We start from the raw sequence: 288358 nt of genomic DNA, 5'->3' as shown, positions 1-288358 counted from the left end.
GTTCATGTACTTGGTTTCAAGTTAAACCAGTTAAAAAAATGCACCTTTTCCCGATATGTCACAGTTTGACACCGCGAAAATAACATTATACCCCTATTGCCTGGTTATGAGGGTAATAACAAGTTTGCTGTCCCTGAGGTAAAACTGTTGTTTGAAACGAAGCAATATGCACAAAAACACGACTTTTGAAGTCATTAAGTGTTTTATTGTACTAGTATTCAGAAATGGTTAACGATCAAATTGGGTTACTTAGATTGAAATTCAAAACAGTGTGGCTGTGGCCATTGATTGACACATTAAATTCATCCATTGACTGGGACAATTTAGGTGAACGTTTGTATGTAACGATCATTGCTCACTGTGTACTTTTTAAAGACACTTAAACTATGGGGTCACCAAAGGTCCTCAACACCTTAATAAAGTATTTCGAAAAATTAATCAGGAATAACACGATGTTTTGATTTATATCAATTGTATAAATCAAAACATAAAGGTTATTCCCGATTAATTTTTCGAATTATTTTATAATTAAAGGCGTTAAGAAACCTTTGGTGACCCCACAGTTTAAATGTCTATCGTAGGTACGTCGTGAACAGTGGTCGTTACAGACACACGTTCACGTAAATTATCCCAGTCAATGGATGAATTTAATGTGTCAATCAATGGCCACAGCCACACTGTTTTGAATTTCATTCTATTATTGCAAATTTGATCCGTGTAATTCAATTCAATACTTTTCTTTTTATGATACTCAAGTTTTGAACACAAGTGAGCATAATTGTATTCTACAGTGTATTTCATTTAAAACAAAGATTTGTACTTAGTTCTATTTTTTAGTACTACGGTCATGCACATTGTCCAGTTTTTTTTCATATTTGGTCCAGGTTATTTTTTCAACAAACAAACAAAATATGATCATGAAATGAGGCATTCGGGATTTTTTAAACTGATTTCTTTTTCTTCGTTTTAAAAACGTTTTCATAGTAATTTTGTTAAGGACAATAATACTTGATCATTAAAAGACCACCAATCATGTATCTTAAATGTTCATCAATATCAACCCTTGTTTAATGTAATACCAACTTTCTGGTAGTACATATAACCATAACCTTCAAGCTTGCAATATCATGGAACAATAACGGTCAAAAGAACTAACAACACGGGAGGCTCAAACATTGTTCATGCTTACTTGTTTTAGCTTGTAACCAATTGTAATTGTCATCTGTTACAACAAAACAAAACAAAACAAAATAAAACGAGGACAACTGAAATCATGTTATATAAAACAGACCGTCGGAGACACATTTCAATATTAGCAGGTTACATACTTTGGGCTTGCTTTCAGTTCCTGGAAAGATTCTCTGATGTAGTCTTGTTTATCATTGTTATGTATGTACTACTGTTTTTATAGAGTTAAGTTTTTTTTTCTATACGATATCTTTTACGGTATTCTTTTTTGTAAGGGTTTTTGTCATTTTAGTTTATTGTTGATGGTTTGATAGTCTCTGAAATCTTTCCTAGACTGGGACAAATAAGAGCTTATATATTGTATCGACGCTTGTTTTAAAACTGTAAAATAGTAAAAAGTTTAAATGCAATTGCTAGATTTCTTTTCGGTTTTTTTTTATCGTTTGTTTGCAGTCTAATATTATATCCCACATCTCCCTTTAAATAATAATTATAATAAAAATAGATGTAGGGACTTGGCACCAGCAAATATGGAATGACTTTTTCTTTGAAACAGCAGGGTTTACAAATACATACCTATGAAACAATTACATCAACAAAAATAATTTCCTTTGGGATGCTCTCGTTGTGATACTAGAGGTTTAAACAAAGAAAACGGTTACTCACACAGTGTAAGATACTTACTGAATAAAAGACACTGTAACATCTGATTCAGAATAAATTACGGATTCACAAAAGTACAAAGGTGAAAATATGACCTGACATAACTCATAAAATGTTTTTGGTTCCTCATTAAAATTCATTAACATCTTTGTCCTTGCACCTCTACCATTTGATAGCAAAGGTATACTGGGTACACTTCATTTAAAACCACCCGTGCAAAATCTTGCATAAATTGAATACAACTGCACCCATTTATATTTTTAACGGTTATATTTTCGTATTTAATTGAATTAATTATTTTTTAGTTCAAGTTCATATTCAAACTCATAGGTAATGTTAGTGTTGTTGAATCTTTTCTCTTTAATGAAAATCACAGCTTAACTTAAATCATATTTTGTGTGAATAAGGTCTCTTAACTTCCTCATAAATAGATTTTCTTAAGCTATTATTATTTTTTTTTGTAATGCCACCCACAAAGTAAGTTTTTTGAAACATTTTCTTGATATTCAAAATTTTGCATATTTTCACATTTTTTTTAAACAGTTGCTGCATCTCAGTTATTAATAGGATTTAACTTTCCAAGTCAACATCTAACTTCATTATATAGGTTTTACCGACTTCTAAATTGTATTTTCAACATGTAAAGTGAATTCATGTACATATGTAATAGGACGTTATCCTCATTGTGTATATCTAATTTACATCATTATATTTTGGTGTATGCAAAATCATAAGTTTCAATAGTTTAGAAAAGGGCAGGAGTTTGATTTTATTTTATGATAAAGCATGAAAATTGCGGAATACCAAATTAAATATAATGACATCAAGGTATAAATAGGTTCATATCAGTTGATCAGAAATTACATATTCCTTTCCTACAATTGGATTATCTCTGTAATATTTAACCACTTAAACTTTATATATTTTATCTATCCAAGAGCATTAACTAAAAAACCTTGTTGTTTAAGACTTTTTACAATTATCTTAGATAAATGAAGGCTTGAGAGCTAATATAGTGAAATTTCCAACATAAATAGAAAGTGTTTCCTAGGGGAATAACTCTTTAAGAAATATTTAAAAGTCATTGGTTTTCGAAGTTGTTCAAGATATTTCTATTATAAATCTTCAATGAAGATTTGATAAAAAGCTGAACAAGAATCGTACACATGAGAGTGCTAACAATATAATATAATTCAATTAATCATTTAATATTTCCATTGGGCACCACTCTTTTAAAAATAATTGATCTGCACTGATTTTCAAACTTGTATGAGACATAGTTGATATAAACCTTATTAGTTTTATAAAAATCTGGCAAGAACTGTTCACATGAGAGCCTTAACAATGAAATTTCACAAACATAACTCTTTAAAAAAATTGATTGGCACTGGTTTTAGAACTTTTCAAGAACATTGCTGAAAGAAACCTATGATATAAGTTTTATACAAATCTTACAAGAATTGTTCAAGAGAGCGCTAAGAATACTGGACAGATGGACAGATGCCTCATATTTCTATGGTCCCCTGCATGCATTGCGCATAGGACAAACAGATTATTATTCTTTATGAAATATTTTTCATAAGTGCGTAAACTGAATATATATATCTATACATTTAGCTAAAATGTGTTATACAAAGACTTGTAAAGTAATTCATGCCTGTGTGGTAGAACAAATTACTATGGAGGATTTAAATTATTATATCATTCAGTGATATCAGAGACATATAATAATTGTATTATATGTCTCTGGTGATATTAATCCATCATCAATGTCAACCAATCTTTACAAATTTAAATAGTACTTTTCAACAATTTTAACAAAAATATATGCTGCACGCTGTTCAAGGCTGGTGTATGAATATCATATCATGAGTCTTCAATGCAATGTAATTATTGATAACTAAGTGATTCCAGGTCCTATGAATTACATATTCAGCACATGAAATCCTACTTAATCTAAAGAAAAATCTAGAGAAAATAACTAAAAATGTGATTGACAAAACCTGCAAAAAAAGATGAACTGAAATAATGGAAGTTATTTAAAATCTACACTTGAACTGTATGTTTAATGTTATCTATTCAATCTTATTTTCAATATACCACATGGATTTTTACATTGTCCTTTACAAACTAGAAATATTAATTTACAAGTCAAGCTACTTGCACTGAAATTGAGTTTTCTTGATGAATGGTGCAACTTGGCCCTTTAAAATCTATATTCAGAATCATATTAATGTTATGTGCAAATTATTTAGTACCAGATTTGTATACCAAATTAACTAGTTTCCAATGGATGAAATACAACCCTATCCTTACATGTAATTATGAGTTGATCAGGTTCTGCTGCTTCTTCTTATTGCCATGGACTAAGAGGAGAAACAGTAAAACTTATTTCAAAGTATTAAGACGGTGTACGGTAATACATGGATCAAAACAATAACCTCCATATATCAAAGTATTAAGACGGTGTAAGACAGGGATCAAAACAATAACCTCCATATATCAAAGTATTAAGACGGTGTAATACAGGGATCAAAACAATAACCTCCATATATCAAAGTATTAAGACGGTGTAATACAGGGATCAAAACAATAACCTCCATATATCAAAGTATTAAGACGGTGTAATACAGGGATCAAAACAATAACCTCCATATATCAAAGTATTAAGACGGTGTAATACAGGGATCAAAACAATAACCTCCATATATCAAAGTATTAAGACGGTGTAATACAGGGATCAAAACAATAACCTCCATATATCAAGGTATTAAGACGATGTAATACAGGGATCAAAACAATAACCTCCATATATCAAAGTATTAAGACGGTGTAATACAGGGATCAAAACAATAACCTCCATATATCAAAGTATTAAGACGGTGTAATACAGGGATCAAAACAATAACCTCCAAATATCAAAGTATTAAGACGTTGTAATACAGGGATCAAAACAATAACCTCCATATATCAAAGTATTAAGACGGTGTAATACACGGATCAAAACAATAACCTCCATATATCAAGGTATTAAGACGGTGTAATACAGGGATCAAAACAATAACCTCCATATATCAAAGTATTAAGACGGTGTAATACAGGGATCAAAACAATAACCTCCATATATCAAGGTATTAAGACGGTGTAATACAGGGATCAAAACAATAACCTCCAAATATCAAGGTATTAAGACGGTGTAATACAGGGATCAAAACAATAACCTCCATATATCAAAGTATTAAGACGGTGTAATACAGGGATCAAAACAATAACCTCCATATATCAAAGTATTAAGACGGTGTAATACAGGGATCAAAACAATAACCTCCAAATATCAAAGTATTAAGACGGTTTAATACAGGGATCAAAACAATAACCTCCAAATATCAAGGTATTAAGACGGTGTAATACAGGGATCAAAACAATAACCTCCATATATCAAGGTATTAAGACGGTGTAATACAGGGATCAAAACAATAACCTCCATATATCAAGGTATTAAGACGGTGTAATACAGGGATCAAAACAATAACCTCCATATATCAAAGTATTAAGACGGTGTAATACAGGGATCAAAACAATAACCTCCATATATCAAAGTATTAAGACGGTGTAATACAGGGATCAAAACAATAACCTCCAAATATCAAAGTATTAAGACGGTTTAATACAGGGATCAAAACAATAACCTCCAAATATCAAAGTATTAAGACGGTTTAATACAGGGATCAAAACAATAACCTCCAAATATCAAAGTATTAAGACGTTGTAATACAGGGATCAAAACAATAACCTCCATATATCAAAGTATTAAGACGGTGTAATACAGGGATCAAAACAATAACCTCCATATATCAAAGTATTAAGACGGTGTAATACAGGGATCAAAACAATAACCTCCATATATCAAAGTATTAAGACGGTGTAATACAGGGATCAAAACAATAACCTCCATATATCAAAGTATTAAGACGATGTAATACAGGGATCAAAACAATAACCTCCATATATCAAGGTATTAAGACGGTGTAATACAGGGATCAAAACAATAACCTCAATATATCAAAGTATTAAGACGGTGTAATACAGGGATCAAAACAATAACCTCCATATATCAAAGTATTAAGACGGTGTAATACAGGGATCAAAACAATAACCTCCAAATATCAAAGTATTAAGACGTTGTAATACAGGGATGAAAACAATAACCTCCATATATCAAAGTATTAAGACGGTGTAATACAGGGATCAAAACAATAACCTCCAAATATCAAAGTATTAAGACGGTTTAATACAGGGATCAAAACAATAACCTCCAAATATCAAAGTATTAAGACGGTGTAATACAGGGATCAAAACAATAACCTCCATATATCAAGGTATTAAGACGGTGTAATACAGGGATCAAAACAATAACCTCCATATATCAAAGTATTAAGACGGTGTAATACAGGGATCAAAACAATAACCTCCATATATCAAAGTATTAAGACGGTGTAATACAGGGATCAAAACAATAACCTCCAAATATCAAAGTATTAAGACGGTTTAATACAGGGATCAAAACAATAACCTCCAAATATCAAAGTATTAAGACGTTGTAATACAGGGATCAAAACAATAACCTCCATATATCAAAGTATCAAGACGGTGTAATACACGGATCAAAACAATAACCTCCATATATCAAGGTATTAAGACGGTGTAATATAGGGATCAAAACAATAACCTCCATATATCAAAGTATTAAGACGGTGTAATACAGGGATCAAAACAATAACCTCCAAATATCAAAGTATTAAGACGTTGTAATACAGGGATCAAAACAATAACCTCCATATATCAAAGTATTAAGACGGTGTAATACACGGATCAAAACAATAACCTCCATATATCAAGGTATTAAGACGGTGTAATACAGGGATCAAAACAATAACCTCCATATATCAAAGTATTAAGACGGTGTAATACAGGGATCAAAACAATAACCTCCATATATCAAGGTATTAAGACGGTGTAATACAGGGATCAAAACAATAACCTCCAAATATCAAAGTATTAAGACGGTGTAATACAGGGATCAAAACAATAACCTCCATATATCAAGGTATTAAGACGGTGTAATACAGGGATCAAAACAATAACCTCCATATATCAAAGTATTAAGACGGTGTAATACAGGGATCAAAACAATAACCTCCATATATCAAAGTATTAAGACGGTGTAATACAGGGATCAAAACAATAACCTCCAAATATCAAAGTATTAAGACGGTGTAATACAGGGATCAAAACAATAACCTCCATATATCAAGGTATTAAGACGGTGTAATACAGGGATCAAAACAATAACCTCCAAATATCAAAGTATTAAGACGTTGTAATACAGGGATCAAAACAATAACCTCCATATATCAAAGTATTAAGACGGTGTAATACAGGGATCAAATCAATAACCTCCATATATCAAAGTATTAAGACGGTGTAATACAGGGATCAAAACAATAACCTCCAAATATCAAAGTATTAAGACGGTGTAATACAGGGATCAAAACAATAACCTCCATATATCAAAGTATTAAGACGGTGTAATACACGGATCAAAACAATAACCTCCATATATCAAAGTATTAAGACTGTGTAATACACGGATCAAAACAATAACCTCCATATATCAAGGTATTAAGACGGTGTAATACAGGGATCAAAACAATAACCTCCATATATCAAGGTATTAAGACGGTGTAATACAGGGATCAAAACAATAACCTCCATATATCAAAGTATTAAGACGGTGTAATATAGGGATCAAAACAATAACCTCCATATATCAAAGTATTAAGACGGTGTAATATAGGGATCAAAACAATAACCTCCATATATCAAAGTATTAAGACGTTGTAATACAGGGATCAAAACAATAACCTCCATATATCAAAGTATTAAGACGGTGTAATACACGGATCAAAACAATAACCTCCATATATCAAAGTATTAAGACGGTGTAATACACGGATCAAAACAATAACCTCCATATATCAAGGCAAGAATTTTATAACAGAACAAACGAAAATAAATGAATCCACTGGAATATTATAATTCATATACAACAGAAACAGAATTTATTTTATATTCTATACAACATTGACTTTCCCATAATACACATTATGCAATACCTATTTTTTCAACATTAAACATTTTAATGTGTACTCTAGAAATATATGTTTAACACTGACATTAATTTCATAGAATAAGTAAGCTGATTGTAATAAAATGCAATTATATTATTTTTCAAAACTGCTCAAAACAGCATAGAAGAGAAATTCATGCATACAACACAAAACTTCTTTTACAAACAATATGCATCGTAAAACTTTTTCACAAATAATAACTTAACATGACAAATTACCAAATCTTTTTCTTTAATTAGGTTTATTAATTATATTGTCTGTATAATGTCCAGTAACACAAAGCACATACAAATCATGGTGATGAATTACAATACTTAATGCTTTTAATATAAATTGTAGAAACCTTTGGGAAATTCAGTATTATAGCTTTTTTATATTTAAAAAATATCTATTATATTCAGAAAAAAAACTGCATTTGTGAAAAGAATTAATTTTGTTGTTTCAAATTCACATTTTGTCACAATATGTGCTTTAAAATTTTCTTTTAAAAAAAACTAAAAATCCTATATTTGATTTCAAATGTAATATTTAAAAGCATGTACTTGATAAAAACTGATAATAGCAATCATATTATTTTGACCCACTACATAATGAAATGCAACATTCACTTTGAACACCTCAGAATATACCTGGATTGATTGATTAAATATTAGTGATAAACACTTCTTTCAGCACACTTGACTAGATCTTGGTTGCAGGCTTTTGATAGGTAAAGACGGAGTACCTGAAGAGAACAACCATTCTATAGCTGAAAAAAAAAACGGAAATATCAGAAAGGTGCATGTGATTTGGTCATGGATTTCACTTTTATTTTTCATTCTATGAATTTGGTGTTGATGGCAGCTCTTTGATAAACTGCTAATCAGAGCAATTTAAAGCCTGAGTGAAATGAAGTCCAAGTGGTTTGTAATCACACATCTTATTAAAGCCACAACTAAGCTTGATGGTCCAATTAAAAAAAGCAAACAAGCTTTACCCACTGCATGAACCTATATTTTCATCTGTATAAAACCAAATAAACTCCAAGCATGAGTCAAATATGCTTTAAAAGCCCTGTCTTGTCCTTTCCTTTTTCAGTCCTTTTCCTTTACATAAGCCTTTATCACTTTAGCCATACTAGCTATATCAGGAGAAAAGATCTGACAACATCCTCCTATCCATGTAGCTCCTAAACCTATCCACTCTTCGATTTGTTCTGGTCTAAGGGGAGACGACTCTGCTCTACCATACCACCTTTAATAAATAAAAAAGTATAAATGTTGATCAAAGGGAAAATAATATAAAAATATGGATATACAATTTTGATAAATTTTGACACAAGGAATTAATTCAGGATATTTATGTTTTTTTGCTATGAATTTGTAATGTATTTTGGTAATCATTTTAAAAATTCATTTCATTCTTTTCAACAAAGAGATTCATTTGGAACAGCAAAATAATGTTACGTAACAAATTTCATTAAAATCCCTAGTAGAAATAGATGTTATTTTCAAAATTTGTGATAGTTTCACAAAAACAATATTCTCGCTCTTATTTCAAGAATAGCGATTTTTGGCACAAGGAATTCAATTTGTTACCTAAACAACAAATTTTTAAAAAATCCTAGAACAAAAATCACATTTTTTTTTACAGCAATTAGTTTTCAACATTTTCACAAACTGGATGGATACCTTCCTTTTATAGATATGAACACTGTGCATAAACTATTGAAATTGGTTGAGGCAATCTTGATTAATCATACAACATAAGAGGTTTGAATAAATTGACAGACAGTGTGATTAAAAAACTATAACCTTGTGCAAACTAGTTTGCAGGGGCTTTAATAAAGAGATATAAAGATATGTAGAAATAACTTAGGTAAGATAAAACTGAATATTGTTTGAAATAAAGTAGAATCAAGGCCATATTAAATGGTGTGTCAAGGTCAATTGAACCCTGTTTAACAGACATGTATACCTTGCAATGATTCTATATACTAAATAAGTTTTACTAAAAATAACTAAAATCATCACGTTATAAAAGAGCAACAAGTACACAAAGTAAAGCTGTCATTGAACCGTAAAAAATAGTTCAAGGAAAGGTACTCATTTAAGGACTTACAAAAATATCAGACCATGAGGCATCGGTATACTAGATATAGATTATTCAGCTCTACTACCTTCTAAAATACAAAGCTCTATAGAGAAAGCCAGAATTTCATCATGAATGTCTCACATTCTTCAACATTCATCTATGGTAAGACAAAAGAAAAATTGAACAGAGAAGGAATTAAATGATTTTAAATATACCCTGGGAAAAAACAAAAGACATGCTTAAGATAAGTGTGTAACAAGAATGTGTCCATAGTACAGGGATGCCCCACTTGCAATATCATTTTCTATGTTCAGTAGATGGCGACATTGGGGTAAAAACTTTTTATTTGGCATTGCCATTTGAAAGATCATATCATAGCAAACATGTCACGCAGTGTTCTCCCCACAACCTTTAGCATCATGGTAATGTGATGATATATTTCTTGAATGTGATGCTATCTGACTTATAAGTTTTGTTATGAATGTGATGCAATAATTTTCAGAAACAAGAGTGTACTTAGTTTCAATTGGATTGGATTTCAACTTCATCAAAAACTACTTTGACCAAAAGTGTTAACCTGAAGAGGGCCAGACGGACGCACAGACTTAAAAACCTAATGCCCCTAGGTGAGGCATAAAAATGGTTATAAAACTAAAACATAAGTATTTTCCAGTGTATAATACCAAAAAAATTGGCTCTGAAACATTTCAAAGAAATAAATATGATTAAATATGTTTCATCAATAAGAATCAGTTGTTAAAAAAATTATACCCTTTTTCTGTAGACCAATCTTCTCCACTGTTAGGTTTAATCATCACAGGTTTAGTTAAGTTTAAATGCTGTAGACTTTTCAATAAGGGGGAGATAAGTCTTGGATGAGTACAGTTAATACCAACAGCCACAACATTGTTGCAGGATACTACTTCCTTTACTGCATCTGAGAAAACTTCACCACAACCTGTATGATTTTCATCCTATTTATCATGAAAAAAAGAAAAAGAAAATACATAAAACAATATGTAAGAAAAGTAAGATAGTAATCAAATGCATACAGGCTAGGTACATCTGTAAATATTCTTCATGATGGAGGCAATATTTTTAACAATTCAGCTTTACATTTATGTTTCCATTAATTTTTATTGCTTTTACTGTGATCTCTGCTTGCAATAAAAATGTTACCTTATAAATACCTCCTTAAAACATCAAATAAGTACTAATAATCATTTCCCTTAATACCATTAGATTTTTGCTTTTTTCTCATTAATATCCTTTTTTTCCTCCATGTCATTATATTTTCTTTAACATATCAAGTATAATAGGACTAATACATGTGACCAATACTGATAAAATAAAATATTTATCTTCACTTACTTTACATGTATATGATACCCAACACTTTATTCCTGGAAATTCTTCTGCTAATAAATCTACGACTGCTTTTCCCTCAATGGACGAAGGAATTGTTTCTATTGCAATATAATCTGGGTTGGCCTCAACTAATGCTTTTATTCTCTGCCTGTGGCAGTCTTTAATTTCCTGATAAAAAATAGTAATAAATAAAAATATATTAAATTAAAATGCTTTGCGTTCTTGACCTATACAGTTTTATTATGTAGTTATGCAATTTTCAGATATACTTAATTTTTATGATAAATTTCAGCCTAAAATTGTACATTCTCTTTCATTACCCTTCATAAAATGATTTTGTTTAAAATTTTCATACAAATTTCATAAACAATCAAAAACATTTTTTTCGTTAGATTATTGTTATGTCAATTTATTTGCCTTGAAAAAAGTTAAATAAGAAATTTCATTTCATACAATGGGAGACAACTCTTTTTGGATTGAGTAACTAATGTTTTTGTAGACCTTAGTATATGGAAAGACTATTTGGCCACGCTTTAAATAATAAGTATATTGTAACCAATTGATTGTAACATCAAAATGACTAGCCTGTATAACTATAAAGTAATAAATAAATACAAGAACCCTTTTTGAACAAGCTCGCCTACCTAAAGCAATCCACATGATTTATACAATATTTTTTTACAAGTCTAACTTCTGCAAAAATTAATCATTATGTCCCCAATTCATTAATTTTATTAACAGCAATATATCAAAATTTAAAAAGAACTGATTGAACAGATCATCAGTTATGGATTGGTAAGCACATGAAGTAACATTTTCCAAAAGACTATAATTCTTGAACAGCATAAGAAAAAAGGCTTCATCATGAAAAATATGAAACAATTTAAACAAGAAAACTTACAGCCTAATTTATATCAAAACAATTAACCATAAACAAATATGACAGACATGAACCAGAGACATATAATACAAGAGATTGGCAACTCGGCGAAATCCCGTAATATCACACGGCCACATTTAAATCTCGCGAGATCTCTTTGGGTAATAGAGTTATTATCAAAGTATTAAAAGTACTCGAGGTAATGGTGAATGTTTAAGCATAAATTAACTGTTTCGGTGTTAAATTTAACATAATTAATTAAATAATTTGAGTTCATACATTCATAATTATTTATTTCAATGTCCTTTTAATTTTTATTTGTATTATTTGCATTATTGAAAAAGAGACGTAATTTGATATTGAATTAAAAAAAACCAATATTAAATAATTAACACTTAATAAATTGTATCAGAGTTCATTTTATTTGATACTTTCACAGTGGGTTTCTTTTAAATATACACCTGTCTCGGACACTTAATTTCACAGTGTAACATGTATATTAGGCTTGAATTATTCGATGGTCAGGTAAATCACAACCTGTTAAAACTGAAGAGTTTTATTTGACAGCTGGTACACAAGAAGTTGTTACACCACAGGTGTCCACACTATTTCCGAAAATACTATTTACAAAATATATAAAATTAATTAATGTCAGTGTAGAAAAAAATAATTAATTTGGTTGTTTGTCGTTAATCATGATCGACTTCGTCTTATATTCATAATTTGTATAGATCATTAAAAATTGAATACTTATTGTGTTCATTATTATTTGGGCTTGTATTAAGTTTTTTTCTATGATTGTCGGTAAATTGTTTTCTAAGTGTGTTTTTTTTTCAAAATCTACATTATGAGCTTGCATTGAGTTTTTTTTTTTTTTTTATGGTTGTCGGTTTATTTATGGTTTCTCCTTTTCACGGATTGTGTATTTAGGACTTACATTTAATGATCAATTAATAGAAAATGGCAATATAAGTCTCACTTTTGACCTCGAATAGAAAGAGATTAAACCATATTTTAAGTGTAAGGAACTGATACATATACGATAAAGATTCAGAGCAGCAGGTATTGCTGCCTTTTCATGTAACAATTTTTGTAAGAAGAAACATTTTACTATGTTATACTTCTGTCAGCTTGGTAGGTTGACTTCAAAGCATACCCCTTTTTCAATGCCACATTGATATCTAAATGTTTCGAAATGTACACGTTTCCCTTCTTTCTTTCTTTTTAACTTTTGGACTAGTTAAAATCTCCTTTTAGTTTTGAAACGGACATGCACATGTGTAAATAGTTTTACAACTATTTGACTTGATTTGTAAGTTAAAACCTTTTTGTTTTACTTTATACAAACTGCACGAAAATGCGCCTACCTTTGTTGTTGATCAGGCTGATTTAATTGATGGTTGCCTAACGTCCAGTGGAAAATATTTCATGGCATATTTTTAATATATTGATGTGCGAGTGTATGACATTTCTTTTCTGTACAGTATATGCAATATAATATTGAATCTCCACAAGAAACCAAATGATAGACATTAACAACTGTAGGTAACCATAAGGCTCTTAGCAATGAGTAAAATTCATGCTGCACTGCAAACTATACAAGGTCTATTTACATGTATGAAAAAGGTTTAACAATTCAAACAAGAAAACTAACCGCCCGATTTATGTACAAAATAATCCAAATATGATATACAGCAACAAACCACAAGTGAATTACAGGCTTCTTACTTTGGAAAGACACAAAGAAGTACAATTTTATGTTTTTGTTTGTTTTTTGTTTGTTATGTTTCCCCCCCCCCCCCCCCCCCCCCCCCCCCACAGTAAGCATCTATAAATCATATAAACCAATTAATTTGGTGTGGCTTTTGGATAAACCAAATTACATCATTCTGTATAAAACCACTGTCATACTTCCCATTATTCTGAAATGAAAAGGACCTGTCAGACTGAGAATCAGAACAAGTATTTATGTATACAATATATCTAGACTATCACTACACATCATTCCATCCTTTTTCAATAATTAAACCAAGATATAAGAGAACAAAACTCATTCCAGGTATAAATAATATTTTTATTATCAAACATTCACTTTTAATGTTACGTACTGTAAATGATAACTGAGAGCTTCGTGCTAATTTCCCTGCAACTGATCTGGTACAGTTCAACTGTATGCAAATTTCGGTATCTGTACAGCTAAGGATATATGTACATGTATCATTGATGCTAACTTGTAATAAATTGCATAAAGTCTGAAAGGGAGAATGGGAGAAAGGCAAGGTTCTTCATGTTCATTGTGTGTCTCATTCACTGCAAATATCTCAATAACAAATGTATTGTGTAATCAGTTGCTCTGTGCCTTCCAGTGGTGCAAGAAAAAAATCAGCATGGCAATCAAATTCAAGCGTACATATTTTTCATTCTCAAATGGCTGTTCTTTTGCTGCATAAGTGTGGTCTGAATTTTCATCTAACAAGAGTTCTCCTTTGACTTCTTCTGATGTAATAGAAATTTCCTCAGAACCAGAGATGTGTCATAATTGGATGATCCTTTTCATCTTCAGTGTGGATTGAAACTGCAACAGATATCTCCTCCATAATGGTATCAACAGCTGTCCATGGTCGAGGATTGTAACCTTTCTTTTTAACTCCTTTTGTTAACTTACTACATCTTTTCCTCTATTGGCATTCTAAATTAAAAAAAAAACATAACTTTAGAGTTGAAAAGAAATTTGAATTTGTAGAGCCTATTATACAACGTCTATTTGTCTTACTTTTAAACTTTACTTCCTACATGTATGTCATACAACATTCTGCAGGTTTTTATTATGCTAAATCTATTTTAAATTTCATTTTGTCATGTATGTACCTTTCAAGCTTGCTATTAGGAACAAATATTTGATATATTTGTCAATTGTTAAACATCGTACAGTGAACATACGTAACAATGTAAGTTGCTGACATCAACTTTACTTAGTGTCTGCTACTATCTCATGAGGGTCTGGAAGCAGGGGCGGATCAACCCAGGATAAAGGGGGTTCCAACCACATGTCCCCATTCAAATTCATTGATCATCCAAAAAAAGGGGCTGGATCTGCCAATGGGAAGGTGTTTACAAAAGGTAAACGGACAGAAAGTCACAAAATTGGTAGGACAAAAAGTCACAAATAATCCGTTGACAATTGTTTGTATATATAAGAGAAATATCTTTAAATATTTAATTTTTAATACATATATTCATATTAAAGTTTAATAAATGTGTCATTATATTTGAAAAATGAAGATTTATTTAATTTTAATCATGCAAAAGAAAGATTTCTTGGCACCATGAAGCCATTTAAGTGCCAAACCAGTTTGACATTTTGTTTTTTCAACAATTATTTGATCATTTTTTAATTGTTTTTGATAATTTTTGTTTACAAAGTTGGTTTATATACAATTGTTCAAGAATAGAAATAAGCATTTTTTTGTTCAAAGAAATAATCAGAAAAAATGAATTGTGACTTTCTGACACTGTCCTACATTCATACAATAGGAGTATTGGAATAACTGCATAAATTGAAATCAGAAAAGTAAAGACAAGAGGAAACATTTTATCAAAATATAAAGATTGGAGAATGATGGGGTGCTAAAATAAATAAAGAATGGAGAATAATGGGCAAAATTTATAAAGAAAAGAAGAATATATTGGGAATGTGTACATGTCCATATGGTATACACATATATGCCCCGCTGATCTTATTTTAACAAGATAACATTTGGAATTTATACAGGCTCATAAAATTGCATATTTATTCGATAATTTCTAAGTTTTATGAAAAAAAGGTAATCCTCGCATAGCTGGATTTGGGTATCAATGTGAAAAAAAATAAATCACCTTTGATGGTATTTTATGAAAACACTATTTGATAAAAATATACGAAAATAGTATTATTTTAACGGGATAACAATCGGGAGTAGAATAACACTTTAAAATTGTATATAAAATCGTAAATTTTAAAGTTTTATGGAAAAAAAATGGTGGGCCACACCGGTTCTACAGCAATAAAGAGGGGAAGCTGAATGGACCGAATTTAAATTGGTCTGCATTTGATTATTATCATCATCTCAGCACATTATAGTATAAACATATTGGTAGAACTAGTTAAATGTATCTTTTGAATATACTTACATGCTTTAGCTGTGAAAGCAATCGACATAAACGAGAAAACAAATCTGTAAGCGTATCGTCTCTTTTAACAACAATGGCGGAATTTTCTCATCTCGATCCTCCTTCATCCCAGGTCACATCATAATCACAAGCACTTCCGGTGGCCAAGTGATTTCATTGGCCGTTATATAGACTCTACTAGAGTTGCCAATCTCTTGTATTATATGTCTCTGCATGAACCAATGAAAACTACTGAACTGCAGGCAGTTGAGTTGGGACAGGCATATAAAGAATGCATAAATGCAAGTTTATTTTGCCAACTTCCAATTATATTGAAATAGGTGACTTGCAGATAAGTTGGTGCACAATATCTTAAATCAATCTACAATGTACCTGAACTGACATTTTGTCAATATAAGTCCCTGTATATTCTGATCCATTATGTAGTATAGCACCATAAGCTCCAACTGATCCAGCTACCTTTGCTGTGTAACCTTAAATTAATAATACTGTATTTAGCTATTAAGTGATACGGCAACATTAGCCAATGCATTTTTAGTCAATTTGTGATCATTGTGAATTGTTGTGTACATAATAAATATTATATGTACCAATTTCATTTCATTTAGATATGCATTTTTGCTTGGAAGCTATTGTTGCTTTTGAATCAAACTCAATTTTTCTTGTATGCTTTTGTAGGTTGTATTTATAACATCGTGCTGGTTTAGTTCTATTTCACTTTATTTTTGTATACTAAGGTGCACTTTTGTTTAAAACTTTTATAACATAAGGAAATGTACATGTGGAACAGATACAGATAAGTAACAATATTTTTTAATACAAATATGATGACAATCTGACCATAGGTTTATCAGATTGTATTTGTTTGGTTTTTGCATGATAGAAATAAGTGTTACTATGTTTCACCAGCAAACCAGAAGATAACTTAAAAACATTACGTTTATGGTAGTTTTCTAGTGGCGCCACCCCACACCCACAAATATTTTTGCTGAAATATTTTAAATATACCATACTCTTTACTATTCAATAAAAAATTTCAATGGGCGATGGGTGTTGCCATATATGATTCAAATTGATCGGCATTGGAAACCCTGCATATGAAGTCATGTTATAAGGTAAAAAAAGATAATGAATTTCTGTAAAAAATAGAACTTAAATGAAATCTATACATATTTCAGACTTATATACTTATAATATATGATCCACCAACTCCACACTTTAGAACCTGATGGTCTTAACGGAAAAGACGAGAAAAGATACAGGAAAGATAAAGAATAATTTAATACAAAGCATCGTCCTTTTTATCCCGTAATATTGGCCAATGGACGTTGCTAACTTCAACTACCAATTATGTATTTTCAAGGCAGCTAAACCAAAGTGCAACATATAAATTGAGCTGCAAAATTTTCTTATTTTCTACATCTGATTTCTCTTGGAAAGATGCACGCTTGATAAAGCTAGTTGGTCTAGCGAAATATTGCGTTTATTTTCATCATTTTGTAAATATTTTAAACATTCTTATATTTACATACTAAATAGTGTGTTAAAATTACATTGTTAGGCAATCTATAATTTTATTTGTGTAATTGAATTAATCTCTGTACTGATTAATCCACACTCCCATAGATTTGTATGTCATGTGCTGCTATTTATAGGCACTTATAATATATGAAGCAGATATACATTTTTTTTTTTTTATTATACCTCCAAAAATAATACATTTAGCAAATCATACACAGCAAATTTACTTGAAAATTGTAAATGTTGCTATGCATTTCAGATTATTTTGATACTGGTATGTAATTTACAAATATTTTCAAATTTCCAAACCTCACCAGAAACTTTGCTAACTTCTTCAACTGCTTGTTGTGCAAGTTGAACACTCTTCTTAATCAAACTGTATGCCTGTTCTTCTGTTACCCCTGCATGTTTTACAAACCCTTCTATTGATGCTTGATAAGACCCAGTCAGTATTATCTCTGAACCAGCTTCTATAAAGCTGAAATAATACGAAAAGTATGAAGCCCTAGAATCAGCTGCTACAACAAAATTGATATACTTAACAATTTCTTTTTTCTTCATATAAATTGTATCACACAAAACCTCAGTAAAACTGTAATGTTTTTTTTACAATTCTTTTTGTTGCCTTCATGTCAAATATAATCTGATTTTTGGTAAGCTGTGTTTGAAATGCTGAGTTTATCATTTAAATGTTTTGCTACAGTAATCCTATGGTTTTAAGCTATCTAATACCTTGCAAAGAGTATCTAAAGAAAAGGTGATTGTATTAATAAGGTCTTGATCTTGTTAACATGCTGAAAGACTTTGAGCAACTTTATAGGATGAACTTCAATTAAAATTTCTTCCTTTGATATATTGTCAATTTCTTAGAACTAAATGATTTTTCCAACAGGTACTCCAGAATTCAATATCAAAAACTTTTTCAAATAGATTTCTTGAGTTGATAGAAAAAAAAAGGACAAACAGTTTGACAAATGAACTTTGTAAGAGTAGGTCAAGAGACAACAGCTGCCTATTTAAAATAGATTTATTTATTCTTACTTTTTATGGCACTGTACAAATGATGCTGGGTTAGTTTGAAGAAGTCTGGCTGACCAAAGTGGATCTTTCTGTAAAGTGAAGTACCCTTTAATGAAGTTTTAAATAGACATTATAAACACTGTAGAATGAAGCAAACATGAAACCATATGAATCAAACCCTGTCACATTTTTTGTTCTTATTGTGATATATAATATATATCCTTATTGAAAGATGATTTAAATACACAGCTCTTTTCAGGAATATTCCTCCTCATTTAAACTTTTTCCCCAAACTTGGGAAGCCAAGCATGTACAAGAATTCGTTCGGTCTTTAATGCGCATGCGCTTGTAATTGTCCATATACAGCGATTACTTTTACTATAGATTTGTATGGGCAAATAGTTTTTATACCCGTATTACTTTATGTTAACATTTGAATTTCTTCTTCGCGTGGTTAAATATAGTTTCTTTAAGGTTTGAACTGTTTAATGATGTAAATTTTATGAAAATAAGATATTTTAAACATCAGTCACTTTTGATTTTAAATTTGCTACCATAAATAGCAAAGTAGCCCTTTTAATGTATACAGAGAAGGCATTGTTTTGCGAACCCCTGACATCTGTTTGCTTCAATAAAAAATAGTATTCGTTATTTTCTTATTTTCGCGTGGATATTTTAATAATCTCAAAAGACAGGGAAATAAAATGGCATTTTTGTCTAAAAATTAACTTTTGTAATTCTCCCGTCTTTTTATGGTTGAAAATTGAAAATTGTCATGGAAAAGAGAATTTTACACGCTTGGATACGAAGTCATCGGAAAAAAAACTTATACTTTTATGAATTAGTCTGATTATATCTTTTAAGATTCCGATATACAATATAATTTTGAAAATATACATGTTTACTCTACATGTGACATTAAAGTAGAAATACTTGCAATACACAAGATATACATTTTTTGTATATTTTCCCCTTTTCAATCATGATCATAGAGTATAAAGTATACAAAGGAATCATTATGTTGAAAAGTGAACTTTCAACAATTAACAATCTCAATATATTTTTCATTACAATGACAAAAACAATTTGCTGGAAGCTTCCGAGAAAAACTTTGACAAAAGACTGGTGTAACGGATGTATGTGGAAATTAAAATCCTCCTTCGAATAAAAGAATAAGCTTCAATCGTGACCATGCATAAACATCAATTGGATAAGGTTCTTTGGTTGCACCAGTTATATTTTTTTAACAGAAAAAATGGCTATGATTTCTTGAATTATCAAAATTTCAATAACTATATTTCATGATTTTTCTATAACTGTAAGCTAACTAACAACAGTGACATATACTAATTGTTGTAGTATATGTCTCTGCTAACAATAATAATTTATCTTTCCTGAAAAAAAAAACACATATTAAACATCCCACTACTCAGAAGTATGATAAAGTTTGAAATATGTTTTAACAGAAATATTTACTAATTAACTGTTTAACAACTACATGTACTGCATAAACCTACACACCCTGGGATACCAATATTGATTTGTGTGATTCAAGTATCTTTGATTGTTCTCTACAGGGAGTGATGCGTGTATAAATATTGTTAATTTTTCACACTTTTCTTATCATTTCAAGTTGAACACTTTCAGAGTTTTATCTTTGACGAGTTTTTGATTTGGCTAAGTTAGCTACATGTATTTTGGAAGATACCCCGTGTTTACTAAATACTTTGTCATAGTTGAGATCCGTTACATATATTTCTTTGGAAATAATCATTATTATGAAATAATCATTAAAACGAATATGAAAATAAATTAAAAAAATACTCAAAACTGTTATATCTTTTGAAAAAGTTTAATTCGTAAAAATCACACAATGGATTGTTACTTGAATACACAACGACTAAAATCATAAAATCTCGCAGCATGGAGGTTTACATCTATTGTGTCAAATAAAAAATACATGTATGCAACCTTTTAAAAGGTTTTAACACGAAAATCAAGTTATATTAACATTTGAAACCAGGAAGAGTTTAACCAAACAAATTGAAGTCAACAGGGCCGAAGTAGTAGTAGATGGTGTAAGAGACAAAAATAACAATCAATATAATGAAATTATGTCCAGAATTGCAATATTTAAACAGTGACACTATAGTTTGGTTTTGATTATAAAAATTGGATCTCTCTTTTAGAATCTACTATACTTTATGCAATATCATAATTTAATTAAAAAGATGAAATAAAAAAAGGCCCAAGTGAGATAAAATAAACATACATTTTGTAGCTTCTGTAAGGAGTACAAATTGACTTTTCTTCCCTTTACACGCGTATTCCTCATTATAAACTTAAAGACATTGTAGACTTTTAAGTCAATCTTTTGTTAAGTGTCCATAGTTAAAACAACTGTCTTGCTTGAAGAACGGACAAATCACATTTTAAAAAACCTATTTATTCGATAAAAAAAAATTGGAACTGTGAAACTGACATGATGTTTGATTTTTTTTTCATTGACCAAATGTATGTTATGTTAGGTTGACTTTTTTTCAACTGATATCAATTGCATGCAATCCCATTAGAAATAATTATGAATCTCTTTTCATCGACATGCATGTTGCTTTGTTTTAACCAAGCTAGTTTTTTTCAATAAATAAGGCCGTTATGTTTTTCGTTTGACTATTGTTTTACATTGTCATTTCGGGGCCTTTTATAGCTGACTGTAATTTCCGCAATTGTTTAGTCACGACACAGTCTTTCGAATCAATTTGTACGTGTCTGCTAAATGTAAAATGAAATTATAAAAAAAAAACGAATGAAAACTTTTAGGATTAATGTATTTATATAACATTGAAAATATCACTTAATGATTGTGATGCGTTCAAAGCGCTTTTCTGTATTTACCGTTATCAATATCCAAAGTTATAACACACCCTACAATTAATTGGTTAAAGGTGTCTTCTTAAAACTAAGAAATATATAAAGTATCAGTATGATGACCATAAAATCAGTAGGACGTCATCGTTCACGAAACAGTAACATAAAGGTGTTAATTCTGTTTATTTATGTTTACCTTACTATCTTTACATATAAAACATGAAAAAGATCATAAACTGGAAATAGATATCCAACAAAATTTTATTTTATAAAACTTTTTATTTATTTTTACCTCAAGTATCAAAGAAGTCAAATCGATTTTGTTTTAAATCATTCTCTATTTTAAACTTGCAAAATTTAATAGACTTTATAGATGCATTTTGCTGTTTAAAGATGAAAAAAAGAAACAAACTTTTGAGTTAATATGAGTTTAGAATTTTTCTCTTTACCGATGTAATGCAGTGTCTTTTCTCTGTACCGATGTGATGCAGTGTCTGTATGAGATTCAAAATATATTTACTAAGTCCTTCAACCAGACATGGCAAAATACAATGTTTTAGGTGGGCAGATTTATTTCTTTTTTTGTTTTAAAATCAAATACTTTTCATTTTCTTAACAGAATTTGCATGTTTAGAAAAGTGTTCAAAAAATAAGAAATAAGCATGTTACACAATAATTACGCATCTCGTATAATAAAAACTAATTGAAATTATTATAATTATATAAACCGTAATAATCCTAATTTGATTCTAAACTCGGTTTTCTATTAAGATGACAAATTATTATACTATTGGAATTAAGCGTGGACATCGATCGTCAAACATTCAAAACCGTTGTGATCCGATATTTAATTATTTATGTACACAAGTTGGCGTGCAAAAATTTCGTTTCCCTTTATATGAAAATTGAGTTACCTCCCCTTTTTTAGTACGAGTTGTCTTTCTTGACCGAACTAATAGTTCAGTATGTACATTTTTGTACATATATAATTTTGACATTACTTAAAAACACTGCCTGATGAAGTGATAACTTTGCCCTAAATACTGCTATATAATCAATATTATAAAACAGAACAGCCAAAGGTCAACGTTGTCTGATGAAGTTATAACCCACGGGGGGGTAACTTCGATATTTTTTTGGTAGGGGTGTGCCATTTTTGCCTCAAAAAACGTACCCATTTTAATATAACATTCACTGAAATTCAGTACCTATAGTTATATAAATATTTAAGAAAGAATGACCTATACTTATATACAATATTTAAAATATGACCCATGCTTATATATAACACAAATCAGGAGACAAATTTCCGGGGTTCATTTGGGAACTTATTTGAAAGGTGAACTTTCAAATGAATTGATTTAATTTAATATAATAAATTAATTGAACATTTATATAAATAATGTAAGATTCTAAATAGCATATTTATATATGATATGTAGATCATACCCGAAATCAATATACAGTTATCAAACGTAAATGCATTTTAATATAGGATGTCATTAAAAAGGAGGGTCATTTTTATATAAAATCTCGCAAAATTATGACCCATATTTTTGGCACATCCCCGTATACCCAATAATAGGAAGTAACCCCCCCGTGTTATAACCTTACCCTAAATACAGTTATACATGAATAATCAAAAATCTATCATTATTGCTAAGATTCCTATAAGCATTGCGGAATTACTAAATGTAAATAGCAACAACCTATCGTAAAAATATATGGAAATTTAACCTCAATTAATTTGTTTCCCAATCTTGCAAGTTCCATTGACGTTCCACCATCAAGTATCTTTATTTTGGACATGCTTGCCTCTGTCTGTCTGTATCGATTGAGTTATGTTTTACTTTCAGTTTCACTTTACAAAAGATTTCCGAATGAACTTTCGGTATCTCTCGTGAAATATGTCGAGGATTGTCGACAGGGTTATTTATAGCCTTCCATTTAAATAGTCCTAATGGACTGAAAAAATGTGATGTAGGGATTAAGGGGACATTTGGGGGTTGGAAAGAGGGCTAGTCACTTTTTAATACTTCAGATGTGTGTTGTGTGTGTGTGTTTTCTTCTCTTTTCTTCTACTAACGCCCATATACTACCCAACTTTATACACATAACTACATATAAACACTAATGAGGGGGAATAGGACCTTTATCGGGACTCCGGGATCGGGTGTTTTTAAGCTCGGGATTTCGGGATTGACCCTTTCGGGATTCGGGAATCCTTTTTTTCGGATTTCGGGATGTCGGGATTTGCTTTATTTAAATTCGGGACCTCGGGATTTCGTTTTTTCAAGTCTGGGATTTCGGGATCAAGACCCCTCCTATCCCCCTCACTAATGAAAACCAAACTAAAGTTCAAATTGAATATCATACCCACCAAGGATTTGTCCTTGTACCCACACGACAGTGCCATGTGCTGAATAATTAATAATTAATAAGCAATTAATAAGCACAATTAAAGCATATAAAATAAACATAAAATGCAGATAAACTAACATTCATGCAATAGCTATTATAAAAGCACTAAAAGTAATTCAAGCATCTAGATCACAAAATTAAAAAATATGCCTAAAAAATTAAAAGCCACTGAGTATACAATATAAATAAATAAACTGATCTACAGCACACTGAGATCTGCAGGAGGAACACTGACACGAAAGTAGTGCCCTTCCAATTACCAACCAAACTTTTAAACTGACCCAAATTATGACATTTCTTCCCTCATTTTATTTGGCAGTTCGTTACAGAGTTTGGCTCCTGCATATTTGAATAAGTGTAACCCATGGGTAGTTGACCTTGATTTACCGTCCTGGGAACATCTGCTATGTTGTTCAGTATTTGTTAAAGAGTAATTACTTTTTTTAATTTCAATAAGTTCATGTAGATATAATGGACATTGTTTATTAATAATTTTATATACCTCTATCATTCTAATTCTTCTGATTTCTAAACTTGGTAATTTTGATTTAATTAACAGTTGTTGATAAGTACTACAATTATAGTCTTCATATATAAATCTTAGGGCACGCTCCTGTATTTCCTCTATTTTTCTGGTATTACAATCACCACAGAAGTGCCATATTACAGGACAATAATTAACATTTGACATGATGTACATGAATAGTATATAGTAAGTCTACCTAAATTTGTTAAATGTTTAACAATACGGTTAAGTACATGTGCCTTTTTACAAATGTTAAAAATATGGGCATCAAACTTAAGTTGATAGTCAATTGTTACACCAAGTAATTTCACTTCTTTTTCACAATATATAATATTACCATCTAAATTAAATGAAATTTTTTTATTTTAATTTTTCTTGCCTATGGCTATTGCCTGAAACTTGTCAGGGTTGCCCTTCATATGATTTAGACTGAACCAATTTATTAGCTTAAGCTTTCTTTTTCTAAAATATTTACCACAGTGTCTATATCAGAGTGTGAATATGACAAAGTATTGTCATCTGCATAATTATATGTAACAATGAACTGCTTGATACAAAATGAAAAAATGTCATTCAAGAAAATCATGATTAAAAAGTACAGGTCCTAATATAGAGTCATGCAGCACACCTTTATATATATCTTTCCAGGTACTTATAACTATACCAACTTTTACGTTTTACACATTGTTTCCTTTTACTAAAATAGCTGTCTATCAAGCTTATAGCTGTTTCAGATAGTCCATATGCCTTAAAATTTAAAATTAATAAATTATGAGGAAGGCAATCAAAGGCTTAATGAGATGACTACTAGTACTTATGTCAAATTCTAGGTTTAAGTCTAAAAATGGAGCAGAGGATCATGTAAAGGTTCCGATCTTATTAGATTGAAAGACGGGGAAGTGCTAAATCTCAAATTATAATGACTAGTCTGTAGAGAAAATGTATTTATTGTGGATTAATTCTGATGTTCAATAAGGAAATAAATACAAGGGAGTACATTATTAATATTAGTGAGTCTATGTCACCTATCCCATCATCGTGCTTGATGCAGAGAAGCTGGATCTATATGTTGCCTTCATCAATCAGATATTAAAATATGAACATTCTAGACATTTTAAGTAGACATATTAGACAAATTAGTTTTTGGTTATGAATCAATTAAGTAATTAGAGGTAGGACAAAGTGAGTTAATCATTGAGTAAATGCAGTTTCTCCTAAGAAGATGTGCAAGATAAAAAAAATAACAAAAATAACAAACATTTTTCATCATAAATTTTATTTGAAGTGCACCTGAGACTTTCTATGTTTTATCGAGAACTACCATGATATCTACCTTGTTCAAACTTTTATATAGAAGGAAGTACGTAATCGAGTATAATTTCTCCTCCGCTCAGGGGATCGCAACAAAATAAGATATTCTTAAGTCTTGAAAGAGCAATGGCTACAGAGCTTTCCATCAGAACAGTTGTGCATTTGGAATCTCACTGATCCTCATAGTATACTGATACAGAATTGTTTTGTATAAAAAATTAAAGCTGTAATTGCTTAATATACTAAGTAATTAATTCCACTATTTTCGAAGGCCTTAATTGAACAATTTATTATCAGGTTTTTAATTGTACCAAGTGTGCTGGTAAGAAGAATAGACAATTTAGTAGTGGAACAATGGCTTGAAGACGAAATAAATTTATATTTGTAAGGTGTTTTGTGTAGCTTCGGAAGCCAGTACATAGTTGGGACTTTCATTGTATTTGGCTCTGCTTGTAAAGCGGTAGCTAAAAGTTCATGTTTGTTACAGATGTCGTTTTCTGAAAATGGAGTCAGTTGGAATGTTGGTGAATTGGTGATTTCTTTTTTCAGAACCTCAATGTAAAATTTACGTCAAACACTTTATCGGCCGGGACAAAAACAAATTTCTTGGCTAGTTCTTTTAGTTTATGTTTGATACGAGAAATAGGTTTTTTGTGGTTATTGTTAATAGCAAAATGTTCTTTAAAATGTTGAATACGTATATCAACTATCTTCATTACTGAATTAAAAAAAGAGTCCAAAGATTTTTTGTCAGCTTTTTCCCGTTTTATCCATTTCATACAGTAAGTATGGAGTGAGTCGTGGATGATATTACGACACTCATTCCAATTAATAATTGACGGGGACGATATTTAGGTCCTTTACTGAGGAATGATTTTAACTCTCGGTCTTGAACGATGTTAAGATCTCCTGTTATAACATGGGAAATGGGTCCATAAATATATTCGGAGGTACTACAATTACATGAAGTAGGTGTATTTTCACTGATATTAACATCTTTACACAGTTGACTATAATTAAACACAAATTTCCGGGTAGATTTCTTGTAAATATAACAAATAAGAGGTAGCTCAGTATTGTCAAAATATCCAGGAATTTGTTCTTTAACAGAATGGTCGTTAAATATACCGGCAATATTTACAAAATCAAAACCTTTATTGACATACTTTATTTTAATAAAATGTCTTTTATGATCTTCAGGGCGATCAATTTTGGGAAATAGTTTAGAATAACAATATGCCATAATAATTTGAACAATTTCATACTTAGGACTGCTATATGAAATTGTGTTGCAATCCTCCAAAATTTTATTTAACTTATTAACCGGTAATGAACAGAGTTTCGTTAACAGATAATGTCTTCCGTTGTTTTTTGAAATAGAAATTAGGTCCGAAATATTAGTATGATTAATCCGAAATTTTCTTTGATTGCGATTTGTTCTACGGCCGTGAGAACGGTTTTTACGAACAGTTTTAGAAACTATATCCAAAATGTTAACGGAATCGGTTCTAGATATATTACCAATTCCAATGATATTATCATTAAGACTGTTTGTAATTTTTTAATCCAATTTAATTCAATTGTTTTCCGTGATCGTATAAACTTTGAATGAGATTCACAGGGCTGCTTATTTACTACTTCCAAAGGTTGAATGGCTAAATAGACAAGACAAGACAAGACAAATACTTTATTAAAGTCTCACCACTTGTTACATATAAAATATACAGCTTTTTAAAACACAAATTAACAACAAGAGCCACTCTATAAAGAGTTATGAGAGACTATAAAACATTTTTTTAAATTATAATACAAATACAACTTAAGTCAACTATCACGAATATAAAATACATTTTCGCTTTATTAAAATTTCATAGCAGATTTTGGCAGTATAAAATACCATATTTTCATTTGTAAAAAGAAATATAAATTTCTCATTATCAGACATATGTAAAAAATTCTCATCAACAATACTAGCATGGTTAAAAATAACATTACGAATCTCTGAATATACAGGACAGTTTAACAAAACATGTTTTTCATCTTCAACGTCATCAGTACAGTTAAAACATAATCTATTTTCAATATCAATATTCTCATAACGACCAGTTTCAATTCTGATGGGTGCTACACCGCATCTAAATTTTGCTAAAGCACTCCTGTATCTACCTGGTATATTAAAAATTAAATAATTTTCTACGCCATATTCATTTTTAAACATTCTATATGTACGTAATTTATTTTTATCATCTGACATAATCTTGTCATACCATTCTCCCTTAAATTTTTCAAAACATACATTTTCAATATTCTTAACTAAATCCTTGTTCAAAATAGCACCATTGCACAAATATTCCATATTAAGTTCTTTAAACTTATTTTTTACTCTAAAATGCCAATTTTTGACTTTTTTACATGTGTTACCCCATATTAACACTTTTTTATTTACTCTATCATCATTCATTTTATTAAAACGTGTCCAGTTTCTAAAAACACTAGTCCACTGTTTGATTTTACATGGCATCCAGCCCATGTCACCATACAAAGACATATTAGGCGTGTATTTTCCTACACCCATGAAAAAACGCATGGCTCTATTTTTAATACTATTTATACATGAAAAATCACGTGTTCCCCATATAGAGGCACCATAATCTATTACAGACCATACAAGTGTATCAAATAATTTTGTAAATATACAATATTGAAATCCACCATTAGCTTTACATTTGGATATTAACAGACCCAACGATCTACTGGCGGCTTTAGCAACTGCTTTTGCCATATTATCATAGCTTAAATGCTCAGTAAACAATAAACCTAAATATGTGTATTGGGAAACAATATCTACATTGTTACCATTAAACAAAAATGAAAAATTTGATTTAGATACAGACTGTGTTCTAAAATGTACTATTTTAGATTTTTCTAAGTTAACAGTTAGGTCATTAGTACAACACCATATATTCAAAACATCTAATCATACCCAACTATATCAATCCAATTCAGGACCGATAACTCTGTCGATAGATATTATCGGGTATACAATATTGTTGAAACCAGCCCAATCGTATTATACGTCTCTGTTGAAATGTATACAATAACTTTTCTTTTTTTACACAAGTTAAACTTCATATCGATTCATTGAATGCCTGGATTTAGCTTTAAATATTGAATTAAAAAAAATAATAATAAAATCATATACAATATGAAATCCATTTAAATTAAAATTTGAATCAGAATATTTCTTTGAAATAATTATAGAAACATAAATATTGGAATGTCTTTTAAGCAAAACATATTTTTTTATTAATGAAATTTTCGTAATATTCATATTTTCTTAAAGTTTATTATGAAACATACTTCTTCTGATTTGACACTGGAAAGAGAATACATTTATTTGTACATCTATGAAAACTTTTGTATAACACAAAATTTAAACTCTGGTAATACATGTATACACAGGATGTTTAATGTCACCTGGTTGCTTTTGGTTTGCACGTCTACCTGACAATATATTGTGATGTAACATTACATCCCAAGTCAGCGTTCACCTGGTGGGTCAAGGGATGAAATTTTAAAGGTATAGAATATTTATCTATAATTTGTTGGGCATTGATTTTTTTTCTCTTGCGATGATTTTTTTCTAAAAGGAATGTATAAATATATTTCTAAAGAAAGATAAAATATACAGAAAACAGGAAAAACACCTTTAAAAAAAGAAGAGAAAATTTTTATTATAAGTTTTATTGTAATCTATTTTCTGGTAACAGTATATCCTGGATGAATATCTGTCCAAATAAATGTTCCCGTGTCACACTGAAAATAATATTTTTTTATCAAGAAATTTTGAAACCAATCATATCGAAATATCACCAAAGAAAATAACAGAAACATAAGAGATTCTGCATGAAAAATTAAATATAATCTAGGAAAGTCTTAATACTATAGAAGTCCTTGATTTGATGCAACATTTCCATATACATCAGCCGCCATTTTGAAAAATCCCGAAAAATTACCTTTTTTAAATAGATGTTTGACCGAATTTGCCCTGAAATTAAACTGTTTTAAGTAGTACTTTTCGCCAGATATATGTTTAAATATACTTAATCGATTTGCAAAGTTTGTTTTTTATTTACGGAATTTCTTTATTTGTTGTACAAGTAGACATGGGTATCGGCAAGGATTTGTATAGTAAGAAGGATTGGAATCTCGCGGTTTATCGTAATCTCTTCCGCGGCGAGACTTCGGTACTCGCCACTATTACTACTACTACTACTCGTCACTTACGATATCGGAACGTGATTTTTTTGTACACATGCATCGAGTTGTGTTCTTATTTTTGTCACGTATAGACAATATTGTAATGGTTAAGGACTTTATTCATTCTTTTAAAATGTAATCATTATTGATTTTCACTCAAGTTTCAATTGACGAAAAAGCATAATTCAACTGTTTTATTTGATGGAAGGTGTATAACGACAGTTGACAGTGTGTTTGTATGTTAACTTCTGTAATTTTTTATTTTCAGTCAATTGTCAAAGAAATTAAAAAAAATTCTTTTTCTTGTAAATTATGTCATTATAACTATACATGCGAATTTGCATCTTCGGAAACCATCAATCTCGGGAAACAGGTGCAAAACAATTTTTGTGGCAAAAAAGAACTGACCACACATTTCAGGACGAATTACTGCATTGCGTTTTATACATATATGTCAGTGGCTAGTCATTATCATAAGTTTGGAACAAGTACTGTTAAAGAGGGAGCCCACTGGTAAACCCTATAAAACTGCCTCTGCATGTTACTGTAGCCGGTTTCAATCATCATAAACATATAGGCATAAAAGAAACGTTAGCCAGTGTGTTATAAATTTTCAATGCAAGCAATTTTTTTTAATTGTACTAATAACATTACATCTTTAAATGCACTTTTGTTTCTCATCAGAGCACTTTCATCAATTTGTGCATGAATTAATAGGGCAACTTTATAGTGTCAGCTCTCTGTCATGGTGTCTTCCTCCTATTCCCACTTTTTAAAAATACTATTCCTTCTATTCCCACTTGCAAATAACAATAGATGTTTTGATAAATAATTTGTTTTTATAACAATCAGGGTTAATTAGAATTTCACCTAAGATTTACCTGTATTATTTTTAAAGCATAACATATTTGGTACACTGTTTAGGTATAATACCTTGTTTATTTGTAATATGTTTCTTTTTTCATCAAATAAATACTTAAAAATAGAGAAAAATTATGATAAATAGATTGCAGTTAGATTTATATTTAAACTTTTGAATGTGTACTTCAAAATAAAGAAAAATTATGATAAATAGATTGGAGTCAGATTTATTTTTATATATTAAGCAGGTACGTAACAGCAGTTTACATCAAGTATTAAAACAAAACCAATACTTTTCTGTCTGTAACTTTCATGCTTTCTAGGTCTAGACTGTAGCGTCTATAGATATTTATCAATAAATGTCTTTGTAAACATAACTAAAATGTTTATTGTGTAACAGAAGATACTTTTTTGTTCAATTTTGCCTTGTATTGACTTTATAGCGCATAATTACTAATATACATGTACAACACTGACTTTTGTCTATCAAGGATAGATTGAATAATTGCTTACTGGTACTTCAACATCATTTGATCTTTGGTAAACTGAACTGTCTCATTCGATTGACAATCATACCACATCTCTTTACTCTTAGGTCTTAACTTCAAATCTGGTATAAAAACTATTTTTACAATAAATGACTTTGTTAACATGTACATGATAACTATAAAATGGTTATTGTCTAACAGAAGATACTTTTTGTACAATTTTGCCTTGTACATGTATTGACTTTATAGCTCACAGTTACGAATATACATGTAAAACGATTTTTATAGATTAAATAATTGCTTACATCAACATCATTTGTTTCTTTGGTGAACTGAGCTGTCTCATTCGATTGGCAATCATACCAGATCCCGCATCTCTTTACTGTTATGTCTTAATTTTAAATTTGATACAAAAACTATTTTTTTGTGCATCTATTATGTATGGGCTGTTGGTTTCATGTGATAATATTTAACGACCTGCTATGCTGCATGGGTTTTGTTGATGGTAGTTGACATGCATTCATTAATTCAATCATTGTACATGTAGACTACTAGTTTTTAAAATCTTCATTTGATATTGGATGGATAGTTCTCTTATTCCAATCATATCCCATGTCTCCTTGCTTATTTTACTACACATACATGTACATCGTCAATATACATAGTACACTCAACACCGAGCAGATTTGAAATATTAAATAAATTTGGCATGTAATGGAATTTAAAAAAAGATTTACAATGATTTATTTTTTTTTATGCTAAAAATATAGAAATAATACAATTTAACCCAGGTATCACATGATCATCTATCAAGTCACTATCAAAGTTCCCTACACACAAAGCGTAGCTTTCACGTGTTGGTATAAGAGATTGAATGTTAATGATCCCATGAAACATTGTTGGTATATCCTCCATAAATGATATTCAGAGGAACATTCTGGTCAAAAGTGGCATTCAGTTGTACCGATACACTTGTATTTCTATTTCTATTTGAAGGCATGCCATATATATATATATATAAGTCCACATGATTAGTGCATGAATGGTCAACTGCTGTTGGCACACAACTGCTTAGACTTTTTTGGGGACTTGATTCCTTGTGCCTAGACTTTTCTTCTTAGCATTCACCAGTTTGAGCATTTTGGAAAATACTGAAAAAAAAGGTGTAATATAGTTACATGTGGCAATAATAATATATAAAACTCTAACTGGACTTGACTGAAGTATAGTTATGAGCAGTTCGGTCTACAAAAGATAAAGCTCAGGTACATTTGTAATGCACAGGTTTAAAAAAATTATGAAGTCTTGCTATTTTAATTATTTGCTTTGACGCCGTTGCAGGAAAAAATCTTGCAAGGCTATTTTGATTTTTGCTTTGACACCGTTGCAGGAAAACATCTTTCATTGTTTGATTTGAAGTTGTTGCAGGAAAACATTATTTAGCCTAGCAAAATGCCAGATAGAGAAGGGGGTCAATAATAATAACATGCATAATAAAGACCTAGGGGGGGGGGCAGTGATTTATAATGAAGACAAAAACAGCACTACCTATACATCATTAAAGGCATTAAAGTAGATGAGCTGTGTTGGTGTATAATTTTGATGTCAGTAAAAATGTAGGCTATATCCTTATTCTATCCCGTCATTTCCATTTACGGGAAAGAATGAAATGGCATATATATTGTATGTTGTATATCGTGTAGTGTGAGATTATGAATAAAGGAAAGATTGCACTGCCCATATTTACCTGTATTCCTTACATTATTTACTATTTATTATATCGTTTATTTCGTTAACAGTGCCAGGTTTAGGTTTTATTACGAAATAAACCAGTATGTAGATTGTGCAATTTAATTTGTATGCATAATACGGGATAGAATGAGGATAATTTTATATATATTTAATATGTAGATTGTGCCGCAAGTTAATTTGTATGTATGATACGGGATAGAATGAGGATAAATTGTTTACAAATGGTTTATATCTCTACAAAACACAGAAATCATTAACCAATACCGTTTATTTCGTAATTTACAGTATTATAGATAAACTTAATAACGAAATAAAGACATATATAGATTATAATATAGTGATTGCTTTTCAGTATGCCCGCGTCACACTGTCCCGATTTTTATATACGATGGACACCCGAATGCGAAAATTGTAAGTTCGTACGAAGTTGGTCCCGGTCTCGTTAAAATACCAAAAAGTGACCGAAGCAAGTACGATGAATAACGAAGTCTATACGATGGAGCCGAAATTATATACGATAGCAAAAGATGGACATACGAAGGTTAACCGAAGACGGGAATTTAAGCTTCATATCTCACCCGAAGCCTACACGATGGATCACGAAGGCTACACGATGGATTACGAAGGCTACACTATGGATTACGATGGTGGCGCGATGGCCATACGATGTCTAAAAGACGTCGTGTACAGCTTACGATGCATTTAAATGATATGCCGTAAGTTGCGTGTAGATAAAATTGTTATGGACACTCTAGAACCAAAATGCTCAAAACTTGGTATGGTGTTACTCGTTAAGAATATCTAAAGCGCTATTGACTTTAAAGTTCAAAGGTCAAGGTCACAGTGGCAGTTGTAATACAAGACAATATCACCCTTGTGGACATTCTAAAACCAATATGCTTCAAAAGATTTTAACCACATTTGGTATATTGTTCCTCCTTGTAATGATCTGATATTTTTTATATGAAAGGCCAAAGGTCAAGGTCATGCAGATCGATGGACTTGTTTTTTCTCCTTGAAATAGCATAATACACAGGAAATTGGTTCCTCATTTTTTTACCTGCTGGTTCTAAAGACAATATTAAAGGTATTTCCAGTTACTGAATGTTTTGGTTGATTTCTAAAAAAATAGTTTATGTATCAAATATGCATATTCAATTTACCATTTTCTGCATGTGTCATATACAAATATAGTGTCCATATTTGTCCCCAATATGTTACATACGAGGGGATGCCACGCTCGGCATTGCCTTGTTTGAACTGTAAAATGTGTTCACTAGTCTGAATAATCACCCATAATTATGCCCCTGTTTACTGATCTATCTTAAAGGAAAGGTAATGGGTTTCCAGGAGAATATCATAATAATATAGACAAAAGGAAGGATGTGGGGAAAGCAACAAATGCGGCAAAACATGACATATAGAAAACAAAATGGTTATGGAGTAAACATTCGTGTGACAACAACTCAGACGATACATAAAAAATCAGAATAATGAAGAAAAAGGTGGATTCCCTATATACGTGTACCTGCAGTGTTGGTGTACGAGGCGCGTTTATGATTTTCATTATGTTACTTGATATGAAAAATTGACAAAAAATAATATTTAACTTGTAAAAGTAAATCCGGAGCCTGTAATAGCTGCTCTTCTTTTTCCATTTGAATTAATAGAAACAACGCTGTCGCCTTTCTTGTTCTCATAGAATCATATGATATGAGCTCCATGTTTTGTTAACGTCTTTCTTAACTGTCGTATTAGAATGACCAGTGCATATCGCGCATGGCACTTTAAATGTATTTTAGCGCGAAAATTAACTTACATTTAGCTGGATTTATTGCCGTCGTAGTTCCATCTTGTCGCCTTCGTACTTTTATTCGATGGCAACACGACGGGATTACGAGGTCTTCACGAAGTCGTGTTGCCATCGTAAGACCTTCGGGTAGCTTCGTGATTCATTCGTGTAGACACCGTAATGCCAAAACTGCCCGATGGAAACGATGGAAACACGAATGCAATACGATGTTCAAAGATGCATTCCGGGTGACATTACGATGGTGAGGATGGTGATACGAACTCAATACGAACCTTCAACATCGGACACACCTTCGGGGATTTTTTAACATGTTAAAAAATTTAGAACCCTTCCCGAAGTTGTCCCCGAAGGTTAGAAAAAGTGGCCGATGGTTCTACAATGGTTAAAGATGGCACTACGAATTGCCCGATCTGGATACGATCAGTCCCGATTTTGAAAATTTTCATAATCGTGTTGCCATCGGCGTAAAAATCGGGACAGTGTGACGCGGGCAGTATGCATTTCACGGGATAGAATGACGATCAGTATATTTACTTAGCAGTATTTAAAGACCCAAATTGAATAACACAGTTTGTTTATTTTGTAAATACGGGATAGAATAATATCAGTGTGATCATGAATAAATGTCTTTTACTATTGTTATTTAGTAAATCATGTTGTATATGGATAACAATATACTAACTTACCATTACATTAATAACATATTTATGGCTGTCTGCCTATCACTAAAATCTTTATACTTGATGTCAGTTAATCGAATTATCTTTATACATATTGTTTATCGCCGTTAAAAATCCATCACCACAATTTAAAGTTTACCACAAACAACACAACAAATAACAGAACATGAAACGTATATACAGTTGATTGGCTTTGTCTTCTTTATCTGAAAAATAACAAATATGTATCCATACATATTAAACGGAATAAACGATATGAATATAGGTAATACTTTAATGGTATTTTGTAAATTACGGGATAGTTTAAACTATCCCGTATTAGGTGAAAGAAATTGATTTTCTTAATATTTATGAAAGGTAAGTTAATTATACACGGTATACAATGCACAGAAAATAAACGGAACTTACTTTCTACTGGAATTATAATGGTGGACAGTTCCATTTATGTACTCGTATCTACGAGATGTGGTATTCCACCCATATAGTCTGTAATGCACATGTGGGAATAGTCTGTACAGGGCTATTATGTGGTTCCTAGCAGCCCTGTCCCTCAGAAGACCCATTAAATTACACCACTCCAGGAGGATATCCACATGCAACGAATTGATGTAACAAAATGTGGCTAATAAAATACGGTCCCAATGGTGTAAGTTATGGGTCCAAAATAAACCCCTTATTCTATAAGGCCACAGCCTTGCAGCACCTATTAAATCTTGTATTTCGTTCCATAGAAGAAATATACGTCTATTTCGGCTTAAAGGCATTTTGCATGTGAGTAACTTACCTGACGCGCTACCTATTTATTAACATAACTCACCTATTCAAAATCACTATCACTGGAGAAATCAAACACGTAAGCTGATTTGCTGTATGGATTTGACAATCTTTTTCCTTTGCCACTCTTTGCATTTGGTTTGCCTTTCTGTTTGTCTTTTTTCTTCAGTGGCTTAAATGTGGGAGGAAAAAAGAGTTTTTGTATATCATCCTCATCTGTGGAATACTCTGTCAAATCCAAAATCGGTTTGGATGTTTTTTTAATGTTTGTCACACTTCTTTTAGTAGAGCAAGCTTTACTTGTCCCTTGGACTTCCTCACTATTGTTCATGCTAGCAGGCAAAGAAGAGCCTGTGGGTATCGATGTGTCCACTGTTGATGTCTCTTCTCCGTCAGACTCAGCATCACTCCCTTGTACGATCGTAATATTATGTCTGGCCTCATCTGCTTTAGTAGGTGGCGTCCAAGTTCTAAACAGTGGTTTAGTATAAGTAAAACGAGGTGCCATGTCCAAAGTATATATAGTCTTCATAAGATCAAAGAAGGATGCATATATGTTGCCAGATCTGTGGACATGATTTCTCCAAACTATTTCACAGAGATGTTGTTCAAAGAGGTTGGAGTTGGTGCCATTAATTCTTCTGAAATGGTCTTTAGCAAGTTTCCAAGCTCCTTCAATTCTGTTGGTACAACACTGTACCTCTTCATTAGTTTCACTGTTAATATACACCTGCTTAAATGAAGTTTTGTGGATAACTGTGAAATGTTCGTAACCCAATCTATTAAGACCAGAATATGCCCCCCAGCTATCGGAAAATATTCTACTTCCAGGTTCAATGTGCTTCTGAATTAATGGTACCAATACATCAGCACCTCTACTGTCTACTGGATACATCACTATCTTGTTGGAACTTCTTTCAATCATACCAAAAATCCATATACGGTTCCCCGTAGGCTTACCCCTATTGTATTTGATTTTTCTACCAAATAGGCTCTCGTCCAGCTCTACATCACCTTGAAATCTTATCATTTCATACTCCGTGTATATATATTCACAAAACATCTCTCTGATGAAGCTAGCCCAATGAACAGATGTGGATTTATATTCCATATTAGCACATTTAGCCGACATGTGTAGACTATGCCCTTCTATGTAATACTTTATAAAGACTATCAGGTCTCTAATATTATAAGAAGACCTTTCAAAGAAGGAGTTCTTTCTCATACCTAGTTCATGCCCCTTTTTGCATCTAAATGTGAAGCCATCTGTTGTGCTTGTTCGGCGGTTCAAAGTGCAGGTTGCACTACAATGACAAATCAATTCCGATGGTAATAAACCATTTACTCGAAGCCAGTTAAAAACTGTTGTGTCATCAGACATAAACAAATAACTAAATGTCCATAAGTTACCAAAATCTTGAAACGAAATATCTTCAACATTAGATTTCCTTAAAGCAAAACTGCCTTCTCCGTGTTTTTTCCTACGTCTTCCCTCTGCAGTGGCCATTTTTGAATGGTCAAATTTGTAATACCTTCATGTTGACCACAACTCAAAAAAACGCCAACAGCAAATTCGGTTTATTGAAAACACTGATTTTTATTTACTTTATTTACTTCTTGCTAACAACATATGTACCTGTAATTACCTGTATTATATTGCATAAACAAAAACAACAAATTTACACTTACCTGCATATTTAACGGAATAAACGATATGAATAAAGGTAATATTTAAATGCATTTGGTAAAGTTTAAACTATCCCGTATTTAGTGAAAAAAAATGATTTTTATGTAATTTTTCATCCCCCAAAAATATCTTTACCCCTTTTTTTTATAAGATCTCCCCAAAGAAAACCCTTTCATAAACTTTTTTTTACATACATTAATTATTCTTTTCTATCCCGTATTCAATATAAAAAGACACTTTTTTTATTGAAATCGCCGTATATATACTGATCCTCATTCTATCCCGTATTCAATATAAAAAGACACTTTTTTTATTGAAATCGCCGTATATATACTGATCCTCATTCTATCCCGTATTCAATATAAAAAGACACTTTTTTTATTGAAATCGCCGTATATATACTGATCCTCATTCTATCCCGTATTCAATATAAAAAGACACTTTTTTTATTGAAATCGCCGTATATATACTGATCCTCATTCTATCCCGTATTCAATATAAAAAGACACTTTTTTTATTGAAATCGCCGTATATATACTGATCCTCATTCTATCCCGTATTCAATATAAAAAGACACTTTTTTTATTGAAATCGTCTCCTATATACTGATCCTCATTCTATCCCGTATTCAATATAAAAAGACACTTTTTTTTATTGAAACCGCCGTATATATACTGATCCTCATTCTATCCCGTATTCAATATGAAAAGACACTTTTTAAATTAAAATCGTCTCCTATATACTGATCCTCATTCTATCCCGTATTCAATATAAAAAGACACTTTTTTTTATTGAAATCGCCGTATATATACTGATCCTCATTCTATCCCGTATTCAATATGAAAAGACACTTTTTTTATTGAAATCGCCGTATATATACTGATCCTCATTCTATCCCGTATTCAATATAAAAAGACACTTTTTTTATTGAAATCGCCGTATATATACTGATCCTCATTCTATCCCGTATTCAATATAAAAAGACACTTTTTTATTGAAATCGTCGTATATGATATTATTGTAAGACCTTCTGTTTCAAATATATTACGGGAGAGAATGAGGATCAGAATAAGACACATCTAATTATATTTTTTGAGGAATATATAAAATGAAATCTTTCCTTTATTCATATAATAAGTTTTAGCAGTTTTACGTCAGTTGAAAATAGGCATTTTTCTCCAATCCCGTACGGGATAGAAACACGATATAGCCAAAATGTACATTCATTTGTACAGTTGTTCACAATGTACTCACAATATCATGATGCTGAACATTTGAAAAGATTACCATCCATGCATTGTCCCTTTCCACATCGGCAAAGGCAAATCTATAGAGTTTTCTATGGAACATGGCTAGTTAAAATTGATGTAAAACTATTTCAAAACACATGGTTTAACGATTTCACTTCAGTATATTAACAGGAAGGAAGTATCAGATTATTATGACAACTGGATCCCCTCCCAATTTAGACCTGGTAAATTGCGATTCATCTGAGAACCACATTGATTTTTAAAGACAAAAAAGTATCACAATTCCCTTATTTAGCGGTTTGAGATTTCTTCAATACACTTTATCACCAATGTTTTACGTTTGTAAACATGTTTGAACATTAATCTAGGCCAATTGAAAAACTTTATTCATTTTTCCGAAGCCACCCCCATTTTTGCTCCAGAACGCCATTTTTGTTGTAATCAACTAAAAAAAAAGGAAAAAAATAGGAAAACTACTGCACCAATCACTACGAAATTTCTTCAATACACGAAGAAATCATATATCTATCAGAAAATATAAATACTTTCACTCATCTCCGTTTTTTGAGGAAGGAGTATAAAAATAGAAAATGATGTTAGGACCGCCCAATAGGCGTGATAGGGTGAGGTCACTTCGGTCAATATGCAAATTCATTCTATGGAGCCGTGTATTCTTACTGCGATCGTAAAAGTTATTCATAACACCAGAACCATTTTAAATTTCTTATTTCAAGCATAATATTTGATAAATATAGATTGTAGATACTTACATATCGATGTCTATTTGTTTAGGTGATGCAAATGTCAGCCATTAATCAGAGCTGTTTAACATTTTCCAGATGCATCACGGGTAATCTCACAAAATCTCGCGCCGCAGAAGATATTATACTACAGTCTATGCAAAAGCCCACGAGATTCCAATCCTTCTTACTATACAAATCCTTGGTATCGGTAATTTAGCATTGAGTCAACGGAGAAATGACGAGAAAAGTGCATGTTTTTACGATTCAGATTTGACCGAATTTAATCAAAAATTAAACTGTAATGCCCGCGTCACACTGTCCCGATTTTTATATACGATGGACACCCGAATGCGAAAATTGTAAGTTCGCACGAAGTTGGTCCCGATCTCGTTAAAATACCAAAAAAGTGACCGAAGCAAGTACGATGAATAACGAAGTCTATACGATGGTGCCGAAATTATATACGATAGCAAAAGATGGACATACGAAGGTTAACCGAAGACGGGTATATAAGCTTCATATCTCAGCCGAAGCCTACACGACGGATCACGAAGGCTATACGATGGATTACGAAGGTTACACGATGGATTACGATGATGGCGCGATGGCCATACGATGTCTTAAAGACGTCGTGTACAGCTTACGGTGCATTTAAATTATATGCCGAAGGCATCACGCGTTTTAAATTGTTTGATCAATATTGAATATATATTATATTGTACATTTAATTTCTGGTTTAATCATAAGACGGAAGACCGTGGGCTTGAAGGGTAAAACTTGACTCTGAGTCTCTGCATATAATGCCACCAAAATCAGGGAGAGGGAGAGGAAGAGGAAGAGGGAGGGGTATGAGTCTAGCATAAAAGTACATGACCAAAAGAAAACTGAACTGTAAAATGTGTGCACTAGTCTGAATAATCACCCATAATTATGCTCATGTTTACTGATCTATCTTAAAGGTAAGGTAATGGGTTCGTTGATCCCTTTTATTCAAAAAGAGCTCTTTCCAGGAGATTATCATATTAATATAGACAAAAGGGAGGATGTGGGGAAAGCAACAAATGTGGCAAAATATTACATATAGAAAAAAAATGGTTATGGAGTAAACATACGTGTGACAACAACTCGGACGATACATAAAAAATCAGAATAATGAAGAAAAAGATGGTTTCCCTATATACGTGTACCTGCAGTGTTGGTGTACGAGGCGCGATTATGATTTTCATTATGTTACTTGATATGAAAAATTGACAAAAAATAATATTTTACTTGTAAAAGTAAATCCTGAGCCTGTAATAGCTGCTCTTCTTGTTCCATTTGAATTAATAGAAACAACGCTGTCGCCTTTCTTGTTCTCATAGAATCATATGATATGAGCTCCATGTTTTGTGAACGTCTTTCTTAACTGTCGTATTAGACTGACCAGTGCATATCGCGCATGGCACTTTAAATGTATTTTAGCGCGAAAATTAACTTGCATATAGCTGGATTTATTGCCGTCGTAGTTCCATCTTGTCGCCTTCGTTCTTTTATTCGATGGCAACACGACGGGATTACGAGGTCTTCACGAAGTCGTGTTGTCATCGTAAGACCTTCGGGTAGCTTCGTGATTCATTCGTGTAGACATCGTAATGTCAAAACTGCCCGATGGAAACGATGGAAACACGAATGCAATACGATGTTCAAAGATGCATTCCCGGTGACATTACGATGGTGAGGATGGTGATACGAACTCAATATGAACCCTCAACATCGGACGCACCTTCGGGTATTTTTTAACATGTTAAAAAATTTAGAACCCTTCCCGAAGTTGTCCCCGAAGGCTAGAAAAAGTGGCCGATGGTTCTTCGATGGTTAAAGATGGCACTACGAATAGCCCGATCTGGATACGATCAGTCCCGATTTTGAAAATTTCCATAATCGTGTTGCCATCGGCGTAAAAATCGGGACAGTGTGACGCGGGCATTAAGACAAACATTGTTTGATGGAAATATGTTTGAATATCAAGGATTGATTTGCAAAAGTAAGAAAACGGATCAGGTTTATGAGAAAATTAAACTTTATTGAAGCATCTATGCATTTTATACTGGGGAAATATAATACAAAATGGCGGCTATTATACGTCACAAAAGTCACGTGATGTCTAAATTAGTTGGATATGATTTTTTGTAAATCACTCTCATTCTCAGTGATAAAAACAAGATCATCTGCATATAACAACATGCTAACTTTATCATTTTCAATGTCTATACCTATGTTCAATTTCTTGACCTCATCAACAAGATCATTAATATAAATTTTAAATAATAAAGGCGAAAGGATACACCCTTGTTTTAGACCACAATTTACGTCAAACCAATCGGTTAAGTTACCATTTACTTTAACACAAGCCTGTACATTGTTATAAAGAGAATAAAGTGATTTTAACATTTTTGAACTAATACCAAGTGTTTTTAATTTACAAAATAATAAATTTCTATTTATCCAATCGTAAGCTTTTTTGAAGTCAATGAATGCCACATATGTTGATTGTTTACGAAGTTTTCTAGTTTCTATAATAGTAGCCAATGTACTTAAATGGTCAACAGTACTACGTCCTTTTCTAAAACCATTTTGCTCGTCACATAAGAAGTCAATATCATCAAGCTTATATGTTAGTCGAGAGTTCAATACTCCACAATACAATTTGTAGGAAACTGGTGCCAAAGTTATACCACGGTACGACAAGGGATCTCTCGGATCTGATGTTGAGCTTTTTGGAATAGGCGTTATAATCCCTTTTGACCACATTGCTGGAACTTTACCAGAGTCAAAACAAATATTGAATACTCTAGTTAGCGCATTTAACATAGTTTGGTTCTTATACAATTCAACTGGTATTTCGTCATATCCTGGTGATTTACCATTTTTGGAACTTTTTAAAACATTAAATACTTCTTCCACAGATATTTCACAATCTAACATATCATCATATATAACATCTACATCATTTTCACATATATTTACATCACTATCATCATTTCTATTAAACATATTAGAGAAATCACACTTCCATTTATTTAAAACTTCATCTTTATCACTAGAAATTTGACCATTATCTAATTTTACTTCCATAGGAATATAATTTTGGCGCTCACTACCTACACCAATTTTTCCAATTTTTCGCCAAAACTCTTTTGGGTTTCCACACGAATTACTCAATTCTTCCTGCATGGAGTACCAATATTGGCGTTTTGCCTTTTGAACCGCTTTATCAAATAATTTCCTTTTATTCACAAATACCTGTCGAAAAAACTTTTTCTGATTTTGAATTTTACACTTAATCCATATTTTTTCGGATGCACAAACGTCGTTCCATAATTCAGTTAACTCCTCACTCCACCAAGGTTTCTTACATCTCCTTCTTTTGTTATTTACGCCGTCGGATAAGACAATCACTTTAGATGATAATTTTGTAGACATTTCCGTTTTAATAACATTCACAAATGCATCATACATATTGTTAATCTTGTCTTGCGTTACATTTGAAAATTCCAAATTTTGAATAATAATATCAATATCATTCAGAGCAGATTCCGAACTGAGCCAGTCTTCTGGTATATTTTTGATGTCATATTTGGTTTTAGTTTTACGATTGTTTTTTGGTTGCGCAGCATTTTTATTACTTTGACTAAATTTCAACGTTATTTCCCAAGTCAGTAGAGAATGATCTGGAATTATTTTCTGAAGATCAAATTTACCATTAGCACATATTTGCTCTATAATTAAACTAGTTCTTGTAACTTTAAATTTGTTGAAAATATCCAGCATTTCGTACGGTACTACGCAGTAATCCACAACGCTCAGACCGCGGGTAGATACATAGGTGTAGTCATTTAATAGGGTATTTCTTCCATTTAAAATACAACAGCTAATATCTGTAAGAAATTCACAAAAGACCTTCCCATAACTGTTACACTGAAAGTCTACAACATGTCTGTCAGGAAGATTATCAATACCAGTGATTGAATCAACAAAGTCCGAACATCGGCTATTCCAGTCACCACATATATAGAAGGGGTTTCCTTGAGGAACATTAAGTTGTCAAAGAATTCATGAACGTTAACTGCACGTGTGGAATTTTCGGGAGGAAAATAAACAACACAGACATAAAGAACGTTATTTGCATTGGTTTTGTTCTCAAGTTTAATCCATAAAATTCCCTCAGTGTCATTATCTGCAATTGTAACATCAAATTCATTGCATATGCTATTTCGTATTAAAATTCCAACACCACCCGATCCGGATTTTGCTCGGACATGAATATGTTTACGATTAAGACCAAACCACCGATAACCTTCAACGCTAATAACGTTATCCCCAGTAAGATGCGTCTCCGCTAGTCCAAGTATATCCAAATCATAATGTTTTACACATGAGATTAAAAACATATATTTATCGCTATTTACATCAGACTTAAGCAGATGAAGGTTTATTTGATTGAAATCTCAACGTGAGTTGTCCCATTAAAAGCTAAAATCAAAAGAACGTTAAAATCATAATGATAGTCACAGGTTTTAGTCAGAAGTTTACTCTAAATAATACGTAACACATCAGTACTCAATAGTTATAAAATCCACTTGAATCGGTTGACAGCGATTTTTTGGTGCTCATGCCACCTCAATGTTACTGGAGAGAGATTGATTTTTCTGAATTTATTAGAGGCTAAAACCACGGGTGTCATTCGGTTTATCGAGAGAAATGATCGTGAAAGAATATCTAACGGCGGTCAAGTATTGAGAGACGATCGTGAAAGTTCTGGTAACGGATCGTGAAAGACATTTAATGTACATTCTAGTTTAGAATCTTTGAAAAAAATCGCTTAATTTTCAAAACGCGGAACAAATCCGAACAAAAAAATATGTCTGTCAAAATGGTAAACAACTTCCTCAACATAACTGTGAAAGAAGATAAAGAAAATTTGAAGTACTTTTTGAAAAAACACAAAAGGCGCAATGCGTGTCTATGAAAATTATTACAAATAACACGCTTTTTGTACCTATAATGGTGATTTTTCAGTTTATCGGGATATATTTGAAATTTAATCTTGGGTGTATCTGATAGTACAGTAAAATTAAGGTATGTTCTTCTCTTAAAAGCATTAATTTGTATATGAAAACCTTGAACTTGTTGAATATCCATCAAACTTGATCGTGAAAGCTCAGGCAACGCATTATTTTGATCGTGAATAATAATGCGTGACAAGACCTATTATTACTAGTAATCAGAAATCAGTATTTCTTTTACCATTTGATACACCTGCAACTGGTTGAAGCCTGTAACTATTTTAATAAGGATGAACATTAAAGCTATTTTTTTTAATCAACACTTTACCTCGAAAGTTAAAAAAAAAACAACTAAAAACGTCTCTAAATAAGTTTGAAAGATTTAGCTCTGAGAATCGGCCAAGTGCAATTCAGGCAGACCGACACTATTTAGCCAATAATATGGATATGCAACGTTTAAACCAAAATGATATCCATCAAACAAAAAATTACAGCAAAACAGCATCTTTCATGAGTAATTTGAGATTGAACGATAACCAACATTTTGTGCAATAGTACTTTCTTAAGTTCTGTATATACAACGCAGATGTGGATTGATTTAACTATATACTACAGACTATAGAATACCAGAACGCAAATGCTGTAATGTCTCGTCTGCTTTACTTATGATAGTTAATTTTTGGAACGTCTATAATATCAAGGGTTTTACTAGAAGTGTCAAATGCGATTAATGCACTTAATGTATTTTTGTCCATCTGATGAGTTAATCCTTTTCAATTGATTTTTATAGTTCGTTTTTATTTTGTACTGTTACACCACTGTCTCAGGTTAGGGGAGGGTTGGGATCCCGCTAACATTTCTAACCTCGCCACATTATTTATTAATGTGTCTGTCCAAAGTCAGGAGCCTGTAATTCAGTGGTTGTCGTATGTTTATGTGTTACATATTTGTTTTTCGTTTATTTTTTTTTTATACATATAAGGCCGTTAGTTTTCTCGTTTGAATTGTTTTTACATTGTCATATCGGGGCCTTTTATAGCTGACTATGCGGTATGGGCTTTGCTAATTGTTGAAGGCTATACGGTGACCTATAATTGTTAATGTCTGTGTCATTTTGGGTTTTTTTGTGGATAGTTGTCTCTTTGGCAATCATATCGCATCTTCTTTTTTTAAAATTATGATTGTCAATGGTTCATAAAAAGAGTGCAAGGTCAGATGAACCATGACATACAGATCTCTACAAATATCCCGTAGACCAAATAAATGTGTTCCGATCGTTACAGTGCCTTAGAAACTGACAAAAGTTATGCTTGGCAAATTAATTCGAAACATAAGGTCAAAAGTATATGAACCCTGACCGACAGCCAGACATAGACATCTTGCTATTATTCAATATATCAAATACAATTGACGTCATCATGGTCATATATGAAACATGTAGACAGACGTCATGTACACCATACACGAAATACCATGGCGCTATAGCATACAGGTATATATCCAAAAGGCTAGACAACATAAAACGAGCATTGCCGAATGATGCATGATAATGAGTTCGATGTTATTTGAAACCTTGCAGAAGTCGAAAATATAATCCTCACATTCATAACAACAGACAGTTATCCTAAAGCTTAACGAATCCGCGATACGGACTTGACCACAAAAATGAATCTTCATCCATGAAATAAGGCAAATTCGGGGTCAGGTGAATCCTGTCTGACGGACATGTAGTTTATAGGATCCAATATACAAAATGTGGGTATCCTATAACTCGTAATAAGTTAGTACTTTACATAACAATAAAAAGCATCCAAGTATCTTACTTATTTCATTTTCTGAAAATATTAATACTTTGAAAAGCTTAAACCTATTGAGGATGTTGACCTATATAGCTTTTCTCAATATAAATAACAAATATTAATTTTGATATAATTGAAGAATAATTTGAACGTCTTCGTAGCATCAGATCTTTTACGATCACTTTCACGATTTTCAAAAATGCGGTACGTGATCTTTCACGATCCGAAAAATCAATTTTTGTGTAAATAGTACTTTATTTACCAAGTTTCAGATTATGTTTATACAAAATAACTATGAGAACCATTTGATTAATTCAAACAGAATGCCCTTGTTCGTATTAAAGTAGGTTTTCTAGTTGAATTTTTGAAAAAATCATGTTTGTTTACATTTTTTATGTCACTGAAATGTCGAGAAGCAATCTGCCTTTTGTTGTTTTGTAATAACTATGTACTTTTAAAACTGGATATTCTCACATACTGATCATAATGTTGAACCATTTTGACAGACAGTTTTATTTTGTCGTAAATTTGTCTGTGTAATTAATTAAATTAGAATATGTATTGACCTTTCATATGTCTTCTCGATTAAATGTCTTTCACGATCCGTTACCAGAACTTTCACGATTGTCTCGCAATACTTGACCGCCGTTAGATATTCTTTCACGATCATTTCTGTCGATAAACCGAATGACACCCGTGAAAACGGTCACTGTAAGCTGATACTTTAAGGTTCATCATAACCTTTTGGCTAAAATGGCCGTATTTACACCCCAAATTTTACTCTGAGTACAGACTAACCTATACACCTGCAACAGTTTTAAGGGATGGCAGGAACTAGATATATAAATTTTAAATGCATTTTATGTTTCAGAAAATTATAAACTTTTCTAGATTTTGCTATCCATTTTTTTTCGTTCCTGCAGAAGGTGCAAAAATTAACTAAGTAGTGAAAACGATTGAGAAGCTCCCCTCATATAATCAATGTTGTGAGTAGTATTGATTTAACTGGACAATAGATGGACAATAGACACCTGTAAACAATAGGTGATTTGTGTAACTGAGTGGACCGTATCAAATGAAACTCGGGTGTTTGTTTATTTTGCTATCTTCTGCAGACTGGAAAAAAATGAACATCAAAATCCACGTAAGTTTTTAATTTTCTGAAACGTAGACTTCATATAACTTTTATATATCTAGTTCCTGCCATGCCTTAAAACTTTCCTGGATGTGACAGTTTGTCTGTACTCATAGTAATTTTGGAGGTGTAAACACGGCCATATTTTTCAATTCCTTATGATGAACCTTAAGTCAATTATAGAATGTCAGGGCCGTAACTAGCCTCTTATAATATTGAGGCAAAATATAACCGCCGAGCGTAGCTAGGCGAAAACATTTTGGCGAGGGGTCTGGGGGCCCCCAGAAGCTCCGAGAAAAATAACGCAAGATCGTGCATTCTGAGCGTTTCCCGGACTCTTTCTTACAATGAAACGCATTTAATTTTAAGCTATTTCTTTCGACAATATTCTTGTCTCAAAGCAAAAACTCATTGTAATTTAAGACTTTTAGGTTTTACGGGGACAACATTAAAAGTATACCGATATGTAAGATAAAGCAAAAACCGAAATTCTCATAATCATTATGTCTGTCTGTTCTTGTCTTGTATTGTGCTTAATTCAGACTTTGGTGATCTTTTTATGACTAGATTTAAATATAATGACAGTGCAGTATTATATTTTAAGTACTAGTACTGCTGAAGTCGACACTAAGGACCATCTTGACCTTGTTTTACGGTATTAATGATTCGTTTATTGTTGAAGACCCTCCATCAACTATCAAGCTGAAGAATAGGAAAAAACACTTTGACCATTGATCATTTGTATTTTTCTATGCATTGACTTTGTGTGAGATAAGGTCCTGTGCACGTTTACTCCATATTCTTTTATTTTCTGTTTAAGAGTCTGAACACGACTTCATGCAAGTTTAATCCTTCAATGCAAAAGGTCACATGGCAATACATTGACTTTTTTTTAAAGATGATTTGATACCGGGAAATTGGTGGTCTTACTTTAATTTAAACCATGTCATCTATCTAGTTTTATCTACAAAACCAGATGCTCCGCAGGGCGCAGCTTTATACGACCGCAGAGGTTGAACCCTGAACGGTTGGGGCAAGTATGGACACAACATTCAAGCTGGATTCAGTTCTAAATTTGGATTGTAATTAAATAGTTGACAGAGCATAGGTTTCTGACACAGAATGAATGTGGTCTAATGAACTTAAAACATTTTTTTTGTCTTTGAGCAATTCACTATGCTGTTGAAAAAATGTTTGAAGAAATTTTCTTTTTATTTATGAAATCTGAAATAAGAAAAATTTACCCCCCCCCTCATTTTTTTTTCACACCCCCCTTTCCCTTTTTCTAAAACTGATCTCAATTCAAATTTCTAATGGAGTTTGCAACAATAACTACTCATTTAAATACATCATAAAATATCAAAATGTAAAATAAAGTGCTTGTTATCACTGAATGGTAAAGATTGTTTAAATTTATCAGTTGGTAGTAAAAGTGAATATACATTGTATATTGTATAAAACAATGATTTAAGTTGATTCAACTACTATTCTGGACAAAGAAAGATAACTCCAATTGAAAATTTCTTGCTATTGCACAATATTGTGCAATTATATTGTGCAATTAGATATTTCATGCTATTGCGCAATACTGTGCAATTGAAAATATTTGCTATTGCACAATACTGTGCACTTGAAGATTTCTTGCTATTGCGCAATAGTGGCAATTGAAAATTTCTTGCTATTGCACAATACTGTGCAATTGAAGATTTCTTGCTATTGTTGAATACTGTGCAATTGAAAATTTCTTGCTATTGCACAATACTTCATATAATAATTTTGGATCCTGAATTGAACCAACTTGAAAACTGGGCCCATAATCAAAAATCTAAGTACATGTTTAGATTCAGCATATCAAAAAAGCCCAAGAATTCAAATTTTGTTAAAATCAAACTTAGTTTAATATTGGACCCTTTGGACTTTAATGCAGACCAATTTGAAAACGGGACCAAAAATTAAAAATCTACATACACAGTTAGATTTGGCATATCAAAGAACCCCAATTATTCAATTTTTGATGAAATCAAACAAAGTTTAATTTGGACCCCGATTTGGACCAACTTGAAAACTGGGCCAATAATCAAAAATCTAAGTACATTTTTAGATTCAGCATATCAAAGAACCCCAAGGATTCAATTTTTGTTAAAATCAAACTAAGTTTAATTTTGGACCCTTTGGACCTTAATGTAGACCAATTTGAAAACGGGACCAAAAATTAAGAATCTACATACACAGTTAGATTCGGCATATCAATGAACCCCAATTATTCAATTTTTGATGAAATCAAACATCGTCCAATTTTGGACCCTTTGGACCCCTTATTCCTAAACTGTTGGGACCTAAACTCCCAAAAATCAAAGCCAACTTTCTTTTTATGGTTATAAACCTTGTGTTTAAATTTCATAGATTTCTATTTACTTATACTAAAGTTATGGTGCGAAAACCAAGAATAATGCTTATTTGGGCCCCTTTTTGTCCCCCAATTCCTAAACTGTTGGGACCTCAACTCCCAAAATCAATCTCAATCTTCCTTTTGTGGTCATAAACCTTGTGTTTAAATTTCATTGATTTCTATTTACTTATACTAAAGTTATTGTGCGAAAAACCAAGAATAATGCTTATTTTGGCCCTTTTTTGGCCCCTAATTCCTAAACTGTTGGAACCAAAACTCCCAAAATCAATCCCAACCTTCCTTTTGTGGTCATAAACCTTGTGTCAAAATTTCATAGATTTTTATTTACTTAAACTAAAGTTATAGTGCGAAAACCAAGAAAATGCTTATTTGGGCCCTTTTTGGCCCCTAATTCCTAAAATGTTGGGACCAAAACTCCCAAAATCAATCCCAACCTTCCTTTTGTGGTCATAAACCTTGTGTTAAAATTTCATAGATTTCTATTTACTTTTACTAAAGTTAGAGTGCGAAAACTAAAAGTATTCGGACGACGACGACGACGCCAACATCATACCAATATTACGACCAAAAAATTTTCAATTTTTGCGGTCGTATAAAAAGAGCTAGTATTGTATTCTTTGATATTAAGTTCAATTCTCCATGCAGAAACGACAATTTTTTTTTATGTCCAGTAGCATCGTATATTCTTAAAATAGTTTCCCGTACAATGTCTGGACATCGGTGGACATGCAACATGGCAAAACCAGTTTACAAATGAAAACCAACACTCTGCAGACTATAGTTATAAAGTAGGACAATAAATGAACAAAAGACAAACCCGGGACACAGAAGTACAAACAATAGACCATCAACTCTGAAAACTAAAAGTAAAATAGAAACATGGACCACAAATAACATGCAGGGGCGACATCAGAGAGACTTGCAAGACACTTTCCGTGAAAACAATTCAGTTTGATATGAAAACGATCTTGTTTCAGTCTTTTTTTTTTTTTTTTTTTATTTTTAACATGAGGCATTTGCCTCATTTGCCTCAAAGTAGTTACGGCCCTGAATGTCCCAGCCTCTGTCACTTGTTCACCGGTATACTTTAATGATTCTTTAATAGAATATATGTTAGGTAGGTAGTTTTGTGTCTGTGGTCCAGCTGTAAGTATACCCAGGGACTTTCTCTACTAACTATAGCGGAAAGTCCCTGGTATACCTTTCTGATTAATAACAATGCTTGACGATTGTTTGATAAACGTGAGTTATATCTTTCAAAAATGTTGGGAAACCGTGATCGTGACGACAATACAGCTGACTCACTTTTACCTACATTGTAGTGAAAACACCTGTGTAGGTATGTGAATATGCCACGGGTGACTGCACAAACAGTTCGGAACTTTTTGGACTTTTTCCATCTCTCTAACATAATTGTTTACAAACAATTTAAAGTTAACATGCAACAGTCGGTGTCAATTTTCATTGAAAAAAAAGTTACATTTGTAGGAAGCGTATCACTTTCACCAGTTGAAAAGAAAATAGATTCTATATAGGTAGATATGCATTTTTTTATTGATAGAGTCCATAATGCCGAAAAATGACTGTACATGTACCACAGGGGCTTGTTACAATTGCGGGTTTACTGTCCATACGAACCCCTGTTTTTTTAGGGGTTCGTATGGATAGTAAACCCGGCAATTGTAACAAGCCCCTGTGCATGTACCAAGGATTTGTATAGTGAGAATATACAAATCCTTGATTGTACAATAAAATATAGAATTATTTGAAGTTTATGTAAGGCAAAGCTTGGCCTATATGGAATATTGTACCACAAGACAATATTTTATAACTATGTATCATGAAATATTGCCCTTGTTACATGGTATACAGACAATATTTCACAGATGAATACTATGAGTATGGAATTTTGTCTTGTTAAAGGGAGGTTATATTTTGTGTGAATTGAGACAATATTTCACAGATGAATACTATGAAATTTTGTCCTGTTAAAGGGAGGTGTTATTTTGGTTATATTTTGTGAGTATTGAGACAATATTTCATATACAGATTGTCATGGAATTTTGTGTCATGAAAGGGGAAGTTATCAACATGTATTCCCATAGGCGGATTCTGGGGGGCCCGCCCCCCCCCCTTAGGTCAGTCAGCGGGCCCCTCCTTAGGCAAAGTTCTTGATCCGCCACTGATTTCTGTAAGAGCAGGTAACAAAAAGTGTACATGTATATATAGGATTTTTTTTCCTACGGCAATGGCCTGTGTATATATTTACAAAATAAGTGACTGTCAGTTCATTACTTATATTGGTACATTAATATGAGGCAGGCATTGCCTGTGAATGGGGCCGAAGTCTGTATGAATGATTTTTATGTAACTTAAATAGGCCTATTTGTTAAAAAAAAGAAACGGAAATACCGTAACATTTCCGATTTTGGTTCTGTAGCACAATGTACGTAGCACTTGTCTTCAACAACCCTCTAGAACTACAAAACATGATTAACATTGCTTTGGATTTTAGCAAAAGGAAGGATATTTATTACAGCCTACAAAAAGCAATTATTATACCAGTAAAAACATGCCACAAATCTTATGAAATTGAAGATGGATTTGGATAATTAAATGGAAAAAACATGCCAATTGTTTTGAATGCCTCACATATAGGAATTCAAAAATCTGACAAAGATTCTGCTGACACAACAGTAAATGAAAATATACAGAAAGCACATAGAGCGATGTACAGTTTAATGGGTACAGGCTGTTGATTGGCTATTTATGGCTTCAATATAATTCTATTGTCTATTCTAATGTCTTTACTAAACTATAAACTAAACCCACCAAGTAACATGTACCTGAAAATAATATAAACAAAACAATAGAAAACACAGTAGTTAACAATCTAATCCTTTTCTCTTTTCACTAGAAATGTTAATGTCCAAATAAAAAAGAAAATGAAGGCAATTAAAATGTCATAGTATCAAGTATTTATCTGATCTTTCTTCTCCTTTTTTTTTATTGTCAGTTGCACTAATTACAAAAGGCTTGAATTCAAAAGTCCTTTTTCAAAACAACGTAAAATGTCTTGTCCAGAAGCACCATGCTTTGTAAGAATATTGGCGATTTGTTCATTTGTCTGAATCCATTTTACGTCTTTAAGCTCTCCACCTTGAAGTAATTGCTTTATTGCATTGATCTCCACCCTCAATCTCTTTTCTCCAACAGGTTTATCAGAGTATATTGCATGATAAAGGTCTTTGTTGTCAATGAAACAATCTACTGGAGTATGCATCAAATCGTTCTCATTATGCATTAATTCCTTAAACAGAGCTGCTAAAGATATAACACAGTCCACACCATCAGCTAAGGCCAAGGCTTCACTTGCTAAAGTACTACATACAACTCTTCTTAATTTCTTAGACTGCCAAGTGATTGGGTTCACTTTACCATCATCGCCCATCAAAAACACAACATAACCACCCTGACTTCCACCATCTGGAAGATTTCCAAATGATGCATCACTGAACAAAATAAATTTCACATCATGTCCAAGATTCTGGAATTGCAGTGAAACGGGATCGTTTTGCACCTTCCTAATTATTTTATTGACTTTCTTTAGATCTTCAATAGTGCTAGACTTAATTTTTGATGAAATAGCAGCAACATCAAACGCAATGTCTGGACGTGTTTGTCTTGCTAACCATAATAATTGTCCTATTTTTGACCTCAATAGTGTCTGTTCTGATGATGAAAGAGGAGATGTTTTAACTCTGTCTTTATCTATTAAAACAGTCTTTAACATTCTGACATAGTCTTGCTGGCTGAGAACAATAGTTTCATTTTCTTGGCTGAGGTCAAGACCTAAATATTTGAAAGACTCACAGGATTCTTTCCCTACCTTGAACATATCCCTAATTCTGGACACAACACTTTTCTCAAAGGTACTGGATCCTGCCCAAAGAAAGTCATCTACATGAACTGCTAGGACACCAGTCAAACCTTTTTCATTATACCAATAAAAAACTGCTGAATCAATTTTGGACACTGTTCCTCCACAATCTAGCAATGTTGCTTTAACTTTTTCATACCACTTTAAGGATGCATCAACAAGACCATATACACATTTGTTAAGGCGCCAGACTTTACCAGTTGCTTTAACTTCTTTAGGAGGTCTCAAGTAGACTTCTCTTTGCATTTTCTCTCCTTGAAGAAAAGCAGTTTTAATGTCCACAGAATTAATTGACCATCTTTTACTAGCAATAATTGATAAAATTAGTCGTAGAGACTGCTTTTCACATGTTGGTGAATTCTTTGGTATCTCATCTAGACTGTCTTCTTCAAAACCTTTTGCTACCAATCTAGCTTTTCTATGAAATTCGTTCTCTAATTCTTTCATAGTGTAAACCCATCTTGTTGAAATACAGTTTTGACCATTGTCTTCAACTTCTTCAAAAACATTGTGCTTTCTCCAGTTATCCAGTTCTGCCTCTCTAGCCTCAGTAAAATCAATATCACTTAAAAGTACATCTTCATTCAAGTCATCTGACTGGTTAACAACTTTCAAATTATTGACTGTTCTTAAATCAATTGATATCTGATCACCTCTCATATTTTCTGGCTGATCGTATTCTATATTATACCAGCTCTTTTTAACAGTTGTAGCCTTTCCTGCCCTGCCTAAAATTATTGCTTCTCTTGTGTCATTTTCACCAGGGATTTTAACATTCACTATCTGATCCTTCTTTAATTTCATACAATCATTTTCCTGGGACTCAGGATTATGTTCCATACTTTCCTCATGTATATCATTATCTGCCTGATTTTCCAAATCAAAACTGTCTCTCCCTTCAGACTCAGGACCATCTTCACCATTCAAACTACCATTCAAGCTACCAGCATGACTATCATCTTGATCAGCACTTTCGTCTGCAGATTCTTCAACATTTTCTTGATTTTCATCATTCTGAGTATCATTTTGATGAGGCTCTTCATCGTCACTCTCATAGTATACTAAGTCATGATCTGGTTCAGTGTTGTTATATGTTGCAGCTTGAGGCTTACGCACAGGAGTTGACTTTGCTGTATGCTTATGAATAATCTTTTGTTTTCTTTCAACATCAATGTCTCTTTTTATTCTACTTTCATGTACACACACGTATGTACCTCCATATCTTACAAAAACAACTACGTTATCTTGACCAATTACCCAGCCTGGTCCTTTCCACTGATTGTCTCGTAGGAAGAAAACTTTGTCACCATTTTTGAATTTTTCTCCTGAAGGCCGGATTTGCTTACGTAGTGCCCTTCTTACTTTCTCAGAGGATTCTGCGGCAATAAATGCTTTTCTAGCTTCATGTAGGCCAACTAAATGCTTTCCCATAACATTACTAATTGTTGTACCTTCTAATGCAGGAGGCTTGTTAACTATAGACGATGGCATGTTTGGGTTCCTTCCAAAAACTATTTGATATGGACTGTAGCCATAGACATTCAACAAACTGTTCTTAGCATGAACTGCCCAACTGACGGAAGTCTCCCATGAAAGGTTAGAGCTTTCTCTCATTTTATTGATTGTTTCTGTAAGCGTTGCGTTGTGTCTTTCCACTACACCATTGGACCAAGGACTATATCCTGCTGTTGTTTTAACTGACATGTTCAAGTTTTCTGCCATGTCTCTAAATATCTGTGAATTAAATTCACCTCCATTATCTACATGTAAACACCAACTTCAGGTGCACCATAAACGCCAACCCATATCTGCATGAACTTATCTACAATGACTTTAGAGTCCTTTCTTCTGATGATTGCAGCTGCACTCAATCTGCTAAATAAGTCAATAACATGTAGATAATAAAAGTTATGGTCAATTTCATGAAGGTCCATTGCCACAATTTGATTGAAATCATTTGAATGTGAAAAGGCAACCACTGGTTTAGCTTTTGGATGCTTGAACTTATGGCAAATTAAACACTTTGTGCAGATATCTTTAAGAATGGTCTTTGTTTCAGAATCAACAGAACCAGTACTTTGCAACCGGGATAAAAGTTTATCTGATGATGCATGTCCAAACTGCTTATGCAACTTTAAAAGAATCTCCTTTTTCTTCTTAAAAGATAATTTTGTGTCAATAATCAAAACCTCCTCACTCTCATTCTTATTTCTGTTTGTGAATTGCTTGTCTTTAATGTTGATACAGTAATGACCACTTGAAGTTAGGTTTACATCCACTAATTGTCCAAACATGGTAACCTTGTCATTTCTGAGATCTAGGATAGTGCTTGCTCTTTTCAGACAGGTTTTACTTAACAGTAACGGTATTTCACAATCCACCACTTCTGTTTCAATTGAGCACTTAACTGATCCAATAAGTGCTGGAATTTTCACTTTCTGATATGAATATACTGTTTGTCCATCACCAAATTTGAATGGTACATGACTTTCATTACAAGTAAGTTGATCAAGTCCTGGATCAAGTGATTCTACAAATTCGTATAACCATTTAGAACCCCACACTGTCTTGGAACATGCAGTATCAATAACTGCAGCATTGTAGGCTTCTGCGACAAACACTGTTAGAGGCTTAAATTCTTGTGCGGAGGTAAATAATGTTATATTTACAATTTCATTTAACTCATCACTCTCATGTTCTGTTAAATTCACATCTAGCTGCTTGTGAGGACAATCCTTGACCCAATGAAATTTGGAATCACATATTTTACATCTTGAGACATTTCCATTAAAGACTGGATTCATTTTAGTCTTAAGTCTACTAGAGTTGGTTGATCTATCAGCTCGATTACGAGGAAAATTTCTTCTTGAACTTCGACCTCTCTGATAATACCCATCACTGACAAAAGCTGATTCTTCTTTAACAGTTACAACAGAGTCTTGTTCTCCAGGAAAATTTTGAGATTTTGATGCAAATATCCTATTCAAAGCAGATTTCATTGTGTCGAATTTAAGGTCAGAACGTGCAGTTAATGCCAGCTGACGATTACCTTGACTTAACCCAGCATTGTCAAGAAGTTTAAAAGCTAGAATTGCATCTGCGAGTACCATTTCATATTTCTTACATTTATTGTATCTCTGCTCAAACTCAATGATATAATCAGACATGCTTACATCATCTATTCTGTGGAACTTATCAAATACAGTATATGCAGCATAAGCCTGATCTATTTTATCCTTCTCAAAAAGCTTGTCCAACTCAGTTATCAGCTTATCTACTCCTTCATCAACATTTAAATCAGTGGGATCTACTTCTAAGGCTACTTCCCTTGGTTTTCCTTGTAGCGACAAAGCTAAAGCCAAACCTCTCTTCTTCTTGTCAAGATCTGTCACGAGTTGCCACATTTTAACTTCATTTTTCCATTGTTGATAACTTTTATCTTTGGTCAAACCTGGTGGGTTCTTGTAACTAGGTGCTGTTGCCATCTTTATAAGCTCTGCTACCACTGTTGATTGGCTATTTATGGCTTCAATATAATTCTATTGTCTATTCTAATGTCTTTACTAAACTATAAACTAAACCCACCAAGTAACATGTACCTGAAAATAATATAAACAAAACAATAGAAAACACAGTAGTTAACACAGGCCTCCATGGAGAGAATGGTTTAGATAGTAAAACTTCAATTTCATTGATAAGAACATATATTCTGCCAATATTAACTTATGGGTTGGAAATTTTATTACCAAAAGGAAAAATACTAAATAAAATCTTTATTCAGTATAAAAAATGGACCAATTTCAAACAAATTTTGTCTTTAAATTCCAATGTAGCTGATTCTGCAGTTTATACCTTATCTGGTTTACTCAATATAGAAGCTGAAATCCATGTCAAAGCTATCAATCTTTTTGGAAACATATCTAGAGCTAAATGTACTGATTTAATTGAAACCGAAAGGCAGCTACGGATAAAACCCCATAATAGTCGCAGCTGGTTTATCGAAGTCAAGGAATTATGTTTAAAATATGAAATTAATGACTTGTACAAATGTATGCTTATTTAAACAACCCGTTATCAAAATTTCAATGGAAAAAGCTAGTTAAATCCAAAATTCATGACTATTGGACATCAAAAATTATTGATGAATCAAACGGTTATTCAACTCTTAAATTCATGGACCATAAATATAATATTGGATCTATAGGTATATCCTTTAGCAATTTCAGTTAGTGCAAATGTAAAGGACGTCAGAAAAATTCCTGTACGTCTTAAAATTTCAACTGGGAACTATATCCTACAAACCCACAAGGCATCATTTTCAAAGAATCATATAAGCTCAACTTGTAAACTCTGTAGTAAAGCTGATGAAACGGTGGAACACTTTATCCTATTGTGTGAAAAGTTAGAAGAGGCAAGAATACCACTTTTGTAAAAAATCCTAGATAATGGAAGTCTGATCCTATCTAAAGTTACAACTTTGTTTCCAATTGATCTTATCCAACTAATTATCAACCCGTTCTGACATCAATGCAAACAGAACTGTTGTTGAGGAAACCAGTACCATTTTGGAACCCCTGTGAAGACAGTTGCTTTATAATTTGCATAACAAGTGCTATGCTTTATTAGCTAATATAGATAAGCAAGGCAGTAGAAAATCTAACTTCTAAATGCTTAATAGTGTAGTATAGGAAGCTTGGCCTTGAAATTACATAACGGGCACACATGGTCCCAGAATGCGTTGTTTTTGCATGGAAAGAACATTTAATTTATTTCTATCAAAGATTTGATTGCTTTATTTGTGTGTGTAATATAAATTCTTGAGGTGGTGAAAATTTTTATATGACCGCAAAAATTGAAATTTTTTGGTAGTATATTGGTATCACGTTGGCCTCGTCGTTGTTGTCCGTTGTAGTCCTCCGAAGACATTTTGTTTTCGCATTCTAACTTTAGTAAAAGTAAATAGAAATCTATAAAATTTAAACCATAAAAGGAAGGTTGGGATTGATTTTGGGTGTTTTGGTCCCAAGGGTTTTGGAGTTAGGGGCCAAAATAAGCATTTTTCTTGGTTTTCGCACAATAACTTTAGAATAAGTAAACAGAAATCTATGAAATTTTAACATAAGGTCTATGACCACAACAGGAAAGTTGCGATTGATTTTAGGAGTTTAAGTCCCAACTGTTTAGGAATTAGGGGCCAAAAACAGGTCCCAAAAATAAGCATTTTTCTTGTTTTTTGCACAATAACTTTAGTATACATGTAAGTTAATAGAAATCTACGAAATTTTAACACAAGGTTTATGACCACCAAAGAAAGTTGGGATTGATTTTTAGAGTTTTGGTCCCAACAAATTAGGGGCCAAAAGGGTCCAAAATTAAGCTTTGTTTGATTTCATCAAAAATTGAACTATTGGGGTTCTTTGATATACATGTACTGAATCTAACCATGTATTTAGATTCTTAATTTTTGGCCCCGTTTTCAAATCGTTCTACATTAAGGTCCAAAGGGTCCAAAATTAAACTTAGTTTGATTTTAACAAAAATTGAATTCATGGGGTTCTTTGATATGCTGAATCTAAACATGTACTTAGTTTTTTTTATTATGGGCCCAGTTTTCAAATTGGTCCAAATCAGGGTCCAAAATAAAACTTTGTTTGATTTCAACAAAAATTCAATATATGGGGTTCTTCAATATGCTGAATCTAACCATGTATTTTATAGATTTTTACTATTTAGGACCGGTTATCAAATTGGTCCACATTGAGGTCTAAAGGGCCCAAAATTGAACTTTATTTGATTTCATCAAAAAATGATTTTTGGGGTTCTTTGATATGACGAATCTAACCATGTATTTAGATTTTGGATATTGGAATACCAAAAAAGGATGGTAAGAATTGTCTGTGGGAGTTATGGTTCAAACCATTAAGGAATAAGGTGCAAAAAAGGAGGGGGAAAGGGTTTCCAGGTTAATGGACAATTACTTAAGTACAAAACTTAATTTAAAAGCAGTGTAAGGTTGGTAATTGAAACTCATTTCATTAGCTCATCTAAACTGCTCTTTAATTATGTATATATTGGAAATTTGCCAAAAACTTTGTTATTAATAAATTCAATTGGAAATTTGCCAAAAACCTTAGTTTAATGAACTTCATTGGAAATTTGCCAATATAAAATGTTGCATTGGAGTTATCTTTCTTTGTTCAGAATAGTAGTCAAATCAACTTAAATCATGACTGTATGACATTTTATTGTCGAGCCTTCGACTTTAGTCGAAAAAGCGAGACTAAGCAATCCTACATTCCGTCGTCGTCGGCGTCGTCGGCGGCGTCAACAAATATTCACTCTGTGGTTAAAGTTTTTGAAATTTTAATAACTTTCTTAAACTATACTGGATTTCTACCAAACTTTGACAGAAGCTTGTTTATGATCATAAGATAGTATCCAGAAGTAAATTTTGTAAAAATAAAATTCCATTTTTTCCGTATTTTACTATAAATGGACTTAGTTTTTTCTGCGGGGAAACAAAACATTCACTCTGTGGTTAAAGTTTTTAGAATTTTAATAACTTTCTCAAACTATCCTGGGTTTGTACCAAACTTGGACAGAAGCTAGTTTATGATCATAAGATAATATCCAGAAGTAAATTTTGTAAAAATAAAATTCCATTTTTTCCGTATTTTACTTATAAATGGACTTAGTTTTTTCTGCGGGGAAACATTACATTCACTCTGTGGTTAAAGTTTTTAGAATTTTAATAACTTTCTTTAACTATCCTGGGTTTGTACCAAACTTGGACAGAAGCTTGTTTATGATCATAAGATAGTATCCAGAAGTAAATTTTGTAAAAATAAAATTCAATTTTTTCCGTATTTTACTTATAAATGGACTTAGTTTTTTCTGCAGGGAACCATTACATTCACTCTGTGGTTAAAGTTTTTAAAATTTAAATAACTTTCTTAAACTATCCTGGGTTTGTACCAAACTTGGAAATAACCTTATTTATGATCATAAGATTGTATCCAGAAGTAAAGTTTGTAAAAAGATTACTCTGTTTTTTTCTGTAATTTACTTTCAAATGGACTTAGATTTTCTTACAATCATAAAATAGTAACAAGAGGAATATTTTTATTGATTTTTTTCCTCATTGTTGTTGAGCCTGCGATTTACAGCAAAAATAGGCGAGACACTGGGTTCCGCGGAACCCTTACAAATTTTATTTTATGATGTATTAAATGAGTAGTTATTGTTGAAAACTCCATTAGAAATTTGAATTGAGATCATTTTTGGAATAAGGGAAATGGGGAGGTGAAAACAAATTGGTGGGGATTAATTTTTCTTATATCAGATTTCCGAAATGAAAAAGAAAATTTCTTCAAATATCAAAGGATTAATATTCAACAGCATAGTGAATTACTCAAAAGAAAAAAAAGACATTTTAAGTTCATTAGACCACATTCATTCTGTGTCAGAAACCTATACTGTGTCAACTATATATTTAATCACAAACCAAAGTCAGAGCTGTATCCAGTTTGAATGTTGTGTCCATACTAGCCCCAACCGTTTAGGGTTTGACCTCTCCGGTCGTATAAAGCTGCGCCTTGCGGAGCATCTGGTTATATTTTAATATATAAAGTGATGTGTGTTGTATTGTAAAATATTGTGTATTGACATTTTCCTCTATGTGAATGGAGGTGTGTCTTGATTGGCAGAACTATGTTAACAGATTACAGACTTGACTAGAAAATGAACTGAAATACCGACCTTAGTAGCTAATGAACCAAATAGTGCCTTAAAATAAATGAAGAGGATGATTTAATTGGAATGTCTAAACTTGACAAGGATAGCACATTGTATTGGGGTAAACATCTCGTTTAACTTGACAAGGATAGCACATTGTATTGGGGTAAACATCTCGTTTAACTTGACAAGGATAGCACATTGTATTGGGGTAAACATCTCGTTTAACTTGACAAGGATAGCACATTGTATTGGGGTAAACATCTCGTTTAACTTGACAAGGATAGCACATTGTATTGGGGTAAACATCTCGTTTAACTTGACAAGGATAGCACATTGTATTGGGGTAAACATCTCGTTTAACTTGACAAGGATAGCACATTGTATTGGGGTAAACATCTCGTTTAACTTGACAAGGATAGCACATTGTATTGGGGTAAACATCTCGTTTAAAATGTCTAAACTTGACAAGGATAGCACATTGTATTGGGGTAAACATCTCGTTTAAAATGTCTAAACTTGACAAGGATAGCACATTGTATTGGGGTAAACATCTCGTTTAAAATGTCTAAACTTGACAAGGATAGCACATTGTATTGGGGTAAACATCTCGTTTAAAATGTCTAAACTTGACAAGGATAGCACATTGTATTGGGGTAAACATCTCGTTTAAAATGTCTAAACTTGACAAGGATAGCACATTGTATTGGGGTAAACATCTCGTTTAAAATGTCTAAACTTGACAAGGATAGCACATTGTATTGGGGTAAACATCTCGTTTAAAATGTCTAAACTTGACAAGGATAGCACATTGTATTGGGGTAAACATCTCGTTTAAAATGTATGAACTTGACAAGGATAGCACATTGTATTGGGGTAAACATCTCGTTTAAAATGTCTAAACTTGACAAGGATAGCACATTGTATTGGGGTAAACATCTCGTTTAAAATGTCTAAACTTGACAAGGATAGCACATTGTATTGGGGTAAACATCTCGTTTAAAATGTCTAAACTTGACAAGGATAGCACATTGTATTGGGGTAAACATCTCGTTTAAAATGTATGAACTTGACAAGGATAGCACATTGTATTGGGGTAAACATCTCGTTTAAAATGTATGAACTTGACAAGGATAGCACATTGTATTGGGGTAAACATCTCGATTAAAATGTCTAAACTTGACAAGGATAGCACATTGTATTGGGGTAAACATCTCGTTTAAAATGTCTAAACTTGACAAGGATAGCACATTGTATTGGGGTAAACATCTCGTTTAAAATGTATGAACTTGACAAGGATAGCACATTGTATTGGGGTAAACATCTCGTTTAAAATGTATGAACTTGACAAGGATAGCACATTGTATTGGGGTAAACATCTCGTTTAAAATGTATGAACAGAAGCCAGCCTCACAGGGACATCATGACCACCACTAAACTGTAAACAAGTCTAGAAAAAGCAGGGACATCCTGACAACAGTTTAACTGTGAACAAGTTAAGGAAAAACAAGAATGTTCTGACACCTGAGTTAAACAAGTCTAAGAAAAGCAGGGATTTCCTGACCAAAGTTAAACTGTAGAAAAGTCTAGGTAAGACAAGAATTAAGGTCCTGACCACCTGAGTTGAATTGTAAACAAGTCAAGGAAAATTTGGACATCACGACAACTTGCTAAACAAAACTTTCAAGGAAAAACAAGGGTGCCCTGACCACATTTGATCACATTTAAACTGTAAACAAGTCTAAGAAAAGCAGGGACATCCTGACCACCATGGCCAGTTTAACTTAACAAAGTCAAAGAAAACAAGGATGTCCTTACCACAATTAAACTGTAAACAAATCTAGGAAAACAAGGAATGTCCTACCACCAGTTAGGCTGTCAACAAGTCTAGGTAAAACAAGGACTTCCTGACCACAGTAAACCTGTAAACAAGTCTAGGGAAAACTTAAATCCTATTTTTGTATAGAGTAAATATAATACCCCTTGAAAATATTATTCTTTGAAAATTTTATTGTTAGTGTTCTCCTGTGTACAGTATTTGCCAGATTTGTATGAATTAATAATTAAATTGTAAACACATCTTTGTAAAACATGGACATCCTGACCACCTGAGAAAAACTGTAAACAAAAATAGGGACATGAGGACCAGTTAAACTGTAAACAAGTCGAGGAAAACAATGATATCCTGACCACAGTTAAACTGTAAACAAGTCAACTTAGTCTAGGAAAACAAGGATGTTCTGACCACCAATTCAACTGTAAACATTCAAGGAAAAACCAGGATATCTTGACCACATTTAAACTGTGGTGACTTAACTGTAAACAAGTCTAGGAAAAACCACATGTTTAACTGTAAACAAAGTAATGAAAAACAAGGATGTTCTTGTTCTTACCATCGGTTAAACAGTAAAAAAGTCTAGGAAAAACTAGAAGGCCCTGACCACCTGAATTGAATTGTAAACAAGTCAAAGAAAATTGAGACATCATGACGACTTCTTAAACATTCAAGGAAAAGCAAGGATATCCTGACCACATTTAAACTGTAAACAAGTATAAGAAAAGCAGGGACATCTTGACCACAAGTTAAAACTTAAACAATAAATTAATACCCCATGGAAATATTATTTCTTTTGAAATTGCATTGTAACAGAAGTGTTCTCCTGTGTGCAATATTTGTATATGAATTTATAATTATCAGCATTGTCTCGAACAACTTAGAAACTCAAACTGAATACAATGTTCTCCCATTGACTCCCAAGCCTACATTTCTTAAAAATCATCAACTATTTTCAAAGAGTTAGCCAAGAGAGCCGTGGTGTAGTGGTTAGTGCATCACACTACTATCACAAAGGTTCCTGGTTAGATTCCTGTTTGGGATAAAAATTTCAGGGACTGAATTTTCGGCTCTCCCTTTACACCATTTATGAGTATGGTCTTGAGGAAACGATGATAGTCCTTTGGAAGGGGACGATAACCCTTATGAAGCTGAATCGTTTGCTGCAAACTTGCAACAGACTTGCTGCAAGCTTGCGGCAAACAAAAAGTTTGCAGGAACACAGAAAATAGTGCTTGCAGCAAGTTTGCAGAAACATCAATGTTTGCCGTAAGATTGCCAGAAAGTTTGAAATAATAAAGAATGTTTGCCGCAAGATTGCAGAAAACATTGACCATTTTATATGTTTGCCGCAAGATTGCAGAAAACTTTGGCCATTTTATATGTTTGCCAGAACATTGCAGGAATTACACAATATTGACTGGGCATGCCTAGTTGGTACTTCCTGGATGCTAACAATTTGAAATTGTGGCTAGGTCAATGTTGGTTGTGTTTGGAAATGCATTTCACATTTAAGAGATCAAAGAGGCATTTTGGTTCAATAATATGGGATAATCAGTATGTAATTTTGTAAGTACAAATGATTAATAGAACTTCATGCTTTAATGAAATAATTAATGTTATCATCAAACATAATTTAGTAAGCAACTATATATACATGTATGTGTGATTAAAAACTTATTATAATCTATTATAAGTTTTAATTTGTAACTGATGTACTGCACCATCATGATCATGTTTATTAAGATTAAAATAAATTCTGTAATGCAATTATTACCTAGCTTCATAGTCTCAATACACATTTGAGATTTTACCCTGTTCATTTTTTAATACAGGTATATTATGTCATTTGAGAATGACTCCTGCCCATTTTTCAAAACTCAAATGCATGTATGTATTTCCTTAAATCTCATGAGTTTGCAAGAATTCTTTCAATGACTGTTTGTATAAAGACAGGAATAGACTTCGTTAAAATGTTGCTGTGTAATTTGAAAGAGATAAATTGAATGTGTCTTCACACATGACATTAGTATATGTATAGTTCCTGCAAGTTTGCAACAAACATTTGCCACAAGCTTGCAGCAAACAATTGCTGCAATCTTGCAGCAAATCTAATTTACATAATTATGTTTGCAGCAAGCTTGCCGCAAACTTCATTTGCATGTTAAAATGGTTGCGGCAAGTTTGCTGGAAACTTGCTGCAAATGTTTGCTGCAGGGCCTTTTTTTTTTGTAAGGGAAATGGCTGACCCGTGTTAAGAGAGAGCCATATCTCTTGCATGTTAAAGATACCCTTATAGATTTCGAAAAAGAGCAGGCTAATTGCGCTACAAGGCAGCACTCGCACCAGCAAAGTGGAAAGGGATTAATTCAAGTTGCAAAACTTGTTTCCCAATCCATTATAAATAAATATGTTTAAACTAAAGAGTTAGCCACTTGGAAATATCAATTTTATGGAAAGTTTGCACTGTAAGTCCTCCCAAGTCTACCTTTATTTAAGAAACGTACAAAAAGTTTGATTGACCTTAGACATGTTGGACAGATATGATATGTGTCAAAACAGGATCCCTGTAACTCTGTTCTTTTGGACAGATATGATATGTGTCAAAACAGGATACCCTGTAACTCTGTTCTTTTGGACAGATATAATATGTGTCAAAACAGGATACCCTGTAACTCTGTTCTTTTGGACAGATATAATATGTGTCAAAACAGGATACCCTGTAACTCTGTTCTTTTGGACAGATATAATATGTGTCAAAACAGGATACCCTGTAACTCTGTTCTTTTGGACAGATATAATATGTGTCAAAACAGGATACCCTGTAACTCTGTTCTTTTGGACAGATATAATATGTGTCAAAACAGGATACCCTGTAACTCTGTTCTTTTGGACAGATATAATATGTGTCAAAACAGGATACCCTGTAACTCTGTTCTTTTGGACAGATATAATATGTGTCAAAACAGGATACCCTGTAACTCTGTTCTTTTGGACAGATATAATATGTGTCAAAACAGGATACCCTGTAACTCTCTTCTTTTGGACAGATATAATATGTGTCAAAACAGGATACCCTGTAACTCTCTTCTTTTGGACAGATATAATATGTGTCAAAACAGGATACCCTGTAACTCTGTTCTTTTGGACAGATATGATATGTGTCAAAACAGGATACCCTGTAACTCTGTTCTTTTGGACAGATATGATATGTGTCAAAACAGGATACCCTGTAACTCTGTTCTTTTGGACAGATATGATATGTGTCAAAACAGGATACCCTGTAACTCTGTTCTTTTGGACAGATATGATATGTGTCAAAACAGGATACCCTGTAACTCTGTTCTTTTGGACAGATATAATATGTGTCAAAACAGGATACCCTGTAACTCTGTTCTTTTGGACAGATATAATATGTGTCAAAACAGGATACCCTGTAACTCTGTTCTTTTGGACAGATATAATATGTGTCAAAACAGGATACCCTGTAACTCTGTTCTTTTGGACAGATATAATATGTGTCAAAACAGGATACCCTGTAACTCTGTTCTTTTGGACAGATATAATATGTGTCAAAACAGGATACCCTGTAACTCTGTTCTTTTGGACAGATATAATATGTGTCAAAACAGGATACCCTGTAACTCTGTTCTTTTGGACAGATATGATATGTGTCAAAACAGGATACCCTGTAACTCTGTTCTTTTGGACAGATATGATATGTGTCAAAACAGGATACCCTGTAACTCTGTTCTTTTGGACAGATATGATATGTGTCAAAACAGGATACCCTGTAACTCTGTTCTTTTGGACAGATATGATATGTGTCAAAACAGGATACCCTGTAACTCTGTTCTTTTGGACAGATATGATATGTGTCAAAACAGGATACCCTGTAACTCTGTTCTTTTGGACAGATATGATATGTGTCAAAACAGGATACCCTGTAACTCTGTTCTTTTGGACAGATATGATATGTGTCAAAACAGGATACCCTGTAACTCTGTTCTTTTGGACAGATATGATATGTGTCAAAACAGGATACCCTGTAACTCTGTTCTTTTGGACAGATATAATATGTGTCAAAACAGGATACCCTGTAACTCTGTTCTTTTGGACAGATATAATATGTGTCAAAACAGGATACCCTGTAACTCTGTTCTTTTGGACAGATATAATATGTGTCAAAACAGGATACCCTGTAACTCTGTTCTTTTGGACAGATATAATATGTGTCAAAACAGGATACCCTGTAACTCTGTTCTTTTGGACAGATATAATATGTGTCAAAACAGGATACCCTGTAACTCTGTTCTTTTGGACAGATATAATATGTGTCAAAACAGGATACCCTGTAACTCTGTTCTTTTGGACAGATATAATATGTGTCAAAACAGGATACCCTGTAACTCTCTTCTTTTGGACGGATATAATATGTGTCAAAACAGGATACCCTGTAACTCTCTTCTTTTGGACGGATATAATATGTGTCAAAACAGGATACCCTGTAACTCTCTTCTTTTGGACGGATATAATATGTGTCAAAACAGGATACCCTGTAACTCTGTTCTTTTGGACAGATATAATATGTGTCAAAACAGGATACCCTGTAACTCTGTTCTTTTGGACAGATATAATATGTGTCAAAACAGGATACCCTGTAACTCTCTTCTTTTGGACGGATATAATATGTGTCAAAACAGGATACCCTGTAACTCTGTTCTTTTGGACGGATATAATATGTGTCAAAACAGGATACCCTGTAACTCTGTTCTTTTGGACGGATATAATATGTGTCAAAACAGGATACCCTGTAACTCTCTTCTTTTGGACAGATATAATATGTGTCAAAACAGGATACCCTGTAACTCTCTTCTTTTGGACAGATATAATATGTGTCAAAACAGGATCCCTGTAACTCTCTTCTTTTGGACAGATATGATATGTGTCAAAACAGGATACCCTGTAACTCTCTTCTTTTGGACAGATATAATATGTGTCAAAACAGGATCCCTGTAACTCTCTTCTTTTGGACAGATATAATATGTGTCAAAACAGGATACCCTGTAACTCTCTTCTTTTGGACAGATATAATATGTGTCAAAACAGGATACCCTGTAACTCTCTTCTTTTGGACAGATATGATATGTGTCAAAACAGGATACCCTGTAACTCTCTTCTTTTGGACAGATATGATATGTGTCAAAACAGGATACCCTGTAACTCTCTTCTTTTGGACAGATATGATATGTGTCAAAACAGGATACCCTGTAACTCTCTTCTTTTGGACAGATATAATATGTGTCAAAACAGGATACCCTGTAACTCTCTTCTTTTGGACAGATATAATATGTGTCAAAACAGGATACCCTGTAACTCTGTTCTTTTGGACAGATATGATATGTGTCAAAACAGGATCCCTGTAACTCTGTTCTTTTGGACAGATATGATATGTGTCAAAACAGGATCCCTGTAACTCTGTTCTTTTGGACAGATATAATATATGTCAAAACAGGATACCCTGTAACTCTCTTCTTTTGGACAGATATAATATGTGTCAAAACAGGATCCCTGTATCTCTGTTCTTTTGGACAGATATAATATGTGTCAAAACAGGATACCCTGTAACTCTGTTCTTTTGGACAGATATGATATGTGTCAAAACAGGATCCCTGTAACTCTGTTCTTTTGGACAATTATAATATGTGTCAAAACAGGATACCCTGTAACTCTCTTCTTTTGGACAGATATAATATGTGTCAAAACAGGATCCCTGTATCTCTGTTCTTTTGGACAGATATGATATGTGTCAAAACAGGATACCCTGTAACTCTCTTCTTTTGGACAGATATAATATGTGTCAAAACAGGATACCCTGTAACTCTCTTCTTTTGGACAGATATAATATGTGTCAAAACAGGATACCCTGTAACTCTCTTCTTTTGGACAGATATAATATGTGTCAAAACAGGATACCCTGTAACTCTGTTCTTTTGGACAGATATGATATGTGTCAAAACAGGATCCCTGTAACTCTGTTCTTTTGGACAGATATAATATGTGTCAAAACAGGATACCCTGTAACTCTCTTCTTTTGGACAGATATAATATGTGTCAAAACAGGATCCCTGTAACTCTGTTCTTTTGGACAGATATAATATGTGTCAAAACAGGATACCCTGTAACTCTCTTCTTTTGGACAGATATAATATGTGTCAAAACAGGATACCCTGTAGCTCTCTTCTTTTGGACAGATATAATATGTGTCAAAACAGGATACCCTGTAACTCTGTTCTTTTGGACAGATATAATATGTGTCAAAACAGGATCCCTGTAACTCTGTTCTTTTGGACAGATATAATATGTGTCAAAACAGGATACCCTGTAACTCTCTTCTTTTGGACAGATATAATATGTGTCAAAACAGGATACCCTGTAACTCTGTTCTTTTGGACAGATATAATATGTGTCAAAACAGGATACCCTGTAATTCTGTTCTTTTGGACAGATATAATATGTGTCAAAACAGGATACCCTGTAACTCTCTTCTTTTGGACAGATATAATATGTGTCAAAACAGGATACCCTGTAACTCTCTTCTTTTGGACAGATATAATATGTGTCAAAACAGGATACCCTGTAACTCTCTTCTTTTGGACAGATATAATATGTGTCAAAACAGGATACCCTGTAACTCTCTTCTTTTGGACAGATATAATATGTGTCAAAACAGGATACCCTGTAACTCTGTTCTTTTGGACAGATATAATATGTGTCAAAACAGGATACCCTGTAACTCTGTTCTTTTGGACAGATATGATATGTGTCAAAACAGGATACCCTGTAACTCTGTTCTTTTGGACAGATATGATATGTGTCAAAACAGGATACCCTGTAACTCTCTTCTTTTGGACAGATATAATATGTGTCAAAACAGGATACCCTGTAACTCTGTTCTTTTGGACAGATATGATATGTGTCAAAACAGGATACCCTGTAACTCTGTTCTTTTGGACAGATATGATATGTGTCAAAACAGGATACCCTGTAACTCTGTTCTTTTGGACAGATATAATATGTGTCAAAACAGGATCCCTGTAACTCTGTTCTTTTGGACAGATATAATATGTGTCAAAACAGGATACCCTGTAACTCTGTTCTTTTGGACAGATATAATATGTGTCAAAACAGGATACCCTGTAACTCTGTTCTTTTGGACAGATATAATATGTGTCAAAACAGGATACCCTGTAACTCTGTTCTTTTGTTATTTTAGTATTTATGTTTGAACCAGTGTTTTTTTTTCTTTTTCAGTGAATTGTAGAATATAAAGTCATTTGAAGCTAAAGGAAATGGAGTTTGACAAATCTGTCCTGGAAAAATTATCAGCACATGAAAGACTGAAAATTAATCGACAGTTACGACAAAAACAGATTGAAAGTTACCTGAAGTTTGTTAGAGACCTCAAAGAAAGAGGCGGTGGTTCTGTCAAAAAGCCATGCAAACCTAACAGAAAAAATACTAGACCTTTTTTTCCTGAAGATATACTGCTCCAGGATGCTGTTGAAAATTTTGATGATAAAGAAGGTAATTAAGATTACATGTACAAGTCAATAAGTTTGTTGCTAATGTACATGTACATGTGATATATATATATATATATATATAAAGATACTATACATGGCAAATTAAAACAATTTAACTTTTCTGGATAAGACGAACCGATGCCTAACGGATGAAAATAAAAGTTGTCTGTTGACAAAATTGTTATCCGTTGGGAGTCTGTTGATGTACTAATCAAATAAAACGGACGCTTAACGAATGCATAACGGACATGCAAATGATATGCAACATACGAGAAACAGAAAGAACGGATGTCGAAACGTACATCCAACGGAGTAGTACCGCATAAAACGGACAGCTAAGTGTACAGGATAAAACGGATAAACAAGATGTACGGAAAAATTAAAGGCGACAATAATAATACATATAAATTGCATAAATATTCAAAATGTTTCTGTGTAACAGGTTTTGGTTTATTCTTCAAAATAACGCCAAAGGGCAGTGTCTGGCCTGAGTAAGAGCTGCTTGATTGTGAAGACATGCCCTTACTCTAACATTGATTATGAATAATAAGATTTCATGAACAGTAATAAATCTAATGGGCATTTCTGACGTGAAATTTTCAATTGGCATTTATCCGTTTCAGATCTGTTCATCTGTTTTATCTGTTATATGTCTGGTAGAAGTCTGTTTCACATTCGTTCAACATTCGTTTTATCTGTTAGACGTCCGTTACAAGTCTGTTGGTGAATTTATCCTCCAGACCTCCAATGGATGTATAACGGACACGTACTAACGGATACAAAACGGAAACAAAACGGATGAGTACCGTACAAAACGGACGCCTACCGGATGTTCAACGGACATTTCTTCTGTTGGACATCGGTTCAAAGTTATGAACATGCTCAAAATTTTCCATCGGACAGAACAGACGTCGAGTATAAAACATACGCTTAACGAACACGCAAAGTATATGGACGGACGTCTAACGGATAAGAACAGACATGAATGGATTGAAAAAAAGTTATCCATTAGGCATCCGTTTGAGCTATCCGTAAGGTGTGACCGAGGCTTTAGAATTAAAAGTTTTTATTTCAAGACATTGTAGTAAGAATTATTGCCATATTTACTTATACACTAACATATGTATTACATGTACCTGGTTTTTATCCATACCCATATAACTGCTTTAAAATACTTTATTGTTTTATTTTAAGTAACAAGGTCATTACAACATGGTTCTAACCAAAATTTTAGAACAGGAAATGGGACATCCTTGTTACATAAGGTGAGTAAGAAAGAGCTGATATTTACTATTCACAAACTTCAACCGTCTCTTCATTATGATAGACTTCAATATTCATGCAAGTTGTTCCATAACTTTCCAAATATTTCTTTCATAATATATGACCAGTACATCAACTTGGACAAACCTATTAACTTTTTAAAAATAAACTTTTTAATTTATTAACTACTGGATAAAATTAATGAATATTTCATATAATTTATGCCGCTAAATCACTCAATTCAGTAAGATAGGGATACAGAAGGCGCAAAGAAGAGGGTTGTAATAGAACTAAGAGAGTGTAAATTAATCATGTAAGAGCCGAAAGAATTATGTCGGTGGAAGTAAGTTGATAATCTGTTGCAAGTCTAGTCACTGATTCCCTGACGGATTCAGACATGGGTGCATCCAGAACTTCAACTTTTTATTATCTGGAACCCCCCTCCCTTAATATCAAATCCTGGATCTGTGCATGAAGTCGTTCAGCTCAGTATCATATATATATATAAACAGTACCTTCATATTTCTATAGTGTGCATCAGATGACAATGCAGTAACAGCAGCCATATTAATTAGCCATGGAGCAGACGTCAATATACAGGATGACGATTGGTGGACACCTTTACACACTGCTTGTTCATGTGACTCTGTGGATATGGTACAGTTATTACTCAATGTAAGTTGTAAAGTGTTTCAAACAGATACAGATAAACAGATAGATAAAAGTACATGTATATATATATATATATAAAATGACTGAATAAATAGTCAACGATCAATCTTACAGGGGCGATGGATCATGTAATTTGATTCTGTACACTACAAAATATAATATATAACAAGTCAAAAAGGGTACAACATCACCATTAAATAACTATAAAATAAACAAATATTAGATATTTCGGATAACAGATATCCTTCTTCAATAATAGCACGATGTCAAATGAATCATGTCAATATATTCAAACTAAAAATTTTTCTAAATCTTGAAATTTATACAATTTAAGCAAACACCACAGACGCTGATACAATTTTAAAATTTCCAAACACAGCGCAAAGATTACAAAGATATGCCAAATGAAAATAGTTTTTTCGATGTGAACTGGCACAACTCTAAATTTCCAAAGGTTGTGACAGTTTAGATGTTATAACTGCATTGAGGGCAGTCCTCAAACAAAAGAAATCAAAGATGTCCTAACTGATCCAAGTTTGTATAATATTTCAAACTTGACAACGGTAGGGCAATTGCAACAGAAACTACATATTTAAGCCTCCCAAACGAGTAGCAGTCTAATAATGATTAGAAAAATAAGTTTATCTAATGAGGTAAAATAATTGAACGTGGCTACGTACTTATACATCCATCCCAAATGAATGGAGCCCTGTAATTTAAACTGGTATTTTAAAAAGAATTTCGAACAACTTGTCTAAATATCAACCCAACAATGTTAGATCTGTAAATTTGCTTTCGCAAATTTTTTGTTCTTCCCTTGCCGGGATTCGAACCAATGCTACTGAGATATCTTGACATCAAATCGCCTTCACTGTAGCCGTCCCGCTAGACCACACGACCACCTGGGCTTCACAAAAATAAAGCTTTCGGTGGCCGTGTGTTACCTTTCCTCATCCGTTTTAATCTAGCGGCGTACTACAGTACATGATATATAAGGCATGGAGATGTTATATATATATATATATATATATACATGTACTTTTATTTATCATAAGATTGAGAATTAATCTATAATGTTTATCAATAAGTCTATTATGCCCTCTTTTGCCCTAAAAAAAAATAATGGGCAATATATTTACATTTTTTAGCTTGTAACAAGCTTAAGGAAAATTGTGATTTTTTTAAATTCAACAAAAATGTGTGAGTCATTATAGCAAAGGTAAGAGGAGTACAGTTAATTCCAAATAGGATATTTAATACCAATCACACAAATGTATACTTTGGAAAATTGTCTCATTGGTGGCCTTTGGCTGTTGTCTATTCTATGGTCGTCGTTGGTGGCCTTCGGCTGTTGTCTACTCTATGGTCGGGTTGTTGTCGCTTTGACACATTCCCCATTTCCTTTCTCAATTTTATCATTGGCACTCATACCACATCTTATTATATCTATTTATCTCCAAAAAACAACATGAATATTATCACAAAATAAACTATATAAATGGCTTTAATCCGTTCTTGGTCTACTAAAATTAATTATGTGTGACTTTGATTTTTGTAAGAATGGTGCTGATTTTAATCTGGTTGATGTTGATGGATTTTTTGCTGGAGACCATTGTCAGGATGGATCAGAATGTCAACAAGTTTTCAATAATTACATGGAGACCCATGGTATGTATATTTACACAGGACTAAACATTTTAATATGACCGCAAAAATTAAAAAAATTTTGGTCGTATATTGGTATCACCTCATCGTCGTCTGAAGACAGATGGTTTCCGGATAATAACTTTAGTATAAGTAAATAGAAATCAATAACATTTTAACACAATGTTTATAACTACAAAAGGAAGGTTGGGATTGATTTTGGGGATTATGGTCCCAAAGGTTAAGGAATTACGGGTCCAAAGGGGCCCAAAACAAGCATTTATCTTGTTTCAGGACAATAAGTTGTGTATATGTATTTCAATTGCTCTGAAATTGTACAAAAATGTTTAATACCATAAGAAGAAGGTATGTTTAATACCATAAGAAGAAGGTTGGGAATTATTTTAAGGGTTATGGGGCAAACAGTCTAGGAATTAAGGGCCTAAAAGGAGTCAAAAACAAGCATTTTTCTAGTTTCAGGACAATGACTTGTGTGTAACTGTATCATGATCTTTCTGACATTGTACCACATGGTTCCATATAACAAAGGGAAGGCTGGGATTGAGTTTAGGGTTAATTTCCCCGAACATGTAGGAATTTGGGGCCAATAAAGGGCCAAAAAGAAGCATTTTTCTAGTTTACAGACAATAACTTGTGTATGGATCTCTCTGAAATTATACTACAAGGTTTCTTACTACAATGGATAGGCTGGAATTAAGTTTTTGGGTTCAAGCCTCAGAATGCCAGAAATAGAGATTAAAAATTTGTGGCAGTGTTGGAAGCAGCTGCGTGATGATGTAAACTTTTTGTTTTAAGATTTATATTGGTCAATGTTATTTTTATGCCCCACCTACGATAGTAGAGGGGCATTATGTTTTCTGGTCTGTGCGTCCGTTCGTCCGTCCGTCTGTTCGTTCGTTCGTTCGTTCGTCTGTTCGTTCGTCCGTCTGTCCCGCTTCAGGTCAAGGTAGTTTTTGATGAAGTTGAAGTCCAATCAACTTGAAACTTAGTACACATGTTCCTTATGATATGATCTTTCTAATTTTAAAGCCAAATTAAACTTTTGACCCCAATTTCACGGTCCACTGAACATAGAAAATGAAAGTGCATGTTTCAGGTTAAAGTTTTTGGTCAAGGTAGTTTTTGATGAAGTTGAAGTCCAATCAACTTGAAACTTTGTACACATGTTCCTTATGATATGATCTTTCTAATTTTAAAGCCAAATTAAACTTTTGACCCCAATTTCACGGTCCACTGAACATAGAAAATGAAAGTGCATGTTTCAGGTTAAAGTTTTTGGTCAAGGTAGTTTTTGATGAAGTTGAAGTCCAATCAACTTGAAACTTAGTACAAATGTTCCCTATGATATTATCTTTCTAATTTTAATGCCTAATTATATTTTTTATCCAATTTAACGGTCCATTGAACATGGAAAATGATAGTTGGAGTGGGGCATCCGTGTACTTTGGACACATTCTTGTTTTTTTCTGATTTAGTCTATTTGTCAGATATTATAAGCAATAATAAACCTCTATTTGGTGTAAATAATGAATGTAAAGTGTATATGTCTGTCTGGCAGCGTTCATTTGACCTTTACCTCAATTTCAAGGTTCATTGGTCAATGTAAATTTTTCATGGTAATATTTGTTTTTCAGATACTGTAAGAAATATGTCAACATGAACTATATTTGTTTATGGAATGATTGCATGTATTTTGCACATGTTGTCTGTTATGGTTTATCTGACCGTGACCTCATTTTCATGGTACATTACAGTGACTTGACTGTAAGTGTTGCTATCCACCAATTGCAACTTATTCAAAATTCTGACCAAATTGCAATTTGTTTTATAAAATCAAATTGTTCAAATGTTCAGAAATTTGAACTAACTGCTGTAGAAAACCACAGTCAAGTAGTGAAAGTGCAAGGTGATAAAATAAAACATACTTACAATCCTATAAGACTTTAACTCCACTTTATTGATGTTGTGACAAAATCAGTTTATCAGTTTGTATAGGTATATTATAGTCATTTCAGGGCTGAAGGAACTGTTATTATTTTGAATTGCTAAAAAAAATGTCCAAACTAAGCTTTCATATAGTTTTTCTTTTGGTCAAAATTTTGAATGAGTTGCAATTGCTGAATAGCAACACTAACAGTCAAGTCACTGTAATCAATTTTCAGTTTTGCAATTTGTCTTGTCTCTCAATAAGAATAGGTTATCTATGTTTTGTGTATGGTATGATTGTAAGTTGTACACGTTTGTCTGGCATGGTTCATCTGACTTTGAGGTCATTTCTATTGATCCTTGATAATGTTGACTTTATTGGAAACTTATAGTGCACCATTATGGTTATCTTCATATTACACATTATCTGTTCAATCATGACAAATAAATCAGGCCAGATATGCCAGGCTGTCACTCTTGTTTTAATATTTACTGATGTACAACTTTTGATTTAATACAAAATAAGTTGTAATTGTAATGTTTTTGTCCAAAATGTTTTTTATACCCCCGCTTTAAAAAAGGGGGGGTATACTGTTTTACCTCTGTCTGTCAGTCCGTCCGTCCGTCCGTCCGTCCATCAGTCCGTCAGTCCGTCAGTCCGTCAGTCAGTCCGTCCCATGAAACTTTCGTCACATTTTTCTCAGGAACTACACATCCACCCTTTCTGTAATTTGGTATCAACATTTATATATGTCAGCCATACCGTGTGATGCGTTTTCAGATTCATCACTTGACAACTTCCTGTTTACCGAACACTTGTCTGATTTTACACATGATAGCCAAGTTGAAAATTTTCGTCACATTTTTCTCAGGAACTACAATACAAGGATTTCTGAAATTTGGTTTCAGGATTTATATAAGTCAGCTATACCGTGTGATGCGTTTTCAGATTCATCACTTGACAACTTCCTGTTTACCGAACACTTGTATGATTTTACACATGATAGCCAAGTTGAAAATTTTCGTCACATTTTTCTCAGGAACTACAATACAAGGATTTCTGAAATTTGGTTTCAGGATTTATATAAGTCAGCTATACCGTGTGATGCGTTTTCAGATTCATCACTCGACAACTTCCTGTTTACCGAACACTTGTATGATTTTACACATGATAACCAAGTAAAAAATTTTCGTCACATTTTTCTCAGGAACTACAATACAAGGATTTCTGAAATTTGGTTTCAGGATTTTTATAAGTCAGCCATACCGTGTGATGCATTTTCAGATTCATCACTCGACAACTTCCTGTTTACCGAACACTTGCATATTTTTACACTATTAATATTATCCACTTGCGGCGGGGGTATCATCAGTGAGCAGTAGCTCGCAGTTTCACTTGTTTAAAAATGTGTAGAACCTAAATCTGTGCAGAGTATATTAAGTAAGAAGAAATTTTGTCATGTTCATTGATAGTTAAGATGCATTTTGTTCAAAAACAGCACAGTATCAATAATGAATAAATAAGTATTATTGGTAAGGGCATACGATACAGTTTTGATCTCGTATTTACATTTTGATAAAAATTTCCATATAGACTATTTTTTACCTGATTAAATCAAATATGTAATAAAAAATATACCTTCATGTGCTACTTTTTGAGTAAAATGTGGTCGAAATTTTTGTATATTTGCTCAAAATTGAGATTTGTGGCCGTATTTTCCCTTTTGAAAGAAAGACATAACTTTTTTGTTTTAAAAGATAAACACAAATTTTTTTTTGTTAAATAATTTGTAATTTCTGTATTTTTAGCTCACCTGGCCCAAAGGGCCAAGTGAGCTTTTCTCATCACTTGGCATCCGTTGTCTGTCGTCGTCCTGCGTCTGTCATCGTTAACTTTTACAAAAATCTTCTCCTCTGAAACTACTGGGCCAAATTTTACCAAACTTGGCCACAATCATCATTGGGGTATCTAGTTTAAAAAATGTGTCCGGTGACCCGGCCAACCAACCAAGATGGCTGCCATGGCTAAAAATAGAACATAGGGGTAAAATGCAGTTTTTGGCTTATAACTCAAAACCAAAGCATTTAGAGCAAATCTGACATGGGGTAAAATTGTTTATCAGGTCAAGATCTATCTGCCCTGACATTTTCAGATGAATCAGACAACCCGTTGTTTGGTTGCTGCCACTGAATTGGTAATTTTAAGGAAATTTTGGTGTTTTTTGTTATTATCTTGAATATTATTATAGATAGAGATAAACTGTAAAAAGCAATAAATGTCGGCAAAGTAAGATCTACAAATAAGTCAACATGACCGAAATGGTCAGTTGATCCTTAATAGTTATCCCACAAGGACGCGGTGTGTCAGTGTAAGATCACCCCGATGGCCGGAGGCCAGAGGGTGATCTAACACTGACACACCAAGTTCGAATGGGATAACTATTTTACATCCCAGCTGTTTTAGATTAGATGAAAAACCGTCTACAATTCATAAAATCGAGTTTAGAACGCCACACAACCATTATAATATACTTCATATATTACTATATGATGTATACCCTTTATGACCCCCGAACACGATGAGTAGATATCAAACAATGTCAACTCGCCCCACTTGCCAATTGGCCCCCACTATATCGCCACTTTATAAAAAAATCGCCCCACTGTTCTTTACCGACTCTTCCCACTTTTGAAAAAAGTGTAAAATCAAATTGAACAATTAGTCTGACAACTCACTTATTAACGAAAAAGGTTTAAACCCCACTGAATAAAGGTCTGCCAACTCGGCCCACTTATAAAAAGATCTTGCTTCCTTTAAGTATGTTAAATTACTGTTAGTTCGTATCCAGTTGTCCTGGTGTAGTGGTATGTGTCGTGGCTAGATATGCTAAAGGTCTTGAGTTCGAACCCTTGCATATACACTGGATTTTTTCTACGTGAATTTTGATAGATAGTCTTTTCCGTATAATTATTTATAAGTTTTACAGTGGATTTGACATTCCCCCCAAAATGTTACAGAACAAAGGAAAGCATGCATAACAAAGAAACTCAAACTGGGGTGATCTGGTAGGGGTGATCCGGCTCAGATCACCCCTGTTAGAACAAAGGAGCTGGGATGTAACTTTAGGAGTTATTGCCCTGTATAGTCAATTTTTAACCATTTTTTGTAAATCTTAGTAATCTTTTACAAAAATCTCCTCCTCTGAAACTACTGGGCCAAGTTCATTATAGATAGAGATAATTGTAAGCAGCAAGAATGTTCAGTAAAGTAAGATGTACAAACACATCACCATCACCAAAACACAATTTTGTCATGAATCCATCTGCATCCTTTGTTTAATATTCACATAGACCAAGGTGAGCGACACAGGCTGTTTAGAGCCTCTAGTTAAAGTATTCTAAAAATTTCTACACTTTTATTCAGAAATAATTCATATCTATCAAATGTTCATGAATGTAGAAAAAAACATATTTTTTTTGCTGAATATTTATCAAATTTATAAAAATTGCTCTATTTACGTTTTCATGAAAATTGGCACACATAATCTTCTCATGTAATCAAACCAAATGGCATTTTAAAAAAGAGGGGTCCATGAACTCATTTTCAAGTTAAGGTGGTACCCAACACTTTCACTAAAATTAATTTGGCTCGTTTAATTTTCATAAAATTTTGACAAAGTATTTACTTTGACCCTTTGACAGAAATATGAAAATTTAAAAATTTTTGAACCAACCGTTTTGTCAGAAAAATTACACTGGTTATATAGCAATTTGACAAACACTTATCATTTGATCATTGAGAAGCTTAATATTTTCTTAACAACACAACGTAATTAAAATGTTTAGCTGATTTTACAGAGTTATCTCCCTGTAGTGTTAGGTGCCACCTTAAATAAGTTTGAATGATAAAAATCAGTCGAAAACTGAATCTTTTCACGATAATATACTGTAAATTCAGAAATTATTGCCATGTTTTTATTATTGTGAAAAATGTGACAGGGTTATAATCGCAATAATTTAAACTCGCATTTTGATTTTTTTATATGAATTAAACATGATTTTTCTCAATATAGCAAAAATTAAAATCGCTTTTTTGTCTTAACTGACAAAATCACAATAATAAATGCATGCAATAATATCTGAATAACAATTTACATAAGCAACGTCATTACCTCCCCTGTAACTGTATCGTATGCCCTTAATAAAAGAGAATCATGTACATGTCAACCAATCAGAAGACGCGGTACATCCAAAATTAAATTATTATACCATGTTGGTGAAATGTCAGTGAAAACTCAAATGTTCCTATATTTTATAAAGTTCAAAACTAAAACTTCCTGTTTTGAACAGAAAATAAATTGACTTTCTGTATTAGTATTGAGTGAAAACCAGATGGCGGCATGCATAATGATACTTCCTTTTAATCTCCATAACTTCATTGTATTTCTTTCCATTTATTCCTTTTAATTTATGTAATAATGTTTATATGCATACTATTTTTAAATGGGTATTTTTTCATTTACATGACTTCAATGTGATTAATTCGTTTAAATGCATCATTCATGCACATTCACAAAACTTAAACCTGATAGATATTTCAGGCTTGTAATTTCCGGATAACCTCATTAGTACATGTAGTATAAATGAAAAGAAAACCAACATTTTTTTATAATACCATAGAAATATATTGTTACTACCACTTAAAAAAAGAAGATGAATGAACTCAGAAATAAAAAAAAATTATCAATGAAAATATCTATTTAAAAGAAAATTGTCATAATAATATGAGAATTATGACATACATATAATAATGGAAAAAACTTTATTAACAAAAATAGATCCTAAATAGGTGTGACCTGATTGATAAAGAATGTTACATGAAGCCACTTTCTGTTTACTTTCCATATATCTGTTATCTTAATAATTTATATAGGACTGGATGCTAGTAAGAAAAAAGAAATTCAGTTATCAACACCTCGTCAGATGTACAAGGATGTTCATGATCAGTTAAGTAATGGTGGATCCCCTAACAAAATCAATGAGAATAAAGTGTCACTAGTAAGTCTAAGCTTAATTAACAATGGAATAAAGTGTCACTAGTAAGTCTTAGCTTAATTAACAATGGAATAAAGTGTCACTAGTAAGTCTTAGCTTAATTAATAATGGAATAAAGTGTAACTTGCAAGTCTTAGCTTTAATTAACAATGGAATAAAGTGTCATTTGTAAGTCTTAAATAATTGTTCAGAAAAGAGAATCATGTATAACTGGGAGAATAAAGTGTCACTTGTAAGTCTTAGTTTTAATTAACAATGGAATAAAGTGTCATTTGTAAGTCTTAAATAACAATGGAATAGCACTAATTTTTTGTATAGAAAGTATACTGTTAAGACTTTTTATTTCAAATGATTTGGAATAAATTATGAAATTTTAAATTATTGGTTAATTGGTTTTTTTGTCATTTGTAATTGTACTAAGAATGTGTACTACAAGGTTCAATATTACATAGGAAAGCATGGGATTGAGTTTAAGGGTTATTGCTCCAAGGGGGGTTTCAATAAATTGGGGGGGGGGGGGGTTTACCATTTTTTTTAAGGGATTTTTTTTCAACATTTTTCAAATTTCAAATTTTGAAAAGTTTCAATAAGAAATCTTCAATTGCACAGTATTGTGCAATAGATGTGTTAGATCTTGAACCACATTATTTTTGTGGCAAAAACCTATATTATGTCAAAAATTTGATCACAATCAAAATTCAGACAGTATCAAGCTTGAATATTGTGACCAAATTTGCCCCAACTGTTCAGGGTTTCGACCACTGGGGTCGTATAAAGCTGCGCCCTGCGGAGCACCTGGTTATGAGCAGATATGTTATCTATAGTAATGTCCACTCCATGGACCAAGATTATAAACAATAGACAGTGGGAAATATCTTTGGCTCACCATTATTAAAGACCTCACCTGGTCAAATCACATGAACCAGACCATAGGGAAAGCCAAGACACTCAGGTTTCTTACGGAGAAATCTGGGTAGGTGTACTCCAGCAACAAAAGCTACAGCTTACTCCATGTTAGAAAGAACAACCCTGGAATATACTTCCTCAGTATGGGATCCTCACCAATTTAACTCCTGGATGCGTTACAAAGCTTCTGGACCAACTTCAATAGGAATCACTGCAGCACACATGCTGGAAACAGTCTAGTGCTGTGTTACAAGACTCAACACCAGTTGAATGCCATTGATCCAGCCAAATGCAATGCATCAGGTGACAGTAGGACCAGGGGCACCCACAAATTTAGACAGACTAGAGTGAAGAAGGACTCATTCTTCCCAAAAACAACTAGAGAGTGGAATAAACTCACTGAATCAGCAGTGGAGTCTGGATCACTAGAGGACTTCAGGGCCAGAGTGAATACCATCTCCTGGACCCAACAACATCTGAAATAGACAGCAGGATATCCAGTGTATATAGTTGTAGTTAAGGGCATACAGTAACAGGGGAGATAATGACGTTGCTAACGTAAATTGTTATTTTCGCGACGTTAAACAGTGACTTATCGGGAAAAGATGCAGTTTTCGGCTAATTTTTAACATTTAAACTGATTTAACTTGAAAACGAGTTCATGGACCTCCTTTTTAAAACTGACATTTGGCTTGATTACGTAAGAAGATTATGTGTACCAATTTTCATGAAAACGTAAATAGTGCAATTTTTTTAAATTTGATAATATACAGCCAAAAATTACGTTTTTTTCCTACATTCATGATCATTTGATAAATTTAAGTTATTTGTAAAAATAAAATGTAAAAATTTATGCAATATTTATATAACACACAAATTACAAATAATTTAACAAAAAACAGATCGTGTTTATCTTTTAAAACAAAAAAGTTATGTATTTCTATCGAAAGGAAAAATATGTCCACAAATCCGTATTTTGAGGAAATATCTGAAATTTGAACCTCAATTTACTCAAAAAGTAGCACATGAAGGTATATTTTTTATAACATATTTGATTTGATCAGGTTTAAAATAGCCTATATGCAAATTTTCATCAACTTGTAAATACAGGATCAAAACTGTATCGTATGCCCTTAAGCTTAATATTTTATTGTAAATACCATCCAGTTTTTCCTGGACATTTACTTTTGGTCAAAGGAGTGGCCTCCTGTCTGTTTGAGATGTGCCTGAGTCAATTATACTTTAATATAGAGTTAGACTTGTAACGGGGAAGGAAGTAAAATTTTTCATTCTGGTATTGTTTTTGTTCCTGGCTTGATTGAAGATTATTTTGTTTACTGTTACTTTTTGTTTACATGTATTTTTTTTTCAGTTACACATAGCCTGTGCTAATGGGTACAAAAAAGTCATAAAGTTACTTATGAAACACGGAGCAGACTTAAATATTAAAGATAACCTGTACTGGACCCCATTGCATGTAGCTTCTAGATTTAATCAGGTCAGTTTATTTATTGTAAAACATTTCGTGAAATTGATTACTTTGTAACTTGAGTTTTGTGTTTAGCTAATTGTTGATGACTTGCTTACTCATAATTAGTGTGTATTTGAGCCAGTTTCAAATACTGAAATGACCTACAGTCTGATATCTTGGAGTAAAGATGCAGATAGGATGAAAATACCCTCAAAGACCATTGCTCTGACATTTTATATATCTAAATATAGATATAAGTAGATGTGGTATGATTGCCAATGAGACAGCTATCCGACAAAGATCGAATTAAGTGGATGTAAGAAATTATAGGCAACCATATATACAGCCTTCAACAATGAGAAAAACACACACTTTAAAGTCAGCGATAAAAGGCAAAGACATAAAAAATTCAAAACAAATCAATTTAGAAAATTTATGGCCTAATTTATAACAAAACAATTTGTAAATAAAAATGATAACAGCGAACATTTTGACTGAAGGGCTCCTGACTTGGGACAGGCACTTAAAGAATTTGGTGGGGTTAAACATGTATGTAAGCACTCAACTCTCCCCCAACCAGAACAGTTGTGTAACAGTACAACATAAGAACAAACTATAAAAATCAGTTGAATAAGGCTGAACTCATCATATCAATACAAAGAAAAACATAACATTCAAAACACAGAAGGGGGGATATATTACCATCCCTCTTATTCCCTCCTCCGTAACAACAAAAAATAGACATAAAGACATGAAGTACAGATCTGAATGAAGTACTGTGAAAGAACATTTGTGTACTATTAAGTATGGTTTTGATTTACTAATAAAAAAATTAATATTTATACCAACAATAAAATTAACCCAAACTCCTTTATAGGATAACATACAGTATTCAACAATACAGTCAAATATGAACAAAGGAGATGTTTGGGTTTACGCCAAGGTGGCAGCAACCCAAGAATAAAAAATATCTTAAATATTTCTAGAGGCCAAAATACAGTCTTCAGCAATAGACTAGTGAAGACACGATAAGTCCTACTCTTAAAGTAGTCTGTGAAAAGCTGTGAATAAAATGACCATAAAACAATCGAGGATTTGCCAATAAAACTCAATTCTCAAAATAAACAAAATCATTTAGATATGACAAAAGAGAGTTAAGACATGCATATGAATTGTAGTGGTGTTAAACTAGTTAACAAGGCAAACTTTGTAATCATGGTCTTTCAATTTATCGAAGTTAAGTGTACGTCTAGCATGCATGATTATGAATCAATGGGAACCATTGCTTGTACTGTTGTTATAAAGGTAAAGGAATAATGTCCATATGAAATTATACACAGAAAGTATAGTTGAAAATGAGTCGGTTGTTTTAACATCATGAATAAGATATAGCTTTCATTTGCAGTTGGAAACAGTTAAAACTTTGATCAAGCAAAAAGCAGATTTAAATGCTTTAGACAACGAAGGAAATAAACCATCAGCTTTAACTGGAAGTAATGAGATTAAAGCTCTCCTGTTAAAGAGGGAAAGAAAGACTAACAGAGATTCTGAATCATCAGAACTAGATGTTAAAGATGATGATGATGATGCAGAAGATGAGGATGATGGTCTACAAGGAGGGGATATAATTAGAATTAACAGTAAAACAGTGTAAGTATTTTTCATATGATTTTGTATCTTTTGAATGTTGTAGATGTGAGAATAGATTTAATTTTCCTCTTTTATATATCAAAAGTTTGCAATTAAAATATTATAGTATTCTTTATATACATTCATTTAATAATATAAATGATATATTTTCTATAAAGAACTCAATTTGGAATTATTGTTCTCCTTTGAATCTACTTGGCCAATCGCATCAATATTTAGCCAAGATCCCCCTAAGCATTTCTAGTTATTTTGTACAATTATCCTGTCTGCAAACCAATATGGCCACCATGACAAAAAATAGAACACATGTGTTATGTGAAAAACTTTGAATTATTGTAAATAAGAATAAGTAAAACAAGAAAGTCAAATATACTGTAGATTTATTATTATTTGTTAGATACCAGTTTTCATTGGTTTCGTGTGCGGAGGTGAAATATGAATTCAAATGTTAAAAGAATTACAAATATTGAATGACTAAGATTCCCATGTCTGTTTACCTGGTTTCAGTTGACATTGACCTCATTCATTGTTTAATGGTCAATATTAAGCATTTGTATTCTGGTTTATTTTTCAAATACAATTAGAAGTAGGTCAACTATATTTTGTTTATGGAATGGTGTTCATGTTCGACTTACAGGTTTCATCTGATCTTGACCTCTATTTCTATGGTTTAAAACAATGTTTAGTATTTGTGGTTTGTCTACTTCTCAGGTACTATAAGCTATAAGGTCACTATATTTATTGTTTGGAAGGATTGTCAGGTGTACGTGTCCCACTGGCATGATTCATATTAGTTACCTTGACCTTATTTTCATGGTTCATTGGTCAATATTATGATTTTGTGGTTTGATCTGTTTCTCTGATACTAAAATCAATATAATTATGGAATTATTATTGAGTGTACATGTCTGTTTGGCATCTGAACATGACTTAATTTTCATGGATCATTGATACTTGTAGTAACACAGACTTTCAACATGAATTAAATCATAAGTAAAACAGGTGATACAATTTAGCATGTGCACACTTTCTGTTTATTTACTCTTGTTTATTTTCAATATGAATGATTAGCAAACAGACAACACTAAAAAAGAAGGAAAAATATAAATAAACAATTTATTTACTTAGTAGTTGATATTTTGTCTTATTTCCTGTGGAAGATCATCACAAACTTCATTGTTTTTAAAAATAAAAAGGAAGAGTAAAACTTGTTCTTATCCACTTGAAAATGATAATTTTTAGGAAACCCCGCCATTCAAGTGTAGGAAAAATGGATAGTCTTCTTGAAGGAAGGCAGTATATGTTAATGTATGGCAGTGATTTTGGTGGGAAAAAAAATAAAACAAAACAAACTGTTGGAAGAATAAACATTGAAGAAAAATGTTTCTATGAAGAAAGGGATGTAAAGCATGATGACAGTGATGAAGAAGAAGTTTATGTTTCTAAAATCTGGAAGACTGCTGACATTACCAAGGTAAAAAAGGTTAACTCTGTCACCTTCTATCTTACTTTTCACCTTTAGAATACTTATAAATTATAAATCTTTCTGTATACAGCATCTATATACAACTTGCAAATTAGACACCTACTGACATACTTTATGAATTATAATTTATTTGGGGGGTTATTAATTGCAATCGGTTACCTTTAATAATTGGTAACTTTTTTTATTCCATCATTTCATCTCACTGAACACTTAGAGATCATAGTTTCTGTGGGATGCTAGACAAGTATGATATTATGGTAAAATCCATTTACATTCCCTTCAATTCCACCAAAAAAAATTGGACCATACTTTCAGTGACATTTCTCTATAAATATATTTCATAGATCTGATAGCTACTATGTATTTCAGTGTTCATACATATGGAAAATATACTTTCTGTTTGAAGATTATATTAATTTATATGATTTGTTGTGAATAAAACAAAATGTCAAATGTTTCTCAACAATGACACATCATAAGATTTTGATATTTGGAGGTGACCTCCTATCAAAGGCTGATGGACATCTCCAGGTAGTACTCCAGCTTCCACAACCAATAAGTGCTGACCACCATGAAATAGCACAGTAGTGTTGACACAACCAATAAGTGCTGACCACCATGAAATAGCACAGTAGTATTGACAATTGTGTTTTTAGCTCACCTGGCCCAAAGGGCCAAGTGAGCTTTTCTCATCACTTGGCGTCCGGCGTCCGTCGTCCGTCGTCGTCGTCGTCCGTCGTTAACTTTTACAAAAATCTTCTCCTCTGAAACTACTGGGCCAATTTTTACCAAACTTGGCCACAATCATTATTAGGGTATCTAGTTTAAAAATTGTGTCCGGTGACCCGGCCAACCAACCAAGATGGCCGCCATGGCTAAAAATAGAACATAGGGGTAAAATGCAGTTTTTGGCTTATAACTCAAAAACCAAAGCATTTAGAGCAAATCTGACATGGGGTAAAATTGTTAATCAGGTCAAGATCTATCTGCCCTGAAATTTTGAGATGAATCGGACAACCCGTTGATAGGTTGCTGCCCCTGAATTGGTAATTTTAAGGAAATTTTGCTGTTTTTGGTTATTATCTTGAATATTATCATAGATAGAGATAAACTGTACACAGCAAAAATGTTCAGTAAAGTAAGATCTACAAATAAGTCAACATGACCAAAATGGTCTGTTGACCCCTTTAGGAGTTATTGCCCTTTATAGTCAATTTTTAACCATTTTACGTAAATCTTAGTCATCTTTTACAAAAATCTTCTCCTCTGAAACTACTTGGCCAAATTAAACCAAACTTGACCACAATCATCATTGGGGTATCTAGTTAAAAAATTGTGTCCGGTGACCTGGTCAACCAACCAAGATGGCCGCCATGGCTAAAAATAGAACATAGGGGTAAAATGCAGTTTTTGGCTTATCACTCAAAAACCAAAGCATTCAGAGCAAATCTGACATGGGGTAAAATTGTTTATCAGGTCAAGATCTATCTGCCCTGAAATTTTGAGATGAATTGGACAACCCGTTGATAGGTTGCTGCCCCTGAATTGGTAATTTTAAGGACATTTTGCTGTTTTTGGTTATTATCTTGAATATTATTATAGATAGAGATAAACTGTAAACAGCAAAAATGTTCAGCAAAGTAAGATCTACAAACAAGTCAACAAGACCAAAATGGTCTGTTGATTTCTTTAGGAGTTATTGCCCTTTATAGTCAATTTTTAACCATTTTTCGTAAATCTTAGTTATCTTTTACAAAAATCTTCTCCTCTGAAACTACTGGGCCAAATTAAACCAAACTTAGCCTCAATCATCATTGGGGTATCTAGTTTAAAAATTGTGTCCCGTGACCTGGCTCACCAACCAAGATGGCCGCCATTGCTAAAAATAGAACATAGGGGTGAAATGTAGATTTTGGCTTAAAACTCTGAAACCGCAGCCTTTAGAGCAAATCTGACATGGGGTAAAATTGTTTATCAGGTCAACATCTATCTGCCCTGAAATTTTGAGATGAATCTGACAACCTGTTGTTGGGTTGCTGCCCCTGAATTGGTAATTTTAAGGAAATTTTGCTGTTTTTGGTTATTATCTTGAATATTATTATAGATAGAGATAAACTGTAAACATCAATAATGTTAAGCAAAGTAAGATTTACAAATAAGTCAACATGACGGAAATGGTCAATTGACCCCTAAGGAGTTATTGTCCTTTATAGTCAATTTTTAACAATATTTTCATAAAATTTGTAAATTTTAACTAACATTTTCCACTGAAACTACTGGGCCAAGTTCATTATAGATAGAGATAATTGTAAGTAGCAAGAATGTTCAGTAAAGTAAGATGTACAAACACATCACCATCACCAAAACACAATTTTGTCATGAATCCATCTGCTTCCTTTGTTTAATATTCACATAGACCAAGGTGAGCGACACAGGCTCTTTAGAGCCTCTAGTTATTGTCCCCATTGTATTTTCTCTCTTTTTAAGCATAACTACTTCTTGTCTGTCTATCTTATATTCTCTATCAAATGTAATGAATGATAACAATGTTTAATTTAATTTTGTGCTCTGATCTATTTACAGTACAATTGTAACAAGACAACTTCTTGTATGATCTTGTATGCATAAACACATATATATATATAAAAAAAATTGAAATGTATTTGCTGTCTACTTTCTCATTATGAAACTAATAGAAATGTAAATTAAATGTTTTAGGTTAAGTTACCGCAAGTAAGAGAAACAGATAATTTAAAGAATTTGAGTGATATATCTGAAGAAAGTGTACTGTCACACATTGAAAAGAGATATAAAGATGACCAGATATATGTAAGTTTAATAAGAGGTGGAAAAATGCTACTTAAGTTCCAGTAGATATATTTAGAATGGATTCTTTTGAGAACCAAAAGATAAAAGTCACATAAAGGATGAAAAAAGAGACTACAGCAGCCTTCCACAAAAAAAACAAGTCTTTACGTCAAAATTATTCAATCACTAGTGGAATGAACTATTTGTGGATTCTTATAAATTCTATAGAACTTTTGGACTATTTTAATTCTTACATACTTTTGATTTTTTAACCCTGTATGCTAACATTGCCGATGTGAAATTTTAAAATTGTTTGTATAAACATTGAACGTCAAAACTATGTGACATATAAAATTTTCTGACGTCAGACATGCGAAGTAATGAATGTGTTTGTAGATAGATGTTTTTGTGTTCTGTTAAATTGTTGCTTTTATAATTGTTACACAATGATGACTGCTGTAACCATATTTTGACAATTTTATTTATGATGTCTGTTTAGTTCATTGTAAATATAACAGAATTTGATGAGACTGTCAACAAAGTGAGAGGTTTAGCGCTATAAAACCAGGTTTAATCCACCATTTTCTACATTTGAAAATGCCTGTACCAAGTCAGGAATATGACAGTTCTTGTCCATTCGTTTTTGATGTGTTTTGTCATTTGATTTTGCCATGTGATTAGGGACTTTCCGATTTGATTTTCCTCTGAGTTCAGTGATTTTACTTTTTTCTGTACTACATGTATATTTCAAACTTAATTGATTATAAACAGCTCTAAAAGGTCCAAAACAACAGAGGTACAAAAAAAATCAAATCACAATAGCACTGCCATAAAACTTCAAACTCAGCAATGAAATTATTTACAAGTCAGTTTGGGCTTGAAATTTATATCCTAGTCTGCTGACATTAAGATCCCTTGTTATTTCCTGCTGGCAGTACTGGGAGTACAAGTCCGTAAGATTCTGATGATCTGATCTATTGTTTGTACATTTAAACAATCCTTTTTGTGTTTTGTATCACTCTATATTGAAAAGGGTAACAAATAATGCTCTTTTTTCCTTTATTAGTCTAGGTCAAAATTATATCAATTTTAATTTGTACATGTCTTATTATTAAGATCTCAAGTTCCAAGGAAAATTTTGCTTTATAGATATAAGGAATTTAGAACAAAGAAAAATTTAATAGCGAATGAAGTAATAGATTCAGGATCAACTCAGGACTACACTACCATTAACTTTCTAGAGCCGGTTGAACTATTCTGGTGTAAAATAAAAAAAAATGTCACTCTATATTGGAAAGGGTAGCAAATAATGCTCTTAAGATCTCAAGTTCCAAGGAAAATTTCGCTATAAAGATATAAGAAATTTAGATCAAAGAAAAATTAAATAGTGATTGGTAATAGAATTGATTCAGGATATACTCAGGACTTCACTACCATTAACTTTCTAGAACCGGTCGAACTACTCAGGTGTAAAATTAAATTAAATAAATTCATCTTAAATACTTATTATGCCCCACCTACGATAGTAGAGGGGCATTATGTTTTCTGGTCTGTACCTCCGTTCGTCCGTCCGTCCGTCTGTGCCTCCGTCCGTACGTCCGTCCGTCCATCCGTCCGTCCGTCCGTCTGTGCCTCCGTTCGTCCGTCCGTCCGCTTCAGGTTAAAGTTTTTGGTCAAGGTAGTTTTTGAAGAAGTTGAAGTCCAATCAACTTGAAACTTAGTACACTTGTTCCCCATGATATGATCTTTCTAATGTTAATGCCAAATTATAGTTTTGACCCCAATTTCATGGTCCACTGAACATAGAAAATGATAGTGCGAAGTTCAGGTTAAAGTTTTTGGTCAAGGTAGTTTTTGATGAAGTTTAAGTTACATCAACTTGAAACTTAGTACACATGTTCCCTATGATATGATCTTTCTAATTTTAATTCCAAATTAAAGATTTGACCCCAATTTCACGGTCCACTGAACATAGAAAATGATAGTGCGAGTGGGGCATTCGTGTACTATGGACACATTCTTGTTCTCTTATTTTTTAAAAACATTTTTTTAACTCGTAGACTTATTTCAAAATACAAGTAAAGTTAATATTCCAGTACTAAAATGTCCTGTGATGTTGTCACTTAAATGACCGTATGTACATTTTGTAACGTTTATTTTTGCTCAAATGTCTTATGTCCTTTTATTTTAGACAAAGATTGGTGATGTACTGCTTGCTGTTAATCCATTCAAAGAACTGTCAGTATATGCCAAACAGGTACCAGTAATATGAACACACAGTTTCTTTTAGAGATACATTTGAACTAAATATGTCTAATTAATAATTTTTTTTGATAATGTTTTGTATTTTGGATGAACAACTTCATTCAACATTTTATATGTTCCTCTCAGTGGGAACAACTTTGTAAATATTGATACAAATAATCAGGAAATTTTAGAACTACAGTTTTCTGGGAAAAAAGAAGTTACCAAGGGAGCAATCAAAAAGCACATGTTTAATAAAAACAGGCAATGTCAAGGTCAAAAGACATAAACAATAACAATTTCTCTGTCTGGAGCCAGTATTGCATTGATTCCTTTTAATGGGAAGACTAGCAGACCACCCTTCATTTTCTCTTCAAAAAAGAATTATTTTAGGTCAATATGCTTAATCACAGCAAGAATCAAACCAAAGACTTTAATGACAAGAACAAAGACTGGTGGAATCAGAGTGATAATGTTGTGTCTGAGTATATGTCTTCATGTGGACTGAACTCCAACATTGAACATCTGACTAAGAATGTTTGTCACTTACAAAGAAGGATAAACATTTATTTCTCATTATTATACTATTGTCCGTAATATACATGAATTATTTGTAGCTGGTTACAGTGATTTTGCTAGCGCTCGTCACTTTCGTATTTTACGAAAGGGTTTTCTCATTGACGAAAGTATTTCAAATCAATTTCGCCACTTTAATTTTTAAAGTGTAAAAAAATTTCACATTAAAAACTATAAATCTACCTGTCTTCATGTTTTCGACAAGTTCATGACCTCCAGGTAATTAACATTTTCAACAGGTGTTACAAGTTGTGATTACAACTAATCCGCTTATCGCCATCGGATGGGTCACTAATCCGTTAATTATTAATAAACCCCATAATTGAATGACCATCATAATTATTTCACCAGGAAGATCAGTCACTCGGCATTTCAACAACCAGGAGTATAGTTTCGTCATTTAATAAAAAATGTAACAACCCAGACAGTTCGCATTTGAATTTCAATATTTCTCAAACGATCACAATTTGAATGTCGTTTGTCGTAGATTCGTCATTCGAAAGCATTTTCGTCATATTTGATTTAAATTTTCATCAAAAACTTTCGGCAATTTCAATTTAGAATAAGGAACTTTAATGTGTTTATTCAAAACTTGCACGAGTTAAACAGGTGCTTCCTGTATTGTGATCTACGCATGCGTGAAAGTATTCCTTTGACTATTTATATACATTAAAAACGTAAAATACGCAATCATTTAGAATCAATTAAATGAAAGAGACAAATATATCTCTTACTAAAGGAATTTAAATCGAAAAATGATAATTTTCTGATGAATCCGGACTCATTTTGAATTTATTATCCACGTGTCACTTCCCGTTTTCGTTTCATTTTAAAACCGAAAGTAGTAAACGTGATCTATTGTTGATTTGTTTACAATCTCCTTTCAGTCATTTTAATAGTTCCACAAAGGATTTTACACATTTCCAACTTGATGGAAATGATTTCCAAATATCGATTTAGACCTTTTATAAGGATTTTGATTATGAAGTGAAATAATCAGTGCAAGTTAATTTCTGATGTGATTCCTTGTTTAAAAAAAAAGAATCCATCTTTTGTTGATCAGGAATGACCCCTGGAACAAACTGAAGAGAAATAGTGAACTAAATTTCTGGATTCCATTTCAGAATCTTTCATAATAATGACCAATACAGTCAAATCATACAATAACTGCCAATCATGCTGGTGCCTTAATCCCTTAAAATCTGACAAAGTCAAAAGATGAAGCTAGTAATATACATCATTGGTCCCTTGCTTTTACACAAAATAAGGTTGATTTTAATAGCGTGCAAAAGTGACTAAAGCCCTCAAAATCCTAGCTTAAACCCTGGCTGGTTAACCATCAATCAAACATTCATGACAATCCCTTTTCTTATTGTAGGTTTCTACTCAGTATCACAAGACAGGAGATTTAACCTCTCTACCTCCTCATCTATATTGTACAGCTGAGGAAGCCTATGGTTCAATGAGGAAGGATAAAACCTCTCAATGCTGTGTCATCAGTGGTGAAAGTGGAGCAGGAAAGTCTGAAACATGTAAACTATTGGTCCAACATCTGGCTAGGGTAACTGGCAGTGAAGAGGCAAACTTGAATAACAAAATTAATCAGGTAATTGTACAATCAATAGTTACTGGTAGTGAAGAGGTTAACTTGAATAACAAAATTAATCAGGTAATTATACAATCTATAGTTACTGGCAATGAGGTGGCTCACTATTTCTGCAAAATGAATATTTGCATTTAAATGTTGATAGAACTATTTCTATGCAATACTGTGGATTCATTTATTTTCGTGGGTACCAATTTTTGTTGATTGACGAAAACTTCCATTTTTGTGGATGTTTTAATTTTGTGGTTCTAACAAAGTTTGCATATATTCCCATAGAAAATTTGTAATTTGTTGAACATTGAATTTTGTGGTTCCCCTCCACATACAAAAAATCCACGAAAATTGGTATCCAACTTATAATAATAATGAATCTACAGTATTTCCTAAAACTGCAATAATTAATTTCACATTTGTGTCTATTGTTCAACAATTGCAATAATAAATGCACACAAATGTTTCTGAATTTAAATAATAATATTATTAATCACAGGAACAATACAGTTTGTTGATTGAAAATTGACCATGAATCGAGCCATGAATAACTGCTAGCACAATTTAAATATGATCTTGATGTTTTAGGTGAATCCTTTGTTAGAAGCTTTTGGGAATGCACAGACAATGATAAATGATAACTCTAGTCGCTTTGCTAAATTTATTGAATTGATGTTTAGTCAGCAGGGGAAATTGGTTGGAGGTAAATATTCTGTAAACATTTATGTGTAATGGCTAATTTGACAGTTATATATTATATACATTTTCCATGCTCATATACCAGTGACTTAACAAGTAGTTAAAATATGCTCAGTTTTGTTTTTCCTTTATGCTTACATGCATTTACAGTTGAGGACTAGTTTATATTGTATATATTGAGGACTATATTGATTTGTAATTTTTAAATGATTTGCAATAGTGTAAAATAAGAATAAGGCATTTCTAATTTTTAATTAGAAAAATTTAATTTACACAAAATTCAACAAAATGAATAAAAGTTATGTGTTTGGTATCTGTATAAATGAGATGAGATCAAACAGGACATTGTTACAAAAATACATACCTATGAATGACTTGTATGTTTATGATATCTCTATTCTGCAGCAAAATTGACAGAGTTTTTGTTGGAGAAGTCTCGTGTTGTCTACCAGAATGAAGGAGAAAGAAATTTTCATATATTTTATTGGATGTTTTCTGGACTAACACCAGAAGAATTTAATTTATTTCATCTGCAGTCTGTTAATGCTCATAGGTAAAATTTGCTTACCTTAGATGTGAAGGTCAGAGTAGTATCTGTATAACCTTTATTGTATGTGGTGCAAAAGCTCTCATTTTTAGATTGATGTCAATTTAATAACAAATATAAATATTTTAATTAATAAACAATTTGACTTTTCTTTTTTAGTTTAAGGAAATGTTTTATATATGCATATAGGGATGTAATAAAAACATGTTCATATAGACTTATGTCTTTAAATTAATGACTCTTTACATTGAAAAACAGACGCCCATAGTATTCCTATGGTAACAAGCAACCAAACTTGACTTTTGCAAAGTTTTATAATTATTGATTAAACATGATTATGAACAAAGTTTTATTTTGCAGATATGTAAGAAGTAGAGTTGAAATGACAAAACTACAAAATAAAGAAAACAAAGAGAAATTCTGGGACCTTAAAAAATGTCTTGGCTTTATTGGATTTTCTGCTGATGTAAGTTTGTAGTAAAAAAAAGCATTGTTTATTTTTGTAGCATTTTTAGAAATAGTTAAATTACAATTATAAGTCTGATGTTGCAAGATTTTTTATGCACCACCTACGATAGTAGAGGGTAATTATGTTTTCTGGTCTGTGCGTCCATTTGTTCGATGGTCTGTCCGTCCGCTGTCCCTTTCGTCCCTTTGTTGGTTCGTCATTCGGTCCCGCTTCAAGTTAAAGTTTTTAGTAAAGGTAGTTTTTGATGAAGTTGAAGTCCAATCAAATTGAAACTTAGTACACATGTTCCCTATGATATGATTTTTCTAATTTTAATGCCAAAGTATAGATTTTCTCCCATTTTCATGGTCCACTGGACGTAGATAATGATATTGCAGATGGGGCATCTGTGTACTGGGGACACATTCTTGTTTAATGATAGTATTTTTGGTAGAAATTGGTACAAATTACCTCCCTTACATGCATTAAGTTAGCCCTCCTCCCTGAGAAGTATCAAATACTAGTGTCATTACCATTTATATGTCCTTTCAAACTATAGATCACAGACATTTCACCTCTGTCAATTGAGTCTTTAGCAATAATAAGATCATTAATGTATAAATATTTTAAAAGTAATCACTCATGGTTCTAGTAAATCATATTTTGGATGTGTTGTAACCTCTTCAAGTTTATTGTCCCTGTTTGTTTTAATTTTGATGTGCTTTATCCATTGAAGAACTAAAAAAATGTTTGTTTACTAGTTGGAGTACCCTTGTTTGTTTACTTATTAATTCATGGATTAAAAATTATTTTATCTGTTAATGTTCTTGTACCATTTTGATTTTTGTTTGTCTATCATTTTGATCAATGTTCAACTGTTGTAGTACCCTTTAAAATTATTTCCATTTAGCTGCCATTTAGAAGTTTGCTCACCTCTTATAGTACCTTTTGAATATTAGTTTACCTGTTTTACCATTTATATGTCTGTTTATCTGACGTTAAGGTTTTAAGAGATATCAGAGACAAAAGCCTATGTGTCTTAATTACATTCAAATAATTATATGTTTTGTGCTTTTTTTGTTTTGCGACAATACATTTGAATTCTGACCACATTTTCTTATTTCTTTATATAGGATATTCAGAATTTACTGCTGACCTTGGCTGCAGTAATCCATATTGGTGATATTACCTTCTTTCCACATAGTAAAACAGATGCTGCTACTATTGCAAATGAAAACAAAATTGAAGAAGGTAATGTTAATTTAGTGAATACTTATGAATTAAAATTATAATTTACACAGTTTTAGTTTATTTTCATCTTGCAAATAAATCAGTTAAGACTGTGTTTTGTTTTATATAAATGACAAAATCTAAATTTTGAGAAGTATTTTTTTTGCATAATAATTTTCTTGGTATGAAATGAAATGGATCATAAAAGCATGTATCTACTTCAGCCATTCTAAAGCTAGTTTTGCATTCTTAATAGAGTTATTTAATTGGTCTACTGTTTGATTGTGTAGAAAGAGAGGGGGTCTCATTGGGGGGTTCCGATCCCGGATCCCGCTTACTGTTTTGTCAGATTCCTGTATCCCGCTTACACTATGTACGTAAGCAATTCTCATTTTTTTGTCATTTCCCTGGTCCCGCTAGACCTCATTTCCCTTTTTCCCGACACTATAATTTGACTTTCACGTGTCACGCTTACAAATCGGCAATCCCGCGTCACGCTTAAATCCCAATGAGACCCACAAGAGAGACCTTTGCAGACATGCTAATTTCTAGTGATGAGTGCATAATATAAGTTTGCATTTACACAACTGATTGTACACCATTTCCATATTGATTGATAAATATTGAACAAACTCCTGCATTTACTGTCCATTGAGTTTTGATAATTTTGCACATTGTTTTATTTTATAAATTTGTGACATACTCATAATACTCAAGAATTTTAAGAAAATTGCTATCCAGTATTTATATGTGATTGGAATTTCAAGGATTTATACATTTATATATATTTATAGGGAGTTATGCTTAATTTTTTTGATTTCTTATATCTACCGGTATTTACTGCATGGTTTGTTGCTCATGCTATGTGGATGCAGTAGAATGTGCCCCCGTGCTTGTGGTGTATCCCCATATATTTTTTAATTTCTTATATCTATTGTCAACATGCTTCGAACCTTTGTTTAGCTTGTTTAACTTTATACTTTTGTTTTTAGTAAACAGTTGTCTTTGATTTTTAGGGATATGTCATAATTTTTCTATAATTATAGTTTCCTCCATGCTTGATGTATCACCAGAGGAACTCAGTTCTGTCCTAGTAGCAGAGTACACAACAACAAGAGGTATGTCATTGTGAATGCTCACTCATGAGAATTAAGAAGGAGTTGATAATCAGAAAAAAATAAAATGGGTGAACAATTGTTTCTAGGAGGGGGGTTTGTTGAAATATCCAATATTAATTCTTGTTTCATGGATATAGTGCCTTCATTTTTATCAGACATCCTGCAAATTTATACAAATATTACCCTTCATCTGTCTGAGTGATCAAATAAAGCTGTTGTCATCAAAACCCATTGACAAATACGACGATCAAACAGAAACTGAAATAGGGGACAATTTGAAGGGTTTTATCCTTTAGCTGGGATAGTGTCTTCATTTTACACTCCTGTTAAGAATCTCTGAGAATAGAATACTAATAAAAAATAATCTAGCAGCAACAACAACAGTTTCATGAATCATTGATAATGTATAAGATTTGCAACTATATGTCACTGTAAGGCCTTGAACAATGAGTAAACCCATACTGCATATCAAGCTATAAAAGGCTAGAAATGATGTGTAAAACAATTTACACAACAAAACTAATGTCCTAATTTATGTCCAAAACAATAAATGTAAAAACGAATATGCTATGCATCAACAAAGCAACCAACGAATTACAGGCTCTTGACTTAGGACAGGCACATATAGAAGTGGTGGGGTTAAACATGTTTGCAGGCAAGCCAACCCTTACCTGGTACATTGAGGTAACAAATACAAAAATCTGTTGGATACAAGGCACCAAAAACAGTTGACAAATACACAAAAGATACAAAGTATACATCTGAGAGTACTGAAATCTAGTTCAAAACCAATAACAACTAAGAAAAAAAATTATATATATCTAAGACTAAATATCAATCAGTACAAATTCAACTTCTCATGGATTTAGTATAAAAACGTCATTAACAGTCACAGAAAAAACTTGACCTTAATAGTGTATGACAATTCTCCATTGCCACCTAAGAATATAAACTTACAAAAAGTGTGCTTAATCCTAAAAAATAGCTTGTTTTGTTGTTGTTGCTTGTCCTTGGTTTTAGATTTTATTTTATATGCATGTTTTTTTCAGTTGTTATCAGAATATTACTTCTATCATTTATAATTGCTGGTTTGGGATTATTTGGTTTTAACTTTTGAAGTAAATATTATAGACTTTATAAATATTTTTTATACGACCGCAAAATTTGAAAAATTTTTCGTCGTACTGTGGATTCATTAATATTCGTTGGATACCAATTTTCGTGGATTTCGTGGGTACATGATAACCACGAATTTAAATGTTCAACGAAACGTACATTTTATATATGCTTTGTATGCAGATATTGACATAACCACGAAATCAAATATCCACGAAAATTGATACCCACGAAAATAAATGAATCCACAGTATATTGCTATCACGTTGGCGTCGGCGTCGGCGTCGTCGTCGTCCGGCGTCCGAATACTTTTAGTTTTCGCACTCTAACTTTAGTAAAAGTGAATGGAAATCTATGAAATTTTAACACAAGGTTTATGACCACAAAAGGAAGGTTGGTATTGATTTTGGGAGTTTTGGTCCCAACATTTTAGGAATTAGGGGCCAAAAAGGGCCCAAATAAGCATTTTCTTGGTTTTCGCACTATAACTTTAGTTTAAGTTATAGAAATCTATGAAATTTTGACACAAGGTTTATGACCACAAAAGAACGGTTGGGATTGATTTTGGGAGTTTAGGTTTCAACAGTTTAGGAATTAGGGGCCAAAAAAGGGCCCAAATAAGCATTATTCTTGGTTTTCGCACAATAACTTTAGTTTAAGTAAATAGAAATCAATGAAATTTAAACACAATGTTAATGACTACAAAAGGAAGGTTGGTATTGATTTTGGGAGTTTAGGTCCCAACAGTTTAGGAATTAGGGGCCAAAAAGGGACCCAAATAAGCATTTTTCTTGGTTTTCGCACCATAATGTTAGTATAAGTAAATAGAAATCTATGAAATTTAAACACAAGGTTTATGACCATAAAAGGAAGGTTGGTATTGATTTTGGGAGTTTTGGTCCCAACAGAATAAGGGGCCCAAAGGGTCCAAAATTAAACTTTGTTTGATTTCATCAAAATTGAATAATTGGGGTTCATTGATATGCCGAATCTAATTGTCATGACTGTGTATGTAGATTCTTAACTTTTGGTCCCGTGTTCAAATTGGTCTACATTAAGGTCCAAAGGGTCCAAAATTAAACTTATTTTGATTTTGACAAAAAATGAATCAGTTAGGTTCTTTGATATGCTGAATCTAAAAATGTACTTAGATTCTTGATTATTGGCCCAGTTTTCAAGTTGGTCCAAATCGGGGTCCAAAATTAAACTTTGTTTGATTTCATCAAAAATTGAATAAATGGGGTTTTTTGATATACCAAATCTAACTGTGTATGAAGATTCTTCATTTTTGGTCCTGTTTTCAAATTGGTCTACACTAAAGTCCAAAGGGTCCAAAATTAAACTTAGTCTGATTTTAACAAAAATTGAAATCTTGGGGTTCTTTGATATGCTGAATCCAAAAATGTACTTAGATTTTTTATTATGGGCCCAGTTTTCAAGTTGGTCCAAATCAGGATCTAAAATTATTATATTAAGTATTGTGCAATAGCAAGTCTTTTCAATTGCACAGTATTGCGCAATGGCAAGAAATATCTAATTGCACAATATTGTGAAATAGCAAATTTTTTTTTAATTAGAGTTATCTTTCTTTGTCCAGAATAGTAAGCAAGAAATATCTAATTGCAAAATATTGTGCAATAGCAAGATTTTTTTTAATTGGAGTTATCTTTCTTTGTCCAGAATCAACTTAAATCTTTGTTATATACAATATACAATGTATATTCACTTTTTACTACCAACTGATAAATTAAAATAATCTTTACCATTCAGTGATAACAAGCAGTTTTTTTACATCTTATTTCCTTATCTTATCTAAAATGTTTTTAGATAATGTATGTTGGACATTTGCCAGACATGACTATGATGTCATTTTCTATTTTTATTTGCCAATAACTTTATGTAAATAACTTCATTGGAAATTTGCATAATATAAAATGTTGCTGATGAAGTTTTTTTTATTGTTTTATACAATAAACAATGTATATTCACTTTTACTACCAACCAATCTTTACCATTCAGTGATAACAAGCACTTTATATTACATTTTAATATTTTATGATGTATTTAAAAGAGTAGTTATTGTTGCAAACTCCATTAGAAATTTGATATCAGTTTTGGAAAAAGGGAAACAGGGATGTGAAAAAAGGGGGGGGGTTAAATTTTTCTCATTTCAGATTTCATAAATAAAAAGAAAATTTCTTCAAACATTTTTTTGAGAGGATTAATATTCAACAGCATAGTGAATTGCTAAAAGGCAAAAACAAACTTTTAAGTTCATTAGACCACATTCATTCTTATCAGAAACCTATGCTGTGTCAACTATTTCATTTTAGATTTAAAAAGTTTGAAGAAGAAATCTTTAATTGTAAAATTTGTAAAATCTTGACATTTGTTTTGTGTAAAAAAAAAACCATGTAATGTCAAAAATTTGATCACAATCCAAATTCAGAGCTGTATCACGCTAGAATGTTTTGTCCATACTTGCCCCAACTGTTCAGGGTTCGACCTCTGCGGTCGTATAAAGCTGCGCCCTGCGGAGCACCTGGTTATTTGTTTGAATTATTAAATTTCGTTTTCATCTGAAAAAAGTAGCAATTAACAGATACTTACTAATTCTGTTTATATTTATTTTGTTTGCATGTGTGCATGTGGTTTGCATGTTGTAGGTGAACAGATTAAAAAAGACCGCACTGTACAACAAGCTTCTGATTGTCGTGATGCTCTCGCCAAAGCTATTTATAGCCGATTGTTTAGTTGGATTGTTAACGGCATAAATCAACTAGTTGAACCAACATATTACAGGTACAACTATTGAATATTTTATTACTTGACCTTTATTCTTTAGCATTGGAAAATGAAAGAGGAGCTCAATTTCCAATCTGAATGAGAAAATGAGGGATTATTGTTTACAACAACAAAAAATAATAAGATAGTTTAGAGTTCATAAAAATATGTACATGAGTAAGACTAAAATGGGATTTAATGTTTGCAATATTTTTTTTTAAATGCGAGTTTTAATTATTGTGATTATAACCCTGTAGCAGTTTTTGCAATAATTAAAATATCGCAATAATTTCAGAATTTACAGTATTACAATTTTTAACATGAGAAGTCTTAAAGAATCACCGTTTTTTATACAACCGCAAAAAACAATTTTTATACGACCGCAAAAATTTTAATTATTTGGTCGTATATTGCTATCACGTTGGCGTCGTCGTTGTCTTGCGTCGTCGTCGTCATCGTCCGAATACTTTTAGTTTTCGCACTCTAACTTTAGTAAAAGTGAATAGAAATCAATGAAATTTTAACATAAGGTTTACGACCACAAAAGGAAGGTTGGGATTGATTTTGGGAGTTTTGGTCCCAACATTTTAGGAATTAGGGGCCAAAAAGGGCCCAAATAAGCATTTTCTTGGTTTTCGCACTATAACTTTAGTTTAAGTGAATAGAAATCTATGAAATTTTGACACAAGGTTTATGACCACAAAAGGAAGGTTGGGATTGATTTTGGGAGTTTTGGTTCCAACAGTTTAGGAATTAAGGGCCAAAAAAGGGCCCAAATAAGCATTATTCTTGGTTTTCGCACAATAACTTTAGTATAAGTAAATAGAAATCAATGAAATTTTAACACAAGGTTTATGACCACAAAAGGAAGGTTGGGATTGATTTTTGGAGTTGAGGTCACAACAGTTTATGAATTAGGGGCCAAAAAGGGGCCCAAATAAGCATTTTCTTGGTTTTCGCACTATAACTTTAGTTTAAGTGAATAGAAATCTATGAAATTTTGACACAAGGTTTATGACCACAAAAGGAAGGTTGGGATTGATTTTGGGAGTTTTTGTTCCAACAGTTTAGGAATTAAGGGCCAAAAAAGGGCCCAAATAAGCATTATTCTTGGTTTTCGCACAATAACTTTAGTATAAGTAAATAGAAATCAATGAAATTTTAACACAAGGTTTATGACCACGAAAGGAAGGTTGGGATTGATTTTTGGAGTTGAGGTCACAACAGTTTAGGAATAGGGGGCCCAAAGGGTCCAAAATTGAACTTTGTGTGATTTCATCAAAAATTGAATAATTGGGGTTCTTTGATATGCCGAATCTAACTATGTATGTAGATTCTTAATTTTTGGTCCCGTTTTCAAATTGGTCTACATTAAGGTCCAAAGGGTCCAAAATTAAACTTAGTTTGATTTTAACAAAAATTGAATCCTTGGGGTTCTTTGATATGCTGAATCTAAAAATGTACTTAGATTTTTTATTATTGGCCCAGTTTTCAAGTTGGTCCAAATCGGGGTCCAAAATTAAACTTTGTTTGATTTCATCAAAAATTGAATTATTGGGGTTCTTTGATATGCCAAATCTAACTGTGTATGTAGATTCTTCATTTTTGGTCCTGTTTTCAAATTGGTCTACACTAAAGTCCAAAGGGTCCAAAATTAAACTTAGTCTGATTTTAACAAAAATTGAAATCTTGGGGTTCTTTGATATGCTGAATCCAAAAATGTACTTAGATTTTTTATTATGGGCCCAGTTTTCAAGTTGGTCCAAATCAGGATCTAAAATTATTATATTAAGTATTGTGCAATAGCAAGTCTTTTCAATTGCACAGTATTGCGCAATGGCAAGAAATATCTAATTGCACAATATTGTGAAATAGCAAATTTTTTTTTAATTAGAGTTATCTTTCTTTGTCCAGAATAGTAAGCAAGAAATATCTAATTGCAAAATATTGTGCAATAGCAAGATTTTTTTTAATTGGAGTTATCTTTCTTTGTCCAGAATCAACTTAAATCTTTGTTATATACAATATACAATGTATATTCACTTTTTACTACCAACTGATAAATTAAAATAATCTTTACCATTCAGTGATAACAAGCAGTTTTTTTACATCTTATTTCCTTATCTTATCTAAAATGTTTTTAGATAATGTATGTTGGACATTTGCCAGACATGACTATGATGTCATTTTCTATTTTTATTTGCCAATAACTTTATGTAAATAACTTCATTGGAAATTTGCATAATATAAAATGTTGCTGATGAAGTTTTTTTTATTGTTTTATACAGTATGGTATATCAGTTTTGGAAAAAGGGAAACAGGGATGTGAAAAAAGGGGGGGGGTTAAATTTTTCTCATTTCAGATTTCATAAATAAAAAGAAAATTTCTTCAAACATTTTTTTGAGAGGATTAATATTCAACAGCATAGTGAATTGCTCAAAGGCAAAAAAAAACTTTTAAGTTCATTAGACCACATTCATTCTGTGTCAGAAACCTATGCTGTGTCAACTATTTAATCACAATCCAAATTAAGAGCTGAATCCAGCTTGAATGTTGTGTCCATACTTACCCCAACCGTTCAGGGTTCAACCTCTGCGGTCGTATAAAGCTGCGCCCTGCGGAGCATCTGGTTTTTAATGTGTGCATGAATGTTAGAAAATTGAGAAAATTTGGCCAAGAAATTATGCAATTTGTCAATTTGGCCCTGAAATTAAATTAAAAAAATTCAGGTAAAGAACACAGTTATTGGATGAAATATGTCAGAATTCAAGGCAGTCCAACCTTTATTAATGCATAACTGTGTTTTGAAAAGTATGCTTATTATTTTGTTTAGTATTTGATAAATATGATCTGTTGAATTTCATAAATTCATGAAAACAACTTTCCAGAGGTGGATCCAGGGGAGGGTTAAGGGGGTTGGAACACCCCCATTAAGTATGTAAGTTGCTGTAGAATTTTACTAAGGTATCTAATGGGAAGGTTTTAAAACTTGCAAGATACCCCAATGATTAAGTATTTTGTACATTAAAATACAAAATGATATTTATTTTTTTCTAGCATTGAACAGTGTAATGTTGGTATATTGGATATATTTGGCTTTGAAAATTTCAAAGTGAATAGCTTTGAGCAGGTAAATAGTTTCCTTAAGAATTAATGAGAAAGATTTACAATTTTACATTTTTCTCTACAAAAGTCTATGTGTGAAATTCACACTTGACATCAAAGGGAAAATGTTGGTTTCATATAATCACCCATGGCTAGTTGATAATAGTTGGAGAAATACATGTAGATAAAAATAAAATAAATATGACAGATTTTACTTGCGCTGTGGCTTAAATTTTTTAGCAAGGAAAGGATACAATTTTACCTGATTATTTAAATCTGCTGACTTTGCGTTGTCTTATATCATATTTCAATGGTATTGAATGATATCCCAGCTTGATGATAGACTAAATATAGGATGAAGTAATATGATATGCCAGTTCACTCAAAATTGACACACATAATTATGTTGAAGTTTTATCTTGTGTAAATGATAAAAAATAAAGAGATGCGGTATATATCACCAATGAGACAACTACATATCAAAACCCAAAAGACAAAGATGTGAACAATTGTACAAGGTACCATATGGCCCTCAGCAATGAGCAGCACTGTATTATATTGTAAGCTATAACAAGCTAAGTGATGACAAAATGTAACACAATTTAAAAGCGTTTGATTGTCTGCTATCTTTAATTATACAATATATGTACATCTTTTCAAAGTTTATTTTATTTTAAGATTTGTATCAACTTGGCTAATGAGCAGATGCAGAATTTTACCAATGAGCATCTGTTTAACAAAGAACAACAGGACTGTATGTTAGAAGGCATTCAATTGGTGGATTTGACTTACAAAAATAATCAGTCTATCCTGGATACCTTTATGGAGGTAACTTGCAAAAACTTAAGGATTATAGAAATTATTTTCAAAATTTAAGTAAAATGGTAAATTTTCAAGGATTTTCTCGAATACTAGATATTGTTGCGGTTTCAAAAATTTTAAGTCCCTTCAGTTGAAAAAATAACTTTGATGTTTAATTAAGAAATAATTGATGCAAGCTATACTTTATTGTAGTTTTATTATGTGTAGGCATTATATTCCTGATTATTTTTGCCTGAGCGATAGTGAGGGCTAAAATAACACAAATATAATGCCTACCCATGTTTAAACTACAATAAAGTATAGCAGGCATCAATTATTTTGATTCTGATTAGGACAATTAAGGTTATTTCTATGTCCAATGCGTATAAGGGTAAAGCAATTGTGTAGGCTCTTCCATGAACCTCCCTTTTTTGTTTGTAAAGAAGCAAACGGCTGGCACCGTGATTTTTCAGAGGGAGGAGTTTTTGAGCATGAATGGTTGTCGTATCTAGGTCAAATATGTCAATTTCGGAATGCAACACATTACAGTTGTAATAAATGAATTAGTAACAACATGTGCATCATTTAAGAGTTTGGAAGTGTTTTAAGTTAATGAAATATATTAAATAAAATTGAGAAAGGAAATGGGGAATGTGTCAAAGCGACATCAACCCGACCACAGAGCAGACAACAGCCAAATGCATGCCAATTTGATAAAATTCATCATTCTGCAGTAGTCAATATATGCATGTGCAAAAAAAATTATTGGATTTAGAGCATGGGTTTATTCACAAAGCGAAAGAAGCATGTCGTATTAGAATTTGAGATAAACATCTTCTGCAAATATTCAAAAGGTTCCACTCTTTAAACAAATGTGTGCCACAGTTGAGGGGGCTTTAAGTGTTACCCTTGTCCATCTGTACGTCTGTTTGTCTGTAAGTGCCATCTTAGAAGATGCAAGACCAAATTTTATTGCTTTATAGGAATGACAAGTGGAAGACTCTCCAAAGTTCATGTTATTTTTGATATTTGAATGATGTTTATTTTAGAAACACACTGGAGTGTTTGCGATACTGGATGAAGAAAGTAGATTTCCTAAAGCAACAGATCTGTCATTAGCTGCTAAATTACATCAAGGACCAGGTATCAGTTATCTTTATTTTTCATTAGGCATTTTTCACCCTTTTTTTGCTCACCTTTCCCTTTGGCCAAGTGAGCTTTTCTCATCACTTGGCATCTGTTGTCCGTTGACGTTAACTTTTACAAAAATCTTCTTCTCTGAAACTACTGGGCCAAATTTAACTAAAAATATCACATAGGGGTAAAATGTAGATTTTGGCTTACATCTCTGAAACCAAAGAATTTAGAGCAAATCTGACAAGGTGTAAAATTGTTTATCATTAATTTTGTAAATCTTTACTAAATATTTTCCGCAGTAACTACTGGGCCATGTTCATTATAGATAGAGATAATTGTAAGCAGCAAGAATGTTCAGTAAAGTAAGATTAACAAACACATTACCATCACCAAAACACTATTTTGTCATGAATCCATCTGTGTCCTTTGTTTGATATGCACATAGTCCAAAGTGAGCGACATGAGCCTCTAGTTTAAAATCTCACATTGAGTCCTAAACTCTCACCTTAGTATTGAAAGCCTACAGTGAACAATACAGAAAGTTCTAAATCTTCCAACTCATGAATTTCATTCTTGCTGATGATTTATAATGATATTTCCTTAGTATAGAATGTTATTAAACCCCAAGCTATGAAGCCAACTGAAACAATTCACAAATTCTAATATTTAATTTTCCAGGAAAGAAATTCTCACATGTATACAAGGCACCAAAAGATGGCGGTTCAACATTTACAGTTGTCCATTTTGCTGGTGCAGTGACTTATAATCTACTAGGAACGCTGGATAAAAATAGAGATACGCTGCCTAATTCCATCATGTATACTATGAAAAGTAAGTAACTATGAAATTAGATTGTAAACATTTAGATATTAAAGTTACTTTGTTAGCTGAAAGAATAAGTGGAAGGGTGATGTGTTTTATCAATTAATTATTGATACTATTACCTATACATGTACAACTTAAAATGAATGAAAAAAAATAAAATCTAACATACTATGAGAATGTTCTAGTGTTATATAAGGTATCGAAAAAGTTGTTGATTATGGTAAATCACTGTTGAATACATTCACATTTTGTTTTGACTCCATATGCGTTGATGCTTGGAATATTGTACAGACTATTGTTGAATAAAATTGAGATCGGAAATGGGGAAGATTTCAAAGAGACAACAATACTTCCAAAGAGCAGAAAATGTCTGAAGGTCATCTATGGATCTTCAACCCAGCGAGAAAATCCAGCACCCAGAGGTGGGCTTCAGCTGGCCCTTGAATAAAAAAATGTGTACTAGTTCATTGAAAAGGGAAGATTGTATGTTGTCCTTAAGATGTCTTTACTAGTTAATAACAATTTTGGGTTACTATATAATTGTAAAGTTTAATTTTTTACCATATATTTCAGCGAGTAACAGTCTGTTGATTAAGGATTTGTTTCAGTCAAAAATAACAAGGACAGGTTCATTAGCACCCAGTGCCAGACAACAGAGATCTAGGAAAAATACCTCTAAATCTCCATTTGAGTTCTTTAAGAAACTGAGAGGTGGAAAGGCAGACAAGGTAGGCAAGATATTGATAAATTATTTAGTTAATAGAAGGGATTATGTGGATATTCATAACATCCCTACAATCAGAAACTATATACTACATACTTCTATACTAGTTTGTGTTGAGAGACTTCCAAAAGATCAAGATGGCCACATAACCTATATTACCTCTAATTCTTTTTAAACTTTATTAGCGATATTGCAATTTTATCTTAGTTTATATATCAGTTGCTAGGTGACCTGCAATCATATAACTTATTGTACAGAAATGTCTAGGGAGTATTTCAGAATTTAACAAAAAGTAGTAACTATGACTTACATTGTATATTTTAATACTTTATATTAAGATAAACAACAATGAATAGATCTCTAGAATCAAGAAAGCTGCAATATACAAAATAAATTACGAGGGAGGTTTTACAAGTTAAACTATTATTAACTGTAAACTTATTAGTATATTATATAAAAAAGGAAGATGTGGCATGATTGCCAATGAGGCAACTCTCTACAACTCTCATGCCAGTTTTGTCATATTTTTTTCTTATAGACAAAACAACCTGCTAAACCAATGACTGCTTCAGAAAGGAAAGGACCAGCTACAATGGCTTACCATTTTAGGGTATGTTTCAAGTGTCATTATCATATAGCATTTGGGTATTACATTAAACTTAACATATTGAAATCATATTGATGAGAACTTACAACCATAAAATAAACCATGGCTAACATGGCTGAAATTACAAACAGGAGGACAATGTCAATTAACTTGAAAAACACTATAGATAAGAGAAAAGCTATCTTCAGCATTAATGTTCAGAATGTTGAGATCGATCTACTCTTGTCCTGAAATTATAATTTCCCCCAATGATTTGAGTTTTTGCGGCCTTTTATCATGAATATTATACTTGACAGTTTAAAATTTGAATATCAAAAATAATCAGTAAATAAGTCAGTCAACTCCTTATAAGTTATTGCCCTTAAATGATGATAATTACCATGTTTTGTGTTTTTATACGACTGCAAAAAAAATTTTGGGATCGAGTAATGGTATCATGTTGTCTGTGCCGTTGTTGTTGTCGTCCAAAGACACATTTGGTTTCTGGACAATCACTTTAGTTTAAGTGAATGGATCTCTAAGAAATTTAATAAGAAGGTTCGTTACCACAAAAAGAAGGTTGGGATTGATTTTGGGGATGATGGTCCCAACCGTTTTGGAATTAGGGCCAAAAAGGGGCCCAAAACAAGCATTTTTCTACTTTCAGGATAATAACTTGTGTATAAGTATTTCAATTGCTCTGAAATTGTACCACAATGTTTAATACCACAATTAGAAGGTTTGGATTCATTTTGGGGGTAATGGTGCCGAAGAAATCTTTAATTGCACAGTATTGCACAATAGATTTGTAAGATTTGACATTTATTTTGTGTCAGAAACCTATGCTATGTCAAAAATTTTATCACAATCCTAATTCAGTCAGTTTCAAGCTTGAATATTGTGTCCAAATTTGCCCAAACTGTTCAGGGTTCAACCTCAGGGGTCGTATCAGGCTACGCTCAGCAAAGCATTTTTATTGACTTTTGTCATGAAAACTATAATAATTGGAAACATGTCAGAGAGTGGCTATTGTTGAAAATGTACATAGATCCAAGTGAGCAACAGGCACTTAAGAGCATTTTGTTTGTTTTATTATTTATTTGGTTTTTCAGTACAGGAACTTTGCAATTTTGCTGTGAAAAGTCAGTTAGACATCAACCCAACTAGCTATGTAAATTAATGTATCCATTTCAGTGTTCCTTATCAGAATTGATGATCAAGGTCCAGTCCTCTACACCACATATAATCAGATGTTTGAAACCAAATACTACAAAGTCAGCTATGACATTTATACCAGAATATGTTCTAGCACAACTCAGATATACGGGTATCAGTGAGACAATCAAAATAAAGAAGTTTGGATATCCTTACAGGATCAAGTTTCATGACCTTGTCAGCAGGTATGTAGAAATGTCTTTTAAAGATAAGTTAACAACATGTGAGATAAAAGCATACACAAGAAACCATTTTCAAGAAAAAGCAAGGCTGAAAGATACACATCTTCATTCTGCTTTGTCTTTATTTTTAATGGCTTTTATTATAAAACTACAAGACTATAAGGAAAGAAAATTTTGGATTAATGACATTCAACACATCTGTTATCAGCTTTATTTGATAGATATAAATGAGGGGGGGGGGCAGGACCTTTTTCGGGACGTCAGGATCAGGTGTTTTTAAGCTTGGGATTTCGGGATTGACCCTTTTGCTATTGACCCTTTCGGGATCTGTGATTTCTTTTTTCGTATTTCTGGATGTCGGGATTCATTTTTTACTAAATTCGGGACCTCAGGATTTCATGTTTTTAAGTCCTGGATTTCTGGATCAGCACCCCTCTGACCCCCCCCCCCCCCCCCCCCCCCCCCCCCCTCCTCATAAATCATTAGGTTTTTGTTTTGACCATTCATTCAAGTTGTATTTTCAGATATAAAGCATTGATGTTGTCTTGTCTACCTTCCCACTCTATGATACCTGACGTTGAAAAATGTAAAGAAATATTCAAATTCTGTGTGATCAGTGAAAAAGATGGATATCAGGTAATATGAATTTGTTTATCATATGTATGACTGAGATATGAGACAACAATAGAATATATATTAATTGGATTAACTTAAGATCTTCACATAATGTTATCAATGTTGTTAAGTAAATGTTTTAGCACAGATGGAAAAATCATAGGTCATAATTTAATAAGTGGCTTCCTTAAATATCTTTAACCAAAATAAAGTATGACTTTTTGATATATGCATACTTTCTGAGACTGACGAAAAGCTTTCACGTGTGGTAATATTTTTGCCATCTTGTTTAGTTCATAATGTTGTATCCTTATAATTTTAATTCAACAATGTTTACTGAATTGATAGGACTTTGATTTTTCTTGGACTATCCTACCACAATTATTCATTGTGAATGCAACTACTCTGAGACCTGTTTAAAAAGCTCTCACAATTTTTTTTAAAGTTTTTGCCATATAATATTGTCATTTTGCTTCAAAATTTCTAAAGGAAGTTATGAGACTACGAAAATTTATCAACTATAGTATCACAATGACATGACCTATTGAACATTTGTGCAATTGCAAATTTATAACAAATCCTTAAATACTGGTACCTCCATGGATTGGGTTCCCTTTGACTTTTCTATTATGTAAATAAAACAGGTACGATAAAGACATTTTTTATTGGTTGATATTAGCTTTGAAATCATAGATCTAAATGTCCAAATTAATCTTGATCACTGTAGATATGTTATTGTTCATTTATCTCATATTTGCCTGTACCATCATGAGTTATATTCTAATAACCCACACTTCTATTTCAGATTGGTAAAACCAAAGTATTCATGACAGATGATGTTGTATGTATTGTTGATAAGGCCAATGATGAAATAATAAAGAAAATTGTCAAATCCCAGTCAGGTAAGCGTATATGAATGAAAGGTACATTGTATATCAGCAAGAAAATCAATATACAAATCTATGCAAAAAATAAAACGTGAAAGTTTTTGTGGAGCCTGCGACATTTGTTGCTATCCTACATTCTGTTGTTGTTGTTGGAAGTGACCACAAATATTCACTTTGTGGTTAAACTTTTTGAATTTTATTAAATTTCTGAAACTATCCTGGATTTCTACCAAACTTGGACAGAAACAAGTTTATGATCAATAGATAGTATCCAGAAGTAAATACGGGTGCGTAAATTTCTCGCTGCATTGAAGACCTGTTGGTGACCTTCTACTGTTTTCTGTCCTATGGTTGGGTTGTTGTCTCTTTGACACATTCCCCATTTCCATTCTCAATTTTACCTATGGATTACTATGGTAGGATTTATTATGTTGTATTCTACTTTGGCATCTTCAAAATTCTTTTCAGCTCTCATCGAATTTTATGTTAAAGTCATAAAATCATACACACTTATTTCAGCTGTCAGAAGACATAAAGCTATACAAATTTACAAAGAGAAGAAAGCAGAGTTTGACAAGAAGAAAGCAGAATTGGACAAGAAGAAAGCAGAAGATAAAGCTAGAAAGTCAGCTGATCCAAGTAATCAGTAAGTTGTGCTCCATGTTGTTATTAATAAGAATTAGAACTGAGGTTCAACTTATTGAAGAACCAAAGAGTTAAAAGTAATTTTGTCTCAAAGTTTATCAATTAGTGGAAATGCAAATTGAGCCAAAACTACAGAGACCTCAATTTTTTATTCTGCTAGAAAATATTGAACTGCACCTGAAGAAGGAAAAAACTGTATTTGTAACTTTTGTATTTGAATTTCCAGGGATATAGAAGATACAATTCTCAACAAATAAAAGTATAATTGTATAGATTGAAAATAAATATCATCAAATATTTCTGTATTTTCACTGTATTTTCACTGTGGATCTCCACAACACAACGCCCAAGCTGTCTTATGTTTAATTGACAATTGGTTGTTTTTGAGTTGTGGTTTATTGAAATTTTTAACTTTTTAAAGTTAGGGCATTGTGTTTTACGGTATGTGTGTGTTTGTCCACCCATCCTTGTTTTGGTTTAAAAAAGGTCTCCATAAAATGATGATACGACACTTGAATGATTAATGGAATTGATTTATACAACAAAGGTTTTGTAACAATAAATCAGAAAATTCATTAGGAAAATAAAAATATTTTTACTGATTTTTTCGACAGTGGCTCTTTTCCCCGAAAAATTTACTGATAAAAATACTTGCCATTCATGAACATATCAGTATAACCTGTGATCAAATTTAGTAGTTATATATTTTGTGAATAAAGTGGCAGGTTTTCAAGATTTTCAATTCTAAATGGAATTATTTATATTTATTCCGTTCTCACAACCCCACCACGAGGTAGCCAAGGCAACTCAACATATATTGCTCCCTATGTCTGCCATTTCATTATTCTGTCCTTCCTTCATTCTGAAGCAGACCTTACTCTTTGTAAAACCTGTAGATATTGATATGGTTTTTGATACATTTAAGTGTAAAATGGTTAACTGAATAGTGTGTACAGGTTTTGTTTGCTATTTACTGACTTTTAGGAGAGCCTCAGACCATGGGCTTTAAAATGTGCATGGGGCTGTCTTAAACTTGCTGTGAGATGAGAGCATTTTTGATCTCTGTTGAAGGCCTCATTGTAAATTTAAGATCCATTATTGTCAACCATTTTCTGTACAAAACATACTTTTTCCAAACCCCCACCCTCCCTCAAAAAGTGTACATCAACCATTTTCAGATTTCAAGACAGGAATAAATCATTCTTGATAAAAGAAGATCCTGTCTATTATAGTTTAGTTTAATATAAAAACTTGCATTGAAAATAAACTGAAACTGTTGGACTGTTTGAATTTGAATTTTTTTTTAAAAGCATACGGTAAAAATGTTGATTTTTTAACCCCCTCCCCCCAAGTGTACGTATTGTACACTTTGGAATATGGTTGCCAATTATGGATGACCCCTAAGTTTCTATGCTTTTTGTGTGTTTTTTTTCTATTCATGTACTATGATTTGAGTTATGAATGGATACCTGTATCCTTTGTTTTTCTATCATGAAAATTGAATATGTCTGAACTTTTTATACCCCTCCTCAATGGTAGAGAAACATTATGTTTTACTGACTGTTTGTCAATATATCTGCCCAATATCAGGTTAAAGATTTGGTTTAAGGTAGTCTGTGGTTACATCAACCTTATACTTAGCACACATGTTCCTTATAGAATGAATTCATGAGTTATGCCCCTTGGAATAATTAATTATATTGTAAAATTGCATTGTTTTTGCTCTAAAGCCTTCTTTTCTCTAAGTTATTCAAAAAAAGTTTTAAAGAACAAAAAAAGTGTTAGATGCTGTCATTGTTCCTTGGATAGATAAAATATGTGCAAGACAGGGGACATTGTAACTCTATTCTTTTACTTATACAGCATTGGAATTTGTTGAATGGTTCTGGCTTTTGCAGTAAAGGTTTAACTATTACAATATAATTTATATTATGCCAAGTTCTTCATCCTTAGTCTATTAAAGTTGTGAATAAATTAAACAGAAACAATTGTAGATCTAACATCAACACCCAAAGCTTAATCCTTAAGGTTGCATTTCTGTAAATATAGACAATGCAATTTCCCGTAGGAGCTGGCACCTTTTCTATGAAAATCTGTGAAAAAATATATCCTAGAATAGAAAGTTGATATGCACTACTATTTTATTCAAAAGTCAAAACATAGGGCTGTGCAGCAAATTTTCAACATTTATATTCCCTGAACTTGTTAGAGTTTAAATTATCCTAAAATTGTGTACTACCCCACCCTTTACTTTTTGCCTTATTCTGAATTTGTTTTTTACCAGGATAGTATGTTTATGTATTGGTAACAGTCCCAAGTTATTTCTCTATGAGATCAAACATAGAGATCATACCTGGGAACCTGTATGTCAACAAATCAAATAATCTATGAATATTATATATCTCCCCTAAAGCTACATGGTTTGAAAATACAATGTAATATGTACTAGAGTTTATCATTTTTATACAACCACAAAAATTGAAAATTTTTTGGTCGTACATTGGTATCACGTTGGCGTCTTCGTCTGCGTCGTCATTGTCATCGTCTTCGTCGTCGTCCCAATACTTTTAGTTCTCGCACTCTAACTTTAGTAAACGTGAATAGAAATCTATGAAATTTTAACACAAGGTTTATTACCACATAAGGAAGGTTGGGATTGATTTTGGGAGTTTTGGTCCCAACATTTTAGGAATTAGGGGCCAAAAAGGGCCCAAATAAGCATTTTCTTGGTTTTCGCACTATAACTTTAGTTTAAGTAAATAGAAATCTTTCAAATTTTGACACAAGGTTTATGACTACAAAAGGAAGGTTGGGCTTGATTTTGGGAGTTGAAGTCCCAACAGTTTATGAAATAGGGGTCAAAAAGGGGCCTAAATAAGCATTATTTTTGGTTTTCGCACCACAACTTTAGTATAAGTAAATAGAAATCTATGAAATTTAAACACAAGGTTTATGACCATAAAAGGAAGGTTGGGTTTGATTTTGGGAGTTTTGGTCCCAACAGTTTAGGAATAAGGGGCCCAAAGGGTCCAAAATTGGACTTTGTTTGATTTCATCAAAAATTGAATAATTGGGGTTCTTTGATATGCCGAATCTAACTGTGTATGTAGATTCTTAATTTTTGGTCCCGTTTTCAAATTGGTCTACATTAAGGTCCAAAGGTTCCAAAATTAAACTAAGTTTGATTTTAACAAAAATTGAATTCTTGAGCTTTTTTGATATGCTTAATCTAAACATGTACTTATCTTTTGATTATGGGCCCAGTTTTCAAGTTGGTTCAAATCAGGATCCAAAATTATTATATTAAGGGACGACATCAAAAGTTCAATGAAGGATCAAAAACTTAATTCACATAGTTTTTTCATTGACCCCCACACCCCCCTCTTAACTTAATTTGGGAAAAATTGATTGACCAATAGGGATATATGTAAAATCGATTTTAGATTAACAAAACTTGCAGCAATGTTGACCTCCCACCCCCAAACTATACGATTTAAATAATTTGAATTGAGATCAGTTTTGGAAATAGGGAAAGGGGGATGTGAAAAAATATGGGGGGGGGGATTAAATTTTTCTCATTTCAGATTTCATAAATAAAAAGAAAATTTCTTCAAACATTTTTTTAGAGAGGATTAATATTCAACAGCATAGTGAATTGCTCAAAGGCCAAAAAAATATTTTAAGTCTCATTAGACCACATTCATTCTGTGTCAGAAACCTATGCTGTGTCAATAGGATAAATTTTTTATCCTACATCGATCTTTTGATGTCGTCCCTAAGTATTGTGCAATAGCAAGAAATTTTCAATTGCACAGTATTCAGCAATAGCAAGAAATCTTCAATTGCACAGTATTGTGCAATAGCAAATATTTTCAATTGCACACCTGCACAGTATTGCATAATAGCAAGAAATATCTAATTGCACAATATTGTGCAATAGCAAGAAATTTTCAATTGGAGTTATCTTTCTTTGTCCAGAATAGTAGTTGAATCAACTTAAATGTATTTAAATGAGTAGTTATTGTTGCAAACTCCATTAGAAATTTGAATTGAGATCAGTTTTGGAAATAGGGAAAGGGGGATATGAAAAAAAATGGGGGGGGGATTAAATTTTTCTCATTTCAGATTTCATAAATAAAAAGAAAATTTCTTTTTTAGAGAGGATTAATATTCAACAGCATAGTGAATTGCTCAAAGGCAAAAAAAATATTTTAAGTCTCATTAGACCACATTCATTCTGTGTCAGAAACCTATGCTGTGTCAACTATTTAATCACAATCCAAATTTAGAGCTGAATCCAGCTTGAATGTTGTGTCCATACTTGCCCCAATTGTTCAGGGTTCAACCTCTGCGGTCGTATAAAGCTGCACCCTGCAGAGCATGTTTGAAATATTTTGTAAACCAAGCAGTCAAAACTCTTTTTACATAAGATGTATCAATGAAGGAGGAAAGAGCATTGTTCTATTGTTTTATAATTAGTGTTAAAATTTAGATAGCTGTTTTTAAATGCCTTTTATTACTAAACCAAATTATGAAAATTGAGGAAGTTTTTGTTAAAATCAGTTATCTTCAGTTCACAAACTTATTGAAAGTGAATTTCCTCTTGATTTCCTTTGTAATGTGAGATCTAGGTTTGAGACAAGTATTTAAATATAACTTAGATTTTTATACTGTAGTGTATTGAGCAATTTGCCAAATTTGACTTGCAGAACTTTAACCTTGGTTGTTTTGTCTCTTTAAAGTTTAAGTATTAAAGAAACATAGGATTATTCTAATTTAGAGGTTGGATTATTTCAGAGTAACAGAAGATACAATGGTTTATTTTAATTTAAAAGTTTTATTATTTCAGAGTACCAGAAGAAACCGGTTTAATTATTTTAGAGGTTTAATTATTTTTCAGGGTAATAGAAGAAATACTGCATACCTTTGATGATTTAGAAGACATGATAGACAATCCTTATACTGATGCCATAAGTTATAGGCCTTATCAAGGTCAGTTATAGTTAGTTATAGTCCTTATCAAGGTCAGTTATAGTTAGTTAAAGGCCTTATCAAGGTCATTATACGACCGCAAAAATTTTAATTTTTTGGTCGTATATTGCTATCACTTTGGCGTCGTCGTCGTCGTCCGAATACTTTTAGTTTTCGCACTCTAACTTTAGTAAAAGTGAATAGAAATCAATGAAATTTTAACACAAGGTTTATGACCACAAAAGGAAGGTTGGGATTGATTTTGGGAGTTTTGGTCCCAACATTTTAGGAATTAGGGGCCAAAAAGGGCCCAAATAAGCATTTTCTTGGTTTTCGCACTATTACTTTAGTTTAAGTGAATAGAAATCTATGAAATTTTGACACAAGGTTAATGACCACAAAAGGAAGGTTGGGATTGATTTTGGGAGTTTTGGTTCCAACAGTTTAGGAATTAAGGGCCAAAAAAGGGCCCAAATAAGCATTATTCTTGGTTTTCGCACAATAACTTTAGTATAAGTAAATAGAAATCAATGAAATTTTAATACAAGGTTTATGACCACAAAAGGAAGGTTGGGATTGATTTTTGGAGTTGAGGTCACAACAGTTTATGAATTAGGGGCCAAAAAGGGGCCCAAATAAGCATTATTTTTGGTTTTTGCACCATAACTTTAGTATAAGTAAATAGAAATCTATGAAATTTAAACACAAGGTTTATGACCACAAAAGGAAGGTTGGGTTTGATTTTGGGAGTTTTGGTCTTATAAGTTTAGGAATAAGGGGCCCAAAGGGTCCAAAATTGAACTTTGTGTGATTTCATCAAAAATTGAATAATTGGGGTTCTTTGATATGCCGAATCTAACTATGTATGTAGATTCTTAATTTTTGGTCCCGTTTTCAAATTGGTCTACATTAAGGTCCAAAGAGTCCAAAATTAAACTTAGTTTGATTTTAACAATCCTTGGGGTTCTTTGATATGCTGAATTTAAAAATGTACTTAGATTTTTGTCGAGCCTGCAACTTTTGTTGCAGAAAGCTCGACATAGGGATAGTGATCCGGCGGCGGCGGCGGCTACGGCGGCGGCTACGGCGGCGGCGTTAGCTCACTTCTTAAAAGCTTTATATTTTAGAAGGTGGAAGACCTGGGTGCTTCATACTTTGTATATAGATGCTTCATGTTACGAAGTTTCCGTCAGTCACATGTCCAATGTCCTTGACCTCATTTTCATGGTTCAGTGACCACTTGAAAAAAAAGTTCAAATTTTTTGTAATGTTGAATTTCCTCTTATTATAAGTAATAGGATAACTATAATTGATATGTGCGTACCTTGCAAGGTCCTTGTGTCTGTCAGACAGTTTTCACTTGACCTCGACCTCATTTCATGGATCAGTGAACAAGGTTAAGTTTTGGTGGTCAAGTCCATATCTCAGATACTATAAGCAATAGGGCTAGTATATTCGGTGTATGGAAGGGCTGTAAGGTGTACATGTCCAACTGGCAGGTGTCATCTGACCTTGACCTCATTTTCATGGTTCAGTGGTTATAGTTAAATTTTTGTGTTTTGGTCTGTTTTTCTCATACCATATGCAATAGGTCTACTATATTTGTTGTATGGAATGATTGTTAAGTGTACATGTCTAGCGGGCAGATGTCATGTGACCTTGACCTCATTTTCATGGTTCAGTGGTCAAAGTTAAGTTTTTGAGTTTTGGTCTTTTTATCTAATGCTATATGCCATAGGTCAACTATATTTGGTGTATGGAAATATTTTATGATCTTTATGTCAGTCGAGCAGGTTTTATTTAACCGTGACCTCATTTTCACGGTTCATTGCACAATGTTAAGTTTTTGTGTTTTGGTCTATTTTTCTTAAACTATAAGTAATGTGTCAACTATATATGTTGTATAGAAGCATTGTTAGCTGTACCTGTCTGCCTGGCATGGTTCATCTGACCTGGACCTCTTTTTCAAGGTTCATTGGTCTTTGTTTAGTTATCTTGGTTAATGTTAAGTTTATGTGACAGTTGTAATAAAGCTTAGCTTTATACTTAGGACTATCAACATAATATCAATGATTAGTATAGAAGGCGAGACATTTCAGCGTGTGCACTCTTGTTAATTATTGGCCTAGTTTTCAAGTTGGTCCAAATGGGGGTCCAAAATTAAACTTTGTTTGATTTCATCAAAAAATTGAATAAATGGGTTCTTTGATATGCCAAATCTAACTGTGTATGTAGATTCTTAATTTTTGGTCCAGTTTTCAAATTGGTCTACATTAAGGTCCAAAGGGTCCAAAATTAAACTAAGTTTGATTTTAACAAAAATTAATTTTTGGGCTTATTTGATATGCTTTATCTAAATATGTACTTTGATTTTTGATTATGGGCCCAGTTTTCAAGTTGGTCCAAATCAGGATTCCATATCAAGTATTGTGCAATAGCAAGAAATTTTAAATTGCACAGTATTGCACAATAGCAAGAAATATCTAATTGCACAATATTGTGCAATAGCAATTAATTTTCAATTGGAGTTATCTTTCTTTGTATAGAATAGTAGTTGATAATATATGTTGGAAATTTGCCAGACATGACTATGATGTCATTTTCTATTTTTATTTGCCAATAACTTTAAATAACTTCATTGGAAATTTGCCAATATAAAATGTTGCTGATGAAGCTTTTTTTCCTTATCTTATCTAAAATGTTTTTAGATAATGTATGTTGGACATTTGCCAGACATGACTATGATGTCATTTTCTATTTTTATTTGCCAATAACTTTATGTAAATAACTTCATTGGAAATTTGCCAATAAAAAATGTTGCTGATGAAGTTTTTTTTATTGTTTTATACAATAAACAATGTATATTCACTTTTACTACCAACCAATCATTACCATTCAGTGATAACAAGCACTTTATTTTACATTTTAATATTTTATGATGTATTTAAAAGAGTAGTTATTGTTGCAAACTCTATTAGAAATTTGAATTGATATCAGTTTTGGAAAACGTGAAACGAGATGTGAAAAAAAAGTGGGGGGGTTTAAATTTTTCTCATTTCAGATTTCATAAATAAAAAGAAAATTTCTTCAAACATTTTTTTGAGAGGATTAATATTCAACAGCATAGTGAATTGCTCAAAGGCAAAAAAAAACTTTTAAGTTCATTAGACCACATTCATTCTGTGTCAGAAACCTATGCTGTGTCAACTATTTAATTTTAGATTTAAAAAGTTTGAAAAAGAAATCTTTAATTGATTTGTAAAATCTTGACATTTGTTTTGTGTAAAAAAAAACCATGTAATGTCAAAAATTTGATCACAATCCAAATTCAGAGCTGTATCACGCTTGAATGTTTTGTCCATACTTGCCCCAACTGTTCAGGGTTTGACCTCTGCGGTTGTATAAAGCTGCGCCCTGCGGAGCACCTGGTTTTTATTTAGTTATAGGCCTTATGAGGGGCAATTATAGTTAGTTATAGTCCTTATCAAGGTCAGTTATAGTTAGTTATAGGCCTTATCAAGGTCAGTTGTAGTTAGTTATAGGCCTTATCAAGGTCAGTTATAGTAAGTTATAGTCCTTATCAAGGTCAGTTATAGTTAGTTATATGCCTTATCAAGGTCAGTTATAGTTAGTTATAGGCCTTATGAGACCCAGTTATAGTTAGTTATAGTCCTTATCAAGGTCAATCATAGTTAGTTATAGGCCTTATGAGGGGCAGTTATAGTTAGTTATAGTCCTTATCAAGGTCAGCTATAGTAGGTCAGTTATAGTTAGTTATAGTCCTTATCAAGGTCAGTTATAGTTAGTTAAAGTCCTTATCAAGGTCAGTTATAGTTAGTTATAGGCCTTATGAGGGGCAGTTATAGTTAGTTATAGTCCTTATCAAGGTCAGTTATAGTTAGTTATAGGCCTTATCAAGTCAGTTATAGTTAGTTATAGGCCTTATCAATGTCAGTTATAGTTAGTTATAGGCCTTATGAGGGGCAGTTATAGTTAGTTATAGTCCTTATCAAGGTCAGTTATAGTTAGTTATAGGCCTTATCAAGTCAGTTATAGTTAGTTATAGGCCTTATCAAGGTCAGTTATAGTTAGTTATAGGCCTTATCAAGGTCAGTTATAGTTAGTTATAATCCTGATCAAGGTCAGTCATAGTTAGTTATAGGTTTATCAAGGTCAGCTATAGTTAGTTATAGGCCTTATCAAGGTCAGTTATAGTTAGTTATAGTCCTTATCAAGGTCAGTTATAGTTAGTTATAGGCCTTATGAGGGGCAGTTATAGTTAGTTATAGTCCTTATCAAGGTCAGTTATAGTTAGTTATAGTCCTTATCAAGGTCAGTTATAGTTAGTTATAGTCCTTATGAGACCCAGTTATAGTTAGTTACAGTCCTTATCAAGGTCAGTAATAGTTAGTTATAGTCCTTATCAAGGTCAGTTATAGTTAGTTATAGGCCTTATCAAGGTCAGTTATAGTTAGTTATAGGCCTTATGAAGGGCAGTTATAGTTAGTTATAGTCCTTATCAAGGTCAGTTATAGTTAGTTATAGGCCTTATCAAGTCAGTTATAGTTAGTTATAGGCCTTATCAAGGTCAGTTATAGTTAGTTATAGGTCTTATCAAGGTCAGTTATAATTAGTTATAGTCCTGATCAAGGTCAGTCATAGTTAGTTATAGGTTTATCAAGGTCAGCTATAGTCAGTTATAGTTAGTTATAGTCCTTATCAAGGTCAGTTATAGTTAGTTATAGGCCTTATGAGGGACAGTTATAGTTAGTTATAGCCCTATCAAGGTCAGTTATAGTAAGTTATAGTCCTTATCAAGGTCAGTTATAGTTAGTTATAGTCCTTATCAAGGTCAGTTATAGTTAGTTATAGTCCTTATCAAGGTCAGGTATAGTTAGGTTTAGGCCTTATAAAGGTCAGTTATAGTTAGTTATAGGCCTTATCAAGGTCAATTATAGTTAGTTATAGTCCTTATCAAGGTCAGGTATAGTTAGTTATAGGCCTTATCAAGGTCTGTTATAGTTAGTTATAGGCCTTATCAAGGTCTGTTATAGTTAGTTATAGGCCTTATCAAGGTCAGTTATAGTTTATTGATGATACTAAGTATATATATCTAAACTCTGGTGCTTTCGTTTAAAAATAAGAAAACTTTATGAGCTTGGGTTTATGAAATACTTCAGTTACAAGTGGCTGTGTCAAACTTTCTTAGAATTTTATGAAACTTGACAATTGCAGTTTGAGTTCATCTTTACAAACTCGTAAAGCATGTTAGCTTATTGCTGAAGTGAAAGGTTGTTTGTATAAAGTGAGTGCTGTATGATAAAATGTATATTCTTATATATATAAACAAGTCTAAATTGAAAACTATGTTCAAACCTATGATTGCATTGGATAAAAACTGCAATTTTTGTACGTGTGCATGTAAAACAAATTTCGTTGTAGATGTAACAAAATGGATCTTTATATTAATTTAATACTAAACAGAAAACAGTCAACTTGTGGCACAGATGTTATACCACAAACATGAAGTGCAAAAATTTGTACACCAGATCTGGATTTTGACAATAAATGTCTCTTCAGTGATGTTAGGGATGGAAACGGTATTTTGAAGGCCATATAATTTACCTTTACATAGGATAGACTCTTGAAATTTAAAGAGTCAAAATAGGTTGAACGGATCATACAAACCGGAGGGAAAATATGATACAGGCCCAAACGAAAAAGTATAAACAAGTCTAAATTGAAAACTACGTTCAAACCTATGATTGCGTTGGATAAAAACCGCAATTTTTATACGTGTGCATGTAAAACAAATTTCGTTGTTCTTATATATGTATATAAATATTTGTGTGCTGATACTTTAAACATATTTTGATGATATTCAGAAACTAAAAAATCAGGTGAGACGCAAGTTTTACATTAAGTTCTTCTCTTCTTGTGCTGATCCAAATGATAATCCTGGGTAACACTGTATTTTGAATGCTTTTTAGCTGCTTTTCAGCCCTTTTATACTGTCATTTGCTTTTTGTCAGGCTAGACAATATATTAGACAATGAAAACTCCTAGAGGATAACGATCCTAAATTCTGTCAACAGTATAATCAGCATTAAGTTCAGTCAGTGGTCAAATTTTTTTTAAACATCAAACCTATCGAGATCAGACATCTTCTTCCTGTTTGCCATACTTTATAATTTTTCCATATTTTTAATAAACTTTTTAAAATTTCGTCCAATTTACTTCAAGTTTGTTTGAACAGAATGACTTCATATTGCATCAGCATCTTGGCAATGATGAGTTGTAGCATGTGACTTCTTTTTAAAACTGCCAGACACCTACTTCCTAGTTTCCGATACTTTAATGATTAGTAATCATACAATTTGTACATGGTTGGATACTTAAATACTTATAAAAGAATTACAAAATGTGTATATGCATTTGACATTTGGAAAAGTAAATTAAATCAAGCTTTAGTAGTTCAACATGTCCTTAAAGTAGCTTAAACTGATATGGTGATGTGAACCTCACATCTCCATCCATTATGCTACTTAATTATATTGTCTGGTCTGTAACATTTTATATAAGAGTTTTTTTATTTCTTAATTATTACATTTTATATCATAGATATTTTTACTAAGTCTTGCCATTCAAGGACTATACATTAGAATTATCTCCCTTACAACGTTCTCAATAACTTGTACCACCTGGAAGGTCTCACTGTCTAGAGACTTTGTTCACAGTCTCGTTATTAAAAATTGTCTTTTATGTATTTTTGATATTATCCTGTGGTTATACTGTATGATAACTGAATAAAAATAATTAAAAAAATTACAACTTGAAAAAAATTCTCAATTTTAATAAACGATTTGTCAAATAATGTACGTTAAACGTAATTCACAGAGGTAAACATAGGTAAGTATTAATCACATTACTTTTAGAAATATTAAAGAAGAATTTCTTTTCTTTTAAAATTCAAATAATTTTTGGCTCAATTTAAAAATGCATATTTTAAAAAGAAATTGAAAGGTTAATAGGTCAGTCAGCAAGTGCTATAGGTGCCTATGTCCACATTGTTCATACTGCAAGCTCATATTTATTCCCACCATTAATTGGAATAATTTGAGTTAATTTAGGAGAATTATTTGGAATAACAATCAATAGTCAGCTTTATCAGTGTTGTGCCAGGTTTATACAAGGAACAAAGGAATGTTATTATGGAGGAATCAATACTATCCTCACTTTTACAGATGTCAGCTCTCAAGTAACCTTATGGACATCTTGAGGATACAGTTTAAAAATTGCTTTTTCACCTTTAACCAAGTAGAGTTAATTTATGTTATTATTTTTGTATAGAAAGTTACATAATTTATTATCAGTGAATTGTCGACCAATAAGTATTAAAGTCCAAAAGTATTGCGCCAAATCAAAACTAATTTATTTTTGTTTACAGCATCAAGATATTTTTAAAAAGGTTGTAAGACATTATAAGTATATTTTTACAATGAAAAATATTTCCTTCTTTTAATTCTTTATTTTATGAAATTAAAATATGAAAATATTTGTAAATTTCATGATGATATTATATAGAGTTATCTCCCATTGGCTGAAGTGAAAAGTCATTAACAAACCATCTGTCATGTTGGACTAAACACAATCTACTGTCAGGTTTTGTCTGTTAATTAAAGCTAAGATAACTGATTTTATTTCTTATGCAGCAAAAATACTGCAATCTGATTGGTTGACTATCACGGTGTAAATAACACCCCACCCTTGTTCACCCGGGGATAAATAAATTTTGCCAAAATTTAAAAAAAAAATGAAATTTTGCCCAAAAAAATAAAATAAAAATTTGCCAAAATAAAGAAAAAAGTAAAATTTAGAAAAAAAAAAAAAAATGATAATAAGAACATGCTAAAAAAAAAAAAAAAAAATTTTTTTTTTTTTTTTTTTTTAAATTTTTAAAAAATTTTGTTTTTTTGTTAACTCAAAAGAACACAAAAATTTTCTGAATTTTTCAAAAAATTAAGTAAAAAAAGTATTTGACAATGTGCAACAACATGGACATTGAAAAAATATTACGCTGGAAATTTTTCATTACCATTTTTACAATTTTACATCCTGGTTTCAAAATGAGTAAAGGAATTGTTCATAAGAAATAAATTCGTTATCTTGGTGTAATCAGGGGTGTACGGAATTTTACACCGTTGTTGAAAATTCATACACCCATTCGGCTGCGCCTCAGGGTGTATGAATTTTCAACAACGGTGTAAAATTCTGTACACCCCTGATTACACCAAGATAACTAATACTCTTACCTACAGATAGAAAATATTTTTGATTTGATGAAAGATAGATGTTAATTTGCAGGAAATATTTTGAGGATGCAGATGGATCCATTTTTAAATATGATAATTATGGACAGTTTCATTGCCAATTATGTTGGACTAATTTTCTCCTGCATATTATGATAAAACATATAGATATATCATTTTAAAGATCTACAGCATGGATAAATTTAATTGAACAACCTATATTTGACATTCAGCTGGGTTTTTTTTAACTCTTAATCAACCACAAGTTTTAATACTAACAATGCTGCGATAGAAAATTATGTGAAAACTTGTGTTATTCAATAATTTACAAATTATGGAAAAATGAAAAATACTTATTGTTTATAGTTTTTCATAAATTTAATTGTTCAGCAATTCTTACTCATTTATCCTGAAGTTTTTCTTTATAAATCAGATCCACTCCCTAATACTAATGCTACGTTTTTTTTTTTTTTTATTTTGTAAAAAATTTATCTATTTCCATTAATGCTGAAGTCCTTTCCACACACCCTCAGTTCGTACAGTTGTGAAGTTGAAAAATTGAGTCTATTCTTAAAATAAAAAGCTTCAACAAGACAGCTTTATATTAGCTTACAGTCACATTTTGTCTTTAGAAATATAGGTATTCAAAAAGTAATTGTTTAGTATGTTGTATATTTCCCAAATCTTTATGCAGATCCACTTTTCTAACCGAATTTAAAATCTAATTTCAGTTGAATAGCTTTGTATTCCATTCATCTGGCCAGTTTCAAATACAATGTTGTGAATAAAAGTAGTTACCGATTATTAACATTTCCTCTTATATTGATAAAAAGTAGTTATTACTGTCCAAATTAGAAAAATATGAAGCCTTTTTTGACGTAGAACAGCATAAATGTTCATGCAGAATTTAATTTTGTCCTGTTAAAGCAGCATTTTATTTAGAAACATTTCCTGTATTTTGTTCAGTTTTTTACAAAAAAAAAATTATAACGTAATTTGCCAATCAATTGATCACATAGAATTGTGGAAAGAGGACATTATTAATCTGTCTTTATTTGACAGTGTACGTGTACAATGTTTTTCTGTTACAAATCAGGATGTATGGTGTTATGTGTACATGTTATGCTGCCCATCAAGGGCCCTTGATTGGAATAATAAAATATTCTATTCTGTCACCAAACAATTTCAATATCATTTAAATACAGATGTTACAGGTAAAACATTACGAAAGGATTATAAACACAGATTTGCAATATGGTTTTTAAAGATAAAATGTATTTTTTGTTATTTTGATTATTAATATGGTTGAATGCCCATGAAGCCCCTAAAGGGAAATCAATACCATTACCAATCCAATCCATTGTGCAATGTTTACAAATATAAATTTGTGAAAACAGCAAATTCATATAAAAGGTTTGGAAAATATTTGTTTATTATTGTAGGTATAATTGATTAATGAAAAATAACTTATTGAAAATGGTTTAATATTTTATTTGCATTGTTGCAATAATAATTGAAGAAAATATGTGATAAAGCTATAAAAAGCTTCTTTTTAAGATTTAAAAGGTGTAACCAGTTTCTCATAAAAATCGACTGGTATAACATTGCTATTGAATCCTTAAGACATTTTTATGGCAGCTTCACTACAAATTACAACTATTATAATGATTGCACATCACTAGTGCATTTCCTGCATGTTCCCCACATAAAATTGAACAACCCATCTGCTGCTGAAGCAGAAGTGTGAGTGAATCCTGTCAACCCCAGATGACAAGTGGACTACTCCACACTGTATTATTTTAACACATGGGATCAAATTATATGCTTTTAAAGATATTTAAAAATTAATATTTGCATAAATATGGATGATTTGGAATGTTGATATTTGATGGTAGCATCTTGTCATCACTGTCATTAATGTCAAGGTAAGGGGTCACCAGCTTCTTTGTTATTTTTTCTGATACATTGTATTGATTATTTGTTAAGGTGACCAAGTCTGATATCAGAAGTTTATTTTAAGTGGCTTTTGTCATTAATTTGTCATATTGTAAACATTCATTATTATTTAGTCAATTTTGATGTCAAATGTGATATAAAGTTTGGTTCAGGCACCCAACATTTTATATATAATGGACATCATTTAATTAATTATTGAGGATATACATGATATATAAGGATGCATGTTCTTGGTAAATGTTTTCTTTTTTATCCAATAATTTTCTTATTGATTTGTAGAAATAAATACATGGTTCACTTCAGAGTTTAACTTGTAATTTTTGCAGACACAAGATTTGATATTTCCTTATTATTAATTAGATCAATGTATAAAAGACATAGTCATATTGATATGAAAGATCTTGATATCGATGCTTCATAAAAAACATAGAGGATTATAATCTGAGGGAAATAGATATGATAAAATCAGAAAATAATTCAAATAATTAGCACTGTACTTAGTTGATCTGTAACAACTTCATTACATTATGTGACAAGACATAAGATGCTAAAAAATCTCCCTGAGATTCTGTTTTACATGACATGACTTTAGATCCTGAGGAATCTCCCATGGAGACTGACTTAAATGCATCCTGATATTTGAAGAATCCAGGAAGGTTCTTGTTTGTCGTAAGAGATAAATCTGATATGATTATGGGCACCTTGTCATAAAATTAAGATTTTTAATTCATGACGAGAGGCAGGAAAGTAACACTTCTGGTACATGAATCATCACACTTATACACTACATTATATAACATGTAAAACATATACACAGATTTTATGTCTGTTATATATATTTCAGATATCCTAAAACAACATGATCCAAATATTACACACTAGTTTCCAGATTCCAAACACTTCTTTCTCTCCTATATAATTATATTGGAAGATTGCCTGAATGATTGAATAAATATGCCTAATATTACAAGTAATCATTGTAAAGATTACAAGGACACTGAACCGTGTAAAGCAAAGAGTTTTTTAAAAAACTGATTTTATCATACATTCTTCTAAGTACCTTTGAGATATAAAGAAGGTACGAAATTGAGTATGCATTTACTAGATAAACCTGTAATTCAGTGGTTGTCGTTTGTTTAAGTGTTACATATTTGTTTTTTGTTCATTTTTAGCTCACCTGGCCCAAAGGGCCAAGTGAGCTTTTCCCATCACTTGGCGTCAGGCGTCGTCATCCGGCGTCGTCGTCGTCCGTCGTCGTCGTCGTCGTCGTCGTCGTCGTCAACTTTTACAAAAATCTTCTCCTCTGAAACAACTGTGCCAAATTTAACCAAACTTGGCCACAATCATCATTGGGGTATCTAGTTTAAAAAATGTGTGGCATGACCCGGCCAACCAACCACGATGGCTGCCATGGCTCAAAATAGAACATAGGGGTAAAATGCAGTTTTTGGCTTATAACTCAAAAACCAAAGCATTTAGAGCAAATCTGACACGGAATTAACTTAATTATCAGGTCAAGATCTATCTACCCTGAAATTTTCAGACAAATCAGACAACCTGTTGTTGGGTTGCTGCCCCCGAATTAGTAATTTTAAGGAAATTTTGCAGATTTTGGTTATTATCTTGAATATTATTATAGATAGAGATAAACTGTAAACAGCAATAATTCAGCAAAATAAGATCTACAAGTAAGTCAACATGACCAAAATTGTCAATTGACCCCTTAAGGAGTTATTGCTCTTTATAGTCAATTGTTAACAATTTTCATAAATTTTTGTACTTTTTTGTAAATTTTTAGGAAATATTTTCCACTGTAATTACTGGGCCAAGTTCATTATAGATAGAGATAATTGTAGCAACAAGAATGTTCAGTAAAGAAAGATCTACAAACACATCACCATCACCAAAACACAATTTTGTCATGAATTTATCTGTGTCCATTGTTAATATGCACATAGACCAAGGTGAGCGACACAGGCTCTTGAGAGCCTCTAGTTTTACATAAATAAAGCCCTTAGTTTTCTCGTTTGAATTGTTTTACATTGTCTTATCGGGGCCTTTTAAAGCTGACTATGTGGTATGGGCTTTGCTCATTGTTGAAGACCATACAGTGACCTATAGTTGTTAATGTCTGTGTCATTTTGGTCTTTTGTGGATAGTTGTCTCATTGGCAATCATACCACATCTTCTTTTTTATAGTAGCCACATCAAAATTCACCAGTTCAAATCTGTGATTGTCTTTCCAAAAGTTAGTTTTTTAGCTCACCTGGCCCGAAGGGCCAAGTGAGCTTTTCTCATCACTTGGCGTCCGGCGTCCGTCGTCGTCCGTCGTCGTCATCCGTCGTCGTCCGTCGTCGTCCTGCGTTAACTTTTACAAAAATCTTCTCCTCTGAAACTACTAGGCCAAATTTAACCAAACTTGGCCACAATCATCATTGGGGTATCTAGTTTAAAAATTGTGTCCGGTGACCCCGCCAACTAACCAAGATGGCCGCCATGGCTATAAATAGAACATAGGGGTAAAATGCAGTTTTTGGCTTATAACTCAAAAACCAAAGCATTTAGGGCAAATCTGACAGAGGGTAATATTGTTAATCAGGTTAAGATCTATCTGCTCTGAAATTTTCAGATGAATCTGACATTCCGTTGTTAGGTTGCTGCCCCTGAATTGGTAATTTTAAGGAAATTTTGTTGTTTTTGGTTATTATCTTGAATATTATTTTAGATAGAGATAAACTGTAAAAAGCAATAATGTTCAGCAAAGAAAGATCTACAAATAAGTCAACATGACCAAAATGATCAGTTGACCACTTTAGGAGTTATTGCCCTTTATAGTCAATTTTTAACCATTTTTCGTAAATCTTAGTAATCTTTTAGAAAAATCTTCTCCTCTGAAACTGCTGGACCAAATTATTTGAAACTTGGCCACAATCATCATTGGGGTATCTAGTTTAAAAATTGTGTCCGGTGACCCCGCCAACTAACCAAGATGACCGCCATGGCTATAAATAGAACATAGGGGTAAAATGCAGTTTTTGGCTTATAACTCAAAAACCAAAGCATTTAGAGCTAATCTGACATTGGATAAAATTGTTAATCAGGCAAAGATCTATCTGCCCTGAAATTTTCAGATGAATTGGACAACCTGTTTTTGGGTTGCGGCCCCTGAATTGTTAATTTTAAGGAAATTTTGCTGTTTTTGGTTATTATATTGAATATTATTATAGATATAGGTAAACTGTAAACAGCAATAATGTTCAGCAAGGTCAGAGTTACAAATAAGTCAACATGACCAAAATGGTCAGTTGACCTCTTTAGGAGTTATTGCCCTTTAAAGTCAATTTTTAACCATTTTTCGTAAATTTTATATATCTTTTACTAAAATCTTCTTCTCTGAAACTGCTGTGCCAAATTGATCCAAACTTGGCCACAATCATCTTTGGGGTTTCTTGTTTAAAAAATGTGTCCGGTGACCTGGCCATCAAACCAAGATGGCCACCACTGCTAAAAATAGAACATAGGGGTAAAATGCAGTTTTTGGCTTATAACTCAAAAACCAAATAATTTAGAGAAAATCTGACATGGGTAAAATTGTTAATCAGGTCAAGATCTATCTGCCCTGAAATTTTCAGATGAATTGGACAACCTGTTTTTGGGTTGCGGCCCCTGAATTGGTAATTTTAAGGACATTTTGCTGTTTTTGGTTATTATATTGAATATTATTATAGATATAGGTAAACTATAAACAGCAATAATTTTCAGCAAAGTAAGATCTACAAATAAGTCAACATGAACGAAATGGTCAATTGACCCCTGTAGGAGTTATTGAACTTTGTAGTCAATTTTCAATCTGCTTCCTTTGTTTAATATTCACATAGACCAAGGTGAGCGACACAGGCTCTTTAGAGCCTCTAGTTTGTCATTGAAAGATTTTTTGTAGCACCAAATGTTATGAAACTGATATACAATGCTTATAACCAAAAATGTAGATCAAGTTCAATTTGGAATGCATCATGTTCATCTTCTTAAATATTGTCCCTTTCTAAATAGACAAAATATTGTTTTTGTCATATGTATACAATTCTTTTTATGTTGTTGTCTCATTGGCATATATGCTTCTTAAAATGTTGTTCCTGTAATATCTTGAAAACACTTTGACCAAATCTTTTGACATTTTGATATGTGTTTCCTGTGACTAGACATGCTAGAAGAAGATCAAGTCCTAACTTCAAGATTTTGGCTTTTGTAGTTTATGAGTTATAGACTCTTTAAGTAGTGTAAAGTGATACTTTAAGTGTTGTCCATTTGATAAAAGGCTTAGATGTTAATTTTTTTTAATTGATCCTGTTTGAGGGTTCAGATTTGCAAATATAATTTTCGTCCAGGAAAATCTGGTTGCTGTCAATCTTGCAGCCTCTTGTGTATTTATGATGTAATTTTTTCAAAAAAAAAAACATTTTTATTGGCATAATAAGGAACAACAGATATGAAATGTAACTGAGGTTTTAATCATTTATATGTCTTATATATATGAAAGGTTGTTATTTAAATAATTTCATTATCTTTTATATTAAGAATATGGGGAAATTAATGAATTAAGTGAATGTTTTTACTTATATTATTGATTATTTTTGTTTCTTTAGGTCCTCTTCCTGATTTTCCACACGATGATGCTGAAATGAATGGTCAAGTACAATATCGAGGGCTACCTGCCCCACCCCATGAGGCTGTTATATTCGAAGGTGATGGGATGCCACCTCCTTGCCCCAGAGAAATGTATTCCCAGGCAGGGGTTTATGATGTTATACCTGGTGACCCTGTAAGTATTTCCTCATTGTTCTATGAAATTCTTATTATTTGTCATATGTCAAGGTGATTTAAACTTGTGTTTGGCTTCCATGCTTCCATGCATCAAATAATACTGCAAATTCTTGAAATTTAAAACATTAAAAATAAAGTCATTCAAGAGTTTTAGAATCAATAACAGGTTTATCATTGTAACAGATTTGTCTAAGTACAATTATGTATTGGAGCTTGTAGAATCAATCTCAAAGATTGAGATTAGGGAATAGAAGTTCTTTATTTTCGCAATAGGTCAACTTTAGTTGGTGTATAAAAAAATGTAAGGTTTATGTGTCTGTCCATCCAGATTTATCTGACGTTAACGTCATGGTCAGTTAGGATGTTAGGCATGCAAGACATTTCAGTATGCACAGTCTTGTTGTTTTCAGATAAGCTCTCCAGAGATATTGTATTTTGATAATACCAGGATAATACAATGTATACAAATTTGATTGAGAAAATTCATTCTCCTACAGTATGCTTTAGACTGGAAGGAAATTCTATACAATTGTTAAGCATTATGTGGAAATATGTTTTCTTTTTAATTTCATGAAATTCAGCATAGTTCCCCAAGAGTAATTTGTTAAATAATGGCATTAAAGATTTTTTCACTTATTCTGTATGTCCATCAGTCTGTCAGCTTGTCCACATTTTAATTGTTTAGCCTCTCAGAGTCATATTACAATTTAAGGTAACTATATATGTCACCACAAAAGATAACAACACTCAACTTTTTTTTCTTTATGCAGTAAGAATTCTTTTGTTTTACAGCACAACCAAAGGAGACAGAAGAAGCCAGCCACCCCTCAAAGAAGTCCCAGTACAAGACTGAGTAGTCAGGTAACAACTTCAGGAGAAATCAAATTGTTCAACTATGGGAATACCCCCCCCCCCCTCCCTCCTCAGTAAACTTCTGTTGACCAAACTAAATATGCAGATGCATTATGGAAAGGCATTGTGTCACATACCAAAACCAGGTTTCTATTACCTTGACTTGACCTTTACCTTTGACTGTCATGATAGTAAAACCTTGTTTGATTGATGTGGAGGCAAAACTATTCACTGTAAAACTTAGCTTGACCAAACTTGGTATGTGCACGCATCATGGGAAGGCAGTGTGTCACATCTTAATTATGTTATGGCACATTTGATCAGTGTATAACATTTTGAAATCAGTGACCTTTACTCCTTTGTTTGAATAGTTGAAATAAAGATACATTAATGAGAACAATCTCAAAGACATAAGTAAAATGATGAAAATAAGTCAAATACAGAAATAAAACAGTCAGGAATAAACAACACTGCAGCTTCATATTTTATTTATTTCTATTAAAATCTCATAGATGACACCTTGTATGGTGAAAAAAAAGGTTGTAAAAAGAATAGACTCATCATAGAAACTGGGATTAAAATTTTGTTAGCATCTACAGAATACTCATCAGTGAAGCTCAAAATAAAATATTTAATTTTTAAAGGCCAAATAAAGTATGAAGTTGAAGATCATTGAGGACCCAATATTCCAAAAATAAAAGTTTCAGTCATCTGCAATTCTTAACCAATAAACTTGATAAACAGATTGTACAAATGTATTTGATAGTTACATCTCCTAGGATTGTTATAGTAATAGGATATTTCACATGCTATTATTTGATAGGTCTTAATTGATTAAAAATCAATTTTTATTGATTTTCTCCTAAAGCCTATCATGAGAACTGTTTCTAAGATATCATTTGCAAATGAAAATAACACCATAGAATTTTATGTGTCTAAAGCACTTTTCTTGATTTACCATCAACTGGAAGACTTAACCCTAAAAATTGAAAACAAAGGATGCATAATGTATAAGTGCCTTAACTTGTTTAAAAGAGCTAGTAAATGACCAAAAATTATCATGCATGAAGCACAACAAAACTACATTTATAACTTAATATTTATTAGAAAAACATTTTATGTGAATAGAAGATGACAGACATATATCAATGTGACAGCAACCAAACTACACCAATAAAAAAGACATCTGAAGATCAATATAATGTCTTCAACAATAGTGTTTTATATACTATTTGTCATGATTCAATTTACCTTGAGTTTAGAAAGATTTACTGACAAGCACCTTAGCACTAAAATTTACACTTTTAAATTTGTGATTTCTTTATGCATTTCCATTTGATAATGCAAATCTCAAAGCAGGTAGTTTTGAATGCAATACAAAAAACCCATTAGGAAAGACATTTCTAAGTGTGTTGCTCAAATGTATACATAGATTTTACAATCAAATAATGGAATAAGACCTACAAATACACAACCCTTGCCAAATGTGTTGAAAGTTGTATTATACACCAAACATCAATCTGTATCCTATTACTTATGAGGTGCCGTTTTACTATTTATTCACTGTTTTCTGATATCAAAAATTATAATTCTTGATATCAAAATATCGAATTCCTGATATCAAAAATTCTATTTTTTTATATCAAAAAATGAAGACTATTTTCTGATATCAAAAAAAGGATAATTACTGACACAGAAAATATCATAAGTGGAATTTTGTCTTTATATTATAATATAGTACATTTCATATACACAGTGACTTGAAAAAGGATAATGGTTTTCTATTCATGTCGATTTTCAACAGTCATAGTTCTCAGATTAATTGAGTTCAATTTTTATTTCAGTCTGTTCAAGATGATGTGTTTACAGATCATCCACATTCTCCAAGACAACACACATCACCACAGCAATTTACCCATCATCAACAACAAAGTAATATTGCCCATCAACAACAAATTCTTCGCCAACAACCAGCATCACCAAAAATGAAACAAAAGCATATGTCACATCCTGATCCTAGCCAATCAAAACCATTCTCTTATTTTGGAACTGGTGGTCCAGCACCACTAGTTCATAGGCATTCAGAAGGTCAAATACCATACAGAACAGATCGTTCTCCAAGTGATTCAAATTATGAACAAGTGAACAATTACCATAATGGACAAACAAGAACTGGTTATGAAAATATGAGTCCTCCTAATTATAGAGAACCACAAATGGGAGGTATTGGACATCCTTCTGGTAGTCCAGTTTTACAACGACAATCATCATTGACAAGGAAAGCATCTTTATCTCCTGTGATGACCAGAAGACATGAATCTCCAAGAACCAGTAATCAGAGAAGTTCTGGTCAACGTGGTCCTCCGTCATTCCCTGCCCCCACAACACCAGGCTATGTCAGACCTGTCTCCCCACCTCTTCCTCCACACCCAGTAGGGTATGATCAACCACCACCCCCACCTCCTATTGAAAAAATTCCAGGGCATCAATCTGTGACGTCATTTGAACTTGGTAGAAAGAAAAGACAATCTGGTGAAACAGACATAAATCGTAACCAAGTTCTGGATCCTCACTTACAGTATCCACGTCAGCAATCAACCGAGGGATACAGTCCTTTACATCCTCAACAAGGTTATTATCCAGGACATCAAAAAGATCCATATAGCCTCCCCCATCAACATCACAATACTGGCTTAGTATATCAGCAACAACAACAACAGCCATATGGTGCTGAATCACCAGATCAACAACAATACTATAACCTACAACAACAACAATATTCTCAACAGCAATATAATCAACAACAACAACAGCAATATACTCAACAGCAACACCAACAGTATATCCAACAGCAACAACAGCAGTATACTCAACAGCAACAATATACACAACAACAAATGTCTTCCCATGTACCATACGCTCCCCCTGTTCATCCAGTTTCTGGTGGTGGGCTTGCTGATCAATTAACAAAAGTAAAACTCAAATCTAAATCTGTTAGTGTTGAAGGAAGTGAGGAAAAGAAGGCAGGAGAACTGGCTGCTGAGCTGGGAAAAGTTAAACTGAAACCAGCAAAACCTAAAGGTGAGTTAGGTAACTGCAGTAGAAACATCAGCAGTGTTCCAGTCAATCAAATATTGTACAGTACTAAAATTACCACTACATTGTTAACAACAGTTAAGTGAATGGCAACTTTGCAGTTGATGTGTTGCTGTCAATGTAGTGGTATTGAATTTTATATTTTTTTGGAAAATGCTTTGTACCATTGGTATCCACTTAAGGGATCTCTATCTATAGGAAACTTCATAGGCGTTAATTCTGCATTTCTTTATTACTAAAATTAGCATGTTAGGTTGCATTAATTTTATATGTACTTCAGTATGCTTAATTGATATAAAAATGGACAGGAAAGGAAACAAAGAGCATGTCATTTATTGATTATAATCTTTATTCTAATACTCTGAGAATTTTTTTTGACTTAGAACTTAATTTTGGTTATTGAGTTTAAGAATCTGTAGTTTTACTGTTCAATCATTAACTTAGATTAGTAAACATAGCTTACCTTATTAGAAATTAACATTGAATACATACTATGATCATCAAAGAACATAAACACTATAGCAATAGTTTGGAATAAGGTATCATTGATATATGTATAGCTAAAAATGGGATTCTAAACGCCCACAAATGTCTCTTTGTCATGCAAACAACCACATTTCAGTGAGAATAGATTACAACATTCTCAAGATATTCAAATTGTTTTATCAAAAAGATAGATGAATGCAAATTGTAATGGGACAAATAGAAACTTCATGAAAGACAAAAAATCAGGTGCAAAATTCATTAATCCTAATACCAATGCCATTTCTCCTAATGTTACAAAACTAAAAAAAAAATTATATGCCAACTTAAAAGTTCAAAGTTATAAATTATTATTGTTTAGAAATAAATTTGTTAGTAAGACTGCATTTTTTGACAGATTTGTTTAAAATATAATACAAGGAGAGAGAAAATCTGAGATTTGAAATGGGAGATAACTTTTGCTCAAACTTGTTTTTTAAAAGTGGAGATAAATCAATTTATCTTATTATTTCTTGAAAACAATTTATCCAAAGTCCTATAAGAATGTTCTATTTCTTAGGTTATGCCTATGTTTTATTAATTAAATAATGATATTCTCAATATGATTGATATATAATGGGAAATATTTACTTCTAGTTTCTTGTTTGATTTTGTTACTAAAAACTATTTTTGTATTGTTATTTTTTTTGCTAAACAACTTTTTAAATGTTTAGCTGTTTTAAACATTAGCTATTAGATTTTTTCAAGGTAGGCAAAAATTTTGATGATTTATAAATTTGAAGTAACATTTTGTCTCTTTGCAAGTGTTCTTTTCCAACCCTTTTATATACCTGTTTCAGATGGAACAGTATTATTTCCTGGGCCTAAGGAACAATATATTAAAAGTTATATGGTCAGTAGTGAACCGTATAACAAATTTATCTCACACCAGACTTTTCCTGCTGCATTTTGTAGAAAAATGAACAATGAAATACAACAACATCAATATCCGATGTCACCATTAACAATAGATGTGACGTTGTGAACCCCCTACACATCCGTAGGGGGTCACCATGTGACGGTGCTAAACCAATCACAATGGATATTTTACCAGCGGTGCGATAGATACTAGAATATACCTTGTATCTCTAAGTTGTTGTCACTTTCTGATGCATGCATTAAACAAAATATGCCCCCTTATGTAATAAATTTACTATTTGGTGCTTTTCAGAACCAGAAAAGTAAAAATACTTCATGCCTTTTTCATAGCACATAAATAAACTATTTACTAGTTATCAATGGTAATCATGAAAAAATATGTGTAAAGAAACCCTAATTCTAACTATATTTCATCTTAATATGGTGGCTAATTGAATAAGAAAGGACACTTTAACCACTTATTGGTCCAAGAAAAGCTCTGTGATTTAACCTCAGAACTACAAATCATACTTGAGGAAATCTAGTAGTACTATACTATAAAAAGGATAAAATCATACATTTTATTCATTTTGTTGATAATTATTAGGTTGTGCTGGCAACTTAAATATGGTGTGTCTCTAATTCAATTGGTGGCACTTGTTTCAGACACTGAAAAGAATTAAACCACACATTTCTAATAGAGGTAATGAAAGCATTTTTTAAAATTATCCAACTTTCTAACACCGACTCAGAACCTACATACACAGTATTAAAACAGGATTCATTTCATTATAATATTGATAAACTTATATGACTTTTTATCGCACAGCGGGTAAAATATCACGTTGTGATTGGTTTAACGCCGTCACGTGGTGACCCCCTATGAGACCGTATGGGGTTAGTAGATTTCATAGGGGGTTCATGACGCATTAATGAACGTCATCTATCGATGTTGTTGTGTTTCATTGTTTATTTTTCAACATAACACAGCAGAAAAAGTCCAGCGTGCGATAAATTCGTTATACGGTTAACTACTGACCCCCTACGGACCTAAGAGGGTGAATAAAATCCATAGGGGATTCGGCCTCAGGCCTCACCCTCTATGAATTTTACTAACCCTCTATGGATGCGTATGGGGTCAGTAGCAAACCATATAACTTATAGTATGATAACCGTTTACTTTTTCTGCTATCTTTATACACCAAAATTGCTTTGCAGTCTTTTATCATGCAGTGCATACAAAATTAAAAGAATTTGTAAAGAACAGCCTAGTTACCTTAGAGAGAATACTACTAATCCACCTTGATGACCTATCTGTACTATATACAAAGTCAGAACATATGGATGTAGAAATATGGAAGTAATTAATAATAGAATAAAAGTAGGTACTTAACTGGCACAACATGTACATAGCTCTTACTTCCTGAAGGTTAGAAGAATAATTTATAAATAAACATTTTACTTGCAGAAAACATGTCTCCACCTCCAGAGAAAACTGAGGAGTCGCCTGCTGGCTTTCTAACAAAGTTAAAACCTACTGGTGCTAAACCCTGGGAGAAAGGTCAGATTATTTATTAGTACTAATAATTTTATTGGTGATTTTAATGTAATATAAGTTTTACATCCATAGAACTATGATAAATCTTCATATTTTCTTTTTGATAAAAGTAAACACAGAAAAGCAGAGTCAAGAAATAAGGAAAAGAGCATTACTGCCCTGATGGTCACACAATGAATGCTAAGGTTTAGTGCATTGAATACTTTATTTATTTGGCAGACTCTAAGAGCAGTACTATTCCTTTTACTGATAGACTGCAGTTCTCACAATACCAATTATCAAGTTTTATATGGACTTTATGATCATTATTGGTTTTGCTAGTTGTTTTCTCATTAACAATTTGATTCATATACAAAAATGTACTAAAATAAAAGATGTAGGTGATCACTCACGTCTTCCAAAAGTGTCAGTAACAAACTAACAATGACAAAGCAAGCTTTTAAGCTAATAGTAAGCTATCACTTTCATATCTGGCATTTATTATTGATCAAAATGTATTATAGTAAAATTAAGAATGGAAATTGGGAATGTGTAAAAGAGACAACAACACAACCAAAGAGCAGAAAAAAGCCAAAGACCACCTATGGGTCTTCAACACAGCAAGAAAATTGCACACCTAAAAGGGGGTGGGGTGGGGAGGGGGTCAGCTGGACCCTAAGCAAAAATGCGTACTAGGTCAGTGAAAATGGACATCATACTAAGTTCAAAACATATAAATGAAGTAAAATTAAAAAAATATACAAGATTAACAAAAGCAAGAGGCTCCTGGCTTGGGACAGCCCAAACATGTTTTTTTGGATCTCACCTTATAGACTATTTGTTTTATTTGTCTTCAATAGGGGTAAAATCATGTCCCCTCCTCAAGTCTGGATAGGAGGGGACTGGATATTAATGCTAGGCTAGCTCCATGAAAGGAGGGGACTGGATATTAATGCTAGGCTAGCTCCATGAAAGGAGGGGACTGGATATTAATGCTAGGCTAGCTCCATGAAAGGAGGGGACTGGATTGTAATGCTGGGGTTGCTTCAGGAGAGGAGGGGACTTGATTGTAACCTGTGTTTCACAAAGATAGTTTTCTTGCATCGATTAAGAATTCAATCCACTAAAGTAGATTTCACCTTTGAAATGGTTACTTTATCATTAGTTGGGAGTGAAACTATCCTAAGCATTGGTTACATGAACTTAATGCTTAATGTGCATTACTGCTAAAAGGGATAAAAGGGTTAGTCCTATGTTTTATACAATTATACTACAGATAGTTGAATGTTTTTAAGGATTGGATGAATTTATTTTGTTTCAGATACCTCTCCTGAACAAATTCCACAACAAGAGGTAGAGGTTGAGGATCAATTTGATGAAGATTATTTTCCTCCCCCACCACCTGACTTGGAAGAGTTGCCTCCTCCTGAGCCTGTCAATGGATTTCGAACAACACCAACAAGTTCGAAGCCACAACAAAAGAAAGGTATTTTATATTATTCAATCCAGTTAAGTAGAATAGTTACAATATACAGTCGAACCTCGTTGTGTCGAAGTCGAAGGGACCGGACCAAAGTATTCGACTCATCCGAGGTTCGACTCAACCGAGGTCGAGTGTGTCGTCATAAACTTTGAATCCATTAAATACGGTATGAGATTTGTGTAAACTAGATACAATGAACAGTGTGCCTTTTCCATTCAATCTCCATTTTTGGTCCTTCGTAATAATTAAAAACACAAGTACAGATACAAATGATGCACAAATAAAATCAATAGTCTACACAAATATTTACAAAGGTCAGTCGCTATAAATTATGAAATCACACGCGGCACGAAATAAGTTCTGAACGGTCTCTGATGAGGTCGTCTGCTTTACATTAAATGATCATGAATTTATTATAATTGTCTTAATCCTTTTATCTATTGTAATTAATGAAGTTTAAATATAACGATTCATTTAATCTCGGCTTGGTCATTTAAATTCATTTCGTTTTTATCTCAGGTGAAAAACGTTCAACACACTAACATTCCGCTTGAACAATCAACAAAGGTGTTAATTAGCGGCCACCATAAACATGTCATTTTAACTGTTATACAAACAAGTATGTTTACTCACCTTTAATCTCTTTTGAAAATTATTAGTTGACATAAGAAATACATCCGACTTAAATTTTTATCATCATGATCATTAGGTCTGCATCTTTTGAAAATTCTTACTTTCGAAGTTCGAGACATCGGGGTCAATTTACATTAATTTTACTTCGACGGGACTATACAATTTACTCGACTTAACCGAGTATTCGAATCAACCGAGTTCGACTCATCAGAGGTAATTATGCATTGATCAAACGGGAATTTTGCCGGGACCGCGAAATTACTTCGACTCATCCGAGTTTTCGACACAACCGAGTTCGACACAACGAGGTTCGACTGTATGTAAATGTGGACCTTTTTGGAACTTTCATATGTACCACACCAAGTGTCAATACTCCTTTATAGCCTCAAATTTTATGTGAGCTGTTGTCATTTCTATGCATCTATCAACATGGTAGTTGTAAACCTAATCTTGCCTGAAAACACCAAGGTTAGTCTTTTAAATCAAGCATGGACTGACTTGTGATATTTAACAAAATATAAATAGAGATTATGCCCACGCTTGCATATAACTTTATAAAGGGACATAACTAGAGAACTGTAAAAGAGCAGTCAAACTTGAAATAAGTATGTTTGCTGATTGGAGGTTAAGCTGGTTCCAATTTTTTTGAAGTTGTTTAAATGATTCACTCACAATAATTTTAGAAAGTAACTGTACGTGTGATAACAACACTTGTGACCAAATATGGTTCCAGAAGTTCCAATAGAATTAGAAAATTTAACAAAAAAATTAATAAAAAATATTCTGAAAAATCCTGTGAAGGAGCAATTGCTACACACAACTTTGATTAAATAATAAATAATTAATTCAATACAAATTTTTAAAACAATTTATGAATATAAATTATGCCCCCACAGATTTGTTAAATATCAAAATTGTTATCTTCTTAAAGTGTCTGGTTTAATGACACCATCTGTATCTCAATCATAGGACTGCTTCTTCAAAAAACAAATTGTTGAATTTAATATAATCAACTTAATAAATCATGTAAAAATAAAAAAATAAAAAAAGATGAGAGTTAAACAAAAAAAAAATCAATAAAAATGCTTGTGAAGAAGCAATTTCTGTTTAATTTTAAATACATATTTGAAGGTGGTCAGGGGGGATTCTGAACATGGAAACATGTGAAATAGAAAATTGCAAAAAACGTTGCATGAAAAAGAAAAATCAGGAAAAATGAAGCATGAGAAATAAAATTATAAATATTAAGGAAAATAGTACCAGAAGTTATTACTCAGTCGTTCTTGGAAATCATTTAGCCTTTATTAATGGACATGGAGACCTTGCGGTCAACTTTTAGCATCCGCTACTTGCATCTTATTTGAAACTGAAAAAAAAAAAAAATATTCATAGTAATTTGATGGACTTCATTGATACCAAACATATTGCAAAAGTAGATTGGTAACAACATACAGCAATTACTATTAGATTACACAAACAGAAGGTATTATAAAACACTGACTTTTTAAACAAATGGGGGACATGCACAAGAAATTAAGAGCAAAGACACAAAACACGGGAAATAAATAAGGGGAAACACGAAGCACGCAAATCGAGCCAAACAAAAGAAAACGAGAAATAAAACATCAAAGCTCGAAAATACGGGAAATAAAAAGGCAGAAAACGTTGCACGAAAAATAACCCTTTACCACCCTCATATTACATTTGGAATCCTCTTCAAGAATTATGGTTAATAACAAAGTTCACTTCAAACTTGACCTCTGATCTAAAATTATAGAAATTTTAAAAACAAAAAAGGAAAAAATTCAGAAAATCATATTTAAGCACATACTTATACCATTTATATTGGTTTATATTTGGATCAAATGATAAATGTATTTATAACTAAACTTAGGTTATTAATACATTTATAATCTTCTATGACCTTTACACCTATAACAATATGAAATACAAATTGAATATGTATTGTGACATTACTGCTATCCTTAAAGGAAAAAATGTCAAACATGTATTGGTGTAGAAAGTCAGAGTGTTTGGAGAATACCAGCAACCAGAAACTTTTACATAGTTTGCAAATCTTGTAAGGTAGTGATAGATATAATGAGCATCCTGTATTATGGTATATAGGATTTACTTAATAGAGAGCAAATTACATACATGTAGTTTATCAGCATGACCTTTCATTTAATTACAGAATTTTGTTCATTTTATATTATGGTAAAAGCTTTTTTTTTTTGTACTTTTTCTTGCAAATACTGAAATACTTATGATTTTATTCAAGAATTTATAGAATTTTATGAATAAAGGGAGATAACAAAAAAAAAATTGTTCACAATACATTGGACCATTTTACTAAGCTTATGATGCTTATAACTATTTTATACTAGAAATACATTAGACCATTTTATAATTTGTGTATCCCGCTTTAAAAAAAAAGGGGGTATACAGTTTTACCTCTGTCAGTCTGTCTGTCTGTCCCATGAATATTTTTGTTGCTTATTTCTCAGGAACTACTTGACAAGGATTATTTAAATTTGGTTTTGGGTTTATATAAGTCAGTTATACTGTGTGATGTATTTTCAGATTCATCACTCAACAACTTCCTGTTACCCTAATATAAAAAAGAAGATGTGGTATGATTGCCAATGAGACAACTATCCACAAAAGACCAAAATGACACAGACATTAACAACTATAGGTCACCGTACAGCCTTCAACAATGGGCAAAGCCCATACCGCATAGTCAGCTATAAAAGGCCCTGATAAGACAATGTAAAACAATTCAAACGAGAAAACTAACGGCCTTATTTATGTAAAAAAATGAACGAAAAACAAATATGTAACACATAAACAAACGACAACCACTGAATATACACTTGTATCATTTTACACATGATAGCCAACTTGAAAATTTTTGTCACATTTTTCTCAGGAACAACAATACAAGGATTTCTGAAATTTGGTTTCAGGGTTTATATAAGTCAGACATTTTGTTATTTTTTCTGTTGGTCCAAAAGGTGACCCTTTTGATTCCTTTTCTTTGCACAAGTGCTTTTAATAGAATTTACACAACACAGTAAAATATATTAAGATACATACATTCTAGCAAATAAAGCATGTTGAAGGGCAATGTTTGTTGAGCCTGTGTCTCAGAAGAGATACACAGCTACTAGTATTCTGTTGACATCAGTGGCATCAACATTTATGTTTAGTATTTGATCATGGAATTTAAGGAAACTCGCATGTGATTTTGTACTTTTAAACCCCCACTAAATTACAAAAAGGATTTCTCAATTCATTTAGGTATTTGACTATTTGCAGTTGACAATTACATAGTCTGGGATTAAACTTTTTAGACATCACTAACTTTGTTAAAAATTAATGTGATGTTTTGAAACTTGGAAATATATACAAGCTTCTTCAAGATCAAGAAATAGTATCTGAAGAAAAAAGTTTGATTTGAAAAGCCTCTGTATTTTACTGATAAATGCACTAAGGTTTTAGTCAGTCAACATTAATACTGATAAAACCCTTCACACTTTTTTCTTGTGAATTGTGGCAGAGTTTGTTTTAATTTATATTTTGTTCCTAGCTAGTTATTTTAGCTGCACTGAAAACTGAGCTTCGAATGGTTATATACTGCAGCTATAGTCTTTGATAAATTATTTGATAAATAATGAAAACTTTTTCTGCTTTTTAAATTCGTGTTACATATAGGTTGCAACTTTAAACTCAAAATTTTATCGTATTAGTTAAAGGTTCAATTTAGACCAATTGTCAGTGTTTATTAAAATAAATAAACAAATACATTTGAATGAACACATGAATAAACACGTGAATTAGAGAACAGGAATAAATACATGCAACTAAGTAAACAACCAGAAGTGTTCAATAGTCAAGAGAATTCATGAAAGATTTTTTTTTTAGATTATCTCCCTTCCTCCAAGTTGAAATTTGAAATATTCTTTGCACAATTTTGAAAAGAAAATAGGTATAATCATGGTTTTTCTGTGTTAATGTTTGGTTGCTACCTCATTGATGTATAGCCCAGATCTTTTATTCATATCAAAATCTTTATAACATAAATTAAAAAAAAATAATTTATATGAAAATTGTATGAATTCATTGGATTGTACTTTAAGCATGTTTTAAACTAAAAGTTTTGTTACAGTGTGTGCATGATAGTAAAGCATTACATTTAAATGAAAGTTTTTTTAATGTGACTCTGAACTTTCATATGAGATAAAAAAAAAAAAAACATTTGTTTACCAAAACACAGAAATGTTATTATCAGTTTACACATTTAAAGATCTGAAAAACTAATGATTTCCAAATAAAAGATAAGTTTATCTGGCTGAGAGGGCATACATAGGTTAAGCTTTTATCTAGATTTCTTGGGTGAAAAAATCATCAAATATATTTAGTCAGTTATTATCAAACTTCATACATCCTTAAGGTTTTAGTTTCAGATTTATATTTTATCCCGCCTTATTATTTACATACTGAATCTTTCAGTAGAACATGAATATTGATTTTAATAACTTTCAAGCACATTTTTCAATGTAGACTCCAAAGATTATTTTAAATAAGAAAATGCCTATACCAAGTCAGGAATATGACAGTTGTAATCCATTCTTTTGATGTGATTGAGCTTTGGATTTGGCTTTTTACTTAGGGACTTTCTGTTTAGATTTTTCCTTGGGAGTTCAGTATTTTAGTTATTTTACTTTTTTTTAATTGAAACATGATGATGTCAGTGATATTCTCAGGTCAGCATGATCATTGTGATCATGAAAGATTGTGATGTGGTTTTATTAAGCTTGGATTATCTCATATCAAGATTTGGTAACATCTTTCACATCACATGGCCATAAATGCAGATCAGGTTCAGATAGACCCAAAATAATGTCTTCAGCGTAGCCTACTTTTCATGGATCATTTAAATCTTAAGTTGTTTCAACTAATGATTACTCATTTATGTAGCTATGTTATTTTTGGGTCATGAATTTTCAAAGGCATATTTATCTGATATTTCTGTATTTTGGTATTAATCAGTGAAATTTATCCTCTCAGGTAACCAGTTCAGCCTCTTGTTTAAACATTACAAATTAATATCTTTTACTGAAATAAAACGTGTGAAAGTAAAAGAAAATAAGAGTAAAAAAAATATTGTATAATCAGGGAAATGTATAAAACTCTTTGTTTTAATGTCAGAAAGGTCATATAAAGATAAAGGATTGAAATTTGACTCTTTGTTATATAACATTTTCTACAGTGGCAGACCTAGGCTGAGGGCCCAGTAGGAACCAGTATAATATTTACTCCAAACAGATTCCACAAATTATTATGGTTGAATAGCTTAGATAAAGTTTGATAGGAAAGAGTGGAAGATATTATCCTCTGTTGTACACCACTCCTTCCATATGATGTATGTAATACATGTAATAACTTAATGAAGAAAGAGGTTCATAAGGGTACACATCAATTTTGGGGGAATCAAATTATTAATATTTTGGCAGTGAATTTGATAAATTTTACACCTGGTGCATGAAAGATCAGTCAATCACATGAAGGAAAAATTATTAAGATACAGATGTTTACAGATTTATTGATAATTTGATGGAAGCGTTTTTGCCCCAATGGCACACCTCACTCTCACTTGCAATTTGGGATTGCAGCAACAGACAAGATCAGTGTCTTGAGATTCTACAGTTTTCCACTTCCTCCTGACTTATTTGGAAACCTCCACATTTTTTCAAGTTTTTTTGATGAATTTAACTGAATTATAATCATTCTTGTTGTGAATACAAAAGAAAAACTTTTTGGAATTGTAAGATTATCACAAATCAGGTAAGTAGATCTGTTAATCAGTAACTATTCTATGTTAATTTCCAGCTGTAGATATCATGGTTGCTATGTGTATAATGTCTACAGTTTCACTGCTGTTGTTGATGAGGTTTTGTTGTTTCTTTGTGATTTTTAACACCACAAACATCATATTATAAATGCCAAGAACTAGATTTGAATTTTTTCCCCAATGTGTGACCTTGAAATATCTCCTTATTCAAAATTGGATAAATTGATAGGTAAACATCATGTGTAGGAAAACAAAATAGTTGAATTGATATGTCGCTACTTTGATGTGACCACATGATATAGTGCTTTCCTTGTCCAACTGGCTGTTATATCACAATAAAATTGAAAATAAATATTTCTAATATATAGATAGAGAAATTTTATATTCCCAATTTTTTTTTGTTTTTCAAATATATATTGGTATGTTTTTTTACTTGCTTTTTGGGCGCTAGACCTTGGATTGCACACATATGATAAACTTTGCCACATTCCATATTTAAACAAATCTCCCTATTATAATTCATTAAACAACTGATCTTTGGATTAATTAAGCTATAAAAAGCAAAAAATAAATTGGTAGATATATTGCAAAATCAATATCCTATGTAATATCCATACTTTCATTAAGTTTTTTGTATTAAATACCATGATGTTTCCATGGTTATCTTGGATTATCATTTCGGATTATTGGATCAGGTAAATCACATGTATTATTAGCATCAAATTCACAAGAAAACAACAATTAATTTGGATCTAACCTGAGGTGAGAAATATTATCTACATCTTATTTGACATTTGTGAACCATTTTTTCAAGAGATTTTTAATATTTTACAAATTGATGGATTCTTAATTGTTTGATAAAGTTCTTTGGTATACAATTGCCACACCCTTATATCAAATCTGTTTCATGGGCATTTCTGATCTGATTTGTTTTCTTCGGTTGTAACTTTATGTAGAGAACATGAGTATGGCAAATTGCCAGAGAAAATAATAGATAGAAATATTTAGAGAATTACAAAAACCTGTTTCTCTCCATCATTATCAACCTCAATTATTCATTTTTAAATATATTGAAAGAAAACAGCATGAATTCAGAATTTGATTTATTAAAAATGATAAAAAGTTAGTTTGGATATAAAAACAGATTGCATCTATCACTTCATAAAAAGTGGAAATATATATAATTTGTTGATTGGTATAGATCTCATCTGACATTCTTAGTGGTTTGGGTAAAATTCATAATCAGAAATTGGACTCACAAAATAATGAAAATGTTCAACTTCTGCCCCATAAAACTATCAGGTATATGATAAGGTTATAGATATTAGCCTGTCAACTGGCAATTTATATACCCCCTCTTTTAACTTTCTAACCATTCCTCTAATGCAATTACTTAATTGTGTGTTTTATTAACTCACCAATACCTATTATGGGTCAGAATTTGGACAGTGAATTAACAATTGTTCAACAGTGAATCATTTGAACAAATTAACCTCAAATTTTTGTAATATATATGAACTTCTTTTAGTTGAGGTACATTTTTAAGTGGCTTTATTTACAGTGATACAGATTATGCTGTACGATGTTTCTATTATGATCTCCTCTATCTTATTTGATGATATTTAGAATTATGTCTTTATATACTTTCTGGTCAATATTTACATCAGAGAGAGCCCAGTATGTAAATAAAAGTCTGTGCAGTGTAAACAAGCTGCCTACTGGGATGACTGGATGTTTTCTTTCTTTTTGTCTCTCCTTGTGATAAAGTACACACTGTTGAGGTCCAAAATGGGAAAAATCATTTGTTTATTATTTAGCCTAAGTATGAAAGGTCCTTAGTATCATTTGGAGAAAATATGCCCTCGAAATTAAGAAAGAGGATAGATTATTAAATTATTTTATTTTGATTTAAAAGAACTAAATTGTAGATGGTTTGAGATGGTTTCTTTGCCCCCACTGGCAGCCTTCTTTGAAAAGTAAGGGATTTTGTTTCTCATCATCAGAGTGAATTAGATTTCTATCTAGGTAACATGGCTCATTAGATGGTGCTAATACAGATAATGGTCATGATGGTGGTTAAACAGTGCATGGTTTTGTAATAATTAAGACCACTAACTGGTTACAGGTTTATTGACATGGCATGACTGTCTGATTATTGTAGCACCTGTCCTATGCTTGATAAATAAAATATTCACATGCAGGATATATACATCTTTACACAAGCTTGGTCATTTATATATGAAAAAACATTTTGACAAGATATCTTCAGATACCAAATTTTACCTCTGAAAACAAGTAGATACATGGATATTGTCAATTTGTGAAATTTAGTTGTGCAGTTAGCACGGTTAGCCACTAGTCCTATGCCCCAGACTAGTAAAATTTCTTTCAGACTAATAAGTTTTTGGGAAACTTTGTTTGGCCCAATAAGAAAAATGTCAGAATATTGAATTTTAGATAGAGACATTTGTTATCAATCATATGAAATTGAAAAATAAATATGAGTTACAAGTCAGTTAGACAGCAACACAACAACACATATAACCAAAACACACTTAAAGGTAAACATGACCTTTAAAGGTAGACAAGTGTCTATACAATATACCAAGCTATAAATAGTTCAGAGTCTAAATGCAAATATAATTAAATTTTAAGTATCAAACATCTTATATCATCTCAAAATTCCCAAAATAGCAAACATGATAAAAGCTTTGATGAGGTTAAATAAGTACAAATATTTTTATACGACCGCAAATTTTGAAAAAATTTTCGTCGTATATTGCTATCACGTTGGCGTCGGCGTCGTCGTCGTCGTCGGCGTCGTCGTCGTCGTCGTCGTCCGGCGTCCGAATACTTTTAGTTTTCGCACTCTAACTTTAGTAAAAGTGAATGGAAATCTATGAAATTTTAACACAAGGTTTATGACCACAAAAGGAAGGTTGGTATTGATTTTGGGAGTTTTGGTCCCAACATTTTAGGAATTAGGGGCCAAAAAGGGCCCAAATAAGCATTTTCTTGGTTTTCGCACTATAACTTTAGTTTAAGTTAATAGAAATCTATGAAATTTTGACACAAGGTTTATGACCACAAAAGAACGGTTGGGATTGATTTTGGGAGTTTTGGTCTCAACAGTTTAGGAATTAGGGGCCAAAAAAGGGCCCAAATAAGCATTATTCTTGGTTTTCGCACAATAACATTAGTTTAAGTAAATAGAAATCAATGAAATTTAAACACAATGTTAATGACTACAAAAGGAAGGTTGGTATTGATTTTGGGAGTTTAGGTCCCAACAGTTTAGGAATTAGGGGCCAAAAAGGGACCCAAATAAGCATTTTTCTTGGTTTTCGCACCATAACGTTAGTATAAGTAAATAGAAATCTATGAAATTTAAACACAAGGTTTATGACCATAAAAGAAAGGTTGGGTTTGATTTTGGGAGTTTTGGTCCCAACATAATAAGGGGCCCAAAGGGTCCAAAATTAAACTTTTGTTTGATTTCATCAAAATTGAATAATTGGGGTTCTTTGATATGCTGAATCTAACTGTCATGACTGTGTATGTAGATTCTTAACTTTTGGTCCCGTTTTCAAATTTGTCTACATTAAGGTCCAAAGGGTCCAAAATTAAACTTAGTTTGATTTTGACAAAAAATGAATCAGTTAGGTTCTTTGATATGCTGAATCTAAAAATGTACTTAGATTCTTGATTATTGGCCCAGTTTTCAAGTTGGTCCAAATCGGGGTCCAAAATTAAACTTTGTTTGATTTCATCAAAAATTGAATAAATGGGGTTCTTTGATATACCAAATCTAACTGTGTATGTAGATTCTTCATTTTTGGTCCTGTTTTCAAATTGGTCTACACTAAAGTCCAAAGGGTCCAAAATTAAACTTAGTCTGATTTTAACAAAAATTGAAATCTTGAAGTTCTTTGATATGCTGAATCCAAAAATGTACTTAGATTTTTTATTATGGGCCCAGTTTTCAAGTTGGTCCAAATCAGGATCTAAAATTATTATATTAAGTATTGTGCAATAGCAAGTCTTTTCAATTGCACAGTATTGCGCAATGGCAAGAAATATCTAATTGCACAATATTGTGAAATATCAAATTTTTTTTTAATTAGAGTTATCTTTCTTTGTCCAGAATAGTAAGCAAGAAATATCTAATTGCAAAATATTGTGCAATAGCAAGATTTTTTTTTAATTGGAGTTATCTTTCTTTGTCCAGAATCAACTTAAATCTTTGTTATATACAATATACAATGTATATTCACTTTTTACTACCAACTGATAAATTAAAATAATCTTTACCATTCAGTGATAACAAGCAGTTTTTTTACATCTTAATATTTTATGATGTATTTAAATGAGTAGTTATTGTTGCAAACTCCATTAGAAATTTTAATTGAGATTAGTTTTGGAATAAGGGAAAGGGGGATGTGATTAAAAAAATTGGGTTCAATTTTTCTCATTTGAAATTTCATAAATAAAAAAGAAAATTTCTTCAAACATTTTTTTGAGAGGATTAATATTCAACAGCATAGTGAATTGCTCTAAGAGAAACAAAAATTTTAAGTTCATTAGAACACATTCATTCTGTGTCAGAAACCTATGCTGTGTCAACTATTTAATCACAATCCAAATTTAGAGCTGAATCCAGCTTGAATGTTGTGTCCATACTTGCCCTAACCGTTCAGGGTTCAACCTCTGCGGTCGTATAAAGCTACGCCCTGCGGAGCATCTGGTTTTGAATGTTTACAGTTTATCTCTATGTAATCATGCAAAGATAATGATTGGAATGTGATGTTGATAAGATTTTTATTGTTAATAAAAACCAGATCACAAATAATTTACTGTTAATTATGGCTTTATTAATAAATATTATCTTGATTCATACTTATCTATCTTGAGAATTAATAGACAAAAAAATCAGCACGGAGCTTCTTAGTTCTTCACTTCTGATTACTTTTATATCTTCTTATAACTTGATATAGAAGAATGTGTCTATTTTTAGTATAAATGATGAATATATATTATGCTACTATAAAAATGCATATTCAAAAATCCAGGTGAGAGGTCTTGTCATTACTTGTGGTTATTGTTTGTAATTTCCTCCCTTCTTTTTCCAATTTCATCCAAGCATTTTGCACACAAATAATACATGCAGATGTGAGGTCTTCTACAAGCAATCTTCTTTCCTTTGGATCAGATGAAAAACATGGCAACTAGAGGTAATCTTTGGTCTTTTTATAAAATTTATTCTCTTCTGAAACTATGAGGGTATTTTTTATATACAAAGGGAATGGTGAACAGAAGACCTTCCTCAAAGATTCTTCTTGTTTATTGTTGATCAGGTTGCCAATTATTTGATATTTGTGGCACATCCATGTAGTTCCCTTTGAAAATTGAAATTATACTGAAAATCTTTTTTCATCAACTGGTGTGAAACTATTGGACCAATTTTTAATCAGACTTGGCAGACACTTCAGGGGATTGATAAAAACAAAGCGATCTGAAGCTTTTTTGTCTGAATTTATTCTATTCATTTACAAATTCTGGTGAATCTTCATTCAATAGTTATCATCTATAATATCAACAAACAAGATGTCTACAAAGCAAAGTTCATAATTGTGGGAGGACTTCCTGACAGAATTGATGTATGATATTGTCATCAAGAAGTTCCTGTAACTATAGGAGTGCTGGAATGCATTTAATCAAAAAGCAATTCAGAAATTACCTTTGCACTTTACAGTAGGCTTTGAGACTGATCAATTTCATGAATTTGGAGAAAAAAAATAGTTGTCTGGTGTTAGATTTTTCTTCATTGATACACTTCAAATGCACTTTGAGAAAGTAGATTTATAATTTGGAACAAGATGAAGTTACAAGATAAAGTTACTTAATTGTTTTATCTTTATCCCTTTGCTTCTATGGATAGTTGTCATATTGACATTCATACAGCATACCCTTGTACTTATGATTCAAAGTGTATTTTTAGTTCTATGGCCATTAGTTGTATCACAGTTCCATTCCACACATTATAACCTGGTGACTGAGAACAACAGCATCTTTCTCTAGCAGAAGAATTTGTACAGAGGAAGTAATGGCACTATAAATGTCAGTCTGATTCTGTCTTGTAGAGTAATTACACACTTCTAATACACTACCTGTCTTGTTGTTTTATTCTTGCCAATCTTTTTTTATGTCTGTTTCTTGTATATTGGCCCATTTTTCAGTTGTTAAACACAGTATGTGGAAAGTACTATGGCCTGAACTTGACTTTCCTGTACTATTATTTATCTCCAGCAGGGAACCACAGTGTTATGTTGTTGTTATGTAGATGCCAACAGATAACAATAATCTGAGTAGTTATGTCATACATTGTAACATTGTTCATGTATTATTTAGTCATACACAACATTGTGATAAAACAGATATAAGGATATACTTTTCTGCTTTCTCATTGTTAAGGTATTTTATGGCACCACAATATAGCTGTTGGGGCCATAGTTTTACCCTTGTCTGTCATTCTGTCATTCCGTCATTCCACAACAAACCTTTATACACAAATCTTTTTTAAATGCCTAAAGATATAGGGCCGATTTTTGGTATGTCAGTTAACCATGATGCCTATATTGCAGAAATTATGGGCTTTGGATTTTTGAAAATCCCAGTTATACAGATTTTTTTTCTATATGCTGTCGTATATTGATCTGATTATCTTATTCTGATTTTAGACTCAGACTTATATAGCAACAGTTTTTCTACCATTACTAAGAAGCTATAATTAAAATACTGAAAACTGTATAAAATGATACTATTTAGTTTGTCATGTAAATTTACTCTACTATACTAAACAAAAGAGTTTGCTGCTTCTCCATGTGGTAAATAGCTTGCAGGCTTCAGTCTGGCAATTTCTAATGGCATATTTGTTTTAAATTGGAAGAATCTTTGAAAAAAATGAGAATCTTTTTTAAAAAAATTTTTTTTATATATATTTTCAGGAGGTGGTGCACCAAGTCTTTCAAAAATGGCTAATATTGAAATAGACCTAAATAACATAGGTAAGTTATGAGAAAATACACTTGAGATATCAGATGAGGTGTTCAAAAAGCACTGTCATGTTATTAAAAGTTGTAACAAAAGGTAATTTTTCAACAAGTTATTACAAGATGTAGGAATGGTATGTACTGAGTTTTTGCAATAAATAATGAAAGAATTGCATGGTGGACTGTTGATACAAATTTTATACAGAATATTAATTTAGTGACACAGATTTTTATAAGAAGAAATAAGGGAAACAACTTTTGTGTTTATGGTTGGTAAAATTTTCAAGTGTTACAAGAAACTTTTTATTTTACTGTTTAGGAGGACTTACATTTTCAAGCACAATAAATTTCAAAATGCAAAAACTCTTTTTGGCGATTTTGTTTCTTAAAGCTGAGGTCACACCTTACCAGATAGCACAAAGGGACGCCTAACAGATGAAAATAAAAGTTGTTGATTGACAAAATTATTATCTGTTAGGAGTCGGTTGATGTACTGACCAAATAAAAGGAACGGGTAACGAATGCATAATGGACACACACTGGATATGCAACGTACGAGAAACGAAAACCTACCGGACAGAATTGATGTCGAACATACATTCAACGGACGAGTACCGCATAAAACAGACACCTACCGGAAGCGTACCGGATATAACGGATGCACAATATATATTGAAAAATTAAAGGTGACAATAATAATACATGTTTTAAAATCCCATAAATATTAAAAAAAGTTTCTGTGTATTAAACTGGTTTTAGTTTGTTCTTCCAAATGCAGCCAAAGGGTAGTGTCTGGCCTGAATAAGAGCTGCTTGATAGTGAAGACGTGTCCTTACTATAAGATTGATTATGAATAATAAGAATTTATGACACTCAAGAAATCTGACATCACAAGTAATTGGCATTTCTGACACGAAATTTTCAATTGGCATTTATCCGTTTCAAATCCATTCATCGTCTGTTTTATCCGTTAAATATCCTGTAGAAGATCGTTTCACATTTGTTCAACATCCGTTTTATCAGTTAAACGTCCAGTAGAAGTCAGTTGGTGACTTTATCTACCAAACCTCCAACTGATGTATAACAGACAAGTAACGGATACCGGACTTTCAAAAGACATTTTATCCATTGTTCAAAGTTTTGAACATGCTCAAAATTTCCCAATGGACCGAACGGACATCAACGGAAAAAAGGTATGTTAAATAACATGAAACGGATATGGACGGATGTCTAACGGATAAGAACGGACATCTAATGAACATGAACCGATTGAAAAAAAGTTATCGGTTCCGCATCCGTTTGAGCTATCCGTTAAGGTGTGACCGAGGCTTTAAGAGTAAAGTTTAGAATAACTTATACAGAAATCAAACCACAGATTTAGGAATCCCTGCATTTGATAACTCTAGCAAAAATATAATTATCACAACTAACAATCAATCTGTTTCTTTCAATTATTGCTTCTGTTCCAATTTTTCATCATCTATTGCCTACATAATAATCAAGGTTAAAGCTTAACACTTATATAAGGCCACGGTTTTTTAATTTGTTGGTTTACGGATTTTTCTCATAAAAAAGTCGGGTCGGTCGGTCGGAAAAAAAAAGAAAAAAAAATATCTTTCAAAACAGAAAAATATGCAAAATAAATATATATTTCACCTTACTTAACAAAACGTTTGTCTTATTTGTTGTTTTGTAATCATTTCTTAACATTTCGTTCGATGAAATATTATTGATCAGTGATCATGAACATCGCAGGACATCGTTTAATAACTTCCTGTAAAAAAGAGGGGTTGCACGGACAAAGACGAAATTAAATCGTCATTTCACAAACAAGAAAAACAGATTCCCGTAGCTCTCAATCAATTCCAGAAAACTTGGTAAATAATGATCTTCAGTTACAAAAACTGATAAAGAAAAAAAAATGTAAAAATGTCGTACAAAAATAAGTTTCAACGTGTCGAAAAACGTAATAGACTCGTCCACTGGAAAAACGACAATATCGGGTTAATCAGTTGTCATGCAATCCGGTTTTTATCCCAATGATTGATAATATGAAACAAGAAAATTTCAAATGATTTGTTAATATTCAGTACTTTAATTGATGTTATTCCACCTGTCAACATTTGGACAAGTCTATTTCTCTAAGATGATGCATCTTACGGACTGATGACAAATAAGGGAAACGAACTTATTTTTGTAATAGGTTTTCAACACAGGTTTCGTTCCGCAAAATTATTTGCGCAAAAGACATTTCAAGGTCAGTTATAATTGATTTGTCTATTTTTAGAAACGTAAATTGGAAGTTTTATTTTTCACAACAGAAAGTGTTATCAACTTTGTTAATGATTAATGCATTTTATTTTATATAAAAAGAAATTTTATTTATTTTTCAGGGATACTGCATTGATAAGGGTCGGCGGGAATAAAAAAGCATGAAAAGTCAATTTTATTTTTATTCTGAAAATCGGCAAAATCGGGTCGGCGGATCCGTAAACCAACAAATAAAAAAACCGTGGCCTAACAGTTGTGAAAAGAATATCAAAATTATGATGTTGTTTTGGATTGATGGGGTTATTTGATTTGAATAAATTTTTGTAGAGAGTGTCTTAATAACAGTTACAAACAATTTTCTTATTTTTGATAAATTGTAAGTTAACATGTACAGTATTCAGAATCTGTTGATGAAAAATAGCTGCCAAGAATAAGATACGTAAATAATATTGTATCATCCGTAGAGGTTAATTAACTCTGTAATGATAAACGTAGTAGAAACTACTAGAAAGTAAAAAAGCTGGAGAAATTCCAGGTTGTCTTTGTCTATATTTACTTGTAATGCTACTTAGAAGTAGTTCTGATAGGAACAACATGGAGAAACTCTCTGCCTATACAAAGATAATTGATAAAAACTATTGTTTATAAACTTGTGTATAGAAGCATATTTAACAGATAGTTTATGATTGTAAAAAAATAAATAAAGAGGGTATTAAATGTTCATATGTATAAATACAGGAAAAATTAACATAATAAAAATCAAATAAAGGTTGTTAATGAGCAATTTCACACTTACCAAAACTTTTGTTTTCAAAAGAGCAATAAAGTGCGAATATTGCAGCAAGTATTTATTTTTTACATACATGTTTAAGGTATGATATTTTTCCTAGCAACTGCAGCCATAAAATTTGCAAATAACCTCAATATTTTATTAATACTTTCACTAAGGATGACAACATTTGTCATGTGGTATATCATGTATATTATCATATGACTACCTGAATTTCAAGATGGTCAAATATAATGAGACAACTCTCCACAAGAGACCAAATGACAAAGAAATTAACAACTATAGGTCACTGTACGGTCTTCAACAATGAGCAAAGCCCATACCGCATATTCGGCTATAAAAGGCCCCTAAATGACAAATGTAAAACAATTCAAACGAGAAAACTGAGGTCCTAATTTATGTACAAAAATTAACGTAAAACAAATATGGAACACATCCACAAATGACAACCACTAAATTACAGTCAAATTGGGACAGGCACATACATACAGAATGTGGCTGCAGGTTAAACATGTTGTGTTTTTAGGAATGTTTGATAACTAGATTGGTTTGAATTTTGAAGGAGTGCAATTTGTCATCTTTAAAAAAATTCCCTGTTATATATAAAGAAATTATTTGAAAAATAAGGTTTCAAGTACGTCAGGCAAAACTGATCTAAGATGAATTTGGCTATTCATTTTAGGTCTCTTTTCGTCATATGGCTCTTCTTAGGTTGCTACATATTTTTCATCCCTGACTTTCAAAGGTGTAGGTTTTAGTGTTCAGGATTGGTTCACAAAATTTATAAAAAAAATATAATATTCATGACATATGTCCTTGATCAATGTTGATCTAATTTTTAACTTGTTGTACATAATAGGTTAATAACAAATACAGGGTTAAACATGTTTTTAGCACACCTGGCCCGAAGGGCCAAGTGAGCTTTTCTCATCACTTGACGTCCGTCGTCTGACGTCCGTCGTCGTCCGTTGTCGTCGTCGTTAACATTTTACATTTTGAACTTCTTCTAGAGAACCACTGAAAGGAATGAAACCAAACATGGCATGAATGTTCCTTATGAGGTGCTGACCAAGTGTTGTTACTTTGGCCCGAGACCACAATTAATTCCTCTATCATTTCTTTATAACGTTTTGTCGCATTAAAAAAATTTTGCCTATTCTTTTTGTCTAATTTTTTGTGTGTGTAATGTACAGTACAAGTCCAAAAATATATGCAATTTTCAGAAAAATTGCATCTTTACATCATACAAATTTGGCCAATACACATCCATACCCCCTATAGGCAAGTCAAGAGATGTTCCGAAAAGTGTAAATATAACCTTTTTGCACCTGGCCTAATCACTCTTTCCTTATTAAAATCAGTTAAAATAAAACATCCAAAAGTTTATTTCAGCTCTCTTCTTTCATTTCCACCCCAGAAAAGCTAAGAAATGAATGAGAAAGGGAAAGAAAAAAAATAAAGAAAAAATACACTATAATTAAAGGGAACTATATTCGTGAACAACGAAAAGCGGGGTCATTAATTGTGGTCTTGGGCCTATTAGGGGCCAAAAACTTGACCAATTCCAATAAAACTTGACATGATTTAAGCTTAGTGTATTATGAGTCAGTTTACAAAGTTTCAAAGCCATATGATATATATTATAGAAAATGTGGCATTTTTTATATCTCAACTTTGGTTGCTGAATTGTGACGTTGAAATAGAACAATTTCAACTTTCAAATTTTGGCTTCAAAAATCCCCAAAAGACACCAAATTGCACTTTTTAATGTCTCAATGGATAAGATATTATCTATTCAAAGTACATGATAGCATACTTAATGTATTAGACTTATAAAAAATTGACAAAAGTTAATTTTATATGTGCCTATGCCAAAAAATAGAGGTTTTCAAATGAAGTGAGGCCTTATATGAAATGTAATATTTTCCACTTACAACAATTTTCTGAAGTTGTTAAATTAAAACAAAACATTTTACATATCATAAATGTTCTTTTGATGTAAATATAAGTTTCAAATAGCATAACACATGAGTTTTACATGGTCTTAAGCAATGTCAAGCTTAAAATAACAAGTTGTCAATTTGGGCCGTTCCCTATATTTCCATATTAAATTGCATATAAATGATATTGGAGATGGAAATATGCTTCTTTTTGCTCAAATCCTTGCTGAGATATGATCAAATATGAAGCCTGGATGTTACAAGACTGTTGCTTTTAACTATATATGTAGACAGTATGGTCTGATGCAAAGTTTTTTCAATTTACTGTTTAAAACCTGCATGAAATTTCAGTCTTAAAATGCCAATATTTTAACCACCAGCCATCCAACAGAAGAAAATAAAGGTGTTCTGTGAAACAGACTAGTTTAAACAACCAGTAATAAGTGCTTTTGATATAGATTCAGTGTAATCTGTTTAAGGAAATACAATTTTTAAGTGCATAGAACTTCATATTTCACTTGCTTCATACGGACCGTTAGACCTAGACTATTAAAACAGCACATTTTGCACTCTTTTAAAGCTTTTATCCACTTTTCTTTGTGTTCAGAGTTCACAAATGAGTAAAACACATGAAATAAATACCACAAACACAAATAGATATCAGAAAAAAAATGTCGGAAAAAAATTAAGGATGCTGCTTTTGCAAAAATATTGAAAAAAGTGAAAAAGCTACTTTTTGGGCATTTCAGCTGAAAAGTGACTTTTTTTTACAAATTTCTATCAAATAAAAGTGGAAATCATTTCTTCTCATATAGTTTGACAAATCAATACCAATAGATCATTCAGAGAAGTTGTCAAAGTATAAATTCAAAATTTGCTGAAATGCACCTCTTAGGCCCGAGACCACAATTAATTCCTCTATCATTTCTTTATAACGTTTTGTCGCATTAAAAAAATTTTGCCTATTCTTTTTGTCTAATTTTTTGTGTGTGTAATGTACAGTACAAGTCCAAAAATATATGCAATTTTCAGAAAAATTGCATCTTTACATCATACAAATTTGGCCAATACACATCCATACCCCCTATAGGCAAGTCAAGAGATGTTCCGAAAAGTGTAAATATAACCTTTTTGCACCTGGCCTAATCACTCTTTCCTTAATAAAATCAGTTAAAATTAAACATCCAAAAGTTTATTTCAGCTCTCTTCTTTCATTTCCACCCCAGAAAAGCTTAGAAATGAATGAGAAAGGGAAAGAAAAAAAATAAAGAAAAAATACACTATAATTAAAGGGAACTATATTCGTGAACAACGAAAAGCGGGGTCATTAATTGTGGTCTTGGGCCCTTTGTAGACGATCCATCATCCAAGATGGCCGCCAGCGGGGGACTTAGTTTAACATAGGACCCTATGGGAAATGCATACAAATGACTTCTTCTAGAGAACCACTGAATGGAATGAAACCAAACATGACATGAATGTTCCTTATGGGGTGCTGACCAAGTGTTGTTACTTTGTAGCCGATACATCATCCAAGATGGCCGCCAACGGGGGACTTAGTTTAACATAGGACCCTATTGGAAATGCATACAAATGACTTCTTCTAGAAAACCACTGAATGGAAAGAAACCAAACATGGCATGATTGTTCCTTATGGGGTGCTGACCAAGTGTTGTTACTTTGTAGCCGATCCATCATCCAAGATGGCCGCCAGTGGGGTACTTCTTTTAACATTGGACCCTATGGGAAATGCATACAAATGACTTCTTCTAGAGAACCACTGAAAGGAATGAAACCAAACATAGCATGAATGTTCCTAATGAAATGCTGTCCAAGTGTTGTTACTTTGTCGCCAATCCAACTTCCAAGATGGTCGCCTGGCCCAGTGGGGGGACTTAGTTTAACATAGAACCCTATGGGAAATACATACAAATTTCTTCTTTTTAGAGAACCACTGAATTGAATGAAACCAAACATAGCATAAATGTTCCTTTCCTAATGAGGTTGTGGCCAAGTGTTGTTACTTTGTAGCCAAATTTTATCTTTTTTTATATGAATTCAAAAACCCAGGTAGATTCAGGTGAGCGATACAGGCTCTTGAGAGCCTCTAGTTTTGAGACCTCGACCCTACCCATATACCTCTAGCCAATATAGAAAAAACAAACGCACAACAATATGCACAGTAAAACTCAGTTTAAAAGAAGTCTGAGTCCGATGTAAGAATAGGTAACAAAAGAAATTAAACAAAATGACAACGATACAATAATTGTTGATTCTGAGTATGAGTTTCTTTACAAGTAACTTCATCTAAATTCCATGCATATTGATCTTAAAATAGAGTTAAAACAGCTTTCTCACAGGATTAGTTAGTCTATATTTAACAGTTAAATTAGAATGCCTTCTTAAAATTCTTACTGCTGTAACAAACATCTGGTATATTTAGAAAGTATCTGAAATGCTTACTCATACATCAATTAACTTCACTCATCCCAATTTAGAATCAACTTCTCAATTTATAAACATGTTTCATGCATTAGTAATTTTATAGTATAAAGGTTTAAATTAAAAGTGTTTGCCTAGTAAAAATTTGTGAAAGGAATTCCGATGTAAAAAAAAAGGGGGGGGAAGAAGATACCACTGGAGCAAGGAAGAAATGGCAGTTTTAGAAAAACAAACACTGCCATACATCCATAAAACACCTCAAATACAAAACATTTCTCAGAAAACTGAAGATTAAGCAACAACAAAAAAAAACCAAATCATTGGGATAAAGTAATAATTTTTATGCGACTGCAAAATTTTTCCCCTTACCTGGGACAGTGGTGTAAAAGTACAACATAAGAACAATGTATTTTTCAGATTACAACCAGATTCCAGGCTATACACCCATTACAGCAGCTGTACCAAACTGGAAAAGGGACATGATTGAAAAGAAGAACCAAGAAAAAGTAGAAGAATATATTGTAAGTTTGTAAAAATGAATTATATTTGCCTCCTAATTTGTAATATTGTTTCACCTTGATAGATAAACTGCTTTAACCCATCTAGAATTGTCTGCTTTAGAATGATAAGAAGATATGACAAAGAAGGATACCAAGCTACATCACTATGAATGGCCTGCTTTTCCTAGTGAGCACCAACAGTCTTGACCTGTTTTAAATTGTTCAGAAGTTCCTCTGAAAAGGTTTTTCATTTTTCAAGAATTTTTCAAGACGAATCCAAATTAAGACACTGGAAAGCAAGATGTTAAGCAACTTCAATCCAAAATGGTCCACTTTACAGTAACATCTTCCATTAATAGACTATTAGGGGTTCTTGTCAATGAGACAAGGCTTATACAATATCTGTTATTTGCTAGGCAATGAAAGATTTTCTTGTACACCACAACTACTTATGATCAGTTATAAGGGGAACTTTAGTCTGTCCTCCATATTTTTTTTATCAAAATTTAAATCTAAAACTCTTGATTAAAGACAAAATGTTGTTATGCTTGCATTTATATAATGTGTGAACTGTAAAGAAAATACATAAATGGAAGTTTATTGAATTAATTTTTAAGTTATTTTGCTAATTTTACTACAGTTTGTAATAAACAGTTTCTCTTTTGAAAACTTTTAAAAGTCATATGTTGCATAATAAGTTAATAGTTTGAAAAATTATAGCTCATCTTCATTGTGTAATTCATATATCTGCCATTATGAAAGTTGCAAATAAGTTTTAAACAGGTTAAAAAAATTATTGGAAAAGCCGTGTTGATTCACACCATAACGCTTTGTGTCTATTCAGTTCATACCAGCTATGTAACATATTTGACATCTATTTTTAATATGTGACCAAATTGCAAAAGTCTAAGGATGGCTGAAAAGTGCAGTTTAAGGTGATTTGACAATATGGTTTACAGATAATAACTTCAGTATTCCTTGCTTGTTTGAATTTAGCTTAGATAGATGTAGGCAAGGGAATGAAGTCTATTGATTTTGGGATCAAGGCCAAGGTCATTGTTACTTATAAATAGCTTAAGTCTGTTTGATTGGAATGAAACGTATGCAGATGGAAGATAAAAGGATGGAAAAGAAACCTGTTGATTTTGGGACAAAATTTTTGTGACCATCAGTTGGCAGTGCCACCTTTTCAGTTTCAATTTGGTCAGTGATGCCTTTTGATCCAAATTTTATGAAAGACATGTATATTGTATTTGGTATCTGAATTGTTCCTTATAACAAGCTCAGACAAATATGTTAATGTTATAGATATGTAAAAATTGTTGAAAAATCTTTGAGGTGAACAGTTAGGCACTGAAATAAAAAAAAAATCTAGTAGGTTGCCCAAACTTTCTGATTTTGACTTTGTGTGGGAAACTGATATAGTGGAAATTGGCCAAACCTGCTTTTACTCCTGTTGATTGTTCAGAACGTTTCACTTTAAACTAATGTTCAGGGACAATTGGATACACTGGAATTTAATTATAGTCTTAATACATTTTATGACCTAGTGTCTGACAGAAAATTTCAAATCAGACAAAATTATTCATAGTTAATCATTACACTGTGCTGGTTACATGGTTTTGCAAACATGGAAAAGTTTACCATTTCTGCAAATCTAAAAAATATCCAATTTGAATGCTGGCATCAAATCATCTATCACTCCTCAGACATCTCATCCACTATAAATATTTCCTGATTCTTACAGGAATTTCTTAAAAGAAAAGAGGTAAGTTTGGCAGATCAAGTGTTCAAAATGAGTTTATAAAATTAGTGTCGAGCTAAATAAAGGTGTCCTGTATATGTTTCTGTCTCGATCTCATGTCATTGTGTTTGTCAAAATGTATTTCTATTTAAAAAGAATTTGTCATTTTTAATTGCCAAATCAGCAAAAAGGACACTTTCTCAATTAAAAAGCACTTTTAAAATCTTGAGAAAAACATAAAATATCTATAAAATGTCTTTTTGAAAATTTTATAGTTGATCTTAATTTTAAGTTTGAATATATACTTATTGTGAACACTACATGCCAATGCATACATAATGTTAAATGAAAAAGAGGCTGAAATTATTTTTCTACTAACAGTGTGTGAATAGTTGTTTGATTTGATTACAAATATTCTTAGTTTGCTTTATTGTTTTGTATTTCAGGTTTTATTTTATCAGTGGAAAATATTACAGCTTGCTTCAATGTATCAAAATATTGTCTTTAAATAAACCACAAAATGTTGTACAACAATGCTTTGCTTTAAGAGCAACACCAGCATGCATTGTTTTTGTCTTCATAAATCATCTTTATATATGAAATCTTATAAATTCGTATAATCAAGTTATGATCCTTTATTTTGGAATTTATGTAATAAAAAGATATATCAGATTTATTTGAAATCCATTTAAACTTCTAGGTGCAACTTAGACGGCAAAAAGAAGAACAAGAAAAATGGAAGGATGTACCTGAGTGGAAGCGAAAAATTTTAATGGAGAAAGCACAGCTTAAACAAAATGAGGATTTTGAGGTGGATGAGGTAACTAAAAAGTCATTGCCAACTTTTGGTGTTATCATATTAAGACAAGTTGTTTAATTCCAAGAAAATATACAACTGTTGTCACATCATGAAGGGTTGTTTGTTTTTTGCATGGTGTGTTTGTGGTTAGATTGAATGCTATTTTTCATTAACTTTTATCATGCTGAATTGTTTCCTCGATTTTTCCTGATTTTGGCTTGAACTGAGCCTGCAACCAGAAGTAGTTGTTCATTATGTGGATTTCAATTATAGACATGATTAGTAGTTATATTTCTTCGAACACCTAGGGAAGCCATGACTCAAGCAGAAAAAAACAGTTTTATCCAATTTCAAAATTTCAAGTTTGCATTTGAGCTCAAGATGTTAAACATGAGACACATGACAGCCTCAGGTTGAGGGAACATGCATCAACTTCAATATTTATGTCATAAAGTTGACCTCTAAAAGTATGCAGAGCTATTGGAGCTGAATAAATGTAGATTGGGTAAACCCATCATATTACGGTCATAGTTAAAGAGTTGTAAATTCACCACTTTCAAACAGGGTTATTAACAACATGAAACTTTGGTTGAGCGGTATATGAAATACAAAAAAGTCTATTTGTGTCATTACTAAAAATAGTTGCATGAATTTGTGTGCACGAACTAACAAATAACTAATTTATGTTTTGTAGGCCAGGAAACAAAAGGAGAAGAAAGTAAGCCATTGATATTAAATACATTTGTATTCTCTTTAAAGCAGTATTATTTAAATGTACAGTTTAAACATGTACCATTTCTCTTTAAAGCAGTATTATTTAAATGTACAGTTTAAAAATGTACCATTTCTCTTTAAAGCAGTATTATTTAAATGTACAGTTTAAAAATGTACCATTTCTCTTTAAAAAAAAATATAATTACCATACAAGAATTCATAAGATCTCTTTTTCAATGCAGTTTTGCCCTTCTAAATTTGAATTATAGTTAGCATAAGATTTTGCGCTATCCTTGATAACTTATAGGACATTATTTTAACGGTATCCTGACTACAGAAGATTGAAGATTTGAGCTGGAATGATGTAGATTTTCCCCACCCTTAATATTTTGTTAATACTGATACTAATGATTGAATCTTTATTCCATTTGTCTTCCATTTCCTGCATTTTTGTTTTTTCATCATTGATATTATTCAGTCATTATTGAATCCATATTTGTATCAACAAGATTTTTCAAAAGCAAATGATAAAATGATTTAGAGCTATTTTCCTAATGAGTGTATTTTAAAGTTTGGTTGGCTTGCTTGCTTTGTTTGTGTTACTGTTTGCTCAAGCATTGTAATTAAGTTTAACAATTGCAATTAATAGATATAAACAAAGCAAGCAAACCAACCAAACCTTTTAACTACATGCAGCAGAAAAAAAATCTCTAATTGTTAAATCTAAGTAATGCAAAGGGAGACAAATCTGATCATTTTATGAAACTCTTATTGATACAAACTCTTTTCCAATAAATGTTTTCATGTTGATGTATTTACATTGTGTGTTGAAATCATGCATGTGTTTGCATTTTGTGTGTGATCATTTTGATTGTTTGTAGAAATTTGAATCACCAGACCAAGTCAAGTTAAAACCAGTTAAACCAAAATCTGAATCTCAACCGAAAGAAACATTACAAGAAACACCCATTAAAGGACCAATGGACACAAAACCTCTACAAGAAATCAAACAAAACATTCCAGCTTTTGAAACAAAAAAGCCTGAAGTACTCATGACGATTCAGACTAAAAAAATAGTGCTGGTTGAAACTGACAAATTACCACCACCACCCCCTCCAGCTGTTGTGGAGAAACCTAAGAAGAGTGTACCTGTACCTGACCCTGATCTTCCCCCACCTCCTCCTCCCCCAGATATCATGGATGACGGAGTAAGATAATTACTTACATGAAATGCTAAGAGTATTACCATGGTGTTAGAATTCATAAAAATGATTCGCGATGAAATCAAATTTCAATGTTTAAAAATCATATTACATTTGTGTACACCCTTTCAAAATAATAGGATGTCTGTTAGTAAAAGCTCTGGTATCATACATTGCACACAGTTGATAACTTTTAGACTTTAGTTTATCACTGTAAAATCAACAGAAAAAATTTGGAAAATTTATCATGCATGTTAAAAAACACAGCTAATATTGTTTTTTTGGAAGCACAAATGTTTTGTTACTAACATGAAAGAAGTAAGGCCATAGAGATAAAGCTATGTCATTGAATCATGTTTTAAATGACCTATCATTCAACATGGAATCAAGTTTCTGCCAGGTGGACCAATATTTCCTGAAAATAAAGATTATCTTTCAAAGCAGGAAGGTCAGTGTGACACAAATTTTGTGTCTGATAACATTACATATTTTGTTTCATATTTCCCAGCCAAAGAGCCGACATGTAGCACTTTTTCATGTAATCATGGTATATGAAACTGTTCTTCCTGTTATCATATTCATTTCTTCCCTGTGAACCACGTTGATATTGTTAACAAGTGCAAAGTCATGCTAGTGAACTTTTTTGTATATGTGTAATATTTGTTTTCTGAATCAATTTTCCTCCAGTGATCAACATGTTTTGAAGGATTGAGTAATCCTAAAATTAATTGAACCAACTACTGTTACAATGTACTTACAATACATTAGATAGTAAACCATGTTAACATGGATAGAAGGGGCACTTTGAGAACATATGTATAAACATAGACAATTGTGACATCTTTATTAATGGTGTTGATAAATTGTTGATGTCACAGGGTTTTAGCATATTTACAATGATTTAACCTTGAAGCTTAAAACAATTGCCCTTTTTCATTTTTCTGGGTATCTGAGTGGAAAGGTGCCTGAACTTTATTTCAATTTTGTTTGTTTTTCAAAGTTTCCAATTTTCCACACATATACCATGGACCTTCTATTTATTTTATCTGTTACCTCTAAAAATAAATACATGCAAATACAATGAAGTAAGTCCTGGGAGCACTCAATAAAAAATTCAATCCTCCCATACACAAAAACGTAATGTGTATTTCGAAATTGGTAAGCCTTGCATAAGCAATAAATTTTTCCTGTAGTATTGTTTCATATCCCTCCTATAAAGTTTTAAACAATTCCTCTTAAACTTGTATCCAACTTCTAGTTTGGGTATTATTCAAGTCTTTTAGAAGTATTCCTTTTTTTCAAGAAGAAATTGTTTTGTCTGTAAAATTTAATCATAAAATTTAACCTGCTGTATTCAGTCAGAGTATAAATGTATACCTTTTTCTTTCAATAGATTTTATTGATTTTTTTAAGGAGAGAGAGGATGAAAGAAGAAGAAGAGAAGAAAGGAGAAGGGAAATAGAAACTCAAATGGATCAAGAAGAAGATTCAGGTGAAATTCCAGCATGGAAGAAAGAAATTATGATGAAACGAGGAGGGGCTATAAAGAACTGGGGGGATGAACGAGAAGATATAAACGAAACTGAATAGGTTATTTTGATTTTGTTCAAATGTGGAATTTTCATTTTCAACTGTTTAATTTTGGAATGCTAAAAAAATAAATTTGTAAACAATTCCATCAGGTAGTGTTTAAAAGGACTAGTAATGGAGTATAATTTTAAAATAAAAACACAGAAGAATTTATGCAAAATATTAAGTAACTTACCATAACCTTGATAACGATTTGAGTATTTTTGATGATTGAATTTTATCTAAATTTTACAATTGCAAGATGACTAATATCACATTTGAAATGAGTATGAAAGTTATAAATGTGGTTGAGAGAGCTGCATGTTCATTAAATGAGCTATGTATATTCCAAAGGATCAGAAACTTACATTTTATCAAAATTGATGTGAATATTTATTTAAATGTATTGTTGTCAATATGTCTATTTTTGTGCAGTAGATTTTGTTTTATGTGTTAAATATCTTAGAAATGAAGAAAGTTACTGATCTATGTGGCAGAAAAATCAAAGTACTCAAATTTTAGCAGGGTAATTTTACAGAACAATATTTAGATAAGCGTATGAATGATTTTCTGCACAAATGTTTTGAAAAGAAATCTTTTTTTATTTTCCATATAATAGGTCCTTATATTCAGTTTATACAAAAACCAAACAAATATGGTGCTAATTAATGCAATTTTGCCATTTACTAACCTCAATATAATGATGATATCAGCAAGGAGTAGATACAACTACGGCCATTCTATGAAGGGTTTTGTAAGCAGTATTTCAAATTTCATGTATAGGGTATGGATCTAAGGTAAATCGGTCTAAACAAAATGTCAGCAACTCCTCAAGCATATATTATTAAAGGTTCAGTCCTTACACGTTGGAAGGGTGATCAAGTATGTGGGCTATGTGTGATATTTAATCAAGTCTGAACTTGAGAATACAGGCGTTTGATGTTATGTTCAGTTCTTAGAGAATGACCATTATTCTGAATGAAAAGATGCAAGCGTTTACAGTACTGACTGGCTTGTTTAATTTGAAGGTATCTATTTTAATTGAATGAAGTTTAATATTTGATAACATGAAAATAAAGTTTCTATTTCCAAATTATATGAGAAGATTTTTTTTTTAATTTAAGAAATTAATGCAACATTTCTTGTTCATTGGGATATCAGAAGTGAAAATTAAAAAGAATTTCATTGGATGTTCACAAACATATTGATTTTTGAGGATGTACTAATGAATATTAAATAACTTCTGTTTACAGGCAAAAATGTTCGAAAAGTATCCTTAAAGAAAAAATAAGTATATCTCAAAGAATGATATTTTTGTATTGAGTGATATTTATAATTTTGGGTGATATTATAATGTGTGAATATAAGTTTACATTAATTAAAACATTGATACTCAATTTCATGCTTAAAATATATATAAGCTGTTACAAGGTTTTTTGAGAGTGTCACAAAATTATGAAAATTAATTAATTTTATTTTCATGCATTTTGCTCTTTTCAATTTTTTGCTGAGAAATAGCATGCATTTCTGCAGTATATTATATGCTAATGCACATATATGCATTATAAATCATGTTTGCATGACTTTTTTTTCATGTTGATTATTTATAAGATTGATTTTATTTATCAACATTTGGAAATGTTTTAATCTGCAGATAAAAGCAATTTATATGACATAAAATCAAGTACTATATCATAAATCTATTTTAAAAAATTGTCAAATTAAAAAAAATTGAATGTCACTCAGCCAGCTGCTTATGATTTGCAAACAGAATTGAAAACTTGTCTAGCTTGAATAATTTCTTTTCAAATGCATTTATAAGGCCAATAATGCAGCATTATACAACATAAAAATGGCAGTTTTATAGATAATAATTGCAATGATCTTTATATTCTTACATTGTTATTTAGAACTATGTTGTAGGCTTTCTGAAGATTGTTATATATATATTTATGAGGAGTTCAACATCTGCTAGCCAAGAAGTTTCTTGGAAGGGTGCCATATGACGGAACATTAATTTATTGTGTCATTTCTCTTTCAGAACATTTATTAAAACATTATTAGATTTAATTTATATTTTGTTGATAGTTGTATAAATAGCGATTTAAATGGCTTTATTTGGGATATAATTTAGCATGCATGTCATTATAATTCATTATTTGTTCAACAGTTAATACTGATGTAGTTCTATAAAAAGTCAAAATCCACATCTGTCAAATAGCCAACGGTGGTGTAATATTTAAAGCAATTCAAAATGGCTGAAATTTTTGGAACCAAATGATTTTTTGACTTTTTGCCTATATTTTACAAGTAAAATCTCCTAATTTCTCAAACTTCTTCCTAGTTTGGATAACTAGTGAAGGTGGCTACATATTTCTATCATTTAGAAAATATTATCATTCTTAGTTAGATTTACAATAATTATGACAGATTTGTCTTGTTCTATATCTCCACTAGTTTCATGGTATTGAATATATATTAAGATCTGAACACTTTAAAAGGTTCCCTGATTTTTAAAAATTGCTTTACATCTATTTATAGAATTTTTAAGGAATGAAGTTTATGCAATGGTTTACATAGCAAGGCAGATTTTACTTTATATTATATACAGATAAAATCAGAAATCCTAGTAATTTATATATTTTTTTTTTATGTATTTTATTATTTGTTTACATTTATTAGTGATGGAGTCAAAATCTTTCAAGTGCAATATACATAAATGTTAGTTGAATCTCATACGTTTTTGAATTTTCGTTTTTGAATTTTCGCTGCTTTTAAAGTTTTAATTACAGGTAAATACAAATACAAATGTATTGGTGAATACTATTATTCTTGAATTATCATACAAATTTCAAAAATTTGAACATGGTCATATGTGTTTAAAGCCTTTTTCTTCCAATAATGACCCCTGACAAATACTGAAAATTGTGCATCCATAAAAAGAATTTTACCAGTATTTATATCTTTGTTAGATTTAACTACTTATGAAATTAAGTATGAGGTTCAACAAATTTGATGCTTTAAAAATGCAAGTTTTATTGGTAATTTAAGCTTTAATTACTTCTAATTTTGCTTATACTATACATTTGTTTTCAATGTGTGTGAAAGGTTACAAATAGTAATAGCTACCATTGATCTTTAAATATTGTAAATGGTACATTTTGGCAGAACTAATAATATTAGGTTTAAGGAATGACCTTAAATTGGATTTCATTTGTCTCAAATTTTAAGGCAACACAAATAAGATTTTTAATTCTTTGAATTATTACAAAGTGAAAAATTTAAGTAAATGAGTAACTTGAATTTGCTTAAATTTTTTCAAAAAAACTATTTTTATAGAGTAATGCTAAACTAAACCATTTTGAAATATAACACTATGATAATTCTTATATGATTGCACAATTAGGGATATTTATTGATGTGTTAACTGGACTGTTCACTCTGAAACTTTACATCGAAGTCCTTCTCTTACAAAGTTTACATAAAAAACCTTCTGTGTCAAATGTTTATTTAAATATGTCCAGTTTACACATCAATATACCTGAAAAAATTATGTTTTTTTCCAAAGTTCTGAACAATTAAAATTGGCTGTGCAATAATTCACCATTTTATTAAAATGAAAAAATAATCAGAATGGAAAATTTTAATTTTTAATTATCAGTACTATAAGAGTTCTGTAAAATGAAGAAACTGTATTATTATTAGTCCATGTGTAATACGTATGAAAATATACATTCTGACAAAATTGCTGTTAACACTCATTAAAAAACTTAGGTATACTTTTTTTTAGAAAAGAAAATATGTTTCTTGTGTTGGGTGTCATTGATAAAAAATTTATACTAAGTTTCGTTTTATCCAACAAATTTTTACCTTGTCTTTATTTTCATGGTATCTAACAATATTTTTGGACAAGCATTTTTGTCTTCCAGAATTTTCTTCCTCCTGATTTTGATACCATGTCTAAAATAGCATACATATTATCTAACATCACATAGTAAAGAAGTTAAGACTTCTTCTTCACAATTTTTTTTATTTTTTTAAATTTAAATTTGAATGAAGGAGGCAGATATTTCAGTTAATTGCTGCAGTGAATGTATAAACACAAGATATTAAGATATATACCAATTACTTTTACTTTCTCTGTATTTGTTATACAAATGTATTTCTTTGTCTTTTTATGTTGTATCTGATTGAGACAAAATAATTGTTTTGTAATTTTGTAAGCTCTTACATTAATTATCATTGTCTGGATATATGTATCATTATGCAGGACTTAACAAAGCCTTGATTAAAAATATAAAACATTTCCAATTGATGATTTATTTGATGTTATATAGCCAGTTAACAATCACTGTGTTTCTATGCTGAAACTGTATCATATTTTAAAATCTTTAATAGAAAAATATAATCTTTATAATAGTATAGGATGGGAAAAAGAGGTATTAAAATAATTAAATTCAGGTTACCTTAGGCTAAAAGTTGTATTACTGGGAGAATACCCTATTCAGACCAACTACGATAATACCCTTCTATCCATATTTGTTTCTGTATGGATATGAAAATGTTATTTCAATCCAAGACTCCAATTGGCTGGAAATGACTTTCGATAAGTTATGCAAAAGGCTAGTTTTGGTGCTTCATACCTTGTATACAAATGCCTGATGCTACAAAGTTTCCTGGTCTAATGTCCAAGACCTCATTTCCAATGTTCAGGGCCTGCCGCTTCTGTTGCAGAAAGCTCAACATAGGGATAGTGATACTGCAGGATTAGCTAATTACTTAACAGCTTTATATTTTAAACGTTGGAAGACCTGTTTGCTTCATACTTTGAATTTAAATGCCTTTTGTTTTGAATTTTCCATCTGTAATATGTCCATTATCCTCATTTTCATGGTTCAGTGACTACTTAAAAAAAAGTTAGGATTTTTTGTAGTGTTAATTTCTCTCTTATTATGATAAATAGGATACATATTAAGTATGTGTGTATCTTATAATGTCCTCATGCCGTCAGAGTTTTCATTGGATCTTGACCTCATTTCTTGGATCAGTGAACAAGGTATAGTTTTTGTGGTCAAGTCTATATATCAGATACTATAATAGTAAGTAATAGGTTGTCTATATTTAGTGTATGGAATGATTGTAAGGTGTACATGTCCAATTGGCAAGTCATCTGACCTTGACCTCTATTTTATTTGTTCAGATGATAAAGCTATGTTTTTGTGTGTTGGAATAGATCAAATATATTTGGGGTATGGAAATATTTAACAGTGTGCATGTCAGTCTGGCAGGTTTTATTTGACCTCGATTTCATTTTCACAGTTCATTGCTCCATGTAAAGTTTTTGTATGTTGGTCTCCATTTTACTGAAACTATAACAAAATAGATCAACTATATTTGTTGCAAGGAATGAATGTAAGGTGCATATGTCTGTCTGGAAGAGATCAACCGACCTTGACTCCATTTTCATCGTTCATTGGTCAATGTAATGTTTTCATTGTTAAGTTTGTTTCTTTGATACTAGAAGCAAAAGGTCAACTATATTTAATGTATAGATTGATTATAAGGTGTACTTGTCTGTCTGGCATGGTTCATCTGACCTTGACCTCATTTTTATGGTTCATTGGTCATTTTTTAGTTTTCCTGGTTAGGTCTGATTCTTAGAAACTAAGCAATAGGTCAACTTTATTTATTATACTTCGGTTGACAATACTTTCTCGGGGTACAATCTGCTCTATCACCCTCTCATCTATGTTATTCATATATTGGTGTATTGTATGAATGTTAGGTGTAAATGTATTTCCAATTTAGTTTATTTGACCTTGACCTCTGAATGTAATTCTTGAAGTAAAGCTTTATATTTAGGACTATCAACATAAAAATCAATGGTCAGTAAAGAAGGCGAAACATTACAGTGTGGGCTCTCTTGTTGAAGTTTATATTGGATTGATAACCCAGGCCATACTTGGAACCAATTGGCCTAGCAATTTCAGAGGAGAGTTTTGAAAAAGTTAATGGTTGGCGAACAATCCTACCAAGTATGAAAGCTTTCTGTGTGTAATGGTTTTTCGAGAATTTGCTTTCACAAGGTTTCAAATATGATAGGATAATCCAGTATAAACTCCTGATAAAATAATCTTATTAAAATGAAGGATTAATATGAGTGATCACTTGTTTGTGTTGAACATCACTACTATCAGATAAGCAATATTAGGTATATCATTGTGGTGAATTTTTCATTGGTGGAGGAAGCATTTGTACCTGCCAACCTTCAGCTGGAAAACTGACATTCTAACCAATTAGTTGTAAACACACTACTAATACACATGATTGCAAACAATATTACAGCTTTCTGTAATACTATCTCAGAGTTGTCATTGTGTTACAAAACATGCAATCCAAATATGGCGCAATCACATAACTCCTGTTAAAATTGTTAAATCAAACTGTTATAGTCATAGAAAATATGATGATAAATAATCCTACCATGTTAGTATGCAAGCTCTCTGGTCGGTGGTCTCTAAGAATTGTTGCATTTCCAACTGACAGAAAGAAAGACAAAGACTATAGCTATGGAGTCTGCTGTGCTAGATATAAATAAATGGGGAATGTGTTAATGGGACAGATGATGTCCTTGCATGCATGTAACATCAAAAAGGGACATATTAAAGCTCTCAAACAGTAAAAGTGGTACTACCTAAATGTGATCTTCATTTGTGTTCTTGTGGTAATAAGCATCGTGTATAAGTTTCAGACCATTTGGTTGAGGCAAACTAAAGTTAATGAACAACCAGATGCTCCACAGGGCGCAGCTTTATACGAACGCAAAGGTTGAACCCTGTTGGGGCAAGTATAGACACAACAATCAAGCTTGGTACAGCTCTGAGTTTGGATTGTGATTAAATAGTTGACACAGCATAGGTTTCTGACACAGAATGAATGTGGTCTAATGAACTTAAAAAATTCATCAATTTACCTATTATCCAAATATTCAAAATCTAAATACATGGCCTTGGATTGATTCAGCATATCAAAGAATCCCAAGAATTCAATTTTTGTAGAAATCAAACAAAGATAATCTTTGGACCCCAATTTCCGACCAACTTGAAAACTGGGCCAATAAGCAAAATTCTAAAAACATGTTTAGATTATGCACATCAAAGGACCGAAGAATTCAATTTTGGTTCAAACAAAATTAAATTTTAGACCCTTTGGACCTTAATGTAGACCAATTTGAAAACGGGACCAAAAACTAAAAGTCTAAAAATCATACAAATCTATTGCACAATACTGTGCAATTAAAGATTTTGTCATGAAACTTTTTCAAAAATTTTGAAAAAAAAAAATTAAACCCCCTTAAAAAAATTGCCCCCACCCAAACTTTTTGAATACCTCCTTGGAGCAATTACTCCTACCTTTCTGTTGTAGTATGGAACCTTGTAGTACAATTTCAGAGGGATCCATCTAACACTTAAACAATATTTATTGTCTGGAAACTAACAAAATGCTTGTTTTTGGCCCCTTATTCCTGAATGAATAGGGCAATAACCCCCAAACTCAATCCCAGCCTTCCTTTTGTGATATTGAACTTTGTGGAACAAAGAGAGATCCAAACACTTACAAGTTAGTGTCCAGAACTTACAAAAGTGCTTGTTTTTGGCCTTAAGTCTGATGAAGTTTTATCCTAGGTAATACTTTTCAACTGCGGCACTACACAGGCGTCATTATGTAGTAAAGGGGGGGGGGGGGCGTCAAAAGGCGCATTATGGAGTAAAGGGGGTGGCGTCAAAAGGTGTCATTATGGAGTAAAGGAGGTGGCGTCAAAAGGCATCATTATGGAGGAAAGGGTTAACCTAAACTGTTAAAATGTCTCCAAACCGTCTACTTGTATTTTTATACGACCGCAAAAATTAAAAACATTTTGGTCGTATATTGATATCACGTTGGCGTCATCGTCCGAAGACATTTGGTTTTCGCACTATAACTTTAGTGAAAGTAAATAGAAATTTATGAAATTTAAACACAAGGTTTATGACCATAAAAGGAAGGTTGAGATTGATTTTGGGTGTTTTGGTCATAACAGTGTAGGAATTAGGGACCAAAAAGGGCCCAAATAAGCATTTTTCTTGGTTTTCGCACAATAACTTAAGAATAAGTAAACAGAAATCTATGAAATTTTAACATAAGGTCTATTACCACAAAAGAAAGGTTGGGATTGATTTTGGGAGTTTAAGTCCCAACAGTTTAGGAATAAGGGGCCAAAAACAGGTCAGAAAAAATAAGCATTTTTCTTGGTTTTTGTACAATAACTTTAGTATTAGTTAATAGAAATCTATGAAATTTTAACACAAGGTTTATGACCACAAAAGGAAGTTTTGGATTGATTTTGGGAGTTTTGGTTCCAAAAGGGTCCAAAATTAAACTTTGTTTGATTTCATCAAAAATTGAACTATTGGGGTTCTTTGATATACCGAATCTAACCGTGTATTTAGATTCTTAATTTTTGGTCCCATTTTCAAATTGGTCTACATGAAGGTCCAAAATTAAACTTAGTTTGATTTTAACAAAAATTGAATTCTTGAGGTTCTTTGATATGCTGAATCTAAACATGTACTTAGATTTTTAATATTTAGGACCGGTTATCAAATTGGTCCACATTGAGGTCTAAAGGGTCCAAAATTGAACTTCATTTGATTTCATCAAAAAATTGAATTCTTGGGGTTCTTTGATATGTTGAATCTAACCATGTATTTAGATTTTGGATATTGGAATACCACAAAGGGATGGTAAGAATTGTCTTTGGGAGTTATGGCTCAAACCGTTAAGGAATAAGGTGCAAAAAAGGGGGAAAAGGGTTTCCAGGTTAATGGACAATTACTTAAGTACAAAACATAATTTAAAAGCAGTATAAGGTTGGTAATTGAAACTCATTTTAATAGCTCACCTAAACTGCTCTTAAATTATGTATATTGGAAATTTTCCAAAAACTTTGTTATTAATAAATTCCATTGGAAATTTTCCAAAAACTTTAGTTTAAATGAACTTCATTGGAAATTTGCCAACATAAAATGTTGCATTGGAGTTATCTTTCTTTGTCCAGAATAGTAGTCAAATTAACTTAAATCATGACTGTATGACATTTTATATTTTATGACGTATTTAAACGAGTAGTTATTGTTGAAAACTCCATTAGAAATTTTAATTGAGATCATTTTTGGAATAATGGAAAGGGGGAGGTGAAAAAAAATTGGTGGGGTTCAACTTTTTCTATTTCAGATTTCAGAAATGAAAAAAAAATTTTCTTCAAATATCAAAGGATTAATAATCAACAGCATTTAAACATTTTAAGTTCATCAGACCACATTCATTCTGTGTCAAGAAACTTATGCTGTGTCATCTATTTAATCACAATCCCAATTCAGAGCTGTATCCAGTTCGAATGATGTGTCCATACTAGTCCAAACCATTCAGGGTTCGACCTCTGCGGTCGTATAAAGCTGCCCCTGCGGAGCATCTGGTTATAGTATTTAAACATTGTTGTACAATTTCAAAGAAATTGAAATACTTATACACAAGTTATTATCCTGAATGTAGAAAAATGTTTATTTTGGGCCCTTTATTCCTAAACAGTTGAGACCATCATCCTCAAAATTAATCGCAACCTTCCATTTGTGGTATTGAACATTCTTATTAAATTTCAAAGTGATAGATTTACGGTAACTAAAGTTATTGTCCGGAAAGCAAATGTATCTTCGGACGATGCAGACATCATACCATTATACAATCCCAAAATTTTTTTTGCGGTCGTGTAAAAAATAAAATAAAATTGGCATTGTTCTATTTGTTAAGGGGCATAGCTTTAAAAATATTAGAGTGACACTCCCTGAAATCCAAACTTGATCTGTTTTGTGGTAAAAAGCAGTGTTTTAAGTTTCATAACATTTTGTTTAGGCAAAATGGAGACTAAAATCTGTGTTTTTGGGAAATTAGCATTATGTAGCATATTAATCTATTGCAATAAAAATTCATAATATCTAATACAATTTGTAGATTTAGCTAACAAGGTCCTTATATTTGTATAAAATAACATTTGTTTATAGTGGAAAGTTGTTTTAACGTTAAATAAGCTACAATTAAAAATTGCTTGCTAGTCCCTCTCTGTGATTACCTTTAGAGAACTTTGGTTCATTTTCCAATCAATCTATCATGAAGGGAAGATAAATAATACAAATTTCAATCATAGTCTTTTTCAAAAATGATGAACGGTTCTTTATATTGGTATGTAATCATTTTAAACGTTTCAAATTTATGAAATTATATTCGTACATCAATGTTTTTGATACACCAATTACAAAAACTGAAATATATTGAATCGATACATTTTGTAACTATTCAAATTAATATCAGAAACCTAAACTTAATTATAAAATAATGAACCTGTTAAAGGGAGACAATACTCGCATAACTTTTTCGAATTGGCACACAATACAACGGAATGTCACTCTTGCATACAAATGGCACATCAATATATTAATTAACTGTGCAATCGCGCTCCACCTTCAATGATGATTCTAAATTATAAATATAACCAAAAGTTGTTAATCTATAGATAGTAAAGACTAATGAAATCTAACCCACTGTTAAAATATTTCTTTGCATTTTTTTAAAACTTCCTCAGTAAAATGCTTGAGCCACTTGACTTTCATAGCTCATAATTAACGTTTTTACACAATATTTAAATAAAGTAGCTAAAGATTATTCGCTTCTCAAAGTTTAAGACGCAATAAAAATCGTATGCTTGCACCATCTTACCCAAAAACAGATTTAATTAAGTTCTGAACATTTTGACATTTCTTCGTTAAAACCTTTTTAAACAAATCACAAGTACGTGTTAAGATCCGACTAAATACCCATATCCCGATATCGTCAGGTTAATTTGCTACATTATGTATAAGTTCAACAACATTTGGTGGAGACAACCTAAAGTTAGAGAACCGAGACGAAAAATTCAGCAATTGTTCCATTTGTAAAGGACATATAAACTCTAGAACTGTAAAAGTGACACCACTAAAATTCAAACTTGATTAGGTATTGTGGTAGTGAGCATTGTGTATAAGTGTCATAACATTTGGTTGAGGCAAACTTAAGTTACAGAACGGAACCCTATTTTGGGACAGACAGACATAGGGACACACACCATGGTAAAACTTAATGCCCCCTCCACGTCCCCACTACAACAGGGGGAATGAAAAACTGACATTTTTCTCTGGTAATGATTATAACTAGAAATGTAAAATTTTAATAAGGTCCGTTAAGAACAGATTGTAAAACTTCAAAATAAAGTTTCTTATGTGATCATAACATCATTTATTTATGTCAGACGTCCTGGCATTGGCAAGTGAAGACAATAAACAATGATGAATGTACTTTATTATGAGAAGTAATGGACAAAGTTGTAACTAATTCACACTATGCTTTTATCCAATTTGTTTTTTTTACATTCCCTTGTACACTAGTTCAAATTTTAGTCAGATTATATAATAAATCATGATCCATATTTTGAATTTATATGTAACATAAAGTTCAGTAACATTGAATGAACTAACTGAGAAAATCTACTAAGACCATAAAAAATCTATTTTTAACGTAAAACTACTTATTTAAATTACCAAGATAATTATTTTTAATTTCATATCCATTATTTTTCAAATTTTCATTAAATTGATTACAATAACAAATAAAATAACTTGTACAACTGAGAAAAGATCTTTCATCTACAAACCATCTCAAATACAACTAAGATTTACCTACAAAAGATAATTTTGCTTGTCAAACTCTTTAGGTAACCATACAACATCAGATAAAGTCATCAATAATAAAACACACAAAAAAATAAAACAAAGACAATCTCATAACAGAAAAATCCTTTTAAGCAATGCAATTAACCCCATAAAGCATGATTCAACTTTAGGCAACATTGTGTTTTATGATTGATCATTGAAATTGGATCAATAGTCAAGTAGTAAATGAGATGTCGTAATGTTCATGAAGTAAATCATACATTACAGGGTTTAGCAAAAAATAACAATAATAAAGCACTAATACAATTATACATGAAAAATTTATATGCTGCAATTCTTATGGATCTTCAAAGAAAAAAGCAAATAAGCTTTTGACAATAGTGTATCTAAAACATACACTTTATGATTCAGCAAAAATATTCAATACGCTCTGGCCTGAAATTCTATTTTAATAATGACATTAGTCATAGGGACTGATCCTACATTAACCCGCAAAACTAAACAAAATCTTAAAATGATATTCAATAATGGTATCTTTATGAAATGTAATTTCAAACAAAAATTGTATAGACTGGTATATGAGAAAACAAGACATTATAGCATGTATAATATTTGAGCACTTAATTGTCTATTCACAAATTTCAATACTGTTCTTTTAAAAACCAAGTACACTAATTATGGTGACTTTGTAAATAATTGTGTCAGTCACAAACATATTGCATACTACCTTTAATTTTTTTATAATATGTAAAATGAAGTAAAATCTTCATATAAATAATTGCACAAAGCTTGGTATCATCCTGTTTAATATCATGCCATATATGAAGATGTGTGACAAATTAACATTGTAATTACTCCTAAAAGCAAATGACAAATTTTAAGAGAAACAAATAAATATAAAAAAAACCTGGAATGCTGTAAAAATTTTAAGTGACTAGATTTTGTTTATCAATAATACAATGAGCGGAAAACATTTATATGAGGCAAGTCTTTGTGGATGATAACATTTACACTGGCATACAAACTGTCAACTGTTATTGCACCCTAAAAAATATTTAACTTGGAGATGTTCTGTAATGATGCTTCTGAAAAGAAAAAAAGATATTGTTAAACCTCCTAAACATTATATTATCTATCAATGATATATCATCTTACTGTGGATCCATTTATTTGTTCGGTACAAATTTTCGTGGAATGCGGAAAACATGCTTTATTGTGGGTATGCAATTTTATGGTTTTTGCCTAAGTGCATACAACCTAATAAAAAAATTTGTAACATTTAGAATACTGGTTCACCTGTAACCACGAAAACCATGTAAACTGATATCTAATGAATAATAAAGAATCTATAGTTATTACTTTTCACATGCTCAATGATTCTGTGTTGACTATTTATAAGATCATTTTCTGTAAACTTCAGTAAAAAAACATGAAAATTAATTTACATAGCTTGTTGTAAATAAATAGCAAATGCAGCAATTTTTCAATTTATAAAGGGACATAACTCAAGAACGGTGATAGTGATGTCACTCAAAATCAAATTTAATCTTGTTTGTGTATAAGTTTCTAATATTTGTTTTTTTGTTTAATTAATATTGATTTTGGCTATCTACTAGCTCCCAGTAACTGCAAGTACTCTCAGATCGCACTTTCATGTAATTTGATCTGTTGATACAATGGTAATGTTTTTGTTATTAAATGATTCTCTATTTTTAATATATACCAGCATTGATAAGTGTTTAGCATGACCATCAATTTTCACTTCTGTTTCTAGTACTATGATTTTGTAATAAATTATATTTCCTTCCTAGTGCGTCTTTCTATGTTGTGATGTTACACTATTGTTTCGGGTAAGGGAGAAGGTTGATACCTATTAAAACATTTAAACCTGCTGCATTGGTTTGCACCTGTCTTTAGTTAGGAACCTGATGTTCAGTAGTTGTCATTCATATGTCTTTTCATTGAGTTAACCCAATTCAATTGATATTTCATAAAGTGTGTCTTTCTATGTTCATCGTTGTGATGCTACACTATTGTTTCGGGTAAGGGAGAAGGTTGGTACCTATTAAAATATTTAAACTGGCTGCATTTATTTGCACCTGTCCTAAGTCAGGGACCTGATGTTCAGTAGTTTCGTTTGTTGATGTGCTTCATAACCGTTTCTTGTTTTTTATATAGATTAGACTGTTTGTTTTCCCATTTGAATGGTTTAACACAAGTCATTTTTTGGGCCCTTTATAGCTTACTGTTCGGTTTAAGCCAAGGCTCTGTGTTGAAGACTGTACATGTTCACATATAATGGTTTTTCTTTTACAAATGACTTGGATGGATAGTTGATACAAGTTGTCTCATTGGCACTCATACCACATCTCATATCTACATGTGTAAAAATACTTACTTTAAAAACAAAGTAAAGATTATTGTCCTGCTGCTAGTAATTGTTGTTGTACATAATTATTCCGTTTTGCACAATTTCCAGGTTGTACACTGTTTGATGTGTAAAATGAAACTACATATACTGTAATGAATAAAAAGTATTAATAACATATGATACAGGTGTTTATTAATACACTATAAATACGAAAAGTATGACATAATCTGCTTAAAATATGTTTGTGTTTGATTGATGGGATCTATCACATGGTCTTTATACATGTATACAGTCATCTTTCTTCTTATAAATTCATTCATTGACAAAATGTGTTCTGCCCCAGATGCTTGATTGTGCATTCTGAGCTTCAATATCAAGAATTAAAATTATTATTTTACCCTTACATTTTTAGTGATGTTAAAACTATAACTTTTGTAGTTCATGGCCATTTACTCCTCCCAGGAATGTGTATATAAATCTAAAATTTCATTTCTCTGTATTTATCCTCCATATTTATTCTAGTGGAGCTGTAGGAGATCAAAGTCACAAGGAATGTAAACAAAGTGACAGGTGACAGGGAAAGATGATGTCATGTCATTCATTGTGTGAAGTTTTCAGTTCATGATGTTGCTTTCAATAAAATAGTTCTTATGGTTTGACTCAATAACATATTTTCTTACTGAATATATACATGAATCATGTTTAATTTATTGCTGCACATATATAAACATTATTGTCATGATTGTTTTGTTAGTGCTGAAAAAAAACCTAAGTGGCATTTTTAGAGATCTTCTTCAAAATGAGTAAAATTCAAATAGCAATTGGATTCAGGCTGGTCAGAATACTGATGAAATCATTTTTTTAAGCAAACAGGCAAAAGATTCATTATACATGTATTTGATCAGAGGTCTCTCAATAACTAAATATAGCTAAAGGCTTTTTTTTTTTTTATTGTGGACTAGAATAGAATACATGACAAAAATTTTTGTTTTATAAAAATTAATAAGATGGAATTCTACTGACCACCTTACTGCCCTTCTGTTGGCATGTCTTGTCATTGAATACAACTACCATAGATACATTATATTAATCCTTGGGATAAGTAAACATTTTATATAGGTTTATTTGCAGATTTTGGCAAAACCACAAAATCCAAAATCCATGAAATTAGAATTTCTCAGTGTAAATTCATAGGTACTGTACATGTAGCTCACCAAAATATAATACCTTCGGCTATTTTCATTATTCAAAGACTTTGAATGAAAAAAATGATAGAGATTTTTATGTTACTTTTGACAACTGAATATTTTTATGAGATCTTTTACAGCTGAGTTGATAAGAGTTATCTTTCCTAGAACATTTGTATCTTACAATTGTTTGTCTTTGATACATTAAATCCAGCATCACTCCCACATTTGGCTGTTACACATTTTTCATCCTCTCTTAAAATCATAAATTTAAATTCTTTCTGTGCACCATCTACTGGTAGTGAAACTCTTACTGAACCACAAGCCCCAACACCACTCTGAAATACTTTATCCATGCTCTGGAAAAAAGGTACTCCTGGCTGTAAAAAAAAGAAATTATTGACAGCATTTTTAAAATAATAAAGGATAATACATATATACATTTTTACAAACAGAAGTAAACCAATGCCTGGTGAATCTGTAGAAAGGTAGAATCCTTGAAGGGAAGAAACTAGACATAGGTCAAGGCTTATAAATAATACTTCAGAATCTCAAAAAAAGAAACTTCTGTTTTGTAAATTGACAGGGAGTGGCAAGATCTTGAAACAGATGCTCTGGTTTGCATGTGATAATTGTGATGCTACAATATTTTCTTGTTGCAACATTGTCATTTTGCCATTTGTATCCTTCTAAAAATGTACATGTACTTGCAGGTATCAGTGGCCACAGATATTTTCCAAGTAGTGATCTTTTTTTCAGGATGAATACACTGCAGTCCATTAAGATTTTCTTAAAACCATTGTGGTGACGTCAACCTATTCATTTACCGTGGATTCTTTTTCTAGAATCAACGCTTCCTAAATCCGTCGCTGAAATAGACTCACTAAATTATATTCAATTGTGTTCTTTGTGTGTCTAATTTCATTAAGTTTGAATTGGCCAATTTACTGATTTCTGTTCACTAATGGAATTATTTTAAAAACTTACCTTTAATTTTTGTAATTTTTATATGCCTGCACTGGGAATCGAACCAGTCCATTAATTCTCCTAAGTGCCACTAACATGATCATATCGACGAAACCTTTCGGCTACCAATTGGTTACGATTTAATTGTCTAACTTATATATATAAATGAATATTTGATAAACATCGGTACAACGGACACACATAGATTGTACATTTAAATATACAATAGGCAATCGTAGTGTATCAGTTGGTAGCCGCAAGGTTTCATGGTTATGCTTAATGAGTTAGAACTCAGCGGTTTAGGTTCGAATCCTTGTATTATTTTTTTTGTTGCCTCTATTCTCTAGTTTTCCTGTTTTGTTTCGTGTTCTAAGGTATTGTGGATATTTTGTTTAATAAAAGCGAGTTAATAATTGGATCATTGTTAGCTATTCCACATGTTTGAAATGAAAATGTTTACATTCTAGGTGTTCTTTTTTGTTTTATAAATCAATATAGTATGATTTCATCTATTTATTTGCAAATTCCTATGCTAGAAAATCGTGATATGCCTAGAATGAGACTTCTTGTTAAAAATTTCTGACACATGCTTTAAATATATGCTATATATATGTTTTTTGTCAAGTTGTTGTCCTCGGCTTTGACATATTCCCCATTTTCATTCTCAATCTTATTAGAAATAAGATAGAATATGTCTCATTTAGTCAAAAATGATCAGATGCCTGATAAAATCTTTAAGGGCAGACGTGGTGTTTTCAACATGTATTTGTATTGTTTTAACCATTTATTTGTAATATATAATTTATTGTTATGCATCGTTTGTCACGATAACATGGTTATTTAAACTCACTTACAATACCTTTTAATTAAGAATAGGCTTTAATTTTGAATAGATATTATCACAATAGTTTAAGTTATAGATACAATGGATAAGCGTTGATTCATGAAAAACAAACCATTCGCCCTGCGGGCTCATGGTTTCTTTTTCAAGAATCAACGCTTATCCATTGTATCTATATCACTTAATTTTTTAACATTTATTTGATAGGAAAAATGTGTTATCTTTTACTTGAAAAGCTTTGGGGTTGTCTTGTTTGGGTGAGCTCAGTCGGCTGCTATAGATACCTACATGTAAGATAGGGAAGATAGATAGATATGTACCAATAGAGAATCAACCTACTGCACCTTTTCATTCATTCATTCTTTCAATTCAATGAATTATTTTTATGTTATTATATTAAGGTTATATTAAACCTATTGTAATTGATAATTGTACATGTATTTCATGAGAAAACTTAACATTAAACTGTGCATTTTATGAGAAAACTTAACATTAAACTGTTAAAATTAAATTCCAAGAAATCTGTAAAGCTCGGAGATTCACATAATTTGCAGGAATATTATGTATCAAAAGCGATTTTCTACAGACCCAAGAGTTCCAATTGGGATTAAATTGACAAAAAAAAATAAAAAGTAATAAGTGTGATGCTGGAGAAGTGGAGTGGTGGACCACACCTCGTTTGACTGTTTTAAAATTAAAAATGCACTGACAGACCAGCATCTGCATAAAGCGTCCAAAAATAATGCGAGAAATTGACACATGGTCAGTGGGCCTTGTGGCTTGTTCACTCCAATAAATAAGAGCAGTTTCTTAAAGTCTATGAGATACGATTTTTTTACTGTTTTAAAATTAATCACGGTACTTTGTCATGTTTGTAGTGCGCAAACTTACATGAAAATCCGCTGGATCTGACGCATAGTATTGGTAATTTGGTGCTGGTCCAAATATTCCACAGACATTGCCACAAACACAATTTCCATCATTTAAAAGATATTTCACCCAGTCTCCCCAACCTGCCATAGTGATAAGTGATGCCGGTAAGATTTCTTCTCGTGCAGTGTTAAAGAGACAAATTAATGCGCAAAAAGGAAGTGGGTTTTTTTTGGTTTAATTTTGATACATCAAAACACGAACCTAACAAAAGCCTTCAATTTTCCGTACGTTAGACATTTGATTATCGAAAAGAAATAAATCATGTAAAACATGAAATCGAAAATGTTTTATTTTTACAGAACTACTTTCCATAGAAATAGCGGTTGTTCGGCTTACTGATTGTAAAATCAGGAAACAGTAGCGGATATCAATTTCGGATAAGGAAGTTCGGTTGTTTTACACCTGTACTGTTACGTACATTTAAATCTTACAAAATTTAAGACTACTATTACTAAAACCAAGAATTTGTATAGTAAGATTCTACACTTTCACTAACTTGAGACATTTTTATAATACAAAATGATGTATAATTTTAACATCATAAAAAATGATGTATAATTTTAAGTTTTCATAGACATTTGTATTTAAATGTGCAATTGGTAAAACCCATAATGATTGGATTTGGTGCTTTAATTTCTCTGGACTCATATTTTGGTTCTCGTATTACTTTCGTTATCCCACTGTCTGATTGAAATAGTATGGGGCAGATAGAGTACAACTAAATTTACCTTACCATATGCTAATTTGTTTGTCCTAAATTGCCAGATCCAGAGGGGGGGTGGGGGTTCCCGGAGTTGGAACCCCCTTTTTTTGGACGATCAATGCATTTGAAAGGGGACATGTGATTGGGACCCCCCCCTTTTTTTAAATGACTGGATCCGCCCCTGCCAGTGCTAATATATCTTCAATGCTTGAATAATTCATAATGATCATATTGCTTTATACATTCTGTAAATATGAAATAGAAGGAGATCTAGAGTAAAGGAAATCCGACAGCAACAAAACAACATTTAAAAAAGAAAGAAAAAAAACTTTTTGTCTAGGCTTAAAAATGCTATGTTCAGTTCTTTGACATTGCAAAAAATAACAGATGGTACTGTCAACTGATGCACACTGGACTGCACATCCATTTAGGGAAAATATTTTAATTTCAAGGGCTTTAAGTACAATGTACTACACCCAAAACTTGAAAGCTATAAATTTTCCTCAATACATGTTCCATTATAAGTCAAAAAAGTAAACATAAAAGGTACCATTTGAAAACTTTTTTTAGTGCTGTAACCTTGCCCTTCGACCTATTTACCTCAAAATCATACAGCTTCTTTCAATGCTTGAATAGAGAATGGAAATGGAGATATGTGTCAAAGAGACAATAACCCAACCAAGGAGCAGAAAACAACGCGAGGCCACTAATCGGTCTCAAATGCAGAAAGAAAATCATTCACAGAGTCAGCTGGCTTCAGCTGGCCCCTTAACAATAATACATACTATTTTGATCTTCAATCTGCTAGAGATTAATTCCAATCCTGCAAGGGTCTGCTCAATTACCTTAAGCTACATGTACCATCAAGGAACCACATTTCTAACATTTTTCTATTTTAGTTACAGAAACCTTGAACCCCAAAATAAATTCATTTCATCCCCTTCCCTTTATATTCTATCTGTATAAATTTCTTACAAATCATGCAAAGAAAAACAAGTTTCCTAAAACTAGAGGCTCTACAGAGCCTGTGTCGCTCACCTTGGTCTATGTGCAAATTAAACAAAAGACACAGATAGATTCATGACAAAATTGTGTTTCGGTGATGGTGATATGTTTGTAGATCTTACTTTTCTGAACATTCTTGCTACTTACAATTTTCTCTATCAGTAATGATATTGACCCTTCAGTTATAGAGGAAAATATTTTGCAAAAATTTACAAAAATTTACCAAATTATTGAAAATTGTTAAAAATTGACTATAAAGGGCAATAACTCCTTATGGGGTCAACTGACAATTTTGGTCATGTTAATTTATTTGTAGATCTTACTTTGCTGAATGTAATCGGTCTTTACAGTTTATCTCTATCTATAATAGTATTCAAGATAAAAAACCAACCAGATGCTCCACAGGGCGCAGCTTTATACGACCGCAGAGGTTTAACCCTGAACGGTTTGGGCAAGTATGCACACAACATTCAAGCTGGATTCAGCTCTAAATTTGGAATGTGATTAAATAGTTGACACAGCATAGGTTTCTGACACAGAATTAATGTGGTCTAATGAGACTTAAAATATTTTTTTTGCCTTTGAGCAATTCACTATGCTGTTGAATATTAATCCTCTAAAAAAATGTTTGAAGAAATTTTCTTTTTATTTATGAAATCTGAAATGAGAAAAATTTAACAAGAAACAAGAGAGGAGCAGATATAGCATCAGATCACCACCTAATCATTGCAAAGATACAACTAAAACTACTTTCAACAAAAAAAGCAAAATCTAGAAGAAAGAAATTTAATGTTGATCTATTTAAAGACCCTAAAGTTGTTCAAGACTACCACATTCTACTGCAAAACAAATTTGGTGTACTTGAAAATCTACATGATGAAGAAACTAGCATCAACACAGCATGGGAAATGACCAGAGATTCTATTGTTCAAGCATGTGAAGAAACTGTCGGCTATCTCCAACAAAACCGCAAGCAATGGATGTCAGAAAATACCTGGAAAATTGTCAACGAAAGAAGACAAGTGAAAGAAAAAGTTCTAACTGCTATAACTAGACAGCAAAAAAAAAAAAACAGACACAAGAACAGTATAGCAATAAAGATAAAAAAGTGAAGAAAAGGTGCAAACAAGATAAAAGAAACTTCGTAGAACAACTAGCCAAAGAAGCCGAAGCTGCTTGTAGCAAGGAAGACACCAAAACCCTATACAACATTACCAAGCAATTAAGCGGTAAACCACCAACTTCAAATACACCTATCAAAGATAAAGACAACAATACCCTCACTAAACTGGAAGATCAACTTGAAAGGTGGAAAGAACATTTCGAGCAGGTTCTTAACCGGCCCCCACCTACAGATCCACCTGAATTACAAAATGGTCCAATATTAAACATCAAAACCAGCAAAATAACAAAAACTGAAGTTAACAACGCTATCAAAAGTCTAAAAAATGGAAAAGCAGGCGGCATTGATAACATACCACCAGAAGCTATAAAATTCTTGGATGATACATCTGTCCTTAGCCTGTTACAACTCCTAAATAAGATCTGGGAAGAAGAAGAAATACCAGATGATTGGAGTAAAGGACTTTTGGTAAAAATCCCTAAGAAAGGTAACAAGTCGCTTTGCAAAAACTGGAGAGGTATCATTTTATTGTCTATACCTAGTAAACTGCTCTGTAGCACCATCCTTAGCAGAATGAAAAATGAAGTCGACAAGATACTTAGAGATGAACAAGCTGGCTTTAGACAAGAAAGATCATGTGTAGACCAAATAGCCACATTGAGAATTATTATAGAACAGACAATAGAATGGCAGACGACACTATACCTAAATTTTGTGGATTTCCAGAGAGCTTTTGATAGCATTGACCATCAGGTTCTATGGGACATTCTGGCACACTATGGAATCCCGCAAAAGATCATCAAAATGATAAAACTGCTTTACGACCAATTTTCCTGTCAAGTTATACATGGTGGAACTATGACCGAATCATTCCCTGTTACAACTGGGGTACGTCAAGGTTGTCTTCTCTCTCCTCTCCTTTTCCTAATTGTAGTTGACTGGGTTGGTAAATCAGCCTACAAAGATCCAAAAGGCATCGGATGGACCCTTACAACACGTCTTGAAGATCTCGAATTTGCTGATGACATTTGTGCACTATCCCATCGCTTTCAAGATGCACAACATCAGACCAAGTCTTGAAACAGTAGCAAAACAAACAGGCCTATACATCAACGCACAGAAAACTAAATCAATGAGGCTAAATACAAACCAGCAAGATTGTCTTAAGATCGACGACTCTACTGTTGAAGATGTTCAACAATTCACCTATCTTGGAAGTATTGTCAGTACATCAGGAGGCACAGATGAAGACATATCGGCAAGAAAAAAGAAAACTCAACAGGTATTTTCCATGCTTAAACCTGTTTGGAGGAGTAATGCTTTAAGAACTAGCACAAAGTTAAGGATATTTACCAACAATGTCAAATCTGTACTCTTATACGGATCAGAAACCTGGAGAGAAACAGCTGCATCCATCAAATCTATCCAGACTTTTGTCAATAAATGTTTGAGAAACATCCTCAACATCAGATGGCCAAACAAAATATCCAACAATGAATTATGGAGAAGAACCAAACAACAGCCAACAACCCAGACAATAAGAGCAAGAAAGTGGAAGTGGATCGGGCATACCCTCAGAAAAAAAGACACACACATTACCAAGCAAGCCCTAGAATGGAACCCCCAAGGACATCGAAAAAGGGGAAGGCCAAAAAACACCTGGCACAGGGGACTAACAACCGAGCTGAGTAAAATTGGGATGACCTGGAAAGAAACAAAACGAATAGCCATGGACAGGAAGAAATGGAGAGAAACTGTAGTCGCCCTATGTCCCCCTTGGGACGAAGTGGATTAAGTCAAGTAAGTCAGTAAAAGTGAATATACATTGTATATTGTATAAAACAATGATTTAAGTTGATTCAAGTACTATTCTGGACAAAGAAAGATAACTCCAATTATTGTGCAATTAGATATTTCTTGCTTTTGCGCAATACTGTGCAATTGAAAATATTTGCTATTGCACAATACTGTGCAATTGAAGATTTCTTGCTATTGCGCAATACTGTGCAATTGAAAATTTCTTGCTATTGCACAATACTGTGCAATTGAAGATTTCTTGCTGTTGCTGAATACTGTGCAATTGAAAATTTCTTGCTATTGCACAATATTTAAAATAATAATTTTGGATCCTGATTTGAACCAACTTGAAAACTGGGCCCATAATCAAAAATCTAAGTACATGTTTGGATTCAGCATATCAAAAAAGCCCAAGAATTCAATTTTTGTTAAAATCAAACTTAGTTTAATTTTGGACCCTTTGGACTTTAATGTAGACCAATTTGAAAACGGAACCAAAAATTAAGAATCTACATACACAGTTAGATTTGGCATATCAAAGAACCCCAATTATTCATTTTTGATGAAATCAAACAAAGTTTAATTTTGGACCCCGATTTAGACCAACTTGAAAACTGGGCCAATAATAAACCAGGTGCTCCGCAGGGCGCAGCTTTATATGACCGCAGAGGTCGAACCCTGAACAGTTGGGGCAAGTATGGACAAAACATTCAAGCGTGATACAGCTCTGAATTTGGATTGTGATCAAATTTTTGACATTACATGTTTTTTTTTTACACAAAACAAATGTCAAGATTTTACAAATCAATTAAAGATTTCTTCTTCAAACTTTTTAAATCTAAAATTAAATAGTTGACACAGAATAGGTTTCTGACACAGAATGAATGTGGTCTAATGAACTTAAAAGTTTTTTTTTTGCCTTTGAGCAATTCACTATGCTGTTGAAAATTAATCCTCTAAAAAAAAATGTTTGAAGAAATTTTCTTTTTATTTAATATGAAATCTGAAATGAGAAAAATTACCCCCCCCCCTTTTTTTTCACATCCCCGTTTCCCTTTTTCCAAAACTGATATCAATTCAAATTTCTAATGGAGTTTGCAACAATAACTACTCTTTTAAATACATCATAAAATATTAAAATGTAAAATAAAGTGCTTGTTATCACTGAATGGTAAATATTGGTTGGTAGTAAAAGTGAATATACATTGTTTATTGTATAAAACAATAAAAAAAACTTCATCAGCAACATTTTATATTGGCAAATTTCCAATGAAGTTATTTACATAAAACTATTGGCAAATAAAAATAGAAAATGACATCATAGTCATGTCTGGCAAATGTCCAACATACATTATCTAAAAACATTTTAGATAAGATAAGGAAAAAAAGCTTCATCAGCAACATTTTATATTGGCAAATTTCCAATGAAGTTATTTACATAAAGTTATTGGCAAATAAAAATAGAAAATGACATAGTCATGTCTGGCAAATTTCCAACATATATTATCAACTACTATTCTATACAAAGAAAGATAACTCCAATTGAAAATTAATTGCTATTGCACAATATTGTGCAATTAGATATTTCTTGCTATTGTGCAATACTGTGCAATTGAAAATTTCTTGCTATTGCACAATACTTGATATGGAATCCTGATTTAGACCAACTTGAAAACTGGGCCCATAATCAAAAATCAAAGTACATATTTAGATAAAGCATATCAAATAAGCCCAAGAATTTAATTTTTGTTAAAATCAAACTTAGTTTAATTTTGGACCCTTTGGACATTAATGTAGACCAATTTGAAAACTGGACCAAAAATTAAGAATCTACATACACAGTTAGATTTGGCATATCAAAGAACCCCAATTATTCATTTTTGATGAAATCAAACAAAGTTTAATTTTGGACCCCGATTTAGACCAACTTGAAAACTGGGCCAATAATAAACCAGGTGCTCCGCAGGGCGCAGCTTTATATGACCGCAGAGGTCGAACCCTGAACAGTTGGGGCAAGTATGGACAAAACATTCAAGCGTGATACAGCTCTGAATTTGGATTGTGATCAAATTTTTGACATTACATGGTTTTTTTTTACACAAAACAAATGTCAAGATTTTACAAATCAATTAAAGATTTCTTCTTCAAACTTTTTAAATCTAAAATTAAATAGTTGACACAGAATAGGTTTCTGACACAGAATGAATGTGGTCTAATGAACTTAAAAGTTTTTTTTTTGCCTTTGAGCAATTCACTATGCTGTTGAAAATTAATCCTCTAAAAAAAAATGTTTGAAGAAATTTTCTTTTTATTTAATATGAAATCTGAAATGAGAAAAATTACCCCCCCCTTTTTTTTCACATCCCCGTTTCCCTTTTTCCAAAACTGATATCAATTCAAATTTCTAATGGAGTTTGCAACAATAACTACTCTTTTAAATACATCATAAAATATTAAAATGTAAAATAAAGTGCTTGTTATCACTGAATGGTAAATATTGGTTGGTAGTAAAAGTGAATATACATTGTTTATTGTATAAAACAATAAAAAAAACTTCATCAGCAACATTTTATATTGGCAAATTTCCAATGAAGTTATTTACATAAAACTATTGGCAAATAAAAATAGAAAATGACATCATAGTCATGTCTGGCAAATGTCCAACATACATTATCTAAAAACATTTTAGATAAGATAAGGAAAAAAAGCTTCATCAGCAACATTTTATATTGGCAAATTTCCAATGAAGTTATTTACATAAAGTTATTGGCAAATAAAAATAGAAAATGACATAGTCATGTCTGGCAAATTTCCAACATATATTATCAACTACTATTCTATACAAAGAAAGATAACTCCAATTGAAAATTAATTGCTATTGCACAATATTGTGCAATTAGATATTTCTTGCTATTGTGCAATACTGTGCAATTGAAAATTTCTTGCTATTGCACAATACTTGATATGGAATCCTGATTTAGACCAACTTGAAAACTGGGCCCATAATCAAAAATCAAAGTACATATTTAGATAAAGCATATCAAATAAGCCCAAGAATTTAATTTTTGTTAAAATCAAACTTAGTTTAATTTTGGACCCTTTGGACATTAATGTAGACCAATTTGAAAACTGGACCAAAAATTAAGAATCTACATACACAGTTAGATTTGGCATATCAAAGAACCCATTTATTCAATTTTTGATGAAATCAAACAAAGTTTAATTTTGGACCCCCATTTGGACCAACTTGAAAACTAGGCCAATAATTAAAAATCTAAGTACATTTTTAAATTCAGCATATCAAAGAACCCCAAGGATTCAATTTTTGTTAAAATCAAACTAAGTTTAATTTTGGACCCTTTGGACCTTAATGTAGACCAATTTGTAAACGGGACCAAAAATTAAGAATCTACATACATAGTTAGATTCGGCATATCAAAGAACCCCAATTATTCAATTTTTGATGAAATCACACAAAGTTTAATTTTGGACACTTTGGGCCCCTTTTTCCTAAACTGTTAGGACCAAAACTCCCAAAATCAAACCCAACCTTCCTTTTATGGTCATAAACCTTGTGTTTAAATTTCATAGATTTCTATTTACTTATACTAAAGTTATGGTGCAAAAACCAAGAATAATGCTTATTTGGGCCCTTTTTTGGCCCTTAATTCCTAAACTGTTGGAACCAAAACTCCCAAAATCAATCCCAACCTTCCTTTTGTGGCCATAAACCTTGTGTCAAAATTTCATAGATTTCTATTCACTTAAACTAAAGTTATAGTGCGAAAACCAAGAAAATGCTTATTTGGGCCCTTTTTGGCCCCTAATTCCTAAAATGTTGGGACCAATACTCCCAAAGTCAATCCCAACCTTCCTTTTGTGGTCATAAACCTTGTGTTAAAATTTCATTGATTTCTATTCACTTTTACTAAAGTTAGAGTGCGAAAACCAAAAATAATGCTTATTTGGGCCCCTTTTTGGCCCCTAATTCATAAACTGTTGTGACCTCAACTCCAAAAATCAATCCCAACCTTCCTTTTGTGGTCATAAACCTTGTGTTAAAATTTCATTGATTTCTATTTACTTATACTAAAGTTATTGTGCGAAAACCAAGAATAATGCTTATTTGGGCCCTTTTTTGGCCCTTAATTCCTAAACTGTTGGAACCAAAACTCCCAAAATCAATCCCAACCTTCCTTTTGTGGTCATAAACCTTGTGTCAAAATTTCATAGATTTCTATTCACTTAAACTAAAGTTATAGTGCGAAAACCAAGAAAATGCTTATTTGGGCCCTTTTTGGCCCCTAATTCCTAAAATGTTGGGACCAAAACTCCCAAAATCAATCCCAACCTTCCTTTTGTGGTCATAAACCTTGTGTTAAAATTTCATTGATTTCTATTCACTTTTACTAAAGTTAGAGTGCGAAAACTAAAAGTATTCGGACGACGACGACGCAGACGACGACGACGACGCCAATGTGATAGCAATTAAAATTTTTGCGGTCGTATAAAAATCTAAGTACATTTTTAGATTCAGCATATCAAAGAACCCCAAGTATTCAATTTTTGTTAAAATCAAACCAAGTTTAATTTTGGACCGTTTGGACCCCTTATTCCTGAACTGTTGGGACCAAAACTCCCAAAATCAAACCCAACCTTCCTTTTATGGTCATAAACCTTGTGTTCAAATTTCATAGATTTCTATTTACTTATACTAAAGTTATGGTGCGAAAACCAAGAATAATGCTTATTTGGGCCCCTAATTCCTAAACTATTAACTCCCAAAATCAATCCCAACCTTCCTTTTGTGGTCATAAACCTTATGTTTAAATTTCATTGATTTCTATTTACTTATACTAAAGTTATTGTGCGAAAACCAAGAATAATGCTTATTTGGGCCCTTTTTTGGCCCCTAATTCCTAAACTGTTGGAAACAAAACTCCCAAAATAATCCCAACCTTCCTTTTGTGGTCATAAACCTTGTGTCAAAATTTCATAGATTTCTATTTACTTAAACTAAAGTTATAGTGCGAAAACCAAAAAAATGCTTATTTGGGCCCTTTTTGGCACTAATACCTTAAATGTTGGGACCAAAACTCCAAAAATCAATCCCAACCTTCCTTTTGTGGTCATAAACCTTGTGTTAAAATTTCTATTCACTTTTACTAAAGTTAAAGTGCGAAAACTAAAAGTATTCGGACGACAACGACAACGCAGACAACGACGACGAAGCAGACGACGAGCCAACGCAATACCAATATACGACCAAAAAATTTTCAAATTTTGCGGTCGTATAAAAATCAGTTGAAAAAGCCTAAACTCATCAGATGGACAAAAATACAAGTGGACATGGAGACCCACTTAAAATAAGTTCCCTGCTGGCAGCCATCTTGGATATTAGATCCACTTCAAAGTAACAACACTTGTTCAGCACCTCTTAAGGAACATTTATGCTATGTTTGGTTTCATTCCAATCAGTGGTTCTCTAAAGGAAGATATTTGTATGTATTTCTTACAGGGTCCTATGTTAAACTAAGTCCCCTGCTGGCAGCCATCTTGGATGATGGATCGACTCCAAAGTAACAACACTTGGTCAGCACTTCATATGAACATTTATGTCTTGTTTGGTTTCATTCCATTCAATGGTTCTCTAAAAGAAGACATTTGTATGTATTTCGAATTCCCCATTAGGTCCTATGTTAAACTAATTCCCCCACTGCTGGCCATCTTTGATGATGGATCAGCTTCAACGTAACAACACTTGGTCTGCACCTCATAAGGAACATTAATGTCATGTTTGGTTCCATTCCATTCAGTGGTTCTCTAAAAGAAGACATTTGTATGAGTTTCCCATAGGGTTCTATGTTAAACTAAATCCCCAGCTTGGATGATGGATTGGCTACAAAGTAACAACACTTGGTCAGCACCTCATAAGGAACATTCATGCCATATTTGGTTTCATTCTATTCAGTGGTTCACTAGAAGAAGTTCAAAATGTAAAAAGTTAACGGCAAAGTACGACTGACACCAAGTGATGAGAATAGCTCACTTGGCCCTTCAGGTGAGCTAAAAACATTTACCTATGATCTACCTTAATGAACAAATATTGAACTTTTTCATGGAAGATACAAGGACTATATGGATATCATTCATCAACATGTTAACAAGGAATAAAATACAAAATAATATTTCTATGAACATTCATTTAATGAAAAATTCTGTAGTTCTCTTCAACATAATATAAAAGAAACTGGGCATTTACAATTTGAAGTAATTATTACAACACATATATCATCATGAAACAAAATTTATTTGTCTTTGAATAATGAGTGAAAATATTTTACTTTATTTTCCACACATGATGTCTTAAAAGAAAAGCATCTAATAAGTTGTTTTCATTGGTTACCAATCCAATACTACATGTATAACTTTTGTTAAATGTTGAAATTCAATAAGAAAAATATCAAAATCTCTGATTTTGTTTTAAACATCAAAAAGGATTTTGTTTTGTCAGTTTATACAATAAAGCACTCCTGAAACCCAGCAGGTTAATTTTGTAAAAAAAAATATGTAATTATTTGCAGCTAATATTGTCTGTAGGCATGAAATAAACTTCTATTAGATTATCTCTCTTTAGCACTTTTATAAAAAGAATGCCCCAGCTAAACTTAATTAATAGCTGGAGCTAGTAGTCCAATCTTAAAATTCCTTGTCAATATACATTTTTAGATGTGCTTACATGAAAGTGTCAAATTGCATGACTTTTCTAGTAGGAAAAAGAAAATAATTGCCAAAAACAAAGTGTGGGTGGAGCTTATTTAGTTGCCACAATATCAATGGTATAGACCATAGATATAAATTGTAATCTCAAATGAATCCGCAGGTAGTTCAGAATTGAAGGAAGCATTATATGGCCTGATCAATTTTGCTCTTTAAAACCTAGAACATTCTTTTGTCAGAAATCTTGAAAATCAGACATTTTGGGGGTTTGTGATAAATGTTTCCAGGAAGACAATTAATGACATCAATACACCTCCAGTCAATGTGGGTGGGCTATTGTAAAACAATGTAATAAACGAATAGCAAATAAAAGAAGTAACATCAACGTTCATCTCTCAGGGTCAAATCATATTCTAAAAATAGTTCAAATTGTATTCTACTGAAATTGTTCTGTAGATATTTGTTCTTTAAGTTTACGTGATGATAGTACAAGAAGAAACACATCCATCAAGTTCTAAGATATTATACTGTGTGAGACTTGTAACTTTTGGGAAAGACAAGTATCTTCCATTAATAAACAATAACACAAATGTATCATAATTATAAATGTAAATATTGACTTTGACTGCTTTGTCTTACAGGTAGATATTTAATGACAAAAAACTCTGTATCAATCTGACAGTAAATCGTAATAGGGGATTAACTATAGATTGATTTTTTGATTGCTGATTAATGTCTGGTGGCAAGTTAATATGTATATTTAGGACAATAAAATGTAAAAATAAAACAACACAAAACCTATTTTGGTCTAAACTGAGTCAGATTTTTAATGGTTTAGCTCACAAAATTACAATTTGCAGGAAGATATGTACTTCTATGTTTTCCCATTGTTGTGACTCAGGGAAGATCAGTCTTTGCAATTACTCTTTAATGCCACATGCTTAGTGGAGAAACAGCAAATAATGTTAATATTTTGTTTTTTACAAGTGGGGAATCAAACCTGAGACCTCCCCTTTTCTAGATGAGCAGGAGACCAATGAGTATGTGTGATCTTGAGACATCAATGAAGACAATGGAAGTGGTTGTAATTGGTAACATGATAGATGAAGTAAATAGTCCGTGTAAATTTGCAAAGTATTTTTTATTCTTTTTAATCTTATTGGTATACTTAAAAGATCATATTACTTTTAAAAAAAACATTATTTTACTTTCATGAGTTCCAATAACCAAAAATTTCAGAAGTGCAAACAGTGCATTATAGTCTGAAAAATACCATCCAGAAACCAAAGTTTGGTGCAATTTCAATCAATATGAGTCTTATTTTCCATGAGATATTATCAAGCTCATTTTGATGAATATATTGCTTTTGGTTGATATAATTTTATAAATAGAATGTTGACAACTAGACAGCATCCATCATATTATGTCTGCCTTCAATGGGACTTTGCAATACATTCTATTGCTTGTATATTTTTTTATATAGTGAAAGAATATTGCTCAGACATTATATTTTTTGTATAAAAGAACACATTTTTTTTATCAGCTTGATTTTTAACAACATTCTGCAAGTTTTAGAGACAGTAAATACTAAGCATCTGACATGGATAACATCAATTTTATGCATTGTGTTTGAACTTTCTCACATATTAAATCTTTGTTGCATAAAAACTGTAAACATAACAATACAAAGAAGTGTAAATTCATGTCTTCTCATCATCTTTGTAATGTCTGTACTCAGGTTTCAGCTCCCACATGTTTCGATGAGGAGCTTTCATATTGTAAACACATATCTCTTTTAGTATCTCTTTGAGGTATGTCTGAAAATACAAATGTTAAATTTCATTAGTACGACTGTGTTGAAAATGTTTCTGATTGTGACTAAGTAAAGAATAAATTCAGTATAATGTATTGAGTCAGAATGGAAATGGAGACATCATATTTTCATATATCCAACACAATGCTCAATTAATAGATCAACTACTAATTATTTTCTAATACAAAACATGTACACCTTAAAATCATTCCGTACTCCAAATTAAGTTGACCTGTTGCTTCTAGTATTTAATAAACTGACAAAATTACTAAAATGAGGTCAAGGTCAGTTAATAATAACTGTCAGATAGACATTTACACTTTGAAATTGTCCCATACACCAAACATTGCTGACCTTTTGCTATAAGTTTTTGAAAACTAAACAAAACACAAAAACCTAAAATAGACTAATGAACCATGAAAATCAGGTCAAGTTCAGATGAAACCTGACATATAAAAAAGATGTGGTATGATTGAAATTGCCAATGAGACAATTGTCCACAAGAGACCAAAATGACACAGACATTAACAACTATAGGTCACCTTACAGCCTTCAACAATGAGCAAAGCCCATGCCGCATAGTCAGCTATAAAAGGCCCCGATATGACAATGTAAAACAATTCAAACGTGAAAACTAATGGCCTTACTTATATAAAAACAGGTTCCCCTTACATACGCACATACCAAATATACCGGTAGTTATCCTACTCCTCATAATGAATTGATAATTTGATAATTTTCAAGCAGCTTGCTTAACCATGAAAATTTCATAACATAAGGTATGAAGCATTAAGGTCTTCTACCTTCTAAAATATAAAGCTTTTAACAAATAGTTTACTCCACTGCCAGATAGGAATACCTTTGTCTCCCACACTGCAACCTTCATCGCAGGCACAACAAAAACCACAAATTTAAGACAAATTAGAGGTAGGTAAGGGTAAATGTGCAACGCAATAGTCATACAAGAATGTATGTAATGTATGAATGGAATTCCTATCAATGATTCAATGTCTGATCTCATAAAACTGATAGGAAGATGATCCAATTGGAACATCAAACATCAATTATACAATGTCTTTACCTATGTCCAGGTAATTAGTAGTTGTAAACCTAGATTTTGAACTATAAATAAATAAATTAAATACTACAGCTTTTATTGTGGGCGGCATTCTTATCTATTTCAACATGATTTAGTTGATTTAATTATAATAAATTTAATTGTTAATTTATAATTAACATAACACTTTAATACTTTTTGTGAGACTTCCATATTCATTTAAAGATATGGTTAAATTCTGAAGGTGTGTGGAAAATATGACTAATTTTTAAGAAATGTAAATTTGTCAGACTTTTACAATTTTATCAGTTCTGCATATTTTAGTAATCAAAGTTAAAAAAAATAGTGTAGATTCGTGAAACAACTATATATATATATAAAACGTATATCCTAATTAAAAAAGTAATTTATCAGATTGTGAAAATGAGTACTTTCTGAAATTTATCTATATATCTTTAAAAACGTATCTATTTTTACAATTTGCACTATATCAGTTTGAAGAGTACAATGTATTCTTTATCTGAAAGAAAATTTAATCTTGTACCTATATGTTATGCACCCTAACACAAGGATAATAGTATAATTTCACTTATTTCTATTGTAAAAGAGCAATTTATAGTAGAACACACCTGTGACAGGTAATATAAATTCCCAGTAACATCTTGTTACAGCAAACAGTTCAAAATTCAAATCTGCTTTTGATTTATGTGGGATTAATACAAAAGTTTGAATATACCAACATGACATTGCATACTGCTACTTAACTTACAATACAGGGAGAAAAAAAGGGGGGTAACTAAGAGAGAAAAAAATATATTTTTTATTTGTTTGGTTAATAATTGAATGTTACTTTATAATTCTGTTAACCAATTGTTATTTTCTATTCTTTAGTCATTTTCTTTTTAGATTTGTACCTTTCTACATCCCCAGCAGCCAAAAGTTTCCAGGAAAATCCTGAAACATTTATCTTGACCAGATGTTCATTGCAGATAGTTGAAGTATACCTACTGGTAGATATAAGATTCTGTATGTTTGTTTTAATTATAGATCTGACATACAAGTACAGATAGGCATTTCATCAGCCCTGGTCAAAAGAAACCATTAATTGATAGATAGATATCTGCTGATAAAAAGGACACTGACATCAGAGATTAACTTCTTTATGGATAAGTGCATTCACTTAATCACAAACAACAGGGAAAATCTGTTTTCATATCATAAGTAAGAAATTGTATAATATGTGGAATATGTCAAACTAAAGGATCTGTGATGAAAATTGCAAGAAGAGGAACAAAACACTTTACTAAATTTCCAAGTTTGGATTTTTTGAGAGAGAAAAATTGTCAAAAAATCTGTAATAGCAAGGTCAAATCTTCAATACATACACAATCCCCCCATACATTAGCTATGTTTTTGATTTTTTTTACAAAAAAAAATAGTCTATGTTCCCAGATCTGACAAAATAGAAAAGATTCCTCTAAGTTTGCGATAATAGCTGATGTACTATTTCAATCTGTATGGAATCCTTCTATGAAGTTTAAAGGATTCAGTTTGATAACTGTAAGAGGAGTTTATAACACAAAATATTGCTGAGAAATAACTAATTCTTTAAAAATAAAAGAAATGGAGAATGTGTCCATGTGACACTAATGATGTGCCCACTTGCATATAATGTTATAAAGGGTCATTACTTTAAAAAGTTAAAAGTGATGTCACCCAAATTTGAACTTGATTTGTGTTTTGTGGTAATTAGCATTGTGTTTACGTTTCATAACATTTGGTTGAGGCAATCTAAAGTTAGAGAACGGAAATGAATTTTAGGATGTCAGGATAGACAAGGGTAACACCTTAATGCCCTCTCCGCTGCAGACATGCAAAATTCCTCAAACATTTTCATAATAAAAGTTGCACAATATTATATCTGAGTGATATTTTTATGAAGTTTCAGAAATTCGGTTTCAAAAGAGGGACGAAAGATACCAAAGGGACAGTCAAACTCATAAATCTAAAACAAACTGACAACGCCATGGCTAAAAATGAAAAAGACAAACAAACAACAGCACACACGACACAACATAGAAAACTAAAAAATAAACAACATTAACCCCACCAAAAAACTAGGGGTGATCTCAAGTGCTCAAGAAGGGTAAGCAGATCCTGCTCCACATGCGGCACCCGTCGTGTTGCTTATGTGATAACAAATCCGGTAAATAGTCTAATTCCGTAGGTCACATTCATGAAAGGGAAGGGGATTGTAGTTACGCCGTAAGGAACAAATCCGATATCATTTGTGAAATGGTTATTCCATCACGGTCAACCAACACGTGATGGCGTCCGTAAAATTTACGAAGGGATGATTTCAACTTTACCATTTGGAACTCTTGGTTTAATAGCTTCCTTGTGAGCACCAACCCTTTATCAAGAAAATCATGATAGGAAATGCAAGCATGGGAATATCATATCAATTGGGAGATATATACCCCGTATGCAGGTGCTGCTGGAATGTTGCTACTTAGAAATGGAAAGTTCACAATTGGAAAGCTGAAATCATCTCTTTTGTCGTAAAATTTTGTTTTTAACCGACCCTCATTGTCAATTTCTAGATGTAAGTCAAGATATGATGCCGACTTAACTGTATCTGTAGTATCCTTTATCTCTAGCTCGATTGGATAGATGCGTTCCACATAGTCACCAAATTTTGAATTATTTAGTGAAAGAACATCATCTATATAGCGAAAAGTAGAGTTAAAAGATATTGCTAACTTCTTATCTTTCTTCCTAAGAAGTTCCTGCATGAAGTCAGCCTCATAATAATAAAGAAACAAGTCGGCAAGTAGAGGGGCACAGTTTGTTCCCATTGGAATGCCGACAGTCTGTTGAAAAACACGTCCTCCGAACGTAACAAATATGTTGTCAATCAAGAAATCAAGCATCTTGATAATATCAGTTTCAAAGAATTTTTTGTTTGAATCAGAGTGATCCTTTACAAAGTAGGATTTATCCCTCCCTAAGACAAGATACTTGTATCTACATTGGCCATTCTTTTTTACAAAGCAAAGCAATACCAACTCTTTCAATTTGTCTTTTAGTTTGGAATGTGGAATACTAGTGTACAGAGTAGAAAAGTCAAATGTTTTAATACTGTTACAAGATGAAAGAGTTAGATTGTATGTACATGTACTCTAAAAGATCTTTGGAATTTTTAAGTATCCACATCTGATTCACGCCCCCTCTAGAATATGCAGTTTCACAATAACTTTGAAGCCCGTCTTTGATTGCTGATAAAATAGATGTTAATAATTTAGAAAGAGGTTTCGTGGAGCACTTGGAAGACCCAGCAATATACCGTTGTTTGTAAGGACACTTATGTAGTTTAGGTATCCAATACAGTGATGGCAGGTCCAGTTCTTCATCTTTGGTTGAAATTCCAAAGGAACACAGAACAGACCTATGATTATCCAGGATTTCCTCTTTGGTAAGTGTCGTGAGGGTATATGTTGAGTTTCCAAGTGAACTGTCAATACCTAATTCGTTTATCAAGCAGTTAATGTAATGAATTTTACATACAAAAACGATGTTGCTTGGGGCTTTATCTGCGGGGACAACAACATATTTGTCATGGACATAGGATAGGTGTTTTGCAACATTTGGGTCTTTAAAGATTGACGTAGCATGGGCATTGATAGACCCATTCAGTTTCTTAATTCTGATTTGTATCAACGACCTCACTGCCTTAATCCATTCGGAAAGAGTGTCTACGTCTTCCTTCTCGCGCTTAGCCCATTGCCTGAGTACATGAGGAGTTGATTACACAAAGCTGATACCAATTTTTTCCCAAAAACGTAACATCACCACAATATAACCTAGTTTGTGTAGGTACCCTGATTTCTCCCCGTCTGTCACACATTAACAATGCAATAACCAAATTTTGTGCATCCTGACAATATATTGAGGTTTTTAGTTCAGTTAAGACCAAGAAACATCTACGTTTTCCTAGAACCTTTCTTGTAAGCTCTTAAATATTCAGTTTACTTCCTTTTAAAATACAAAGAAGATGATCCAATACATATTCTGTTCAAGTGCTTTTTCTTTAACTTATCATTAGATGTTTGAATACTGACATAGTTAGAGAAAATGTAGATAAAGTAGGTACTTAGTCATGTATTTGATCAAAGGAAGCAATGTCATACACATTTCCTACAAAATTTTATTTAGTTTCCTTCCAAAGTAAAATTTCACTTCCTAAAAGTAATATGTGACTGAACTCATTTTTAAATGATGAAATTATGCAAGAACAAGAAATACAGAATTTTCAATTGTTTTCCATAACAAATGTGTTTTATTTTTTTCATTTTTCATTTATTTTTTTCTTTTTCTGGCATTTATAAAATAAACCATATATGATTAACATGATTAATAAAATGAAATGTGTTGTGAGCAAAGCATGTCTTTATAAAGGCAATCCATAACATTTAGTTTATCATATACAGCCTTAAAAATTGAGAAATATTCTGTATCATTGTTCACATTAAAAGTGCCATTTCCTCCACTTAAAAAAAGGTGTAAGAGTATTCATATTGTTGCAAAGATTAACATCAGCCTTTTTTGCAACCCTTATTGGGACTAAAAATAATATGATAAAGGAAGAAGAATAGCCACCCAAGATGTAAGGTCACAAGGTCACATTCCAATTTTGCTTAGGTCACCAAATGACTTTTAAGCAAAGTAAAGAAGTCAAACTGATCTGATTTTCAATTTTGAACATTTTACAAAAAACATGTCCCTTTACAGTTCTTACAAACAGGTTAAACAGTGCCATATACTTATTGTAAGAATCAAGGTGACTGTAGTGCAGAGGTTTATGTCTTTGTGTTATATGTGACATATCCATAGATGGGGGGAGGGGGGATCATTTGATCCCTTTCCACCCCATAAAGACAAATAAGCACTGTTAAAGTCAAAGTTCTGTTTGAATTGTGACTGTTAAAGTTGAATTCTCCAGTCCAAATGCCAAATACCAAATACAAGTAAGTACTACATTGTAATTCAATGTTATTACAATAACTGCATAATATTTTTCACTTTTTGTTTTGCAAATATGTTTTTCTTTCATTTTCAAAGCATCCCTTTTCATATCTGCAATGTCACTCTTCTGTCACAAATACATGTAGGTGAGACAAAAATTGGGTATTAATTTTACACAAGAGTGTAAATTGTTAAATGTCGCACCTGCTTTCATGACCATTGATGTTAAAAAGTCTTAAAGATAAAGGTTTACACATAAACTTAACATTTCTAAAAATCCATGACAAGGAGTTCAATGTCAGATATATCCTATCCAACATGCAAACATATACACCTTACAATTATTCCATACACCAAAAGAAGTTCACTTGTTGCTTATATGGTAATTGAAAGACAGACTAAAACATAAAAACATTGATTAATGAACCATTAAAATTAGATCAAGGTCAGATGATACCTGCCAGACATGTACACCTGTCAATCATTCCATACACTAAATATAGTTGACGAGTTGACTATAGTACTATGCCTTATTTGTAAAGTTACAGTCAAGTCCATGTTTTGCCATAGATACATGTAAATATCTTTGATTTCAGGGTAAAAGTTTGACAATAGCATTGTGTAAGAAGTTTGTAAGAGAGTCCTCAACATTCAATTGTGGCTTTAAGCCGAGTTTCCCTTTTGCAAATTTTTAAATCAATGTCCCATCAAATTTTGGATGAGCTTAGGATATAATATAGTAAAAAACTATATAAACTATACAACAACTATAATACAATTCGTAAATCTAGATATTAAACATATATAAAATATGTGGGGAAAATCTTCAAAAATACTTTAATAATTCAATATTTTGCTTGTTTCCTTTCAATAATGAAATAAAAAAGGATTTGAGAAATTCTATAGAAATATAAATTCACGTATGATTAAACCCTCAAAATATAATCTTACTAAAAAGACTTGCACATATAAGAAACATCTGAGGCTGACAGACAATCATCTTAAATTCATGTACCAAGAATATGAATTGAGAAAACACTATAAACAGGCAACATCTATATTTTTGTCACCACATATATGTATCCATTTTGTTTCATTATTAAGCATTTTATATTATTTGTGTATTCAGTGTTATATGTTTCACATTCATATCATATTCATATTTCAATAATTTCATATTCATGTTTCTTGTCGATTGACGACACATAGTTTTGCGCTGCGTATTATGAAATAAAATTTAGCCTTGTACGCTATGTTTGGCTTTATATACTGAATATTTAAATTAGTACAATTGAAAGTTAAAGCGATTCTTTATTATTATTTAAATGATATATATTTATATTCAAATGGCACGAGTTATGCATGAACTCAAAGCACGGCAATATTAACCATATATATACTAATATAACTTCACTATTCGAGTTAGTCACTGGTCAATATTACACTCAGGAGGGCGGAAGACGAAAGTCACCGCTACAGGTACTTGTAACTTTATTTATTCTTTTAGCCATGTTTCAAATGTTTCAATTAATGTAAAGTTATTTTAGTATTCTAAATATATAGAATTCAGTATGGCTTGAAAGCCGCATTTTGGTATGTAAGTTAATGTCAGAATAAGGCTCTGTTGCATGCAAATATTTCAGTCAAATATATTGTTCATATTTATTGGAACACAATTGTAAACTTAGTTTATAATTTGTATACTTTGTATAATAATAAAGTATTTAAACTGGACGACTGTATCAACGCAGAAAATGGCCGTGTACTTATTATAACATGCCCAAAGTATTTATGACCCAGGTTGGTGAAAGTATTGGTGTCCCATTTTTCCTGCAACATTTTGCTAAATATGAACTATAAAAGAAAAGTTTAAATGCATATATTTTAAATTACACAGATCATCTTTACTTTAAATCAAAATGAGGTCAAGGTCATATGAATCCTGCTTCACTGATAAGTACATAATAAAATATATTCTATACTCTAAATATGTATTTTGTAATGAATATGAATCAGATCAAATCATGAAAATCTAACATTGATAAATAAACCATGAAAATGAATCCAGGGTCAGATCAATGCTTTACAGACAAATTTGTACACCTGGTAATCATTCTTTATGCATGTACTGCAAGTGTGCCAATTGTGCAGTTAAATTACATTGATCATATATAACATATAAATTATAAGGATATCAAACTATCATTGCTATATCCTTACAGTTTATTTTGGAAAAGAACCAATACAAAATTTTGACAAAATGTACGGTAGTTCCCTTTTATTTAAGGATTACAAAAGTTAAAATATCTGATTGACTTTCAGATCAGTGGCGGATCCAGAAATTTTCATTAGTGGGGGCCCACTGACTGACCCAAGAGGGGGCCCGCTCCAGTCACGCTTCAGTGATTCCCTATATAAGCAACCAAATTTTTTCCCAAAAAGGGGGGGCCCGGACCCCCTGGGCCCCCCCCTAAATCCGCCTCTGCAGATGATTCTAAGAATTGCATTAAAACTTAACCAATAGAATAAAGCAAGAGTAAATACAAACATCCTTGTCACTTTACTAGATGAAGTGGAAAGGCATAATATACTTTATCAAAATAGATTCTATATGAATACACTGTTTCTACAAAACTGATAAAATGTGGTTTTCGCTTCTTGAATTACAATAAAATATGCAAACAATTATCAAATTTCTACTGTAAGAGGAAATATTTGTCCTCTGCAAAGAAATTCCCACCTCCCATCACAGATTTTAATAAAGACTCCTTTTCAGATAATATAATGTGTTACAGGAAGATGAATAAAGACAGACAGATATTGTAGAACTTTCTATTCCTTCCTTGTAATAAGTTCCTGGTCATTGACTGTGATGAAATATAATATCTAAATGATGTCAATTGTACCAAAGTTCAACTTCATATGATACTGATACTTATCTTTAATATAATAAGAATTTAAGTGTGTCTTAAATCATACTATCATTTTAACTATCTATCCTTTAAATATATAAATTGTAATTTCAAACCATCAAATTACTGATGATAATAGTGAATCAAAATTTACAAATCATTGAACAAGCGAAATATTGTTTCATTATTTAAACTTTCGAATTATTAAATACTCAAAAGATTATTACATGTATTTCTTTCACACTGATTCATTTCAAAAGTTTATAAAGAAATGTACCTGCCTTGTGTTATCAAATGAAAGAACTTTTTTCAATGCTGTGATTAAGATGTGGAATATGTTATAATTTTGATAATTGATTGTAATTTACTGTTATTTTAAAACTGTTTGAAGCCTACAATTTTAATAATTTTAACCGAATAGTTAACATGTCATTAATATTTTTTCTAAAATCTGATGTTCAATAAAGTGCAGCACTGGACAAGTGATTAATTGTATATTTCAAAACAAGATCCAAAGAAAAAGCTGTAACTAAAATACACATGAGACAACAATCCCAAGAAATTACCAATACATGTACTTGAGAACCACCATATGTAATTAATTAAAAGGATAAGAGGAATAATTAAAAAGATCACACAAACATGCCACTCCTCAAGGAGAAAAAACAACAGACGACTACAAACATTAACATACAAAAACTAACAACATATGGTTCAGTCTGACTTGGTACAGACAGCATTGATAATCCATCAGGGAGTTATATCATCAACAGGTAATAAATTAAAATAGATTAAAAGACCAAAGCTTAGAAGTGTAAATCAATCTGCTACTTCTTTGTCTCAATTCTTAGAAGGAGGATAATAGTTTTAAATAACACTGCTAGTTGAGGTGAATACTCATCTAATCATGTCTAATAGATATACAAATGATAAACATTGTAATTTTCCAATCTTATTATAACTATCAATTAATGACAATCACACATATAACCCTAGGCTATCTATTACTAATGGGTTGATTGAATAAGTCTATCATTGTCAATGTTGTAATGTATTAGTCAGTTTAAACCATGAAATTAAATATCCACAAAAATACAAGTTTCCCTTTATCCTCGAAAATTTGTACCCACGAAAAATTCCAAACGAATCCCCAGTATGTAAACATGTCATGATATTCAAGGAGGTTGTTCTTATCTATATTTTGTAAAGATTACAAACTTCTCTATAGGTTTCATTGATCTTTCCAATAAACCTATATTTTGTACTCTCATGGGTTAAACTATAAAAGGAGTTAGCAGCTTACTTAAGCCAGCAAATGAAATAGAAAACTATAACTAAAAAGAATTTGTGTCATTCAGAGTGTTAATTCCACACTATAATGTAGCATGTTAAGAAATAAATTGACCAATATCATTATGAAAATCACCAGTCACTTAATAATACATTTAAAATAATAACCAACAGCTAGATTGTGTCCATAGTACATGGATGCCCCACTCACATGATCATTTTCTATGTTCAGTGGAAAATGAAATTGGTGTTAAAACTCTGAGTTTGCATTAAAATTGAAAAGATCATATCATGGGGAACATCTGTACTAAGTTTCAAGTTGATTGCTACCTTGACCAAAAACTTTAACCTGAAGCGGGACAGAATGACGGACGGGCGAATGAACAGATGGACGCACAGACCAGAAAACATAATGCCCCTCTACTATCGTAGGTGAGGCATAAAAATTTGAAGTTATAGGGTAATAATTTGTCAAAAGTCATCATTTCAGGGCTATAACTCATATAAGAGGTCAAACAATAGGGAAAACAACTGAATGACTGAAGACAATGAAAGACATAAAACTAGTAGAGTTAACATTGAACAGCACACTTCAGTCAAACAGTAGGATTAGCTAATAAATACAAAATTTTGCACTCAAAAAGCTGTATACCTTAAAGTATCATTTGAAGTCTGAATGTTTGTGTTTCTGGGGCTAAATCTGGGCAAGGAATAGATAGATATAAGGAGATGTGGTATGAGTGCCAATGAGACAACTCTCCATCCAAGTAACAATTTATAAAAGTAAACCACTATATGTCAAAGTACGGTCTTCAACACGAAGCCTTGGCTCACACGGAACAGCAAGCTATAAAGGTCCCCAAAAATTGCTAGTTTAAAACATTCAAATGGAAAATAAAAGTTCATATAAAATTCTAAGTTGATAGAGGCATTAATTTTTTAAATCAAAGTGCTGGATAACACATCTGGAAAATTTGCAACTGTATGTATGTATTATTTCAAATAGGTCATGGAGGTTATAGACGTGTATTAATTCAAATATGTATTTAATCACAGTTTTAATTTTTCAAACTAAACCATTGTCTCGCCAGCAATTTCCAAAATTCACTTTTTATGCCCCATTTATGGGCATTATGTTTTCTGGTCTGTGCGTCCGTTCGTCCGTCTGTCCTTCCATCCATTCGTCTGTCCGTCCCATTTAGGTTAAAGTTTTTGGTCGAGGTAGTTTTTGATGAAGTTGAAGTCCAATCCATTTGAAACTTAGTACACACTAGAACACACCCGTGATATCTTGGGTCCGTGACTGAATTAAAGTATATAACTATGCGTAAGCCAGGCCTTATTTTAGTATTGGGATTGTTATCTGATAAAGTCATGCCCATTATAAGATGCATTTTTTTTTGCTTTCAAAATCTTTCTGTTTGAATCCGTTGACCTGGAACTTTTCAATTATTTTAATATTAATTATTTGGAAAACAAAAGGTCCTGGAATGGAGTATTTTTTAACCAACACCATTGTCCTATATTTTATAAATATACAATTGAATTCTTTGATTTGTCGTTTTTACCCCATGACTGCTGACAAATTGGACCATGCTAAATTAAGAGTTTTTACTCCATTTTCACGGTCCACTGATCATAGAAGTGCAGATTGGGCATGCATGTACTATGGACACATTCTTGTTTTATGTATCTATACTTCTAAATCTACAGACAATTTTTATGTTCACCTGATCAATGTATAACCAAAGAAAGCTACAAGTCAAACTAATATATAAGGGTATATATACTTGATAGGGTATACTGAAAATTTCACCCCTTTACATCTAGAATGGTAAAAGTGACGCCAACAAAATTCAAGCTTGACTTGTGTTTTGTGGTTATAAGCATTGCACATAAGTTTCATAAAATTTGGTTCAGGCAATGTAAACTAAAGCAAAAGAACAGAAATCAATTTTGGAATGTATGGACGTACGTACAAATATAGGACGTACATACAGAAAAAACAAGGATAAAACTCAATATGATGGGGGCATAACAATAGTAGTATGACCTCGGGAATAAAAAGTTTATATACACTAGATTCATACAATGTTGATCTGAGGTGCAACACATTTAAGATGCTGTTGTGTAATTACCATTGAGGCAATGACATTTGAGATTTTTGTTTTAAGCCATTTGTTTGATATACTAGTAATCATTGCCTCTGTGTAAGGACGACACGGTGTAATTATAGGTCAATCTTAAAGAATCATACTGCTCCAGGAATAAAGTGTCAGGATAAAAAGTTCTGGATCCACCACTGCATTGTTAAGCACTAAGAAAGTCATTTTGCTGGTACATGGACAAATCTTATTAAATCATTTTAATAATTTCTACAGCACTTGTCTTTAGCTTGATCTCGGTCTTGATACACTGAACTTTATAATATTCTAAGAAGTAGATGATGAATAATTGTCATTATAGCTCACTATGCGGTATGGACTTTGCTCATTGTTGAAGGCCGTACGGTGACCTATAGTTGTTAATATCTGTGTCATTTTGGTCTTTTGTAGATAGTTGTCTCATTGGCAATCATACCACATCTTCTTTTTTATATTAAAACGTTTTTCTGTTGTCAGTTTTATCCACTTGAGCATGCTGAACAAGTGAAGGTCCTTATATCCACATTGGAATGCGAAACAGTTAGTATTTAAACAACAGAATTAAAAGTTTTCAAATGATTTTTGGCATCAAAACTTTCAGATCGATGTCAGTTTGACAAAAACAATGCATTTTTCTATTATAGCCGGTATTTACCTTTACTCGTTTTTGGCGTGAGACATAAGCCATATAATTATCGATTATTTTATATTCTATCACCTGTGTATTGTTAAAATAAATCAAACCATTATCACTTGTCAATTATCCGACAATTTGGTCAAATATCAATTTGTTCTTGCATACCGAACTCTTTCGATACACTCAAACTTTTACTTATTCAATAATAAAAAGTTGTAAATATCGTACATGGTAAAAAAATAGTGCGGGTAAATGTTCATTCATTCATAGCAAGCTATAGCAAACTTTCCAAAAACCTCATTACGACATTAGTAACCATTAGACCAGAACATTGTATTCACATGCACATCTGTGTATTAAGATATAACAATGTACTCATGTATATAGGATGAATGATGTATGAGGAGTTGAGATGACATGGTCTGTTCTCTCAAAGTTTCTAAGTTCAAAGCAGCAAAACTAAATACTTGGGGTATGTGTCCATGGGGCACAGATGATGCCCCTGCTTGAACATAACGTAATAGAGGGACATAACTTAAGAACTGTAAATCTAATCTAATCTAAATTTGGGTAAATGACGACTACCCTGTAGGGTATTGAGCCAAATTATCATTAGTACAAAAATTATTAAATTTAATCTTAATGTTTATTATACATATATAGTGTAAGACAAGAGTGCACACACTGAAATGTCTCGCCTTCTTTACTAATCATTGATATTATGTTGATAGTCCTAAGTATAAAGCTTTATTACAACTGTCACATAAACTTAACATTAACCAAGATAGCTAAACAAAGACCAATGAACCATGAAAATGAGGTCAAGGTCAGATAAACCATGCCAGGCAGACATGTACAGCTAACAAAGCTTCCATACAACAAATATAGTTGACCTATTACTTATAGTTTAAGAAAAATAGACCAAAACACAAAAACTTAACACTGTGCAATGAACCGTGCAATTGAGGTCATGGTCAAATAAACCTGCGGGACTGACATATAGATCATAATATATTTCCATACACCAAATATAGCTGACCTTTGGCATATAAAATTAGATAAAAAGACCAAAACTTAAAAACTTAACTTTGACCACTGAACCATGAAAATGAGGTCAAGGTCAGATGACATCTGCCCGCTAGACATGTACACCTTACAATCATTCCATACAACAAATATAGTAGACCTATTGCATAAAGTATGAGAAAAACAGACCAAAACACAAAAACTTAACCATAACCACTGAACCATGCAAATGAGGTCAAGGTCAGATGACACCTGCCAGTTGGACATGTACACCTTCCAGTCCTTCCATACACCAAATATACTAGCCCTATTGCTTATAGTATCTGAGATATGGACTTGACCACCAAAACTTAACCTTGTTCACTGATCCATGAAATGAGGTCGAGGTCAAGTGAAAACTGTCTGACGGGCATGAGGACCTTGCAAGGTACGCACATACCAAATATAGTTATCCTATTACTTATAATAAGAGAGAATTCAACATTACAAAAATTCTGAACTTTTTTTTCAAGTGGTCACTGAACCATGAAAATGAGGTCAAGGACATTGGACATGTGACTGACGGAAACTTCGTAACATGAGGCATCTATATACAAAGTATGAAGCATCCAGGTCTTTCACCTTCTAAAATATAAACCTTTTAAGAAGTTAGCTAACGCCGCCGCCGTAGCCGCCGCCGTAGCCGCCGCCGCCGCCGCCGCCGGATCACTATCCCTATGTCGAGCTTTCTGCAACAAAAGTTGCAGGCTCGACAAAAAACCATCTTGAGTGGTTGGCCGGGTCATCAGACACATTTTTAAAACTAGATACCCTAATGATGATTTTGGCCAAGTTTGGTCAAATTTGGCCCAGTAGTTTCAGATGAAAAGATTTTTGTAAAAGTTTACCGGACGCCAGACACCAAGTGATGAGAAAAGCTCACTTGGCCCTTTGGGCCAGGTGAGCAAAAAATTGCTTGTAGTTGCAATTTTTTTGCTTGTAGTTGCAATTTTTTTTCTTGTAGTTGCAATTTTTTTTCTTACAAAAAAACACTTACTCGATCTGAGTTTTATGGTAATAAGCTTTGTTTTTAAGTTTCATAACATTTATTTGAGGCAAATTAAACTTAAGTTAGAGACAGAAATGAAAAATTCCGCCATTTTTCCATTCCATTTGATAAGGGGCAAATCTCTAGAACAATAAAAATGATGCCACCAAAATTCAAACTTGATCTGTGTTTTGTGGTTACATTTTAGTAGAGGCAAACTTAAGTTAGAGAAAGGAAACGAAAAATTCAGCAGCTTTTCCACTTAAAGGGGCATTACTCTTGAACGTTAAAAGTGATGCTGCCACAATTCAAACTTGATCCACTGTTTCATGGCAATAAGCATTGTGTATAAGTTTCATAACATTTGGTTGAGGCAAACTAAAGTAAGAGAAGGTAAACCAATTTTGGGAGGTACGTACGGACAAGGGTAAAACTTAATGCCCCCTCTGCTACAGTAGGAGCATAAAAAAAATTCTCCATGAAACTGAATATCTTACCCACATGCACTTCTGCATATAAGGATCTTACCATGTACAAAGTATCATGTAAATGAAAAAAACCTTGTAGGATTTGCAATGACACGATTGGTTTTGAAAAGGGACAAAGTATCATGTAAATGAAATAAACCTTGTAGGAATTGCAATGACACGATTGGTTTTGAAAAGGGACAAATTTTCTAATATTCTGGACAAAATAATCAAAATACATATCATGAACTTTTAATTCTACAAGGTTGAAGATGAATCAAACAATGTATAAAGGAGTTGGAGTCAGACACACAGAGAGACTGCTTCATACATACCCCTAAAAACTTTTATTACAGGGGTTTTAATTATTAAACTTACGATTGGTTGATTGGTCACCCGTACTAAATCTTTAACATTGTAATACTGATGTTTCTCAAAGGCTGCAAACAACTTCTCCATAACAACATCTTTTGAATCTCTCAGTCTTTTTCCTTCATTCTTCAACTTTTGGTTGTGTTCAATCTGTAATATATTAATTTCAATCACATTTTTGTAGGTGAAAACTAAGTTAATTGATAAGAAACAACAGCTCCCTTATTTCATCTTTGAAAGCCCATTTAAACCAATTAAGAGAAAATGCTACAAAAAGTGGTCATTCCTTTTCTTTGATTAACACTGATTAGCCACTGTGATTCTCAGACACTTAGTTATCAAATTTTTATCATCTTCTCACTGAGATTTAATTCTTGCTGGTTTTTATTAAGAATATTTTTAAAGCTAATTTGGGGACAATGCAAGTTTTGTATTGACAGATAACTCTTGTTGTAAAATAATTTTCATATCAGCAATAAAAAAAGTTTTTCATTCAACAAAAACCAATTAATCACTATTTCTAAAATCTGCATGAAATAAACTTACATTAAACTTATGATCGCTGATTGGCTTGTATGCATTAACTACTTCTGAAATCTGAATAACTTCTCTTTTTGGCTTATTCTGTGCCTCCACTTGCAATCTAAAATAAAAGAAAGAAAAACATGGTAAGTTCTAAAAGTCTTTTGGATAACAATAAATAATAACTGCACATCATTGGCAAATTGGCAGCCTTGTAATGTCCATCTTTGTGTAGGTATTGTCCCCTTGTCTCATCGTTGACCTTCTTTCTTTAGCTTAAATACAATGGCAATGCTTCAGCCAATACCTCATTTGAATCTGTCTTTTACATGACACTAACTTTAAAACATGAATCAATACTGGCCTACATCAAGGTTGTTTCTCTTACACTTAATGGTGTCATAATGGTGTTATGATATTTGTTTAGTACTCTTCTGATATAACCAAAAATTTCCATTCCTACATATACTGATAACAATCTTTCTATGCACAAAAATCTTGCTGAACATTAAGTCTGCAAAACTCTTCAAGCCAAAGTTCATATAGTTTATGTTAAAGATCACTTATTATGTGTCCTTTCATATTGCTTTTTAAAATACCTGGATTTAAAAAAAATAATTTATTCTACACAAAAGTTCTGCCTCAGTTTTGTGTTAAAGAGATGATTGTTTTGTAAAATTTAGTGTGCTTGAAGATTGGAATGTTGCTATGTTTTGCTTTGCTTAGTGTTTGGATTTGTTTTGCTCGATGTTTGGATTTGTTTTGTTTCATGTTTGGATTTGTTTTGCTTTATGTTTCGATTTATTTCGTGTAATCACTTTATGTTTCGATTTGGTTTGCTTTATGTTTAGATTTGTTTTGCTTTGTTTAGATTTGTTTTGCTTTGTTTGGATTTGTTTGGATTTGTTTTGCTTTGTGTGTTTGGATTTGTTTTTCTTCATGTTTGGATTTGTTTTGCTGTATGTTTGGATTTGTTTTTCTTTATGTTTCAATTAAGTTTGCTTTATGTTTGGAATTGCTTTTCTTTATTTATGGATTTGTTTTGCTATGCATATTGATTTATTTTGCTTCATGTTTAGATTTGTTTTCCTTTATGTTTGGATTTGCTTTTGCTTTATGTACAGATTTAATTATTCTTTTAAAGGTGATTGCTGAGTAAAAACCAATTATGAATTTTTAAAAATTGCTGCAATGTATTTTTTATCATTCAATTTCTCAAATGGTTTGACAAAGCGCTGATGAAAAAAAAAACTTTATCCCAACACTTAAATAACTGTATGAAATAAAAACAAATAATAGGGTCATTGTTCTTGTTTCCTTTTATACATATTTTAAATTTCTTGAGTACGATGTATTTAAGTTTTCCTGTACTTTAATAAACACCTAATTATAAATTGATTTTCTTTAAACCAAATTTAATGCAAATAGTAAGTTAGCTACTTTGAAAAAGAAATCTAAACAGGTCATTTGTAGTCTTATGTAGATGAAACACGTGTCTGGCATACTAAATTATAATCTTGGTAACTTTGATAACTATTTGATATCCTGGGTGTACTGCACTCAAGTTCATCCTCAATACTGCCTTTTAATTTTCTGTTCTTTTTGTATTCATTTCAATAACCACTTCACAGCCATTTGGTTTCTTATAAGTTACATTTTGTATATACAGCTGCATCACAAACCACATGTCTTATTAAATTTCTAAATACTGTTGAATAACAGACAAACTAAATTATCATAAAAACTAAAAGTAAAGGAAGGAGTAGTACAGAATTGTAGTACAAAATGTATCAGTTCAAACACTTAGAAGTTCAAGGCATATAAATGTTGAAAATATGTCACACAACTATGTTTTGACTTTTGCAAAAAATAAGTTAATGCATATAAACTTTCCATTCAATAATATATTTTTTTTGGAAACTTCATTGTAAAAGTGGCAGTTTTAGCAGTAAAAATGGAGTTCCTATAGGAAATTGCTGTATTATTTACAGAAGTGCAACTTCGAAGCATGCTATCTAGGGGAGACAATTATAATTGACTCACTTGTGAATTTTCAGTATATATTTCATATATAACAACACATAATGCGGAGACATTTAAATCAACTTAGTACCAACAGAAGCAGAATTGGCACCTGCTTATTTGAGTATTTGGTTATATTTTTATAGTGGAGCTTTTTCTGATGATATAAACACAAGTATTATTTTATGTTCATAAACATTTGTTAGTATTTTAACCAAATTAAATTGTAAAACATTATTGTACATTTTAATACTAAAAGAAAACCCAAATTATTGATGACAAAACTATGACCAAACATTGATCTATGGAACAAATAAACAATAGAATAGGGAATGTGTCAAAGAGACAACAACCTGACCAATGAATATACTATAGAATTTGGTTTGTAAAAATCTATCAATAAATGTCTTCAAAATATTTTTTGGAAAAATATGTGTTTTTATATCAAATATATAGCAAAATACTTTTGGCCAAGCACTGTTGGAATTGTTTCCGAATTTTGTGTGTACTATGATAATACTCAAAATAACTCAGAAGAAATATACCTTTTTAACTTGAGGTAGTTGTTATCTGCTATAGGTCGACACTCTGCCCTCTGAATAACTTTTCCCTCAATTCCTAATTTATCTGTAATAAAATGAGAAGATAGTTCAGTTTCTTTATACATTCTGAAAGAAATTGATACAACTTTTGTCTTGTATCTTAAGTCATATCGTAAGACGAGGTAAGATCTTTAAAAATAACAAAATATAATAGACTATCGAGCTAGTTTCAGTGAAAAACATGTTTAAATTAAAACATTTTTCTAAATTATGATAGAATTTTACCTGCAATTTTGAAGTTATCTGTAAGGGTTGTTTCATAAAAACATACATAGTACAAAGAGAACACAAAGTTGAGATTTTCAAGTGCCTTGGAGGCTTCTCTGTGTTCCAATTGTCTGTTTGTATAGAAGAGCCTTTCATTGGTTTAATCATAAAGCTCTGATCAATTTTGAAATTTCAAAATATATGTATTTCAAACTAGAGGCTCTAAAGAGCCTGTGTCGCTCACCTTGGTATATGTGAATATTAAACAAAGGAAGCAGATGGATTCATGACAAAATTGTGTTTAGGTGATGGTGATGTGTTTGTACATCTTACTTTACTGAACATTCTTGCTCCTTACAATTATCTATATCTATAATGATCTTGGCCCAGTAGTTTCAGTGGAAAATGTTAGTAAAAATTTACAAATTTTATGAAAATTGTTAAAAATTGACTATAAAGGACAATAACTCCTTAGGGGGTCAACTGACCATTTTTGTCATGTTTGACTTATCTTTAGGTCTTACTTTGCTGTACATTATTGCTGTTTACAGTTTATCTCTATCTATAATAATATTCAAGATAATAACAAAAAACGTCAAAATTTTCTTAAAATTACCAATTATGGGGCAGCAACCCAACAACCGGTTGTCGGATCCATCTGAAAATTTCAGGGCAGATAGATCTTGACATGATAAACAATTTCACTCTGTCAGATTTGCTCTAAATGCTTTGATTTTTGAGTTATAAGCCAAAAACTGCATTTTACCCCTATGTCCTATATTTAGCCGTGGCAGCCATCTTGGTTGGATGGCCGGGTCACCGGACAAATTTTTTGAACTACATACCCCAAAGATGATTGTGGCCAAGTTTGGATTAATTTAGCCCAGTAGTTTCAGAGGAGAAGATTTTTGTAAAAGATTACTAAGATTTACGAAAAATGGTTAAAAATTGACTATAAAGGGCAATAACTCCTTAAGGGGTCAACTGACCATTTCGGTCATGTTGACTTATTTGTAAATCTTACTTTGCTGAACATTATTGCTGTTTACAGTTTATCTCTATCTATAATAATATTCAAGATAATAACCAAAAACAGCAAAATTTCCATAAAATTACCAATTCAGGGGCAGCAACCCATTAACGGGTTGTCCGATTCATCTGAAAATTTCTGGGCAGATAGATCTTGACCTGATAAACAATTTTACCCCATGTCAGATTTGCTCTTAATGCTTTGGTTTTTGAGTTATAAGCCAAAAACTGCATTTTACCCCTATGTTCTATTTTTAGCCATGGCGGCCATCTTGGTTGGTTGGCGGGGTCACCGGACACATTTTTCAAACTAGATACCCCAATGATGATTGTGGCCAAGTTTGATTAAATTTGGCTTAGTAGTTTCAGAGGAGAAGATTTTTGTAAAAGTTAACGACGACAAACGCAGGACGACGACGGACGCAGGACGACGGACGCCGGACGCAAAGTGATGGGAAAAGCTCACTTGGCCCTTCGGGCCAGGTGAGCTAAAAATGATTGGATTTACATATATCATGCCCCCAAAAATGACCAATTTGCTGAGCTATAGTGTACACGTCTTGTGAGTTGTATAGTTTTTTTTTCACATATTTGTAAATCAGTTGGCTTTCAGTGTAATTTGATTTACGCTTACAAACTAGGTGATCCTTTTACCGGTATATACTTTGTTATTGACACTTACCAACTAAATGATCAGGTTTAGCACCAGAATCTACAAAGAACAAATAAGCAATGTTCATTCATCTAAATCAAGGCAACAGCAATTGTACAGAATTGTATTAAATATATTTTGGGTGGGAAAAGTTGTGTTTTAACACATTTTTATAAACAGTGCTGATTAAACAGGAACAAATCATATGATCTCAATTTTTTTTTAATTTCACCTACTTTTGACATCTGGTCTTTCATTTTACAATGTATTGACTCTGTAACAATTATTACAAATCTCAATCTACATTCAGTCTGAAGAACTAATTATTAATGTAAAAATCCTTAATTGAAATCAATAATTACTTATCACCTAAATTAAAATTTCATTCTTTCAGAATAGTCTATACCAATGATAAATCTAACAATTAATCAAGTTAAGTTCACTATTCTAAAAGTGCAGAGTAGCTAAAATTTTGAAATAATTGATTGTTAGATGGGTAAAGTTGTTTGAAAGATATTTTTCAGGAAACAATCACCAATATGGGAGGACAAAATGGACAAAGGGTGCACATTAAGGACAGAAGGAAGCTGTGTCCCTCTATTCAAAGCTTGTTAGGACACTGGAGTTGATATTTTTGGAAACCTATCCTGTCCAAATATTAAGAACTATAGAATGATAATGCAAGTTGTGGTAAGCGTTCCACCACTTAAAATCAAAAATAAGGGAAACAGGGATGAAAAATTCTGAAATCTTCCCACAATATTATAAGCGTCTCATCACTATTTAATAACCTTAATGGAAATGGGAAATGTCAATGCTAATTATATAAATGCACACCACATATCATTGACCTATATGTACCACTAGCGGTTCACCTTAAACTCATTTAGACACAAACTAATATATGTAGTTATTCAAGTAAAAAGACAGAGGGACCGGGCCAAATTATCAGCTTGGTCTGTAAAAAGCTATTAATTTGGACCAAATAAAAGCCTTGTTTATGGACTACCAACCTGCTGTTATCATTTGTGGGGTCTCAGAGAATACAACCAAGTTCTGATTCCCCAGACCTGTTAATGGACTTCCTACCTGCTGTTATCATTGGTGGGGTCTCAGAGAATACAACCAAGTTCTGATCACCAAGACCTGTTAATATACTTCCTACCTGCTGTTATCATTAGTGGGGTCTCAGAGAATACAACCAAGTTCTGATTCCCCAGACCTGTTAATGGACTACCTACCTGCTGTTATCATTGGTGGGGTCTCAGAGAATACAACCAAGTTCTGATTCCCTAGACCTGTTTATGGACTACCTACCTGCTGTTATCATTAATGGGGTCTCAGAGAATACAACCAAGTTCTGATTCCCCAGGCCTGTTTATGGCCTTCCTACCTGCTGTTACCATTAGTTGAGTCTCAGAGAATACAACCAAGTTCTGATTACTCAGACCTGTTTATGGACTTCCTACCTGTTGTTATCATTGGTGGGGTCTCAGAGAATATAACCAAGTTCTGATTACCCAGACCTGTTTATGGACTTCCTACCTGCTGTTATCATTGGTGGGGTCTCAGAGAATACAACCAAGTTCTGATTCCCCAGACCTGTTAATGGACTTCCTACCTGTTGTTATCATTGGTGGGGTCTCAGAGAATATAACCAAGTTCTGATTACCCAGACCTGTTAATGGACTACCTACCTGCTGTTATCATTGGTGGGGTCTCAGAGAATACAACCAAGTTCTAATTACCAAGACCTGTTTATGGACTTCCTACCTTCTGTTATCATTGGTGGGGTCTCAGAGAATACAACCAAGTTCTGATTCCCCAGGCCTGTTTATGGACTACCTACCTGCTGTTATCATTGGTGGGGTCTCAGAGAATATAACCAAGTTCTGATTACCCAGACCTGTTAATGGACTACCTACCTGCTGTTATCATTGGTGGGGTCTCAGAGAATACAACCAAGTTCTAATTACCAAGACCTGTTTATGGACTTCCTACCTTCTGTTATCATTGGTGGGGTCTCAGAGAATACAACCAAGTTCTGATTCCCCAGGCCTGTTTATGGACTACCTACCTGCTGTTATCATTGGTGGGGTCTCAGAGAATACAACCAAGTTCTGATTACCCAGACCTGTTAATGGACTACCTACCTGCTGTTATCATTGGTGGGGTCTCAGAGAATACAACCAAGTTCTAATTACCAAGACCTGTTTATGGACTTCCTACCTTCTGTTATCATTGGTGGGGTCTCAGAGAATACAACCAAGTTCTGATTCCCCAGGCCTGTTTATGGACTACCTACCTGCTGTTATCATTGGTGGGGTCTCAGAGAATACAACCAAGTTCTAATTACCCAGACCTGTTTATGGACTTCCTACCTTCTGTTATCATTGGTGGGGTCTCAGAGAATACAACCAAGTTCTGATTCCCCAGACCTGTTAATGGACTACCTACCTGCTGTTATCATTGGTGGGGTCTCAGAGAATACAACCAAGTTCTGATTCCCCAGGCCTGTTTATGGACTACCTACCTGCTGTTATCATTGGTGGGGTTTCAGAAAATACAACCAAGTTCTGATTACCAAAACCTGTTAATGGACTTCCTACCTGATGTTATCATTGGTGGGTCTCAGAGAATACAACCAAGTTCTGATTCCCTAGACCTGTTTATGGACTACCAACCTGCTGTTATCATTGGTGGGGTTTCAGAAAATACAACCAAGTTCTGATTACCAAAACCTGTTAATGGACTTCCTACCTGATGTTATCATTGGTGGTGTCTCAGAGAATACAACCAAGTTCTGATTACCCAGACCTGTTAAAACCATTTTATGATCCTTTGGACTTTGTGTAGTATCACCACTCTTAACCAGTTTGTCATTTAATGAGAAAACTACATCTGGCTTCTGGCCTGGAAATCTAATAAAAAGAAGTTCTTACAGTCAAACATACACACATTTTCATCGATGTATCCTAGCAAAATATAAATTTGTATATATGTCCAGGCCAGTGAATGAAAATTTATAAATGGTGAGATGAATTATATCAAGAAAATATGAAGCAGATAAAAATTATTTAACATCTAGTATTAGATATATAAAAATTACCTAATGAAAAACAAGATTGGAAATGCTGAAATTTTCAAGTCTTTAAAATAAAAAAATTACCTTAGGTATTCTATAAACTCAATTTTATCAATGAACCATGAAACAGATATTTACATCTTGTAATCATTCCATACAACAATATTAGTTACACAGTGTGCAATTGTCCTAATACGAGAATTTTTCGGGTCAATAAAATTCATATCGAGTGAGGCGAAGCCAAACCCGATATGAATTTTATTGACCCGAAAAATTCCGTATTAGGACAATTGAACACTGTGTAACGAATATATCCTGATTTTGTTATATCACATATTTTCACATTCAAATTCAATGAGGACAATATCAACCAAATATAGTTTAGATATTTAATCTAAAACTGTGAAAAATTAAAAAATATAAGGACTATTAAGCAACTCAATTTTTTTTATTAGGTCAATGGTACAAGGGAAATAATTCCAATTGACATAATAAATAAGGGAGATAATTCCAATTGACGTAATAAAAAATTGTACTGAAATTTATTAGGACAATATCAGCCAATCAAATTGCGATCAATTACTCTTAATCAGGATAAAAAAAGTTATAATCTATCATGTCTATTGCTCAAGTCATTTGAGAAAAAGACCGAACAGTTACACAAAAATGTAATGATGAAAATTAGGTCAAGTTCAGATGTGAAGACTGACAGACAAACATGTACAACTTATAATCATACCATAAAGTACAAAATGTACTTATCAGTTTCTTAAAGCATGAAATTGAAGGACAATTAATTAACAGGAAATATTGTAACCTTAGAACAAAAGACATATGTACATGTATACTATAGAAGATACATGTATGAAGTTTCCAGGTCTTCTTGATTTTGAAATAAAGCTTGTCTATATGTTATATGTTAGGGAGGGATAAATCCTACTTTGTAAAGGATCACTCTGATTCAAACAAAAAATTCTCTGAAACTGATATTATCAAGATGCTTGATTTCTTGATTGACAACATATTGTTACGTTCGGAGGACGTGTTTTTCAACAGACTGTCGGCACTCCAATGGGAACAAACTGTGCCCCTCTACTTGCAGACTTGTTTCTTTAATATTATGAGGCTGACTTCATGCAGGAACTTCTTAGGAAGAAAGACAAGAAGTTAGCAATATCCTTTAACTCTACTTTCCGCTATATAGATGATGTTCTTTCACTAAATAATTCAAAATTTGGTGACTATGTGGAACGCATCTATCCCATCGAACTAGAGATAAAGGATACTACAGATACAGTTAAGTCAGCCTCATATCTTGACTTACATCTAGAAATTGACAATGAGGGTTGGTTTAAAACAAAACTTTACGACAAAAGAGATGATTTCAGCTTTCTAATTGTGAACTTTCCATTTCTAAGTAGCAACATTCCAGCAGCACCTGAATACGGGGTATATATCTCCCAATTGATACGATATTCCCGTGCTTGCATTTCCTATCATGATTTTCTTGATAGAGGGTTGCTGCTCACAAGGAAGCTATTAAACCAAGAGTTCCAAATGGAGAAGTTGAAATCATCCCTTCGTAAATTTTACAGACACCATCACGATTGGTTGACCGTTATGGAATAACCGTTTCACAAATGATATTGGATATGTTCCTTACGTTGTAACTACAATCCCCTTCCCTTTCATGAATGTGACCTACGGAATTAGACTATTTACCGGATTTGTTATCACATAAGCAACAGGACGGGTGCCACATGTGGAGCAGGATCTGCTTACCCTTCCGGAGCACCTGAGATCACCCCTAGTTTTTGGTGGGGTTCGTGTTGTTTATTCTTTAGTTTTCTATGTTGTGTCATGTGTATTTTTGTTTGTCTGTTTGTTTTTTTCATTTTTAGCCATGGCGTTGTCAGTTTATTTTAGATTTCTGAGTTTGACTGTCCCTTTGGTATCATCTTTCGTCCCTCTTTTATACATGTAGTTGGTTGCAGTAGTTTTCTTAAGCTGTTTATTGATGATTGAAAATATGTACAGATTCTAAATAACAATTATAACAAAAGGAAAATGAACAGAAGTAAACCAAATGTCCATGACTCTTTGTTCAGAAACATCAAATAAAAACATTTGCAAAGGTATGAGAAACAGAATGAGAAAAATTTAAAGAAGAATAATGCATCTACCCTGCAAATTAAGGTCTTACTTTGATCTTGTGATTTTGAGCTTTCCAACTTCTCCACCATCGGCATGACTCCACTTTTCTGACAAATACTTTGGTACCTAAAATAGTAAAAAAAATTACCATTTAGATCATACATGTATACTATATATATTTCATATTTTATGCTATCATGTATGCATTTTACCACATTTCTTATCATGCTTAGTTAACCTTTTTCATATGCTTTTAACTTGAATACCTAACTTTTCATGCTTATAACCTGCTTATTATTTAATACTACCATACTAAAAGTGCATTATTTTGTGTTATGTAACTTATTGCATGTATTGTATAATAAAATTGTTGTGTTGTATTTCGGTTAAAAGATCAATAGAGCTCATGTTATGTTTTCTGTTAGTCTACTGTGCTGACTTTCAAAAAAGCTTATTTTTATATTTATTTGTCGTTCTGTACTATTTTGACTGACTTCACTACAAATGTATAACAGAGGTACTAGTTTGATGATGCTGAGAAGTGTTTGGGATCAGATGGTGTTTGAAATTTAATAGCTAACAAGACATTAAAAAAATTATGATGATTTCTGATTGCTTAACTGCTCATTGAAAAAAAATAATTGCCACCAGTAGTTAAGCAACCAACAAACATCATTTAAACAAGAAGCTGTTGAGAGAAATTGAGCAAGTATTGACACAACATTTAAGCTTAAAACAGCTCTGATTTTGGGTTGTGAATTTGTGATTGAATATTTGATACAGCATAGGTTTGTGACACATAATGAATGTGGTAAAAAAACTGAAAAAATGAAAATGAACATTTACCTATTAATATAATGGTCCAATATCCAAAATCTAAGTACATTGACATGATTGTTAGAATCAGCATATCAAAGAACCCCAAAATTTAATTTTTGATGAAATACTTGAATGAATTAAACTATTTCTGTTCAAAGGGAAATAGGAAATAACTCAAACACAATAATAAATACATGAACCAATAATGTTAACCTAAAATTAGATATGATTTAAAGTCATAAGAAACCTCAATTCAAAAAAAATAATGCATACGTTTTTTTATAACTCAATGGATAGTTTTCATTATAAAACTTATGTACATATAATTTTTTCTGAAGATAATTCTTTAATTTAATCATATTTAGAAGAAGTTTACTTTATTTTAATTGCTTCCTTCCAGGAAGCAATTCCCCCCGACATATTTTTCGTATGCAAAGTAACCTCAGTGTGACCCATCTCGTAAAAACCCGGTGATCACAATACGCATGGATGTCCTTAAAATAAACTATTATCTGAATTTACATGTTAAACACGCCCTCAATTTCCATTCTTTTTTGTTGATTTTTTGTCGATTGTTGACAAACAGGTGACAATCGTTAAACTTCGGCTTCAAAACACTAACTTTAATAAATACCATATTTTCACAACAACACTGACCGATTAAAAAAAAAATTAAAGATTACACAAAATTTGTACGAAAAAAATGATAAATTCATGCACAGAAGACTAAGTTTATGATGTTTGTATGCATTGGTTCAAGAATTGGAAGAACATTATTTTTCACCAGTCACTCGTTTCTTATGACTTTAATCACAAACAAAATAGTTTTCTAAAATTCAAAAAATTTTTATTTTTTGTTCAATGGGCAATAACTCAATCACATAATAAGTGACAATATCTGAATTTGAAAAAATTTCATCAAAGTATTTTTATGTGAATGAACAGACACTGTTTGGCCCCACCTGCCCAACATACATCCTTCATTCTAAAATTGAAAATATCATTAAAATTAATATTAATTTAAAAAAAGTGTCACCTGTATTGGTGGTTGTACATGTACATCCACTTTTATTGGACCACACATCAAGTTAATTGAACCTTTATTGTTATTTGTTTGAGAGCAGCCAAAATGTAATTGTAAAACATTTGGACGCAGATTCCTCACAGAAATAATACACCTTATTGCTATTTAGAAATCTGTCCCACTTGACCCGAGAATCTGTCCAAATGAACTTTTGACATCATCCAACAATTACATGTACTTTCCATGCATTGCGGCTTCAGATACTTTGTAAAATTTTCTATTATGACGTCAAAATTTTATGAGAACTTTGTGATATCCAGTAATGGCTGAAAAATAGTGATAAGGTGATTGCTGGCAAACACTAAAATAATAAATTACATTTCACTAGATAAATTATGTTCTGACTACGTTTATCCTTATGTCAAAAGTTCAAGTGGGACAGACTGCTCTTCTTCTTCTTCTTCTTCTCCAAATTCTCCAGAGAATTGATACTCTAAATTTAAAATCGATGGTGATCTCTTATCTAGCAGAATAAAACTTTAATATCTATAAATTTGAGCATTTTTATACAGATTAGACATAATATCAATTTTTGATTTTTTGGCGAAGTTTCCCTTTAACATTAATGTAGACAAACTATTATAATCAGGTTTCCCTATTAAGCAACTTTTTATGTTTAATGGATATTGATATCTTTTATCATGTTTATTGAGAAAGATTAATCAGAAAATAAAAACCAACAAATGCATATGATCTTATTATAGATGTATTAAAATATCTGTAAAAAATGGGATGGCATACATGAAAATGCTGAATTTATGTAACAGCCACTATGTTCCGTCAGTTACTTTGTTTCGGTGGAACTTTTCAACTAGTTTTTTTGTTCCGATGGAACTTTCCAACTAGTTGTTTCATTCCGAGTGCAGTCGAAAAGTTCCAGAAAAAAGTAGCTAGTTGAAAAGTTGAAAGTTGTAAAAAGAGGGGGAAGAATGAGTATCAGTATAAATTAGACCAAATCATTAATTTACAAGAATACCCAATGCACTGAAAGGGGGTTTCCTTGGGGACAAATGTGAAACTAGAGGCTCTCAAGAGCCTGTATCGCTCACCTGATTCTACTTGGGTTTTTGAAATCATGTAAAAAAAAAGATAAAATTTGGCTACAAAGTTACAAAACTTGGTCAGCACCTCATAAGGAACATTCATGCTATGTAGGGTTTCATTCCATTCAGTGGTTCTCTAAAAGAATACTTTTGTATGCATTTCCCCTAGGGTCCTATGTTAAACTAAACCCCCTGGTCAGCACCTCATAAGGAACATTCATGCCATGTTTGGTTTCATTCCATTCAGTGGTTCAGTAAAAGAAGTCATTTGTATGTACTTCCCATAGGGTCCTATGTTAAACCAAGTCCAATGCCATCTTGGATGATGGATCGGCTACAAAGTAACAATTGGTCAGCACTTCATAAGGAACATTCATGCCATGTTTGGTTTCATTCCATTCAACAGTTCTCTAAAAGAAGTCATTTGTATGCATTTCCCATAGGGTCCTATGTTAAACTAAGTCCACCACTGGCGGCCATCTTGGATGATGGATCGGCTACAAAGTAACAACACTTGGTCAGCACCTCATAAGGAACATTCATGCCATGTTTGGTTTCATTCCATTCAACAGTTCTCTAAAAGAAGTCATTTGTATGCATTTCCCATAGGGTCCTATGTTAAACTAGGTCCACCACTGGCGGCTATCTTGGATAATGGATCGGCTACAAAGTAACAACACTTGGTCAGCACCTCATAAGGAACATTCATGCCATGTTTGGTTTCATTCCATTCAACAGTTCTCTAAAAGAAGTCATTTGTATGCATTTCCCATAGGTTCCTATGTTAAACTAAGTCCCCTGCTGGCTGCCATCTTGGATAATGGATCAGCTACAAAGTAACAACTCTTGGTCAGTACCTCATAAGGAACACTCATGCCATGTTTGGTTTCATTCCATTTAGTGGTTCTCTAAAAGAAGTCATTTGTATGCATTTCTAATAGGGTCCAATGTTAAACTAAGTTCCCCGTTGGCGGCCATCTTGGATAATGGATCGGCTACAAAATAACAACACTTGGTCAGCACCTCATAAGGAACATTCATGCCATGCTTGGTTTCATTCCATTCAGTGGTTCTCTAGAAGAAGTTCAAAATGTAAAATGTTAACGACGAAGACGACGGTTGACAACAACGGACGATGATGACAGACGCCAAGTGATGAGAAAAGCTCACTTGACCCTTAGGGCCAGGTGAGCTAAACAGGGGCATGGAACTTTATTTTTGGGGAAATAATGAAATGTATTTAAATTTTGATGTAGTGAGGGGGAAGAACAAACTCCCCCAGCAACATTTAAGTTGTATTTCATAGCTCACATAAAACGACCACATAAAACGGAATAAGTTGCATTAACATGCAAATTTAGTATTCATAGTACCCTCAAGAGAGGGAAGAACACCCCCCTTCCTCATGTGGGTCTTTGCATCAATTCTCCAAATGGAACTTTGTGACTGGTTGATAAGTTCCGTTGGAACCTTTGGGCTAGTTTGTTAGTTCCGGTTTTGACTTATTTGCCAAAGAGGAACTTTGTGGCTAGTTTATAAGTTCCTTTTGACTTTTGCAATCAGTATCTTGGTTTCCCTTTAAAAGTTTCAAATATAATATGTTGCGCTTTTACTTTGCCTCAATTCTCCAAATGGAACTTTCTGCCTGGTTGATATGTTCCGTTGGAACTTTTCAACTAGTCACTTTGTTCCAGTGGAACTTCTAAAGCAGAGGAAGAACAAAGTAACTAGTTAATAAGTTCCTCTGGAACTTATCGGCTAGTTAGTTCTTTCAGCCTGGAACTTTCCAACATCGGAACAAAAGAGCATTTATATTGTAATAATTTGCTTGAATTTATTAAAATTAATAATAACTCAGATAATAAACTTAAGCTTTTATTTCATGTTCTTTTATCTCAATTGAATTAAGAAAATATATATAAATATGAAAAAATCATTAGCAATTATTTATATAATTAACAATTGTTTGAATAATATGAGTTAATTACAATAATCTTTTGTTTATTTGTACAAGTATAGTAATTATTTTTAACTGTTTGTTAATTGATTTCACAATAATCCTCTATAATCTTTTTGTGTTCATTTTAGGTAGCACTACAGTCAGAATTTTATGACTCCAATCAACAGTCTTTAAAGATTAATTTCTCCAAAACTACTCAATGGATTTTTAAAATCTTTAACTCATTTTAAAGCTGAAATATAATGCTTTCTTAATCTATATATAAATTTATTTTTGGTTTGATTAATCTCAAAATATAGCTCATTAATTGCCAAAAAAGTGGTCTTCCAACTTGGATGAAAATGACACAGTCATGTCAAATGGTAGTAAAAATTGGTTTCCATCCCTTTAATGAACCATATATACAATCTCCAAAACTGTGTCTTAGATTTTTGATATATGCCTTCAGTAAGAAGATATATTGATTTAACTGCTGGGTGCCAAACCTCATTTCATCTTTCATCTTTGGAGACCTATAAATTCAATAGAAACAAACTATCCAAAAACTTGGACACGGTATTGTAGAAAATACACCCTTCAATCATATATATCAAAGTCAAGCCAAAGGGGGTATCCATAAAGTTTCTATTTTCATTTTTCCTTACATTTTTCATGAAAAATTGTTCTGAGAAATGACCTAAAAACTGAATTTCCCCCTTAGAACCCTTTAAAGTCAATATAAATACAAACATTCCATTGCGAACACCCCAGGAGTGTTCTGATACCATTACTATATCAATAGAACCACACATTTTGTGTCTTTGATGCTCTAATGATGTAAATTTTGCATTATATGTGAACTGTCCAACAGTTAACTTGGCATTTGGCGGGAGTTTGACGTCACAGATTTGACCAACATCTGTAATGTAGTAATTAAATATAGACAAAGCTCCTCCTCTTTCAAGACAGTCTAAGATAAGAGAATAACATGATTGACCAACTGCATATAATCAATGTTTTACATCATTATTCTCTCTATATATAAAGAATGATTTTCATTAGAATTTTTAAAAAGAAATAAACTATGTCTGAAATTAGCTAGAACATTAAAAGTGTGCATCAAAAACATGTTCATTGACCTATAATGGTTTACTTTTATAAATTGTTATTTGGATGGAGAGTTGTCTCATTGGCACTCACACCACATCTTCCTATATCTATCATAAAAAGATCAAGACCACCCTCTTCTTAAAAATACACTTTCCCACATGACTTTTTAATTTAATGGAACTGAAAAATTACAAATAAACTAAAAATTAGTTAAAACGCATAAAACTGTATTTAAATGAAGAAGACCAAAGAGAAGAAATTTATACAGGCAGTCAGAGGCTTTCAAAAATACTTTCCCACTCTTTTCTATAGTCATGATTTGTTTTTCATTTTTGGTATATTTTTTCCCTTTAGATGTTTTCTGTTTTTCTGTTCACTTCCATGTTATATAAATATTTTTTGTTGCAAAACAATGAGATAAGACTAGGATATTTATCTGGTGGTCAAGGAGTAACAGCTGGACACTGGTATCAACAGATGATTGACATATTAGCCCCTCCCTAATGCCTATATATTTAGATTAATTACCATGTGCTTTTATTTACATAATTTCATTACCAATTTACTCCCTGTTGTGATATGATAATGACTTTGGGATTTTTACAAACTGTGCAGAATAATACTTACTTCAAAATTATGTGATAAAAAAAATATCTTCAAAAAATCATTGTTAGACTGTAGTGCTACCTTAATCTCCCTTTGAACTTAATTCAAAATCTAATTTTGCTTTAAATGAATTTTTCATTATACATCTTAAAGTAAAGTCAACAATACAACTACAATACTGGTATATCAGTAATGAACCAGTATGCTGTCCCATACTGAACCTACTGACCTTGTTTGTTTACATTCAAATTCCAATGGCGTCAAAATCATGTGATGTAAAATTGTTCTACCCAATCAAATTGCTTTATTGTCAATTATGTGATTTTTCAGTCTACGGCAATTACATTATTTGTTTGTGGGATATTGCTTTAAAATAGTTTACAATGATTTTGGGTTTTATTCAACAGGAAACCTCATTTTATGCCATCCTTTTCGACATCAATGGAATTTTGTATGGATATTTACCTACAGTGATGATGGTCAGAATATCGATCTTTTTATAATGTATCTTTTTTTTTTTCTATAAAAATAAATGTAAATTGATTTTTATTAACCTACTCTATATTCCTGCACAAAATTATGGCAGGGACATCGTTTTTTCATATAGTTTTCTTTTCATTTTGGTTGGGCTTTTTTCACTGGAAAGTCGCGAAAGACGTAAGGAGCTTGTCATTTTGAAATACATAAAAATACGATTTGCTTGACCTGTATTGCCGGCCACAAGATTGATGACGCTGAATGGAATGTACACAAAGCAATGGAGGCCGGAAATGGGATTTTGTGAAGTTCTAGAATGTTTTTAGACATTCAGAAGTGGGGATTGAAACGGTCATTAGAAAATTGGCATTTTTGAGCAATACTTGAGAAAAAAAATTAAAACTTACCTTTAGACATGTTTTTTTATTCAAAAGAGTAGAAAAAACGTATTCTGTGCTTATTTTCTATGCTGAAAGTAGCGTAGTGGCGTCAATGCGTAGTTTCCCTGTGTGTTAAGTTCAAACACAAATACCAAACGAACTAACAAGATGACTGATTTAGACTAGTAATGGCAGTATTGCGATAACCAACTACAGGAGATCCAATTCCATTGAATAATTGTTCGCGGGAAATATGTCTTGTTGTATGATCATTTGATTTGTACTGTAGTCTACAGGAAATTTTACAACAGTGGCAGGTGGTGCAACAAAGTAAACAGGCAAACAATAAAAATATTTTCTCTGACAGAAGGGACTACATGTATCATGACTATGCTTTCACTGCTGTGTGTCACAAATAAGTGATGTAACAAGTGAGTTTACCTTAACCAACCATACACCCCTTCCTGCAGCATTAAGATCTACATCTCTTGGAGTATGAGCCTTCTCAAACTCTAGGGGCATAGACATAATTTACAGCTGAAATTTTAGTTCTTTAACGTGAAGGTACAAAAATTACATGTTGTGAATAAAAGCTAAATTGTACGGAAATTTCGACATCAAATCTGTCTTTCATTACAGTTTTCTAGTGGGGAATTATAGATATCTGATACGATGAAAAATATATCAGTGTTTTGAAAAATAAGATTTAACTAAAATTATCGTGATCACAATTTGTCTTATTAAATCTTCCTTTTACTCACTCCACATTTTTTTTTAGCGGGAAATAAACTTTCAGAACAGCTGAGAATCGATTGCTCATGCACCTGTTCACATCAACATAATAATATTTTAAAGTAAACAAAGCTGCTCAACCTAATACAATAACCAAGAAGTATTACATACATCTATGATACACCTCTGTGTTAAGTTCTGTCAAATTTGTGGGGTCTCAGTGAGGGGGGAGTTCTGATCCTGTTTACTGTTTTGTCAGATTCCCGTATCCCGCTTACACTATGTCATGACTATGAACGTAAGCAATTCTCCCGTTTTCGTGGCACAATAATTTGACTTTTACGTATCATGCTGAAAAAAATCGGCAATCCCACATCACGCTTAGATCCCAATGAGACCCACCTTTATGTCTACAAAGCACAAAATAATTATTGATGTTTGTTCTTTTCAAATCGCAAAAACGTTGCACAGAAAAAAATCTGGGAAAAACGAAGCACACGAAATAAAATCTTTAAAAATATTAATACTACATAATATTACTATAAATATTTTATTTCACCCATTTTTTCGCTTATTATGAAATCTTCAGGCGACTGTGGTGAATCGTGATTGACAGAAAAAAATCAACCTGTGAATCGTGATGAGACCATCAGGACCCTCTATTATAGCCTTGTGTCCAAGACTTGATAATTAGCACATCCACAGTCGCCTGAAGATTTCATAATTTAAGCAAAAAATAGTTGAAATAAAAAATTTTTAGTAGTATTATATAGAATAATATATAATACTACTAAAAATATAAATCTTCAGGGATTCACGCTTCATACAGCTGACGATGAGTCCCGTTTTAACGGGATCGCAATACCTCTTATATTTTCTGCTAAAAACAGTGCAAACATGAGTTATCTTTCTTTGTTGAATACCCAGATGAAAGTGTAAACATGGCGCTTCTGTTTGTTGAAAACCGTGTCAAAATCAAAGGAAATTTACGAAATTAACGAGAATTTGAAATGAGGGAACATTTTATTTGAAAGAATATGGAAGAATTGAAGCCAAATGTGTATACTTTATTGACATACATACCTGCCAAGTTTGGAAAGTGCCCATGGGGGTTTTAGTGCGCGACAACAATTTCAAAGGTTACAATTCTTTGCGACGACTATTTTGCGTGTGCTGGTTTGTGGTCCAGAAAAAGTGTCATATTTGTAAGATGAGCTTACATGCCTTTTTCTGAAGTTTATTTGCATGATTCTAGTTATTATATATCAGTAGAAAAGATGAACATGTAGCTGCAAGTTGCATCTATCTGGTATAATATGGTCAACACATGTCCAAGAATTTTGGTATGTTCTTGGCCTAATATATCATGTATATCTTCTTTATTTTTCAAAATAATTGGACCCTACATTTAGAAAAGTAGTTCTAAATATAATGTCAGAATTTCCCATTTTTACATGCAAGTTAAATAAAAATCTACCTTTTTCATTTTTATTTTTCACAGAAGTACAATGACCCCTTGACTAAGGCAAGTCCCTCATTTAAGGGATTCCTCATGTGGGGTTTTTTGTTTTGTCCATTTGAAAAATAAAGAATAGTACATTAAATGATTTGGTTATTTTAATTAAATACATAAATAACATTTGTTACAGCAAGTGTAATATCAATAAATTAGTGAATAAACTACTATTTATTATCTTTATGGTAGTACTGCATCATTGAAGTTTGTCAATCAGCCATGCTTTTATTCTTATTCTGTGTAAGAACCTCCTTGCAGGTGAAAAACCATTTGCCATGTTCACGATTTTAAAAAACGAATTCAACACAAGTTCAAAATCTAGGATGTTAGAATTATCTTGAGAGAAAACGTTTTTGATTGGCTGATTAATTTTGATCATAAGAAACATAGAATTTGATTGGCTGAACACGAATGTCTTCCTTGGACACAGTTCAAAATCGGGAACCATCATATTTTTCGTGTAGATTTTCACAAAATCGTGTTTTAGAGGGTTTTTCACGATCACGATCGTGCAATCATGACTAAGGGTCAAAATCGTGAAATACACGCCTAAATCGTGAAAGTTGGAGGTATGAACATAAAATGTTGTTTCATGTACAAAACACTTGGAATGGACATCGTTCATTGTAAGGAATTTGTACAGCCTCATTAAATTTTTCAACATTTTGCCGTTTTGGGTATAAAAAAAATACGATTTGGGGTCAAAGAGCAGAATTTTGAGAATTTCACCTACATGACCTAGATATTGCCAAAAATTTGAATATTTTATGACGAAAAAAATTATCAAAACATGAACAAAACTGTGAACATGGTGTTGGTGAATAAAATAAAGACACAAATAGCTACAGACAAGTTTTTATTGACATTTATTATGAAGATCTCTTGAGTAATAGTAGCCAAGGAAGCCATCGTCTCAGAGTAGCTTCTGTCTGGGCAGCTATCGGTGAAAGGGTTAAGAGCTTTTCACCAAGATAAAATAACATTAAAACATTCAACATACAGACAAGATATACATGTATAACAGCACAGACATATGGAAATACATGCAAGGCACTACTAAAATACATATCTAAACTTGTAATAATCATAACACTAATGTATATATGCAATATGTATGTCATTTTAGATTTCTACAATGCAAGCATTCTTGACTGGAAAATCTGGTTTAACCAAGACAAAAGACAAACCAACTGCAAAAGAACCAACAAGAGAAAAAAGTAAACATGTTCCATGGGTGGAGAAGTAGTAAGTATTGACTGTTGTATTAGTTTCTCAACTCATTCATAATCTTACTAATAAGTAAACATGTTCATAATCTTACTTATAAGTAAACATGTTCATAATCTTACTTAAATTTCAACCCACTGGTGTTGAAACGCACAAAAATTAGAAATACACAGATATTAAAAAATATTGATATTGGGAAGATATGCATTCAAATAATTATGTATTATAATTGAAGTCCACCAATTATAGGACCAGCCATTTTATTTCTGTTAGTTATCTTGTCAATTACTGGAAGGTTTTCATCAATGAACGAAAGGGCCAACAATTTGCAAGAACAAGAAGACCCCCAACATTAATTGAAGTGGTATTCTTTGACAACATGATTGATTCTCCATTATAAAGCTATGTTAATGAATACATTTTTCATGAGAAATTTATACATTTCTGTCGAGATTACCGCGGGATTACGACGTTCCTAAGTTTGTACATTACCATTGGCGACGTTTGCGACTTCAGTGACGTCGCCGTGGGCTCTTGGAGTTGTTATTAAAAGTTATGGTTGAACAGACGTATTTGTTTATATTAGCGAAAATATCCTACTTTTAACCTCCACATTTATAACACAGACACACAAAAGTACCCAGAGTCCGACAATTGGGACTTTTCTTAGACGAATCCGGTCTTATCAGATGTAACGGGAGAATACACAACGCACCAATACCAGAATCAGCGAAATTTCCGTACCTTATACCGGCAAATCATCCGTTAACTAGACTAATTGTATTGGACGCACACGAAAAATTATTTCATAGTGGAATGAATGCTACAGTCACCTATATTAGACAAACGTTTTGGATACCAACTATTCGACAGTATGCAAAGAAATTACTCCGCAAATGCGTTATTTGCCGCAAAGTGAATGGAAAATCGTACGTTGCACCAGACCCACCACCTTTACCAAAAATCAGATAACAGGAAGCACCCCCTTTACAGTCACTGGAGTGGACTTTACAGGAGCATTACTTGTTAGATTTTAACAAAAGCATATATATGCCTGTTTACCTGCGCTTCTACCAGAGCCGTTCATCTAGAGGTGGTACCGAACCTAACCGAACATTCGTTTGTTCAAGCTTTTAGGCGTTTCGTAAGCCGCAAATCAATACCTAAGACACTTATATCAGATAATGCAACTACTTTCATTGCAGGAGCAGAGGAACTAAAACCATTATTTGAATCGGCAACACTAAAAGAAACGTTGTCTATACGAGGAATAGAATGGAAGTTCATACCAAAACGCGCACCTTGGTATGGTGGATTCTGGGAGAGACTTATTGCGCTAACCAAAACAAGCTTAAAAAAGACACTTGGACGAACTCAAGTTAGTATGGAAACTCTACAGACTGTCGTGACAGAAATAGAAAGAATTTTAAATGACAGGCCACTTACATATTTTTCATCAGATATCAGAGATTGCAAGACGTTAACCCCCGCTCATCTTTTGTATGGTAGAAGAATATCAGCGCTGCCATATCCGCAAATAGACATAGAGGAATTCAACGATCCAACCTATATGAATCATAAAGAACTCAACAAATGTGCACACAGACAAACTTTATTAATACAACACTTCTGGACCAGATGGAAGTCCAAATACTTAACTTCATTGCGCAAATTTCACAAAACTTTAGGAAAAAACGAACAATCTATTCAAATTGGGGACATAGTTCAAATACACAATGAATCGCCTAGAGTTAATTGGAAACTAGGTATAGTAAATGAACTTATTAGAGGCAATGATGGACATGTACGAGCAGCACGGATACAGACAAGCAATGGTGAGACATCCCGACCGATCGTTAAACTATTTCCGTTGGAAGTATCGGGGACACGTTCGACTGCTTCAAGCGATCACACTGACGAGCAACATGAAGACACAACGCAAAGAAGTACTAGACCAAAACGAAATGCGAGCATCAAGGCCCGGGAGAAAATACGAAAGTGGATAACCAATGTAGACGAAAATGATGAAGAAGACTAGAACTTTAACAATTTTAAAAAGGACTTTCGAAGTTAATTCAATTTTTCATTTATGTGAACAAGAACTTAGTTAATTCAATTTAGTTCATTCATGGAGATAGAGACTTTTTTAATTTGATTTATTTACAAATATGGACGGTTAATGTGAAATTTAAGATAATTTGCACTTTTTGCGGCCCCCAGTATGTCGAGATTACCGCGGGATTACGACGTTCCTAAGTTTGTACATTACCGTTGGCGACTTCAGTGACGTCGCCGTGGGCTCTTGGAGTTGTTATTAAAAGTTATGGCTGAACAGACGTATTTGTTTATATTAGCGAAAATATCCTACTTTTAACCTCCACAATTTCAAACAAATCTTAGGATGAATTCTATCCTTCCTTTAATGATGCCGAACACTTTCATTCAGAGATATTTATACTTTAAATGTCTCAATTACGATGAGGTTGAATTCCCTGTCATTTATTTATCATTCACGTACAAACTTGTCTCAGAAAAAAAATATATCTATACATAAACCTCACTTTCGGTATATAGATGTGAATTTTGTTTTGAGACAAGTGCATGTGTCCATCCACAATAACTTGAGTTCATCTGATGTTCAGTACTTCAGTACTTCGATTGAAGATGTTGAAGAAGTCCTCTATAAAGTTACAAAGACTAGTTCAACTCTTTGGAAAGGAAATTTCATGATGTGGGAATTCTAAATTTTAGATACATAAAATATATTAAAATTATATCCTACAATGTTTAAGTTTCTAAAAATATCACTTTCATCGCCAGACCATCCTTAATAATGACATAAAATATTGGATAAAAAATAGATATTTTTTGGCTGTATCAAATTTTGTTTTAGGTTTATAAAACTTGAGAGAAAATTGAAAATATCCATAACAAATCTGTCTGCACTCAGATCACCATAATTTTTTAAATGATAGTAATTAATATACATGCAAAACTTCTTTTATTGTAATTTTGTTGTTCTCACATATATTTCGGGCCTGGAAATTTGTCCAACAGTTCTTTTTTTTTTTATTAAGGATTGGCTATCCTTAAGAATGACTGATTCACTGTTGTACATTTCCTTTATATAATTTCTTGTTTTGATACCATTTCAGCAGACCAAAATGTGTTGATGATGTTGCTTATCAAGATGAAGTAGTAGCTGTATTAAAGAAATCTTTACAGAATGCAGATGTAAGTATGTTGATTAAAAAGGATGGAGACAATACTAAGTGGGTAATCAAATAAAATCTCACCAAAAAACAGGTTTAAACTCAGTTGGTATCAAATTCTGCTTTACCTGTTTTTGGAAAGATTAGAACTTGTTCTAAATCTTTACTATGGCACCGGCCTCCCTAACAACACAACAGGTTAGCTACTGTTACTAAATGTATTCACACTGAAATATAGTTCCCTATGGTTCTCATGTATGTGCACATATTACACATATAAAGTGAAAAAAATGGGTATAATATAATATTGGAGCAGTTCATTCAAGAATGTATGTCATTAAGGTGTTTTGATGTGCAGGCTTTTTTTAAAAACATTTTGATGAGGTAATTGGGTATTGATACAATACTAGTATGATTGACAACTGTCATTATCATTATACAATCAGACAATGTAGACCTGCAATGCCCCACCTCCTTAACTGTCAATCAAATTTACCACATTACTTTTCAACCTCAGTCTTACATAATTATACAGACCCAATATACATCTGAATATACAAATTATTGACCTCATAATTGAATACACAAATGTATATATTAGATGTTTGACATATATAAGGATGATAGATTTATTTATTGCCAATAACTTTTGATCTACATTACATAAAGTGATTCTGTAAATTATATCTGAAAGATAAATGATTAATGGATTAACAAGATCTTTGAAAAAAATGAAATGTGAATATAAATATGAATATATAAAAGGTATTCAGGTATTCACTTTGAGTCATTGAAAGTAAAAAAATCAAAGCCAAAATATATTGCCATTATATCATACAAAGTTAAAGTTTCTAAAAATATTAAATCCTCTTTTGTTTGTTTTAAATTTGCAGTTACCAAATCTGTTGTTTTATGGTCCACCAGGAACAGGAAAAACATCAACAATTTTAGCAGCTTCTAGAGAGCTGTTTGGGTAAGGATGAAACTCTTCAAGACTTAAGTTTTCTTCATTTATACTGTTTTGATTTTAATTTATGTTTTTTGAAATGACCTACTACAAAAATAAGTATAACATGTATATACCAGTATATGAAAATCAATGTTTACTTTAATATTAGAAAAAATGCAAATAAATTATGAAAATATTTTTAAAACCATACAATTACCTGCACAGTAATTGAAATTAGTTTAGTGATTTATTCTATGTTAGGGACTTTCAAGAGATGCTTTAATGAAGTAAATTTGAAATTGAAATAAATAAGCCATTGATTGCATCTGGTCTGTTTCAGTCTTGAGATTAGTTATTTCATTTCATCTATCTTTTATAATCTTCCACCTCTTATCTTAAATTTATAACTGTCTTTCTATTCTAGGGACATGTAAATTTATAACTGTCTTTCTATTTTAGGGACATGTACAAAGACAGAGTTCTAGAACTAAATGCATCTGATGAAAGAGGAATCGATGTTGTTAGGGAAAAAGTGAAGAAATTTGCACAGCTTACAGCTAGTGGAACAAGACCCGAGTAAATATCATTCACAATATAGTAAACAAAGGCCAAACAAAATTATTATTTTTTTAAATACAGTATGAATTAAAAATTAAAAGAACTATGCCAGAGGCACTTTGACAGATATTTATCATCATGAATACTGATTTTATTCTTTCCCTTCCTTTACTGGGTCAGGTATTTGATATTCATTGCCTGATTGATCTATCATTTTAAAGTTAACATTAAATTTTAAATCCGGTTGCATTTGTACTTAAAATTTTGTAAGTGAGTTGTTTACTGATTTCAATGAGGTTATGCTTGTTAGAAATGTTATTGCCAAATAATAGATAGGAGTGAATCCATAGAACTAAACTTATTATGGGTGACCTGAGATCGATTTATTAGAATATCAGCTTACAAAAATCTTTTTTTCCTCACTAAAAGTTTTCAAAAGAAAGAAAAAACGATTAAAAGATTATCAATGCGTTTTTTTTAAATATGAGTTGTTTTTATTCATTATATTATAATAATCTATTAAATTTTCAGTGGCAAGCCATGTCCACCTTTTAAGATAGTAATTCTTGATGAAGCAGATTCCATGACTAAGCCAGCTCAGGTAATTAACAAAGAAGAAAATATTCCACTATAGACTTCTTCATAGATTTATTTATACAGAAGTCTCTTCTGATGAAAAAAACAAAAAACAACCAACAACCTTGGCCAAAAATGTGAGGGCTTTGCAGCCAAAGAGGTGCAAGCTAATTTTCTTCAATTCCAGAGAGAGGGAGAGATGCATAATAAAAAGGTTTAATAGTTTGTGAATGCACAAGTTACATCTCTTTTGATCTAAGAATTATTGGTTTATTCATTGATTTGAAAACAAAATACTGTAAAATTTTGTGTGTAACCTGCATTCAAACATAATCTGCACTCATTTTCTTGTTAAAATCATGATGGGGAAACTTCGTTAAGTTCAAGAACTGTGTGGTCTTTTTTAGTATTCTCATGGATTGCCCTGCTTTCAATCATCACTTCACTCAGAAAGAAGTAAAGTGAGTTGAAGCTTTACATGTGTTGAATTAATCCATAGTCCAACAAAACAAAATTGAAATAGAAATACATATTAACAAATTGAATGAGTGTGAAGAAATACCATACTTAATAGTTTTTATGCAGTTAAGCTGCATTATGCGAGCACCCTAGATTTGTGTTCTACCCAATAAATGCTGAAATCAGTGGCGGATCCAGAAATTTTCATAAGTGGGGGCCCACTGACTGACCTAAGAGGGGGCCGCTTCAGTCACGCTTCAGTGATTCCCTATATAAGCAACCAAATTTTTCCCTCTAAATCCGCCTCTGGAAATACTTGCCATTGTTATTATCTAGCTCGCTACTATGTTATATATAACTAATTGAACACTTTTTTAATACTTTTTATTCTGGATTACAAAAAATATGACCAGAAAAACGTTAAATGATCGTCGATTTATCCAAAATAAGTTTTGAAGTTACACATAGGAAGTAGTGCCTATTAAGAATCCTTGTGTAGTTCATTATGACTTGTGCTTTTGGCCAAGATGTCAAAGAACAATTGTATGAAATATTTAATCGCCGAAAATCTCTTAAGACAAGTAGTTTAGATTTCCCAAATGGCAAAAGTCGTAGGAATATTGTTTGTCATCAATACGTAGGTAGTCTATTATATAACATTATAATAAGTTCAACTGTTCATGCTGTTGGCGGCAATTTCAAATTAGAAAAAAGAAATTTTCGTATCTTTTCAATTTGGAGGCAGGTGTGCAAATTAGCGGTGGTCCGAGGTCCGCGACCTTCCACTTTTGCAATCAGAATTTCGACTAGGATAGTTGGTTTCTAGCTACGCCCGACGTAGTCACCTTCCACTTTAAAGAAAATAAGAATTAAATTTGCAAACCTTTTCACTATGTTCACCAAACCAAAGTCTTCAATTAAACGAGCTCAAAATTTATTTTTATCATTATTATTCATGACAGCGATGTTCATTTTGTTCAACCGCTAGCTTTATACAGAAAATCACCGACAAATATTGTATAAATTCGAGTAAAATCGTATCTGATTGACAAAAACAACATTGTAAACACATAACAATGGCGGCCGTGAAGACAAAATTTTACAATATCGGATCCGATTCCGGAAGCGGATAAGGGTTATTCCGGGTTTGGCGATCCAAGCAGGTGAAAACATACATCTATGCATGGTAAATGAATATAAACACTAGAATTGTAAACCAAAAGATGCAAAAGAAAGAAGAAGCAGAAAAATATTTTATACAGAAACTCAAAATTCTTTTTGACAAGTTTTAATTTAAAAATCCAATACAACGTGACAACTGGGAACAGTATATCTAACAATATGCATGTTCATGGTCACAGTCTAAATTTTCTTTATCAGTGATAAATGATAATAATGCATGTGAGATGCTTTTAAGGTGTAAACATATTACTGCAATTTCGAAGGGTTATTTTTTATCTCATTTTTGAAGGGTCAATTAAAGTAGCTGAAAGTTTCTTTCTTTATTTTCATAAATAATGCAACTTTATTATATATACCTGAATGTAAGTAAATCATATGATATATAGGTGGCATCCTGTGTAATAACTTGGAAACAGTCGAGCTCCCCACCCCTAAACCATATGAGGGGCAGATCCAGGATTTTAGGTTAGGAGGGGCGCAAACTTCAATTTTCTCCGAGCAGAGCGAGGCTAAAAAAAATTTGAGGTAAAATTATCGGAATATTCATTATTAAGCTGAGAACAATCCCCCGACTGAATTCGCCCCTGCATATATTCAAGTATAGGACAATATAATAAATAAAATGAAATATAGGGGGAGTCCCTGGAGTTTCCCCACCCTCTCCTGTTTGAGAACTTGGAAACGGTCGAGATCCACACCCCTTTTCATGTTTGTGACAATATGAAAAATCAAATGAAATATAGGAAGAGTCGTTGGGGTTCACCCCAACCTTCCTGTTTTAGAATTTAAAAATGGTCGAGATCCCCACCCCTAAACCATATATATTCATGTATGGGACAATATAACAAATAAAATAAAATGTAGGGGAAGTCTCTAGGGTCACCCTACCCCCAGAGGCGGTTCCAGAAATTTGTGTAAGTGGGGGCCCACTGACTGACCTAAGAGGTTGCCCGCTCCAGTCACGCTTCAGTGATTCCCTATATAAGCAACCAATTTTTTTCCCAAAAAGGGGGGGTGGCCCCACCCCCCTAAATCATCTGCCTACCCCTACCTGTTTGAGAACTTGAAAACCATTGAGATCTCCACCCCTAAATTATATATATTCATATGTATGGGACAAAATAACAAATCATTTACATTTACTATGGGCAAGTCAGTCAGACCTCACCTTTGATCCCTGTTGTAGTGAACATTTGTCTGATTCGTGTCTCAACTTTTGTACTACAGAACACAAATTCAATTTTCTTTCCAGGGAAACCAGTCCATTCATACTATTACATGTTCATACTAAGTCAACTTGAACTTCTAGCAGTCAAATAAAACCAAGGTTAACTACCAAGTAGAACAACTGCAATCATTGGGAACTTGTACCACTGCAGACTCACCATAAAAACATACATTGCTATATGCATTGCTTTTGAAACCTTGATAACATATTAAATATTTGCCTTAATAAATAAATCATTAGATAAACATAAATGTACTATATATGAATGTTTAATGTTGAGGCAACTTTGCCACAGTTTTCATAATTACGATTGCCTTGGTTTTTGGTTAACTGCCTTCAGCGCTGTAAGCGCTTTGATTTAAAGAATATGGCTGACAGTAAAACAGTGCTGTCATTTAGTAAAGTGCTATAGAATTATTCTTCACTAATGTTTAATATGTAAATGTATTTCAGGCAGCATTGAGAAGAACAATGGAGAAGCAGTCGAGAACGACGCGATTCTGTTTGATATGTAACTATGTCAGTAGAATTATAGAACCTATTACATCTAGGTGTGCAAAGTTCAGGTTTAAACCATTAGCAGAAGACATCTTATCCAAAAGATTACGGGAAATCTGTGTGAAAGAAAATATTAAATGTGATGATGAGGTATGCAAAAAAAGAATACTTTTAAAATGATCAGGTTGAAATTAACTTGTTAATAAATGTTGTCAGAATAAAAATCTTTTTAAACAAAAATCAGATCAAAATTGAAATAATACTAAACTTGTGGCAAAATTAAAGTGACTTGTCTGTCTTTATGTAGCTTCTTGAAAAAGAAGGAGATATAGTATGATTGCCAGTGAAGCAAATATCCACCAGAGACCACATGGCATAGATGTTTTCAGTTGCAGGTCACCATATGGTCTTCAACAGTGATCAAAGCACATACAGCATATAGCAAGCAATAAAATGTAAAACAATTCAAATAAAAAAAACAAACTGGCTTATTTATTCAGATTCTATCTAAACCAATATGATATACAACAAACCACAACAGTCTCCAGACATGGGACAGGTATAATTATACAGAGTGTGGCAGAGTTCAACATTTTTGCGTGTGTTCAACCATTCCCCATGCCTGGACAGTGGTGTAACAGTCCCCATGCCTGGACAGTGGTGTTACAGTCCCCATGCCTGGACATTGGTGTTACAGTCCCCATGCCTGGACAGTGGTGTAACATTCCCCATGCCTGGACAGTGGTGTAACAGCACAACAAGAACAAATATAAAAAAAAACGTTGAAAAGAGCTTGACTCGTCAAATTGATACCAAACACTAAAAACACAAAGTGCCAATCTGAGAGTATAAGCAGTTACTGAAATCTGGTTCACAGCCAATAAATAATGAACAAAAACATATTTTTCATTTGATTTAGGACTTCTACATCAAAACTTTGTTCTTTAGATGGGTAAATAACTCTCAGGACTGTTCCAGAATGAAACATATGGGAAGCACTTACATATCCCACTGCTGTATTTTTCAGGACTACCATAAGAAATTGGAATAAATGTAAATATTAAAGCAGAATGTTATAAACTTGTAATATTTTTAGGCAATACATGGTTTAATGTATACGTCTGAGGGAGATCTGAGAAAAGCCATCACATATTTACAGAGTGCAGCAAGATTAAAAGGAGAAGATGAAATTAATAAACAAGATATTTATGAAATTGCTGGTGTAAGTAGATATAAATCATGTCAATTATGTAAAGATAAAAAAGAGTTTCACAAATCTATAAATACACAAGACTACTGGCTAAGAATATATTTGTCTTTAGATATGCATGGATATAGTGGGATAGAATTAAACCTGGAAATCACAATATTGAATAACATGACTAACATAAACTGGGTTTAACTGTTGACAGAAATCATAAAAAACTGAAATAGATAACTGTAACATAAACTGTGTTTAACTGTTGACAGAAATCATAAAAAAACTGAAATAGATAACTGTAACATAAACTGTGTTTAACTGTTGACAGAAATCATAATAAACTATAGAAAACTGCTTTACTATTTTCCAGACAAAGTATAAAACCTTACTGTTACTAAAACACTAGAGCAACACCAGACCTCAAGTTAAAAAAATCTTTGCCAAATTTTGGAGTGGCATTTTCAGGAAAATGTTTGTGGACTGATTTGAAGAAAATAATCTGAGAAAACATTATGTCTCCCAATGAAATGAATTTCAACCATATCATGTTTATGTTTAACCTTTCTTTTCCTTTCCTTATCATTGCGAGTCTTTCTTTGTTCAGTGTTAGATATAACAAAGAACATATCAGACATTAAACTAAAATGCATTATTATTTAAGGGCTAGTTAAAATCCTGAGCAGTTAGCCGAGTTTAAGTTGTACTACCCTTCCAGGCAAGTTTATCAAAAAAAAATTCCAACACTTTTAAAAAATAAATATCAAACAACACAAACCCTAATATACACTTGGGATAAACCCTTGGCAGAAATTCAAATATAGAAAAAAAAAACACAATATAACAAGGAGATACTGGCCTACATGAATCACAGTTGTTCAGGGCAAGTTGAAAGTTTTATCAAATTCTGTGTACATGGAAAGCTGTCCATCCCATCTCTCTAAACAAAAATCTGTATATAGAAATTTTCATGTATAAAACTGGCTTTCATATTTCATTGTACAGAAAACAATGTGAAATTAGTTTAAACTTCATTTGAAAACTAATTATACCCCCGCTTTGAAAAAAAGGGGGGTATACTGTTTTACCTCTGTCTGTCCTTCCGTCAGTCTGTCAGTCTGTCAGTCAGTCCGTCCGTCCCATGAATATTTTTCGTCACATTTTTCTCAGGAACTACACTACCAGGATTTCTGAAATTTGGTTTCAGGCTTGATATAAGTCAGCTATACTGTGTGATGCGTTTTCAGATTCATCACTCGACAACTTCCCGTTTACAAAACACTTGTATCATTTTTACACCTGATAGCCAAGTTGAAAATTTTTCGTCACATTTTTCTCAGGAACTGCACTACCAGGATTTCTGATATTTGATTTCAGACTTGATATAAGTCAGCTATACCGTGTGATGCGTTTTCAGATTCATCACTCGACAACTTCCTGTTTAACGAACACTTGTATTATTTTACACATGATAACCAAGTTGAAAATTTTTGTCGCATTTTTCTCAGGAACTACAATACAAGGATTTCTGAAATTTGGTTTCAGGGTTTATATAAGTCTGCAATACTGTGTGATGCGTTTTCAGATTCATCACTCGACAACTTCCTGTTTACCGAACACTTGTATGATTTTACATACGATAGCCAAGTTGAAAATTTTCGTCACATTTTTCTCAGGAATTACTATACAAGGATTTCTGAAATTTGGTTTCAGGATTTATACAAGTCAGCTATACCGTGTAATGCGTTTTCAGATTCATCACTCAACAACTTCCTGTTTACCGAACACTTGCATATTTTTACACTATTAAAATTATCCACTTGTGGCGGGGGTATCATCAGTGAGCAGTAGCTCGCAGTTTCACTTGTTTGAGACAGATCTAGAAATATAATTGTAATCTGACTGATTTTTGCACAGGTTTTATAGATATCAGATCTAGAAATATAATTGTAATCTGACTGATTTTTGCACAGGTTTTATAGATATTTAGTATCGTTTCAGGTTATTCATGATGAAATTATAGACAGGTTAATAGAAGTGTGCAGTACAGATTCTTATGAAAAATTGGAACAAGAGATAAAGGTAAGGTTTGGTTTTTGGGTCTGATAGTTTTAAATGGGAAGGTTGGGGATTTGGCAAAATTGATATAGCTTCTGAATATAAGTTGCTACATCTTTATGATGAACTTGCCTCTAGCTGCATTTTACTGGTTAAGGGCTCAAATTAATCCTCAGATAACCAGCAATGTGATTTAATGTGCATCAAACCTCTATCATTATTAGTTAATAAACAAGTCGCCCCTTACTGATGTGTAATTTTTCTGTAAAAACCATTTATTTTTCTTCAAATTTTGAGGAATATTCTCAAAATGAAGTGCAAAGAAAACTGCTCTTTTAAGAGGATTTATGACTTTTTTCAATAACTGTGCAGTGAGTTTTTGAAGAATAGTATTAAACTAATAGTTCTAACTTGTACACTAGTTGCAAATGTAATTTTTAGTTTAGCAGCGCAATCGCAAACTTGAAATACGCTAAAAATCTGAAGTCATTTCTTAAAGATATTATGAGAAAAGAGACAAAAACCGCTAAAATATTCTGAATTTGTTTTGCAAAGTTGAAATAGATGTAACAAAACCATGTTTTGTAAGTGTTTCGGTATACTAAAGTTGAAAACACTTTTGTTTGAATAAAGGAACATGTATATTTTAATGATAAAATGACAGTGAGAATCTTTATATTATTTTTATACGACTGCAAAAATTGAAAATTTTTGATCGTATATTGGTATGATGTTGGCGTCGTCGTCCGAATACTTTTAGTTTTCGCACTCTAACTTTAGTAAAAGTGAATAGAAATCTATGAAATTTTAACACAAGGTTTATGACCACAAAAGGAAGGTTGGGATTGATTTTGGGAGTTTTGGTCCCAATATTTTAGGAATTAGGGGCCAAAAAGGGCCCAAATAAGCATTTTCTTGGTTTTCGCACTATAACTTTAGTTTAAGTAAATAGAAATCTATGAAATTTTAACACAAGGTTTATGACCGCAAAAGGAAGGTTGGGATTGATTTTGGGATGTTTGGTTCCAACAGTTTGGGAATTAGGGGCCAAAAAAGGGCCCAAATAAGCATTATTCTTGGTTTTCACACAATAACTTTAGTAAAAGTAAATAAAAATCAATGAAATGTAAACACAAGGTTTATGACCACAAAAGGAAGGTTGGGATTGATTTTGGGAGTTGAGGTCCCAACAGTTTAGGAATTAGGGGCCAAAAAGGGGCCCAAATAAGCATTATTCTTGGTTTTCGCACCATAACTTTAGTATAAGTAAATAGAAATCTATGAAATTTAAACACAAGGTTTATGACCATAAAAGGAAGGTTGGGTTTGATTTTGGAAGTTTTTGTCCCAACAGTTTAGGAATAAGGGGCCCAAAGGGTCCAAAATTGAACTTTTTGTTTGATTTCATCAAAAATTTAATAATTGGGGTTCTTTGATATGCCAAATCTAACTGTGTATGTAGATTCTTAATTTTTGGTCCCGTTTTCAAATTGGTCTACATTAAAGTCCAAAAGGTCCAAAATTAAACTAAGTTTGATTTTAACAAAAAATGAATTCTTAGGCTTTTTTGATATGCTGGATCTAAACATGTACTTAGATTTTTGATTATGGACCCAGTTTTCAAGTTTGTTCAAATCAAGATCCAAAATTATTATATTAAGTATTGTGCAATAGCAAGAAATTTTCAATTGCACAGTATTCAGCAATAGCAAGAAATCTTCAATTGCACAGTATTGTGCAATAGCAAGAAATTTTCAATTGCACAGTATTGCGCAATAGCAAGAAATCTTCAATTGCACAGTATTGTGCAATAGCAAATATTTTCAATTGCACAGTATTGCGCAATAGCAAGAAATATCTAATTGCACAATACTGTGCAATAGCAAGAAATTTTCAATTGGAGTTATCTTTCTTTGTTCAGAATAGTAGTTGAATCAACTTAAATCATTGTTTTATACAATATACAATGTATATTCACTTTTACTACCAACCAATCTTTACCATTCAGTGATAACAAGCACTTTATTTTACATTTTAATATTTTATGATGTATTTAAGAGTAGTTATTGTTGCAAACTCCATTAGAAATTTGAATTGATATCAGTTTTGGAAAAAGGGAAAGGGGGATGTGAAAAAAAAATGGGGGAGGGGTAAATTTTTCTCATTTCAGATTTCATAAATAAAAAGAAAATTTCTTCAAACATTTTTTTGAGAGGATTAATATTCAACAGCATAGTGAATTGCTCAAAGGCAAAAGAAAAAATTTTAAGTTCATTAGACCACATTCATTCTGTGTCAGAAACCTATGCTGTGTCAACTATTTAATTTTAGATTTAAATAAGTTTGAAGAAGAAATCTTTAATTGATTTGTAAAATCTTGACATTTGTTTTGTGTAAAAAACCCATATAATGTCAAAAATTTGATCACAATCCAAATTCAGAGCTGTATCACGCTTGAATGTTTTGTCCATACTTGCCCCAACTGTTCAGGGTTCGACCTCTGCGGTCGTATAAAGCTGCACCCTGCGGAGCACCTGTTTTTTTTTTAATTTTGTCCGTAGTAGTAGACTTAAGTACTTAAATTTCAATAAATTCACTACAATGCCAGTGGCGCAGGGGTACGCTGATCTATCCCAAGGCGCTAAGATTGAGAGTTCGAATCTCACTTCCGGAGTTGGAAAATTAATTTCCTATATTAAATGTAACTTAACTTAACTTTACTTTCAATTTCAAAAAGGAAACCTACAAATTTTTTTTAAAAGAATGTATGTGCAAAATTGCCCCCCCCCCCCTTTTTTTTTACCCCCTTTGCTCCATCGGGCTCGATCAAGGGTGTCCCAGATCAAGCTAGCATTGGTAATTCAATGAATTTTCCCTTGTAAAAACAAAGTTAAGGTTGCTGATTGATTGAAAACGAATTAGACAAATAACTAGGGTCCAAGTTTGAAATCAGACAAAAAGAGACATTGATATTTCAAGGCCTATAGCACGTTATGCGTCTATTTATACCACTATGATAACTTATATGGCATTGTGTTTCCACCAAAACCTGACCCTATTAGCCCACCAATATGTCTCTGCACGACTTTTTGCCCAAGGATTTCATATTTTTATGCCCCACCTACGATAGTAGAGGGGCATTATGTTTTCTGGTCTGTGCGTCCGTTCGTTCGTCCGTCCGTCCGTCCGTCCGTCCGTCTGTCCCGCTTCAGGTTAAAGTTTTTGGTCAAGGTAGTTTTTAATGAAGTTGAAGTCCAATTGACTTCAAGCTTAGTATACATGTTCCCTATGATATGATCTTTTTAATTTTAATGCCAAATTAGAGGGTTTACCCCAATTTCACGGTCCACTGAACATAGAAAATGATAGTGCGAGTGGGGCATTCGTGTACTGGGGACACATTCTTGTTTCACTTTTTCTCCAACAGTCACATGACTTTTAGAAATATACCACGTGACCAAAAAATGATGAATTATCTTCAAACTTAATTTTTTGAAATATTTTACCAATTATCTTTCATTTGAGCCCAACATGACATGTGTATGACCATTGATGCGAATGCTGTATTCATTTAAACTTCGATAATGTATTTTCGTTAAGTAAAGGTCTAAAATGCATGAAAGGGAAAGGGTTAATAACTTTTTATGCCCCACTAAGGGGCATTATGTTTTTCGGTCAGTGTCTGTTCGTCCCTCTGTCAAGCTTCAGGTTAAAGTTTTTGGTCAAGGTAGTTTTTGATGAAATCCAAGTCCAATCAACTTGAAACTTAATACACATGTTATCTATGTTATGATCTTTGTAATTTTAATGCCAAATTCTAGCTTTTACTCCGATTTCATAGTCCACTGAACATAGAAAATGATAGTGCAAGTGGGGCATCTGTACTATGGACACATTCTTGTTTTTTATATCTAACTTTTTTTGTAATTTTAGGTAGCAATAATGGAAGGCTACTCTGGTATGCAGGTGATATCACAGTTACATGATAAACTGGTGGAAATGGAGGCACTAACAGACAAACAGAAATCTGTCATCATGGAAAAACTGGCTGTAAGTGATTATGTTTATATAGTAAAAGTTCTATTGCTAGCAGATTTTTGTCGAGCCTGCAACTTTTGTTGCAGAAAGCTCGACATAGGGATAGTGATCCGGCAGCGGCGGCGGCGGTGTTAGCTAACTTCTTAAAAGCTTTATATTTTAGAAGGTGGAAGACCTGGATGCTTCATACTTTGTATATAGATACCTCATGTTACGAAGTTTCCGTCAGTCACATGTCCAATGTCCTTGACCTCATTTTCATGGTTCAGTGACCACTCGAAAAAAAAAGTTAAGATTTTTTGTAATGTTGAATTCTCTCTTATTATAAGTAATAGGATAACTATATTTGATATGTGCGTACCTTGAAAGGTCCTCATGTCTGTCAGACAGTTTTCACTTGACCTCGACCTCATTTCATGGATCAGTGAACAAGGTTAAGTTTTGGTGGTCAAGTCCATATCTCAGATACTACAAGCAATAGGGCTAGTATATTCGGTGTATGGAAGGACTGTAAGGTGTACATGTCCAACTGGCAGGTGTCATCTGACCTTGACCTCATTTTCATGGTTCAGTGGTTATAGTTAAATTTTTGTGTTTTGGTCTGTTTTTCTCATACTATATGCAATAGGTCTACTATATTTGTTGTATGGAATGATTGTAAGGTGTACCTATCTAGCGGGCAGATGTCATGTGACCTTGACCTCATTTTCATGGTTCAGTGGTCAAAGTTAAGTTTTTGAGTTTTGGTCTTTTTATCTAATACTATATGCCGTAGGTCATCTATATTTGGTGTATGGAAATATTTCATGATCTTTATGTCAGTCGCGCAGGTTTTATTTGACCGTGACCTCATTTTCACGGTTCATTGCACAGTGTTAAGTTTCTGTGTTTTGGTCTATTTTTCTTAAACTATAAGTAATAGGTCAACTATATATGTTGTATAGAAGCATTGTTAGCTGTACATGTCTGCCTGGCATGGTTCATCTGACCTTGACCTCATTTTCAAGGTTCATTGGTCTTTGTTTAGTTATCTTGGTTAATGTTAAGTTTATGTGACAGTTGTATTAAAGCTTAGGTTTATACTTAGGACTATCAACATAATATCAATGATTAGTATAGAAGGCGAGACATTTCTGCGTGTGCACTCTTGTTCATTTTAGACGTTCTGAAAGACTATAGATATAAGAAGATGTTGTTTGTGTGCCAAAGAGACAACTCGCCATCAAAGTTATAATTTGTAAAAATAAACCATTGTAGGTCAAAGTACGGTCTTCAACATGGATCCCTTGGCTCACACCAATCAGCAAGCTATAAAGGGCCCCATAAATTACTAGTGTAAAGCCATTCAAACAGGAAATTCAAAGGTCTAAAAATGAGGAAGAGAACTTAAAACCACATCAACAAATGACAACCACTGAATACACAAATACCAGAAGCACTACAAAGCCTCAGAAAAACATTTTCTTTCTGGCTATGAATTTTGTGGAACCAATTGTAAATTAAGAAAAGGGAAATAAACAAGATTTGTAAATGGTCATTTAATATTTGAGATATTAACTTATTATAACTAAAGCAAGTTAAAAATAAAGGCTGCAAGGTCATACTTTGAGTAGGATGTTGATATTTCCCATGGTAATTGGTCTCGTTTAATTTACTCTTTATTAAATGTCTCACAATTCCATGTTAATCCTACACTTATGTCATTATGTATGTGACATGCTTATTTTGCTGTTATGTGTTTTCTGTATAATTTTGTGAAGCTTGTATACTGATTATAATTGTGAGCCTATTTGATCTTTTTGTAGGTTGTAGACAAATGTTTAATTGATGGAGCTGATGAATATTTACAACTGATGTCTCTATTTACAACTATGATGTCACAGATATGTCATGGAGAAAAGTGAAATAAACATGGAAATTTCTTTGCAAAATTCTTGATTTAAGGACAAAAGTAACTTATTTTGTCCTTTTATGATAACTGCTGTGAAAACAAAATCCAAAGCACATAATAGAACTATTGTGTAAAATACGACTAAGATTTTCCTCAAAATATGCCACATATGCTATAAATGGAGAAGATAAAGCAACAAAGAAGTGAAATTATAGCATGCCTTGTATACAAAACAATATGGAAGAATGTAAAATTATTATTTAAAATAATTTTATGAATAAAGTAATAAATTTAATTGTACATACAGATTTATATATTGTAAAATAGGCCTTAGATACTCAACAGTTTGATTAATGTTTGTATGCCCCTTCTGTAGCGAAGGGAGCATTTAGTTTTATTTGGTGTATGGAAATATTTAAAGATGTACATGTCAGTCTGGCAGGTTTTGTTTGTCCTTGACCTCATTGCTCAGTGTTGAGGGGTTTTTTTTGGTCTGTTTTTGTTAAACTATAAGCAACAGGTCAGTTATATATCTTGTGTATGGAATGATTGTAAGGTGAATGTCTGTTTGACAGGTATCATCACCTCGATACATTTTCATGGTTTATTAGTCAATGTTAAGTTTTCATGGTTAAGTTGTTTCTTAGATACGATACTATAAACAATATGTCGACTATAATTAAATTTGTGGTTCCACTGTAATACCCAAGAAATCTATGAAAATTGATATACAATAATATGAATGAATCCACAGTATATGGATAAATTTTTTCAGTATATTTATTCCTCTCAAGATCCATGTCTGTCCCTGGGTTCACCTGGCCATGACCTCATTTAAGGGGTCAGTCATCAAAGTTACATTTTCTCAGATACTTCAAGCAATAGTTCATGATATTTGGTGTATAACATGAGTTTAAGGTGCATATGTTCAAAAACCAGGTAACACAGACATTGACCTTATTTTCATGATTCATTAGACAATGTTTAGTACTTGTAGTTTGATCTATTTCTCAGCTACTCTAAACAATGAGGCAACTTTTTGTGTTTATGGGATGAACATTAGGTGAACATGTCTGTCAGACAGGTTTCATATGACCTAGGCCTAATTTCATGGTTGATTGGAATTTGGTGGATGTTAAGTTTTCATGGTTTTGTCAGTTTATTCTTGACTATAAGCAATAGATCAATTATATATTGTTAGGTTTATATATGAAATGAATAATGGCATTGATCTCATTTTCATTTATCATTATGTTGTAAGTAAAACTTTTGAATTACAGACTAATCAAGGAATGATATGATATATGGTCTGGAAATTTATTATGTTGTTTTACTGTGATATTTTTAGCTATGCCAGTGAGTCACTCTCTTTCTAATAAAGAGAACAGGTATTATTAGCAGACCGACATATCCAACCTCAGGGTTTTTGTTATTTTTGAAAATTTGGTGTTGATCATATCTTTAAAATTTATTTTAGAGCTTGATGTATTGTATAGAGATTTCTCTATCGTTGATTACTGTAAGTTGACATTTCAAGATCCATTTTGGTTGTTTGTAACATAGTGGGTTAATTAGTGTGTTATATCCAACATCTCTGTTTATCATATACATGACAAACAATCCTGCAGTCTTGGAAAAGAAGCAATGATCACAAATGTGCACACATTGGAAGGTCTCGCATGATCATGATTGAATTTATGATGAAAGTCATTAGGATAAAGGTTTTACTATAATTATCACATACATGTATTATCAATAAGTTGACCCATGTAAATGAAGTCTGGTTTGGATGAACCCTTTCTGACATATAAGGTCATCTTTCAATCATTACACACACCAAATAAAGTTCTGCTTATATCTGAGAAACAGACATATTTATGAAAACGTAATATGGACAAATGAACCATGAAAATGAGGTCAAGGTAAGATATTACCTGCACCTTGACATTGTACACCTTACTATCATTCCATGTAGACGTACTGCTTACAGTATCTAAAAAAGGACATAATCTGGTAAAAACCATAAAAATCCATGAAATGATGTTGAGGTCAGGTTAATCATGTATGAGGGACATGTAGACCTTGCAAGGGTTCCACATGATATACCAAATATTTTCCTATCGAATTTTGTACTCGCAATAAGTAAGAAATTCACATGACTATAAAACTATACTGTGTATTTAAGCAGTCACTGGACCTTGAAACTGAGGTAAAAAAAAAATTACATATAGGACAATGGGAAACTTCATAGTATGAGGTATGGATATGCAAAAGCCTCCAGGTCTTCTACTTTCTCAAATGTTAAAGCTACACAAATAGTTGATGCAGCCAGGTTTGGCATTCTCCAACTAGCACAGCAGGTGAAACAAAAAATATAAGTCCAACAACTAGAAAGTCAAATGAAGACTTAAAATTTAAGCTGCTCTGTCATAAAGCAAATGGTACTTTCATTGCTATGTCATATACATTTAACCCATCTTTTTATTTTATTGTTCAATATTGAGATTAAATATCACCAGAAACAAAATTATACTAATCATACATTTATTCAGACCAGCTGATATATGAAATGTTAGTTTCATTATACTCTTTTGTCATCTGTACATTTTGCATCTTATGATCTAGTCACAAATGATATTTCAATACATGAATGTTGCCTGGCTGGATGTCTCCTTTACAGTGCTCGATTTAACTCATTTGATCATCAGCTTTACAGCATATCTCACAGGAATGTTTTTTGCATACATGTAGTTCCCAAATCACTCCTCAAGCTGTCCACTTCAAACACCTGAACATGATAAAAAAAGATATCATTATCATTATGCAAAACTTGAGGTGGTCTAATGATCACATAAACCCCTCTTCCAGCAATTGATGGGTTATGATTTTGTTCATGTAGTAGCATATTGTAAAATGTATTTTTTTTTTCATATTTCAAAAGGTAGTATATATTTATATGTATAAATTTTACTTGAATACCCTAGAATAATCATTGGTGCCATACACCTTATCGTTAATTCCGGCTGACCCGGCCGCTTGAACTTTTGACACATACAACAATCACTTTTCCATTGTGGTGTCAGATATTTTGTTTTATGACGATAAATTTTTACGGGAACCTGTGTGATATCAAGTTATGGCGGACAAATAGCGATAAGGTGTATTTAGTACAAGCCTAATTTAACCAATGTGCTTAGTGTGTCCCCACACATTTTATTTTTACCAATTCTCACCCTGCAGCTTTGTGTGTGCCTACACAATTAATATTACAATTGCTCACCTTGTATCTTGGTGTGTCCCCAAACATCTCACACAACAATACCTTGCACCACACTGTACACATGTGTAATTGGAGGTAAATGTTACAATAGTCAAGGAAAAGTAATAATATGAATCTTTGTAGATCACTTTTATAAACATATGAGCCGCGTCAGAAATAAATCTACCTTATACAAGTGAATGTTTGTATATGTGAAAGTCTTTGATTGACTTGGAACATTCAAATATGAATAAAAGATTAATTTTGGTAATTTCTAATAAATAAGAATATGTGTCTGTAGAATATCATGGTCCACATGTACTATCAAATTTCTGTGTTCAGCCAACCATGAAATCAGGGTCAAAACCATAATTGTGCATATACAGTAAACTGTTTGTTTAAAAATGAACATGTGTACCAATTTTCATATTGAAGACACAAACTAGGAGGGGCATAAAAAGTGTGAGACAATTGTGAATGCTTAGTTGACTATGATATCATAAAAATATTTACTGGAACATTTAGTCCCAAATAAAAAAGTCTGTGTTGTTGAAATCATTTTTTTTATACTTTGGGAGTGAATACCAATTGTTAATTCTATTGTGCTTCATTCAAATGAATGCTTGCAATTTTCAAAATGTGTCCATAGTACACGGATGCCCCACTCCCACTATCATTTTCTATGTTCAGTGGACCGTGAAATTGGGGTCAAAACTTTAATTTGGAATTAAAATTAGAAAGATCATATCATAGGGAACATGTGTACTAAGTTTCAAGTTGATGTAACTTTAACTTCATCAAAAACTACCTTGACCAAAAACTCTAACCTGAACTTTGTACTATCATTTTCTATGTTCAGTGGACCATGAAATTGGGGTCAAAACTATAATTTGGCATTAAAATTAGAAAGATCATATCATGGGGAACATGTGTATTAAGTTTCAAGTTGATTGGACTTCAGCTTCATCAAAAACTACCTCGACCAAAAACTTTAACCGGACGGACGAATGCACAGACGGACGGACAGACGAACGGAGGTACAGACCAGAAAACATAATGCTCCTCTACTATCGTAGGTGGGGCATAAAAATGATAAAAAGGATATCCACAAACTGCACAAAAATGTCTCTCAGGAAATCTGGATGCTGGAATTTGTGCAGATAGATATGAAGGTCCTTCTTTTTCAAATCTTTGCTGGAATTCATCATGGAAAGAAAGAAAATACAAAAATAGCAAGAAAATCATTAGTCTTAAACAAAAACAAGCAAAAGGTTTAGATTTTTATGTCATCTCAGCATAATCCCTTTTTTTCTGAAGCATTTTTCTGTGTAATATTGTTGTTGTGTGTTACTGTAAGTATTGGTATTTGATGTCGTTGTATTTTGAAACACCAGAAATAATTTAATAGAGTTTTTAATGACAGAAATATTTTTTTTTAATGACAGAAATAATTTAATAGAGTTTTTAATGACATAAATAATTTAATAGAGTTTTTAATGACATAAATAATTTAATAGAGTTTGTAATGACATCACAAGTGTTTGAATGCATCAGAACTAGTTGATATGTCTGCTAGATATTTTTATATATATTTTGTCATTAGATGTCTACTTTTATTACTGAATTTAAGTTTCAGAGAATTATAGGTCCATCATTAACCCTTGATGAACATACTCCTATCAAAGTCTTTCATTTGAGGATCAAACCCACAACCTACACTTGGGAAGCACACTACCAAGAAACCACAAAGGGGGTCTGTAGTCTGAAGTCAACTATATCTTACATAAAACTCAAATATCAATCAAGGACAAAACTGTAGTAATAAATTTCAAGACCCTTAATTCAAACATAAGTGCAAATATCATAATTGTTTCTCTGCAGCTAAAATGTGTATAATGATCAAATAATCTCCCCTTTTCAAAATCTTGTGTGTGCTTTTGAAAGAAAAAAAATGGGCTACTTAATTTTGTATGGTCCCATTATTTCTCTGCACAATATATACTCACATCTTCCTCTAAAAGAGCAGCAAAACTTTTCTTGTATCTAAATTTGAAATGGTCACTCCTACTTTTCCTTTGTCTTTTGGTACCTGATCCCTGTTGTTGGACTGGGGGGAAAAAATGTGGATGCATTATACACACACATTACTTGATAAAACACTAATATTGAAATATGAAGATGTGGTTTTTAATTGCCAATGAAACTAGAGTACTATCAACCAGAGTTCAAATGAGGTGAATGTTATCAATTACAGGCAACCTTACAAGTCTTCAACAATGAGAACAACCTATACTGCATAGTCAGCTAGAAATGTGAACAATTAAAAAAAGAGCACCAACTGCATTTAAATGTATATAACAAAAGCATATGATATGTACATGTATATATGTACTAAACAAACACTATGATGAATTTTCACTTTTGATGAGTGTAACTTATATAAGCTATGCAGTGTTAATGTTTCGTACTGCAAATATTCCCCATAACCTAACAAGTTTCTGACTTAAATCTTAACATGAAAACTATACAACAGTTTCAAAGTCAATACACTAATATAGACTAAGGGACCAAAGCCATGTAGCCTCCATAGATATCAGTCTTGCTAATGCAGATACAACTACATACCAAATATCATCTGCAGTCTTTATGATGAACTGTTAAATCTACAGGCCCAGAGCTCAATTTTTGAAATTTTTTAGTTAGATTCTGTTGGCCTGTAGATATGATTTTTACAGGCCCAAGAGCAATTTTTCAAGCCTGGGCTGCCACTTAGCGTGAAGACTGGATGTCATCTACTTATGAGAAGTGTTTTTTTTTTAATTTGACCTATTTATATCAAAATTATTAATATGTTAACTATGCAAGAGTACAAGATTCAACAAACCATGATTGATCAATGAAGCCATATACATTGTGCCATTTCAGGCCTTTTATAGCTGACTATGTGGTATGTGTTTTACTCCTTGTTGAGGCTAAATGGGGAACTATAGTTGTTATGTTCTATGTCATTTGGTCTTTGGTGAAGAGATGTCTCATTGGTAATCATACCACATCTCATTTTGATATTATAATGACGAATGACTTCCAAAGAAGAGTATGCATTTTGAATAAATTAGTACTATTTCATACAAGGAATACCAAAATCTTATTAAACATACAACATGTACAATGTATGAGTATTTACCTGCCTCCATTGACTCTTCAAACTTAGGAGCTTTTTTGCTCATTTTCAAATCAGCATGTGGATCATCTTGAAAGTTATCAGACTCCAGTGCCTCCAATGCTTTTCTCTGTCTTCTTCTACGGGCAGCATCATCAAGGACTCTTTTTTGCTGAAGATCTTTAACTCTACCTACAATGAAAAACTAGTCCGTTGAATGAAAAACATATACATGATATATGGCTGTCCAAATCTGCTTGTGTTTCTACATTTTTTACATGTACATGAAGTTAACACATTTTAATTTGGTGTAAACCTTGCTTGCAGTTAATGTAATCATTCCAAGGGCTTTAGTCATTTTTGTATGATACCAAACACTGACCATTCTTTGAATAAATCATAGCATAATAGGAATTAGGTAATTATTCAATTGGCTTACAAATACAAATACAAATATTTTATTGGCACAAACTCAATTACAATGATTGGCAATGGCCCATACAACTAGTATACAAATAGTAATGATGCAGCAATTAAACAATACTGAGGGCCCTCATGGGGTTTTTGATTATGTGATTACTTGGCCGTTTTTTTAATGATTATTTGATTATTAAGCCAAATATTTCATGATTATTTGATTACCTAGGACTGTATTTTTAGTTTATGATTATTTGATTACTAAAGATAAGCAAATATTTAATGATTATGTGATTATATTGGCAAAAAAATGGTGATTATGTGATTACTAGGACCCCCCATGAGGGGCCTCAATACTACATAGCATATCATTGGGCACATTTCGAACAATGAATTGTGCAGTTATAAATATCAATATATATACATTTGTAGGTTAATTTGTAAGAATAGACTACTGACATAAGTATATTGTATGTTATAGCTTCAAATTGTTCATATTACTCATTTATAAGGACATTTTTCCTTAATCAATTCAATTCAATTCAATTCAATATTTTATTTACGTCTCACCTTATGTATAAAATTCAAATGATTGATTAATAAAAGATGATATTAATCTAAGTGTTTTTCTACACTTGTTAGTAAGTAGTTGTTTGATATATTCATCCTCAGTTTTGGATTGTTTGTCATAATTTTTAAAATAGGACAATTTTGATATAAGAACATTTCTTTGTGATTCATATTTTGTGCAGTGCAAGATAAAATGTTTTTCATCTTCTATATTTTTATTATGACATAATTTTACATGTAGCTGTACAACAAAAAAATGTGTGTACTTTCTTTTTCTTTTCAGTATTTTAATGATTGCATTTTATTTGATTTATTAATTTAAATTACTTTTTTAAATACCTTGTAATCCTGATTAATTTTTGATAACATTCTATATTTTAAAAATTAAAAAAAAAAATCTCAAATTGTGTTTTGGGTCAATACATCATGTATTAAAATTAAATGAGCATTTTTGCTATTCATATCTAACATCTTTAATATAGAACTTGTTAACATAGATTTGTTTACTTTCAGCATATTGCGATATATTAAGAATTTGAATGTAATCTAATACTAACAAAATGTTATTTAAATAATTTGGAACCTTTAATTTATTCTGACATAAATTTCTAATTTTTTTTTTCATTTCATTTGGTGACAAGTATTACAAAAATTATACAGTTGCTAGCGATATAATTTTCTGAAACCAACAATTTTCAAAGTTTATAAATCTTTAATGCCTTTAAGGTTCATCATAACAAATGGACAAATATGGCCGTATTTTCACCTCTAAAACTCCTCAGTGTACATACTTACCTGTGAAGTTTGGAAAGTTTTAAGTCCTGGCATCCACTAGATATATGAAAGTTAAATGCATTCTGTGCTTCAAAAAGAAAAAATAGTTTTGGGATTTTGATGGTCATTTTTTTTTCCTTCCTGCAGAAGATGTAAAAATAAACAAACACCTGAAATACTTTGATACTGTCCACTCAGATAAACTCGTTAAATCACCTATAAATGTGTAGATATCTATTGGGCCAACCTTAAAAATATGTTTGTTTGCAGTTTTCCGACTGTACCTTCAGACTGAAGGGTCGGTAGGTAGGAAAAATATTTTATTTTATCAGCCAAAATATAGTTTAAACAAGCAGTTACATTTGTACACTAAACCAAGTTTCTTGTGAAGAAAAAAAAACATTTTAAAACAACAAACACTGGACATGCTGAAAACCAACATCAAATGAACAGGCATTTTCTGATAAAAAAACTTTTTAACCAAAACTCAAACTTTAACATAGTGTCATTATCCAATTTATGACATAAAATATGGTATAATTATTAAATACTGGAACACTTATAAACAAGGAATGTCATTATGAGGGGGAGGACAGGGGTAAGGGAGACCGGGAGAAAGGGGGTAGGAGAAAGGAGAAAGGGGGTGGGAGAAAGGAGAAAGGGGGTAGGAGAAAGGAGAGGAAGGCTGGGAGAAAGGAGAAAAAGTTGGAGAAAGGAGAAAAAATAAACTATCTCTCCTTTTAAGACTAGAACTGTTTTAAAGAAATATATTCAGACATGTATGCTTTTTGACTAGAATGTTTTCATGAGTAGAGCTAGTATTTTCATCAGAAAAATATAGATATTAAAGATTTATCAGACAATGTATTAAAGAGTGTATTTTTAATAAAAAAAATAACCATTGAATCTAAAAAATTCCTCAATTGAAAAAAGGCAACTTGAAAAAAAAGTATTAAGACATTCGACTGTTTTCATATTTCTGACAATATTTAATTATATGTAATAAGGTTATATTTTTGCCAGGCTTTAATGAAAACCAAAGAAATCTAAAGTTTGGGGTGAAATCCATAGCACCCCATTAAAAGTAAATGGTCTGTACTGAAATGTTTTTAATGCATAAAAAAAATTGGCAGCATAGCTCCAAAGGACATGTTTTAATGGAATTCACACAGGCCACACAGTTTGGGTATATTTAATATTGTAAGAAAGAGAATAATTGCAATGAGTGGGGCAGCCCCCATTATCCTAAAGGAGCATACTCATTGCAATCGAAGATAGATTTAATATAGAGAGAGTATATTTATTTTTCAAGCTAACCATTCATTTTCTCTACATCTTTGTGTAGTTAGGGTTGTTTCTTATTGATTTGGCATGATCTATATCCATTAACATTTCAAATGAGCCCTTCCTCCGTACAGGCGTGTTTACAGATATCCATGAAGATTTATGTCACGGAGGAGTGGTTTCATCTTTGTCGTCTTCACAACGATTTGTAGAAAATATGCCATACTTCAAGCTGCTGTCGAATTATTTAACCACTGAAATTGGTTCCATAAAGTCAGGCTCCACAGATTCTGTACCCGATTTGTTTGAGACAGCCGAATGGTTATCGTGTCAGTTAGGCAGCAACCATTTGATTTTCTGGGGGGGGGGGGGGGCTATGGTTTTTTTTTGGAAAAAAAAGTTTGTTTCCAGTTTTTGGAGAAAATAATAATTTGTTTTTGATTCTGAGAAAAAAAAATTGTTTGTTTCACCCTCAGCTGCCACTATATGTAATGCTAAAATTGAAAGAAAAAAAATGTTTTCGGTTTGTCGCGAAAAAAATAGATTGTTTTTCGCCGCCGCAGGCGAAAAAAAAAGTTTGTACAGAAAAAAAAACCATAGCCCCCCCCCCCCCGAAAATCAAATGGTTGCTGCCTTACGAATATCCGATATTCATAACTGACACGATAACCATTCTGTCTCAAACAAATAATCCGCTGCATCATCGTCAATGATATCATCACACATCATTACATGTGCCTGAATCTGTATAAACAGTTTACTAATAAACTTTTTTGTTTGTTATTTGTCTTAAATTGACACGAGACGACAGCGTAAAGTACTCCCCCGTGACTTAATGGATACCTGTAAACAATTTCCATGTGCTTTATCATTAAATGGTCACATAAACGCTTGACGGGAATCTAAGAAAAACCGAACTTGAAATGCGTAATTGACCCAGACTTTAAATCATTTCCGGAAAGGACCGAAAGTTCCGGATCGCGTCAATAGAAATATTAAAAAAAATTTCTTCAAATTTAAAGCAATAAAATTTTCACAGTCGGGAGGATTTTCAAGGGTCGGTCGGTAAACTGCAAACAAACAATATTTTAATTTAAGCCTTGTCCATGCCAATCAAGGACAAATAATACAAGCCAAACCAGTTCTTACCTGAGAGGGAGCATCTCAAAGTTATATCCCAACTTAGTTTATTTTTACACCTTATACAGGAAGGAAAAAAAATGCCCAGTAAAATCCAAGAAAGATTTCATCTTTCTGATATGCAAAATATATTTAACTTTTATATAGCTAGTGGATGCTAGGCCTTAAAACTTTCCAAACTGCACAGGTAGGAAGCAAGTTAACTCGTACCACGTTAACTCGTACCAAAAAAGTTAACTTGTACCACTGGGAAGTCGTACCATTCAGAACTCGTACCACTGTAAACTTGTACCATTAAAAATATATTAAAAAATACGATGTTTTATGGGTTTTTGTTTGTAAACTTAATAAAAATAAAGTTGAATTACTTGAATTTTATACTGGATTTTAATGAAAACTTAGACAAAAATAGACAATATTTTTTAAGCTTTATTGTTTAAACTGATCTTTCAAACTAGAACTTAATCCAGAAGAAAGTTAAACATCGCTTTAACTGTACCTTAAGTAGAATATATATATCCAAATTAAATTAATTAAAGCTGTAATCCATGATCAAAAATTGAATGCTATGTTCACAATTGTTGAAAGCCATGTGCTTTTTTGGCGGGAAACTTTGGGAACCCCTTAACAGGAAACAGTTACATTTCATTGTTATTTATAGACAGTAAGAATTTAATTTTGGAAATCATTTTGATTAACTGCTAAGATTTACTCATGAAAAATTAATATTTTCTTTGGCTGAAACTGATAATACTTTAATAATCTACATCTGCCACAGTATTTTCTATCCAATAGACAAGGAAAATTAGATACAAATTGTTCATTGTACTTTCAAATTATATAAATTTAACTTTGAGTAAAAGTAACATATATCATGTATATATTCATCATTAAACACCATTTAAATAAGTTGGTACGAGTTAGCAGTGGTAAGAGTTTGCATTGGTACGAGTTTTTTTTTTAATGGTACGAGTTGACGTTGGTACGAGTTTATAATGGTACGGGATAACTATAATTTCACAGGTAAGTCTGCACACAGAGTAACTTTTGAGTTGAAAATATGGCCATATTTGTCCATTTGTTATGATGAACCTTAATTTTTTTTTTAAAAGAAGGGAGAACGAACCAAGGGTGAACGGAATCTGTGGGAGAACAAACTCAGGGAGAGCATGTAATCAGGGCGAACGCACCCGATACCAGTGTATAGTGTCTATCATGTGTTGATACAAGTATTATTAATAATATTTTTTTTTCTTTGACGCCTTACTTCAAAGTAAGGCGTCAAAGAAAAAAAATATAATAGCCTTTCAAGACTATTATCCTACCGTAGTCTAAAATCGTTCATCGTGTTAGTTCGTTAGGTATTTGTGTTTGAACTTAACACACGGGGAAACTCCGCATTGACGTCACTACGCTACTTCCGGCGTAGAAAAACAATGTAGAATACGTTTTTTCTAAACTTTTGAATAAAAAAACATTTCTGAAGGTAAGTTTTCATTGTTGTTCTCAATTATTGCTAAAAAATGCCAAATTTCTAATGCCCGTTTCAATCCCGACTTCCGAATGTCTAAAAACATTCTAGAACTTCACAAAATCCCACTTCCGGCCTCCATTGCTTTGTGTACATTCCATTCAGCGTCATCAATCTTGTGGCAGGCAATACAGATCAAGCAAATCGTATTTTTAGGAATTTTAAAATGACATGCTCCTTACGTCTTTCGCGATTTTCCCGCGAAAAAAGCCCAACCAAAATGAAAGGAAAACTAATTGAAAAAACGATGCCCATGCCATAATTTTGTACAGGAATATAGAGTAGGTTAATGAAAAATAATTTACATTTATTTTTCATAGAATTTTCTTTTTATTCATTATAAAAAGATCGATAATCTGACCATCATGACTGTAGATAAATATTCATACAGAATTCCACTGATGTCAAAAGGGATGGCAAAAAAAGAGTTTTCCTGTTGAATAAAACCCAAAGTTATTGCAAACTATTTTGAAGCAATATCCCACAAAGAAATAACGTAATTGCCGTAGACTGGAAATTCCCTTAATTGACAGTAGAGCAATTTGATTGGGTAGAACGAATTGACATCACGTGATTTTGACGCCATTGAAATTTAAATGTAAACAAACAAGGTCAGAAGGTTCAGTATGGGACAGCATCGTACATTTAGTTACTGACAAATAATTATGAGTTACCAAGCTTGACAATGCATGGTAATAAAAAATGAAAGCTAAGTGTACAGAAAAAAATAAGAAAAAAATAGCCTTAGGATAACGACTTATCATTACACCTGGATATTAATTGAGAGTGTCTACTCAAGGTCTGAATAGTACCGGATCCTCTTTATAAATTTTGAATTAAAAGCGTGTGTTTTGTTTGTAAAAATGAAAGTTGTGTTACGATGTAATTGGTATCATTTAAGTCGCACTTAATAGTTCACTATTCACAAAATATTAAAACATTCTAACCCGACTCTCTTTTTTCTGCCATGTTGATTTCTAATGTTCAAATCAAGTATGGGTACGCTTTGGACAAATTCCGGAAACGCGATCTAGAATTCGGCATACAATAAAACTCATTTTCTTGCAGATGTCCCATGGGAGTATTAGCGTTCTGTTGCTTATAGCATGTTTAGCTAAAGCCTAAGGCCCTTTGTTTTTTTTTATTTTAACAAGTCATTCATTCTTTTATTTTCTGCCAGAGGTAGCCGTGGGAGACAGTGGCGGATCCAAAAAATTTCATAAGTGGGGGCCCACTGACTGCCCAAGAGGGGACCCGCTCCCGTCACGCTTCAGTGATTCCCTATAAAAGCAACCATTTTTTCCCAAAAAGGGGGCGGGCTCCCTGCCCCCCCCCCCCTAAATCCGCCTCTGGGCCTCAGTGATACTGTGGACTTACATTTATCAGAGACCTAGATAATAAAATCAAAATGACAGTGGCAACTGAGTATACGTATACGGTCCACACCGTACGCGTATGGTCCAAATACTCATAGACCTCATATGGTCTGGAACAGCTATATATTTTAATATAGCGATTTATAACGAGTTTTGTTATTTTACTGGTCTTAATTAAGGTTTATGTACCCTTCTGTAGCCATTTTTGTACGAACTTTTCAAACTTCAATTGTATCAAAACTACAGATATTATGAGTAATAGAGATAGGCCATTTTGTACATATTCCAAGGGGAAACTTGATGCAAAGCATTATTTTTTACTGTTCCATTGCATTTAATAAAAAAAGAGGACTTTGTGGCAAATAAATCAAGATTTTTATAGAAAATCCACAGCCTTTATCCTTGTTCTCTCATATTTGGCAATTTGATGACTGATAGATATAGGATTATTGCATGCAGTGCTAGCATTGATTTCCTTAAAACAAGTTTATAAATGTAGTTATTGGTTAAGACAAGTATAAATATGGCCAAAATCAAGTACACCTTTTAGGGTGCGCTCAACTTTAGTGACTCAGCACGAGGTGTTTTGGCATTTACAGGTTACTTAGAACTTTTTGTAAAAAATAAACACTAGCACATCATAGAAAATCAAGTGAGTAATTTATGTTTCAAATTTTATAACAAAAATCTCTGTATTAAAGGCTGTGGATTTTCTATAAAAATCTTGATTTATTTGCCACGAAGTCCTCTTTTTCTATCAAATGCAATGAAACAGTAAAAAATAATGCTTTGCATCAAGTTTCCCCTTGGAACCACAGGCACTTGTCTCAGAAAAAAAATTTCCTATATACCTTAATATATTAAGGTATATAGGAAATTTTTTTTCTGAGACAAGTGCCTGTGCTTGGAACATGTACTAAATGGCCTATCTCTATTATTTATTATATCTTTAGTTTTGATACAATTGAGGTTTGAAAAATTCGTACAAAAATGGCTACAGAAGGGTACATAAACCTTAAGGTTTATGACCCCTTCTGTATCCATTTTTTTACCGTGCGAATTTGTCAAACTTCAATTGTATCAAAACTACAGATATAATGAAAAATAGAGATATGCCATTCAGTACATATACCAAGTAGTACTAAAGGGGAAACTTGATTGAACGCATAAGTAATTACTGTTTCATTGCATTTACTAGAAAAAGAGTATTTTGTGGCAAATAAACCAAGATTTTTATAGAAAATCCACAGCCTTTAATACAGAGATTTTCGTTATAAAATTTGAAACATAGATTACTCACTTGGATGCTTTTCTATGATGTGCTAGTGTTCATTTTCTACAAAATGTTCCAACCAACCTGTAAATTCCAAAATACATCGTGCTGAGGCACTAAAGTCGTGCACCCGCAAAGGTGTACTTGATTCGGTCCATATTTTTATTTGTTTTAACTTATAACAGGGGCGGATGCAGGAATTTTCGAAAGGGGGGTGCTAACCCAGGGCAAAGGGGGGGGGGGGGGTACAGGGGGTGCAAAACATATGTCCCGATACAAATGCATTGATCGGCAAAAATAAAGGGGGGGTGCTCACCCCCGGAACCCCCCCCCCTGGATCCGCCACTGTATAACTACATTAATAAACTTGTTTTAAGGAAATCAATGCTAGCACTGCCTGCACTAATCTTATATCTATCAGTCATCAAATTGCCAAATATGAAAGTACAAGAATAAAGGCTGTGGATTTTCTATAAAATTTCCATATGTTTAACATTGAATCAACAGAAGGGTATATAATCCTTCAGATTAAAATAGCAGTACAGAAATTAGGATAAGAAAAAATACAGAAACATACACTTCACTATGAAATCTCAATACAAACATGGGTTTAGAAGTAAAAGGTCTTGTGAGACCCAACTTATTATCAGTATACAAGACCTAGCAAAATCATTGGCATATGGTAATTAAATAGATGTTATACTGACTTTTAGATTTTTCTAAAGCAATTGATAAAGCCCCCCATCAAATATTCGCCCAGAAATTAGATTTTTATGGTATTAGGAATCAAAATTTAAATTGGATAAATGATATATTAGCTGACAGGCAACAGCAGGTACTCTTAAATGGTGTTAATTCTTCTAAATTAGCTGTTGACTCTGGTGTCCCTCAGGGAACAGTATTGAGCCAGGGACTTTTTATACTATTAGTATAGAAAGTCCCTGATTAGGCACAACATTATTTTTGCTTTTTATTAATGATTTACAAGAACATGTAATTTGTAATGCAAGAATTTTTGCAGATGACTGTTTATTGTATATAGAAATGTAAATATGATAGTTCTGTGATGCACAATAACTTCAAAAAGATTTATCTAGTTTAGTACAATAGAAAGAGGACTGTCAAATGAATTTTAATCCTGAAAAATGTTATGTAATACATATTTCTAAAAAAAAAAGTAAAATTATATATTGCACAATCATGTTTTAGAAGCAGTAAAAGACAGTAAATATTTAGGTGTAACTATAAGCCATGATCTTGATAGGGGAACACACATATTAAACAATATTACCTGTAAGGCAAATAAAACCTAAGGTTTTCTTCGAAGGAACTTGAAAAACTGCACACGTAACGTACACATGACTTGTCCTTCCAGTCGTCGAATACTCTTTTCCTGTCTGGGATCCGTACAAAAAGCAACACATCACTCAGGTTGAGCAGGTACAGTGTAAGGCAGCCAGATTTGTCTTTAACGATTATAAAGACAGATCACCTGGAACAGTTTCCAACTTAATAAAATCTTTAGAATAGGAAGTTTAGAAATAAGAAGAAAAAAAGCTAGATTAACTATGCTATATTTATTTGCTAGTGAAAATACAAAAAATGATTCGTGTACTGATAAATGGTGTATTTACAGATCAAATGTTGTTAAGCTATTACTTTGAGTAATATATACTAATTTGGCTTTGTTTATCTATATGCTCTTCCTATTTATTTTTCTTCTCAAAATTGTTACTTGTGAGGTGTATCAACATTTATCAAGTACAGGATAAATGCGTTTAATTCAATCACAAGTCAAGTTTATTGCTATACAGCTATAAATAACACATATTTTAACATTAACATATTTTAAAAAAGACAACATGGTAACACTTATAATAACAACTCATCATAATAAAGACATTAACGAAATTATTGCGAACTAACAAATAAATTAAATATATATACAAAGAAAGTTTTATGTTCAATTGAAAGACTGAGAGTATTTACGAGTTTAACAGCATTTCGAAAAATGCATTTTGTTCTTGTTTTGTCCAATTATAAACACACAAAAAATGTTTTCAAGATATTGTCTTTATCTGTACGAAAGATTAATTTTCTATGTCTAATAAAACTGTTATCGGAGATATAGTAAAGGATCCTTCAATTTCTAACTTTTGGTCCGTCCAGTCGGCATATTCTGTCGCCGGTCAGAGTCTTTGTTATTTACAGTGGTCCATTTGTTGTGCTGTGTTTTGTTATTTACAGGCTTGTATCTCCTATTGCCAGAGGAAACATGGAAATATGTGAATTCCGCAGTGTTAAACACAGACTGTATATGTTTCTTTTCAGTTTTTCTGCTATAGGACTCGTACACTGGCATAAAGTAGGACAATTGGCGAGGTGTCTGGCCTTGAATTGTCCTCTGTAGAATTTTTGTAAAGCTCATGACGTATTGCCTGAAAAGAAATGTATAACCTCGTTATGATATAGTATCACAAGGAATTTTATTATACTTCACGTTAAAATGCCATATTTTGATTGGCTAATACGAGGGTGTCATTTTACTCTATCACATAGCTGAGAGGGTGACAATTTTTTTGAATGTTACCCTCTCGTCTCAACCAATCAAAAATCGACAATTTAAAGGACAATGGATTGAATTTACATCAAGTAGTTGAATACAATGCTTAAGTTTGACGTTTTGGATCAAATTTTATTATTTAACTGTCAAAATAAAAAAACCCAACATCTTGTTGTTTACATTTCTAATACTCGTAACGTTGTTATGTACGTGACGTCATAGAAAATCCTTTTGAAATAAAATTTATCTGTAAAAGACAAAAATGGTAGGACGTTTAGTATAATAAATTAAATAACACATAGCTGAGAGGGTGATAGAGCAGATTGGTACCCCTTGAAAAAGCATTGTCAACCTTGGCTTCGCCGCGGTTGACAATGTTTTCTCGGGGTACCAATCTGCTCTATCACCCTCTCAGCTATGTGTTATTTATATAGTGTCATTCTGGAACATTGTAGGGTATATGAAAAGGGGCGGTAAGAACATAAGAATATCTAAGAACCTATCACTGAAAAGGGAAGTCTACGGCGAAAACTTAAACCCAGCAAGTGAAAAAAGATTTCAAGTTAATTTAATTTGAAACTCCACTACACAATAGAAAATTGCGTTTCTGGTCTATTTGCACCAGGTAATATTTTAAGAACAACAATATAAACCAGCTATCATCTATTATCAAAAGTAATTGTTTTTCATTATTCCATGAAAAGAGAGGTAGACGTGGTTGTGTTTTAATGAGAGAGAACACCATTACCGATTTTTTATACTGATATGATATAGACTATTTCGTTTTATATCAGTTTTTAAATTAGCAAAACAAACATTTTATTTTTAAAGATTTTAGTTATTTTTTTAAAAGTTATTTTTTTTCAAATGGCAGTAAGAGCACTGTTACGCCCACTAATCACTGAAATGAAGTTGTGTCGTTTTGCTTGAAACTTTGCGGATAACGTTCTTTAATTGAAATAAAAGCTTGCACATATTACACCGAACGTTTACTTCTTTCTTCTTCAAATAATTGTTCTATTTCTTTGCACGCCCTTGATTATTTTTTAACATGTATATATGAATAATCTATATTTCAAAATGTACAATTCTGTAAAATATTATTTCATTAATAAAATAAGGATTCAACACTTACTTGAACTTATAGCTTCTTTTTGATATACTATATCCTGGTTGACACTTAATAATATCGAATCCTCATTTAAATACTAGCCGATTTATATTCTAAATTTAAAACTTTGTCAATCGGTCAAATTTCAATAACCCTGACACACAAAGATAATATATGGACGAAATCCAAAAATAAGAACAGTTTTACGGACGTCAATTCTAAATATACTTACTTGGAAATTTCAATGTTAAACGGGGATAATTTTAACCAAAAAAGAAAGTAAATTGTAAACAGAAGATGTTCCCGATTATATTTAAGGTTCATTTTAGTTTAATCATGTCGTGGAAGTAATTTTTATGAATGCTACATAATTCATTTAACAAAATAACAAATGTTGGGATATGATATATGTATATGCTCTTGAATAATGATATATATGTACATTGATTCAGACCGTTAATTTAGAAATTAATTTTATTTCTTCGTTTTTTGTTATGTTTGATTTTTGTATAAAGGAGGGGGGGGACTTTTTACACACAAAAGTAAGCAGTTAAAAAAAAGGAAAATAAACGTGACAGAGATGATACCTCGGCGGCGTATTTGAACTTAGTACATTCAGCACAATGATTTTAAATTATAATTTGAAATGGTTGAAAGAAATATTTGATGCTCCCGCGATAGTCTTGATTTATCCATTAGGCCTATAATTGTCGTTTTAACGATGAACACTGAATAAAAAAACAGCTTTAACGCACATGTAAAAGTTGAAAGTACATTTTACTTAGACGAAGAATTGTATTCGCTAATTTGATGAAAGAATGAATTGCCTAGAGCTGATAGAAGAACAAATTAACTAGAAGCGACGGAAAAATTAACTAACCAGAGCCGATAGAAGAATTGATCGACTAGAGCCGACAGAAGGATGAATACAACAGAGACAAATGAAGACTGAGTACTACAGAATCCTGAGTGGTGTTCTCGAAAGTATCCTAAAATTCGTCGTAAGTCATAGATAAGACCGACTTTAGGATCGACTTAGGATCGACTTAGGACACTCTTAAGTTGCGTCTCGAAGCTATCTCAGACGTATCTTATGTAAGATTTCCTAAACATATCCTATGTGCGAAATCCTAAATAGTTAAAGTAATTGTTTGATAAAACATTTATTTGAGACAAAACCAATTAATGAAATTGTTTAAAAAATTTTGTAATAACAAGTATTTAATGAAATGCATGATGTTAAATGTAATTATAAAATAATATCTAAATAGGATTTTGATATAAACTGTAAAACAATTTGTTTTGAAATGAGAATATTGAATTCGTAGTGTCATCGTATCGTAAAAACACGAAGTTCAAAGTTTAAAATCATGCACAATTTCTTTATACGAGTTAATTACGGGGCGCCGAATGGGACTCGTGTGGTTTTGTGTAAAATTCAATTCTGTCATAACAAAATCATTTTTGTCTTACAAAACTATGTGCTACAGACTTGTTTTGTGAGAAATTCAATTTTGTGATGACAAAATTCATTTGTGTAGACAAAATTATTTTTTGTCATGACAAAATTCATTTTTGTAGACAAAATTCATATTTGTCATGACAAAAGTCAATTTTGTCTAAAAGGTATGCAAATATAAACATATTTGCATACAAAATTAACTTTTGTTACCTGATATGGAAATTAAATCACAAAAGTCAATTGTGTGAGGTAAGATTCAATTTTGTGAGACAAAATTGACTTTTGTGAGACAAAATTAACTTTTGTGAGACAAAATTGACTTTTGTGAGACAAAATTGATTTTTGTGAGACAAAATTCAATTTTGTGAGACAAAATTCAATTTTGTCAATTTTGTTGAGTCAAAAGTCAATTTTGTTAATTTTGTTGAGACAAAAGTCAATTCTGTCAATTTTGTTGAGACAAAAATCAATTTTGTTGAGACAAAAGTCAATTTTGTTAATTTTGTTGAGACAAAAGTCAATTTTGTTAATTTTGTTGAGACAAAAGTCAATTTTGTCAATTTTGTTGAGACAAAAGTCAATTTTGTGACGACAAAATTCATTTTTGTGACGACAAAATTCAATTTTGTAACAACAAAATTGACTTTTATGAGACAAAATTGACTTTCGTGAGACAAAATTGACTTTCGTGAGACAAAAATCAATTTTGTTGAGACAAAATTCAATTTTGTCAATTTTGTTGAGACAAAAGTCAATTTTGTCAATTTTGTTGAGACAAAAGTCAATTTTGTCAATTTTGTTTCGACAAAAGTCAATTTTGTCAATTTTGTTGAGACAAAATTCAATTTTGTCAATTTTGTTGAGACAAAAGTCAATTTTGTCAATTTTGTTGAGACAAAATTCATTTTTGTCAATTTTGTGTAACAAAAGTCGATTTTGTATGCAAATTAGTTCACAGAAACCAAACTAAACTAATTTGAATACAAAATTGACTTTTGTCGCCCAATTTTCATATTAGGTAACAAAATTCAAGTCTGTGTAACAAAAATGAATTTTGTCATGACAAAAGTGACTTTTGTCCGCTGATAGATAATTTTGTATGACAAAATTTTAAATTTGTAGTATGATACAAATTTTGTTAAACTGAACTTATTTTTGTTGAACAAAAGTCACTTTTGTCCGTACAAAATTGAATTTTGAGTACAAAACCACAAGAGTCCCATTCGGCGCCCCGTATTAATAACCGATGGTGCGTTGTTTTTTTCACGTAAAAAAATGAGAAAAAAGCATGCACAAAGTTAGGATGAAGATATGATGGACTTAAGACACTTAATTAGGTTTCCTAAAGTTAGGACGAAAAATGTGATATATCCTAAGTTAAGAGAGCTTCGAGAACACGACTTAGGACAAAGACTTGTCATAAGATGGTCTTAGGACACGTCCTAAACCTAAGATAGCTTCGAGAACACCACCCCTGGTTCCGCCGAAGAATGATAAAAAACTATTACAAAAGAAGAGTAAATACAACTATTACAAAAGAAGAGTGAATACAACTATTGAATAGACATAATTTAGTCATGTGATCGTGACGTCATCAACGTTTTTTCATGGTTTTCTATGGTTTAAAATGGAATTTAGAATTAAATTATAAGAAATGACTGTAATATTTTTTCTGTCTATTCGAAATAACATAAAAAATGTGGTGCACACTGTTAAATAACCCGCTACGCGCGTTATTCAGTGTGCACCAAATTTTTTATGTTATTTCTTAATAGACAGAAAAAATATTACAGTCATTCCTTAAATATGATTCGTCTAAACATCAGGCCAGTAATGTTAGATCTGTAAATTTGCTTTCGCAAATATTTTCTTCTTCCCTCGCCTGCATTTGAAATCATGCTACTGAGATATCGTGGCACCAGATCGCCTTGCACTTTGCCCGACTTGCTAGACCACGCGACCAACAATAATAAAGCTTTCGGTGGCCGTGTGTTACCTTTTCTCCTCAGTTTTAATTTAGCGTCGCAACACGGTACATGATATAACAGGCATGAAGATGGAATTGTTACAGATCAGATGAATTATCTAGTGTAAAGGATCCTACAAATTAATGTAAGATGCAGATGTAATGTCCGAATAATAGCCAACTTTAAATCTTACGGGCGATGGATCATATAATTATGATACAATACACTACAAAATAAAACAAAAGATCCAACAGACTTTCTCTGCAAAGTTTTTGGATAAACAGGTTAAGGATAGTTTCCCTAGAGAGCATTAATGAAAAAAACATATAGAACGGGTCCCTATCGTCACTTGTTTCCTGTAACTCATACTTCGGTACAGGACTCTCACAGTTTTCTGAAATTTATTCCTGCTTCCAAACATCAATATTGGGGGGAAAAAATACCAGCGTATTGATTCATGATAATTTGTATACCGATGATCGATCAAGATTATTATTTCAGTTTGTGAGAGATGTCTTTTCATGCAAAAATTTTATGAAACGTGAAAAATGTGTATTGCCTTCACCAATAACGTGCTGAATAAAATTTTAATTAAATATAAAATTTGTTAAATCGTGAAAATGTTAACTGCATGAAATAAACTCTTTAATATTCCACTCAAATGCAATTTGACGACTATGACCATGCAAGGACGTATAACTAATATACGTCCTTGGACCATGTGAGAAAAACATATACAGGACATTTGTCTTTTCGCTTTCCCGAGTTAAGATAATTATTAGAAATGTATTATTATACAACAATCTTGAAACTTACCGTTTTAGAGAAACCTGAACACCTTCAGGTCGCCGACATACAGTACTTTTTATGTTTTGGCAAGAGACGTGAATATATTTAGAAACAATGTTCCTATAACAATAGTGCGATGTATTTATATGTTATGTTGATAATGAGCTTATCTTATCGAAAATTATGTTGTTACACTTGTATACTATTACAGGTCTTTGCCTCGGAGATATTGATATTCAGACTTATCATTAAATTTCTTTCCCCGATACCAAGAAATATCATGTCGATTGAGAATATTACAGAATGGTATTACGTATTTATGTCCTTGAAACAACGAACCAATTTGTCGCATAACAGCACCAATACAGTGGCGGATCAAGAATTTTTCATAAGTGGGGGCCCACTGACTGACCTAAGAGGGGGCCCGCTCAAGTCACGCTTCAGTGATTCCCTATATAAGCAACCAAATTTTTTCCCAAAAAGGGGGGGGGCCGGGCCCCCTTGCCCCCCCCCCTAAATCCGCCTCTGCAATACTCAGTAAGAATTCTCTTCATGACAAAAGCCTTTATATGAAAGTTTTATCATTAGTTGGTTAATAAATCTATAAACTCCAAACTAATTATACTTCGTTTGTTCCGTATATATGTCTGATAAACCGGTTTAATTAAGACCACACAGCATTTGTCTCTAGAACAATGAATTTTATGTCCATCACTGAATCAGATAATGTGGTAGAGCTATATTTTTATGTTTTATGTTATTTAAGATTTTATGTTATTAGAATATATACTGGATATATTCTATTTACAGTTATTATAATTTGTAATATGCTAGTTTACTCAGGTAGAACATTTCTTATTGTTTATATCTTTTCTATTGGTCAGTATGATTTAGGCGGGAATCTTTTGTTTAACTATTCTTTGTTCTGGTCACTTGGCTAAAATATTTATATGAAGTGGTAGCCATTTTCTTCAGCTCTATTGGAAGTTGTTATATCTTTAATTTGATATTGAAATAGTCTAGGACTTTCATATTCTTTTATAAGGTCAGTTTATTACTAATATATTCATTACAATAACATTCCAGTTTTAATGTCCAAGAGTGAGTGATATACAAGTGTATAATTGTATGAATAGGTGACCGTATTATGAAAGGTGTGTGCGATTGATTAAATAGTAAAGTTATGTGTAAACTATTCATAACTTATAAAGTAATAAAGATAAACTTGATAATATAGTTTTATTTGTAAGATTTAATAAACTATATAAATTCTACATAAAACTGGTAAAAGTATGATTTATACTTTAATTTCTAGTAACATTAATATATAATCTATTTTAACAGTTTGTATGAGTGAGCGTTAAATGATTTTATACTTCTTTAAAGTTAATACAAGTAAATATTTGATTAACCTGATTTAAGGATAGATAACTCTGATTATTCTAATCTAGCAGTATAAATAAGGTTTCTATGATTTGAATATTTTGTCTTCAGGTTATATTATTGAAACAGAATGTAAACTGATTCAAATCAATCAGTTGGTGAAAAGACCTTTGCACTACATGTGAGGTATGTTTATATGTATACAGTTTGTATTGTTCATGTTACTTTTATGTTGCTTTGCTTAAATGTATTGTCTGCTTTGTGTAACTGTTGCAAAACGGAATGTCTTGTTTGCACTTACAATTGCGTGTTATTATTATGTTAAACTAACTATTTTTGGTATGATACTACAAGCGTAGCTATGTATTAGCTGTGAACTTAGTCTGTCGTTGCATATTTCACAATGCACTAAATACAGAGAAATATAGAATGTACTTATTTAATACAGAATTCGGAATGGTGTAATATCGTTTTGTGTAGCTTGTAAAACTATTATTTTAGAGGCCCCTCATGGGGGGGTCCTAGTAATCACATAATCACCATTTTTTTGCCAATATAATCACATAATCATTAAATATTTGCTTATCTTTAGTAATCAAATAATCATAAACTAAAAATACAGTCCTAGGTAATCAAATAATCATGAAATATTTGGCTTAATAATCAAATAATCATTAAAAAAACGGCCAAGTAATCACATAATCAAAAACCCCATGAGGGCCCTCATTTTAAGGGCAAAGGAAATCTACAGTTTTCTTCTATGCATATAGATATATTGATTTTATAGTAATTGATAATTACTACTGATTGAATTGTATAAGAATTATATTGTTATTATTTCAGGGTTATTTTTGTTAACTTAGAATATTAACATCAATTCTGATGAAATAAAGAACCTAAGACCTATCAACGTGTTTGTGTTTATTTAAATACATGGGAAGCAAGACTACAATAATATGAAAACTTATACAAAAAATTAGATTACTAATTGTTTACGATCATCAACTAAACAGACATTAACAGAAAAAAAGGATTAAAAAAAAAAAGACGACCCGAAAGATATTATTAGTTATCGCACCGCGGGTAAATTATCACGTTGTGATTGGTTTAAAGACGTCACGTGGAGACCCCCTATGAGACCGTAAAAAAGGGGGGGGGGGGTAGTAAATTTCATAGGGGGTTCATGACGCGTTAATGGTGACGTCATCTATTAATGTCGTTGTGTTTCATAGTTTATCTTTCAACATAACGCAGCAGAAAAAGTCCAGCGTGCGATAAATTCGTTATACGGCTAACTACTGACCCCTACGGACCATAGAGGGTGAATAAAATTCATAGAGGATTCGGCCACCGGCCTCATCCCCTATGAATTTTACTAACCCTCTATGGATCCGTAGGGGGTCAGTAGCGAACCATATAACTTATATTACATAGTGTGCTAGTGACCTCATACGGTATATAAAACCCCATATGAAATTTACTCACCCCATATATACCGTATTAGGTCACTAGCACACTATGTAACGAATTTATCTTACCGACTATCTTAACGTGTGAAATTTTGACTAGTGACCCATCAAAATGAGCAAGTTTTCAATAATGTTAGCATTAAGAAACTACTTCCATTGATCCTACAAAAACAGATACCAACAATAACAACTTGTTAGGTTTAAATGTGTTTTATGAATTTATTTCAATCTTAATCATCAATTTCTTCGTTTGTTGAAATCTTTACGATTTTTTTCTCAGTACCGTTTTGTTTTTATAAAGGAACGTAACACCACTACTAACCGTGTATGAAATAAGCCCCGCCTCCCTACTACCTTATATGGAATATAAAGGGACGTAACACCACTACTTACGGTGTATGAGATAAGCCCCGCCTCCCTAGTACTAACCTAATATCAAATATACACGATCTCCACGAGGGCGCTTTTACCCAATCACATTCCTAGAAATGTACAGGAGGTAAGATAATATTAGTTACATAGTGTGCTAGTGACCTAATACGGTATATATGGGGTCAGTAAATTCCATATGTCCCCGTATCGAATTTATTGACCCCATATATACCGTATTATGTCACTAGCACACTATGTAACGAATTTATCTTACCGACTATCTTAACGTGTAAAATTGAGACTAGTGACCGATCACAATGAGCAAGTCTTCAATACAGTTAGGATTAACATGATTAAGAAACTATATTTCCTTTGATCCTTCAAAATCAGATGCCAACAATGACAACTTGTTAGATTTAAATATGTTTTTTTATATGTGAATTTTTTTCACTTTATCATCACTTTCTTCGTCTGTTGAAACCTTTAAGATTTCTTCTCAGTACTGTTTTGTTTTTCTAAAGGGACGGTACACCACTACTAACCGTGTATGAAATAAGCCCCGCCTCCCACTAAACCTAATATCAAATATACACGGTTTCCACGAGGACGCTTTTAACCAATCATATTCCTAGAAATGTATAGGAGGTAAGATAATTAATCATATACACATACCAAAGGACTAAGACAGACTTTTGCACCATTCATTGTCGGAACTCTTTGGGATTTATAAATACGCAGCCACGACTTATCAGAATGGTAACGTTTAATCCGACAGTTTCCACCACTGCATCAAGTGAATTAAAATATTTCTCCACTCGAGACACTTTGATTTTAAAATTTAAATTGCTATAGGCTTGCCGACCTTTTTAAATATTTCAAATTTAACTGTTTAGAGTGAAGTTATCAAGGCTTTGAGACATGAGCAGACATAAAAATCAATGTCACAAAGTGTGACAAAACGTTATCAAGCTTGATGTCGAGCGTAAACAGTAAAAGAACGACAAACAGATTATCATAGAGTTTTCTACGTTTCGATATCGTAAATACCAGCCGCTTGTCACAATTGGACGTTTTTTTGCTCGTACGTTGTGCTAACTCACCAAAACTTCCCATAGTGGCTCGCGGCTGGTGTTTTAACATATCAGTGTGTAGAAAAGCTGATAATCTATACTTAAACAAAACAATTTGGTTTTTACATACAATTTATATTTTTTTGTATAGGGCCTTTTTTGCAACTTTATACAATGCAAATAGTTTGAGTTTACAGTTACTAGTATATATCAGAAATGTAAAAAAAAGTCTATAAATATTTTAATAAAACAAAAGAATGACATTTCTTCATATAATGTGTAAATACAAGGACCAACCGAGCATTCATAAACTGTCCGCATTAGATGATACAAGCAATATAGTTCGTGCTGAACTTTTGAAGTCATTTTCAACTTTATGATCTCGTATACTATATAGTTGTTATTCAATCGTATCGTCTTTTTAGAGTAGGAATGATCCACTTCATATGTACAAGAATGATTCCATGTGAAGAAAGATTGACATCAGAGATGTTAAACGTCATGACGTTCAAATACCTCTCTAAGACTTTTTTCCTGGACTAAACAGACATTTCATGTCGCCGTCGTCTCCGTTATTTACAGTAACATTCTGTTTCTTCTGTTCTGCATTAATATTTGATGGCTTTTGTGGTGGGTTGTCAGTAGAAACATGAAAATAGGCATATTCTGCAAAGTTGAAGACATGCTGTTTAGGTTTCTCTTCCGTTTTTCTGTTAAAAGTTCCGTACACTGGCATAAAGTAGGACAATTGACGATGTGTCTGACCTTTCATTGTCTTCTGTAGAATTTTTGTTAAGCTCATGATGTATTACCTGAAAAGAAAAGTATAAGCTTCATTGTAACACTAACTTTTCACAACACAAGCAATTAATTATTTCGGGAACGATAGAGTTTTCAAGGCATGATAATTTAACTTGATAATAACGCAGTTTCTAAATTTAAAAAAAGTGTCAATTTTCGAATTTCAAAATTAAATGGTCACAGAGTTGCTAGACTTTGTTTCATTGTCGTATAGCCCTTATATTACACATAGCATCAAGATTTTCTATATAAACAAGAACATGTGTGATATTGTTTTTCAGTTTGGAGGACATTTACATATATCATGTAATTTTCATAAAATTTCCGTGACCTTTTATACAATGAGATTATTGCATCATTTAAAGAAATAATTGCAGCTCTCGGTATTGAAAGTTTTATAATTCTTGAAATAATGGTAGTCATCGCCGATAACATTTGTGTCGCAAACATGAAAAAGTCTAACGATGGTATACACACGTCGCCATCTCTCTGTCTCATAGTGAATACCACATCTTAATTCGCAGTTTGTATACAGTAAATTAAGAATAGACATGGGAAGTATACGTACATAGTCGGAATATATAAAAATGTATTTGTATGAGCTTATGAAACAGGATGAAAAGCGAGGCTCGCCTAGCTTTTCTACTCTTTCATAGCGAGTACAAATACATTTTATATTTTCAGACAATGTACAAAATTGTTTTTATCCGGAAATTTAATAGTGTAAAAATACTTAATTAACGTCTTTAAGTTTTAGTTTCACACTTGTCAGCAAACTTGATTTTCCAACTATTTGACAGGTCCTATAGCACATATAAAACATTGTTAATATATGTGAACTGTCTACAATTTACCGTACTTTCTAAAACCGTAGTTATTTAAGTAATATTCATAAAAAAAATTAGCTATTTCGCTCCCAGCCGTTAGTTTAGTTAAAACACATTTTATTTGCTCAATTAAAGCAAATTGGATGAGATAGAAGTAAACCGCATTTATGAAGTCTTCTCCATAATTCAATATGAATCAATGTGTATGATGTTTTATAAGTTATCGATTTGTTATGAATGAATTTGAGTCTTTTTTTTACAATTTGTATTCTGTACAAGCAATTTGTATGAAGTCAAAACCTTAACCAAAATATGGTGAATTTGTTTGTACAATATTACTGTTGTCATAGTCAGTTATATCAGAGACATTTAATTTATTATATGATCTGGTTAAATTAAATACCAAAGTAGATTATTTTCATATAAAAACTTAAAAAAATAAAATTAAAATCAATCTACATACTTTTGCATGAAGGGAACAACCCTTCAACAGCACATTAATAAACAAATGTTGGAATAAAAATAAACAGATTGAAAATTGGTTATAACTGTCTCATTGAAAATTTCCATTTGACAAAATGAAAATACTCAGTGACAACAAATATTGGGAAGTACTGTATTGCGAAATTCTATATTTTACTATGACGTACGGTTTAAAAAAAATCTTTACTTTCTTTTTGTCGTGTGTTATCTGATGACAATACTGATATAAATTACTTTTTATTGAATATTTAAAGTAATTTTATGATTTAACGTTTTTAAATATCTTTTCAGAATGTGTAAATGGCCACCTATTTTTTTTAGATCCGTGTATCAGAATTATTTTTAGAATAGTTTAAGATTTTAAAGGTGTCGACATGTCACCGTACCCGGACCCATTATTCTGACTCCAAGCCGACCAGTCTTTGCTCTTACTCTTTATTCACACGTGCTTAGAAGAGAAGCAGCAAATTCTTTGGTTTGACTCGGCCGGGATCAGAACCGTCGACCTCCAACACTCGAGGCGAACACGCTACCACGAGACCACCAAGCGGTCTAAAACAGTTGATTTCAAACTTTACATAGGAACAGATGTATTATCATTTCTCAATAATCTGTCTTTTTGGAAATTATATTGAAATATACTGTATCAACACTGACTTTTTTCTTTTCTTTTCTTTTCTCATTTTTTTTTTATTAAATCAGTTATCTCGCTTATAACGCAATAACAACATATTTAAATGTTTAGATGTTGTAGTTCTGTAGTGGTTATTCGTTTACCATCGATAACATATCTAAAATCTTCTGTTTGCTTGTTTTACACTTTGTCTGTCACCGGAAAGGTAAAGTAAGGATCAGATTCGATATTTAGTTTTCAGTATTTATTGATAATAATACTTTATTCAAAAGTAATATAGCTTATGATTTATACATTTCTAATTCAATTTTCAATGCATCAGTGTCAGCTTAAAAATCAGGCTCTACACTTTTATAACAAAAAACATTCCCTTATATAATATATAACGCAAAGTGTGATTTACAGTAAAACATCATAAGTTGAAACAGTAAAACATGCATATACAAGTGCATTTCTATTCTCAATTCTTAGAGACCATTAAAAGTGTATGAGTGGCCGTTCATGTCAAAGTAACGATACTTTCATCACGATAGTTTTTCCATCATCATCATACCTGCTCAAAACAGCAAGATGCAATTAAACTGACATGGCATCCCGATGAAAGTGAAAAGCTTCGCGATGGTAGTCAAAAGCAAAGTGATGGAAGTCAAAATTAAGCATCACGATGTTAGTCAAAGCATCACGATGTTAATCAAGCATCACGATTTTAGTCAAAACTTTACGATGTTAGTCAAAAGCATCACGATGTTAATCAAGCATCACGATTTTAGTCAAAAGCATCACGATGTTAATCAAGCATCACGATGTTAGTCAAAGCATCACGATGGCAGTCAAAAGCATCACGATGTTAGTCAAAAGCATCACGATGTTAGTCAAAAGCATCACGATGTTAGTCAGAGCATCACGATGGCAGTCAAAAGCATCACGATGCAGTCAAATCATCACGATGTTAGTCAAAAGCATCACGATGTTAGTCAAAGCATCACGATGGAAGTCAAAAGCACCACGATATTAGTCAAAGCATCACGATGTTAGTCAAAATCATCACGATCTTAGTCAAAGCATCACGAGGGTTGTCGAAAGCATCGCGATTTTAGTCAAATCATCCGATGGGAGTCAAAGCATCCCGACGTTAGTCAAAAGCATCACGATTTTAGCCAAAAGCATCACGATGTTAGTCATAACATCCCGATGGAAGTCAAAAGCATCTCGATATTAGTCAAAACATCACGATGGAATTGAAAGAATCCCGATGGAAGTCAAAGCATCCCAATGGAAGTCAAAAGCATCCTGATGGAAGTCAAAAGCATCCCGATGGAATTCAAAACATCACAATGGAAGTCAAAAGCATCACGATGGAAGTCAAAGCATCACGATGTTAGTCATAACATCCTGATGGAAGTCAAAAGCATCACGATGTTAGTCAAAACATCACGGTGGAATTCAAAGCATCCCGATGGAAGTCAAAAGCATCCCGATGGAATTCAAAGCATCACAATGGAAGTCAAAAGCATCACAATGGAAGTCAAAAGCATCCCGAATTAAGACAAAAACATCGCAATGGAAGTCAAAAGCATCACAATGTTAGTCAAAGCATCACGATGTTAGTCAAAAGCATCACAAAGGAAGTCAAAGTATCCCGATGGAAGTCAAAAGCATCTTGATAGAAGTCAAAAGCATCGCAATGGAAGTCAAAAGCGTCACAATGAAAGTCAAAAGCATCATGATGGAAGTCGAAAGCATCTCTATGGAAGTCAAACGCATCGCGAAGGAATTGAAAAGCATTACGATGGAAGTCAAAGCATCCCGATGTTAGTCAAAGCATCCCAATGGATGTCAAAAACATTTCTATGGAAGTCAAAAGCATCGCGAAGGAATTCAAAAGCATCGCGATGGTAGTCAAAAGCATCGCGATGGTAGTCAAAAGCATCACAATGGATATCAAAAGCATCTCTATGGAAGTCAAAAGCATCCCGATGGAAGTCAAATGCATCACAGTGGAAGTCAAAAACATCCCGATGGAAGTCTAAAGCATCCCGATGTTAGTCAAAAGCATCCCTATGGAAGTCAAAAGCATCTCGAGTCAGTCAAAGCATCCCGATGTTAGTCAAAAGCATCACGATGGAAGTCAAAAGCATCACGATGGAAGTCAAAGCATACGATTTTAGTCAAAGCATCACGATGTTAGTCAGAGCATCACGATGGAAGTCAAAAGCATCGCGATGGAAGTCTAATGCATCACGATGGAAGTTAAAAGCATCCCGATGGAAGTCTAACGCATCCCGATGGAAGTTAAAAGCATCGCTATGTTAGTCAAAAGCATCCCTATGGAAGTCAAAAGCATCTCGATGTTAGTCAAAAGCATCACGATGTTAGTCAAAGCATCACGATGTTAGTCAAAAGCATCACGATGGAAGTCAAAAGCATCACGATGTTAGTCAAAGCATCCCGATGTTAGTCAAAAGCATCACGATTTTAGTCAAAAG

At 32.3% G+C, this 288358-nt stretch overlaps 6 protein-coding genes and 2 long non-coding RNA genes across 21 annotated transcripts; 2 read left to right on the top strand and 6 right to left on the bottom strand.

The window, feature by feature from the left end:
* Window positions 1–7958: 7958 nt before the first annotated feature.
* LOC143067626 (betaine-homocysteine S-methyltransferase-like) lies at window positions 7959–23815 on the bottom strand. Its single transcript, XM_076241016.1, has 7 exons — window positions 23680–23815; window positions 19096–19163; window positions 18369–18532; window positions 16906–17006; window positions 11487–11651; window positions 10887–11089; window positions 7959–9275 (listed from the first exon to the last, which is right to left on the bottom strand). Exons 1-7 carry the CDS (start codon window positions 23749–23751, stop codon window positions 9116–9118), a joined length of 933 nt encoding a protein of 310 aa, XP_076097131.1. The 5' UTR covers window positions 23752–23815; the 3' UTR covers window positions 7959–9115.
* Window positions 14417–16670, bottom strand: LOC143067625 (uncharacterized). Its single transcript, XR_012975987.1, has 2 exons — window positions 16534–16670; window positions 14417–15052 (listed from the first exon to the last, which is right to left on the bottom strand). It is a non-coding gene; the product is annotated as an uncharacterized LOC143067625 (long non-coding RNA).
* Window positions 23816–52316: 28501 nt separating the features above from the next.
* LOC143067624 (unconventional myosin-XVI-like) lies at window positions 52317–174201 on the top strand. 7 transcript variants are annotated; one of them, XM_076241008.1, is made up of 42 exons: window positions 52318–52432; window positions 71720–71992; window positions 73186–73256; window positions 73786–73929; window positions 75486–75594; window positions 82451–82575; window positions 84851–84976; window positions 86355–86599; window positions 87842–88073; window positions 90804–90914; window positions 93085–93150; window positions 95092–95319; window positions 95899–96013; window positions 96415–96562; window positions 96917–97022; window positions 98138–98255; window positions 99281–99352; window positions 103135–103270; window positions 106311–106383; window positions 107037–107186; window positions 108209–108302; window positions 108975–109127; window positions 109695–109849; window positions 110384–110455; window positions 111626–111831; window positions 112353–112464; window positions 113249–113345; window positions 113850–113976; window positions 118876–118967; window positions 124832–124846; window positions 133855–134030; window positions 134825–134893; window positions 136729–137965; window positions 140829–140921; window positions 142219–142383; window positions 155875–155934; window positions 163780–163883; window positions 165610–165630; window positions 166307–166426; window positions 167100–167123; window positions 168001–168327; window positions 169735–174201. In XM_076241008.1, the coding sequence occupies exons 2-42, from the start codon at window positions 71758–71760 to the stop codon at window positions 169909–169911; spliced, it is 6306 nt and encodes a 2101-aa protein (XP_076097123.1). In that variant the 5' UTR covers window positions 52318–52432; window positions 71720–71757; the 3' UTR covers window positions 169912–174201. The 7 variants fall into 7 exon arrangements, with proteins under 7 accessions (XP_076097128.1, XP_076097123.1, XP_076097124.1 ...); XM_076241009.1 differs by lacking the exon at window positions 124832–124846; XM_076241011.1 differs by lacking the exon at window positions 167100–167123.
* Window positions 174202–182294: 8093 nt separating this feature from the next.
* LOC143067623 (uncharacterized) lies at window positions 182295–188130 on the bottom strand. Its single transcript, XM_076241007.1, has 4 exons — window positions 187945–188130; window positions 185431–185626; window positions 184087–184206; window positions 182295–182773 (listed from the first exon to the last, which is right to left on the bottom strand). The coding sequence occupies exons 1-3, from the start codon at window positions 188071–188073 to the stop codon at window positions 184106–184108; spliced, it is 426 nt and encodes a 141-aa protein (XP_076097122.1). The 5' UTR covers window positions 188074–188130; the 3' UTR covers window positions 182295–182773; window positions 184087–184105.
* A 10672-nt stretch (window positions 188131–198802) lies between these two features.
* On the bottom strand, window positions 198803–235434 carry LOC143067621 (general transcription factor IIF subunit 2-like). Of its 3 annotated transcripts, none has more exons than XM_076241000.1 (9): window positions 235277–235434; window positions 227427–227503; window positions 224956–225059; window positions 224216–224272; window positions 222169–222198; window positions 220194–220275; window positions 217651–217747; window positions 217111–217254; window positions 198803–201151 (listed from the first exon to the last, which is right to left on the bottom strand). In XM_076241000.1, exons 1-9 carry the CDS (start codon window positions 235361–235363, stop codon window positions 201035–201037), a joined length of 795 nt encoding a protein of 264 aa, XP_076097115.1. In that variant the 5' UTR covers window positions 235364–235434; the 3' UTR covers window positions 198803–201034. The 3 variants fall into 3 exon arrangements, with proteins under 3 accessions (XP_076097115.1, XP_076097116.1, XP_076097117.1); XM_076241001.1 differs by lacking the exon at window positions 224216–224272 and adding an exon at window positions 223684–223740; XM_076241002.1 differs by lacking the exon at window positions 224216–224272 and adding an exon at window positions 223152–223208.
* A 113-nt stretch (window positions 235435–235547) lies between these two features.
* LOC143067620 (replication factor C subunit 4-like) lies at window positions 235548–256457 on the top strand. Of its 4 annotated transcripts, none has more exons than XM_076240998.1 (11): window positions 235548–235689; window positions 238210–238328; window positions 241466–241544; window positions 242416–242495; window positions 242931–243047; window positions 243561–243630; window positions 246928–247122; window positions 248069–248194; window positions 250172–250252; window positions 254162–254278; window positions 256072–256457. In XM_076240998.1, exons 2-11 carry the CDS (start codon window positions 238219–238221, stop codon window positions 256168–256170), a joined length of 1074 nt encoding a protein of 357 aa, XP_076097113.1. In that variant the 5' UTR covers window positions 235548–235689; window positions 238210–238218; the 3' UTR covers window positions 256171–256457. The 4 variants fall into 4 exon arrangements, with proteins under 4 accessions (XP_076097113.1, XP_076097112.1, XP_076097114.1 ...); XM_076240997.1 differs by having other exon boundaries at window positions 235590–235727; XM_076240999.1 differs by having other exon boundaries at window positions 235602–235680.
* Window positions 256458–258684: 2227 nt separating this feature from the next.
* On the bottom strand, window positions 258685–278986 carry LOC143067622 (zinc finger HIT domain-containing protein 1-like). 3 transcript variants are annotated; one of them, XM_076241004.1, is made up of 7 exons: window positions 278861–278986; window positions 272233–273379; window positions 262601–262768; window positions 261423–261523; window positions 260522–260610; window positions 259438–259518; window positions 258685–258945 (listed from the first exon to the last, which is right to left on the bottom strand). In XM_076241004.1, the coding sequence occupies exons 2-7, from the start codon at window positions 272363–272365 to the stop codon at window positions 258924–258926; spliced, it is 594 nt and encodes a 197-aa protein (XP_076097119.1). In that variant the 5' UTR covers window positions 272366–273379; window positions 278861–278986; the 3' UTR covers window positions 258685–258923. The 3 variants fall into 3 exon arrangements, with proteins under 3 accessions (XP_076097119.1, XP_076097118.1, XP_076097120.1); XM_076241003.1 differs by lacking the exon at window positions 278861–278986 and adding an exon at window positions 274640–274767; XM_076241005.1 differs by lacking the exons at window positions 272233–273379; window positions 278861–278986 and adding an exon at window positions 269240–269324.
* Window positions 278987–283351: 4365 nt separating this feature from the next.
* LOC143067619 (uncharacterized) lies at window positions 283352–285342 on the bottom strand. Its single transcript, XR_012975986.1, has 2 exons — window positions 285219–285342; window positions 283352–283939 (listed from the first exon to the last, which is right to left on the bottom strand). It is a non-coding gene; the product is annotated as an uncharacterized LOC143067619 (long non-coding RNA).
* Window positions 285343–288358: the final 3016 nt, after the last annotated feature.

Source organism: Mytilus galloprovincialis, chromosome 3, assembly GCF_965363235.1.
Source record: "Mytilus galloprovincialis chromosome 3, xbMytGall1.hap1.1, whole genome shotgun sequence".
Classification (NCBI taxonomy): Eukaryota; Metazoa; Mollusca; class Bivalvia; order Mytilida; family Mytilidae; genus Mytilus; species Mytilus galloprovincialis.
Note: the sequence above shows the minus strand (reverse complement) of the source record. Positions and strands in the feature narration are given on the sequence as shown.

Coding starts and splice junctions, on each gene's coding strand:
- LOC143067622 (XM_076241004.1), bottom strand. CDS start 272,365: ATGTGTTGCTTTTTGTACGGATCCCAGACAGGAAAAGAGTATTCGACG. Junction 259,519..260,521: donor CATTTTTGTGCAGTTTGTGG/ATATCCTTTTTA, acceptor GACTATTGTAAC/ATTTACCTCCAATTACACAT. Junction 258,946..259,437: donor GGGACACACCAAGATACAAG/GTGAGCAATTGT, acceptor TATCATGTTCAG/GTGTTTGAAGTGGACAGCTT.
- LOC143067626 (XM_076241016.1), bottom strand. CDS start 23,751: ATGTCCAAAATAAAGATACTTGATGGTGGAACGTCAATGGAACTTGCA. Junction 19,164..23,679: donor TGGGAAACAAATTAATTGAG/GTTAAATTTCCA, acceptor TTCACTTTACAG/AAAGATCCACTTTGGTCAGC. Junction 11,652..16,905: donor TTGACAAAATGTCAGTTCAG/GTACATTGTAGA, acceptor ATTTTTTATCAG/GAAATTAAAGACTGCCACAG.
- LOC143067623 (XM_076241007.1), bottom strand. CDS start 188,073: ATGGCAGGTTGGGGAGACTGGGTGAAATATCTTTTAAATGATGGAAAT. Junction 185,627..187,944: donor CAGATCCAGCGGATTTTCAT/GTAAGTTTGCGC, acceptor TTTTTTTTACAG/CCAGGAGTACCTTTTTTCCA. Junction 184,207..185,430: donor TGTATCAAAGACAAACAATT/GTAAGATACAAA, acceptor TATTCATTACAG/TATATGTAGTTTCATTTTAC.
- LOC143067620 (XM_076240995.1), top strand. Junction 238,329..241,465: donor GTTCCATGGGTGGAGAAGTA/GTAAGTATTGAC, acceptor ATACCATTTCAG/CAGACCAAAATGTGTTGATG. Junction 241,545..242,415: donor AATCTTTACAGAATGCAGAT/GTAAGTATGTTG, acceptor TTAAATTTGCAG/TTACCAAATCTGTTGTTTTA.
- LOC143067621 (XM_076241000.1), bottom strand. CDS start 235,363: ATGTCTATGCCCCTAGAGTTTGAGAAGGCTCATACTCCAAGAGATGTA. Junction 227,504..235,276: donor GGGGTGTATGGTTGGTTAAG/GTAAACTCACTT, acceptor TTACTATTTTAG/GTACCAAAGTATTTGTCAGA. Junction 217,748..220,193: donor AACTACCTCAAGTTAAAAAG/GTATATTTCTTC, acceptor CTTTTATTTTAG/ATTGCAAGTGGAGGCACAGA.
- LOC143067624 (XM_076241008.1), top strand. CDS start 71,758: ATGGAGTTTGACAAATCTGTCCTGGAAAAATTATCAGCACATGAAAGA. Junction 73,930..75,485: donor TGGTACAGTTATTACTCAAT/GTAAGTTGTAAA, acceptor GATTTTTGTAAG/AATGGTGCTGATTTTAATCT. Junction 95,320..95,898: donor TGAATAACAAAATTAATCAG/GTAATTGTACAA, acceptor TTGATGTTTTAG/GTGAATCCTTTGTTAGAAGC.